The sequence below is a fragment of the Aulonocara sp. 'chitande type north' Nkhata Bay genome, linkage group LG20, assembly GCF_057382095.1.
Source record: "Aulonocara sp. 'chitande type north' Nkhata Bay isolate Kocher_YH1m ecotype deep benthic linkage group LG20, A_spYH_male_GT1.1, whole genome shotgun sequence".
In the NCBI taxonomy this organism is placed as follows: domain Eukaryota; kingdom Metazoa; phylum Chordata; class Actinopteri; order Cichliformes; family Cichlidae; genus Aulonocara; species Aulonocara sp. 'chitande type north' Nkhata Bay.
In genome coordinates this window covers 3,879,610-4,113,991 of record NC_141363.1, presented here as the reverse complement: position 1 = coordinate 4,113,991, position 234,382 = coordinate 3,879,610, and the positions used below count along the sequence as shown (strand labels likewise).

Below are 234,382 nucleotides of genomic sequence, written 5' to 3'. Positions count from 1 at the left end.
CAAACCCAAAATATGCCCATAGAGCCAGATATATGTTGGGTCTTCACAGTTCAGGTGTTTATTCTCAGCTACTACTTTGCACCATAGTCCACCCTATGATTAGAAACCTTAAAAGGAATAAATGTGGAGGACAGTCTAACCCTTCTGTACGTGCTAACCTCAGGATAATCTCTGCTTCCATCACAAGACTCACACAAAACACACACTTCCCTCTCCTCCCTCTCTCACTCACAAGTATACCGCATCTAACTGGCAACATGTATGCACAGTATGCTTCCTGTCTCCTTCAATTCACTCATGTGACTCACTTTCTAAGGGCTGGCTGCTGGGATCAGTTGCCATAGCAACAACTGATCATATGATGGTTACTCACCCTGTGAGCATTTTCATTTCTTTTCTCTTTTTTTTCCAGCCTCCTCCTCCTCCTCTCGAGTACCTACTGGCATTCTGCACCACGGCAGTGAATGACCTGCTAAAGTATAGTATAACATCCCTCCACTTTACAAAATAAAAACTTATTGCAGGACTGATTTTCCTGCTTGTGGTTCATTGCTTCTGATGTGTGACTCGACTCGTAAATATAGAGTTTATCACACCTTTAAATTATGCAACAGAAGACACAGTGTCCTCCCACATCCTGTCGTAGCCGCAATTCTAGTGCAGCATTAATCACCTAAAGCTTCATGAATAACCACAAGCTATAATTCTCAGTGATGGCTTTAAATAACTAGATGAAAATCACATTTCATATGTGACAAATAGTGGCAAAGGAGAAATTTATGTTATGGGCATGAACATGACTCGCCATCACTACAGCTCTGATCTCAAACATCTCAACCCTGTGCCGGGTTATTTTTATGTACAGCACAGACAGTAGGTGAGGGACAAGCTGCGGCGAGACCGATGGATACGGCCTTAATATTTCACATGTTGTTAAGTTAGAGCACAGAACAGAGGGGTAATGAGCCGCTTGATTGGACTGTGATTTACTGAGCCTTTTAAGATCATTTGTAAGGGTTTAGTTCTGTGGAGATGAACTGCTAAACACCCAGAAAATTGAGACACACTGAAGCGGAGACCGACTGCAATTTCATCTCAGTGCTCTTGTACTAAATTACAAAGAGCGCCCCATCAAATATAGATTTTATTCTGAATGTGAATATAGGATTGAGCAAGTGATGGATAACCCGCTTACCCACTTCACTGCTCAATTAGGTGTAATGGTTTTGTTCAGCTTGAATGATAATTGTGAATGAAGGTGATGTTTATATAATAGATAGTATTGTGAGTGGAGCACCAGCCCTTTCCTTTCCTCCACCCTCAGGAGAACCAAGTTGCCAGGTCACGAATTAAACATGCTGACGAGCACCAGCGGGTAAAATGTGATCCACATCTCCGGGGGTGTTTCTGTGTAGCTCAGCCTCGTCGGGACTTGCGATTCAATTTTGTCTCTTTGCTCCCCCCCCCCCTTTTTTTGGCTATTGATGGTGCAGTCTCAATTCTGCTAGTGTGCTGACACCTTTCCTACTCCCCTTTGGGTGTGAGAGTGCAGACACTGGAAAGAGGTGAGCAAATGAGGAGGGATGGATAATGCAGCCAGTCTGACTGAACTGCTGCCTTTCTGTCTGTGAATAAGGGGAAAGAAGTGTGCTGCAGGGCAACTGTACTCTGCAGTAAAGCCTTTTTCGTGCAACATCACCAAGAGGGCAGTACACTGTTGTTGAGGAGAAATAACTCATTTGTATTCCTCACCTGCCTCTGCCTACTTCCCTTTAATCACCTGTCCGTGTTATTCAGGTGACAAGAGGCTCATTAGCACTCTGCTAAAGCTTCACTGCTCTTCCTGAGATAAAGAAAAATACACCAAAGTCATGACCACAAGAGGACAGGCATGAGTATTGATACTTGTGATGAATGTGGGGAGGTAAAATCAATTGCAGTGATTTAGCTGTGAGACTGATTCATTCTGATGTTTCATGATGGTGCATGATCATTTGACAATTTATGTTTGCTTAAATAGAAGCTTGGATTTGAGGCTCTTTTTCTTTCGCGTATATGAAGAAGCCTTGCTGCTTCCCAGAAGAATACATAATATAAATAGACAATGAAAACAACCTCTTGTCAAGAGAAACCTTCAGCTGTAAGGAAAAATCACGCCTGTTCATTTTTCCACTGCTTCATGCTGTTGATGATTGCAGGTCCTTATGTGCTGCCCTTTGCTTGTTTAAAATGCGGCGATAGTTTCATATTGCTTGAGTTCTTTTGTGATTTTTTTCCCCTTCAATCATAAGAACTGCACTCGCTCACAACAGTTACTTCATAGATTATGGCTCTAGTGCATCTACCATGCATGCCTTATTCTCTGTGGTATCCTATAACATAGCATGTCTGTGGGTGTGTGGAAAGCAGGGGTTGCTGAAAATAGATCAAACAGCTTATCATGTCAGCAGGATTACTGCATCAACCCTTGTATTCTCTGTCGAATATGTTATGCAAGTTGTGTGTAGGGTGTTTGAGCCAATCAGCAGTATAGTATTATGGCCTAATTAGGAGCCAAGCAGTGAAGCTGTATGGGCATCTAATGTTTCTACCTTTTCATACATCACTTTAGTCTTCTATTGGTGCCAATGGCTATACCAAGAACAGTAATACAAAAAAAACGCAGAACATGGCACACCGACTGAGACAAGTCCCCTAAGTCTTTTCACAAGTTTCATGTAAGCTGCTTCAGCATTTAAGCTCCAGCAGTGGGCCAAACTTGTTCTTCATTGATGCACTAAACTTTTACAACATACATGTAATTTTGAAAAAGGATGTTCCAGTGGATTCCATAAATTAAGTGGAACTCAACCTTTTTAATATAGATTCCATATTTTTTACACCATACAAACTTCCACCAAAGGTAATCTTTAGACCTACTGAGATCACTGGCAAAGCTGTCAAACAGAAAACAACATCACAGCTCAACAATTGCTTCAAGCACGAAAAAAGGCCCAAGGATCTGAATGAGTTTTGCAAGGGCCTGACTGTGACAGCTAGATGACTCAGAGCATCTCCAAAGATGCAGCTTTCACCTATGTTCACCTGGGACAGCAACATCCAGGTGGATATTACTTTGCGATCGTGGCTCAAGAGTTGGGTGTTCGTCTTGTAATCGGAAGGTTGCCAGTTTGAGCCCCGGCTCAGACAGTCTCGGTCGTTGTGTCCTTGGGCAAGACACTTCACCTACCGCCTACTGGTGATGGCCAGAGGGGCCGATGGCGCGATATGGCAGCTTCGCCTCTGTCAGTCTGCCCCAGGGCAGCTGTGGCTACAACTGTAGCTGCCTCCATCAGTGTGTGAATGTGAGAGTGAATGAATAGTGGAATTGTAAAAGTGCTTTGAGGGGACCCGAAAAGCTCTATATAAATGCAATCCATTATTATTATTATTGCAATGTACCGCCAAGCTAAGCATTGTTGCAAACCATGTACACCCTTTAATGGAAACAGTATTCTCTGATAGCTGTGGCCTCTTTCAGCAGCATAACGCGCTCACAGCAACAATTTTATGTAAACACTTATCCTCCTTGTTTGGCTCTCCAATAGACAGTTAGCCTCACTGTTTCAGACTTTACACTAAAAGAAATATAAAAACAGGGAGAACATCCAACTTGTACACTGAGCCTTATCATCAGGAAACCTATCCGATTGTTCAGTCTGACGTCACTAGCCGTGTCTGGGTCTAAACTCCGCTGCAGGTCCATATATCAAACGATCACTATGGCATTACTGAGAGTTGAAAAACTGTCTAAAGTCTTTCATCTTTAATAAAATGATCAGCGTTCTGCTCTACCAGGTGTAACAATTGAGTTTAACATCCAGGCATCCACGAAAACGGAATTTATGACAGCTCCAGCTTCAACCAGCTTCAACAAAACAACGTTGGTGAAGTCTGGAGAGGCCTCAGAACCATCTCGGGCCACAAACAGCAGAACTCTCTGCCTGGGAGGGATGTGAGGTGGGCAAATGAACTGAATCATTTCTTCAACAGATTTGACTCAGCCATGAGGCAGTCTGCAACATCGGCTGCAGACTCACCCACCCCCACTGCTGCTGTTCCACCTCTGACACTTCACACCTCCTCTATTCACCCTGCTCACTCCCCCCCACCCCCAACAACAGCATCCAATACACACTCAACACAAGGCTCCAGCCTGTCTCTCTCAACCACCCAGGTTAGGAGGGAACTGAGGAGGATTAATGGCAAGAAGGCAGCGGGTCCAGATGGCATCAGCTCGAGGGTCGTCAGGTCCTGCGCGGACCAACTGTGTGGGGTGATGGAGCACCTCTTCAACCTGAGCCTGAGGTTGGGAAGAGTCCCACAGCTCTGGAAAACCTCCTGTGTTGTACCAGTGCCAAAGACTTCAAGCCCCAAGGACCTCAACAGCTACAGGCCGGTGGCTCTGACATCCCACCTGATGAAGACCCTGGAGCGGTTGGTCCTGGCTCAGCTTCGGCGCCTAATAAGCTCATCACTGGACCCACTTCAGTTTGCCTACCAGCCTGGCATTGGAGCGGATGATGCCGTCATTCACCTCCTACATCGTTCCCTCGCTCACCTGGAGACCGCTGGAAGCACTGTGAGAATCATGTTCTTTGATTTCTCCAGTGCCTTCAACACCATTCTTCCCTCGGTTCTAAAGGACAAGCTGGTGAACTCTGGAGTGGACCATCACCTCACTACCTGGATCCTGGACTACCTCACCGACCGACCACAGTATGTGAGGACTCAGGGCTGTGTGTCGGACAGGGTCGTCTGCAGTACGGGGGCCCCACAGGGAACGGTTCTGGCTCCGTTCCTCTTCACCATCTACACTGCAGACTTCTCCCACAATTCCACCCAGTGCTTCCTGCAGAAGTTCTCTGATGACTCTGCAATAGTCGGCCTCATCACTGATGGGGACGACAAGGAGTACAGAGGTCTGACCCAAGACTTTGTGGACTGGTGCCAGCTGAACTACCTCCAGATCAACGCCAGTAAAACCAAGGAACTGGTGGTAGACTTCCGCAGGCACAAGCATTCTCCACTGCAACCACTGAACATCCAGGGTATGGACATTGAGGCTGTGGACAGCTACAGGTACCTTGGTGTTCATCTGAACAATAGACTGGACTGGACTCATAACTCAGACGCCCTCTACAGGAAAGGGCAGAGCAGGTTGTACCTGCTGCGGAGACTCAGGTCGTTTGGAGTGGAGGGCCCACTCCTGAAGAAATTCTATGACTCTGTTGTGGCTTCTGCTATCTTTTATGGCGTGGTCTGCTGGGGCGGCAGCATCTCTGCTGGGGACAGGAAGAGACTGAACAGGGTGATCCGAAGGGCCAGCTCTGTTCTAGGATGCCCTCTGGACCCAGTGGAGGTGGTGAGTGACAGGAGAACGGCGGCTAAGCTGTCATCCCTGATGGACAACATCTCCCACCCCATGCAGCAGACTGTGACAGCACTGAGCAGCTCCTTCAGTGGGAGACTGCGGCACCCACGGTGTGGGACGGAGAGATTTCGCAGGTCTTTCCTCCCCACTGCTGTCAGACTCCACAACAAAGACTTTAACTGATCAAGCACACACATCCATACATATGCAATAATACTAAGTGCAATAATCCTTTCTGTCATCGTTGTATTTTTACTCAGTTGTATATAGTATTTGTATTTGTATTCTATTTTTATCTTATTGTATATTTATTTTATTTTATTCTACTGTATATAGTATTTTATTTTATTCTATTCTGTACAGTTGTGTACTGTATTTATTCTTATTGTATTCTAATTTTTGCGTCATAACTCTTGCACTGTCCACTTCCTGCTGTGACAAAACAAATTTCCCACGTGTGGGACTAATAAAGGTTATCTTATCTTATCTTATCTTATCTTAACGGAGTTAGAAGTTAGCAGGGAGTTAGCTCGCCAGCTTCTATCTAAATACAATATAGCATGTCCTGACTGCGGGGTTTTGGAAACAAATTAAAACGTACAGCTCTGTTATCACTTCCAACATAAATGAAGACAGAAAACTAAACAGCAGTGACGTTTGTAGGGTTACTGAAGTTTGGCTAGCTGGTATATAATGATGTGCTACGTGACCGCTAGCGACACAGCTATGTTAGCAATAATATAAACAAGCTAACTTTTTTCCACTCGATAAAAGTTAACGTGAGTGTTCTCGGTGGTCAGGAACAAATGTAATCGCATGGCAGGATGCTGTAAAAGGACCAAACTTCAGCCAGGAGAACAACTGAGATAATCCATCCACAATACGAGGTTAGTCATTCATATACTGCTGCATGGGCTGGGCTGTAGTTACATCGTAAGGTTTTAAAAACTGAGCTTAAATAAATGATTAGCGGTAATAAAAGCCGAGGGAGGTCAACAGTGATCACTGACTGTTTTAGGAGATTTTTGAGATCAAATAGAAGAAAATACATAACATCAAACATGTTAACAACACAAAAGCCATATTAAACGCAGACTACTTTAGACCCGGAAGTAGGATTCGTCGCGTCATCACTGAACAACCGGATTGGCCCTTGTTGATTTTAAGATGCCTGGATAGAAACAAGAAAACCTTTGGTCCAGGGTTGTTCCTCCTAAGTTTATAAAAAAAAGACTACAAACAGAACAGTCTTACTAAAAGGCAAAATTTTAACCCATGTTACTTTTGTGATGGTTGCTATTGCTTTATTATGCAACATCACATAATACAGAACCATTACTACAGCTGCAGCACTATTATATTAACCATTTTAACCAGAGGATCACTGTAAACAGGGATATGAAAACCATCTTGACCCAGTCAGTGGCCTGTGAAAAGTCCACCTCTGACTGTACTGACACTTCTATGCCACCTCACAATGATTAATCCATGGTGATGTGTGCCAGGAGGGCACTGCAGTACTTAAAGAAGCAGAAAATGCATCGTTTTTGTTTTTTGTAACAAAAAAGACTGGAGAAAATGTTGGCACCGTGTCCACTGCATTCATGTCAAAAAACTATACTCCCTGGGGAGATTGTGAGTGTATGTACGTGCACTGTGTTGTGAGTGTGCAGTGTGTCTGGATACTGTTGGAGATGCTTTGTACAGCTGTATTAACTAAACTCCCCGTGCTGCTAATGTCTGTCTTGGTTAACCAGCCTAAACCACAGTCAATGCTGTAGGACAATTAAGAATGTAAGCTGCAGGAAGCTCTTTTTTTGTCATTTTTTCAGTGATATACCCAAATGGATTCATGTCATACCAACTGTTTATTCTATCAAGGTTTCATAATCAACTTCCTGTGCTGTCAATATGTCACATCAGTAATATGAATTCAGCTTTTCATGGCATTAATTTACTCAATTCTAGCATCAAAACCTATGGCTTTTTTTGTTCATGAACGAACACCTAATGGACCTGTTGTAAAGGTCACTGCTTACAAACAGATCACCGGGTGATTCATGATTCGCTGCCTCTGGTCTGCATGGCCGACAGTGCTTTAAATGAGCTGTCAAGTAAAGATGTCACAAAAACAGGAAGTTGTTTTACTATTATTACAGATAATAGTGTGTTTCTTTTAAATCCATCAGACATTATTCTTCAAAGTCATAAAGGATTTTTGGATTCGGTCAATATAAGAAATCCTTATTTTCCTCCTCAGCTTCACAGTCCAGGCTCTTATTTGCGTCAACTGTGGTGGGTAATACTCTAAGCTTATGTAAAGCCAGTGCTGTTTCAGAGTAATGCTTAAAAATGCACATATGTCAGATGATATGTAAATCTCCATTCCATCACATCCCAAACACACTCTGTTGGACTGAGATCTGGTCCTGTGGAGGCAATTTGAATGGAGGTGATTGTGGGAGGGAAGGGAGGATATCGCACAGTGGCTGCAACACAACATCCGTGGATTCGGCAACCCCACTGACAGAGGAACTGAACTAGACACTGAGAGAATCACAGCAGCACCCAGTCTCGTTCCTTCAGCCACTTCCACACTCCAGAGCCCAGACTCTCTATACAATTACAACAGTAAATGAGCCAGGTCCTCAGGTTAGGGAACACAAAGAAGACTGGTCCTGACAGGATTACCGAGAAGGTGCTAAAAGTGTGTGCTGACCAACTATCACGTCTTCACCAACAAAAGACTGCAAAAATCATTTCTGTAAAATAAAAAAAATGACAATGTCAGTGACTATACCCCAATAGCACTTACATCTCTGGTGCTGAAGTGCTTTGAAAGGCTGGTTTCACATCATATCAAACCTCCTATGTTCAACATGCACATTCAACACATATTCCTGAGGATGCCATTGCCATAACTCTCCAATGCACTGAGTGACTTAGAATGCGAGATTGCTCACAGAGATCCTAAAATTGTCAGCTTGGTGTTCAGAGAACAACCTGACACTGAACATCAGGAAAGCAAAGTTAAGGAAGAACGCTGCAGACTGGGACCCAACCAACAAATTCTGGGCTATCTTCATCTCTGCTGGACTGCAAACACCTTAGCAGTAACTGAAAAAGCTCAGCAGTGACTTCACTTCCTGAGAGGTCAGGAAGAATAACCTGAGCGAAAAGCTGCTGGTCACCTTTCTCCACTCCTCCATAGAAAGCATGGCTCTCACCTGCTCAACTTGCTGCCCCCTTGTTGCACTACAGGCTCCTAAAATAAAGGACAGCAGACTAAGAAACAGGCTGTTCTCAAGTGCCATAACAACAATGAAACCCTCACTTCTTCCTCCCCATCACCACTACCTCCACTTCCTCTTCCTGCAATAATTTCTCTCCGGTGTAATGTTCCAGCCAAGTGCAATATTTACTCAATGGGCAATACCTTAAATTATTAAAATACATTGTGCAGTATTGTCTCTTATCAATTAAGTCATAGTTTTTGTGCCATCATTCTGCTCTCCTTGATTTTAGTTGTGTAATGATAATTTTGAGCTTTGTTACATGGTGCACTATCCTTTTGGAAGCAGTTGTCATCAGATGGGTACACTCTGGTCACAAAGGAATAGATATGGTTAGTAAAAATACTAAGCTAGGATGTGACATATAAATGATACTATGACTAGCTGATTCTCTGCCCTGAAAATATCCTCCACACATTACAGGATGGAGCTATACTTTCATGTTCTTTACATCAACATTTTACTTGTTACCTGAATGTTGCTGCAGAATTCAAGGGTCATCAGCCCATCTAATGTTTTTCCAGACTTCCGTCAAAAGATTGTTGAGCCTTGGTAAATTGGAGCCTCAGTTTTCTGTTCTTAGCTGACAAAAGTTGCACCAGGTGTAATCTTCCCCTGCTGTAGTCCATCTACTTCAAGATTTGACATGTTGTGTATTGAGATATGTTCTTGTGTTGACTTCCTATCAGCTCGAAGCAGTTTGATCATACTCCTCCTGACACCTGACATTAACAAGGATTTTCATTTTTGCCTGGATATTTTCTTCCTTTCATCCTCTATAAATTCTTGAGATTGCTGTGCGTGAACAATCCCAGTAGAGCAGATCAGCAGTTTCTGAAATACTCCGACCAGCACATCTGGCACCAACAAACAAGCCACCAAAATCACCTTTCTCCCCAACTGCTCGGTTTGAACTTTGGCTATCTGTCTTGACAATGTCTACATACCTAAATGCACTGAATTGCTGCCATGTGATTGGCTGATTAGATATTTGCCTTAACACACAGTTGAGACGTTTTACTTAATTAAGTGACCAGTGACCAGTGTGTTCTCCATGATTCTGGGAGAGCCACTGTGATATTGTTGTGCCCTCTGTTGGTTAAAATTGTGAAAGCACCATGCAATGTGAAAAGATAAACTAGGTAATTAAATAACTACAATACAGCTAGTGTCCTGTTATGTCTGCATTGTTGAATAAATGGGAGGGTGAATTGAGAAAATATTACACATATTAATGCAATATCATCAAGAGATGATTTTAACACTGTTTGATTTAAAGTGTTTTATTGAGTCTGCTGTTTAACAACATCAGAAATGTTCAAATATTGATTGGTGTTTTTCCACAGGTTTGCGCAATTCTCCTCTTGTCTCAGAACGATTACCATCGTAATCCTCGCTCCTCCCTCCATCTCCTCTCCGGCTGTCGAGGCAGGCTGGTGAGACCTCTGCTGTGGAGGGAGGGCTTCACTGCCATCTGGGCTGCAGCAGGGAGTGGCAACCGAGACAGCACCAGCAAATGTACCCCAGATATGGGTGAATAAAAGCCTGTTTTTCTGCAGAGCTTAGAACTGAGGATAATCGGAAAGGACAAAGAAAAAAAAACTAAAGCCATCAAAATAACCAAGATGGCATGTAGGTATGGCCATAGCATAAATCAAAGACATCATCTCTAAAACCATTTGCAGTTACAAAGCCTGGCTTTAGATGCCAGGCTTTGCAGAGTATCCAGCTTCAAGGCCTTTTTGCAAACTGTTCTGGGATTATAGCATGTTACAGCTCAAATCAGGGATGTGTTTACTGCACATAGTGACCAAAAACAGTGCATCTGAAAAAGCTTGGATTAGAGGGGAATTAATATGGTAATATAATCAGAAAACAAGAACCAAAACCAGTGATTCTCAAGTAGGAGAGAAGGCTACAGCAGAGCGTTGTTCCATGATCTGCTATGACACTAATGAGCAAATCTGTGTGCACATTGTGCCACACAAACGAGGCATATACACTTGCAATAGGAAATGAACAAATGTTTTTTGGGTTGTTTTTTTTTTGGGTGCTTCGTCTGAATATTTAGCCAAGAATATGTCTGATGTACCCGCCTCTTCGGCTTGATTCGCTGTCCTTGTTCAGATGCATGTCTTCATCAGTAACAAGGCCAACAGTCACTGTGACAAATACCGCAGTTGTTCAGATGCCCTCATACAAAGCTTGGCCAGCTGCCGGCTCTCTCAGCAGACAGGTTTGTCTATTAGCCCCTCCTTCTCTGTGTGTCGCTCTCTCTCCCTCTCACAAAGATAAACGACCTCATCGCTGTCATCCCACCGCGGCCGCCATCGATTATGACTGCTCCCGTCTCACTCTCCCTTCACCCCACCCTCTTCTTATACCTCATTTAATTTGTTTTCTTCACCCCTCGTTGCCTTATTGATTGGAATGCAGGGTGGCAAAATCTTGATGTCTCTACTGCAGTCTGGTGTTTCTTTTGTAGTTGGACCTTAAAGTCATTGCAAAGGTTAAAAGCAAAGATAATGGAGCAATGAGAAGTCAGTGAGCTCACAGACCACACACACTAGTCTGTGCCAGGTTAAGATGCTTCACATGAAGAGTTACAAGTTACAAATGAGGACATAATTATTAGGCAGACATGAAATTTTCATTTTTAAAAAGTATTTTCAAATTCCAAACATCTGAGTTTGTTTGTTTGTTTGTTTGTTTTTATGCTTACATTATTTTATTTTGCTCACAGAAACAAAAACGTTGCACAAAAGCCAAAAACTGCCAGGTTCAGAATATATTAGCCACCCTGACGCTAATCACCAATTGTGTACCCTTTTTCCTGGTAACAGGCTACACTTGTAGCAGTTGTACTTTCTTATGAAGTCTTTCACACATCCTGGGCAGTTCAGGTGCATTCTTCTTCAGTGAGCGAGCTGCTCCAGAACTGAGGGTCTTCTGGCATGAAATTTGGTCTGCAGTTCACACCACAGATTTTTAATGTGATTCAAGTCAGGGCTTTGTGCAGGCTGGTCAACAATGTTCACTTTGGTCCTCCGCAGGTAGTTCTTGACAAGAAGCAAAGTATGTTTTGGGTCAAAGGATAATCCAGACCCAGTTTTGCTGTTGCCTGCTTGAAGTTTTCTTTCAAAATCTTCACCTACCTTTTTTCTTCATCATTCCTTCCACACTGATGAGATTCCCAGTTTCAGCCCCATAGTATAATACTCCTACACCGTAAAAAAAAGAAAATCCTAAAAAAACAGCTGGGGCGCCAAAATAATACCATAAAATAACAGAAAATAACTTTCCCATGAAAATACGGTTATTTTCAGTAATGACAATACAGTTTGTTGCCCTAATTTACATGGGATTTTGCCTTTTTCAAGTGCTTTTAAACATTAAATTAGGAACATTTTAATGTGATTAAACAATGAAATTACCTATAAATAAGGTCAATGAATGCGGCAATATGAATAATAATACTTAAATATACAGTTAGTTTAAATAATAATGGATTGCATTCATATAGCGCTTTACAATTCCCCTCTGGCCATCACCAGTAGGTGAAGTGTCTTGCCCAAGGACACAACGACCGAGAGTGTCCGAGCCGGGGCTCGAACCGACAACCTTCTGATTACAAAGCGAACTCCCAACTCTTGAGCCGCGATCGCCCTAAATAACAATAATTATTATTATTATTTGATGTAAAAAAATTTATAAGAATCATTTTATATATTTTTCCATAGCATTACATTTGAATTTAACAGTTCAATTTCAAATAATGGACAAATATTTGTGAAATTATGATACATTTGTGAATGTATTTTAACAATCTCAATATGCATATGTACAGACAAATACATTTAACAAACAAGAAAATTATGTTTTGTTACATTTACAGTGATCTTACGTTAATTTACATTTGAAATGTAAAATCACAGTCTATTTATGTAAATTTAATAATATTCTAGAAGAATAGTACAAAACTGTAAAATACACAGTAAAATACTTTTATATTACATTACATTACAGTGTACCGCTGTTCTTCACTGTGGGGACGCTGTTGTATGCCTCTCCCATCCTTTTCTAAACACAAGCAATGTTTCTGTGGCAAAAGAGCTCGAGTTTTAGTTTAGTTTACTCACCAAAGGACATGCTTCCAGTATGCATAATCTTTCTCTTTACCTTTAGCATGCTTCAGCTTGGTTATAAGGTGTCTCTTCAGCAGAACTGTTTTTCTTCGTTTGTCATTCATGAGTGTCTTAGCAGTTGTTCCGGGGTCTTTAGATATATATCTCTCTCACCAGTTTTCTTTACAGAGTCTATAAACGTAATCTATGCTTTTTAAAGAAAGCTGGTGTGCTGAGAATTTCATAAGGTGGGGGTGAGTTCACTTTAACGTTCACTCCGTTTTCACAGGTCAGACCACTCTTACCTTGAAACTCAGTGTTTATTGTGATCTCAACTACAGACCTGAAAATCGTTGTGACTGTTGCTGCTGATGCTGCATGGTTGCTGCACCATGAAATTGACAAAGTCTCAGACACACATATTAACACCTGACAAATTAATTAAAACCATATTTGCAGTAATTTTCTGCCACAGTAGGTGTCTCTAGCAGCCCATTTTGACATGAAGACACACACACACACAAGCACACACATATGCACACTGTTATAAAATGAAGACAAATAGTGATCTCAATAGCAAATGTTAAATAACATAATGGATATGATCGTAAAGAAGAAATAGATTAGAATACCAGTACTCACTGATAAGTGTTCCTCCTATTTAGCATCTTGACCAGCAATAAACAAGAAGGTGGATGTGGCTCAGGCAGTAGAGCAGCTTGTCTACCAATCAGAGGGTCAGTGGATCATTCTCCAGTTCCTCCTTTCATCCTTGAGCAGGAACCTGAGCCCCATGTTGCCCCTGATGCATGTGTGAATGCTCGATAAAAGTGCTTAGATAAAGATAAAAGCACTGTATGAATGTGTGTGATTGGGTAAATGAGGTTAGAGTGCTCAAATTGAGTAGAAAGGCACCAAATAAGTACCAGTTCATTTACCAAGCTGAATGCTGGTTATAACTCTGTTATATCCACAAGCTGCTGCTTTGACAGAATGATTCAAGTGATTAAGCAAGAGTGTCATTCCTGCTGTAAAGATGCTTAACTTTGGGGTCAGCAGCACTTTGCCTTTGAGTTAAAATCACCCACTGCAGCCATGAAAGCTGGCAACAGTCTGCCATTAAAACCATAAACAACAGAGTAAAGGGAGAAATGACCTGGCCATAAAATCCTGCTGGTCTCTGAGTTTGATGTACAGTTCTGGGTTCTGTAAGAAAAAAAAATACTGCCTTTGCTTTGAGCTGCACGACCATTAGTGGGAATGATTATGGCCATATATTTCAACCTGTAGTCGCCTACTGAAGCTTTAGGTAATAGCAACTCCAAGGTCCTGCTTGTGACAGTAGGGAAAACAAATGATTATTATAAGAGAGTAAAGGTAATTGGCCATAATTCACAAAGCCCACGAAAGACTTTCTGGCCATAATCAAAGCTGGTTTCCATACAGTGAAGGTGCCTGTTTGACAGGCCATTTGTCTGGCTGCATGCTTGTTACACTCTCAGCTCTCGATATATGAGCCGACCTTAAGAGCAAAATAATTTGGAGTTGCAGAATTTTGATGATATAATTTCATCGTTACTTAAGAGTGTAAAGGCACATTCTGTGTTTAACATTTAACACAACTATGTTATACATATTTACTGGATACGAATGTGTTAAAGACACAAAATAAAGATACAGTAGAGTGATTTAAAAAAAAAAATCACTTCATTACTAGTAACAGGGCTGATCTGAAAACGTAATAAAACGGTATTACCAGTGAAACTAAACACATTTCAGAAAAGAGTCCTTGTGAAGCATTAAGCCATGTAACCTCTTAATATGTAATGTAATCTCTAAGTAAAGCTCCTGAATCAATGCAATAAACTCAAAAGTTCAATGTTTATATTTTAAACTAAGGTAAAGTGCAGTACCTTATGTTAGCCCTCAAGCACAGAATGAATGGTGAAATGAAAAGACATTAAATTATAGTTGACATAACTGTTGATCGCCACTAGATGGTATCAATAATGTCACTGTGGATGATGATCTGATGTAATGAAATTGAAGCTTGAGAGTCCACCCATTTTCAAGTGTCAGCATGTTGCTGCGGGCTCCCAACAGTTGGAGACACAAGCTGTATGCTGCTCCGTGAGATGGACTACCGTGATCCTGCAGTATTTCCATGCACATAAACCCTGTTTTACTTTACTGTGACGTGGCTCTTAACGCTCAGGCTGACTGCGAAGACTCATTTTGTGTTTCAGAGCATGATGATTAAAATCCACAGAGATATCTAATATCTACAATAGCGCTGAAGCTAGCCAAACAAAACAAACAACACTCCTAGGCTGTCTCTATAGATAGCATAAAGTTAATTTAACTAAAAAAAGTCAAATGGCTTTCATGTGCAAGAAATATTTTCTGACACCACAGTGAAAGAGCGAGGAACTCGACAGAACAAGTAGCAAACTTATACATGAAGTCCTAAAAGTAAAGCAATAAGAATTAATAGTGTCCTAAAAATGTAATGGTTTGTTAAAGCTCGTGGACACACACAGACTTCAGTAAGCACAGTGGCCTGTTTGACTCTCAAAAGCTGGTTCTCTGTAGTCTTTTCCTTAGGGTCAAAGGTAAAGCCCTGACCTGAGACCAACATGCCCTTATTAATAAAACAATAAGCAGCAGTCTTTTCTCAACAAACCTCACCAGCAGGGCTCAAACCAAGGCTTGAATCTCATTACTTTTACCTCAGTTGCAACTAACTATGCAAATGTATACAGTCAGACACAGTTTCACCAACTACAACAATTAAAGAATCGTACTCAAGATACACGCAAAATCCTGTTTGCACGAGTGCTAAAATTGATTTTAATAAGACTTTATTTACTCTTTGCCCACCATATGTGATGTTCCTGAGTGTTTGAAATCTAAGATCAGTCACAGAAGGGGGCCCTGTGGCTCCCAGGACACCTAATACTCTGCGTGCTCCAGGGCCGGTGAGAAGAAAAAGAGCACAATTGGATTAGATAGCAAAATAGGGTCAGTGTTTGTTTTAATCAGTCTGGTGACACAGGGAGCTCTTGAAAGGACTAAGTGAAGAGAGCCTGGAGAGAGAGAAAATGAGAGAAAGAGGGACTGCAAGAGTGAGAGTGAGGGAGACAGATAGCGAACAAGAAGGAAAAGGGGGAAAGAGAGACAGAGAGGGCAGCCGGGGTGATTGGTCCCCAGGCAATGACTGGATAGTGGAGACTGGAGGCCAGAGGGGAAGCAGTCTGGGGGGTGGTTGACCTTTCCGAGTTCATTGTCAGGTCTCCAAACCGAGAGCATAGTGGCCATTTCCACTAGCCTAGCATTCGTCAAATGACCTTTGACAAATATGTAGTGTAGCGGGTTTGTTTTCCACACTACACCAACAAACCATCAGACTAAAAGTACCACTGAAGACACTGAGGATTAACCAGTCCAAAACTGCAACAACTGTTGCTTTGAGGAGTGAAATGTTTTGAACATTTGAAATTTGAGACTAAATGATGACTGTACATGTCTTTTTGGGGATTATCTGATCAACAAACTTATAAACCTCAGCACATCGGATAATAAATTTAGCGCCGGTGATACATATTATTCTTGGAGAACAACACTGTCAAACGTAGAAAGGTCTATTGTAAGATTACACTCTCACAGAGGCAGTGACCGGTGGTTCTTGGGGAACAAATTATGGTCACAGCTGACTAGACTTTCCATGGCAGGGCTTAAAATCCTTACTGTGATACACCATTGAGTCAATATTTTATGGACTGGACTAAAAAGTACTCATACCTATAATCAGCACTGTCAAATTCCCCTGAATAATGAATGGAGGAAGGGAAAAAGGTCAGATTCTTCACCAAATAGCACTAAACAGTGATAGTTTTTAGTACGTTTCAGACTTCAAAGTCAGTCTTCAATTTATAGACATTAGGGTATCCCCAGAACACAGATCTAAGTGTTACTAAGTCTTTCTAGGTTACTTAGTTCTAAATTACTCAGTGAGACACGTTGCATATAAATATGTGCTATTTCCTTTTCAGTGCCACCCACTTACTGAGAATTTAGTTACACATAGTGGGGAAAGTAAGAGCAAGGATATTTAATGGGAAAAATTCAAATCAAGATCACACAATATGTTGAGGTGTCATAACCTTTAGACAAGCATGCACTTTTGTGAGCACATATCTGCTTGAGTGAACGTCTCTGTAAATATACAGTGTATTTGTGTGTCAGAAAAAGGCAAAATAACAAGACCAAGACTCCTACGCTCTGCATATCCATCAGCCTTCTCCGTGGTGTTTGGTAATAGTATCCCCTGGTCGGAAGTGCAAATCCAGCTGCTGCGAAGTGGCCATAAATTAGATTTTCTGAAACTTGGTGCAAGCGTAGCCTCCAGTGTGTCATTCACTGGACTGCTCGAGCACCACTCACCCACGGCAGCTTTCATTATCATTACCTAAACCCCTTAAACTTTGCTGCTCCATTGTCACGTAACTCAACTTATCTGAGTTTGCAACCAGCTAGTTTTATTTTCTTTTTGTCTGTAGCAGGGCTGTTTCCCTACATTTCAATGCCAAAAAAACCCTATTTGAGCATACCTCGGAACACCAGCAGCACAATTTATATGCTTTAAGAATGTGGAGAACATGTTGAAAACATTACGATTCATGCTTTTGCACTTTAAGCCTAGAGGCTAGTGTAATATGCCCGCTGAAAGCTTTTCCAAATCACTGAGAAATCAAGTGAGTAAGTTCAGATTTTTGCAGCTGCTTTCTATTCCTCAATGTGCAGAGTAATTCCAAACAGTTTATTTTCTATCCAGCCACTTCAGCCCCCAAGGTCATTTGCGTTTTCTCTTTATAAACAGGCAGAATTCTCAGATGTCCTTTTTGGTGGAACTCCACTCAGTCTAATTTGCCACGCTGGTCTGTTCTTCCCCAGCAGAGCTGTGACAGTCTGATTCAGATGTGTCACAGTTCTTTTCATTTACAGACTCATCCTTCTCTGGAAGCCATCTGTTGAGAAAAAAACAGGACCACTTTCACCGGCATGAAGCCTTTCGCTCAGGTCACACAGTGATGACTTTGTGCATTGATGGAAAAAGATCCCTTCTTAAGTAATCTTTTCCAGGTTGGAGAAGGGAAAATGTAAAAGTGTGAATCTCTGTGTCCACTGCATGTCATGTATGTTGATCGGCAGCATCTTCTGACACACAATAAAAGCAAATGTGAAGTGTTTGAGTCAGAGCTGACACAAAAAGCTAGAGCCACCATGTTGGCTTCAATGAACTCAGTGGTTGAATGGTGTGTCTGGGTGGCTGTCTTGGGGGTCGTGCACTGTGCCCAGGCCCTCGGGGCACCAGTAGCAGGATGGGCCAGAGCATCCGCTGGGAGGTTGACCTCCGCTATCCCTGTGGAGTTTGGCTTGTACAGCTGTATCTGATTGGACAGGAACAAAGGGATGTGCTGCAGCAGGGGGTTTGGAATTCAGCAGATATAGGAACTGATTGTTTTCTGATTTGAATCAGAACTATATTTTCATCAATATTTCATCAGTATAATATATATATTTCATCAGGCAGTGATCTCTGCTCTCTAATCTGATTATTATGAATTGATTTAAAAAAAGGTTACATGGAAAAATTGATAAAAAATGTAATTTTTTAAATTTTTCATTACTTTGAATTGTTCACTTGAATGTTTATTATCAGGCAACATTTCCTATCTATCTATCTATCTATCTATCTATCTATCTATCTATCTATCTATCTATCTATCTATCTATCTATCTATCTATCTATCTATCTATCTATCTATCTATCTATCTATCTATCTATCTAGCTTGGTAAAACCTCTTTAAGTATGCTATTATAGTCTATTACAGCAACAGAGAAATATTATCACGTTTAATTGGTTATCATTTTTGCAGCTGTCAACCCTTCCCTTCCCTGAACTCCCCAAACAGGCTGATTTATTGCGAGACACTCCGTGAAAAAAAGTACAAAACAAAAAAATTCGTGTTCTTCTTCTGGAGACTTTTACAAGTATTTGTCCAGAATATATAGCTGAAAGATTTTGGGCTACCGGAGACCTCCTGTGCGTCAGTTTTCTCATTTGATGCGTTGGAGACGGAAGCCGCTGCCAAACCCGCAGGTCCTGTCTGGAGCCTCAGGATTACAGACCTGTGTGCGTCTGTTTATCTGTGCCAGTGCCAGACAAATCATACAGACTGTCACACGGTAAAATGGAAGCTGCGATCTTGAAAAAGAAGAAGAAGATGAGACGAGGAACATTAACTCAACAACACAGCTATTTGACGTTCTCCGTCAAATAGAGCTGCAAATCTGTTATATTGATTTAAATTAAAAAATAATAATGATGTAATAAATAATAAGATATGTTTTCGATGTTTTAATCTGCACAGACTTGACCATCAAGTGGTTGCAGTATAACTTCTATTTTCTTTTCGTGTAGTTCATAATTAATGTCACTAAATTTCAGCGTCACTCCAGGGTAAATATCTCATTTCGTTCGTTGAAATGTATTTGGCATTTTTTACATATATATTATTCTACTTCTTTACAAAAATCGAACTCAATAAACAAATAGAAATAAATTGTATTTCTTTGATTATGTTACAATTCATTATCGCGCAACGAAAATGTGTTTTTTAAAAAGGAAAACAAAATAAACCTTTTTCTTCTTTCTTTTACCGATTTTCTTTTAAAAATACAACTTACCATAAATATTTTTTAAATATCTAAAGCAGACGTTCGTACACGTGAGAAAATACGTTTTAATGGCTTCTTCAAAGAAATGATTAATATAAAAAACGTCTCTAAAAATCTATTTTGGAGTTCTGTATTAAAGCAGCGATTTTATTTCAATGTCACAGAAGTGGCGATAAACCAATCGGCTTTATGCTTCCGTTTGTCATCGTCAGGTTTTGCATATGCATTTTAAAAACTATTTTATTTAGACCTACATATTTTTGAAACTCATGTCAGAGCCAACTTGACATTGCTTTCTGCGTGCTGTTTATCCATTTCCAGACTTAGCAGCACCGGTTATCTGGACCTTTTTATTAATCATCTCACCGGAAACCCGCAGTGTCTGCAGGACAGGAGAACCTGGGGAGGTTCCTGTTTTCTAGCACTGGATAATGAAAATCCCATGATCTCCGGTCCGTGCGGTTCATTGCTGGTCACCACATCTAATTCAATTCCGAGACTCTGGTCGTGGGTAGATTTAAACCAGCATCAATCAAATTTGGGCTACTCACCTCAAGAGCCAGCGCTTAGGAGCAATTTGTCCAATGTTGGGCCTATATTATATATTTCCCCCAGAAATAAACCATTACCTCAAAAAAAAATGCTAACTCAAAAAAACTTGTCCAGTGGTTAAAGCAAACAAATATCAGACGCAAATCTCCTACAGAAAAAAATCCATCGACATCAAGGAAACAGCCTTATTGACCATTTCTAATCCAATGCTTATTTAAACCTGCGACGTTGATTGTCTGCTAGTTTATGTTTGACTTCATTCGGGGGAAATGGACCAGCTGAGAGTAGCAAAGTATCCATTTAAATCATAAAAATAAGAATTGATATGCGGCTACATAAATTGACACTTGACAAACGACCCAGATTTGTTTTACGGGAAATTGCAGGCTATTTTTCAGTCTCCGTTACGCATGCGTCACCGCCTATCAGAGCCGCTTTGCCAACAGTCCCCAGCCTGCTTTTAAACGCATTTAGGGATTATTTATTTTTGGCTCTGGCGTGTGTCCGCTGTATCGAGGCCTTGCCGATACATCCAGATGGTTTTGCTGAAGTGTATGTTTACGGATTCCTGGAGATTGTGCGGAGTGAGGCTGCACCGGTCTGTCCTTCATTAAGCCACTCAGAGCATGGAGGCTTTTATCACGACAGACTGCGCTTTCATAACGACATGTTGCCGGACACACAGCGTTTCTGTGTCTGCGCTACTGTGCAGAGCGAGCCTCCTCATTCATGGCCGATAGAGAGGATGTTAAATGCTCCTTTTAAAGTGCTGAGACGTTAGAGTTGAAGATAACGCCTGCAAGGGGCCTTTAGCTTGTTGTATGACTGCACCCTTCAGCTGCAAATGTTTCAGATAACATCAATGATTTTTGGTTAAACTAGGCCTGTTAGAGACTGGTTCCTTTGTGCATTTGCGCCAAAAAGCTAAAAATGTATAACATAAAAGTTCTCATTGTGATTATTTTTATTTTAAACTGACAGAACTGACAATTTTCATAAACTTTAGTATTGCTGTGGCCTATATGCACCTTTATGGTAGTTCTGCCTTGAATTTTAATCAAAAAATCCCTCATTTCTAAAACACAGAGAGAACTACACTGAGCAGATATTGCAACAAGTCTTTTTATTTTGTTTATTTATGTATTGATTGATTGATATATTAGTCATATTAATGCCAATTTCCATTCTAATTAGTTCTGAAATATTGCACTATTTGTCAGTGCAGACTGTCACACGGTGTCTTCTGGTTTGAAAATCATCAGGGGGCTGACTGAGCAGTTTAGTATGAGGTGATCTTTGTAGCGGAGAAGTATGGAAAAATGTTTCTGTTCAGAGATTTATGCTCCTGCAAAGTTCTATGGAAAATAGTTTTGTTTCATGCAATCAAATTCATCAGAAAAACAAAAAACAAAACATTTATAGTTTATTTGTCTGCGTAAGTCTGTGTCCCTTCATCACTGATGTGGACAGGTCTTCTACTGTGTGTTGTGGCTGTGGGTCCTTTTTGCTGCTAACACTCACTGGGTTCCAGTGTGCACTATGACGCCTCGTATGAGGTCAGAGAGAGGACAGCAGTCCTACTTCCCATTTTCCTTCACCCCCCCACTCCCCAAACAAGCACCACTACAGCAGACCAACTTAAGCTTTAGCTTCCCATAATGCACCTCTCTAGCCAACTGACCCCAAGGTCGGCAGCTGTCAATCTTAGCCTCAGCTGGCTCTACAGCTTCTGGACATTGACTGGAGGATGTGAGGGAGGCCTCTGAGAGGAGCCCCGGCTCTGCATATGGGATCATCTCTGTGCATTCATGGTGCCTAATTAAATTAGCAATCCTTCTCCTATTCTAATGCAAACCTCAGGTTGAATTGCCACCCTGAACGTGAGAGGAAAGGCCCCAGGCACTGATACCCGGACAAAGACAGCCAAAGTTGTACTTCATTCTAGCTGGCAGTCTGTGATGGTATCCATGTGGCAGGTGGATCGTAGCAACCCCTCCATCTTCTTGCTTGCTTTTGGGGTGGGATGGGGTGTGTTTGTGTGTGTCTGGGTGTTGGGGGGCGGGCGGGGGGGGGTTACTGAGAAAGACTAGGTCACATGTGACAAACTGTATTCACCTTCATATTGCGCTGATAAATTATTGCATGTACATCTTAAAGGCATTAGAGCCTGAATATTTTACTCAGCAGATTATTAAAGTGTGTGTGTGTGTGTGTGTGTGTGTGTGTGTGTGTGTGTGTGTGTGTGTGTGTGTGTGTGTGTGTGTGTGTGTAAGTGAGAGGATGTAAGGTTTCACAGGTCGCCCTGTAGACGTGGAAGTGACTTTAGCTTGAGGGCTGCACAGTGTGCAGTGAGAGTGCAGGGTCACCTTTATCCTATCTGTCTGTGCCCAGAGCAGGGAAGGCAGTGGAAGGAGGTTGGGGTGGTGGTGGGGAGTTGTAGGACTCCCAACAGGCTGAACTGATTTCCTGTACAGGGTCATGCCCAGGACAGACTTGGAGGACAAGGGTTTAAGACCGCAGGGAGTAGCAAGCGGCACTGGTCATGACACATACCAGGAGAGTTGATGCTATTTTCTGCTATTTCAGTGTTTTTAACCAACACATACTTACATACATACATATCTGTCTGATTTACTCAGATTTGCACATAATGTGCTCGTTTAATAATGGAAAAGTACAGTACTTGGTTTAAGGCTGGAATTTCAACATCTATTTTAGTCTAAAAGTAGGAGCTTTAAGTTCTTGAATGAATGGATCCTCCACAACACCAAGATTGATTAGCCAAGCCACAGCACACATGAATTTCTATATAGACCTAAAGAAGACCTTGATTCCTCAACAAATCTAACATACCCACACAATCCACTGCATCTTGTGCTCTCTTGATGCAATATTCATATAAACACTGTAACCTGGGGCAGCTCAGAGATTATAGCATGGTCCTTCTTCCTCTTGCCCACATTTCTGGAATGCATTTACTCAGCTGGGTCTGTGAAAGAGAGCTCTGCTGCCTCGGGCCACTGAGGGCATGCTTGTCATGAGATTTGAGGAGCATATATACGTGGCTGCAATGTGTACATCTTAAAACTTGTACACCTCTAACGGTGTTAAGAGGTTTTTAATGGTGGTCAGCCAGACAAGTAGGCAACTACACCTAAGCTTAAATTTATGAGGAGGAACACACTTAGAGTGTGGGAGGATAAAAGGTGGCACTGTGGTTGTGATTAACATGACAACTCGACTGACCCACACATGTTAATCTAAGTCATGTTACTCATAAATGTCATTATGCCTTATATCTAAGGTCACTAATCATTTTAAACTTTAAGGGGCTCTTCTCTTTAATACAAGCAGCATTGTCTTTGAGATTCGAGTCCAGAAAAAGTTTTGTTTTATTCCAGAAACACACTTTTTGTGAGAGAATGGGTAAAAGAGGGAGGTTATTTTTTTATCATCTGCTCACTCCATAATGGACAGTGATTGTTATTAATATATTTCTCATTGATTCATTTGACGGATTTGTTTTTTGTTTTATTTCTTTTTACAGAAAGAATTGCAAGTTTTCTCAGATTTCTTTAATTTTTTTGTAGCTCACTTTGTGAGCAAATTTCTTTCTGCAGAGAATTCCCCACACTCAGCCGAAAGGTGGATACGCTGACACTGAAGAGCATAAACTGGAATTGTAGGAAGCTCATGTGGCCTCTCTGGCCAAATGGACCCTTGTTTACGCACTTGTCCATCACTGGAGCCGTGTGAGGCCTCAGGTATCCAGAGAGATGTCCCCAAACCCAACAGCACCATGGCAGAACCTGGTAAGTGCACAGTGTTTACATGAGGTTTGTCTAGATCAGAGATAAGGTGTTAATCAAAAAGCATTTTCAGTTAATGCTGAGTCTGTTTCTGAGGATGTTTTCATCTAAAGGGCAAAAATGAAACATTGATCTAGTGCACAAAATATAATTTTATGACCTTATTTTTGATATCGCTGTTTTATAGTAGAAGACTCTTATTAAAGCCGATGTCACGTAGTTAACAGGACAAAAAGAAGAAAAAAACGCACAATCTAAGAATAAAATGGCATAATTAAAACTGTGTATCAGCAGGGAAATGTTATGAGCCTCATAACTATTGTTTTGTTTTTATTATTTCTTTCACTATTATTTAGCACAGCCGCATGAACTCGGCTTCATAGTTTAGAGGAGAACGACACACTGAAGACTCATGCACACACACATGCAACAAAGTTGGTATTTTGCATTTAATCTGTCTGACTTCTACGGTAACAATTACCGATATTTCGGCCGATTACTGTTTCAGAGATGGCTGCTTATTGAGGTGTTTTTTTTTCTTACTCCCATTTTGTAAGTGGATTAGAAATGTTCTTGCGGTTAAAAAAAGCATTTCATACCGCCTCTAAAATCTCGTCCTTTACAAACGAGCTCCTGGAAAGGATATGTACTCTTTAATATATATTTATAACATTTTTTTTGTCACCGACAGCGTATTTTTAACGAACACAATTTTATAATTTTCATGATCTATTAAAAAAAAGCAAAAACAAAAGAAATCAAAAGAAAACAAACAAAACAAAACCAAACAAAAAAAGGTTATCACAGTGGAAAAAACCCCACTTTTAATGTTTTTATCAGTAATTACCTTATTTGATCATTTATAACAATTTTATCGTCCCTGCGACGTCGGAATTTATTTGAATGGACACCGCAGACACCAAAAGCAACACTAGGGCTTTTCCCCATTTGTTAAAAGTCATTTTAATATCACAAATAAAAGTCACAAAACAGCGAATACTATTGTTTTCTTTTATCTAAAAAGATATATATGTCACCTTTTCTGGTCACAGGACAAGTTTGTATATGTATCATCAATAGGATGTACAAAAAAAATAAAGAAAGAAAGAAAATAACGTTGCTACGTATTCAATACTTCATACCTGTTTTTCATATAGATCAGAATTATAATATATATAATTTTAATGCATATAACATATATATTAGAATGAAAAAAAAAGTTCAATGAAATAAAACACTAACGGGCAGAGTTTTGGTATCCGCCATTTTTATCGTTATTATTATTATTATTATTATTTTATCTTGTCACTTTTCTGTGCGTAAACTGCACCGTCTGATGCCTGCCTCTCCTGTCTCGCTTGATTTCGTGATTAGGATCGTAACAGCATATGAAACAGAAATTAAATGCTTAATTGGAAGGACAGAAACCACACGTGATTGAATTTTTGGCGGATTATGTCAGACTTGTGGAGAAACGTTCTCTCTCTCCCCCTACCTCGCTCCTTTTCTCTCTCTCTGTCTTGCTCTCTCTCTCTCTCTGTCTGTTTGTCTCTCGCACACACACACACACACACACACACACACACACACACACACACACACACACACACACACACACACACATATGTGCGCGAGCGCGCGATCAGTCCCGGTTTCACGGGTCTTTGTTTCTGATCTGTTAAATCCCACCCACTTGACATGAACATAGAGGAGAAAAAAAATCTCTCACTCGGGCGCCCACGTTAACGGCACCCAGTTGCTGTTGTCGACACAGCCTGCTGGACCTGTAAGATGGAGACGGAGAGCTGTTTGCCTTTCTCTTCGCAGACCAGCAGGAGGACGCCAACAAACTCTCCGGGACTCGAGCACGGCGGCTCCAGCTCCTTTCTCCCCTGCGATGAGCTCCAGAAATCGCACCTTCCTCCGCCTTCTCTTCCACACCGTCTCAGCCTGAGAGGGGATCTCTACGCGACCGCAATGGGGAGGTTTGGTGATGCTGCGGTGGACTTTACGCACGGCGCTTCTCCAGCGAACCCGACCGGTTCACCGTCCAAACACAGCAAGTTCTTGGACAGTATCAACCAGGACCAGAAAGGGGTGGCAATAAGCGGCAAACCGTCGTTTTATGAGAACAACACGGACGGTGAGTTAAAGAGTTTTTGAGTGAACATTTACTGGAATTAGCCGCGTCTTAACTATCTCAGTTTTAACTAAAACAAAGTGCAGTAGCTTGATAGCGGGCTTTGGATCAAATAAGAATCATTAAAAGTACTTTACGTTTGATTTGCCCCACCCCCTTTTTTAATTTTTTTGTAACTTAGGTTTTTCTAAAGAAAATGCTCGCCATCATTCACTTGGCAACTGGTTGAAAAAAATAAGTAAATGGGAAAATCAAATATGGAAATCATTTTACACTTTTTTTTTCTGGTTATTCAATTCAGTGGATCCTTTTTACAAATAATTTTTAGTATGCTGCATTTTGTGTACTTTTCATATAGTAATAAAAATAAAACAAAAGTGCATTTATGCAAAGAAAAGTGTGGTTGCAATAAAAATGTCACCAAGTTTTCTTTTTTCACTTAACAGTCCTTGATGTGAAGTTACAGAGGTTAAAGGTCAGCCTAACAGCAAGTTGGGTGTGTCATTAGACTACTACTCTTCTTTTCAGGCCAGCACTCAGCTTGGTATCTCTGTGTTTTTGCAGACGCTCACGCTTTCAGTTTCTCCTTCTTTTGCAGACGTTTTGGTCACACAAAACAGAACTGACTTTGTTTTGCAAGCACGGAGTTGCACAAATGTCAGACACGATCGCCCACAAATGTCCATCTTGGGAAGGAAAGCAACCGCTGTATATGTTGAACTGAAGCCTGAAGAAATTATGTGGTCTTTCACTTGTTTATTGGTGCTGATGATTCTGCAAATCAGCAGAGGATATCAGCCCCGATAAGCTTCTCGGTATATCAGTGTCCAGAATAATATACATTAGTTTCATTCAAGTTAATGCCAAAGACAGCGAACACATTCATTAAATTTTCTTTTGCACAATTACTTATGATAACACGATAATATCAGCCGGCTTCTTTCGAAATTAACTTTTATTTTAATTCTTGCTCAAGGAAAATGAGGTGTGCGTGCTTCCCCTTTTCCTTTTCTGTCTTTATCTCGTGCGCGCACACAGACATGCGCAAGATTTCCACTCATAACTACTTAAATAGTTTGATTTATTTTGCAGTTTAATGCTTATTGGTGCGAGTGTGTAAACCAGCGCATGTACGTGCAGAACACGTGCGCGCGTGTGTGTTCTTACGTTTTCTCTTTTAAACTTTCAAAAGCAGACACGTCTTCCTGTTTCGTCTGCAGTGAGAGGAAAGTTTAACGTAAAAAACCCCAAAACTTTTTTACATTGGTTTGTAATATTTTCTAGTTTTTCGCAATCAGCTATATTCTACTATAAAAGTTGAAAAAAATTAGAACGGTCAGATTTTAACTCAGTTATGGTGATTAGCCGATCTGTGGCTTTATCGTCGGGCACTAAAAGATTAAAATTTTAAAAATACTATATAGAAAAAACCCAACGATTCTGAAATGCAAAAGCAGTCCTTTATTTTTGCTTTTCTTTCTTTCATTTGTTATTTGGGAAGATGTAAATTCTTTTGGTGAAAAGAGAAAAATTCAGTTTTAATGATTGCACGTTGTTTTTGTATTTATTAGACTCATCTTCGTTGACACTCATTTTCTTTACGTCTGTTTGTTTGTGTTTGTGACTGTGGCGTAGCTGCCACAGTTGAGTTTTTTTAGATAAACTGCATGCACAGGCTTAATATTTCTTTTATTATTCCTATTTTACTCCTCAGAAATATGCCACACATACCTTCATTTTTTTCCAATCATGTTTAACCTTCTTATACTCCACAGATACCATGTGCTATAATAACTTAATATTTTAACTGTGCAACTTAATAACTTACTACACCAATCACGGCTAATAAATATTCTTTATTCAGAACTGAACAAATTCAGAATATTTTAAAACCTCGGAGTAACATTTTGTCCAAATTTAAGACAAATTTAAAACATTAAAATCCATAGCAAAATGCCTGGAAAAATGCCATTTAAATTTCCACAGTCGCAAAACAATAGCTCATCGTGCTCGCAGCATGATATTCCTGCCTTTTCATTTTGAACTTATCTCCTTTTTGCCTTTTCCTGCATTTCATATAGATCTCCAATTACACTTGAGTATAGTCATAGCGGATATGGTTGCTTGACAAGGTAAAAGCTCAATGCCCCCTTTTTTTTCCTGCAGTTGAGTATATTTTCAGCATGTGGTGTAAGGTTGGAACTAATGGACTTGAGGAAATTAATGTTGCAATAAAGAGTGTTCTCTGTTTGGCCCTATATTGAATTAAGAGCACAGCAAAGTAGTGTTTCAGCTGCCCAGAGTGAGTGAGTGCCTCCTGAAAGATGGAAAGTGGTTTTGTTTCGTAGCTCAGGGTTAAACATAATGAACTTGGACAACAACATCCAAACACTGCAGGAGGAGCCCTTTCCATGGTCTGTTAACAGGAAGGAAAGTAACGCTTTGAGATTTTCCCTCACTCCTGAATGTAAATGGCAGAATATATAGAATTAGTCCAAAACAATCATGTGCTTTAACAGATAAAAAAAATTGTGTTTCTCTTAGACTTTCTCTACATGCAATGTAAAGAGCCTGGGCGGGACTGTTGCTGTGTATTGCTGCTGTATAAATAACAGTTAATTCCTCTCTTCAGATATTTGTGACATATTTCAACAAGTTCCTATCAAGTGTAGGTGACCCTGAAAATGCCCTTTGTTCTGCATATTTTAATCAGCAGGTTAAAGTTTAGCCAGTTTTTTGAGTATTTTCTACCTAAATATGGCTCGTCTGGCTAATCGGAGTAAATCTGAATTTGTGTTGCTTGTGCATTTTCTCTGGCGGCTCACAGTTTTTAGTATAATTTGGGACTATTTTCTCAAACTGAGAAAATAGTCACATACATCACAGACAAAACTTTTGATGTGATACACAATTTGTGTTTATTTTAACTGCAGTGTGTTGGTTTTAAAATGTGTCCATGTGGGCCAAAGCTGTTTCCAGGTGAGCTGTGCTGGTTTAAAAAGGACTGCTCATCTCTATTTCTTTGCACAAGGGCCTGAAAAAGCTTTCAGCAACTTTGTATAAACTATGTGAAAAGAAAAAGGAAAGTACACAAAATCAACTCTTTCTGACCAACAGGTCATAAAGGCCAAAATGAGCAGCAGCAAGACAAACAAACCAGATCATTCATTATGTTTGCAGAGATTTGTACTTAAACAATTGTAAAATCTAAATAAAATTTGGCGTTCCATAAAAAGTCATTTAAGCTGTATCTTCAGGCAATGATAGCCTCAAATGATTAAATTTCAGTGTATATATTGATGCAGATGGACTTAGAAAAAACTGTTAGAATTTGTATATGATTTTATATTTTTTTAGTGGATGTGTAACTTTTCCTTTGCGTTTTCCTGCCTTGCTTCAGTTCGGGACAAAGACACTCCAAAAACCATGGGCTATCCTGGGATTGTCACGGACTGTTGTGGCAAGCTCAAAGAGCCAGGCAGTGGTTTACAAGGAGATTCTATCGCTGACTCCATTGACTTATCTGGCAAAAACAAGAAGCGACGTAATCGCACGACCTTCAGCACATTTCAACTGGAGGAGCTGGAGAAAGTGTTTCAAAAGACACACTACCCCGACGTGTACGCCCGGGAGCAGCTGGCGCTGCGGACGGAGCTCACTGAGGCTCGGGTTCAGGTATGCCAGGGCAACTCCATCACAGTTGACAGCTTTTTTATTTTCTAAATGTAATCAGAAGAAAGTATGATGCCCTAACAAAAAGTTGTCTTCTGGAAATTTACTGTTATACTATTTTGTGTTATAATATATTTTATTTTTAAAAGGTTTGGTTCCAAAATCGCAGAGCCAAATGGAGGAAACGAGAACGCTATGGGAAGATCCAGGAGGTTCGCAACCATTTTGCTGCTACATATGACATTTCTCTTCTTCCTCGCCATGACGCATACCAGGTAGGCCAATGTAGCTCTCACATGGCATGCATGTTGTAGTCGTAAACTTAACATCATAAAACCTGCTGAGAGATTGCTTTTTGTTTTCACTGTACAGGACTGAACAATATTAAAACTTTTGCTGATATCATTCTAAATCTCTTCCTATCCAGATGCAGAGCAATCTGTGGCCGGGGGCAGCTTCAGGAGGAGGCGGTGGTTCGGGTGCAGGCTGTGTCCTAGGGGCTGACTCTATCTCCTCATCCTGCATGAGTCCGTACCCTCACCCCCACAGTAATCTGCAGGGCTTCATGGGCATGCCCACATCCTCCAGCCACCCGCACCATCACCATCACCCGCCTCACCATCCAGGCATCAACAGTCTCTATTCTCTCCACGGCTTCCCAGGAGGCCTCGGGTCGCCTTCCATCGAGGGCCCCGAGACCGAATACAAGCCAACAGGCCTGGTGGCGCTGAGGATGAAAGCCAAAGAACCAGGCAGCATTCTCTCCTGGCCAACATGACCATAATAATGCCAGCTCCCCATTATGCACTGACTGAGCCGCAGCATATTACAGTCGTCACCCATACACGATCCCAGATGTACATTTGTGGATTTGACTCGAATATTTCCTCCAAACATTTATATAAATCAACTTAGAGACGTGTTGCTATTCAGAACTGTTGGAACAGGCATTTTGCAAACAATAAGGCCAACTTGAGAATCTTGCACAAAACCCAACTTATTAATACAAACATTCTTGTTTCCAGTTCTTATTTTGTATCACAGTGCTGAGACCAAAGAGGAGAATTATTTAAGCATGTAAAAAATGTATCATATTAATCCCTTTTAATGTCTGTTGTGTTGTGCGTGAGTAATAAAGGGCTCCATGTAAATTTAACTGTCTTATTCAGCAGCAAACTATTTTGGGGAAGATGGATTTTCTTTTTCTTTCTTTTTTCAAAATGAACAAAAACCATCTCAGTTATAATTATTTTAGCCATGACTCTTTTGCAAAATAATAGCCATGTTTGCGATGCAAATATAACTGGCAATGTGGTTATGAGGTAAAAATACTTTACAGACTGTGGAGAAAAAAAAGGTTTCTGCTGTGCGGAAAGTGTACAGAGTGAATGTGCAGCCCGCTAGGCTTCACTTCAAGTTGCACTCCATGCATCAGGGGAAAGTGGCAGGTTCATAATGGAAAAACTAACCTGGTGACCACACTTCACTACTGATAATAAAGTAGATAACCACAGATGGTTATGTATTTGTCATGCATGTCCTACCATGTGAGGTGTTTAATCGATTACTGTGGCTTGCAGCATATTTTGTATGCTGAGGCCAGGTCAAGGTCAAATGTCTTCTGCATCCATGTGTACAAGCAGAATAGAACAGAATATACTCACATTATCCTGAATGCTGTCCTAATAATCGTTTTCAGAAAAATCTCCCCAAACAATTTATGTTATTGTCAAGGAAACATTGAATTGCACGGTACATCCCATATGGTGTGAATTACTAAATGCCAGTGCATTCATGTCAAACTGGCAAACATTTCAATCTGTGAGACTGATGTGAATTGAGAAAAAGAGTTTCACTGCGGGACAAAGCCCCGCCAAGCTGAACTCACTCCCCGGGAGTGTGCATGGCTTTCAGGGGAATATATTGGCTCCCCTTTGTCTTTGCCTGCTTCGGTTTGACAGCGATGCAGGGGCGGATTAGCTGCCTTCCCCTAAGTCTGTGCCGGAGTTTCCTGAGAGCCACTAACATGTGGTTCCAATAGAAGAATGCAGAAAGCCATCAGAAACACTTTCCACACCCACAGCTTCAAATTCCAGCCAGTCCCTGGGAGACGGCAGCTCTCACTGCAGTCACATAGTCCCCCTGATTAATTCCCAGATTAAGAGGAGAAGATAAGAAGACCTGTCAGAAGGGATAAGGGATTGAGGAGATTGCTGTGTTTAGGAAAGCTAGAGAAATAGCAGATGGTGGATCAGAGCTTAATTTTGATATTTATTTTTACAGTGTGAGCAGGTTAATCAAATCCACCCGTAAACAAAAGAGGAAGCTTGGTGGTTTAATGATTTTGATATTTTTATTCCTTAAAACAGTCAGAACAGCTGTAATAGATTAACTCAGGGGCTCATGATCATAGTTTGGCTTATTCTACTTCAAAAATGTCTCAGAGTGAACACACGGTGATGTCATTTCACTATAGGGGGCCATAGGTTTTCATCAAGCTCTCATTAAAGTTATCATGCTGTTGCATTGGCTTTGATCTGTGTTAAATCAATGTATCAGGATCCAAAGAGCCTCTATGAGTTTTTCAGAAAGAAATGAAAAATGATGAGTCATCGCTGCACAATGCTAGAGCTAATCATCACTCAGTATGTCACGGTTGCTAGCTGTAGACTGTCACAAGAGCCTGGAAGCTAGTATACCCTCGGCCTCATTATTTGACTAAAAAAATATGATTTAAGGCTCATTAAAGTCTGTAAAGCTGACTGCTGGCCACTGCTCTGAGCTTTGATCTCAACAAGATTGATCTTGGCTTCAAGGTGCAGCTATTGAGACACAACAGATAAGCTACTTTTATTTAACATATCCCACTAAGGTAAACAAAGTAGTGCACTGTGTGATTGACTCGGTTTCAGCAGTTTGTCAAGGCTGCTTCCAAAATTTTATCGCTAGGAAAAATGTTTTGGCAGTTCATTCGAGAAAATCAAATATTCAGAATATAAAATGTTTGTGCCGAAGTGCAAACAGCAGTGCTTGATTTGAGCCAAAGCATGACTTGTAAAAAATGGGGAAATACTGTGAGACATTAAAGAGCAGACATTAGTAGGTTGTGATGCTTTCAACTTAAAAACTAAAGTGTTTTAATCGTCTCCATGAAAAGGCTGTAATATCTACTGCTACATGTGGCCTACACTGTAGCAGATATTAGTCAATATCAGCAGCTTGATTTGCTCATATAGTTGCCAGGAAAGGCCCTTTCCGCTCAACGCTAAGGGGAGTGGGCTGCTGCACTTTCTGTTCAATACTGCCATCTTGTGGTATTGGATCTAATTGAAGATAAAAGGATTATCTGCTGGCCCCGACACCATAATTAAGTCTCACCTCCCGGGAAAAACGAAATGAATAATATTCTTACAAAACCTGCCCACAGTATTATGCTACAGTTAACAGTGAATGGACAGCAGAAACTGGCGTTGTGATATAAGCAATAAGATTTATCTTAAGTCTTAAGGTGCAGCCATTTAGACCTAACAAATAGGCCACTTTTATTTAAATAAGTAGAATAGCATACAGCTCAACAAAATAAAAATATAATATGACAATGCAAGTGTCTTAATAAGGTAAAAGCTTTTCTGAAATTTCAAAGGAATACAAAATACAAATAAAGTAAAATGTACGTTTATATTTAAACAAACACAAACAATTTCGATAACTTATTTATTCGTTTTTTATTTTATACTCAATTTATTAAGAAAATATAAAAAATATAGTGCCTGCCGCTGGGTGATTGACGTGCGCTTTAAAGCTTCCCACCCACTTTCTAACCAATCAGAACGAAGGGGTGGGTCTTCGAGCTAATCTTTACAAAATGGCGACTGTTGTTGTTTTGCCGCAGGGTCAGTGAATAAACCTGTTTTTCACTTCAGTAAATTTCTGCATTAAATTGCAGAAAAAAATCGCACCAAGGAAGAGCAAGTGTCCCGACGGTCGACACCGAGTGGGCCGAAATGAAAGGTAAAGAGCGGTCGCCGATTAAAAAACGCTCCCGGGCCCTGGACGATATTCGAGACAGGGGAGGATGCCATCCGACCAGCAAGAAAATGGGGGCTCTGTCCGTTTCCAGTGGGAGTAATAATGGAAACAGTTCGTCCAAAGGCGACGGCGGCTCGACAAGACGGAGTCTCCTCGGGGAAAAAAGAGACCGAGATTTCGACGGTCACAGCCGGACTGGAAATAATCACAGTTGTCAGTCTGCAGCTGCCGCCGCCGCTGCAGCGAGCTCCGTGGGCAAAAACCACAACCTGAGCCTGACGCTGGATTTAGCCTCACCAAGGACCACCTCTCGGGGTGAGCCGCGGTTGCAGCCACCCAGCACAGAGAGTGAGTACAAAACGCTTAAAATCAGCGACCTCGGCACTCAGCTTAGCGACGAGGACATCGAGGACGGACTCTTTCACGAATTTAAAAAATTTGGCGATGTGAGCGTCAAGATAGGTCGTAGCAACGACGAGCGGATAGCCTTCGTAAATTTTAGGAAGCCGGAGGACGCCAGAGCGGCTAAGCACGCCAGGGGACGGCTGGTGCTGTACGACCGGCCGCTGAAAATCGAGGCGGTCTACATCAACCGGAGGAGAAGTCGGTCTCCGGTGGAGAGAGACGTGTACGGTGCGGCTCAAAGCCACAGACATTTGCAGAGACCCCTCTCGCCCACCGGGCTGGGATATAGAGACTACCGGCTGCAGCAGCTAGCCTTGGGACGGCTTCCTCCACCCCCACCCCCACCTTTGCCGAGAGAACTGGAGCGGGATAGGGAGTTCGCTCTGTTTGAAGCCAGAGCACGCCCAGCCTTCATTGCAGAACGGGCAGCTTTCCGAGAAGAGGATTTTATTTCTCCAGAAGATGACCAAAGAGCTAACAGGACGTTGTTTTTAGGCAATCTGGATATAACTGTCACAGAAGCAGACCTCAGGAGGGCCTTTGACAGGTTTGGAGTCATAACAGAAGTGGACATTAAGAGACCAACACGGGGGCAAACCAGCACGTATGGATTTCTGAAATTTGAGAATCTTGACATGGCTCATCGTGCTAAGCTTAGCATGTCTGGTAAAATAGTGGGCCGCAATCCCATAAAAATAGGCTATGGGAAAGCAACACCAACCACGCGCCTGTGGGTGGGTGGTCTTGGACCTTGGGTGCCCTTAGCTGCCTTGGCAAGAGAGTTTGATCGCTTTGGCACTATAAGGACCATTGACTACAGAAAAGGGGACACTTGGGCCTATATTCAGTATGAAAGTTTAGATGCTGCACAAGCAGCATGCACACACATGAGAGGCTTCCCACTGGGAGGTCCAGAGAGAAGACTTAGAGTGGACTTTGCAGACACTGAACATCGTTATCAGCAGCAGTTCCTGCAGCCTCTCCCAATACCACCATTTGACATGGTGGCTGAGTCATTTGTCCACCGTGCCACACCTGAACCACTGAGGGTCAGGGAACGAACTCCACCGCCGCTTCACTTCAGGGAGAGAGAGCTGTTTCCTGGAACTGACTGGCCCAATCCTGCTATTCGCGAGCGAGTACGTGCCTCACCTTTTGAGCCTCTGGAGCATTTGGACCGTGAGAGGCGAACTCGTGAGCCCTGGTCTTTGGAAAGAGAGCTGCAGGGGCGAGAGCCTGCTCGAAAGCGGCGTATATTGGAGGACGGACGCCACATAGACCACTCCCCTGACAGCACTGAGAGGACAGTAAGACGCAGACGTGCTTCTCCAGATGCCAGTCCTGGAGGCAGCAGCAGAGATGGGGGGCGCTTTAGTGACTCAGAACGCCCCCTGCGGGGCGAGAGAGCCTCTCCTGCGACAGAACGCCACAGCAGCCTTGAAAGAAGCGTGTCAGACCGAAGGCCCAAAAGCCAGAGTCTGTCTGATAAGGGACTTTCAAGCAACATTATTTCAGCAGTTGGAGAGCGCAAGCGCAAGGCAATCGATGGTGGCAAAGGACCAGCCAAGAGAGAACGTTCTGAGAGCAGCTCAAAGGGAGGCCAGCCATCCAAGCTGGATGGCACCAAACTCAGTTTGGCCTGGCATGGTATGCTATTGTTGAAGAACAGCAACTTTCCAGCCAACATGCACCTGTTAGAGGGAGACCACAACGTCGCCAGCGACCTGCTTGTCGACAGCGCTACAGGAAGGCGAGTGAGCGAGCTAAAGATCACGCAGCGACTCCGGCTGGACCAGCCCAAGCTCGACGAGGTGTCTCGGCGCATCAAGGTGGCAGGTCCGGGCGGCTACGCAATCCTGTTGGCGGTTCCCGGCACCACAGAGGATGCATCTTCATCTGACCCTGCAGCTTCAACTCAGCGGCCGCTTCGCAACCTGGTGTCCTACCTCAACCAAAAACAAGCGGCTGGAGTCATCAGCCTGCCTGTGGGAGGAAGCAGAGATAAAGACAACACAGGGGTTCTTCATGCTTTCCCTCCCTGTGATTTCTCCCAGCAGTTCCTGGATTCCTCTGCCAAAGCTCTGGCAAAAAGTGAAGAGGACTATCTAGTCATGATTGTGGTCCGCGGAGCATCTTAAAGAAACAAAACACACTAAATTCAAATGGAATTAAAAAAAAAAAAAAAAAAAAAAAAAAGGATCTGCTGTATGTCAGTAACTATTGCATGCTGTGTGTTCTGCATCATGGAGTACACTAGTATGGTTATTGAGTGTTATGTTACCATGTAAACCACTTAAAGGACAAACAGTGCCCCCCTGCAAAGCTAAAAGTATGTGTGTTTCTGAAGTTACTTTTCAGAGGTGTCAGTCACAATCATCAATCTGCAGTAATTTAGCCAAAATTCTGTAAAGCGGTTAAAGTTTAGTAAGCTTAATTTATGAACAGAGAAGTCATGCAGACTATATTTTTCTTTGTAGTTCATTTGCAGATTTAAAATGTTAGCCATCCAGGTCTGCAACAGAAAAAAGGAAAAAAGAAAAAGCAGGAGCGTTAGAAGTTTAAGAAGGGGACACAATAACAGCTCCATTTAAAATCGAACCACAAACTCTGTGTTGAAACCTCACCTTCCACAGGGCGCTAACAGTAACAGAAGAAGACATGTTTCTATTATAATGTCATGCATTAGACAAACAGGTGCTGTTATTGTGTCCTGATATTTGCACCAGGCTTTCAGAAAATACAAATTTTTTTTTCAAAGCTTTGAATTGCAGTGCAATAATATGTCTACTATTACCACTTTTTGATGAAGGGAGACAAACGCGATTTGAATTGTTTTTCTTTTCTTTTTTTGTGTTAGAGGGTCGGTGAACTATCTCTGGTTACATTTCAAGGTCAAAACATGTTGCACAATTTTTCTCTCACCCACCACATTACAGCGTTGTCCCATCTCTCATTTATTTTCATCCTTAACAAAAAGTCAGGCAAATGAAGTGTGGTTCACTGAGGAAGAGTTGTGCAATGCCTTTTAAGTGTTACGATGCTCATGCTTGTCTGTCGCTGTGGATTTTGAAAACTGGAAAACATTGTGAAGGTCAGCAGATTCAACTTTCCTAGATACAGCTCAGTTTAATTGCATTAGAAATTCAGTTTGGAACAAAAGTACAGATTATGTTCAGGCTTGTTGTTTGGGTTTAGGTGTATTTGTCTTGTACTCCTCTGAATTGGAACGCCAAAATTGCAAGATAGACAATGAACTCAGTGTGAGTCCACTGGTAAAGCTAAATGGTCATGTCAACTCTGTATGAAATGCTGAATACTAACAGAATTTATTTTCAAGGGAACAGCCCATTACACATAGCGTAGTTTAAAAAACAAAACAAAAAAACAGCTACTAACATTTTTTTTTTTTCACAAAATATTTTATTTTGTGCATCCCTGTCTTTAGAAATGGTTGTGAAAATGTGAACTATGAAAAAGTATAATAGTAATGGATAAAAAGCTTAGAGGATTTTGTGTTGATTTGACAGACTGCTTCATTTATTTACCCTAAAACCAGTAGGTCCTTCAATAATAATAATATTAAATATGCCAGTACAAACCTAATATTTGTACAGTAAGTAGGTCTGTGCAATTTTATAGTTTTAGAGGTATCTTAACAGTTAATGTTGATTTTATTTTAGCAGTCTAAATTTGACAGTATTTCACTCACGCTTGCCAACATTTATTTATTTTTCCCCAAGGCCTACCCTGTTTTGTTTTGCCAGTGTAGTTTTGCCATGTAGTAGTAACCTGCCATGCACTATAATTTGCTGAATTTGGTTTAATATGTATTGAAAACATTTATATGTGGGGGGGGAAAAAAAGAAAAGAAAATTGTTGTATATGTGAACATCACACCCACTGCGGCTTTGGACTCTTGAGGAGACGAGCACAGAGCTGAAAACCTCTGCAGAGAAGGCACCCTGGTGGTTGTGAGTCCTCACTGATGAGGCAGCTTTTAAGTTGTGTAGCCCATCTGCACCTGTGATGACTTCTGTTTAAAATGGAAAAATTGAGCAATGTACACTTTGATGTCATGGGGAAGGAAAATCCGTAGAGCCCATGCGAAGCTGTTCACATACCTGCAAGTGCATTTGGGCACTTAATGTGACCGATTATCAATAAATTGTTCATTTGAAGGGAAACATGTTTCTTCGATGGAAGTGAATTGAAGAAACGAGCTGCCCGTACCTTATTGTGTTTCGAAAAAGGAGTTGTCACTTGAAATTTTGTTTCTGCACACGAGAGGGGAGACGATTTGCAGTTTTAGCACCAGTGAAGAGAGACCCCCATTTCGAGTGAGGATTGCTGCTTACTTGCAGGCCAGTTCTGACCTCCTCAGTTGCCTAAATTACTTCCTCCCTCACGATTCCTGCTTATGTCCTCAACTGTTCCTGTTGGCATGCGAATGACTGATCAGGATCGAGGAGCCAGAGTCCAGTTTGCAGTGGCGGCACGTGCCAGTATCCTGTTGTCTCCTGTGGTCGTTACTCTAAAGGTTTCATGTGCAGTGTTCCTGGGTCTGAATACGAGGCGAGGGAAGCTCATCACCTCCGTCGCACACTCCACTCGGGAGATTGTGGGCGACGCCGCTCTGAAATTTCCATAGCATCTACAGTTCATGCTGTCACTCTCACTGCAGAGGCCAAGCTGAACCACTGGGCTGATTGTCTTTATTACACTTTGCCCAGTTATATGAGTTGATTTGACTAAATGTTTGTATCAGGGAAGAGGATTGGGCCAAACCTCAGCTAGGAATATTGTTTGTGTTCTCCTCTGATTGAACTCTCTCCGAGGAGACGAGTGAGGAAGCTCGTTTGCTTTTCTGAAGTCGTATGCCGTCATCACCCGAGGTCTGCTGCTGCTGCATGGAGCTGAAACACAAGCAGGCCTAATCCTTTACCCTTTTTTTGCATCGCTGGAAGGAATCTACGATGCACCTCACCACTTCCCCAAATTCATCTAGGAGACTTGTTTATTTTGACAATTCCCTTTTATAAGTTTAAGACCGCTGTAGACAAAAAAAGAGGAAAGAAAGCTTCCATTTCCCCCAACAACCTGTTATAGTCATGTTAGTGTGAAAGCAAATGCTGTGTTCTGTGCTGAGGATGAGCCCTTGCTTCACTAGAGAAACATTGCCATCTTGAGGACCACGGAGCACCTGCTTTCCTCTCTCACCATCTACCTGACACCATACAGAGCTGCTATCACTAAAACTGCTGTACAGAGACAGCACGATGGTGAGTAAGGTGACCGAGCGCTGCCTGCCAGGTCTGTATCGTTGGCTTTGGCAGCAGTGGTGAGTATTGAGTGTCAACACCTCACGTTTTCCAATAACAAATGGACAGCAGCACGGTGATTTTCATTACTGGGGTTATTTTTCTTTAATGACAATTGGCATGAATCCCAAAGGGCATGTAGGACAGAATGAGAATACAGTGCTGCGCTGACCGTCGCCAGTTTTAAGATTAAGCTAAATAAAAAGATAAACTGTCCCAAATGATCAACAATTGCAAATTAAAATTTAATAAATTATGTGGAAACATTTGCTTGTTAGGCTACTGCAACTGCCACACCTCTAGATCACGTACAAAATCCTGGGTATTGTTTCTGCAGCTTTCAGGTCAATATCATTCTTTCAGAGATCAATCATGTCACTGATTGTCAGGCACTAAAGGCAACACTAATATTGTGCTCTGTGAAGTTACTGGTATAAATTCAGTTATAAGGATCTCATTCTTTTATTGTGTGGCAAAAGATGGCTTTAAGCATTGGTGATAAATGAATGCATTATTGAACAAATCCTTTAGTATGAAATTTGAGGTGCTTTGAGTATGTATCAGTATGCTCATACGAGATTTAGAGACCTTTTTTTTTTCACTCGACTGCATTTGTAACCTGTAGTTGCGGATTCCTGTGCAGATCTTAATTACTCTGACTAAATTACAAGTGAAACAACACTTTATTGATGTATAGGAATATAAAATAACTAAATGTAAGCCCCACCTTTACCAGTGAGATGCAGACACTAGTGAATGAGTAATTATAATCTGTATTTTATAATACTTGTTGTTAAATACTTCTTCCAAAATTGTTTCAAATCACTGTAGTTCCTTTTAAGAGTACTTTCTGTCATAGATAATATTAATGATTATGCATGCAGAAACCTTTAATTTATTATAGTCTCCAGTTAATAAAAACAAGCAAAATTAATTGATTGATTGCAGAGATCTAGTCCCAGATCCTCTAAATCCAACATAGAGCAGCTGAAGCTAGTAAAAATAAAAAGTCCAATCTGTGGTCAGAACTTCAGTGCGTGTTTTTTTTGAGGCTGTGTAAATAGAAACAGAAACAGTGAGCTCAGATACTGTCAAATAGGACACTGTTTAATGGAAAGCAGAGTGCAGTAGTGTTATTAGGTATCACTCTACACTAATGTATCTTACAGGTCAGCAGCAAGATCATAGCTGGTAATGTTTTCTTCTGTTGTTGTTGTTTTTTAAATGTTCCCAATTATAGAAAAATCTACACAAATAGAAAGATTATTTAAATCACAGCTGTATAAAGTTTTTAACTTTTTGAGAGAAGGAATTCTGCAGATTCACACATTTCCAAGATTATTTGCTGAAACCGATGCAGCTTATTAGACCACCACCCAGTGTAAGGTTCATGCCACAACTAAATTAACAGTTTTGGTAATTAACATAATATTTTTTTAAATGTTTCTGTAATGGTTAATCCAGCAGTATGCACAAAATATTTTAATAGTTAAAATGTACCTGTTATTTTTATCCATGAATTCAAAAAATTAAGCACATGATGTTATTTTTTAACTTTTGATTAAGAATTAGTTTTAGTGGTTGAATGTTATACTTGATTAATTTCTGACTTCTCAAATTTGGACATAAAAACATGAATTCAGTTTGTTAACAAAAACAAACAAGACATAATTTTTAAAAAACGTTTTTTTAGACAGATTTCTAAAATATTTGTTTTCTCATTTTTTATCACGTGCAGTCAAAACTCTGTTAAGCACTGCATATCATCCAACTATACTGACTCTGGTTATAGTGTCACTACTTACATGATTTTGTGCAATCAATGTTTGCAAACACCTTTTTTGTACATAAGTATTTTTGCAAATAATCTGAAGCGAAGTATAACACTGTGAAATAAATCTCTAAGACCGAGGTACGATATGATATCCTTGTTAATACATTATTGTTAAAAGATGATCTGATTTGCTGTTATGGCCACAAAAACCACATATTCATACTTGCTTGTAGTATCCATGCTGACTGCAGTGTAGTTCGTTGTAGTGTTAAGCACCAATTTGTATATTAGCATTTTATGCTGGTGAGATTTCCTATTTCTTGATAAGTGTTTCTAATATTACTTTTTTCTTTTCTTTTTTTCACCTGACACACTTTAAAGTGTTAAAGTTTGCAATCATTTTGCACCTTTTATGAGTGAAACCATGTTTGTATTTTTTTTTTTTCCTCTCAGGGTTCAGCTGGACAGCTCTTTGTTCCCAGGATACTTGACACACCACCAGGTGTCATCTGCAGTAAGTACCCCGTATGTTGTGAGTAGCTGTAGCATGAAATCTGTGACAGCTGTAGATGAATATCTGGTATTTAGGAAAATGAGTGTAATTCTTATTTAGCACGTCCTGATAATGTGTCAATAAAACAAGTTTATTTGTTAAAACTTGTGTTTCTTGGCCTGGTGTTAGTTTGTCATCTGAATCACACAATAACAGACTGAGGTACACATCAGTTTATTACAGCTGACCTGCACACTGTTACAGCGCTTAAAAATGAACTCTACTGGCTTAGAACCAGAAATCTATGATTGGTTAACCATATCTCCTAAAGTCAATCAGTTAAAAAAAAAATCCAGGAGTGAGAGTCAGGAATTTAAAATAAGTACCTTACCGAATAATGTGTTTGCTGCAACAAAAGCATCCAATCAAATGTCATCAAACGGCACATGGATATTGTTTAAGCGTACAGCTTCTTAACATATCCAGATAACTAGCAAGTAAAATGATCCCTAACCCAAATCTACCTTTAAAGCATCAAATACTTTTCATAAAAGATGCATTATAGTACAAAATAGTCAGTGGAACTAAATCACAAAAGCATACTGATGGTGAATGCAACTCGTGAGCCAAAAGAGCCTTTGTGCATGACTGCTGTTATAGAAACAATACAAAGAACCTCGCTCAGTATTGTGAAAAAGAGTTGAGGGGGAATAATTTGGTACTAATTGAGACAGCATTCTTTGAGCAAAAGCCTCATTCAGCCACACGAGGGCAGCAAAACAAAGCGCACGATTCAATTAAGACATTAAAAATAACTGAATAGTGGGTGGTCATAGTGGTTTAAAATACGTACATTTTTAACCAGCAATAAGCTTCAAGTTGAAGGTTTTTTCTAATGTGATCTTTGGCTGATATCAGAGGAAGTTAGTAAAAGATACATTACCTTGTAAGGCAAACAGTGGTGAAAAACAAGGAATCCACTGAAAACAAAGAACAAAACAAAACCCTCTCTACAATAAAAAAAAAAAAAAAAGATTTAAGACTCCCATGTACAAATACAATATCATTAGAAGTTGCATTGCCATTCACTGGCTGCCTGCAGGCACTGTAAAGACTGGGCAACAGTTTTAAACAGTCCACTTGTGGCACTGTGCATTTACATGGTCAACATTACACTATCAACACAGTTGGTCAGAGACATACAAGGACGTACAAGGATGACAAAATAACAAACAAAACAAGAACAAAATGCTGCTGTTCAGGGGAGCTCGTCGGCTCCATCACTCCTCAGTCTAACTGCGACATAGAAAACACTGAAACCTTAACTGAACAACAGGCTTTCGGGAGCTGGTGATAGTTGCAGAGAAGGAAACATGTGTTTATGTGCGCATTTACCAAAGGAAAATCTCTCTCTCTGCATTTGCATAGAACAGCTCATGAGCGTGTGCTGACAAGTTAAAGATAACTGACATCTGAATGTTTTTGTCATCATCAGTGACCTAGAAAAGGAGAAAGTTGTTTCCTTATATAATTATAAACTACCTAAGGTTCTAATTTAATACATTTTTAAAAAATCTGAAGAAAGTACTTCAGAAGATTGCAGCTGTAATCACTGTGTAAAAGATTAAAATATCCTATGTGATCAAAAAAGATGAAGTAAGTCTGAACTGTATTTGAAGCACCGAAAGGAGGTTAGGCGAACTCAAAGTGTTGCAACTGAATTCTCAGTTTACTGACCAGTAAAACAAGTTACTTCACAGGAGAAAGCAACTGAATAATAATTTGCATTGTTACATAAGAAAGTTATAAGCAAATAGTGAGTGATTAAAGCGGTAAAAAATAAAATAAAGATAGCTGAAGAGTACGGTGTGAAAGTATTAGGTGAGTAATGTCAGCAGCTGAATGTCGGTTAAAATAGTTCAATAGACATTTGAGTAGAATCAGTTAAAGTGTCAGCCTGCAGTGCTGAAAGCAGCCTAAATGTCAGTTAAAAATAAGGGACAAACATTTCAGCAGATGCATTTACTGCTAAAAGGAGCCGATGTGTAAAAGCTTTAAAAGGGCTACTTTGCATGACAACAGTGAAAGAGCTGGGGTAAGTGAACGCCCCACAAGCAGCTTGCGTTTCATGCAAACGTCCTGCAGCCCTTAAATGCTCAAGCTGTCTGAAGACCCTCCCACGGCACAATGCACACCCATGAAAACTCCTGGGCTCTAAAAAGCATAAAACTTCTCATGTGACTCCAGGAAAGCCATGAAAGGTATGAAAAACTGAGCTAATGCCACCATTAGCATCTGTGCACAACTGAAAATAAGTATGAATGTGGTAAAAAAAAAAAAAAAATCCAGAGGTGACAGGCACAGCAGAACAATTTCTGTCGGGGGAAAAAACCTGAAAGCATGATGCTCAAACATCTGAGAAAAAGGTCAACAAGACTGAATTTTGTGTCATCATAAAAAGATGCTGAAATACTGAACGGACAAAAAAAGTGTTTGGAAAAATGAAGAATGCCACTGCGAGTCTCAAAGTGAGTACACCAGTAAACCACACGCCTACAATAATCAACTTAGCAAAGAGATACATTTTCTCGGTTAAACTGCAGAAGCAATGCAGGCTTTTTGGCTTCGTATTACAGATTATGTATTGTTTCACAGGCGCAGGCTGAAATAATACGGCAGCTCGGTATCTCGGCTATCTTGAGAGAATGTCATGCAGCATAATCACAAGCTGGCCCAAAGTGCATATCAGTGAGTAATGTTTACCAGATACAGGTAAAAGCTTCCCAAAGACATCAGGTGAAAAGTACTTTATCATGGATGCGTGCTTCCATGGATCATAACAAAAAAAAAAGAAAAGAAAGGAAACTCAACAGAAGACAGGATTTCGAGTTCAACTGCAGAGCTTCTTTCCGAGCAGTGTAATAAGCAACAAAACATTTCTGCACAGTCAGTGCAGTTTTATGTTTCTCTCCCAATAAGTTATGCTTGCATATGTGCGTATAATAAATTGTGGCAGGTGTTGTACGCAAGGATTTTCTCCAGTTTTGAATCGGTGTGCCTCTCATCAGAACACCGGGGGATAAAGTATTTTGAAGAGCACTAACATTTTGGCTTTGAAGGTTCAGAAAAGTCATTTTTTTTCCTCATCGACATCCCGACTACTGTAAGTTCTTAAACATCGTGTTGCTGTGCAGCCCGCGTTATGCTCCCGCTGAAATGAACGGACAAGGTCCCGACTTCAAGCTGGAGTCCAAGGTGAACAGTGGGCAGGTCTGTCATCGTGAGCGCGTTGGTTCCAGATTGAACCCTGGAGTTAATTCCTACACAGCGCCGTTCTGCAGGCGCTCAGGGGTGAAACAGCCATTGGTCTTACAGCTGCTTTCTGCTCTTTTGGCCTGGGACAGTTTCCTCTTGGCCTTCCAGCGCTGAGCCAGCGGCTCCATAAACAGAGAGAGGGAGGAGAGTAGATAGCAGAGCCCCGCCAGGTAGAAGGAACAGTCGTAGGTCTGAGTGTAATCATATAAGAACCCTAGAAAGCACAAAGATCACAAGGATGCGTTAAGAGCCTGTGTGTTCATCTGTGAATACAGTTATTATGTTTTCTTCTTCTGGCCACCCCCACTCCCTTTTTAAAAACAGGGTCATGACTTCACGATAAACTACAAAGCAACTCAACTGTTACTTTCTTCATTCCTGTATTTCTATTTATTTCCTTTACACAAGCCGTTTTGATACAAGCATGCGAATGCAGATGAGACGGAGCAGAAAGGCAGGTGTAAACACATTACACAGCCATCTGAAGTTTGAGCGTTTATCCTGACTGTAATATTTGAAAACATTTTTTTAATGCCCTACAGCCCGAGGCAGGGGCCATGGCTTGCCAAACGTTTAAACAGAAGGGATAGTAAACAGAGCCACACGTTATTTCCATACGGCCATAAAGGGGGCCATTACTCACGTTTAAAACTCCCGAAATCCATAAGCTCCTCTGTGGGGATTGCTCAACACAGTGTGAGTGGGTTCAAAGCCTCTCACTTTAATGTGGGCCAAATGTTACCAGATACATTTATTTTTCCTAGAAGTAGCTCACACATATGAAGACGAAAAAAATCTAGGGCACTATATCTGTATTATGATTCAGCATTTTGTATATTTAAGGAGACAGCCTGCCAGTTGAGCACACAGGCAGATGTTACTTCTGCAACAATCTTACGCTGCAAAATCAGTGTAACAATAATACCGTTTACAAAGCAGCTCTCTCAAACCTACCATGGATACATCGCTGTTATTCTAAGGGTTTGACATGAAGAATGCAATCTGACCCTGTAACCTTTGTATACATTTCCTTAAACTGAAATTCCAGTTAGTCTCGATGTCTCCAGGCGAGCTCTGACTGTAGGTTGTTTTTCTCCTGTGTTTCAGTTTTCACACTCCACAGTGACTGCATACACCCAGACAGGCTGACACACATTTGGGAAGCACCACAAGGAATTCAGGGCCCCAGGAAAATATGTACACACACACACACACACACACACACATATATACATATACATATATATACATATACATATATATATACACATATGTATATATATACGTATATATATATATATATATATATATATATATATATATATATATATATATATATATATATATATATATATATATATATATATATATGTATATATATATATGTATATATATATGTATATATATATATATGTATATATATATGTATATATGTATATATATATATATATATGTATATATATATATGTATGTATGTATGTATGTATGTATATATATATATATATATATATATATGTATATATATATATATATATATATATATATATATGTATATATGTACACATTCACTCACTCCATGTCAGAAATAGCACACAGACACACACAAAAGTAACATCTTTGCTATCATCACATCACATACAGATGTAGTACATATGGTTATGTGTTACAGTATGGGTTTCTCATTATGTACCTTTGGAAAAGTGAGACAGAACATGCTTGAATGTTTTCCAAGATGTGAATCACTCACCTGCCAAAGGAGGCCCTGTGAGGCAGCCCAGGCCGACAAAGAACATTGAGAAGCCCATGGAGTTATTGAGCTTCTCCGACCCCACGAGATCTACCTGCGGGGCAAAACAACATACCAAGCACTTGTCACTGCCATCTATTTGCATTTTAAACAGCCCATTCTGCAGCACTACAAACCATGAACATTACTACAGGTTTTCCAACAAACATTTGAGAGCACAACAATTTTAAATAAAGCGAGAAACTGGAAAAATTTAGCCCGATAACGATAGAAAAGCCAGTTCAAAATAATGGAATATGTGTTAAATGTGTTTAAAAAATGCTTCACTTTTATTTCTGCAGTCCCTAATTTCCATGTACAGCAAACATGACCTTCAGTGTTGTGCAAAAGTCTTGAGCCCCCATCTTTTCTTTATATGAAAAAACATAAAACATAAATGCAAATACAGTACATAAGGTTATGTATACGCTTGCATAAGCTTTCTTGTAATTTCTTTAGTATTCTTCAGGAATAGTTCTCCAGGCTTCCTAAAGGATATTCAAAGCTCCTCTTTGGATTTTGGATGCCTTTGGTTCTGTTATTTGACAAGATGATCCCACACTACTTTAATAATGTTGAGATCTGGGAGTCCAAACTCTGACTTTATCGTTTTCTATCAAGATAAAGTTTTGCTGACAGAGCCTCCACCATGTTTCACTGTTGTACCTCTCTCCTGACCTCAAACTGGTGATGTTCTGCACCAGAAATTTCAAATTTGGATTGATCACTCTATAAGACCTCATGACATTGATTTTCAGTACAGTTCTTGCGTATTTAGTCATATTTCAGCCTTTCCTCCCTCTTTCACTTCCTTAAGAATGGCTTCTTGATAGGCACCATGCCATAGAGATCATTCCTGATGAGGCCTCAGTGAACAGAAGAGCTAGATGCATCTCTCTGGCTGTGTGTCAGGTCTTTCCCGTTTTTCTTTCTTATTTCTTAAGGACATGACTATCAGTTACTGTTTATCTGCTGTAGATAATTTTGTTTTCTTTTTTGTTACTAAAAGAAATAAAAAAAAGATCAAAATGGACTGAAAATTAGTTAAAAACAGCCAATGTCCACGAAAAACTTTGAAAGACCTTCAGAAAGAATGGAAAACTTGCTCAAGACACAGAAATAAATGCTGTTTGAAGACTTTTGCACTCTACTGTAGATGTATAAAGATAAACCCGCATTGTGCCTTTATATCTGTAATAACCCAGCATGATTCTGCTCCTCAAACATTATTGATCTTAAAAAAAAAAAAAGCTTTAGCTGCATTTAGTTGTTGTATAGTCCCCGCCGCTGCGCTGATAAACCACTCAGTTTAATAGTGACAGCATTCTTCACATAAGCACTTTATGTTGGAGAGACTCTTAGTTCATAAATCAATAAATTACAGATTACTGCTATGATCTTCCTTTCTTAGAAAACCTTTGCCTGGAAAATAAGTAATTTCCATCAGCAGGCTGGTTTTATCTGTTTGTCACTGTCTGTTGGTTCTTCCAGTCAGATTTTCTAAAAAAAAAGACGAATCGGACGTCATCCCTTCAGCCCATAGATATATCCTGACCTTTGAGACCATACCATTGGCAAGTGAGGTCAAACGTGTGTCCTCATGCTTTTGTTTTGAGGGGTGATATATCTACAAGACACTGGATACCCACTGACTTAATGTGTTGGTCCACCCATAATAGCAGTTAGGAAACATCTCATACCACCTGCTTCAAAGTTTTTCTTTCCATGTGGGATATAATCTAATTACTAAGCCAGTTCACCTTTACATGGCCCTTAAACTGCCAGACAAATCTGATATTGCTGACTTTGCAAGGTGAATGAACTACAGACTAACAGTATAGTGAGGGTGATAGCGGCAAGTTTGGTAAAAAGTCAAACAACACTAAGAGAGCACCCTGCGTTTCATTCCAAAGATACCACTGAATATGTAGCATTTAACCACCATTAATAGTTTTCATGCATTTTCTTTTAAAAAGAAAAACACTGAGAAATCTTTTCCTGCATGGTGTAACAAAGCAACAATTTTAATCCTATTGCATGGATGAAACATTGTCTAAACCTCGTGACTTGTTCATCGAGGTTGACTAACATTTTAGTTTTCTGGTTCTGTCATTTCCAAGTGTTTTTGGAGTATTTTGGAGAATTTTGCTCTGTTCATACTCAAGACTTAAAAACATACACTTGTTAGCATTGCTGTTATCACCGTGGTCATATCAGCATGCTGACATTAGTGTTTAAATGGTATACCTGCACAGCCTTGCAGACTGACCTGTTGTTCACTGACTAAAGGACACTAGAATTGATTATTTGCACATGCACCAACTGAACCTTTTCATCTTAAACATATATTAAATGACACGTCTATTCCAGGGATGGTATTTTGAATTATGTATTTATATATTTCATTTTATTATATACACTGTATATATTTACAAAAAAAACTTATAAAGTGTTGAAACCATGGGGAACAGATAATTGAGGTTGTTTGTTTCCAAAGAGATGCATGCATCCCACTTACCAAAACAGGCAGCAGCAGAGCCATGTAGCCACCACAGAAGATGGCGAAAAAGACTGCGTAGACCATCAGCAGCATGTAAGAAGTTGCCAGTGGGGAAAGCAGGTTGACCAAGCCACACAGGATCAGGTAGGCTTTGTGGAAATGGTACTTGTGGAAAAGATTCCTGTCTGTCACCCAGCCCGAGGCCAACTGGGCGATGGTCTCTGTGATACCTGTAACAGGCAAAGGTGGACAGACAACTGGATGAGAAAGATATATATTTATATGACTTTAAATTTTGATATAAATGTGTGTAGGGCCATTTTTGATCTGTGCATTTATACTGATGAATTCATTACAGCAGAGAGTGTTACGATGAATAAAACGATTCACATTTTAGAATGTTGTGGTTGTAAAATAAAGGTAACACAGAAGTTCACCGCGCCTTGAGGCGACTGTTGTTGTGATTTGGCGCTATATAAATAAAATTGAATTGAATTGAAGTTTCTCTGGTTCACAAAGATCCAGCTGAAGATAGTTTTAAAAGCAACTCAGTCTCAAGGCACCCTTATTAAAATTCCAGCCAATTTACACATTTAACTAGTATGCAAATCTTGCATACATACGGGTGTGGCCACTTCTCAGGTAACTAATGTTTTTTTTTCCAATGTTCTAATAAAACCTTTAAGGTTTTTTTGTAAGTGCATTACTTCCTGTCTTGCTAATTAAATAAGCTTTCAATTCATTTTATATCAAGGTGAAGCACTAATCTAGCTAGTTTTGCAGGACTGTGAGCTGATGGAACTTCCTAGCTCTACATTCTTCTCTAAAATGATTATGTTCAGTTTAAAACAAAGATGCCAAAAAATCCCACAAAAAAACCAAAAAGATCATGACCAAAAACCAGGATTGTAACAGTCCACAAAGCAAATGATCACCAGTTTTATATACAGGCTAGTGCACAAAGACATGAAAAATATTCCACTAGCTGTTACTTACATGCATAACAGCTGCATAAAAATGATGCAACATTTCATTGCAATTTCAGTATTAACGCTATAAGAAGCAGCTTCATGTTGGACTGCATTCCTCAAGTGTGTTTGTTTCGACATCTATGAAACATTTTAGTGTTAAATCATCTACAAGCTCAGCTTTCGAAAGGAAGGGGCCCAGGCAGAACTAGATGATCCTCGAGTCTGTTACACTGACACTTTGAGCCATTTAATGATCGGTCATTATCAACACTTTTTCAGATAAATAAATGACGTTTTGAACAGCCCTGTATCTCCTGATCTTTCTTCTATTCCCACAATAAGGTTGTTGTGTTTTTAGTAAAATACCTTGACAACAACTAGATGGATTAACATGAAATTGAGATCTCACATTTCAAATTTAAATCCATCAACTACTACTTTAGAACTTGGTTCGAGGCTAACTCTGGTGTTGAGAATTAGGATTACAGGTTGATGCAGTTATTATGTGCTTAACGAAAACAACGCCAGGAGGAACTGTGAGTACATTTCTCAATGTGAAGGGTGTCTGTGCAGATAAATGATGTGTAAGGAAAGGGTAAAGAAAGCCTGTGAGGAGAAGGAAACTGAACTAAATAAAATAGGTCACTATTATCCAACCTAACTTCCCTGTTGCTCCTGTTCTCTTGACACAAGAATACTGTGTAACCGGCACAGTGGGTGGCAACACACCGACCTGTTAACATCTGCATTACACCAGCAACAATAAGCAAACTACCTATTAAGCATTTCTTCTCATCTGACTGATTGTTTGCTCTACTTGGGTATGATGACTGGGCAGATATGGACTGCGCTCTGCTGAGGTCAACTGGAATGCGATAGGTGATGTGGAAACTGCAGTGGTGTATTGAGCGTCGCAGGAATAGCTACAAGCAGGCAGTGCTGAGCAATTAATCAATGAAACAAACTGGTGCGGTACGGATTCAGAATTATCCATCCTTTGCACAGCCTCTGCAGCACAACTCCGCAGGCTGTAGGCAACTGTCAACTTCAATGCATGATATAAAAATCCTGCTGAATATGAGCTTACGTAGTCTAAATTCCCACTTTATGTTTTACAGTGTCGCTCTTCATAGCAAATTTGAATAAATCTTACATTAATCTACATTAACATGCAGATGTCAAGTAACAACAGTAAATTAGTAAAAGAATAGACTATAAAATGCTTCATCATCGAACATCTGTGCTTTCTTTATATGACAGCATTCTCCATGGAGGTTAGAAAATTGACATGAGGCAGCTGTTCACTGTTTATGTGTCCTCCTCTTGTGATCCAAGACATATCCTGCAGTGTCTCCTGCTTGCATACTGACAAGTTGTGAGTTTGTTTGTGTGTTTTAGCCTCAGCAGGTCGATTCAGCTTTGCAGCTGTCCTTGTTCAAACTCAGCACATTGCTATTTAAATTAGGCTTCACCAAGTAGCACCTTATGCCAAGTTCATGTGGTACACTGGTTTTGACCAGTTCTGTTAGTAGTACTACCAGGTACAGACATTTGTGAATGCCTCTGAGAATTAACAGATCATGAGGGGGGGAGGGGCATGTTGGTTTTCCCAGTTTCTATGAAACTGCTTCCTTCTCGTCTCGTCTCTTCTTCTGCACACACTTCTGCCTCAGAGCTCCTCTGCAAAGTATCAGCTACTTCAGGACTGGGCTCCAAAATTAAAAAACAAACAAACAACAACAACAACAACAAAAAACTGGGAGCCCCACTTGTCAACACGCCAACAACTTTACTCCATTAGCTGTTGCTTAGCGACTCCGGTTTGTTCCAGTGCTGGTGACTGAGGGTTGACGAAAAGACTGACCCGGACGATAGTGGCCTCTCTAACCGAGCCAAGTTAATGGGCCTCAATGACAAGCACTGGGTCAGAGAAAGAGGGACAGCGGGACATTGGGATGGTGGCTTTGTGGTGTGAGCAGCACCCCATCTCTTTAACTTTGTCTCGCTTTCTCCACCATTACAGCACATGAGCAGAGAAAGTGACAGAAAAAACGTGGCTGACAAAAAAGAACCTGTCTTGCTGCTTTCTGGAAGCTCTTCTGAGTAAACCCACAGACTATTATACTCTGGCTTTACAGCTTTAAGAAACAACAGACAGTTAATCTTCATATATTCTGTAATTGCATGAGTCTGACTCCAGTTCAAATGCTGCTGTTCCATACAAATACTGCCTCGGTCTGTGCCACATCATATCGTCCACAATGATCGCCATATAAATTGCGACAAGACTTAAAAGTTATATGAGGAGAACAATACTATAGTAACGCCACGTTACTATAGTAACTGGCCATCGGGCATACCGGGCATTTGTCCAGTGGGCTGATGGTGATTTTTCGTTTTTATGGGCCGATGACTTTTTTTTTTTTATAACAGTATAAACAATGAAAGGTGATGGATTGGCCAGAAGCTGGCAGATGTGTAAAAATAACTCAGTTGTTTGGTGGTGGCTATGGCGGAGCTGCCACAAGAGGCCAGGTGGATGAGGGAGAGGGGAGGCAGGAGGAGCAGAGATCCGAAGCGGCCGCTGGTCCGAGTGTCAGGTGAACTGAACTTCAGGTAAGAAGTTATGACCTGCAGTCTATCTGGGTCAGATATAAACCAAGTTTAGGTGGAGTTTATTTTTGTTGTGCTGAGTTTTTACCGTCAGTTACAATAACTTGTACTGCGTACTAGCTAGCATGACGGAGTTTCTACAGCTGGGTGGGTGCTATGATGTTACTGATAGTGAACTTTATTTTATTCACAAGGTTAGTTAGTAGAGTTGCCAACCGTCCCCTAAAAAACTGAATTGTCCCGCATTCAGAGAAAATATTACACGTTTCGTATTGAGGTGAAAAGGAACACAGTTTGTCCCGGACTTCAGCTAGGATGGAAAAAGACACAAAGCTGGAGTTTTTCTCTGTCTTTACGCTGCAACTGTCTCTTCTTCTCTCATTCAATCGTGAAACTGATCAATGATCAGCTGATCGGCTTTTCTCTCGTGTTTGTTTATCGCCCACTTTGGGCCAGAAAGAGGAAACCAGCGGATGTTGAGCTAAACAACAGCAGCACGTTTAAGCTTGATCAGCTGTTGTTAGAATTGATTTAATATTAATTTCTAGTATCAGCTGATGTTTGCTGGAGCCACAGCTGTAAAGCTGCTGGTCATGATGTCGGTTTGGTTATCTGGGGAGAGGGAAACATGAAGATGAAACCAGGAGATGTCCTTACTGAATCATCAGAGCTGAACAGGTGATGGAGAAACAGGTTTAACTTTTAGGTGACATGACTGAGTTGAAGGGAAGTTATGAACTGCTAGCCCATACATAAGCTGCCTTTATAGGTTAAAAGTATCAGAATCGGTGTCGATATTGGCAATACTGACCCTGTATTTACTTGATACTGGATCAATACCAAAATTTGCAGTATCACTCAGCACTAGTGAGTGTCACTGGACCACTTGCTAGCTGCACTCCATATGACACAAAGAGCAAACAGTAGATGGAAATTACAGATGTGGTTACCTGGTGGAAGAGCAGGGCTTTAAGCAGATGGTGAAAAAGTTTGAGCCAAGATAAAAAACTTTTAGATAGAAAATGTTCTGTGATAATATTATGCAGCTCCTTATGAGTCACAAAGCTACATCACTTTAGTTATTGTTAAACTATGTGCTCAGCAATTATTATTTATACTTTTACTTAAAATATCCAGGAAAAACACAACACTGATATTTCATTAAAGCTGAGTGACTGTTATTGGGCTACATGCTGCTGTTGCATTATTGTTATAGTATAGTCACACTTCGAATTAGGTTATCAGTGACAGCAGCTCACTGATTAAGGATGGAAAATTTACATTTAATGTGATTGCCTGCAAGCTGCAAGCATCACATTTTCTAGATGTCCTGTGATTTAATTCTGAGATCCTTTCTCCCACCCACTAATGCTGACACAGATTGGCTACAGGCAATTTTAAAACCAAAAAGATGGGCTTTTTTTCTGAACGCACAAAATGCATGATTTTGACACTAATAAAAAAATTGTACACAAAAGTTTTGCTTTAATTCAAACAAACAAATGCACTTTTGTTGTGCTATCACATAAGAGCTGTGATATAATAGAAGTTTGATTTATTGATACCCCCTTTTCCTCTCAAACCCCTTATCACTACTACACCAATCAATAATAGATGTACCTATGTGTCATTATTTATAGCTAAAGTATGCCTTTCATTAATATTAATACAGTCTCTATCGGGTAACAGTTATTGATTATCAGTGGACAGATTATAAAACAAAGTGGTTAAAAACAACCACACATGGAGCTTTTCAGTTATTCATAAATCTACAGAATTACATGCATGGTGTGCATAATGTTAATGCTGTTCTCTGTTCATATGGAGTGGCCTCATCAGTGGCACACTGCTGAACCCACCCACCCTGGCCAGTAGACCAAAGTTCAGCTTTTATGTAAGAACATCCATTACATAAGACTGCAGAGTCTGAGCAGCTCACAAATAATTAATGGCTAGAGGTTGACTGAACACTTTTTTGCATCCCTCCTCAGACTCAGTCTGAAAAAACTAAACTAAACTGGAACTTCATCTTTATACTTCAAGGTCACTACTAAAGGTTATTTTTTATAAGACATAGCTGTTTAATTCTAAGTTTGTCACATCTGTGAAACTACTTCGACTCTTACTGTCATAAACTTAAGGATGTCTGAGCACTCTAGTGCTGCAGAATCAAGCCAAAAATTCACTTCTACTTTAATCTACATACAGAGATTCTGCATATGAACATGCACAACCTGTAAGCAAATAGCAACATTTTTGGAAACCAAAGCTTTCTTAGTTCTTTTTGTAGTCAGAGTACTACAGAGCAGCTGAGCTGGCACTGGTCACATGTACGTTAAAATCCATGTGGATAACAACAGAAGGGAAACCTTTCCCGAAAAGCCACCTCAAAACTATCAGCAATTTTATTTGAAACATGGCCAGCGTAGCTTAGATATTGTAACTACACTCTGGAACGCCCTGAAATACTGCCAGTTGTTTCCAGAAGACAACCAGACAATAAGTTTCCACATTGATCCAGCTTAAACGAGTTAGAAGTCATGCAACAGTGCAACAGTGTTGCAAATTAACTGACGCTTGCAAATGTTTCTCTCATTGGCACAAGAGTTAAGTGGATTAGAAACAGTCATTTTTGGTAAAAAGTTACACATAAATATTTCTCATTAAGTTGGAAACAAGCTTGATATTGATGACTCTTCTTTAAAAAGGGGGGCCACTGGCTGTAGATTACAGATGTGATCTTGTAATCTGCAAGTATCTTTAATTCAACAGTGATGTTAAAAAGGCTTGGACCCCAGAAACCCTATAATATTTTTAGCTTTTGATAAACTTTATAGATGACTTTAGATGGCTTGTATTTATTTAAATTGTGTTTTCATAATAATTTAATTTAATTTTATATTAATTTTATATTATATACTATTGCTAAAATATTTTTAAAAATGTATTTTCAAATAAATGTTTTTGAAACTTATCAAATCTTTGTAATTGTTCATCACTACATCACAGAAACATGTAAGGAAGCAAAAACAAAGGAAGCAGAAAAGTGTATAAAAACAAAATTTGTCCCACTGCCCAAACTTCTCACCATGACTGCAGACCACATGAAGGCCATAAGCTGTATTGCTCTAGCTAATTATTTACAGCACAGATGAAAAAAAAACAAGAGAGTTCTATTTTCCAACATATCACACTGCTCATTAAACGCTTGGAGTAACACAGAGAATCTATTAGCCAACATAAACCTTACCTGCGACAGAGATGATAAAGGAAGCATCCATGGCATCAATGTTCAGGGTTCTGGCTCGGGCAGACAGGTGGAAATAGGGAATAAAGTAGGCAAGCTGACTGAAGACCAAAGACCAAGTGTATATGCAAAAGAAAGGGTCCTTCAGCAAAGAGAAATCCAGTACTTTGGCTTTTGTGACAGTCACCTCACTTGGCGAGCTTGCATGTGAGGAAAATCCAACAATCGTGGACCCATTCATACTGCCATTGAGCTCCGCTGAGCAATCTGGAGTTGTGGGTTTACACTGACCCAGGTCATGATGGGGCTCATGGCCATTTACTCCATTCAGGACCAGTCTGGTCAGTTCAGGGTTCACTGACTGGTCCTGGAGTCCCTGAGTACATTGCCCCCCCACGTTCACGGTGTCCCTATGAGAGGGAGGAGGGGATTGAAGACAGTCTGATTTGGAGACGCCATTGGAAACATGAGTGGACCCATTCAAACAGTTCTTGGAGTACTCCTTCTCTGAGGAGCTCTTGAGAGAAACAGCAGGACTCTTTTGGATGGCAGAGGAGGTAGGGTTTGAAACAGGTGGCTTTACATTGATGGGTCGCAGCAGCATGCCAGAGGCCACCAGATTCAGCATGAGACCACTGAGAATCAACATGGCTCCTAAACATGACAGTGAGAGTTTAGGATCTAAAACATCACTTTTAGATCACTCCATGGCCTGTATTTCTACACTTAGGCACAAAATTTCTCCTTCTTACCTTGCCAAGCATACCGGTCCAGAAGCAGCTGAGTGAAGGGAGCGAGAGCAAAGGTCAAACCCATACCAGAGCGTCCAATAGCATATGCCGTTGCTAACCTTTTTCTGAAGTACAGTGCTGTGACCACTGAGAAGGCCTGATACAGTAGTGCAAACCCCATTCCTGAGAGGAGCAAACAATGTTATTATCTGACATTGCGTCAGTCACGGGGACACACAGGTTGGTTTTACGAATTAATAACACGACACAGAAGTCGTCTTGTTACTAGAGTTCGTGTGGAAACAGCAACATTAAGGTACTTTACTGTTTAGCAATTAGTTAAACTCACCAACTATCACGCCCATGCTGATGTAGAGGAATACCACGCTGTTGGCGAATATACTCAACAGGAAGCCTCCGCTAACCAGCACTGCACCGGTGATCGAGGTCACTCTGGCTCCCACCTTGGCACATGCCACAGAGGCGAGGGGCGCTACAGAAGTGAGAGGAGACGAAACACAACGACAAAAAGCTAAATGCAGACATACAGACCACAAAAGGCTATTAAATACATTTTGTGAAGGAGAGACAGTAAGTCACAAGAAAATAAAACTGTGGAAAATGACGATAAAGATGTGATGCAATAGAAGGAAAAGATTTTTTTTTTAGTTTGAACCTCCAGACAGACGCAGACTTGACATGATGGAACCGATCCAGCTGATACTTTCTGCTGAGCCACCAAACTCATCTTGGAACGCCACAAAGAAGATCCCAAAGCTCTTTAGGGTGCCCATAACGAGGACATTTACCTGCACAGACACGAATGAGAATATACAGATAATGACAGATATATTTTCTCTGAGAGAAACTTTCCAGTTAATTATATATAAATAAATGGTTCAGTGGGGAAAAAAAGGAGATTATAGAGAACAGAGGTACGCATACCAGGAAGCAATGTAGCACGACCATCCAGCCCCAGCCCCCATCTGGAGGGTCCTCATACTGGATCTCTTTCTCTTTGTCCTTCTTCGAGGTCATGGCATCCTTCCTGAACAGGTTCATTATGGCCCTGGTTTCACTTGGAGAAGAAAGATAAAATCAATCACCTCAAAGCTGCAGAAAAAGGATATCATATCAGAAGTTATATTCAGCATAAGACCAAGAAGCCTTTCAGAGTTTTTTCAAGTAAAGACAAACAGACATGAAAAAATAAAACAATAGAACAACAATGTTCGAAATAAAACTGTGACTTTCTGCTTTTTGATTTAACTTTACAGAAACCCACAAGCCAAAACGTTAAATCATTTCGAATCAATAAAAGTAAAGTCTGATATTATATATGATACTGACATAAAACATCCATCCATTTCCTTCTGCTTATCCAATTCAGCATCATGGGAGGGATGGAGCCCATCCCAGGTACCATAGGGCGAGAGGCGTGGTACACCCAGGACAGGTCTCCAGTCTGTCACAGGGCTACCATAGAGAGACAGACAACCATTCACACTCACATTCACACTTATGGGCAATTTCACATTTAGAATTACCATTTAACATAACCCCACTAACTGCATGTCTTTGGACTGTGGGAGGAAACGGGAGTACACAGAGAGAACCCACACAGACAGATATATTCAAGAGTAATACTCTATTACTTTTTCATTTCATTGAGCTGTGAAGTGGGGTGACCTCAGTACTACTAGACCTGGTAACATCTCTTTTGCACCCTATTCAGCTATTGGACTGGATATAATGCTAACACTGCTGAGATATTGTCTCTACCAATGTGTAATGTGTAAGTGTTGATTATTGACTGCAGCATCTTCTAAGTCCCTGTTAGAACTAACACTGTGTCCTGTGTGTACCTGGTAGATGATTTCTTGTCTTTGTTATGTAATAAAAAATGGTTCGTTGGGTTGGGCAGCTAAAAGAGAAGTAGTTGTCTTAAACCAGCAGCAAAGTAAACCTACAGCTACAAAGCAACATTTCAACAATTTTAAACTACACATTCTAAAGCAGGGGTCTCAAACTTGGCCTGGGGGCCACTTGTGGACCACATCACCCCTACTTGCGGCCCGTATATTGACATGAAGAAAGATAATGCAATTTGGCTTTTTTGTTGGGGAGGATTTGTTTGTTGTTGCATGCACTGTTAAAATAAGTTCTTGAAAAAGCAAAAAATGATTTAATATAAAGGTAATATGAGCAGAGAGTACAAACATGTGGAGGGATTGGCTACGTTAGCTCAGTGAGAGAGTTATTTGTTAAAAAAAACATTTGTCAAACTATCGTTTTTGGCTTGTAGCTTAAACAGAACTGACTTTTCTTCCCTGTTTGAATTCAAAGGGATGCACATGATAACCTGGTAATTAAGTAGAAATGTAAAACAGAAATGCAGCATTAAAATAAAATGAACTTATACTAGTAGTGATGTCCTCACTGGCCGATACCAGAAGAGGTGAAAGAGGATAATAATGGATTAGTGAGTGGTTTAATAATGAAATGATTTTTAACGTATTGTGCTACGTGTAGCACAATACGTGTAGCACAATAGACACATAGACACACACACGTATTGTGTGTGTGTCTATGTGGTCTATGTGTAACTAAACAAGTTAAGACTTAAGCTGTAAGACTTTGGCTTATTTCAAATGAACCCATGCCTCTGTTGTTAACAGATTCAGAAATGACTTGCTCTTTTGTGAGCCAGCTTCACTGCAGTTTGACTCCCAACGGGCAACATGTGACCTTGAATTACTTCGGGCCCTTGTTGGAACATGTTTTCAAATACGCTGACTTGTATTAGCAAACATATATATATATATAATCACCCTTATTTGAAAATACAAGACAAAAAAATTCATCCATGGAGGCAAAAAAAGGCAAAAGTGATTTTAGGTGAAAAGGTAACAGCTAGATAGAGTTAAGTTTAAATAAACCAAATGAAAACTTTCTCACAATAAGGAATAATGACAAACTGAGTCAGCAGCTGAATGCAGGCTGTGCCAGGGTCAGCGATAAAACACAAGGGCAAACAGCAGCACAGATTAATGCATCTCAACAACAATGCAGACAGCAGTAAACAAACTCAGCTGTAAGTTTAGAAACTCGTTTAAAGTTAAGCATCTGTGTTGAGATCCAAGACACAGAAGGATGTGCATTTTAGCTTTCGTAGTGATGGTTTATCCTTAACATCCTCTTTTACCTGTAACTGTTGTTTTACTGGTGTGGAGAAACTGTGATAGCTTCCTCTCCAAACTGCGCTCTAGACACTCCTTGACTGATAAACTTCATATCTTTACAGTTGCCATCTCCACCCATAGATCCACCCATAGCTTTGACAGCCACACATGGTATTTAGCAACCAAACAATAAAAGCGCTTAGGTACCCCCAAAATGTTTCTTCTGTTTTTCTTCTGCCATGGAAGAATATGGCAGCAGCTGGAGCTGACTGGGGTCAGTCCCTTGATTGTTTTTACAAAGTTTCATGTCTGGGCCTTGGGCACTCTAGCACCACTAATGGGCTGAAGTTGGATTTGCGCCTAACTTCTGAACGATATGCCCAATTTTCAAACAAGAGTTGCGGTGACCTCTTGGATCAGCCTGGATTCAAAGCAATCCATGATTCTCAAGCAAATTGGATTTTTTGAAAAGTTTTACATGTTTGTTCAAAAGCTCCTTTATTTTTTGCAGTCCTTACCATAATCAGCAAAGCTATCCTTTACACGAAGACCTTTTAGACCTCACCAAATGTATCATATGGCGTGTTCATTTTTAAAAGCTTTGAATCATCACAGCCAATGGAAACGTGCAGCGAGGTGCCAAACAACTACCTCATAAGTTGGCAAAGACATGCATTTAGGATCTTACTGAAGGGTTAAATCACAATTTACCTCATCTTGGGGCGACAGTGGCTCAGGGGGTTGGGAAGCGGATCTGTAACCGGAAGGTCGCCAGTTCGATCCCCGGGCTCTCTGTCCTGGTTGTTGTGTTCTTGGGCAAGACACTTTACCCTCCCGCCTACTGGTGTTGGCCAGTAGGTGCAATATGGCAGCCTCACTTCTGTCAGTCTGCCCCAGGGCTACAACTGTAGCTGCCTTCACCAGTGTGTGAGAGTGAATGAATAGTGGCATTGTAAAGTGCTTTGGGTGCCTTGAAAAGCGCTATCTTCAGAAAGTTATAATAACTGTGTGTTACAATAAATCAATATTCATTCGTTAACATAACTGTTATTATATCTCAGCAACTGTTGCAAGTTTTACACTATAAAGCCCCCTGTCCATTGTGATTGCAGCAGAATACATGATGGTAAATTATCCCAATAAAATACTAACGCGTCCCTGCTCAGTGTTTGACAGTCAGTTACATAAGATTGCCTCGTATTTGTGACCAGAGATATATACGCTGTCGATGAAGGTTTAATAAATAAGTAAGCCATTCGGTTCTGCTGTATCTGCAGAATAAAGGATTGTGACTTTAAATATTAATCGTAAGTTCTGCAGAAAGAGATAATATGTGTATAAGAAGACGGTACTTCAAGAAACGAGCAAAGCTGTAAAACCACGGGGCAAACTCCAAGTTTACCAAAGTATTAGCTGTAACTGCCTGTCCTGTGCCAGGGGTACCGGACAGTCTAACACAGGGCAGAACTGTCTTTCACGTAGCTCTGAAAAAGAGGACGTGAAAGCAGGATTCCAGTGTGCAATGTAAAGACAATATTTGAACAGAGCTATCCTAAAGTCTAAACAATGCAACTCTAAAGTGATTCCATACTGACCACAGATGGGTTTTGGCTCAGGCTAACAAGGCAGCTGCACCGGCTGGACAGAAGCCAAAGTCATTGCTCCTCAACACTGCCACTGTTGCCTGATGCATCCCATACATTCTTAATGAGCATTTCTCACACTGCAGTAAAGAGCTGATGTTGAGTGGTGACTACAGACAGATAGGGCACCGCACATGCAGCTGACTCTCCAATAACCTTAGTTTTTTTTTTAAAGCTGTTCAGATGATTCGTTTGCTAGTGAGTAACCAAGTTACTGATGTTTCTATGATAACTACAATATGATGAATTCTAATATGAATTATATTGTATTGACACAGATGTTCCATCAAGTTTTGTCATGTAGCGGGTAACCCTAAATTACACTGGCTTAAGAAAACGGATGGATGGATGTAGCAGCTGAGTCAAAGGGGACCTAACACTCGTATTTCAAGTTTCCAAACTTTTTATTGTGGGAGTCAAGTATCCACCAATCCTCTTTGAGATCCTCTTCTTTAATCAGGCTCCATTTTCAGCATCCTGTGACTGATATATCCGCTACCTCTGCTCGACACATGTCCAAACCATTTCAGCCTTGCTTCTCTAACTTTGTCTCCAAACTGAGCTGTCCCTCTGACATACTCATGTTTACCCTGTCCATTCTAGTCACTTCTGTAAAAAGTCTTGATATTCGTCTCCAGCCACTCTACCCTGCCTGTGCTCCCTTCTGAACTGTCTATTGTTTTGAATGGTTGAACCCAGGTATTTAAAGGTATCTACCCTCACTACCCCCACTCCTTGCAGTTTTCCTGTTACACCCTTCTCTCTCAGTCACACACAGCTGTTTTGCTTCTACTGACCTTCATTCCTCTTCTCTCCATTGCATACCTCCACCTCTCAACACTCTCTTCCACCTGTTCCCTACTCTCACTACAAAACACGATGTTGTGTCTGAACATCTTAGCCCATGTAGACTTCTGTCTGACCTCATCTGTAAACCTGTCATTTAACACTGCATTGCTGGATAAAACCTACAGAGCACACAAGTTTATATGGTAAAGAAGCATATGAGATTAATAATGTTATGAACAACTAATGAACAAAATCCATGTTTGACTTTTTTTTTTTTAAAGTTAACAGTAGGTGAAGCTGTGTTTGGTGTTCACAGCTGTTCCCCGCTTGGTTTACTAAAAACCAACAGCTTCAAAGGACCACCCAAAACCAGTTGAACCGTATGAGCATCACAACAACTTTAAACCTTTGCTGCATTTAAACAAATGGCACAACAGCAGTCTATAACTATCGGTTACTACTGACATAAAGGCAGTTATTCGAAACTGTTTGCTGTCAGAGAGCAGTCCTAACCACCTGTTTACCCTAAGTCTTTTGTAGCCAGCATTGCTAACTCAGTCTGACTTAGAAATGTATAAAAAGCCAGGCCCAAACTAGAGAGAGAGAGCACACAGAGCGGATTAAATGGGAATGAATTGGGCCAGTGTAGTGCAAGAAAAGTATTTCCCCCTATGTGCGGTTAACAAGTTGTCCTTAGAGAGTGCTTGAGCGCATGTTTGTGAATGTGCCGAGTTTCAGGGTTTGAGCGACAGGGGACTGGAGTCCAGCACTTTGTAGTGTGGTGTTCACACTGTGTTACCGCAGATCTTTCATGCAAACCTTCTCTTTGCAAGACTTCATATGTGCATCTGGTCTAATACTGCATTTCATTGAGGTTACTGTGTGTGTAATGTTCTCCAAAACCTGTTCCGCACCTACATTTCCTTCATACTGCTATCAATGAAACTACTGCCCACCAAAACACAATGAGAACAAATATTTTGCAGCTCCACCCACTGAGTGCAAGACTTTACATGACATCCACACTGAGCTAACTTGTGCACTTTCCCATGAAACACTTGCAATTATATTGCAATTATATTTTTTAAGTATGGCAAATCCAGTATTTATGACATCCATCTAACAATTCAGCACATTCATATATACCGAATTACAGTCTCCCGCTTCCTGACTGGCAAATCACCATAAATATTTGCATGTAACCTCCACATTGCATAACATGACCTTGTTTGTGAAACCTTTCACAGAGTAACAGCTGAGTCGAGTCCTAGAGCACCTTTTAAGGTCAAATCAGGCAGACACACCTAGCCTGGCTTTGTACTATTCAAAATAAACCCACTTATTATCAGCCAGCTATTGTTGTTGTGAGGCAATAACAAAGTTTTCATGCTAACTCAGCATGCAAGCCTCTCTCTAACCTGAGAGCAAACTGGAGCTATAAAATCAAAATTCAAAGATCCAACATTAATGTTAAGTCACCGTGTCTTGAACACACTCAAGCACTCTGCTTTAAGTTTAGCTGGTTACAATTAGCCTAAACAGGGGTCTAAACCAGTGAGATAATTCAAACTCTGAAGTACAGAATATTAAAAATATCCAAAGGCCTTTATGCAAATTATCCAACCATGACAGTACACCTATTAGACCAGTTTAGTGCTCACTAGAGACACATTTTGTTCATTCTGAAGGGAGAGCTAATTGAATAAATAAAATGACGTGCTTTATTTCCTTTACTACCAGGATGAACTTCTGAGAAGAGGTATGGGGTCTTCAGGGATCTAATGGAAGAATGTGTCAACTTTAATTCACCTGATTCTAAAGACAAATGTTTTGGAGTACAGGGGAGACACTTAACCCCCTTTTGTGCTCAATTAACTCATTTCAACAGTTTCTTTTCTCCACTATGCAGTATCTATGGCAACCTGATCTGTGGGATAATATTTCTGGTTTATGAATTGGACTAAATTTTTTTATACTGTGAACAGGACAATGGCAATCACTGGTGACTGGTCTAACCTTATTTGAGATGAAAATGCAAAAAAGGCAATCGCATTCAAGAGTTTGCATTTCCAATTTGCAATCTAGACAGCACTTGATTTTGAGTATTGACATTTTTTTCTCTATTAATACCTTGCTTAGAAATGACGGCAAAAATAAAAGGTCTTTTAACTCTTCAGCATTCTAAGTTTCTATTTATTTCTCCTTTTCCTTTACAGAAGTGGACTAGTGCAGCCTGCAGGTCAGTTTGTCGAAACCTGCAGATAAACTCAGGCTAAGAAAAACAACCCAAACTAGAGAAAAAAGAAAATAACTTATGAAGTTAAATATGACAAATTGCCAACTAAATATAACAAAAGACAAAAACAACTTCATTTCAGGGCGGCCCCTGAAGTACAGCCACTGTTTGACACCATTGTCTGACCCTTACAAGAAGCTAAACTCGTCTCTATGTATCCTCAAGTTCACTCCAGGAAATATTTCATAACTGTGTTTCATCTGTTATCCAAAAGAAAACTGTAAATAGGTAAACAGTGTTTAACAAAAAGCATATTAATGAACATAATCTCAGACTGTTTAAAATCAACACATCACCCAACACTTTCCCAAATGTGCCCCTCCTTTGTACTGCAGTTGGCACATTACTTCGGGATCTTGATTATAAAAGCAGCCTGGTTTGGCCGCTACTGGATCCAAACCCGAGGAAAGCCAAATACAGTTTGAAGGAGAGGTGAGAAACAGATTAATTAAGTACACATCTTAAAATGTGATATGTTTCATTATTTTAGAATCATACATGCAGGTTTATTCTGCTCTGGTTGGAAGTTCTTGCCCACAGAGGCTTGAGTTTTCTGCTTCAGGTAGAGTTTCCCAAAAATGTTGTGTCAAATTTTAAAAAATAACAAAAAAAAGTGCTCCATTAACACACTTAAAAAAAATTATTAGTGTTAAAAATATCATTAGAATAACACCCACAAAATCTTTCACCTGGTTATTTGTGTCCCAATTGATGTAGCTCTGCACCCCACTTATGGGGCCCGGCTCATGGTTTTAGAACCACGTGCTAAGAGTAATATGAGACTTTAGCAGCTGGAGGGTTCGAATCAGGAGGTTCCTATAGCATAACAGTATAAATTTCTTCCAGCTTGAGCTGAAGTTCTGATGGCACCAAAAAAAACCAGGCACCGTGGTTTTCAAACTCCCAACTCATACAAGTTCTTGTCTTTTGGACTTGTGCACAGTAAACTCAAAGACTGTCTGTCTCTAGAAATTATGTCAGACTCTAACAGAAAGTTGTGTATCCTCTTAATAGCATTTTCTGTGACCCCAATACTGCCCCCCCCCCCCCCTTCCCCACACACACACACACACACACACACTCACACACACTAGTTCTAGAAACACATGGCACTAAAGAGATCAAGGAAACCTTTGCAGATATCAGATCTCTTCAGTGAGGTCTTATATTCAGAGGTTGCAGAAAAAGAATATTCAAAAAGCATCAACGTTATACAAAAAAAGAAAAAAAAATCAAAGCTCCACTAATTATATATGCATAATAACTGAAATGGAGACAGAATATAATTATTATTCCATTATTGTTCCACCATCCTGCAGAGTAACAGTTCTCTTTTCACCTGCTGTGAATGACTATTTAATTCGAATTACATTTTAACATGTTTAAATCGATTTCTTATTCAGATGAAAATCTTCCTTTAGTAGAGCTTACCTGTTATGTTTTGTAGGTAGAAGCCCTGAAGGCACTGTAGGTGAAGATAAATCTCAGAAGTCCTAGTTTCTGAGTACCACCCTCAGAATGATTGAAGGGCACTTGGAACTACAGCTGCACCAAGATCAGCTTCATAACCTACAAATATAAGTGAAATAAAAACAGAAGAAATCATTGTGTTGAAGCATATGTTTTAGCACCTGTCAATGAGGCACCATTTAGAAAGAAGAAAGATAAATAAAACCACAGAGCCTGTAGGGAAATCCATTACATTAGAATACAAGCAAACTAGTTGCATTATTGTTCATCAGTCGTAAAGAAGACCCATCAAGATGTAGTGATAGATCTAGAACAAGGTAAAATAAATAAATAAATGTGTCTATTTCACCCAGAGAAGTGTCTTACCTTTCTCATCCCGAGCTACAAAAAAGTCTAAATCAAGTTATCCATGTGTTCCTGTGCTGTTGAATTCTAAACTATGACTTTGAGAGAAGTGTAAACACCTACAGAGGAGTTTGTGCTTAAAAAAAAAAACAAAACAGGTAGCCTATCTTGTTTAACAGGTTTTTACTAGACTAGAGTTAACTCTGTGTAGTTTGTGGTGAATAGCTACAGGCTAAACAGCGAATAATAACTTTCTTACTTAAGTGGGCTCTGTCTAAAGGCTTAGGGCTAATACAGGAAAATCAGCTTCACGGTGCAGCAATTGTACAAAAAGTGGGTCAAACAAAGATCACACTTCCAAAATAGTAACACACTTTACTCACATATGGCAAAACATTTGATTGGGTAGGAGTCTGAAAAACAGGATAGTTTGAGAACATACTCTATCACTGTAATATTTATAGTACCATGATTTGAAATTGGTGAAATGATCTCCCTGTGCTGCATTCCTACTGTCAGATAGAGCCTGTAAAATGGGTTTCATTTGACCACAAGATCCAAAATCAACTGAATCCAAAAAGTACTCTAAAAAAATAAAGATTTTGATTAAAAAAAAAATCAAAGGATGTTTCTATTGAACTGGGTAGCACCGAGCTCCATATGTAGGCCATAATGAAAGAGGGATGGAGTATAAATGAAAAGCAGGTTAGCGCAGAATTCATGTTAAAAAGGGCAAATGTCTTAAAAGGAGGAGGTATGTTACTTATAACTACACATAAACTACCATTTATTAATCAGTTAAAGGCACATCAAGTGTGGGAAAAACAACAACTGGCTTCTTTAATAGTGCCTTCATTTAAAACCAGAATCAGAATCAGAATGGGTTTATTGCCAGATGTTGAGGTTTACAACATTAGGAAATTGCTGCGGTGCTTCAGTGCAAACAATAAGAATTAAAGTGCTATGTAGAAAGAAAGATATGTGCATGAGATATACATGAGATATATACATGAGAATAAGAATTATGAGTGCTACGTAGAAAGATATATACATGAGTGCAGGTGGTGATCAGTGCCAGACATGAAATGATGCAGTGACACAGCGTAGGGTCATGTGTTAATGGGGGGGACAGTCATGTGGTTATTGTTCATGTGTCCAACAGCAGAGGGGAAGAAACTGTTCTTATGGCGAGAGGTTCTGGTGCGAATGGACCGGAGCCTCCTGCCTGAGGGGAGCAGGTCAAACAGACTGTGTCCAGGGTGAGAAGGGTCAGCTGAGATCCGGGCTGCACGCCGCAGTGTCCTGGAGGTGTACAGGTCCTGCAGAGATGGGAGTCTGCAGCCAATCACCTTCTCAGCAGAGCGCACAACACGCTGCAGTCTCTGTTTGTCCCTGATAGTGGCTCCAGCGTACCACACGGTGATGGAGGAGGTGAGGATGGACTCGATGATTGCGGTGTAGAATTGCATCATCGTCCGTGTTGGCAGGTTGAATTTCTTCAGCTGCCTCAGGAAGTACATCCTCTGCTGGGCTTTCTTGATGACGGAGGTGATGGTGGGCTCCCACTTCAGGTCCTGGGTGATGGTGGTACCCAGGAAGCGGAATGAGTCCACAGAGGTGATGGGGGTGTCAGTCAGGATGATGGGGGGGAGTGGGGCTGTGTGCTTCCTGAAGTCCACAATAATCTCCACTGTCTTCTGGGCATTCAGCACCAGGTTGTTGTGGCTGCACCAGGACACCAGACGTTCAACCTCCCTCCTGTAGGCAGACTCATCCCCGTCAGAGATGAGCCCAATGACGGTGGTGTCATCTGCGAACTTGATTAGCTTGACAGACTGGTGGGTGGAGGTGCAGCAGTTGGTGTACAGGGAGAAGAGCAGAGGAGAAAGAACACAGCCCTGAGGGGAGCCGGTGCTGATGGTCCGGGAGTCCGAGACATTCTTCCCCAGCCTCACGTGCTGCTTCCTGTCTGTCAGGAAGTCAGTGATCCACCGGCAGATGGGATCAGGCACATTCATCTGGGAAAGCTTGCCTCGGAGATGGTCTGGAAGGATGGTATTGAAGGCAGAGCTGAAGTCCACAAACAGGATCCTGGCGTAGGTTCCTGGGGAGTCCAGATGCTGCAGGATGAAGTGTAGGGCCATGTTGATGGCGTCGTCTACAGACCTGTTGGCTCTATATGCAAACTGCAGGAGGTCCAGGAGGGGGGCCGTGAGGGTCTTGAGATGGGAGAGAACTAGGCGCTCAAATGACTTCATGACCACAGATGTCAGAGCCACGGGTCTGTAGTCATTTAGTCCAGTGATCCTAGGTTTCTTGGGGACAGGGATTATGGTAGAGGACTTGAAGCAGGCAGGCACATGACATGCCTGCAGTGAGGAGTTGAAGATGCCAGAAAACACTGGGGCCAGCTCGTTTGCACAGTGTCTGAGGGTGGCAGGAGACACACCGTCTGGGCCGGGAGCTTTCCGAGCATTCAGATTCTTAAACTGCTTCCTCACATCTGCTTCATGAATATGAAGAGTTGTGGTCGGAGGAGGTGGTGTGAAATCCTCTTTTGTGTGGGGTGAGGAGGGGGGTGTTGTAGGTGAACAGTTTGAAGGTGGTGATGGCTCTATGGAGGGGGGAGAGGTGGGGGAATGAGTGTCCAAAGTGCCTCTATTGTTGGAGGTGTGAAGGCTGCCTGATGGCTCGTCAAAACGGCAGTAGAAGTCGTTGAGGGTGTTGGCCAAGAGCAAGTCGTCAGTGGAGTGGGGGGTTTTAGGCTTGTAGTTTGTAATATTCCTAAAACCTTTCCACACAGAGGCCGAGTCATTCTCTGAGATCTGCTGCTGCATCTTCTCAGAGTGCTGATGTTTGGCAATGTCCACTTCCTTAGTGAACTTGTACTTGGCCTCTCTGTAGCAGTCCCTGTCTCCGCTTCTGAACGCCTTACTCTTTTCTGATTCTGATTCTGATTCTGATTTAAAACTTGCTGAACTGGAGCGCTTTCCTCTCTTCTGTCAGAGACGAGAGGAATTGTTTTGATAATACATCAAAAAACTAAAAACCTGTTTCTCAAAAAACTTAACCAAACTTTTCATTCTTGACCAAGGTTCTAAAGTTCCTTCACCAAACACACTTTTTAACCACATTTTTAACACTTTTATCATTTAAAGTTATGCACTTAAATAATTATTGAATGGTTCTACAGTTTCAATGTTAATGCCATGCTTTTAAAAATATTTTAAATTGAGAGCCTACCGATTCAAATTCCCAGCCACGGCTGGCCTCAGCTGCTGTGTCAGGTGTCTCTGTGCACAAAGAAATGCCCACGTGATCTCTGTGCCCCTCATTATAGTGGGTGCCTGCCTGACACCTACTCCTCGTCCCCTACCTGTGTGACTTTGCCTTCTTCCACCCTTAGCTGGGTAATTACCTTGCCCAAATGCCATTAATTGTGGCCCCTAATAAAAAGCGATACTTGATCAAAAAAGGTCAACCTGTATTTATTTTAGCATTGACTAATGAAATTGATCTTTTTTCATTATTTTTCCATTAGGTTTACCCAAAACTCATGAGGATGCAACCTATGTATGCATGACGTATGTTCAAACCTTCGGTTGTACAGTTCTCTAAGGACCTGTTTACAGAAAACAGGGGCACAATCGAGATATCCGTTATCAGTGCTGACTGACAGCAGGGCTATTCAACTTCTATAGCAACAGGTAGGAAAACTACTGAGGGTCCATACAATAATGTATACAGTATAACTTTAATAGCTATTTTACTAGGTGGCATCAAGTAGTCACGCGCATTCCTTTTCCTTTGTAGTATCGTTTTAAGTGATTCTAGACAGCAGCCAATCCATATAAAAAAGTAGGACAGTCTTCATTATGATGCACAAAAAGCTATATGTAAAAGGAAAAAAAACAGGACAAGAATAAGTTGCTGGCAGGCACAACAAATGTAGCTGGTTGGATACTGTATAACTGTATACATCAGACTAACGTTAAGCTTACATTAATTCGGGGCCTGTTCATAATAAGAAAAACGCATCTAATTATATACATTAAGTCTTTAAACCAGGTCTATAAGTGTAAAATGCTCACAGTAAGACAACACAGTTATCAAAGTAATTATAAACTGGCATGTCCATGGCAGAATCACAACCTATTCCAAGCAGTCACAAGTGGCTTGCAGCAGGTTCATATCCATATTTGTTTAAGGTGAAGTCACTAAAACAGTATCCAGACTAGCAGGTCTGTTTGCACTATCACAACAATAGAAAAATAGATGACAGTCTTTGTAGTGTCACTAATACAGCATTACATGCTTTAGTAACATTGTAGACTAACCATACATACAAAAAAATGGGTAATTTAAAGTTGTTTCAGCCAATGAGAAAAGCTGGGCTGCCATTTCTTTGCTTGCAGCATTATGCAACCACCCCTGCATCCAATTTCATGAAACTGGAGGGGTGGGGGGGGGGGGGGGGGGGGGGGGGGATAAAGGGGAGAGGGGACATGAGCAAATGAGAACCCAATGAATTTTGGGGCAGTTCTTTAGAGGTGGAGTGAATAGGGCATAGGTGGGTTCGATTTGACGGAAGACGTGTCCCTCTAACTCGGCAGGGAACAGCATGCTCTCGTTGGGGATTGAAAGCATTTTCATAATGGAAAGGGACGCTTTGTGCAGTGGGGTGCAGTGGACTTTTTAGCTTTACAGGCCAACACTGTAAAGCCAAAAGTCAAAAGTCCACTGCACCCTCACTGGAAATGCTGTTTGTAGCAAAGATAGAGTGCATTTGACCAATTCAATGTGAAAGATGCACTCATCAATACATTGCTTTTACACAGATGTTTGCCTTCTTCGCTTGCAACCTATTTGATGGAAAATAGGTAACAAGAACACAGCGCTAACCTCAGTAAGAACATCCTGTGAATGTGTCTGTTATGATGGGCGTCCTATCCGACCAAGATTCTGTGTGGCACACAGAGGTGTGGCACACAGAGGTGTGGCAAGAGCAGACGTTTTGCTTTTAGTTGATAAGTAACATACCTGATTTGACTTTCTGTGTCCTGCACTTTAAGTTTCACAGTTTCCCTTCTGTCATTAACAGGCTTATCCAACACGCACTGCATAGATTTGATTGTTCATTATTTGTGTTTCCTCAGGCTGGAAAAGATGCATTTTCCAGGCGGAGGTCACATAAAAAGTCAAGAATTATTTCAGTTTTTTTCAGGTATGGATGAGGTATTTACTAGATTAATGATGTTATAGACTCAAGATTAAATGAATGAATGATTAAATTAGTGATCTTTGCGCACAGCATAATGTCAAACCTGCGATTAGTGAGCCTCGGCATCTGATCTTTCACTCCAATGATCCTAGCTACAGTCACCATCAGTAACTAAGAGAACACTGTTCTGTGAATGCAGACTTAGTAAATAACAATATTTAGTTATAGAAGACCTAAAAGTACTAGGTTAGTGAAAAACAGTCATCCGGTCCAAAAGTGTTCTATAGCTGCATTAGTGAGAAAGACAACTCAGATTATTTAAAACCCTTAAACATGCTAGATCAACCTTTAACCTTGTTCCCTAATTATCTCGCATTAAGTTTCTTCTTATAGATTTATCACCTCGTGTGCAGCTTGGGACCTGAGACTTGCTTGTTTATAATTCCACTTAAAAGTAAAAGGCATGCCCTTGTATGCAAAACCTGTGAAAATAAAAAATAGTGATGGACATAGTTGTGGTCACCTGTGCTACTTTTCATATGCACACAGGGCTTTGGAACCACACCGGAATCGCCCCTGGACCGGAGATGCAAAGTCCTATTCATAGTCTCCAGGTGATCAGCAGAGGAACAAGTCAACACTTCATCATAACATGTTTTATTTGGAGTACTCCAGTCAACATAAAGTGTTAACAAAGCACAAGTATTAGTAATTAGGCCTGTTCACTGCCAGTGACATACTTTTGTGTGGATTATGCATCGATAGCTGAACTTTTTTTTCTCCTGGGAGATTAAATGGGAGTTTACATCTCCTAGGAGATTACATAAACTACGACTTTGCTAAAACTCACAAAAAAGTTAATTTAATTATACTTCGTTTATTATTGCTTGGTGACACTGTCTTTATGACTTTTGGTCCCATCAATCAAAATAACCCATATCATCCAGCAGTCTTGCTTCTACATCAGGAATAGTGAGATTATGGCGCAAGCCTTTGACTTGCAGTCGTATTATAGTGAGGAAAAAACAGGGTGGTCTTACCTTGTGTAGCTGCAAGCCAGTCCTTATCTTCACTTCGCAGGCCGGTTGCATTGCGCCGCTCACTTCAACTCAGCACCGCTGCGAAGTGAAGAGAAGGGTCGCTCAAACAGATGTGAAAATTCAGGCAGACATGGGATGGCACTGACACGAGATTATATCTCTTATCCACCAGACCAAAAAAAGAGGCCCGAACCTGGACTGACGCAATCTAGGTGAAACTCTCTTAACCCCGAAATAACTTTCATGGGTCAACGAGGATACCGGTCTGTTTTTGGACAGTTATATTTCTGTCCGTGTCTGAGCTTTGTGTGTGGGAGAACATAGATCTTTACCAATAAAAGAAAAATCCGGTTAAAATGTAATCCGAACATTTCGTTTACTCATCTGAGGAATAAGTAAGTTGAAACGTGTTTGCAGTTAAAGAAAAAGCTGCTCGTACCTTTGATTTCCCCCTGCCGTCGACTTGCTTCTGTCCCGCTTTGAACTAGTTTGTTTTGACGCGTAATTTGGGGTTTTCTCGCTCAGAGCTTCTGCGCCCATGAAAGACGTGCGCGTCACCATTGAGGGACTTCTCGGCACAGAGAGACTGCTGCGGGACGTTTTTCTCCGGGGATGATCGTGCCATAACTTTGCCTCTATGCGCGGGACCCTCTAAGTTGCATCTCACATCTCAGCCTCAGCATCGCTCTCTGTGCCGAGGAGCTGCAGAGGGCAAAGCCTTCGCGGAGGAGAACCACGTGACTGTAGCACCAATGAGCCCCAATCTGAAAGCTCGGAGACTAGGAAGGAAAAAAAAATCCCCTCTGCGGTCAGAACCTTAGAGCGAGGCAGACTTTACTCACATTACACGGTCTAGTATGTGAATAGGAGACCATGTGCTATAGAAAGCAGGATAGGCGGGAACTATATCTAAAAATAGGCCATCTGCAAGCAATATTACAAAATCAGTGCAAGTTCTTACAGAGAGGAGAGCACCCAGATGATACCTGTTCCCACCTGCACCTACTCTCAAAACGACTGGGGCTTTATAGCAGCTCCGTTTAATGATTGCAAACACTGAAACCAGTTTGTTCTCACCTCTGCAGCAAATATCATCCAGCTTCCAAGAAAATGGCTCAACCATGTAAGACTGAGCAAAGGAGAAAACAATGAATACTTAACACACATTAGGCAATCTCAAAGTCAAGTTAAAGTTTATTAGGGGTTGTTACTCTGTGTACGACAGCCTTGAAATCAAAAAGACACAGGAACAGAGAGCGTTGATATAACAAAGCACGGAGCTGGTTTTGGAAACGATATCAAAGTAACAGTATTACTTTCAGATCAGCATTTACCATTCAATTTAAAGAACAAGCATCTTCTTATTGAAATATGGAGTCTGAATATACAGAAGCAGCAAATCAGTTTTTGGATTGCGTGAATAAACTTAATGTGCATACACTTCTTTACAAAAAGAGAGAAAAAAAATCCTCAGCGAGTCGGTTGTCTTCAAGATGCAATCTTATGAACTGCTACTGTGATGGTCCCGTGACTCCTCACCAGAATGTTCCTAAAGAACAAATAAAGATAAAAAAAAATGTAGAAACTCTGAGCTGATAAACAAAAACTGTACTGACAAACAGGGATTAGTCAAAGGTGACAAAGTTCAGGAAATGCTCTGTTTTTCTCTATGACATGTTTTCACCTTTGACTGATAAATCTTTTTCAACCTGTCAGTCGTACACTGCTAATCTGATGATCAGTATGAGCAATCAATCAATGATTATTACTCAAAAAAAAATTTTTGTCATCATCATTACCACAAATTTCAGTAAACGAGGTAAACTAGCACAGAAAGAAAGCACCACTTCCTAGATTTCATCACAAAACCACAAATTTGTTCTTATCAAGTGGTTACAAATGATCAAACTCTAGAAATAATCAGAACAAAATAAATAACCACCTTTAAAAAGGAAACAGTTAAAAAACAATAACAACAAAAAACAGGCTCATCCATTGTCTCTATCCTATCACTTTAAAGTCTTAATTTTATTTTTAATAACTTCTCCTTTATGGTCACAAGTATTTTGAGAGCTGATGTTAATGGTACACCAGAAGGGGGCAGCAGAGCTGCAAAAATAAAGTCTTTTTGTCAAGCCTGTGATCAGTTAGAGAAATTAATCATTTGATTTTGGCCTGTTTTCAGATGTTTTTTGGAGGTACTGAAGATATGTTTAGCCTACTTTAGAGTTCAGAAATGTAGAATTATTGTAGAGACACTAACACTGCCCTCGATGTAATAAAGGCCTGAGTGTGTCATAAACTTAGGAGTAGATTTCTAGGAGACTTTCCCCCACTTGAGCTGTGAAAGTAAGACAAAGAGAAGTTAATGTTGAGTGGAAATTCCCCAGGTGAGACCTGGGTGGCGGTCTCAGTGTTTGTAATATGTTAACTCTGTGTTCTCTGTTGTGTAGAGGAATTTGGTGTAGCTTAGGTGAGGAGATTACTTTTATGACCGGCAGGAAGTCACGTACACAAATACACACACACACACACACAGTGCTTTGACTGTTATGACGCACCCACACCTACATGCACAGTCACTCACGTGCACTCACATAGACACACAGGTACGCGGGCACACAGGCACTCACATGCTCGTGCATACACACACAGACACAGAGTTTGCAGCACACCATGGTGGTTTTATGATGGAGTCGCTTCTACAAAACTGTGTTTCACAGACAAAGGAGTGAAGATCTGCAGAGGGACACCGGCCTTGCACGTCCTCCCTTCTAGAAGATGCATGCTTAACTGAAGATGAATAAAGGTTTTGTGAAAATGACTACTGAGTTCCGGTGCCGTCTCTGGATGCCCGAGGAATAAAAAGAACTGGGGTGAAACTGATTTCGTAACAGTACTCATCTCCCTGCATATTAATCAGTGCAATGCTTGAATTCACTGAGATGGAGAAAAAAAGGAGAGATGAAAGTCAGTCAAACAAAAACCAAAAAGACAAAAGTCGTGTCAGTGCTCACCCCGACTCGGACTCCAGGCATACGGTTGGAGTGTCTGTTGGGTCTTTTGTGAGAGCTGCAGCTTGTTTGGCCAAAACGGACACAACACCGCCATGTTCATCAGACAGGGACCCGCGGCCTGGAAATAAAAGACTTTTTTTTAGAAGAAAAAAAAACACTCAAACCAGTGTTGATTAATTTCTGTTTAAGGTCATCGTGCATCTAACAAACTCGTGTTGTCTAGCTTCTAGCTGAGGAGCCAAACCAACATTTTTTGATTTTAACACATTTCTTTGTTGATAAGGAAAACCAGGCTACACCTGAAGGAACAAATCCACGGTTTTGGACAAGCACACTAACTTCACTGCGTTTCCAGGCCTACTCTTAGCAACAATCCAGAAAGTTTCTGCACCTGGTCAAGAAAACCCTGGAAAACACAATTTGCTGTTTCTGCACTTCAGTTTTTGTAAGATGAACAAAAATGAAAATTTTACAGCATTATGTGGATAATTAGTTGGATTTGTCTGTAGATTTTGTTACGTTAGGACAGACAGTCTGTATGTAAGTTGAGTGGCTGCTACTTTACTACGCAGACATGAGAGTGCTGTGAATCTACTGAACTAAAATGTAGGAAGAAGTCAAATCAATACAGAAAGCTGTCAGAGAGTCAGACAGCAAAATTGTTTGGCCAGTAAGATTTTATTCATAATATTTTAATGAACTTCTTTTGAAGCATATACTTCAAATACACACAACTATCACACAGTGGACATTCCATCGCAGTGAAAAGTGAGCCTGTGAGTAGAGAGTCTACTTGTATTTCAATGATATGAAAGTCTGTTGGTCAAATGTAATAAAATCCGCAAATGCTGATAAAGCAGCACATAATCTGGTGTAAGTGATAACCCTTCCAGCTGAGTTATACCACTATCAATATGCTAATTATGTTTTTGAATGAAAGATACACGACACACAATTTGTTATTAAAGAGCAGCAATTTTTTGTATCAGAGAAAATCTAGTAAAACGTTTACATTTACAGTGGTCCCTCGCTATAACGCGGTTCACCTTTTGCAGCTTTGCTGTTTCGCAGATTTTTTTTGTGCAATTTTGCATGGTTTTTATTTTATTTATTTATTTTTACAGCGCGTTGTGTTCTGCGTCCTGATTGGCTGTAGACCATTGTCAATCAATCGTTCAGCTTGTCAAATTTACATAAATCTTCAATCGCTAGCAGTGTGACTCTGAAGTGCTGTACTGTATGTTTGTATGTTTTCTCCCCAACAAACACAACAATGTCAACGAAACGTTTTGCACCGTCAAGGGCGACCGCGGGTGCCTTTGGTTTCATTCTATAATACTGGAGATTATTTTTTATAATTATTATAGATGAAGTTGGCTACTTCGCGGATTTAACCTATCGCGTGTTATTTTTAGAACGTAACCCCCATGATAAACGAGGGACCACTGTACATTTGAAAAATACCATCTGTAACATTTATACCCATGTTTGGATGATTTTTACAGGAACTACATCAAAGTTAATCAAGGGATCACTAAAACATTTATTAATCCTTGATAGAGCAAGCATAGGAGCAGGCTGCTGACTCTCAGTCATGTAAAAAAAGAATGTTTTCACGGGACTCGGTGGAGCACACTGCAGCCATCTTGTTCATGATGTTTAACATTTAACACATTTACCATGAGACATCCACTCATGGGAAGATTGTGGCATTGTGTGTTAACACACACCTGAATCCTGCAGACCACCAAATTCCCAAAATTTCAGCTTTCATAATTAATTGTCTTTCATTCTCACTTGACTTATATGCAGAATGAAAATTAATTCTCCATCAACATAGTTAAAGTTTTTTAATTATTGTATTTTATTATTGTATTAGAATAATGTATTAGTAGTGGATGGTTTAAAAACAACTTAGAACTTATTATTCTAAAACTAATGATTACATTTGACTACAAATACAGTATGTACAATGCTAATACTCAGATCAGTATACAATATAGTTTTACTACAATTTTAAGTTGAGAAGCTTCTATTCTTTTTGAATATTTTTTCCCTTCATAATGATGTAAGTGCGTCTTTCTGTTTCATGCAGTGACAAACGTCACTAACCCATTATGATCAATGCTTTAGGTAGAAATTTTAGTATGGCCGTTGAGCTTCAACAATTAACAGATTGCAGGTAAAAAAAAAAATCCCCACATTTCCAAAGAAATGCCCACAACCTTTTTATTATGAAGGAGCTTAACGTGGATTTTTTTTAATTAATACTTGTGTTTTTACTTTGTTTATTTGAATTATTCTTTTGCTCTTGAATCTGTTTTATATTGTCTTATGTATTACTTTAAATGCTTATTTGTAGACCAGTATTGATCAATAAGAACTTAATGTTTTCGTGAAAACAACACCACTCGGTACTCTCTCTCCCATCCAAAGCGTAATGACTTATGGCTAAATAACCCATAACTTTGAGCATCTGAGCAGTGACACCAGTGCACTTTGACAAGTAAAAGGCCAGTTAACGTGAACTAGTTTGGGGTTTCCTCACTTACAGCCCAGGTTGTGTCCTTGTTGATCCGTGCAGAGCACACCAACCACTGCTGGATTCTTCATGCTGCCACAAACAAACACACAGAAGGAGCGAAAGTCGCTTTAAAGGTCACAAAACCGTAAAACATATACTCAGTGCTAGAGTGGTTTTAACTTACGTATCATCGAGATGCTGTTCGAGGGTCGACTCCATTCTTATCAATCGGGAATAACTTAAATCGAAGTTTGCTCAATGAAGCTGTATTTTTGTTGTTGTCTGCTACCTCAACGTTTCCGGGTAGAGTCAGCTGACTGTCACATGAACTAAGGGTCCATATGAGGACCAAAATATGCCAAGCGCGGAAATATACAATAGTATTGTAGGACCAAGTGAGTCATGCGCATTGAAATAAAGCGTTTCGTTTTCGATTTAATGATGAATGATGCATCAAAATACATTCCCTCATTCATTCATTTATTGGACATTCAGGCATTAATAAAGTCAATAATTATTTGATAATTCAATCGAAAATAAAAGGACTGATCATAAATAAATATTTCTAAATGAACTATAAATCCATTAATTTAATAAATATTTAAAATAAAATGGCATTAAACTAACAAATAAAAACTTAATAAAAAAAACATTTTTAATGCCAAATTTAAAAACTATTTTTTCAAAACCCTTTTGAAAAAATGCAATTTTTAAAAGAGACATCACTAAATGGATTTAAAAAATCAATTACAAATACAAATGTATTTCTGACATTTAAAATGATGATTCACACTCCCCAGTTTAAAATCTATTGCCTGCTTGCATTCGCCTTTTCTGTTTTCTATGGGGTTAACTTCCATATTATCTAATTCATAATATATTGGCCGTTCTTACGTTCATATAAAGCACAGAGTTTGTGACTAGATAGATCGATATTTGCTAATACACTTTTGTAACTTCCATATTTACACCCTAGAGAATTAATTGTGCAGGAAAATCCCCGTAGATCAGCAGTTTCTGAAAAACTCAGAACAGCTCACCTTTGTTCTCCATTCTGATACTCAGTTTGAATTTCAAAATGTCATCTCGACTATCTCAATGCCTAAATAAAGAGTCATCAAACTTGCATATTTAATGAAGTGGCCAGTGAGTGTATGTCACAGTTTTGTGTGCAATGAAGCCAGAATGCAGGACACAACACAGAGGAGTCAATAGAAAGCTGATAATAAGTCCAAAAGCACAAAGTACAAAGAATACAAGGAGACCTGAAGACAACAAAAGCACATGCACAGGGAACAAAACACCAACATGACAAAGATGAAAGTAATCAAGACAATTCAACAGACAGAAAATACGATTCAAAAACAGGAAATCAGAGAGAAATAAATCACACTAAAGCAGGAAACAATCCAAAAGCTACAAATAAACACAGAGACAGGAAAGCTCATATTAAAAATGAAGGGAACACTGGAGAAGGGAACACTGGAGGACACAGAAAGATAAGATGAAGGGAATAACAGAGGCAAGCACAGAAGGAAGTTAACGCATGAGAAATAACTCAAACTAGGAACTGAAGCTAAATAAAGATCATGGATCCAAAACAAGCAGTAGGTTTGTTACCCATCTGAAAAGGCATCCAAAACACCATGAAAACTAAACAGTAGCCAGAACTAAAAAAATTAAAAAAAACAAAACAACAACTTTGCATAACATGAATAAACAAACAAACAAAAACCCAAATAGACTCAAATATAAAAAGGAAAAATTCAAAACCCAAACACTGAACAAAAAACAAACAGTGGACAAAACACAGGACCGTAACATTTACATCATGATGAGATTTCATATTCCCCACTCTGCGAAAAGTGTTTGATTCATGAGTATAATATTCAGTACAGTTTTCCGTGTCCCGAGGTCCTCATTCACTGAAGTAACTGTCTACACTAGATAGGTTATGTAATGAAACCTTGCTCCTCTATATTTCATCATTGATCTGTTACTCTCTTCATACCCACCTCCACTAGAAATTGATTTTGGTACTCAGAGGTGTATAAATATAAAATCAGATTAGTTTAGTTTTTCTTCTGAATATATTTATTGATTATTCACTTCCCAATGTATTCCTATGGAGCAGTCACTCGACACCCACAAATAAGCTGAGGTTGCCTAAAACAACTCCAATGTCGAAGGTGCTCCTCGGTACTGAGAAGCAAAATCACCCCTTCAAACACAATCTTCACCATCCATGTAACATAACAGAATGACTCAGCATAATAAATACAAGGACGGTAACAATGGCTTTTATTGCATGTAAAATATAGCAATAATACTTTGGGTTTAAAACAGAAATCTTGTTTCTTGTACCCTCTTGATGGCAGATTTTGTTAATGCAATTTCTTTAGAAGTTAGTGTGAGGCCTCTGGGCACACCTCCACATGATTTCTGCTGCCTGTCCCAGGATGGCTTGGCTTCAGTGCTCCTGCTGACAGGGCAAAAATGGGTGAATGTAATTATATGGCCACTGCATTGGAGGAATCCATCACCTGTGCAGCAGCAGGGTAATGTCCTGCTGAGTAACCCAAGGGGTGCTCTCCCCCTCCCTCCTTCCCTCTAATTTTTTTCTGTCTTTGGCTCTCGTCTTCTCTCGCTCATATTTCTCTTTTCGCAACTTAAATCACAGTCTGCCCGTTTTCTCTGACAACCAGCTGCTCATCACTGTCCAAGCAGTCACGTACTCACAGACGCATGTAAAAGTATAAGTCTGTGCATAAGGAACAATTTTCAGCCTGCTTTTTATGCCATACATGCATGCTCATGTATCACGTACACATCACATACACACAGTAACTCCTGCTATCTTCATGAGGACAGCCAATAAAATACTAAATCCATAAGCCCATTGCTGTAACCTTAGCCGTCACAGCAAATCCAGTCACTCTAACCTTACTGAATTCTCAATGAAACCCTAAATCTAAGTCTTTTCCCTAATTTCAAATTAAAATTTGTCCTCCAAAGATAGTAGAACAGGCCTGCACACACACAAACACACACACACACACACACACACACACACACACACACACACACACACACACACACACACACACACACACACACACAGGAAATCTTTAATCTTGTACAACCAGAGGTTGGTATAAATCCAGTTATTCGTGACCTATACATTAGAGCTGCAGTAAATCTGCAAATGAGCTGGATCTGAAATAGAGACCTGACTCAGAGTCGATGTATCACTGCGATCCTCACTACCATAATTCAGAGACATTAAGACTCATTATTCCTATTCTCGTATCACTTTAGTGGCACTGTAGCTTCGACGTCTCAGTGAGGAGTGGTGCGAGGTTTTAATCATTCATTTAAACCTCTTTAAAACACATAGCATCATGACACACACCATACAGCAGGGGCCGGCAACCCTAGGCACGCGTGCCACAGTTGGCACGCGAAAGGGTTAACTGATGGCACGAGTATTCTCATTGTGCTGACTTTTTACAATCAGTTACAGTAACTCGTACTGCGTACTAGCTAGCATGACGGAGTTTCTATACAGCTGGGTGGGTGCTATGATGTTACTGATGTTGAACTTTATTTTATTCATAAGGTTAGTTAGTAGAGTTGCCAACTGTCCAGTAAAAAGATGAATCGTCCGTATTCAGAGAAATTATTACGTGTTTCGTATTGAGCTGAGAAGGGATGCAGTTTGTCCCGGACTTCAGCTACAATGAAAAAGACACAAAGCTGGAGTTATTCTGTGTCTTTACGCTGCACAGCTGCCTCTTCTTCTCTCATTCTCTCCCCTCCATCTCCTGTTGCTACTTCAATTATGAAACTGATCAATGATCAGCTGATCGGCTTTTCTCTCTTGTTTGTTTATCGCCCACTTTGTGCCAGAAAGAGGAAACCGCCGGATGTCGCGCTAAACAACAGCAGCGCGTTTAAGCTTGATCAGCTGTTGTTAGAATGTATTTAATATTACTTTCTAGTATCAGCTGATGTTTGCTGGAGCCACAGCTGTAAAGCTGCTGGTCATGATGTCGGTTTGGTTATCTGGTGAGAGGGAAACATGAAGAGGAAACCAGGAGATGTCCTTACTGAATCATCAGGGCTGTGATGGAGAAACAGGTTTACCTTTTAGGTGACATGAATGAGTTGAAGGGAAGTTATGAACTGTTTCTGAGAGACAAATAACACCAGGATCCTTTTTTTACTTAGCTGACAGCTGGTAACTGTGCAGGGGCGGGTTTAGCAAAGTTTTGCCAGGGGGGCAGGTAGGGCATTAACAGGGAGAGGGGGGCACAAAGAAATACTTTTCTTTCTTATTCTCATTTAAAATGTCTGTTATTAAATAATTATCTGAATCTTACAACCAAAGTTTTTATCTGACGTAAAATATATAGAAATCATATATATACCAACAAGACTGTACATCACTGTCACAACAGCGTTTGTTTTCATTTAAAGGCTTAATGGCTTTAATACCTGGTGGGCCGGTCTCTAGTCAAAATGCCCGGGACGATTTTTGTCCCAGTCCAGCCCTGGGCACGACACGCAGTGAATTAATATGAGAAGGTGCATTAAAAAATAAATGGCCGCGTCAGCGGTGCACATCGCAAATTAGCTCTCATAGACACATTAGTTGTGCTGCTTCTTCATGACGGTATCTTAGCTAACAACCCCAACTACCAGATTCAACTTGTAATTGGCTAAAAATAACTTAGCCTACTGGTGAGAGGGTCGTTGTTAGCTTTCCATATTCCGACATTTCAAAAGCTTCAGGAGCTCTCCGCTCAGCACAGCATCAGCACCACGGAAATACACGGATACATCCGTAGGCTTGAGACACAAGGCGTTTTTGGGACTTTCAGGTGTATGGACCAATTTTTTTTTTCTGATCAAACCAGAAATCTTTAATGAGCAGCTGGATTTGTCTCACATTAACTGGCTGAGTTAATGCCAGTTAATGCAACATCGAAGCAGCTGGAATCCACAGCTGTGCGTGTTCATGGAGCTGCATTTTCACCTGCTGGACATCACTACCTGACAAGTTTAACTGTCTTCAGAACATTGCAGAGGCCTTATTGACAGTATTTGACTCTACATATCTGTGTGAGCGGATTTTCTCTCACATGAGTCCTCAGGCAGCCGTCTGAATGCTGGACACTCGGAGACCTGTGTCTCTGAGTGGGAGACCAGAGATCACATTTTCCCTGTATTAACAGACATGCCATATTGGCCCAGTTTATTGTTCTTATCATTGTTGTGAGGAGACCATAAATAGCATTTGCATTTTCTGTTGTACAGTTCATTTGCTGTCATGGATAAAAAGTCTTTTTTTGTTTCAAAATAGCTGATAACTATTCACTGATAGCTGCCAACATCTGCGAACAAATATAATTCTATAAAGTGGTTCTATATAGTGCGTAACTGTTCATGTAGAGCGTTATTAAATTTATTGCTAATGCAATCATATGGCACACTGACTTCTGAGGAAATTTTAAATGGCACTCGTCATCAGAAAGGTTGCCTACCCCTGCCATACAGTAATGTGATAAATAAGAAATATTGCGTTCTTGTTTCTGTTTTACCAGAAGACCAACCCACAAGTCAGTAATGTGGTAATGTCAGTAAACTCATTAGATGGCTTTGATTTTTATTTGTTTTGTCTTGATCACTTCTGATTGACAAATAGCTCAGGACTTGTGCCCTTTCTTCCACAGACATGTCAGATTTATTTTAGTTTGTCAACTCCTGAATTGGTTCTTTTGTTTTTGCTAGCTTGGTGGAAACTCTTACAGCTCCGGTCCAGAGACGATGTAGTCGAACCCTAAAGTGAGTTTTCGTAAGCCATCATCTGGATAGGTGAGATGACAGAGCTTCTGAGTGGACAGGCAGAAGGGGTGTAAGGGGGATTTTTCTGGCATGAGGAGGGAGGAAAGAAGAGAGGGAGGGGAGAGTGTTGGGTGGGGGGGTCACAGGTGGATAAAGAGAAGGAGAAAGGGAGGCTGCCTTCTCTAAGGAGTTGAGTAATCGTTGAGGAGTGGCTGAAGAGTCGGGGAACCAGCTTGACGTGCCACAGAGACAGTTCACAGTTGTTGTGTGGTGCTGGGGGTGCTGAGAGAGTCTAGTTCTCTTGTTGCTGTCATGGGTTTCAGGGAGGTGCTGCTGTCCTTCCTCCTGTTGTCTGTTGGGAGCTGGTGCAGAGGAGCTGTTATCACAGGGGTAAGATGGAAATTTCTAATGGAGCAACTCAATGTTAAGGTTTTTGATTTATCAGACTAAAGCAATATTTTAATCAACTCATCAATCTGTGTGTTGTCATATTGAAAGTGCATTTTACATTGTGTCTATCATAACTGTAACTGTTGCTTCAGTTCTGGGGCACTAGTATATTCAAATAATTTTTTAAAAAATCAAGAAAAATATTTAAAATGTCTGTTTCTATCATTATATTTTCATCATCACAAAATCCTTTTATATATATATATATATATATATATATATATATATATATATATATATATATATATATATATATATATATATATATATATATATATATATATATATATATATATATATATATATATATATATATATATATATATATATATATATATAAATTTTTAGTTTTATTTTAAATTATTAAAATAAAACTAATAACTAATCCACACATTTTTGTGTGTGGATGAAAACTGAACACATCACTTCTCTGGATAATATTGTTAAATTTCATTACAAATGACTAATGACAGATCATATCCTCCCCCGCTTGAAGTTAACTAGAAAAATCAGAGGAAATTATCTCAGCCCCCTGAATGCTATTCATTTGTAAATGGGTTAGGGAGAGGACAGGGAATAAATCAAATGGATTTCACTCGCCAAACATGGGAGGGTATCTCTATTACAATAAGTAAAAGTTATATATATGAAAAGATAAACTCTATATCTATTACCATATATGAAGATGAAACTGATTTACTGGGAACAATAGAATTGCTTTTATTACTTTTTGTCTAGACCTCTGCCACCTTGTCCTTCTATCTTTCCTGCAGGCTTGTGAGAGAGATGTGCAGTGTGGTTTTGGCCTTTGCTGTGCTGTCAGTCTATGGCTGAGGGGTCTGAGGATGTGTGTCCCAAGAGGTGTGGAAGGGGATGAGTGCCACCCCTTTAGCCACAAGGTGGGGATAAATGTGATGTCAGTTATAATAATCTTCCAGTGTTACACACACATACGCGCACATAGGCACACACACACGTTTATCCTTCTTTCCTGTTTTAAGAAATTCTGATTGCTGTCAAGCTGGCTGAAGCCTTAGAAAAGCTGCTGATAAGTGCAGGGGGTATTGATTCTACTCAGCAGATCTGAGCCATATATCTCTTTGATTATCTGGAACAGGCGACGATTACTTCTACTAACACCACATCCATCTCTGAAACTCAGACCGATTAAGAGAAGCTTTAGGGCCTGCAGTTCCAGTTGTCAGCTCATAAAGGATTTAAGCTGTCAGATTACCCCAAAGCTACATTCCCTTTCCCCTTTTTCACGCTTCCAGGTACCCTATCCAGGGAAAAGGCAACATCACACCTGCCCCTGTCTCCCCCACTTGGTGTGCACCAGGTATGCTGAGAGCAAGTACAGGTGTACTGAGGACTTCAAAAACATGGACTTTTAACGGACGAGAGAACACCCAGAATGATGCAAGCACAACAGCAAACAGAGTGGAAATCTGAACGGCCTGCGGATCAAAATCTTCTTCAGTGACTTTATTCTTCATTTGTGTACTCTATGCACTAAAATGTATAGGTTCTACTGATGCACACAACAAGCACATAAAAAGAAACAGGGAAGTGTAACCAACAAGATCTACAATAAACATGAGACAGCTTTAATTTAACAAGCCAAATGTTACCCCGAGAGTTATTTGTGAACCTTTAGCACATCTGCTGTTTCTTTCATGCTCATTTTATATTAATTTATCATGAGACGTGTTCGAGTATTACTGTCAATAAACATATACATAAAGTTGTGTTTTATAGAGGGCTCAGTTAATATTGTTGCATAAAACATTATGTTCAGTATGGAATGGAAATGTAAACTGGTTTTAATCACGGTGTGATAACGGTCATAAACAGAATCTTAGTGCAAATACTTTCACACGCAAACTGACCTTGTATAATATATTTGATTAGTGCATACGTGAGTCAAGGTGAAATTCCCTCATGTTAAATCGTTAGTAGTTCTTTGTTTCTTCTGTCTTAAATTGAAATGTACCGTGTCCAGTGTGAAATCATGACCTGACACGTGGACTTCAAAAGCTTTAACTAATAAAAAATTAATAACAGGAAAACATTAAGGGAAAAAGTAGTATAGATCACCAGAGATGTTATGAACTGGGAGTATTACCCTGCAGCTGTGAGGTACTTGTGCTGTCCTTTACTTACTCTACTTGGTCTTTATATTTATACTCCACTGCATCTGTGTAAAATATTGTCCTTTGTACTTATATTTATTTGACATCTGCAGTAACTACTTACTTTTTAGGTCGAGTTACCACATAGAAAACATTTATAATGCTCATCAAATACAGCTCACCGTTACAGTATATAAAGACCACTTATACATAAATGCACAGCAAATAATAATAAACCAGAATAAATTCAAAGACTAGCCACTTACATCATTTGTTTAATGTAGGATTACATTTTGCTAACTGTAATTGAGTATGTTTTGATTGGAGTACTATAATTGCTACTTCTATTGGGTGTGAATACTTTATGCTACCAATTTGTTAAATGTTACTGCAGCGTAGTACAGAAAAACAGCTATTGTTTTTCAGTGAACTTATGAAAATTGAGAAAAAGTGTTTGTCTAAATCTTAAACCTAACCCTAATTTCAGTTTATTAAGTCAAAACTTTGAGATAATAATGAGAAATTTTGACTTATGGATGGCAAAATAAGCAAATAAATACAGTGGTGGAAACAAGTTTCTGTAATTTACGGCTCACACTTTCACATGATTACATCTTTGCTTGTCCTACCTTTGTTTTATTGTTATCAGATAAACCTTTCCAAGTAATTCAAGCTCACATCTTTGGAAACCTTGAGGAAAGTTTGCATACTGGTATTAAGTAGAAGGTCTGGACATCATATCTCCTGAACTGCACACCAACACATTGGTGTACCTGTTTAGCACTTACAGTGTATTTAAATGATGTGACGAATAATAAAGTCAATCCTTTGGAAGTTAGTTGTCATTTTCAGTAGATACCCTGTAAATACAAGTTTGACTTTTAGAGTTGCAACTTTTAAGTTCATACAAAACATTTTTTTTACAATCTTCCTGAACACTTTCAGTGTTCACAAGCTTAATGGGATATTTGTCCCCAGATAAGAGTCTGTTTTCTAAATCATATGCTTCTTATCACCATCTTTCATATCAGCTTATAGGAAAGGGCATTTCGGAAAAACAACCTTGATTAGTTGTATATAAGGGCTGGCCTCAGCAACTGGACGTTCACTCATCTGAGTCTACCTGTAGAGACAGCAACATGATGAAGTGGCTGGTCGTTTTGGCTGCCCTCGTGGCTTTCGCTGAATGTCTCCATAAGTAAGTCTGACTTGATTGGTTGTTTCTTTATTTGTTTTATGTATTTGACATTAAATACATAAAAAATTGTGAAACTCTCCGTGTTCCTATGAGGAGATCTAAAGGTCCTCCTGCTCACCTGAATATCGCACAGACATTTCTCCAGCTGTAAAGTTCAGGCCTGCCTTGCTCATTGCATGACTTTCTGCTCACATTGCTACATGTAGGATGCCCCTGATTAAGGGAAAATCTGCCAGGCAAACCCTCAAAGAGAAAGGGTTGTGGGAGGAGTACAGGAAGAGTCACCCATACAACCCAGCAGCCAAGTTCTACAGCAGTGGCACCGAGTCCATGACCAATGACGCTGACGTAAGCCCAGATTAGTAAAAAGCTTTAGATTTTGTTCATGTCGTTGAAAACATACCTTGCTTTACTTTTTCAAAATTGTCTTTTTAAATCTGAATCTGCATCTGTGTACTTGTTCCTTCTTTATCTGTCCCTCTAGTTGTCCTACTATGGTACGATCTCCATTGGAACCCCTCCTCAGTCCTTCTCTGTCATTTTTGACACTGGCTCCTCCAACTTGTGGGTCCCTTCAGTGTATTGCAACAGTTCAGCCTGTGGTGAGTGCCACTATGATGACTGCCGAAGCTCAGACAACATGGTACAACCTGGCCAGTATGGTTGGAACATACAGAAATGTGTACTTCTGTTATTAGATACTGTTCAAAAATATCCCTTTTTCATTTTAGGCTCTTTTTCATTCATGAATTTTATCCATAATGTAACTTTTTTCCAGCAGAAAATATGCTCTTAACTCGTGAGGCGAAATCAATATACAAGCCTAGATGAACTTGACCGCTAGCAACACTGGAATCCTTCGAGCATTAGTAGAAGTCATTTAGCAATAATAACAGAGCAGCACAGTTTGATTATCACAGTGACTTGAGATTTCTGCAGTATTTGCACTTGCAACTCTGATTCTCCACATAATGAATTGGTTTACTTTGGTAGCACATTCTTTCTAGCTTGTTCTAGTTGTAACTTTACCAGCAGAACAACACTCATTGCCATCACTGAAATGCTAGACATCCAAGTTGTATAAAATTGCAAAACTTAAAAATGCATTCCTCTGCAGAGAACCACAATCAATTCAACCCATCACAGTCATCCACCTTCCAGTGGGGTGACCAGTCTCTGTCCATCCAGTACGGGACTGGCAGCATGACTGGGTTACTGGGCAGCGACACTGTTGAGGTAACCAAAACCCGTGGAACAAAAAACTTAGTCTATTTAGACTTCAGATGGGCATCTCTTTGTGGTTTGCTGAACTGTGAGTGACAGCTGTTTTGCATGTCCAGGTGGGCGGCATCTCTGTGGCCAAGCAGGTGTTTGGATTGAGTGAGACAGAGGCTTCTTTCATGACTTACATGCAGGCTGATGGGATCTTAGGACTGGCCTTCCAGAGCATCGCCTCTGACAACGTTGTACCAGTTTTTAACAACATGATCACTCAGGGGCTGGTGTCAGAGCCCATTTTCTCAGTCTACCTGAGCGGGTACTGAAATGAAATGGAATTCAGTTGGCTGGAAAATCTTTATTGGGTTTTTCTTTTTGAGTATATTTTGTGAATTTATGATATGATTCTCTCTCTCTCTCTCTCTCTGTGTGTGTGTGTGTGTGTGTGTGTGTGTGTGTGTGTGTGTGTGTGTGTGTGTGTGTGTGTGTGTGTGTGTGTGTAATATCTTAGCAATAGTGAACAGGGCAGCGAGGTGGTCTTTGGTGGTACTGACAGCACCCACTACACTGGAACAATCACCTGGATCCCCCTGTCTTCTGCCACCTACTGGCAGATCAACATGGACAGGTGCCAATAAGTCATCCAAAAGCTGTTTTCTTCATAGCCAACATCTTTGCTTACAGCTTCATATCAGACACAAAAAATCACAAGGTTATAAAACTTCTTGGCTTGACTGTAATTCAACTTTCCACTTCACAGTGTTACCATCAACGGGCAGACTGTAGCCTGCTCTGGCGGGTGCCAGGCCATCATCGACACTGGCACCTCCCAGATTGTTGGTCCAACCACTGACATCAACAATCTGAATAGCTGGGTTGGAGCCTCAACCGACCAGTCAGGAGATGTGAGTCATACCATCGTGACACAAATTTTCCCCTTTTTCTGAACCCAGAGTAAACAGACATTTAAGACCCTGACGTCAGAACTTTGAAATAAAAATAATTAAGTGGGATTCGGATAGCTGCTTCAGTTGGAAAACTGTAAAATACCAATAAACAGATTTTCTTCTGCCTCATGGCCTCTGACTTTGTTCTGCTGACAGGCTATAGTGAACTGCCAGAACATCCCGAGCATGCCCGATGTCACCTTCACTCTCAATGGAAACGCCTTCACAGTCCCTGCATCTGCCTATGTTTCTCAGGTCAGTAAGACCATCCTGCCAACCACAGCACCAAATAATACAATACAATAATGAAGATTTGAAGAAATATATCTTTTCTTTCTCCCCTGTCCACAGAGCTCCTCTGGTTGTATGACTGGCTTTGGTCAGGGTGGCACCATGCAGCTCTGGATCTTGGGAGATGTTTTCATCCGGGAATACTATGCCGTCTTTAATGCCCAGTCCCAGAACATTGGTCTGGCCAAGTCAGCGTAATGACATCAGTAATCTCATAAATACTCCAAGCATGTATTTTAATGGAATGGGAGAGTTTATGCAAACAGGAGTTTGTGGAAAACGTGCATGTGAACATGTTGTAGCTGCCTTTACATTAAACAGATTATAGCAACGCATAGCATTTCTCTGTGTGTGTGTATCTGTGTCGACTGGACTTGCATGGCTATCTACTATTATCGCACATCAGTAGAATAAAGTGTTTCTGTGTTGTGCTGAAATGTCACAGGAACAAGAATCAGTCCAGTGTGTTCTTTTATACACTCGACCTTTTACAAAGGATCTGAAAGTTTTCACTTTTTTATGGTAAGGACAACAGGCTAAGAAAAAAATGACCCAACTGCTCTCAGAAGAAAAAAGGGCAGGTTGCCACTGACATCGAAGAAGCTGATAAGGACAAACATTGATAGAACAGATGATAACCTGATGACATGATTTCACAACTCTGCTGCTATCTCAACCTGTGAACATGAGAATGGGGAAGTCTCAAACACAGACAAAGCACACATTTACTGCAGAGACAGAGTTAACTGTTTTAATTTCATTTCTTATGCTGTCAACATTTCTCCATTAATAGCTCATTATTATAAACATCATCAGATTTCAGATTTTACAGTCCATTCAAGGTTTGGGATACAAAATAATCAAAACAAAGTAGAAGTGATCAGTCTCTGCTTGATCATTAAACATCTTTTAGTATTTAAGCAGTTAACTGACATATACATAAAAACTTTCCAACAAAACACTGACAAAAGAATTAAAGTGGATCAGACATTAAAATCTGTAACTCAAATTCACGGTTGGATTGCCAGTATGGAGTATTCCACCATCCCAGCATGCTCTTCGTCAGCAGCTCCTGTTGGTGCGTTGTGCATCCTCACATTTGCATACACTTCTTCGGGCTTCTGCAGAGCCCTGAAGTCCACCATTGTGTAAACTACGCTGCTCGTTTCCTAGTAGAGACACATTTTGCCAAGAGACAGTATTTTAGAGGAAGTTTAAAGTATAAACATGTCTCCAATTTAACATGATAGTGAGTCACAGCGACTGCTTGTTCCCTGTTTAGCACGTACCGAAGCTTCTTGGTTCAGTGAGTCACGGTGAGTTTGTCCATATTTGTCTACAAAGAAAAACAACAGAACTTCACATCATTTACCCATTCTATAAGAGGAAAAAAAAGAATATATTTTATCATAAACTTTGGCAGACAGTCTGAGCTCTGCGACAGCAGTTTTCAGGGAACTGCTTACCTAGCAGTTTGGATTTTCTCCTGACTCTGCAGCAAACAACACCAATCACTGAACTGATGAACATCATCACTGTAATTGCCACAATGACAGCCAGCGGCAAACTAAAACTCCAGGAGACTCTGAAGAGGAGCAGAGCACAAAAATGAAAAAACTATTCATGTTTCAGACACAGGAACAATTTGACCAGTGAGCAACAACAAAAACGAGCAATGTGCAGAGTGACCACCTGTTGCTGTCACCGTGGTCCTCTGCTAAAGCAGGTCTAGTGGACTCTGGGAGTGCTGTGGATGTGCCGGGGGCTTTGGTGGTCCCTGTGATTGGAGGCTGTGAATGGCTGAAGTGATCTGAAACTTCTGCAAATTTCAGATATAACAAAGTCAAATAAAAATCATGCTTAAATACAGCTAATAAACAATGACAGTAACAACTGTTGCATGAAATGCATTTAGAGCATCCTGTCAAAAGTTTTATAAGAATACTCACCAGACACTTCTACATAATAGTCCCTGTAGATGTGATTTGGGGCTCCCAGCACGACACACCTGTAAAAGCCTCCATCTACAAATTGCACATTTGCTATTCTAAATTCAATCCAGCCATCATTTTCTATTTTGGTCACTCTTCCTTTCAAAAGTTCACAGGTATATCCTGAACTGTCCATCAGCCTGTAGCAGCCTCCCGGATACAGTTTACAGCAAGCCTTGTTGTAACTGTTGTAAAATGAAGGAAAGGAGAGTCTCAGGAAAATGTGCTCGAACTCTTTAATCCTCTCCTGGCCTTTTAGATGACAGATATCTGGAAAACAAACAGCTGTCAATACAACTTCTCAAATACTGGAAAAAGTGGAATAGCCTTTTTTTTCATACCTATTAAAAGAATAAAAACAATGGAAAACTTCATCTTCATTGTGATGCTCGCTAATTCTCAGCACTTTGGGACAGTTTTAGTTTTGAATTCTTGCTGCAGGATTGAAGGCTCCTCCTAAAGAGGAAAGAAGAGGAAGTTGTCAAAGACGTGCTCCTCACGAGGCTTTGGGAACTGTTGCTGGACACGTCTGTGGCACAACAGTTCTGTGGCTGATTCTTTTTTTGACTGTGTTATGTGTCTGCATATTGGAAATGGACACAAATGGAAATGGACAATGGAGAGTCAATATCACTGGAAAAGAAATATGAAAATGCTTTCACCTCATATCCAACAGCGAACATTTGTCTCATAGTTTTGCATTTACACAAGAATGTGATCGCTTTAGCAGCTCATTAAGTTGCATGACTAAAATCTTGCAAAACACAAAATGTACTATTGCTTTTTTATATGGTTACAATAATAAAATAAAACCAACTACATGAAACATATGCTGGTAGCTTTATTTTATTTTACTGCACAGACAAAGACACAAGGAGATTAACCGAACTAGTTCACTTCTGATGCAACATTTGTGTTTATTACATCGTGTGTGTGTGTGTGTGTGTGTGTGTGTGTGTGTGTGTGTGTGTGTGTGTGTGTGTGTGTGTGTGTGTGTGTGAGTGATTCAGCCTCCAATACTATTAAAAGATTTTACCATATACTGTGATTTCCATTAACAAGTTATACTGTCATAAACTACAACTATGCCTGCCAGTGACTTTGTGAGGTCATTAGACTTACTTAGAGCTTTTTATTCTCATTGTGCATTTTCTTGGGTAGCTGGACCACAAAGGTAAAGTAAGAAGAAGAGAAACCAATATACAACGAAGGCGGAAAATAAATAAATAAATAAATAATTAAATAAATATAATAAAATAAAAAACAGTGTATATGTATACATATGTGAGTGGAACTATATACATGGTGTATGTGTAGGAAACATTGAAACAGACTGGGACCAAATTAATTGCACATGAGCCAAAAATATTGCACATTAAAACAAATATTTACCAAAGCTGGAAAACAGAGTATTGAGAAAACATATTTCTGCTGAGACATTTGGATGGTACAGTCAAAATTTAAGGATACTTGCTTAAGTTTAAACCAAGCATTTACTTTGAATGTGGCGTGGTTGTTGGTTTTGGTTTCAGTATTTCAGAAAGCACTGATCCACTGGCATTTCCCACACAGTCATCTGTAAGAGAAAATATCCAGTAAACGGAGGTTCTTCAGAAGAAAATGTGTTGCTGATATCAAAGGTCAGAGGAAGAAGGCCAGACTGCTTCAAGGTGAAAAGAAAGCAACAGTAACTCCAAGAAGGAAACCACATCGGAGGCAACTTCTATTAACTGAAGTATATATATACATATATTATTCCCCGCTCACCCCTGCGGGTGGTCAATCCTTCAAGCTCGGGTCCTTTACCAGAGGCCTGGGAGCTTGAGGGGATCTTAGCTGTTCCTAGGACTGCGCTCTTCTGGACAGAGATCTCCGATGTTGTTCCCAGGATCTGCTGGAGCCACTAGCCTAGCTTGGGAGTCACTGCAAATGACTCCCAAGCTATATATACATATACATATGTATGTATATACACATACATATACATATATATATATACACATATCAGTTGGTGGCATGCAGTCTGACTTCATCACATTTTAGTACCTGCTCAGATCTCTTCGAAGCCCGGCCAAGCAGGCACCATTTAGTACCAAGTACCAGGTACTGTGACATAATGGAAAACCCTGAAAACTGTGGCAAACTGTGGCGAGTCGATCTGATTAATTTGCTTTAGAAAAAAATTGTTTTAATGATTGAATGTTATGTCTGATTAATTTCTGAATTCTCAGACTGGTCCGGTGTGCAGGCCAAAATATGGGTATAAAAAGATGAATTCAGTTCCATGGCTTTGACTTTTAGTTTTTAACAAGTTTTTGCCAGATTTAAAAACAATATTTGTGCTTTCCTGTTATTAATGACTGCTGGTCTAATAAATGTTTTAAGCATTGTATCAGTATGATTTGTATTCATTCTAATACACAAAACTATTTATACAATTTTTTGCACAATTTGTTGGTTTGATAAATTAATCTTGGAACACTCCTGTGAGTAAAGCTGGCATACAAACATGAAATCACTTTAAATACAAGAAAAGGATCTTTTATAAAACCCACTGAGCCTGGACATAAACCCAAAGCTACATGAGAGTTTCTTAAAAACAGGTATATGAGATGAATAAACTCCTAGAGAGAAAAAATGAAACAAAGTTTGATTTACCAAATCTGTTATGAACTAAACAATAGTAGTAAAGCACTCCCGGATCTCTCGAGTGATCACTGAACAAGCTTTTCTTCTTTTCGTCGTGGAAACATTCACGTGATCTTTTGTTTTGTTTTGTTTTTGCATTTGTTTTGCTGTAGTCTGATGTGACTATGTGTTTCACATTCATTCACATTGCTTTTTCTGTAATCGGGTGTCATTACACTAACTACAGTACTAGTGATGCTGTGATAAAACCCTGTGAATATGTCGAATCTGTCCGGCCAATTGCTTCGCCAAAACACAGATCACACAAAGCCCCATTCAACAGCTCATTTGGAAATACTGACATCTGCTGGTCATTCACTCTACAACAGCCCTGCTGTGATATATCAGTGAGTATGTGAACGTTAATCATGTATCAATTGCAGAATACCCCTATGAGTATGAGGTCCAGTGTGTGTGTGTGTGTGTGTGTGTGTGTGTGTGTGTGTGTGTGTGTGTGTGTGTGTGTGTGTGTGTGTGTGTTTATGAAACAACCCATCCACTCTACGATTGTTTTGCGAAGATGTCACATGCTCACAAAATGCTGATAATTTTAACATTTTAGTGGCTCCATAATGTGCTTGCATTCTCCTCGGAATCACCTCAGACCCAGATCACATAAAACACTGCCTGGAATTCTGTAATGTGTTTTCAAAAGCTTGAATGACATAACGAGGGAGTAACGTTGTTTAAGAGAAAGGGGGCTTCGGTTGTACTTGGTTAAATGACATTCTGAAGAACGACAAAGGCCTCGACACAGACGTAACTTCCCTACTAACTAAACAATTTAGAACGAAAGAAGCCCCCTGCGTACTCACATTATGATGAGTGTAGAATGGATGTTTTCACAGCAGGTATGGACAAGCATATGATCACAGCTACCAACATTTTCCCAGTATTACTATTTGTGTCACTTAAAGCACATTATGTCAGTTTGTTTAAGAAGCAGGGTTGCAGCCATTTCATTATGATGTCACTCTCAAAGATCACAGAGCAGATCACATAGCATTTGTAGAATCAAGAGATCTGGTACAAAGACGTGCATGTGGTGTCTTATTGCACCCCAAAATGATATGTGGCGGGATCTTTTAGTGGTTTTTGTACAGCGGATCAGTTAATTTGTGCGTGCATACCACCCCAAATGTACCTTGCATTCAAGAAAGACCTCAACTGTTACTGGAACATATGGCTCAGCTAAAATGCAGGTCCAGGTTTACAGGCCAGCTGTATTTCTGCTACGTGCACATGGAATTGACACTTCATTGCATATACATTTGCCTCCCGTTCCTTTTGTTGTTTTAGGTTAATACTTTAAAAGGCGATTTAAAAAAATTAAATAACGTGAGAGTTATGTCAGGTGGAATTGTATGTGTGTGAAAGCTGTACATTTCTCCTCAAATCAATGTTTTGATTCAGTGTGTCAACCCATGTGGTACTTTAAATTACACAAATGAAGGTTTAGAGTGCTGCAGTCTAGTAGGTATTGACTCAAGCAAGATTTAAAAAGCATTACAAGTTGATCATGACCCTAATTCAGAAAGCATTAATTTTTTCCTGCAAAAGAACACAACCTCCAGGCTTTTTCAGCATTGTCAGTTTGTGCAAAGAATCATTTTCCACTACATGTACAACAGGTGAAAAACAAATTAAAATAAACACATTAAACCTCCCAAGTGTTTTTTGTTTAATTGCTATTATTTTTCATTTCCTAAAGATTAATTGAAAGGTCCATGGAGTTTGGAGGGTGAGGACCCAGGAAACCGCAACAAGGAGGAGAGGGACAGAAAATGGCAAGTCGCAAAGGAGGCCTTGGAGACCATGATGAAAATGTCCACCTCACTCAGGCTTTTTGCTTTAGACTTTCCATTCTGGACCAATCTATGTGCAGAAATGTGCCTAAAACCCTGAAAACTGTTAAACTTACCACAGATATTCACTTAGTGTCTATAATAACAACATTTAATAGTTTCATGAATTGTGTTCATCTCATACCCAAACCACCTTTATCAAATTCTACTCTAAATTCTGCTCTAATACAATACCAGTACTCATGACCAGAGTGCACAAATGCAACATTGTTTTTTCATACTTGACAACACAATAAAACACAAGAAAAATCAGAATATGTTTGAGATTAGGATTTTTATTTGATGGTAAATCAATTTTCTTAAAATTTCATTTTGTTTTACTTTGATGCTATAATGGATGATTTTAAAATTCAGTTAAATCTAAGATTATATAGCATCGCAGCAAAACAAGAGTCTCCTCAAGGTGCTTTATAATGTAAGGTGAAAACCCTACAGTATTAGCAGGAAAATACCCAACAATCAAAAGATCCCCTTTGAGCAAGCACTAGGCGACAGTGGGGAGAAAAAACTCCCTTTTAACAGGAAGAAACCTCCAGCAGAACCAGGCTCAAGAGGGGGCGGCCATCTGCTGCGACCGGTTGGGGGTGATGGAGAGACAATATAGGGAGACAAGATGAAATATACTTCTGTTGGCCAATTACATTGTTTTTGAATAAATTATTAAATGCTTCGAGATCTTTAAAGAAGCATTGTAGTGTGTGTGTGTGTGTGTGTGTGTGTGGGGGGGGGGGTGCAGCTGGTCTTTTAGTCATCGCTGCTGCCCCTACAGCAGCTCCTAAACGGCTTCATTAAAGCTTTTCCCACTGCTCGAAAGAACCTTGTAATTTTAGACTTCAGTGGGGGATTGAGTACAACCTCAATAATCATGTCCAGGAGATCCAGAAAAAGTTCATCAAAAGTGTAATCATCTGGTGTAAGAGCCGAATGTACAAACTGATCTGCAGAGTCAAGCTCCTTTATAAGGGCCTTACTCATTTTCTTTAGCATCCGCCGTTTGTTATTTTTAAGAGCACTCAGATATCCTGGGATTCTGACCTTATCTAGAAGCAGATCTGTAAGACGCCTGGTGATCGCTTCGTAATTTTCTATATTCAGATAGTTTGTGTCGAAAAGACATTTCTCCAGGAGCTCATCTAACAGACAGTTACTGAAGTCTCTGACAATTTTCTCAGACTCCTCCTGTAAGTTTTCAGAGGTTGATGGCTGACTTTGAGCTTCTGTAAGCCCAGCTTCAGTGATTGGTTCAGGCTCAGGGCTGTTTTCTGGGGGTGGGCCCTGCTCTAGTACACTCACGCAGGAGACTGTTTCATTTTTGGGAGGACAATCTGGACGTGACTCTGGTTCAGACAGTCTGTCATTTTCTTTTTGCTCTGTTGGAGTCAGTGCTCTTAAAATCACATCCTGGATGTCTCCCACGGCACCAGAAATCTTGTCACTTTGAACAGTTTGATCCAAAGCAACCTCAATAATCATGTCCAGGAGATCCAGAAAAAGTTCATCAAAAGTGTAATCATCTGGTGTAAGAGCCGAATGTACAAACTGATCTGCAGAGTCAAGCTCCTTTATAAGGGCCTTACTCATTTTCTTTAGCATCCGCTGTTTGTTATTTTTAAGAGCACTCAGATATCCTGGGATTCTGACCTTATCTAGAAGCAGATCTGTAAGACGCCTGGTGATCGCTTCGTAATTTTCTATATTCAGACAGTTTGTGTCGAAAAGACATTTCTCCAGGAGCTCATCTAACAGACAGTTACTGAAGTCTCTGACAATTTTCTCAGACTCCTCCTGTAAGTTTTCAGAGGTTGATGGCTGACTTTGAGCTTCTGTAAGCCCAGCTTCAGTGATTGGTTCAGGCTCAGGGCTGTTTTCTGGGGGTGGGCCCTGCTCTAGTACACTCACGCAGGAGACTGTTTCATTTTTGGGAGGACAATCTGGACGTGACTCTGGTTCAGACAGTCTGTCATTTTCTTTTTGCTCTGTTGGAGTCAGTGCTCTTAAAATCACATCCTGGATGTCTCCCACGGCACCAGAAATCTTGTCACTTTGAACAGTTTGATCCAAAGCATCATTCTCTAACCACAGAAGAGTGTTTTGCAAAAACTTTTGCACTGAGTCTTCTACAGTCACATAGAGGACCTCGGGCGAAAAGGGTAACTCATCTGTTGGCTCTGCAGACCTAGAGATGACAGAGTCTGAAAGACATTTTCCTGATAGCATCACAGGGAGTACATATCTTTCAGTTGACTGGAGATGGTCATACACTTTATCTGTCAACTCCCTGGAAAACATCTCAATTTCCTTTATCTTTTCCAGGGGGTTCCAGATACGGTTCAAATGTTCTGGCCCGTTTAATTTATTAAACATTTGTTCAAGAACAGGTTTGATGGTGTTATAATCAACTGGGGAAGAACTCTTAAACATGCTATCCATCACTGGTGTGTTTACATAGCTACAAAAAGAACTGTAGCTGTCCATACAATCTGCTCTCTGATCATCAAGAGACTTGACCGGTTCGTGGAGACAGATGAAGAACCTTTTGTTTTTCTTCACCAGGTGTTTTATCTCTCTGATCATTTTGTAAAACTGCTTTTTGGCAAAAGCGCAGAAGTGGTCTTTGTGCAGCTTTTGGTCATTGCTTTTTCTGGATGGGATGCATGACGTGAAAAAGTTTTTCACCTTTTGGATATTTAACTGCACATTAAAAGCAGATTCGCGTGAGTCACATTTCTCACTAGATGTGACATCTTCACCATCAAAAGACTGCAGATTATCAATTATTGTGATTACAATGTCAGCTGCAGCTATTTCTGCTGGCGTGCTGGGACGCTGGAGACTTTCAGCTGTCTCAGCATCTGTGCACTTCTCTATTTCTGTGTCATCTTCGGCATTCGAATACTTCAGAGTGTCAAGTATTGCACTGACAACATCAGCCACGATCACTTCACCTGTGGTGCTGGAACGACTTTCCGCCATCTCTCCAGTTTCACTTTCTTTTATCTCTACAGGCGTCATGTCATTTTCATCCTTATTGTCCTCTGTGATTCCTGTGTCTGTGCTCCATTTGGTGAGAGCGCTGCTCACCTCCTCAACAACCATTGCCTTCTCAGAGATCTTTGATTCAGTACTCTCTGAATTAGACGGGCTAGGGGAACTAGCTGCGCCGCCCTTTGACATGCACTGGCTGCTTAGCTTACCTGCACATTTTTCCAAACACGAGGCTGCGTGAGAGACCATGCGTCGAAGGTTTTTTGTGGTTGTCATTTTTCCACTGACATAAACGGCAGGATCTGACCGTAAATCCGGGTTGTTCAAGAGTAGAGTCACAGCTGAGTCGACCTTTTCTGAGATCTCCAATTCAATCAGTTTTGTCAGCTTCTTACTGGACTGACAGTTTTCATGGGGGATGTTAAGAGCGATGCCAATGCTGGTTGAAAGAGAGTCTCCCAGCGACGGAGCTATTTTTGCCACAGGTATGCTGATACCTGTTTGGGACAATTCGTCTGTCATTAACTCCTGAAGTGTGGGAAGTGCAGATTTCAGGATGCCGCTAGAAACTATCTGAATGATTTCGATTATCATATCAGCCAGTAATGCTTGGAGATCAGAGTCCCAGATTCCCTGTTCAATCATTCCCCATTGTACCTGGGAGAACTGATCGAAACACTTGGTTATAGCTGGTAAAATATGCTCGGGAATAATGGGGATAGAGCCTGTAGTCTGAAATTCAGCCATTGTGGACGTTTCTGTTTCAGTAAAATTATTTGAAGGACTTTGAAAATCTAAGATTCTAGAGTGCGAAGATCGCGGTCTGTACATCTCATTTACTTAACGCTAAGTAGATTGTGAGTCCTGGCGGGTTCTATATATAGGCTCAGTTGACTGTAACGTCACGGGCACGTCAAAGCGTTCGCTTACGTCACAGTCAGGCGATCAAAGCGTTCGCTACTTCACGTCACACGCATGCGCACTGTATGTGTTTTGAACTCCCACGCACAGGCTTCCCGACTTAAACCGCTAATAAATTCTTACAGATGTCACAGGGTGGAAAGGGACAAGTTATCTAAGTTTTTCTACTATGCATGTTTTGCTGTGTTTTACCTTTTTAATATTTTAATATTGTACACTGGCTTATTTTTATGAGTTTTACTGCATGTTTTAATGGTATTTATTTGATGACTTGTCCTGGAAAGACTCCGCCCCTACCTGATAATAAACTGATCACACCTGCGAGAGATCCCAGAGAGGCCAATAAGAGGGCCTGGCAGACCAAAGGAAGGGGTTCGACCGAGAGGCTTGAGAGACGGCCAGGAGTAAGTGATGCCAGGCGGCAGCGCCTGCAAGCCGAAGGGGCTGGTGGAGCTGGGCGTTAGGAAAGGACGGACAGCACCAGCGACTAGGGACGCGGAGCGAACAGGCGGACGGCAGTAGTAACGAGAGCCCAGCTTGTGCACTGCGGGAGAGCAGAGGCGGCGAGACAGCTGGTGCCGACTTGCAGTTTTAAAGAAGCGGCGGGCGGAGTTGAGAGCTCTGCCCACCCGGGGTAAGTCTTCGACTTAGCCCCTTTTATTGAATGAAAATTGCCGAAAAGAATAGTGACTGCCGCTCCCTCCCTTTCTTCAGCGTACCAGGACGCGGAATGCGGGGAGGAAGGCGAGGACTCCGCTGGGTTTCCCTTTTACATCACTTCGCTGGACTTTTTTAGTTCTTTGTGACTTTTATATCGTGGCGGATGCCACTGGACTTTTAATGTTGTGTTTTATTGCTTTTTATTGTGTTACCCCTTGGCCAAGGTTGTTTTAATTCATTTTGCATTTTTAACTATTTAAATATAATAAATTATATTTTAATTATACAGTTTTTTAATCGTGTGCTTTCCCTTGGCGGCTCCACTGCTCTGTCCGTTTGGAGGAAGGTTTCCTTCCTTTAAAAAACGACACTGTGGAAATAAAATCAGCCTTTCCGCTCCGTTACACATACACATCGTGTTGGTGTAAAATACAGTATCTGGAAGCGAAAGGACATTTAGCCTCGTTATTTACTCTCTTAAAATGCACAACACCCATATATAAAGTAACCGCGTGCGGCATTTTAAGAGAGTAAATATTGACTCAAGCAAGATTTAAAAAGCATTACAAGTTGATCATGACCCTAATTCAGAAAGCATTAATTTTTTCCTGCAAAAGAACACAACCTCCAGGCTTTTTCAGCATTGTCAGTTTGTGCAAAGAATCATTTTCCACTACATGTACAACAGGTGAAAAACAAATTAAAATAAACACATTAAACCTCCCAAGTGTTTTTTGTTTAATTGCTATTATTTTTCATTTCCTAAAGATTAATTGAAAGGTCCATGGAGTTTGGAGGGTGAGGACCCAGGAAACCGCAACAAGGAGGAGAGGGACAGAAAATGGCAAGTCGCAAAGGAGGCCTTGGAGACCATGATGAAAATGTCCACCTCACTCAGGCTTTTTGCTTTAGACTTTCCATTCTGGACCAATCTATGTGCAGAAATGTGCCTAAAACCCTGAAAACTGTTAAACTTACCACAGATATTCACTTAGTGTCTATAATAACAACATTTAATAGTTTCATGAATTGTGTTCATCTCATACCCAAACCACCTTTATCAAATTCTACTCTAAATTCTGCTCTAATACAATACCAGTACTCATGACCAGAGTGCACAAATGCAACATTGTTTTTTCATACTTGACAACACAATAAAACACAAGAAAAATCAGAATATGTTTGAGATTAGGATTTTTATTTGATGGTAAATCAATTTTCTTAAAATTTCATTTTGTTTTACTTTGATGCTATAATGGATGATTTTAAAATTCAGTTAAATCTAAGATTATATAGCATCGCAGCAAAACAAGAGTCTCCTCAAGGTGCTTTATAATGTAAGGTGAAAACCCTACAGTATTAGCAGGAAAATACCCAACAATCAAAAGATCCCCTTTGAGCAAGCACTAGGCGACAGTGGGGAGAAAAAACTCCCTTTTAACAGGAAGAAACCTCCAGCAGAACCAGGCTCAAGAGGGGGCGGCCATCTGCTGCGACCGGTTGGGGGTGATGGAGAGACAATATAGGGAGACAAGATGAAATATACTTCTGTTGGCCAATTACATTGTTTTTGAATAAATTATTAAATGCTTCGAGATCTTTAAAGAAGCATTGTAGTGTGTGTGTGTGTGTGTGTGTGTGTGGGGGGGGGGGGTGCAGCTGGTCTTTTAGTCATCGCTGCTGCCCCTACAGCAGCTCCTAAACGGCTTCATTAAAGCTTTTCCCACTGCTCGAAAGAACCTTGTAATTTTAGACTTCAGTGGGGGATTGAGTACAACCTCAATAATCATGTCCAGGAGATCCAGAAAAAGTTCATCAAAAGTGTAATCATCTGGTGTAAGAGCCGAATGTACAAACTGATCTGCAGAGTCAAGCTCCTTTATAAGGGCCTTACTCATTTTCTTTAGCATCCGCCGTTTGTTATTTTTAAGAGCACTCAGATATCCTGGGATTCTGACCTTATCTAGAAGCAGATCTGTAAGACGCCTGGTGATCGCTTCGTAATTTTCTATATTCAGATAGTTTGTGTCGAAAAGACATTTCTCCAGGAGCTCATCTAACAGACAGTTACTGAAGTCTCTGACAATTTTCTCAGACTCCTCCTGTAAGTTTTCAGAGGTTGATGGCTGACTTTGAGCTTCTGTAAGCCCAGCTTCAGTGATTGGTTCAGGCTCAGGGCTGTTTTCTGGGGGTGGGCCCTGCTCTAGTACACTCACGCAGGAGACTGTTTCATTTTTGGGAGGACAATCTGGACGTGACTCTGGTTCAGACAGTCTGTCATTTTCTTTTTGCTCTGTTGGAGTCAGTGCTCTTAAAATCACATCCTGGATGTCTCCCACGGCACCAGAAATCTTGTCACTTTGAACAGTTTGATCCAAAGCAACCTCAATAATCATGTCCAGGAGATCCAGAAAAAGTTCATCAAAAGTGTAATCATCTGGTGTAAGAGCCGAATGTACAAACTGATCTGCAGAGTCAAGCTCCTTTATAAGGGCCTTACTCATTTTCTTTAGCATCCGCTGTTTGTTATTTTTAAGAGCACTCAGATATCCTGGGATTCTGACCTTATCTAGAAGCAGATCTGTAAGACGCCTGGTGATCGCTTCGTAATTTTCTATATTCAGACAGTTTGTGTCGAAAAGACATTTCTCCAGGAGCTCATCTAACAGACAGTTACTGAAGTCTCTGACAATTTTCTCAGACTCCTCCTGTAAGTTTTCAGAGGTTGATGGCTGACTTTGAGCTTCTGTAAGCCCAGCTTCAGTGATTGGTTCAGGCTCAGGGCTGTTTTCTGGGGGTGGGCCCTGCTCTAGTACACTCACGCAGGAGACTGTTTCATTTTTGGGAGGACAATCTGGACGTGACTCTGGTTCAGACAGTCTGTCATTTTCTTTTTGCTCTGTTGGAGTCAGTGCTCTTAAAATCACATCCTGGATGTCTCCCACGGCACCAGAAATCTTGTCACTTTGAACAGTTTGATCCAAAGCATCATTCTCTAACCACAGAAGAGTGTTTTGCAAAAACTTTTGCACTGAGTCTTCTACAGTCACATAGAGGACCTCGGGCGAAAAGGGTAACTCATCTGTTGGCTCTGCAGACCTAGAGATGACAGAGTCTGAAAGACATTTTCCTGATAGCATCACAGGGAGTACATATCTTTCAGTTGACTGGAGATGGTCATACACTTTATCTGTCAACTCCCTGGAAAACATCTCAATTTCCTTTATCTTTTCCAGGGGGTTCCAGATACGGTTCAAATGTTCTGGCCCGTTTAATTTATTAAACATTTGTTCAAGAACAGGTTTGATGGTGTTATAATCAACTGGGGAAGAACTCTTAAACATGCTATCCATCACTGGTGTGTTTACATAGCTACAAAAAGAACTGTAGCTGTCCATACAATCTGCTCTCTGATCATCAAGAGACTTGACCGGTTCGTGGAGACAGATGAAGAACCTTTTGTTTTTCTTCACCAGGTGTTTTATCTCTCTGATCATTTTGTAAAACTGCTTTTTGGCAAAAGCGCAGAAGTGGTCTTTGTGCAGCTTTTGGTCATTGCTTTTTCTGGATGGGATGCATGACGTGAAAAAGTTTTTCACCTTTTGGATATTTAACTGCACATTAAAAGCAGATTCGCGTGAGTCACATTTCTCACTAGATGTGACATCTTCACCATCAAAAGACTGCAGATTATCAATTATTGTGATTACAATGTCAGCTGCAGCTATTTCTGCTGGCGTGCTGGGACGCTGGAGACTTTCAGCTGTCTCAGCATCTGTGCACTTCTCTATTTCTGTGTCATCTTCGGCATTCGAATACTTCAGAGTGTCAAGTATTGCACTGACAACATCAGCCACGATCACTTCACCTGTGGTGCTGGAACGACTTTCCGCCATCTCTCCAGTTTCACTTTCTTTTATCTCTACAGGCGTCATGTCATTTTCATCCTTATTGTCCTCTGTGATTCCTGTGTCTGTGCTCCATTTGGTGAGAGCGCTGCTCACCTCCTCAACAACCATTGCCTTCTCAGAGATCTTTGATTCAGTACTCTCTGAATTAGACGGGCTAGGGGAACTAGCTGCGCCGCCCTTTGACATGCACTGGCTGCTTAGCTTACCTGCACATTTTTCCAAACACGAGGCTGCGTGAGAGACCATGCGTCGAAGGTTTTTTGTGGTTGTCATTTTTCCACTGACATAAACGGCAGGATCTGACCGTAAATCCGGGTTGTTCAAGAGTAGAGTCACAGCTGAGTCGACCTTTTCTGAGATCTCCAATTCAATCAGTTTTGTCAGCTTCTTACTGGACTGACAGTTTTCATGGGGGATGTTAAGAGCGATGCCAATGCTGGTTGAAAGAGAGTCTCCCAGCGACGGAGCTATTTTTGCCACAGGTATGCTGATACCTGTTTGGGACAATTCGTCTGTCATTAACTCCTGAAGTGTGGGAAGTGCAGATTTCAGGATGCCGCTAGAAACTATCTGAATGATTTCGATTATCATATCAGCCAGTAATGCTTGGAGATCAGAGTCCCAGATTCCCTGTTCAATCATTCCCCATTGTACCTGGGAGAACTGATCGAAACACTTGGTTATAGCTGGTAAAATATGCTCGGGAATAATGGGGATAGAGCCTGTAGTCTGAAATTCAGCCATTGTGGACGTTTCTGTTTCAGTAAAATTATTTGAAGGACTTTGAAAATCTAAGATTCTAGAGTGCGAAGATCGCGGTCTGTACATCTCATTTACTTAACGCTAAGTAGATTGTGAGTCCTGGCGGGTTCTATATATAGGCTCAGTTGACTGTAACGTCACGGGCACGTCAAAGCGTTCGCTTACGTCACAGTCAGGCGATCAAAGCGTTCGCTACTTCACGTCACACGCATGCGCACTGTATGTGTTTTGAACTCCCACGCACAGGCTTCCCGACTTAAACCGCTAATAAATTCTTACAGATGTCACAGGGTGGAAAGGGACAAGTTATCTAAGTTTTTCTACTATGCATGTTTTGCTGTGTTTTACCTTTTTAATATTTTAATATTGTACACTGGCTTATTTTTATGAGTTTTACTGCATGTTTTAATGGTATTTATTTGATGACTTGTCCTGGAAAGACTCCGCCCCTACCTGATAATAAACTGATCACACCTGCGAGAGATCCCAGAGAGGCCAATAAGAGGGCCTGGCAGACCAAAGGAAGGGGTTCGACCGAGAGGCTTGAGAGACGGCCAGGAGTAAGTGATGCCAGGCGGCAGCGCCTGCAAGCCGAAGGGGCTGGTGGAGCTGGGCGTTAGGAAAGGACGGACAGCACCAGCGACTAGGGACGCGGAGCGAACAGGCGGACGGCAGTAGTAACGAGAGCCCAGCTTGTGCACTGCGGGAGAGCAGAGGCGGCGAGACAGCTGGTGCCGACTTGCAGTTTTAAAGAAGCGGCGGGCGGAGTTGAGAGCTCTGCCCACCCGGGGTAAGTCTTCGACTTAGCCCCTTTTATTGAATGAAAATTGCCGAAAAGAATAGTGACTGCCGCTCCCTCCCTTTCTTCAGCGTACCAGGACGCGGAATGCGGGGAGGAAGGCGAGGACTCCGCTGGGTTTCCCTTTTACATCACTTCGCTGGACTTTTTTAGTTCTTTGTGACTTTTATATCGTGGCGGATGCCACTGGACTTTTAATGTTGTGTTTTATTGCTTTTTATTGTGTTACCCCTTGGCCAAGGTTGTTTTAATTCATTTTGCATTTTTAACTATTTAAATATAATAAATTATATTTTAATTATACAGTTTTTTAATCGTGTGCTTTCCCTTGGCGGCTCCACTGCTCTGTCCGTTTGGAGGAAGGTTTCCTTCCTTTAAAAAACGACACTGTGGAAATAAAATCAGCCTTTCCGCTCCGTTACACATACACATCGTGTTGGTGTAAAATACAGTATCTGGAAGCGAAAGGACATTTAGCCTCGTTATTTACTCTCTTAAAATGCACAACACCCATATATAAAGTAACCGCGTGCGGCATTTTAAGAGAGTAAATATTGACTCAAGCAAGATTTAAAAAGCATTACAAGTTGATCATGACCCTAATTCAGAAAGCATTAATTTTTTCCTGCAAAAGAACACAACCTCCAGGCTTTTTCAGCATTGTCAGTTTGTGCAAAGAATCATTTTCCACTACATGTACAACAGGTGAAAAACAAATTAAAATAAACACATTAAACCTCCCAAGTGTTTTTTGTTTAATTGCTATTATTTTTCATTTCCTAAAGATTAATTGAAAGGTCCATGGAGTTTGGAGGGTGAGGACCCAGGAAACCGCAACAAGGAGGAGAGGGACAGAAAATGGCAAGTCGCAAAGGAGGCCTTGGAGACCATGATGAAAATGTCCACCTCACTCAGGCTTTTTGCTTTAGACTTTCCATTCTGGACCAATCTATGTGCAGAAATGTGCCTAAAACCCTGAAAACTGTTAAACTTACCACAGATATTCACTTAGTGTCTATAATAACAACATTTAATAGTTTCATGAATTGTGTTCATCTCATACCCAAACCACCTTTATCAAATTCTACTCTAAATTCTGCTCTAATACAATACCAGTACTCATGACCAGAGTGCACAAATGCAACATTGTTTTTTCATACTTGACAACACAATAAAACACAAGAAAAATCAGAATATGTTTGAGATTAGGATTTTTATTTGATGGTAAATCAATTTTCTTAAAATTTCATTTTGTTTTACTTTGATGCTATAATGGATGATTTTAAAATTCAGTTAAATCTAAGATTATATAGCATCGCAGCAAAACAAGAGTCTCCTCAAGGTGCTTTATAATGTAAGGTGAAAACCCTACAGTATTAGCAGGAAAATACCCAACAATCAAAAGATCCCCTTTGAGCAAGCACTAGGCGACAGTGGGGAGAAAAAACTCCCTTTTAACAGGAAGAAACCTCCAGCAGAACCAGGCTCAAGAGGGGGCGGCCATCTGCTGCGACCGGTTGGGGGTGATGGAGAGACAATATAGGGAGACAAGATGAAATATACTTCTGTTGGCCAATTACATTGTTTTTGAATAAATTATTAAATGCTTCGAGATCTTTAAAGAAGCATTGTAGTGTGTGTGTGTGTGTGTGTGTGTGTGTGGGGGGGGGTGCAGCTGGTCTTTTAGTCATCGCTGCTGCCCCTACAGCAGCTCCTAAACGGCTTCATTAAAGCTTTTCCCACTGCTCGAAAGAACCTTGTAATTTTAGACTTCAGTGGGGGATTGAGTACAACCTCAATAATCATGTCCAGGAGATCCAGAAAAAGTTCATCAAAAGTGTAATCATCTGGTGTAAGAGCCGAATGTACAAACTGATCTGCAGAGTCAAGCTCCTTTATAAGGGCCTTACTCATTTTCTTTAGCATCCGCCGTTTGTTATTTTTAAGAGCACTCAGATATCCTGGGATTCTGACCTTATCTAGAAGCAGATCTGTAAGACGCCTGGTGATCGCTTCGTAATTTTCTATATTCAGATAGTTTGTGTCGAAAAGACATTTCTCCAGGAGCTCATCTAACAGACAGTTACTGAAGTCTCTGACAATTTTCTCAGACTCCTCCTGTAAGTTTTCAGAGGTTGATGGCTGACTTTGAGCTTCTGTAAGCCCAGCTTCAGTGATTGGTTCAGGCTCAGGGCTGTTTTCTGGGGGTGGGCCCTGCTCTAGTACACTCACGCAGGAGACTGTTTCATTTTTGGGAGGACAATCTGGACGTGACTCTGGTTCAGACAGTCTGTCATTTTCTTTTTGCTCTGTTGGAGTCAGTGCTCTTAAAATCACATCCTGGATGTCTCCCACGGCACCAGAAATCTTGTCACTTTGAACAGTTTGATCCAAAGCAACCTCAATAATCATGTCCAGGAGATCCAGAAAAAGTTCATCAAAAGTGTAATCATCTGGTGTAAGAGCCGAATGTACAAACTGATCTGCAGAGTCAAGCTCCTTTATAAGGGCCTTACTCATTTTCTTTAGCATCCGCTGTTTGTTATTTTTAAGAGCACTCAGATATCCTGGGATTCTGACCTTATCTAGAAGCAGATCTGTAAGACGCCTGGTGATCGCTTCGTAATTTTCTATATTCAGACAGTTTGTGTCGAAAAGACATTTCTCCAGGAGCTCATCTAACAGACAGTTACTGAAGTCTCTGACAATTTTCTCAGACTCCTCCTGTAAGTTTTCAGAGGTTGATGGCTGACTTTGAGCTTCTGTAAGCCCAGCTTCAGTGATTGGTTCAGGCTCAGGGCTGTTTTCTGGGGGTGGGCCCTGCTCTAGTACACTCACGCAGGAGACTGTTTCATTTTTGGGAGGACAATCTGGACGTGACTCTGGTTCAGACAGTCTGTCATTTTCTTTTTGCTCTGTTGGAGTCAGTGCTCTTAAAATCACATCCTGGATGTCTCCCACGGCACCAGAAATCTTGTCACTTTGAACAGTTTGATCCAAAGCATCATTCTCTAACCACAGAAGAGTGTTTTGCAAAAACTTTTGCACTGAGTCTTCTACAGTCACATAGAGGACCTCGGGCGAAAAGGGTAACTCATCTGTTGGCTCTGCAGACCTAGAGATGACAGAGTCTGAAAGACATTTTCCTGATAGCATCACAGGGAGTACATATCTTTCAGTTGACTGGAGATGGTCATACACTTTATCTGTCAACTCCCTGGAAAACATCTCAATTTCCTTTATCTTTTCCAGGGGGTTCCAGATACGGTTCAAATGTTCTGGCCCGTTTAATTTATTAAACATTTGTTCAAGAACAGGTTTGATGGTGTTATAATCAACTGGGGAAGAACTCTTAAACATGCTATCCATCACTGGTGTGTTTACATAGCTACAAAAAGAACTGTAGCTGTCCATACAATCTGCTCTCTGATCATCAAGAGACTTGACCGGTTCGTGGAGACAGATGAAGAACCTTTTGTTTTTCTTCACCAGGTGTTTTATCTCTCTGATCATTTTGTAAAACTGCTTTTTGGCAAAAGCGCAGAAGTGGTCTTTGTGCAGCTTTTGGTCATTGCTTTTTCTGGATGGGATGCATGACGTGAAAAAGTTTTTCACCTTTTGGATATTTAACTGCACATTAAAAGCAGATTCGCGTGAGTCACATTTCTCACTAGATGTGACATCTTCACCATCAAAAGACTGCAGATTATCAATTATTGTGATTACAATGTCAGCTGCAGCTATTTCTGCTGGCGTGCTGGGACGCTGGAGACTTTCAGCTGTCTCAGCATCTGTGCACTTCTCTATTTCTGTGTCATCTTCGGCATTCGAATACTTCAGAGTGTCAAGTATTGCACTGACAACATCAGCCACGATCACTTCACCTGTGGTGCTGGAACGACTTTCCGCCATCTCTCCAGTTTCACTTTCTTTTATCTCTACAGGCGTCATGTCATTTTCATCCTTATTGTCCTCTGTGATTCCTGTGTCTGTGCTCCATTTGGTGAGAGCGCTGCTCACCTCCTCAACAACCATTGCCTTCTCAGAGATCTTTGATTCAGTACTCTCTGAATTAGACGGGCTAGGGGAACTAGCTGCGCCGCCCTTTGACATGCACTGGCTGCTTAGCTTACCTGCACATTTTTCCAAACACGAGGCTGCGTGAGAGACCATGCGTCGAAGGTTTTTTGTGGTTGTCATTTTTCCACTGACATAAACGGCAGGATCTGACCGTAAATCCGGGTTGTTCAAGAGTAGAGTCACAGCTGAGTCGACCTTTTCTGAGATCTCCAATTCAATCAGTTTTGTCAGCTTCTTACTGGACTGACAGTTTTCATGGGGGATGTTAAGAGCGATGCCAATGCTGGTTGAAAGAGAGTCTCCCAGCGACGGAGCTATTTTTGCCACAGGTATGCTGATACCTGTTTGGGACAATTCGTCTGTCATTAACTCCTGAAGTGTGGGAAGTGCAGATTTCAGGATGCCGCTAGAAACTATCTGAATGATTTCGATTATCATATCAGCCAGTAATGCTTGGAGATCAGAGTCCCAGATTCCCTGTTCAATCATTCCCCATTGTACCTGGGAGAACTGATCGAAACACTTGGTTATAGCTGGTAAAATATGCTCGGGAATAATGGGGATAGAGCCTGTAGTCTGAAATTCAGCCATTGTGGACGTTTCTGTTTCAGTAAAATTATTTGAAGGACTTTGAAAATCTAAGATTCTAGAGTGCGAAGATCGCGGTCTGTACATCTCATTTACTTAACGCTAAGTAGATTGTGAGTCCTGGCGGGTTCTATATATAGGCTCAGTTGACTGTAACGTCACGGGCACGTCAAAGCGTTCGCTTACGTCACAGTCAGGCGATCAAAGCGTTCGCTACTTCACGTCACACGCATGCGCACTGTATGTGTTTTGAACTCCCACGCACAGGCTTCCCGACTTAAACCGCTAATAAATTCTTACAGATGTCACAGGGTGGAAAGGGACAAGTTATCTAAGTTTTTCTACTATGCATGTTTTGCTGTGTTTTACCTTTTTAATATTTTAATATTGTACACTGGCTTATTTTTATGAGTTTTACTGCATGTTTTAATGGTATTTATTTGATGACTTGTCCTGGAAAGACTCCGCCCCTACCTGATAATAAACTGATCACACCTGCGAGAGATCCCAGAGAGGCCAATAAGAGGGCCTGGCAGACCAAAGGAAGGGGTTCGACCGAGAGGCTTGAGAGACGGCCAGGAGTAAGTGATGCCAGGCGGCAGCGCCTGCAAGCCGAAGGGGCTGGTGGAGCTGGGCGTTAGGAAAGGACGGACAGCACCAGCGACTAGGGACGCGGAGCGAACAGGCGGACGGCAGTAGTAACGAGAGCCCAGCTTGTGCACTGCGGGAGAGCAGAGGCGGCGAGACAGCTGGTGCCGACTTGCAGTTTTAAAGAAGCGGCGGGCGGAGTTGAGAGCTCTGCCCACCCGGGGTAAGTCTTCGACTTAGCCCCTTTTATTGAATGAAAATTGCCGAAAAGAATAGTGACTGCCGCTCCCTCCCTTTCTTCAGCGTACCAGGACGCGGAATGCGGGGAGGAAGGCGAGGACTCCGCTGGGTTTCCCTTTTACATCACTTCGCTGGACTTTTTTAGTTCTTTGTGACTTTTATATCGTGGCGGATGCCACTGGACTTTTAATGTTGTGTTTTATTGCTTTTTATTGTGTTACCCCTTGGCCAAGGTTGTTTTAATTCATTTTGCATTTTTAACTATTTAAATATAATAAATTATATTTTAATTATACAGTTTTTTAATCGTGTGCTTTCCCTTGGCGGCTCCACTGCTCTGTCCGTTTGGAGGAAGGTTTCCTTCCTTTAAAAAACGACACTGTGGAAATAAAATCAGCCTTTCCGCTCCGTTACACATACACATCGTGTTGGTGTAAAATACAGTATCTGGAAGCGAAAGGACATTTAGCCTCGTTATTTACTCTCTTAAAATGCACAACACCCATATATAAAGTAACCGCGTGCGGCATTTTAAGAGAGTAAATATTGACTCAAGCAAGATTTAAAAAGCATTACAAGTTGATCATGACCCTAATTCAGAAAGCATTAATTTTTTCCTGCAAAAGAACACAACCTCCAGGCTTTTTCAGCATTGTCAGTTTGTGCAAAGAATCATTTTCCACTACATGTACAACAGGTGAAAAACAAATTAAAATAAACACATTAAACCTCCCAAGTGTTTTTTGTTTAATTGCTATTATTTTTCATTTCCTAAAGATTAATTGAAAGGTCCATGGAGTTTGGAGGGTGAGGACCCAGGAAACCGCAACAAGGAGGAGAGGGACAGAAAATGGCAAGTCGCAAAGGAGGCCTTGGAGACCATGATGAAAATGTCCACCTCACTCAGGCTTTTTGCTTTAGACTTTCCATTCTGGACCAATCTATGTGCAGAAATGTGCCTAAAACCCTGAAAACTGTTAAACTTACCACAGATATTCACTTAGTGTCTATAATAACAACATTTAATAGTTTCATGAATTGTGTTCATCTCATACCCAAACCACCTTTATCAAATTCTACTCTAAATTCTGCTCTAATACAATACCAGTACTCATGACCAGAGTGCACAAATGCAACATTGTTTTTTCATACTTGACAACACAATAAAACACAAGAAAAATCAGAATATGTTTGAGATTAGGAGTTTTATTTGATGGTAAATCAATTTTCTTAAAATTTCATTTTGTTTTACTTTGATGCTATAATGGATGATTTTAAAATTCAGTTAAATCTAAGATTATATAGCATCGCAGCAAAACAAGAGTCTCCTCAAGGTGCTTTATAATGTAAGGTGAAAACCCTACAGTATTAGCAGGAAAATACCCAACAATCAAAAGATCCCCTTTGAGCAAGCACTAGGCGACAGTGGGGAGAAAAAACTCCCTTTTAACAGGAAGAAACCTCCAGCAGAACCAGGCTCAAGAGGGGGCGGCCATCTGCTGCGACCGGTTGGGGGTGATGGAGAGACAATATAGGGAGACAAGATGAAATATACTTCTGTTGGCCAATTACATTGTTTTTGAATAAATGATTAAATGCTTCGAGATCTTTAAAGAAGCATTGTAGTGTGTGTGTGTGTGTGTGTGTGTGTGTGGGGGGGGGGGGGGGGGTGCAGCTGGTCTTTTAGTCATCGCTGCTGCCCCTACAGCAGCTCCTAAACGGCTTCATTAAAGCTTTTCCCACTGCTCGAAAGAACCTTGTAATTTTAGACTTCAGTGGGGGATTGAGTACAACCTCAATAATCATGTCCAGGAGATCCAGAAAAAGTTCATCAAAAGTGTAATCATCTGGTGTAAGAGCCGAATGTACAAACTGATCTGCAGAGTCAAGCTCCTTTATAAGGGCCTTACTCATTTTCTTTAGCATCCGCCGTTTGTTATTTTTAAGAGCACTCAGATATCCTGGGATTCTGACCTTATCTAGAAGCAGATCTGTAAGACGCCTGGTGATCGCTTCGTAATTTTCTATATTCAGATAGTTTGTGTCGAAAAGACATTTCTCCAGGAGCTCATCTAACAGACAGTTACTGAAGTCTCTGACAATTTTCTCAGACTCCTCCTGTAAGTTTTCAGAGGTTGATGGCTGACTTTGAGCTTCTGTAAGCCCAGCTTCAGTGATTGGTTCAGGCTCAGGGCTGTTTTCTGGGGGTGGGCCCTGCTCTAGTACACTCACGCAGGAGACTGTTTCATTTTTGGGAGGACAATCTGGACGTGACTCTGGTTCAGACAGTCTGTCATTTTCTTTTTGCTCTGTTGGAGTCAGTGCTCTTAAAATCACATCCTGGATGTCTCCCACGGCACCAGAAATCTTGTCACTTTGAACAGTTTGATCCAAAGCAACCTCAATAATCATGTCCAGGAGATCCAGAAAAAGTTCATCAAAAGTGTAATCATCTGGTGTAAGAGCCGAATGTACAAACTGATCTGCAGAGTCAAGCTCCTTTATAAGGGCCTTACTCATTTTCTTTAGCATCCGCTGTTTGTTATTTTTAAGAGCACTCAGATATCCTGGGATTCTGACCTTATCTAGAAGCAGATCTGTAAGACGCCTGGTGATCGCTTCGTAATTTTCTATATTCAGACAGTTTGTGTCGAAAAGACATTTCTCCAGGAGCTCATCTAACAGACAGTTACTGAAGTCTCTGACAATTTTCTCAGACTCCTCCTGTAAGTTTTCAGAGGTTGATGGCTGACTTTGAGCTTCTGTAAGCCCAGCTTCAGTGATTGGTTCAGGCTCAGGGCTGTTTTCTGGGGGTGGGCCCTGCTCTAGTACACTCACGCAGGAGACTGTTTCATTTTTGGGAGGACAATCTGGACGTGACTCTGGTTCAGACAGTCTGTCATTTTCTTTTTGCTCTGTTGGAGTCAGTGCTCTTAAAATCACATCCTGGATGTCTCCCACGGCACCAGAAATCTTGTCACTTTGAACAGTTTGATCCAAAGCATCATTCTCTAACCACAGAAGAGTGTTTTGCAAAAACTTTTGCACTGAGTCTTCTACAGTCACATAGAGGACCTCGGGCGAAAAGGGTAACTCATCTGTTGGCTCTGCAGACCTAGAGATGACAGAGTCTGAAAGACATTTTCCTGATAGCATCACAGGGAGTACATATCTTTCAGTTGACTGGAGATGGTCATACACTTTATCTGTCAACTCCCTGGAAAACATCTCAATTTCCTTTATCTTTTCCAGGGGGTTCCAGATACGGTTCAAATGTTCTGGCCCGTTTAATTTATTAAACATTTGTTCAAGAACAGGTTTGATGGTGTTATAATCAACTGGGGAAGAACTCTTAAACATGCTATCCATCACTGGTGTGTTTACATAGCTACAAAAAGAACTGTAGCTGTCCATACAGTCTGCTCTCTGATCATCAAGAGACTTGACCGGTTCGTGGAGACAGATGAAGAACCTTTTGTTTTTCTTCACCAGGTGTTTTATCTCTCTGATCATTTTGTAAAACTGCTTTTTGGCAAAAGCGCAGAAGTGGTCTTTGTGCAGCTTTTGGTCATTGCTTTTTCTGGATGGGATGCATGACGTGAAAAAGTTTTTCACCTTTTGGATATTTAACTGCACATTAAAAGCAGATTCGCGTGAGTCACATTTCTCACTAGATGTGACATCTTCACCATCAAAAGACTGCAGATTATCAATTATTGTGATTACAATGTCAGCTGCAGCTATTTCTGCTGGCGTGCTGGGACGCTGGAGACTTTCAGCTGTCTCAGCATCTGTGCACTTCTCTATTTCTGTGTCATCTTCGGCATTCGAATACTTCAGAGTGTCAAGTATTGCACTGACAACATCAGCCACGATCACTTCACCTGTGGTGCTGGAACGACTTTCCGCCATCTCTCCAGTTTCACTTTCTTTTATCTCTACAGGCGTCATGTCATTTTCATCCTTATTGTCCTCTGTGATTCCTGTGTCTGTGCTCCATTTGGTGAGAGCGCTGCTCACCTCCTCAACAACCATTGCCTTCTCAGAGATCTTTGATTCAGTACTCTCTGAATTAGACGGGCTAGGGGAACTAGCTGCGCCGCCCTTTGACATGCACTGGCTGCTTAGCTTACCTGCACATTTTTCCAAACACGAGGCTGCGTGAGAGACCATGCGTCGAAGGTTTTTTGTGGTTGTCATTTTTCCACTGACATAAACGGCAGGATCTGACCGTAAATCCGGGTTGTTCAAGAGTAGAGTCACAGCTGAGTCGACCTTTTCTGAGATCTCCAATTCAATCAGTTTTGTCAGCTTCTTACTGGACTGACAGTTTTCATGGGGGATGTTAAGAGCGATGCCAATGCTGGTTGAAAGAGAGTCTCCCAGCGACGGAGCTATTTTTGCCACAGGTATGCTGATACCTGTTTGGGACAATTCGTCTGTCATTAACTCCTGAAGTGTGGGAAGTGCAGATTTCAGGATGCCGCTAGAAACTATCTGAATGATTTCGATTATCATATCAGCCAGTAATGCTTGGAGATCAGAGTCCCAGATTCCCTGTTCAATCATTCCCCATTGTACCTGGGAGAACTGATCGAAACACTTGGTTATAGCTGGTAAAATATGCTCGGGAATAATGGGGATAGAGCCTGTAGTCTGAAATTCAGCCATTGTGGACGTTTCTGTTTCAGTAAAATTATTTGAAGGACTTTGAAAATCTAAGATTCTAGAGTGCGAAGATCGCGGTCTGTACATCTCATTTACTTAACGCTAAGTAGATTGTGAGTCCTGGCGGGTTCTATATATAGGCTCAGTTGACTGTAACGTCACGGGCACGTCAAAGCGTTCGCTTACGTCACAGTCAGGCGATCAAAGCGTTCGCTACTTCACGTCACACGCATGCGCACTGTCTGTGTTTTGAACTCCCACGCACAGGCTTCCCGACTTAAACCGCTAATAAATTCTTACATACACATCGTGTTGGTGTAAAATACAGTATCTGGAAGCGAAAGGACATTTAGCCTCGTTATTTACTCTCTTAAAATGCACAACACCCATATATAAAGTAACCGCGTGCGGCATTTTAAGAGAGTAAATATTGACTCAAGCAAGATTTAAAAAGCATTACAAGTTGATCATGACCCTAATTCAGAAAGCATTAATTTTTTCCTGCAAAAGAACACAACCTCCAGGCTTTTTCAGCATTGTCAGTTTGTGCAAAGAATCATTTTCCACTACATGTACAACAGGTGAAAAACAAATTAAAATAAACACATTAAACCTCCCAAGTGTTTTTTGTTTAATTGCTATTATTTTTCATTTCCTAAAGATTAATTGAAAGGTCCATGGAGTTTGGAGGGTGAGGACCCAGGAAACCGCAACAAGGAGGAGAGGGACAGAAAATGGCAAGTCGCAAAGGAGGCCTTGGAGACCATGATGAAAATGTCCACCTCACTCAGGCTTTTTGCTTTAGACTTTCCATTCTGGACCAATCTATGTACACACATAGATTGCAGACCAATCTATGTGTGTATCTGGAACCCCCTGGAAAAGATAAAGGAAATTGAGATGTTTTCCAGGGAGTTGACAGATAAAGTGTATGACCATCTCCAGTCAACTGAAAGATATGTACTCCCTGTGATGCTATCAGGAAAATGTCTTTCAGACTCTGTCATCTCTAGGTCTGCAGAGCCAACAGATGAGTTACCCTTTTCGCCCGAGGTCCTCTATGTGACTGTAGAAGACTCAGTGCAAAAGTTTTTGCAAAACACTCTTCTGTGGTTAGAGAATGATGCTTTGGATCAAACTGTTCAAAGTGACAAGATTTCTGGTGCCGTGGGAGACATCCAGGATGTGATTTTAAGAGCACTGACTCCAACAGAGCAAAAAGAAAATGACAGACTGTCTGAACCAGAGTCACGTCCAGATTGTCCTCCCAAAAATGAAACAGTCTCCTGCGTGAGTGTACTAGAGCAGGGCCCACCCCCAGAAAACAGCCCTGAGCCTGAACCAATCACTGAAGCTGGGCTTACAGAAGCTCAAAGTCAGCCATCAACCTCTGAAAACTTACAGGAGGAGTCTGAGAAAATTGTCAGAGACTTCAGTAACTGTCTGTTAGATGAGCTCCTGGAGAAATGTCTTTTCGACACAAACTATCTGAATATAGAAAATTACGAAGCGATCACCAGGCGTCTTACAGATCTGCTTCTAGATAAGGTCAGAATCCCAGGATATCTGAGTGCTCTTAAAAATAACAAACGGCGGATGCTAAAGAAAATGAGTAAGGCCCTTATAAAGGAGCTTGACTCTGCAGATCAGTTTGTACATTCGGCTCTTACACCAGATGATTACACTTTTGATGAACTTTTTCTGGATCTCCTGGACATGATTATTGAGGTTGTACTCAATCCCCCACTGAAGTCTAAAATTACAAGGTTCTTTCGAGCAGTGGGAAAAGCTTTAATGAAGCCGTTTAGGAGCTGCTGTAGGGGCAGCAGCGATGACTAAAAGACCAGCTGCACCCCCCCCCCACACACACACACACACACACTACAATGCTTCTTTAAAGATCTCGAAGCATTTAATAATTTATTCAAAAACAATGTAATTGGCCAACAGAAGTATATTTCATCTTGTCTCCCTATATTGTCTCTCCATCACCCCCAACCGGTCGCAGCAGATGGCCGCCCCCTCTTGAGCCTGGTTCTGCTGGAGGTTTCTTCCTGTTAAAAGGGAGTTTTTTCTCCCCACTGTCGCCTAGTGCTTGCTCAAAGGGGATCTTTTGATTGTTGGGTATTTTCCTGCTAATACTGTAGGGTTTTCACCTTACATTATAAAGCACCTTGAGGAGACTCTTGTTTTGCTGCGATGCTATATAATCTTAGATTTAACTGAATTTTAAAATCATCCATTATAGCATCAAAGTAAAACAAAATGAAATTTTAAGAAAATTGATTTACCATCAAATAAAAATCCTAATCTCAAACATATTCTGATTTTTCTTGTGTTTTATTGTGTTGTCAAGTATGAAAAAACAATGTTGCATTTGTGCACTCTGGTCATGAGTACTGGTATTGTATTAGAGCAGAATTTAGAGTAGAATTTGATAAAGGTGGTTTGGGTATGAGATGAACACAATTCATGAAACTATTAAATGTTGTTATTATAGACACTAAGTGAATATCTGTGGTAAGTTTAACAGTTTTCAGGGTTTTAGGCACATTTCTGCACATAGATTGGTCCAGAATGGAAAGTCTAAAGCAAAAAGCCTGAGTGAGGTGGACATTTTCATCATGGTCTCCAAGGCCTCCTTTGCGACTTGCCATTTTCTGTCCCTCTCCTCCTTGTTGCGGTTTCCTGGGTCCTCACCCTCCAAACTCCATGGACCTTTCAATTAATCTTTAGGAAATGAAAAATAATAGCAATTAAACAAAAAACACTTGGGAGGTTTAATGTGTTTATTTTAATTTGTTTTTCACCTGTTGTACATGTAGTGGAAAATGATTCTTTGCACAAACTGACAATGCTGAAAAAGCCTGGAGGTTGTGTTCTTTTGCAGGAAAAAATTAATGCTTTCTGAATTAGGGTCATGATCAACTTGTAATGCTTTTTAAATCTTGCTTGAGTCAATATTTACTCTCTTAAAATGCCGCACGCGGTTACTTTATATATGGGTGTTGTGCATTTTAAGAGAGTAAATAACGAGGCTAAATGTCCTTTCGCTTCCAGATACTGTATTTTACACCAACACGATGTGTATGTAAGAATTTATTAGCGGTTTAAGTCGGGAAGCCTGTGCGTGGGAGTTCAAAACACAGACAGTGCGCATGCGTGTGACGTGAAGTAGCGAACGCTTTGATCGCCTGACTGTGACGTAAGCGAACGCTTTGACGTGCCCGTGACGTTACAGTCAACTGAGCCTATATATAGAACCCGCCAGGACTCACAATCTACTTAGCCTTAAGTAAATGAGATGTACAGACCGCGATCTTCGCACTCTAGAATCTTAGATTTTCAAAGTCCTTCAAATAATTTTACTGAAACAGAAACGTCCACAATGGCTGAATTTCAGACTACAGGCTCTATCCCCATTATTCCCGAGCATATTTTACCAGCTATAACCAAGTGTTTCGATCAGTTCTCCCAGGTACAATGGGGAATGATTGAACAGGGAATCTGGGACTCTGATCTCCAAGCATTACTGGCTGATATGATAATCGAAATCATTCAGATAGTTTCTAGCGGCATCCTGAAATCTGCACTTCCCACACTTCAGGAGTTAATGACAGACGAATTGTCCCAAACAGGTATCAGCATACCTGTGGCAAAAATAGCTCCGTCGCTGGGAGACTCTCTTTCAACCAGCATTGGCATCGCTCTTAACATCCCCCATGAAAACTGTCAGTCCAGTAAGAAGCTGACAAAACTGATTGAATTGGAGATCTCAGAAAAGGTCGACTCAGCTGTGACTCTACTCTTGAACAACCCGGATTTACGGTCAGATCCTGCCGTTTATGTCAGTGGAAAAATGACAACCACAAAAAACCTTCGACGCATGGTCTCTCACGCAGCCTCGTGTTTGGAAAAATGTGCAGCTAAGCTAAGCAGCCAGTGCATGTCAAAGGGCGGCGCAGCTAGTTCCCCTAGCCCGTCTAATTCAGAGAGTACTGAATCAAAGATCTCTGAGAAGGCAATGGTTGTTGAGGAGGTGAGCAGCGCTCTCACCAAATGGAGCACAGACACAGGAATCACAGAGGACAATAAGGATGAAAATGACATGACGCCTGTAGAGATAAAAGAAAGTGAAACTGGAGAGATGGCGGAAAGTCGTTCCAGCACCACAGGTGAAGTGATCGTGGCTGATGTTGTCAGTGCAATACTTGACACTCTGAAGTATTCGAATGCCGAAGATGACACAGAGATAGAGAAGTGCACAGATGCTGAGACAGCTGAAAGTCTCCAGCGTCCCAGCACGCCAGCAGAAATAGCTGCAGCTGACATTGTAATCACAATAATTGATAATCTGCAGTCTTTTGATGGTGAAGATGTCACATCTAGTGAGAAATGTGACTCACGCGAATCTGCTTTTAATGTGCAGTTAAATATCCAAAAGGTGAAAAACTTTTTCACGTCATGCATCCCATCCAGAAAAAGCAATGACCAAAAGCTGCACAAAGACCACTTCTGCGCTTTTGCCAAAAAGCAGTTTTACAAAATGATCAGAGAGATAAAACACCTGGTGAAGAAAAACAAAAGGTTCTTCATCTGTCTCCACGAACCGGTCAAGTCTCTTGATGATCAGAGAGCAGATTGTATGGACAGCTACAGTTCTTTTTGTAGCTATGTAAACACACCAGTGATGGATAGCATGTTTAAGAGTTCTTCCCCAGTTGATTATAACACCATCAAACCTGTTCTTGAACAAATGTTTAATAAATTAAACGGGCCAGAACATTTGAACCGTATCTGGAACCCCCTGGAAAAGATAAAGGAAATTGAGATGTTTTCCAGGGAGTTGACAGATAAAGTGTATGACCATCTCCAGTCAACTGAAAGATATGTACTCCCTGTGATGCTATCAGGAAAATGTCTTTCAGACTCTGTCATCTCTAGGTCTGCAGAGCCAACAGATGAGTTACCCTTTTCGCCCGAGGTCCTCTATGTGACTGTAGAAGACTCAGTGCAAAAGTTTTTGCAAAACACTCTTCTGTGGTTAGAGAATGATGCTTTGGATCAAACTGTTCAAAGTGACAAGATTTCTGGTGCCGTGCGAGACATCCAGGATGTGATTTTAAGAGCACTGACTCCAACAGAGCAAAAAGAAAATGACAGACTGTCTGAACCAGAGTCACGTCCAGATTGTCCTCCCAAAAATGAAACAGTCTCCTGCGTGAGTGTACTAGAGCAGGGCCCACCCCCAGAAAACAGCCCTGAGCCTGAACCAATCACTGAAGCTGGGCTTACAGAAGCTCAAAGTCAGCCATCAACCTCTGAAAACTTACAGGAGGAGTCTGAGAAAATTGTCAGAGACTTCAGTAACTGTCTGTTAGATGAGCTCCTGGAGAAATGTCTTTTCGACACAAACTGTCTGAATATAGAAAATTACGAAGCGATCACCAGCCGTCTTACAGATCTGCTTCTAGATAAGGTCAGAATCCCAGGATATCTGAGTGCTCTTAAAAATAACAAACAGCGGATGCTAAAGAAAATGAGTAAGGCCCTTATAAAGGAGCTTGACTCTGCAGATCAGTTTGTACATTCGGCTCTTACACCAGATGATTACACTTTTGATGAACTTTTTCTGGATCTCCTGGACATGATTATTGAGGTTGCTTTGGATCAAACTGTTCAAAGTGACAAGATTTCTGGTGCCGTGGGAGACATCCAGGATGTGATTTTAAGAGCACTGACTCCAACAGAGCAAAAAGAAAATGACAGACTGTCTGAACCAGAGTCACGTCCAGATTGTCCTCCCAAAAATGAAACAGTCTCCTGCGTGAGTGTACTAGAGCAGGGCCCACCCCCAGAAAACAGCCCTGAGCCTGAACCAATCACTGAAGCTGGGCTTACAGAAGCTCAAAGTCAGCCATCAACCTCTGAAAACTTACAGGAGGAGTCTGAGAAAATTGTCAGAGACTTCAGTAACTGTCTGTTAGATGAGCTCCTGGAGAAATGTCTTTTCGACACAAACTATCTGAATATAGAAAATTACGAAGCGATCACCAGGCGTCTTACAGATCTGCTTCTAGATAAGGTCAGAATCCCAGGATATCTGAGTGCTCTTAAAAATAACAAACGGCGGATGCTAAAGAAAATGAGTAAGGCCCTTATAAAGGAGCTTGACTCTGCAGATCAGTTTGTACATTCGGCTCTTACACCAGATGATTACACTTTTGATGAACTTTTTCTGGATCTCCTGGACATGATTATTGAGGTTGCTTTGGATCAAACTGTTCAAAGTGACAAGATTTCTGGTGCCGTGGGAGACATCCAGGATGTGATTTTAAGAGCACTGACTCCAACAGAGCAAAAAGAAAATGACAGACTGTCTGAACCAGAGTCACGTCCAGATTGTCCTCCCAAAAATGAAACAGTCTCCTGCGTGAGTGTACTAGAGCAGGGCCCACCCCCAGAAAACAGCCCTGAGCCTGAACCAATCACTGAAGCTGGGCTTACAGAAGCTCAAAGTCAGCCATCAACCTCTGAAAACTTACAGGAGGAGTCTGAGAAAATTGTCAGAGACTTCAGTAACTGTCTGTTAGATGAGCTCCTGGAGAAATGTCTTTTCGACACAAACTATCTGAATATAGAAAATTACGAAGCGATCACCAGGCGTCTTACAGATCTGCTTCTAGATAAGGTCAGAATCCCAGGATATCTGAGTGCTCTTAAAAATAACAAACGGCGGATGCTAAAGAAAATGAGTAAGGCCCTTATAAAGGAGCTTGACTCTGCAGATCAGTTTGTACATTCGGCTCTTACACCAGATGATTACACTTTTGATGAACTTTTTCTGGATCTCCTGGACATGATTATTGAGGTTGTACTCAATCCCCCACTGAAGTCTAAAATTACAAGGTTCTTTCGAGCAGTGGGAAAAGCTTTAATGAAGCCGTTTAGGAGCTGCTGTAGGGGCAGCAGCGATGACTAAAAGACCAGCTGCACCCCCCCACACACACACACACACACACACACTACAATGCTTCTTTAAAGATCTCGAAGCATTTAATAATTTATTCAAAAACAATGTAATTGGCCAACAGAAGTATATTTCATCTTGTCTCCCTATATTGTCTCTCCATCACCCCCAACCGGTCGCAGCAGATGGCCGCCCCCTCTTGAGCCTGGTTCTGCTGGAGGTTTCTTCCTGTTAAAAGGGAGTTTTTTCTCCCCACTGTCGCCTAGTGCTTGCTCAAAGGGGATCTTTTGATTGTTGGGTATTTTCCTGCTAATACTGTAGGGTTTTCACCTTACATTATAAAGCACCTTGAGGAGACTCTTGTTTTGCTGCGATGCTATATAATCTTAGATTTAACTGAATTTTAAAATCATCCATTATAGCATCAAAGTAAAACAAAATGAAATTTTAAGAAAATTGATTTACCATCAAATAAAAATCCTAATCTCAAACATATTCTGATTTTTCTTGTGTTTTATTGTGTTGTCAAGTATGAAAAAACAATGTTGCATTTGTGCACTCTGGTCATGAGTACTGGTATTGTATTAGAGCAGAATTTAGAGTAGAATTTGATAAAGGTGGTTTGGGTATGAGATGAACACAATTCATGAAACTATTAAATGTTGTTATTATAGACACTAAGTGAATATCTGTGGTAAGTTTAACAGTTTTCAGGGTTTTAGGCACATTTCTGCACATAGATTGGTCCAGAATGGAAAGTCTAAAGCAAAAAGCCTGAGTGAGGTGGACATTTTCATCATGGTCTCCAAGGCCTCCTTTGCGACTTGCCATTTTCTGTCCCTCTCCTCCTTGTTGCGGTTTCCTGGGTCCTCACCCTCCAAACTCCATGGACCTTTCAATTAATCTTTAGGAAATGAAAAATAATAGCAATTAAACAAAAAACACTTGGGAGGTTTAATGTGTTTATTTTAATTTGTTTTTCACCTGTTGTACATGTAGTGGAAAATGATTCTTTGCACAAACTGACAATGCTGAAAAAGCCTGGAGGTTGTGTTCTTTTGCAGGAAAAAATTAATGCTTTCTGAATTAGGGTCATGATCAACTTGTAATGCTTTTTAAATCTTGCTTGAGTCAATATTTACTCTCTTAAAATGCCGCACGCGGTTACTTTATATATGGGTGTTGTGCATTTTAAGAGAGTAAATAACGAGGCTAAATGTCCTTTCGCTTCCAGATACTGTATTTTACACCAACACGATGTGTATGTAAGAATTTATTAGCGGTTTAAGTCGGGAAGCCTGTGCGTGGGAGTTCAAAACACAGACAGTGCGCATGCGTGTGACGTGAAGTAGCGAACGCTTTGATCGCCTGACTGTGACGTAAGCGAACGCTTTGACGTGCCCGTGACGTTACAGTCAACTGAGCCTATATATAGAACCCGCCAGGACTCACAATCTACTTAGCCTTAAGTAAATGAGATGTACAGACCGCGATCTTCGCACTCTAGAATCTTAGATTTTCAAAGTCCTTCAAATAATTTTACTGAAACAGAAACGTCCACAATGGCTGAATTTCAGACTACAGGCTCTATCCCCATTATTCCCGAGCATATTTTACCAGCTATAACCAAGTGTTTCGATCAGTTCTCCCAGGTACAATGGGGAATGATTGAACAGGGAATCTGGGACTCTGATCTCCAAGCATTACTGGCTGATATGATAATCGAAATCATTCAGATAGTTTCTAGCGGCATCCTGAAATCTGCACTTCCCACACTTCAGGAGTTAATGACAGACGAATTGTCCCAAACAGGTATCAGCATACCTGTGGCAAAAATAGCTCCGTCGCTGGGAGACTCTCTTTCAACCAGCATTGGCATCGCTCTTAACATCCCCCATGAAAACTGTCAGTCCAGTAAGAAGCTGACAAAACTGATTGAATTGGAGATCTCAGAAAAGGTCGACTCAGCTGTGACTCTACTCTTGAACAACCCGGATTTACGGTCAGATCCTGCCGTTTATGTCAGTGGAAAAATGACAACCACAAAAAACCTTCGACGCATGGTCTCTCACGCAGCCTCGTGTTTGGAAAAATGTGCAGGTAAGCTAAGCAGCCAGTGCATGTCAAAGGGCGGCGCAGCTAGTTCCCCTAGCCCGTCTAATTCAGAGAGTACTGAATCAAAGATCTCTGAGAAGGCAATGGTTGTTGAGGAGGTGAGCAGCGCTCTCACCAAATGGAGCACAGACACAGGAATCACAGAGGACAATAAGGATGAAAATGACATGACGCCTGTAGAGATAAAAGAAAGTGAAACTGGAGAGATGGCGGAAAGTCGTTCCAGCACCACAGGTGAAGTGATCGTGGCTGATGTTGTCAGTGCAATACTTGACACTCTGAAGTATTCGAATGCCGAAGATGACACAGAGATAGAGAAGTGCACAGATGCTGAGACAGCTGAAAGTCTCCAGCGTCCCAGCACGCCAGCAGAAATAGCTGCAGCTGACATTGTAATGACAATAATTGATAATCTGCAGTCTTTTGATGGTGAAGATGTCACATCTAGTGAGAAATGTGACTCACGCGAATCTGCTTTTAATGTGCAGTTAAATATCCAAAAGGTGAAAAACTTTTTCACGTCATGCATCCCATCCAGAAAAAGCAATGACCAAAAGCTGCACAAAGACCACTTCTGCGCTTTTGCCAAAAAGCAGTTTTACAAAATGATCAGAGAGATAAAACACCTGGTGAAGAAAAACAAAAGGTTCTTCATCTGTCTCCACGAACCGGTCAAGTCTCTTGATGATCAGAGAGCAGATTGTATGGACAGCTACAGTTCTTTTTGTAGCTATGTAAACACACCAGTGATGGATAGCATGTTTAAGAGTTCTTCCCCAGTTGATTATAACACCATCAAACCTGTTCTTGAACAAATGTTTAATAAATTAAACGGGCCAGAACATTTGAACCGTATCTGGAACCCCCTGGAAAAGATAAAGGAAATTGAGATGTTTTCCAGGGAGTTGACAGATAAAGTGTATGACCATCTCCAGTCAACTGAAAGATATGTACTCCCTGTGATGCTATCAGGAAAATGTCTTTCAGACTCTGTCATCTCTAGGTCTGCAGAGCCAACAGATGAGTTACCCTTTTCGCCCGAGGTCCTCTATGTGACTGTAGAAGACTCAGTGCAAAAGTTTTTGCAAAACACTCTTCTGTGGTTAGAGAATGATGCTTTGGATCAAACTGTTCAAAGTGACAAGATTTCTGGTGCCGTGCGAGACATCCAGGATGTGATTTTAAGAGCACTGACTCCAACAGAGCAAAAAGAAAATGACAGACTGTCTGAACCAGAGTCACGTCCAGATTGTCCTCCCAAAAATGAAACAGTCTCCTGCGTGAGTGTACTAGAGCAGGGCCCACCCCCAGAAAACAGCCCTGAGCCTGAACCAATCACTGAAGCTGGGCTTACAGAAGCTCAAAGTCAGCCATCAACCTCTGAAAACTTACAGGAGGAGTCTGAGAAAATTGTCAGAGACTTCAGTAACTGTCTGTTAGATGAGCTCCTGGAGAAATGTCTTTTCGACACAAACTGTCTGAATATAGAAAATTACGAAGCGATCACCAGCCGTCTTACAGATCTGCTTCTAGATAAGGTCAGAATCCCAGGATATCTGAGTGCTCTTAAAAATAACAAACAGCGGATGCTAAAGAAAATGAGTAAGGCCCTTATAAAGGAGCTTGACTCTGCAGATCAGTTTGTACATTCGGCTCTTACACCAGATGATTACACTTTTGATGAACTTTTTCTGGATCTCCTGGACATGATTATTGAGGTTGCTTTGGATCAAACTGTTCAAAGTGACAAGATTTCTGGTGCCGTGGGAGACATCCAGGATGTGATTTTAAGAGCACTGACTCCAACAGAGCAAAAAGAAAATGACAGACTGTCTGAACCAGAGTCACGTCCAGATTGTCCTCCCAAAAATGAAACAGTCTCCTGCGTGAGTGTACTAGAGCAGGGCCCACCCCCAGAAAACAGCCCTGAGCCTGAACCAATCACTGAAGCTGGGCTTACAGAAGCTCAAAGTCAGCCATCAACCTCTGAAAACTTACAGGAGGAGTCTGAGAAAATTGTCAGAGACTTCAGTAACTGTCTGTTAGATGAGCTCCTGGAGAAATGTCTTTTCGACACAAACTATCTGAATATAGAAAATTACGAAGCGATCACCAGGCGTCTTACAGATCTGCTTCTAGATAAGGTCAGAATCCCAGGATATCTGAGTGCTCTTAAAAATAACAAACGGCGGATGCTAAAGAAAATGAGTAAGGCCCTTATAAAGGAGCTTGACTCTGCAGATCAGTTTGTACATTCGGCTCTTACACCAGATGATTACACTTTTGATGAACTTTTTCTGGATCTCCTGGACATGATTATTGAGGTTGTACTCAATCCCCCACTGAAGTCTAAAATTACAAGGTTCTTTCGAGCAGTGGGAAAAGCTTTAATGAAGCCGTTTAGGAGCTGCTGTAGGGGCAGCAGCGATGACTAAAAGACCAGCTGCACCCCCCCCCCACACACACACACACACTACAATGCTTCTTTAAAGATCTCGAAGCATTTAATAATTTATTCAAAAACAATGTAATTGGCCAACAGAAGTATATTTCATCTTGTCTCCCTATATTGTCTCTCCATCACCCCCAACCGGTCGCAGCAGATGGCCGCCCCCTCTTGAGCCTGGTTCTGCTGGAGGTTTCTTCCTGTTAAAAGGGAGTTTTTTCTCCCCACTGTCGCCTAGTGCTTGCTCAAAGGGGATCTTTTGATTGTTGGGTATTTTCCTGCTAATACTGTAGGGTTTTCACCTTACATTATAAAGCACCTTGAGGAGACTCTTGTTTTGCTGCGATGCTATATAATCTTAGATTTAACTGAATTTTAAAATCATCCATTATAGCATCAAAGTAAAACAAAATGAAATTTTAAGAAAATTGATTTACCATCAAATAAAAATCCTAATCTCAAACATATTCTGATTTTTCTTGTGTTTTATTGTGTTGTCAAGTATGAAAAAACAATGTTGCATTTGTGCACTCTGGTCATGAGTACTGGTATTGTATTAGAGCAGAATTTAGAGTAGAATTTGATAAAGGTGGTTTGGGTATGAGATGAACACAATTCATGAAACTATTAAATGTTGTTATTATAGACACTAAGTGAATATCTGTGGTAAGTTTAACAGTTTTCAGGGTTTTAGGCACATTTCTGCACATAGATTGGTCCAGAATGGAAAGTCTAAAGCAAAAAGCCTGAGTGAGGTGGACATTTTCATCATGGTCTCCAAGGCCTCCTTTGCGACTTGCCATTTTCTGTCCCTCTCCTCCTTGTTGCGGTTTCCTGGGTCCTCACCCTCCAAACTCCATGGACCTTTCAATTAATCTTTAGGAAATGAAAAATAATAGCAATTAAACAAAAAACACTTGGGAGGTTTAATGTGTTTATTTTAATTTGTTTTTCACCTGTTGTACATGTAGTGGAAAATGATTCTTTGCACAAACTGACAATGCTGAAAAAGCCTGGAGGTTGTGTTCTTTTGCAGGAAAAAATTAATGCTTTCTGAATTAGGGTCATGATCAACTTGTAATGCTTTTTAAATCTTGCTTGAGTCAATATTTACTCTCTTAAAATGCCGCACGCGGTTACTTTATATATGGGTGTTGTGCATTTTAAGAGAGTAAATAACGAGGCTAAATGTCCTTTCGCTTCCAGATACTGTATTTTACACCAACACGATGTGTATGTAAGAATTTATTAGCGGTTTAAGTCGGGAAGCCTGTGCGTGGGAGTTCAAAACACAGACAGTGCGCATGCGTGTGACGTGAAGTAGCGAACGCTTTGATCGCCTGACTGTGACGTAAGCGAACGCTTTGACGTGCCCGTGACGTTACAGTCAACTGAGCCTATATATAGAACCCGCCAGGACTCACAATCTACTTAGCCTTAAGTAAATGAGATGTACAGACCGCGATCTTCGCACTCTAGAATCTTAGATTTTCAAAGTCCTTCAAATAATTTTACTGAAACAGAAACGTCCACAATGGCTGAATTTCAGACTACAGGCTCTATCCCCATTATTCCCGAGCATATTTTACCAGCTATAACCAAGTGTTTCGATCAGTTCTCCCAGGTACAATGGGGAATGATTGAACAGGGAATCTGGGACTCTGATCTCCAAGCATTACTGGCTGATATGATAATCGAAATCATTCAGATAGTTTCTAGCGGCATCCTGAAATCTGCACTTCCCACACTTCAGGAGTTAATGACAGACGAATTGTCCCAAACAGGTATCAGCATACCTGTGGCAAAAATAGCTCCGTCGCTGGGAGACTCTCTTTCAACCAGCATTGGCATCGCTCTTAACATCCCCCATGAAAACTGTCAGTCCAGTAAGAAGCTGACAAAACTGATTGAATTGGAGATCTCAGAAAAGGTCGACTCAGCTGTGACTCTACTCTTGAACAACCCGGATTTACGGTCAGATCCTGCCGTTTATGTCAGTGGAAAAATGACAACCACAAAAAACCTTCGACGCATGGTCTCTCACGCAGCCTCGTGTTTGGAAAAATGTGCAGGTAAGCTAAGCAGCCAGTGCATGTCAAAGGGCGGCGCAGCTAGTTCCCCTAGCCCGTCTAATTCAGAGAGTACTGAATCAAAGATCTCTGAGAAGGCAATGGTTGTTGAGGAGGTGAGCAGCGCTCTCACCAAATGGAGCACAGACACAGGAATCACAGAGGACAATAAGGATGAAAATGACATGACGCCTGTAGAGATAAAAGAAAGTGAAACTGGAGAGATGGCGGAAAGTCGTTCCAGCACCACAGGTGAAGTGATCGTGGCTGATGTTGTCAGTGCAATACTTGACACTCTGAAGTATTCGAATGCCGAAGATGACACAGAGATAGAGAAGTGCACAGATGCTGAGACAGCTGAAAGTCTCCAGCGTCCCAGCACGCCAGCAGAAATAGCTGCAGCTGACATTGTAATGACAATAATTGATAATCTGCAGTCTTTTGATGGTGAAGATGTCACATCTAGTGAGAAATGTGACTCACGCGAATCTGCTTTTAATGTGCAGTTAAATATCCAAAAGGTGAAAAACTTTTTCACGTCATGCATCCCATCCAGAAAAAGCAATGACCAAAAGCTGCACAAAGACCACTTCTGCGCTTTTGCCAAAAAGCAGTTTTACAAAATGATCAGAGAGATAAAACACCTGGTGAAGAAAAACAAAAGGTTCTTCATCTGTCTCCACGAACCGGTCAAGTCTCTTGATGATCAGAGAGCAGATTGTATGGACAGCTACAGTTCTTTTTGTAGCTATGTAAACACACCAGTGATGGATAGCATGTTTAAGAGTTCTTCCCCAGTTGATTATAACACCATCAAACCTGTTCTTGAACAAATGTTTAATAAATTAAACGGGCCAGAACATTTGAACCGTATCTGGAACCCCCTGGAAAAGATAAAGGAAATTGAGATGTTTTCCAGGGAGTTGACAGATAAAGTGTATGACCATCTCCAGTCAACTGAAAGATATGTACTCCCTGTGATGCTATCAGGAAAATGTCTTTCAGACTCTGTCATCTCTAGGTCTGCAGAGCCAACAGATGAGTTACCCTTTTCGCCCGAGGTCCTCTATGTGACTGTAGAAGACTCAGTGCAAAAGTTTTTGCAAAACACTCTTCTGTGGTTAGAGAATGATGCTTTGGATCAAACTGTTCAAAGTGACAAGATTTCTGGTGCCGTGCGAGACATCCAGGATGTGATTTTAAGAGCACTGACTCCAACAGAGCAAAAAGAAAATGACAGACTGTCTGAACCAGAGTCACGTCCAGATTGTCCTCCCAAAAATGAAACAGTCTCCTGCGTGAGTGTACTAGAGCAGGGCCCACCCCCAGAAAACAGCCCTGAGCCTGAACCAATCACTGAAGCTGGGCTTACAGAAGCTCAAAGTCAGCCATCAACCTCTGAAAACTTACAGGAGGAGTCTGAGAAAATTGTCAGAGACTTCAGTAACTGTCTGTTAGATGAGCTCCTGGAGAAATGTCTTTTCGACACAAACTGTCTGAATATAGAAAATTACGAAGCGATCACCAGCCGTCTTACAGATCTGCTTCTAGATAAGGTCAGAATCCCAGGATATCTGAGTGCTCTTAAAAATAACAAACAGCGGATGCTAAAGAAAATGAGTAAGGCCCTTATAAAGGAGCTTGACTCTGCAGATCAGTTTGTACATTCGGCTCTTACACCAGATGATTACACTTTTGATGAACTTTTTCTGGATCTCCTGGACATGATTATTGAGGTTGCTTTGGATCAAACTGTTCAAAGTGACAAGATTTCTGGTGCCGTGGGAGACATCCAGGATGTGATTTTAAGAGCACTGACTCCAACAGAGCAAAAAGAAAATGACAGACTGTCTGAACCAGAGTCACGTCCAGATTGTCCTCCCAAAAATGAAACAGTCTCCTGCGTGAGTGTACTAGAGCAGGGCCCACCCCCAGAAAACAGCCCTGAGCCTGAACCAATCACTGAAGCTGGGCTTACAGAAGCTCAAAGTCAGCCATCAACCTCTGAAAACTTACAGGAGGAGTCTGAGAAAATTGTCAGAGACTTCAGTAACTGTCTGTTAGATGAGCTCCTGGAGAAATGTCTTTTCGACACAAACTATCTGAATATAGAAAATTACGAAGCGATCACCAGGCGTCTTACAGATCTGCTTCTAGATAAGGTCAGAATCCCAGGATATCTGAGTGCTCTTAAAAATAACAAACGGCGGATGCTAAAGAAAATGAGTAAGGCCCTTATAAAGGAGCTTGACTCTGCAGATCAGTTTGTACATTCGGCTCTTACACCAGATGATTACACTTTTGATGAACTTTTTCTGGATCTCCTGGACATGATTATTGAGGTTGTACTCAATCCCCCACTGAAGTCTAAAATTACAAGGTTCTTTCGAGCAGTGGGAAAAGCTTTAATGAAGCCGTTTAGGAGCTGCTGTAGGGGCAGCAGCGATGACTAAAAGACCAGCTGCACCCCCCCCCCCCCCACACACACACACACACACACACTACAATGCTTCTTTAAAGATCTCGAAGCATTTAATAATTTATTCAAAAACAATGTAATTGGCCAACAGAAGTATATTTCATCTTGTCTCCCTATATTGTCTCTCCATCACCCCCAACCGGTCGCAGCAGATGGCCGCCCCCTCTTGAGCCTGGTTCTGCTGGAGGTTTCTTCCTGTTAAAAGGGAGTTTTTTCTCCCCACTGTCGCCTAGTGCTTGCTCAAAGGGGATCTTTTGATTGTTGGGTATTTTCCTGCTAATACTGTAGGGTTTTCACCTTACATTATAAAGCACCTTGAGGAGACTCTTGTTTTGCTGCGATGCTATATAATCTTAGATTTAACTGAATTTTAAAATCATCCATTATAGCATCAAAGTAAAACAAAATGAAATTTTAAGAAAATTGATTTACCATCAAATAAAAATCCTAATCTCAAACATATTCTGATTTTTCTTGTGTTTTATTGTGTTGTCAAGTATGAAAAAACAATGTTGCATTTGTGCACTCTGGTCATGAGTACTGGTATTGTATTAGAGCAGAATTTAGAGTAGAATTTGATAAAGGTGGTTTGGGTATGAGATGAACACAATTCATGAAACTATTAAATGTTGTTATTATAGACACTAAGTGAATATCTGTGGTAAGTTTAACAGTTTTCAGGGTTTTAGGCACATTTCTGCACATAGATTGGTCCAGAATGGAAAGTCTAAAGCAAAAAGCCTGAGTGAGGTGGACATTTTCATCATGGTCTCCAAGGCCTCCTTTGCGACTTGCCATTTTCTGTCCCTCTCCTCCTTGTTGCGGTTTCCTGGGTCCTCACCCTCCAAACTCCATGGACCTTTCAATTAATCTTTAGGAAATGAAAAATAATAGCAATTAAACAAAAAACACTTGGGAGGTTTAATGTGTTTATTTTAATTTGTTTTTCACCTGTTGTACATGTAGTGGAAAATGATTCTTTGCACAAACTGACAATGCTGAAAAAGCCTGGAGGTTGTGTTCTTTTGCAGGAAAAAATTAATGCTTTCTGAATTAGGGTCATGATCAACTTGTAATGCTTTTTAAATCTTGCTTGAGTCAATATTTACTCTCTTAAAATGCCGCACGCGGTTACTTTATATATGGGTGTTGTGCATTTTAAGAGAGTAAATAACGAGGCTAAATGTCCTTTCGCTTCCAGATACTGTATTTTACACCAACACGATGTGTATGTAAGAATTTATTAGCGGTTTAAGTCGGGAAGCCTGTGCGTGGGAGTTCAAAACACAGACAGTGCGCATGCGTGTGACGTGAAGTAGCGAACGCTTTGATCGCCTGACTGTGACGTAAGCGAACGCTTTGACGTGCCCGTGACGTTACAGTCAACTGAGCCTATATATAGAACCCGCCAGGACTCACAATCTACTTAGCCTTAAGTAAATGAGATGTACAGACCGCGATCTTCGCACTCTAGAATCTTAGATTTTCAAAGTCCTTCAAATAATTTTACTGAAACAGAAACGTCCACAATGGCTGAATTTCAGACTACAGGCTCTATCCCCATTATTCCCGAGCATATTTTACCAGCTATAACCAAGTGTTTCGATCAGTTCTCCCAGGTACAATGGGGAATGATTGAACAGGGAATCTGGGACTCTGATCTCCAAGCATTACTGGCTGATATGATAATCGAAATCATTCAGATAGTTTCTAGCGGCATCCTGAAATCTGCACTTCCCACACTTCAGGAGTTAATGACAGACGAATTGTCCCAAACAGGTATCAGCATACCTGTGGCAAAAATAGCTCCGTCGCTGGGAGACTCTCTTTCAACCAGCATTGGCATCGCTCTTAACATCCCCCATGAAAACTGTCAGTCCAGTAAGAAGCTGACAAAACTGATTGAATTGGAGATCTCAGAAAAGGTCGACTCAGCTGTGACTCTACTCTTGAACAACCCGGATTTACGGTCAGATCCTGCCGTTTATGTCAGTGGAAAAATGACAACCACAAAAAACCTTCGACGCATGGTCTCTCACGCAGCCTCGTGTTTGGAAAAATGTGCAGGTAAGCTAAGCAGCCAGTGCATGTCAAAGGGCGGCGCAGCTAGTTCCCCTAGCCCGTCTAATTCAGAGAGTACTGAATCAAAGATCTCTGAGAAGGCAATGGTTGTTGAGGAGGTGAGCAGCGCTCTCACCAAATGGAGCACAGACACAGGAATCACAGAGGACAATAAGGATGAAAATGACATGACGCCTGTAGAGATAAAAGAAAGTGAAACTGGAGAGATGGCGGAAAGTCGTTCCAGCACCACAGGTGAAGTGATCGTGGCTGATGTTGTCAGTGCAATACTTGACACTCTGAAGTATTCGAATGCCGAAGATGACACAGAGATAGAGAAGTGCACAGATGCTGAGACAGCTGAAAGTCTCCAGCGTCCCAGCACGCCAGCAGAAATAGCTGCAGCTGACATTGTAATGACAATAATTGATAATCTGCAGTCTTTTGATGGTGAAGATGTCACATCTAGTGAGAAATGTGACTCACGCGAATCTGCTTTTAATGTGCAGTTAAATATCCAAAAGGTGAAAAACTTTTTCACGTCATGCATCCCATCCAGAAAAAGCAATGACCAAAAGCTGCACAAAGACCACTTCTGCGCTTTTGCCAAAAAGCAGTTTTACAAAATGATCAGAGAGATAAAACACCTGGTGAAGAAAAACAAAAGGTTCTTCATCTGTCTCCACGAACCGGTCAAGTCTCTTGATGATCAGAGAGCAGATTGTATGGACAGCTACAGTTCTTTTTGTAGCTATGTAAACACACCAGTGATGGATAGCATGTTTAAGAGTTCTTCCCCAGTTGATTATAACACCATCAAACCTGTTCTTGAACAAATGTTTAATAAATTAAACGGGCCAGAACATTTGAACCGTATCTGGAACCCCCTGGAAAAGATAAAGGAAATTGAGATGTTTTCCAGGGAGTTGACAGATAAAGTGTATGACCATCTCCAGTCAACTGAAAGATATGTACTCCCTGTGATGCTATCAGGAAAATGTCTTTCAGACTCTGTCATCTCTAGGTCTGCAGAGCCAACAGATGAGTTACCCTTTTCGCCCGAGGTCCTCTATGTGACTGTAGAAGACTCAGTGCAAAAGTTTTTGCAAAACACTCTTCTGTGGTTAGAGAATGATGCTTTGGATCAAACTGTTCAAAGTGACAAGATTTCTGGTGCCGTGCGAGACATCCAGGATGTGATTTTAAGAGCACTGACTCCAACAGAGCAAAAAGAAAATGACAGACTGTCTGAACCAGAGTCACGTCCAGATTGTCCTCCCAAAAATGAAACAGTCTCCTGCGTGAGTGTACTAGAGCAGGGCCCACCCCCAGAAAACAGCCCTGAGCCTGAACCAATCACTGAAGCTGGGCTTACAGAAGCTCAAAGTCAGCCATCAACCTCTGAAAACTTACAGGAGGAGTCTGAGAAAATTGTCAGAGACTTCAGTAACTGTCTGTTAGATGAGCTCCTGGAGAAATGTCTTTTCGACACAAACTGTCTGAATATAGAAAATTACGAAGCGATCACCAGCCGTCTTACAGATCTGCTTCTAGATAAGGTCAGAATCCCAGGATATCTGAGTGCTCTTAAAAATAACAAACAGCGGATGCTAAAGAAAATGAGTAAGGCCCTTATAAAGGAGCTTGACTCTGCAGATCAGTTTGTACATTCGGCTCTTACACCAGATGATTACACTTTTGATGAACTTTTTCTGGATCTCCTGGACATGATTATTGAGGTTGCTTTGGATCAAACTGTTCAAAGTGACAAGATTTCTGGTGCCGTGGGAGACATCCAGGATGTGATTTTAAGAGCACTGACTCCAACAGAGCAAAAAGAAAATGACAGACTGTCTGAACCAGAGTCACGTCCAGATTGTCCTCCCAAAAATGAAACAGTCTCCTGCGTGAGTGTACTAGAGCAGGGCCCACCCCCAGAAAACAGCCCTGAGCCTGAACCAATCACTGAAGCTGGGCTTACAGAAGCTCAAAGTCAGCCATCAACCTCTGAAAACTTACAGGAGGAGTCTGAGAAAATTGTCAGAGACTTCAGTAACTGTCTGTTAGATGAGCTCCTGGAGAAATGTCTTTTCGACACAAACTATCTGAATATAGAAAATTACGAAGCGATCACCAGGCGTCTTACAGATCTGCTTCTAGATAAGGTCAGAATCCCAGGATATCTGAGTGCTCTTAAAAATAACAAACGGCGGATGCTAAAGAAAATGAGTAAGGCCCTTATAAAGGAGCTTGACTCTGCAGATCAGTTTGTACATTCGGCTCTTACACCAGATGATTACACTTTTGATGAACTTTTTCTGGATCTCCTGGACATGATTATTGAGGTTGTACTCAATCCCCCACTGAAGTCTAAAATTACAAGGTTCTTTCGAGCAGTGGGAAAAGCTTTAATGAAGCCGTTTAGGAGCTGCTGTAGGGGCAGCAGCGATGACTAAAAGACCAGCTGCACCCCCCCCCCCCCCACACACACACACACTACAATGCTTCTTTAAAGATCTCGAAGCATTTAATAATTTATTCAAAAACAATGTAATTGGCCAACAGAAGTATATTTCATCTTGTCTCCCTATATTGTCTCTCCATCACCCCCAACCGGTCGCAGCAGATGGCCGCCCCCTCTTGAGCCTGGTTCTGCTGGAGGTTTCTTCCTGTTAAAAGGGAGTTTTTTCTCCCCACTGTCGCCTAGTGCTTGCTCAAAGGGGATCTTTTGATTGTTGGGTATTTTCCTGCTAATACTGTAGGGTTTTCACCTTACATTATAAAGCACCTTGAGGAGACTCTTGTTTTGCTGCGATGCTATATAATCTTAGATTTAACTGAATTTTAAAATCATCCATTATAGCATCAAAGTAAAACAAAATGAAATTTTAAGAAAATTGATTTACCATCAAATAAAAATCCTAATCTCAAACATATTCTGATTTTTCTTGTGTTTTATTGTGTTGTCAAGTATGAAAAAACAATGTTGCATTTGTGCACTCTGGTCATGAGTACTGGTATTGTATTAGAGCAGAATTTAGAGTAGAATTTGATAAAGGTGGTTTGGGTATGAGATGAACACAATTCATGAAACTATTAAATGTTGTTATTATAGACACTAAGTGAATATCTGTGGTAAGTTTAACAGTTTTCAGGGTTTTAGGCACATTTCTGCACATAGATTGGTCCAGAATGGAAAGTCTAAAGCAAAAAGCCTGAGTGAGGTGGACATTTTCATCATGGTCTCCAAGGCCTCCTTTGCGACTTGCCATTTTCTGTCCCTCTCCTCCTTGTTGCGGTTTCCTGGGTCCTCACCCTCCAAACTCCATGGACCTTTCAATTAATCTTTAGGAAATGAAAAATAATAGCAATTAAACAAAAAACACTTGGGAGGTTTAATGTGTTTATTTTAATTTGTTTTTCACCTGTTGTACATGTAGTGGAAAATGATTCTTTGCACAAACTGACAATGCTGAAAAAGCCTGGAGGTTGTGTTCTTTTGCAGGAAAAAATTAATGCTTTCTGAATTAGGGTCATGATCAACTTGTAATGCTTTTTAAATCTTGCTTGAGTCAATATTTACTCTCTTAAAATGCCGCACGCGGTTACTTTATATATGGGTGTTGTGCATTTTAAGAGAGTAAATAACGAGGCTAAATGTCCTTTCGCTTCCAGATACTGTATTTTACACCAACACGATGTGTATGTAAGAATTTATTAGCGGTTTAAGTCGGGAAGCCTGTGCGTGGGAGTTCAAAACACAGACAGTGCGCATGCGTGTGACGTGAAGTAGCGAACGCTTTGATCGCCTGACTGTGACGTAAGCGAACGCTTTGACGTGCCCGTGACGTTACAGTCAACTGAGCCTATATATAGAACCCGCCAGGACTCACAATCTACTTAGCCTTAAGTAAATGAGATGTACAGACCGCGATCTTCGCACTCTAGAATCTTAGATTTTCAAAGTCCTTCAAATAATTTTACTGAAACAGAAACGTCCACAATGGCTGAATTTCAGACTACAGGCTCTATCCCCATTATTCCCGAGCATATTTTACCAGCTATAACCAAGTGTTTCGATCAGTTCTCCCAGGTACAATGGGGAATGATTGAACAGGGAATCTGGGACTCTGATCTCCAAGCATTACTGGCTGATATGATAATCGAAATCATTCAGATAGTTTCTAGCGGCATCCTGAAATCTGCACTTCCCACACTTCAGGAGTTAATGACAGACGAATTGTCCCAAACAGGTATCAGCATACCTGTGGCAAAAATAGCTCCGTCGCTGGGAGACTCTCTTTCAACCAGCATTGGCATCGCTCTTAACATCCCCCATGAAAACTGTCAGTCCAGTAAGAAGCTGACAAAACTGATTGAATTGGAGATCTCAGAAAAGGTCGACTCAGCTGTGACTCTACTCTTGAACAACCCGGATTTACGGTCAGATCCTGCCGTTTATGTCAGTGGAAAAATGACAACCACAAAAAACCTTCGACGCATGGTCTCTCACGCAGCCTCGTGTTTGGAAAAATGTGCAGGTAAGCTAAGCAGCCAGTGCATGTCAAAGGGCGGCGCAGCTAGTTCCCCTAGCCCGTCTAATTCAGAGAGTACTGAATCAAAGATCTCTGAGAAGGCAATGGTTGTTGAGGAGGTGAGCAGCGCTCTCACCAAATGGAGCACAGACACAGGAATCACAGAGGACAATAAGGATGAAAATGACATGACGCCTGTAGAGATAAAAGAAAGTGAAACTGGAGAGATGGCGGAAAGTCGTTCCAGCACCACAGGTGAAGTGATCGTGGCTGATGTTGTCAGTGCAATACTTGACACTCTGAAGTATTCGAATGCCGAAGATGACACAGAAATAGAGAAGTGCACAGATGCTGAGACAGCTGAAAGTCTCCAGCGTCCCAGCACGCCAGCAGAAATAGCTGCAGCTGACATTGTAATGACAATAATTGATAATCTGCAGTCTTTTGATGGTGAAGATGTCACATCTAGTGAGAAATGTGACTCACGCGAATCTGCTTTTAATGTGCAGTTAAATATCCAAAAGGTGAAAAACTTTTTCACGTCATGCATCCCATCCAGAAAAAGCAATGACCAAAAGCTGCACAAAGACCACTTCTGCGCTTTTGCCAAAAAGCAGTTTTACAAAATGATCAGAGAGATAAAACACCTGGTGAAGAAAAACAAAAGGTTCTTCATCTGTCTCCACGAACCGGTCAAGTCTCTTGATGATCAGAGAGCAGATTGTATGGACAGCTACAGTTCTTTTTGTAGCTATGTAAACACACCAGTGATGGATAGCATGTTTAAGAGTTCTTCCCCAGTTGATTATAACACCATCAAACCTGTTCTTGAACAAATGTTTAATAAATTAAACGGGCCAGAACATTTGAACCGTATCTGGAACCCCCTGGAAAAGATAAAGGAAATTGAGATGTTTTCCAGGGAGTTGACAGATAAAGTGTATGACCATCTCCAGTCAACTGAAAGATATGTACTCCCTGTGATGCTATCAGGAAAATGTCTTTCAGACTCTGTCATCTCTAGGTCTGCAGAGCCAACAGATGAGTTACCCTTTTCGCCCGAGGTCCTCTATGTGACTGTAGAAGACTCAGTGCAAAAGTTTTTGCAAAACACTCTTCTGTGGTTAGAGAATGATGCTTTGGATCAAACTGTTCAAAGTGACAAGATTTCTGGTGCCGTGCGAGACATCCAGGATGTGATTTTAAGAGCACTGACTCCAACAGAGCAAAAAGAAAATGACAGACTGTCTGAACCAGAGTCACGTCCAGATTGTCCTCCCAAAAATGAAACAGTCTCCTGCGTGAGTGTACTAGAGCAGGGCCCACCCCCAGAAAACAGCCCTGAGCCTGAACCAATCACTGAAGCTGGGCTTACAGAAGCTCAAAGTCAGCCATCAACCTCTGAAAACTTACAGGAGGAGTCTGAGAAAATTGTCAGAGACTTCAGTAACTGTCTGTTAGATGAGCTCCTGGAGAAATGTCTTTTCGACACAAACTGTCTGAATATAGAAAATTACGAAGCGATCACCAGCCGTCTTACAGATCTGCTTCTAGATAAGGTCAGAATCCCAGGATATCTGAGTGCTCTTAAAAATAACAAACAGCGGATGCTAAAGAAAATGAGTAAGGCCCTTATAAAGGAGCTTGACTCTGCAGATCAGTTTGTACATTCGGCTCTTACACCAGATGATTACACTTTTGATGAACTTTTTCTGGATCTCCTGAACATGATTATTGAGGTTGCTTTGGATCAAACTGTTCAAAGTGACAAGATTTCTGGTGCCGTGGGAGACATCCAGGATGTGATTTTAAGAGCACTGACTCCAACAGAGCAAAAAGAAAATGACAGACTGTCTGAACCAGAGTCACGTCCAGATTGTCCTCCCAAAAATGAAACAGTCTCCTGCGTGAGTGTACTAGAGCAGGGCCCACCCCCAGAAAACAGCCCTGAGCCTGAACCAATCACTGAAGCTGGGCTTACAGAAGCTCAAAGTCAGCCATCAACCTCTGAAAACTTACAGGAGGAGTCTGAGAAAATTGTCAGAGACTTCAGTAACTGTCTGTTAGATGAGCTCCTGGAGAAATGTCTTTTCGACACAAACTATCTGAATATAGAAAATTACGAAGCGATCACCAGGCGTCTTACAGATCTGCTTCTAGATAAGGTCAGAATCCCAGGATATCTGAGTGCTCTTAAAAATAACAAACGGCGGATGCTAAAGAAAATGAGTAAGGCCCTTATAAAGGAGCTTGACTCTGCAGATCAGTTTGTACATTCGGCTCTTACACCAGATGATTACACTTTTGATGAACTTTTTCTGGATCTCCTGGACATGATTATTGAGGTTGTACTCAATCCCCCACTGAAGTCTAAAATTACAAGGTTCTTTCGAGCAGTGGGAAAAGCTTTAATGAAGCCGTTTAGGAGCTGCTGTAGGGGCAGCAGCGATGACTAAAAGACCAGCTGCACCCCCCCCCCCCCCACACACACACACACTACAATGCTTCTTTAAAGATCTCGAAGCATTTAATAATTTATTCAAAAACAATGTAATTGGCCAACAGAAGTATATTTCATCTTGTCTCCCTATATTGTCTCTCCATCACCCCCAACCGGTCGCAGCAGATGGCCGCCCCCTCTTGAGCCTGGTTCTGCTGGAGGTTTCTTCCTGTTAAAAGGGAGTTTTTTCTCCCCACTGTCGCCTAGTGCTTGCTCAAAGGGGATCTTTTGATTGTTGGGTATTTTCCTGCTAATACTGTAGGGTTTTCACCTTACATTATAAAGCACCTTGAGGAGACTCTTGTTTTGCTGCGATGCTATATAATCTTAGATTTAACTGAATTTTAAAATCATCCATTATAGCATCAAAGTAAAACAAAATGAAATTTTAAGAAAATTGATTTACCATCAAATAAAACTCCTAATCTCAAACATATTCTGATTTTTCTTGTGTTTTATTGTGTTGTCAAGTATGAAAAAACAATGTTGCATTTGTGCACTCTGGTCATGAGTACTGGTATTGTATTAGAGCAGAATTTAGAGTAGAATTTGATAAAGGTGGTTTGGGTATGAGATGAACACAATTCATGAAACTATTAAATGTTGTTATTATAGACACTAAGTGAATATCTGTGGTAAGTTTAACAGTTTTCAGGGTTTTAGGCACATTTCTGCACATAGATTGGTCCAGAATGGAAAGTCTAAAGCAAAAAGCCTGAGTGAGGTGGACATTTTCATCATGGTCTCCAAGGCCTCCTTTGCGACTTGCCATTTTCTGTCCCTCTCCTCCTTGTTGCGGTTTCCTGGGTCCTCACCCTCCAAACTCCATGGACCTTTCAATTAATCTTTAGGAAATGAAAAATAATAGCAATTAAACAAAAAACACTTGGGAGGTTTAATGTGTTTATTTTAATTTGTTTTTCACCTGTTGTACATGTAGTGGAAAATGATTCTTTGCACAAACTGACAATGCTGAAAAAGCCTGGAGGTTGTGTTCTTTTGCAGGAAAAAATTAATGCTTTCTGAATTAGGGTCATGATCAACTTGTAATGCTTTTTAAATCTTGCTTGAGTCAATATTTACTCTCTTAAAATGCCGCACGCGGTTACTTTATATATGGGTGTTGTGCATTTTAAGAGAGTAAATAACGAGGCTAAATGTCCTTTCGCTTCCAGATACTGTATTTTACACCAACACGATGTGTATGTAAGAATTTATTAGCGGTTTAAGTCGGGAAGCCTGTGCGTGGGAGTTCAAAACACAGACAGTGCGCATGCGTGTGACGTGAAGTAGCGAACGCTTTGATCGCCTGACTGTGACGTAAGCGAACGCTTTGACGTGCCCGTGACGTTACAGTCAACTGAGCCTATATATAGAACCCGCCAGGACTCACAATCTACTTAGCCTTAAGTAAATGAGATGTACAGACCGCGATCTTCGCACTCTAGAATCTTAGATTTTCAAAGTCCTTCAAATAATTTTACTGAAACAGAAACGTCCACAATGGCTGAATTTCAGACTACAGGCTCTATCCCCATTATTCCCGAGCATATTTTACCAGCTATAACCAAGTGTTTCGATCAGTTCTCCCAGGTACAATGGGGAATGATTGAACAGGGAATCTGGGACTCTGATCTCCAAGCATTACTGGCTGATATGATAATCGAAATCATTCAGATAGTTTCTAGCGGCATCCTGAAATCTGCACTTCCCACACTTCAGGAGTTAATGACAGACGAATTGTCCCAAACAGGTATCAGCATACCTGTGGCAAAAATAGCTCCGTCGCTGGGAGACTCTCTTTCAACCAGCATTGGCATCGCTCTTAACATCCCCCATGAAAACTGTCAGTCCAGTAAGAAGCTGACAAAACTGATTGAATTGGAGATCTCAGAAAAGGTCGACTCAGCTGTGACTCTACTCTTGAACAACCCGGATTTACGGTCAGATCCTGCCGTTTATGTCAGTGGAAAAATGACAACCACAAAAAACCTTCGACGCATGGTCTCTCACGCAGCCTCGTGTTTGGAAAAATGTGCAGGTAAGCTAAGCAGCCAGTGCATGTCAAAGGGCGGCGCAGCTAGTTCCCCTAGCCCGTCTAATTCAGAGAGTACTGAATCAAAGATCTCTGAGAAGGCAATGGTTGTTGAGGAGGTGAGCAGCGCTCTCACCAAATGGAGCACAGACACAGGAATCACAGAGGACAATAAGGATGAAAATGACATGACGCCTGTAGAGATAAAAGAAAGTGAAACTGGAGAGATGGCGGAAAGTCGTTCCAGCACCACAGGTGAAGTGATCGTGGCTGATGTTGTCAGTGCAATACTTGACACTCTGAAGTATTCGAATGCCGAAGATGACACAGAGATAGAGAAGTGCACAGATGCTGAGACAGCTGAAAGTCTCCAGCGTCCCAGCACGCCAGCAGAAATAGCTGCAGCTGACATTGTAATGACAATAATTGATAATCTGCAGTCTTTTGATGGTGAAGATGTCACATCTAGTGAGAAATGTGACTCACGCGAATCTGCTTTTAATGTGCAGTTAAATATCCAAAAGGTGAAAAACTTTTTCACGTCATGCATCCCATCCAGAAAAAGCAATGACCAAAAGCTGCACAAAGACCACTTCTGCGCTTTTGCCAAAAAGCAGTTTTACAAAATGATCAGAGAGATAAAACACCTGGTGAAGAAAAACAAAAGGTTCTTCATCTGTCTCCACGAACCGGTCAAGTCTCTTGATGATCAGAGAGCAGATTGTATGGACAGCTACAGTTCTTTTTGTAGCTATGTAAACACACCAGTGATGGATAGCATGTTTAAGAGTTCTTCCCCAGTTGATTATAACACCATCAAACCTGTTCTTGAACAAATGTTTAATAAATTAAACGGGCCAGAACATTTGAACCGTATCTGGAACCCCCTGGAAAAGATAAAGGAAATTGAGATGTTTTCCAGGGAGTTGACAGATAAAGTGTATGACCATCTCCAGTCAACTGAAAGATATGTACTCCCTGTGATGCTATCAGGAAAATGTCTTTCAGACTCTGTCATCTCTAGGTCTGCAGAGCCAACAGATGAGTTACCCTTTTCGCCCGAGGTCCTCTATGTGACTGTAGAAGACTCAGTGCAAAAGTTTTTGCAAAACACTCTTCTGTGGTTAGAGAATGATGCTTTGGATCAAACTGTTCAAAGTGACAAGATTTCTGGTGCCGTGCGAGACATCCAGGATGTGATTTTAAGAGCACTGACTCCAACAGAGCAAAAAGAAAATGACAGACTGTCTGAACCAGAGTCACGTCCAGATTGTCCTCCCAAAAATGAAACAGTCTCCTGCGTGAGTGTACTAGAGCAGGGCCCACCCCCAGAAAACAGCCCTGAGCCTGAACCAATCACTGAAGCTGGGCTTACAGAAGCTCAAAGTCAGCCATCAACCTCTGAAAACTTACAGGAGGAGTCTGAGAAAATTGTCAGAGACTTCAGTAACTGTCTGTTAGATGAGCTCCTGGAGAAATGTCTTTTCGACACAAACTGTCTGAATATAGAAAATTACGAAGCGATCACCAGCCGTCTTACAGATCTGCTTCTAGATAAGGTCAGAATCCCAGGATATCTGAGTGCTCTTAAAAATAACAAACAGCGGATGCTAAAGAAAATGAGTAAGGCCCTTATAAAGGAGCTTGACTCTGCAGATCAGTTTGTACATTCGGCTCTTACACCAGATGATTACACTTTTGATGAACTTTTTCTGGATCTCCTGGACATGATTATTGAGGTTGCTTTGGATCAAACTGTTCAAAGTGACAAGATTTCTGGTGCCGTGGGAGACATCCAGGATGTGATTTTAAGAGCACTGACTCCAACAGAGCAAAAAGAAAATGACAGACTGTCTGAACCAGAGTCACGTCCAGATTGTCCTCCCAAAAATGAAACAGTCTCCTGCGTGAGTGTACTAGAGCAGGGCCCACCCCCAGAAAACAGCCCTGAGCCTGAACCAATCACTGAAGCTGGGCTTACAGAAGCTCAAAGTCAGCCATCAACCTCTGAAAACTTACAGGAGGAGTCTGAGAAAATTGTCAGAGACTTCAGTAACTGTCTGTTAGATGAGCTCCTGGAGAAATGTCTTTTCGACACAAACTATCTGAATATAGAAAATTACGAAGCGATCACCAGGCGTCTTACAGATCTGCTTCTAGATAAGGTCAGAATCCCAGGATATCTGAGTGCTCTTAAAAATAACAAACGGCGGATGCTAAAGAAAATGAGTAAGGCCCTTATAAAGGAGCTTGACTCTGCAGATCAGTTTGTACATTCGGCTCTTACACCAGATGATTACACTTTTGATGAACTTTTTCTGGATCTCCTGGACATGATTATTGAGGTTGTACTCAATCCCCCACTGAAGTCTAAAATTACAAGGTTCTTTCGAGCAGTGGGAAAAGCTTTAATGAAGCCGTTTAGGAGCTGCTGTAGGGGCAGCAGCGATGACTAAAAGACCAGCTGCACCCCCCCCCCCACACACACACACACACTACAATGCTTCTTTAAAGATCTCGAAGCATTTAATAATTTATTCAAAAACAATGTAATTGGCCAACAGAAGTATATTTCATCTTGTCTCCCTATATTGTCTCTCCATCACCCCCAACCGGTCGCAGCAGATGGCCGCCCCCTCTTGAGCCTGGTTCTGCTGGAGGTTTCTTCCTGTTAAAAGGGAGTTTTTTCTCCCCACTGTCGCCTAGTGCTTGCTCAAAGGGGATCTTTTGATTGTTGGGTATTTTCCTGCTAATACTGTAGGGTTTTCACCTTACATTATAAAGCACCTTGAGGAGACTCTTGTTTTGCTGCGATGCTATATAATCTTAGATTTAACTGAATTTTAAAATCATCCATTATAGCATCAAAGTAAAACAAAATGAAATTTTAAGAAAATTGATTTACCATCAAATAAAAATCCTAATCTCAAACATATTCTGATTTTTCTTGTGTTTTATTGTGTTGTCAAGTATGAAAAAACAATGTTGCATTTGTGCACTCTGGTCATGAGTACTGGTATTGTATTAGAGCAGAATTTAGAGTAGAATTTGATAAAGGTGGTTTGGGTATGAGATGAACACAATTCATGAAACTATTAAATGTTGTTATTATAGACACTAAGTGAATATCTGTGGTAAGTTTAACAGTTTTCAGGGTTTTAGGCACATTTCTGCACATAGATTGGTCCAGAATGGAAAGTCTAAAGCAAAAAGCCTGAGTGAGGTGGACATTTTCATCATGGTCTCCAAGGCCTCCTTTGCGACTTGCCATTTTCTGTCCCTCTCCTCCTTGTTGCGGTTTCCTGGGTCCTCACCCTCCAAACTCCATGGACCTTTCAATTAATCTTTAGGAAATGAAAAATAATAGCAATTAAACAAAAAACACTTGGGAGGTTTAATGTGTTTATTTTAATTTGTTTTTCACCTGTTGTACATGTAGTGGAAAATGATTCTTTGCACAAACTGACAATGCTGAAAAAGCCTGGAGGTTGTGTTCTTTTGCAGGAAAAAATTAATGCTTTCTGAATTAGGGTCATGATCAACTTGTAATGCTTTTTAAATCTTGCTTGAGTCAATATTTACTCTCTTAAAATGCCGCACGCGGTTACTTTATATATGGGTGTTGTGCATTTTAAGAGAGTAAATAACGAGGCTAAATGTCCTTTCGCTTCCAGATACTGTATTTTACACCAACACGATGTGTATGTAAGAATTTATTAGCGGTTTAAGTCGGGAAGCCTGTGCGTGGGAGTTCAAAACACAGACAGTGCGCATGCGTGTGACGTGAAGTAGCGAACGCTTTGATCGCCTGACTGTGACGTAAGCGAACGCTTTGACGTGCCCGTGACGTTACAGTCAACTGAGCCTATATATAGAACCCGCCAGGACTCACAATCTACTTAGCCTTAAGTAAATGAGATGTACAGACCGCGATCTTCGCACTCTAGAATCTTAGATTTTCAAAGTCCTTCAAATAATTTTACTGAAACAGAAACGTCCACAATGGCTGAATTTCAGACTACAGGCTCTATCCCCATTATTCCCGAGCATATTTTACCAGCTATAACCAAGTGTTTCGATCAGTTCTCCCAGGTACAATGGGGAATGATTGAACAGGGAATCTGGGACTCTGATCTCCAAGCATTACTGGCTGATATGATAATCGAAATCATTCAGATAGTTTCTAGCGGCATCCTGAAATCTGCACTTCCCACACTTCAGGAGTTAATGACAGACGAATTGTCCCAAACAGGTATCAGCATACCTGTGGCAAAAATAGCTCCGTCGCTGGGAGACTCTCTTTCAACCAGCATTGGCATCGCTCTTAACATCCCCCATGAAAACTGTCAGTCCAGTAAGAAGCTGACAAAACTGATTGAATTGGAGATCTCAGAAAAGGTCGACTCAGCTGTGACTCTACTCTTGAACAACCCGGATTTACGGTCAGATCCTGCCGTTTATGTCAGTGGAAAAATGACAACCACAAAAAACCTTCGACGCATGGTCTCTCACGCAGCCTCGTGTTTGGAAAAATGTGCAGGTAAGCTAAGCAGCCAGTGCATGTCAAAGGGCGGCGCAGCTAGTTCCCCTAGCCCGTCTAATTCAGAGAGTACTGAATCAAAGATCTCTGAGAAGGCAATGGTTGTTGAGGAGGTGAGCAGCGCTCTCACCAAATGGAGCACAGACACAGGAATCACAGAGGACAATAAGGATGAAAATGACATGACGCCTGTAGAGATAAAAGAAAGTGAAACTGGAGAGATGGCGGAAAGTCGTTCCAGCACCACAGGTGAAGTGATCGTGGCTGATGTTGTCAGTGCAATACTTGACACTCTGAAGTATTCGAATGCCGAAGATGACACAGAGATAGAGAAGTGCACAGATGCTGAGACAGCTGAAAGTCTCCAGCGTCCCAGCACGCCAGCAGAAATAGCTGCAGCTGACATTGTAATGACAATAATTGATAATCTGCAGTCTTTTGATGGTGAAGATGTCACATCTAGTGAGAAATGTGACTCACGCGAATCTGCTTTTAATGTGCAGTTAAATATCCAAAAGGTGAAAAACTTTTTCACGTCATGCATCCCATCCAGAAAAAGCAATGACCAAAAGCTGCACAAAGACCACTTCTGCGCTTTTGCCAAAAAGCAGTTTTACAAAATGATCAGAGAGATAAAACACCTGGTGAAGAAAAACAAAAGGTTCTTCATCTGTCTCCACGAACCGGTCAAGTCTCTTGATGATCAGAGAGCAGATTGTATGGACAGCTACAGTTCTTTTTGTAGCTATGTAAACACACCAGTGATGGATAGCATGTTTAAGAGTTCTTCCCCAGTTGATTATAACACCATCAAACCTGTTCTTGAACAAATGTTTAATAAATTAAACGGGCCAGAACATTTGAACCGTATCTGGAACCCCCTGGAAAAGATAAAGGAAATTGAGATGTTTTCCAGGGAGTTGACAGATAAAGTGTATGACCATCTCCAGTCAACTGAAAGATATGTACTCCCTGTGATGCTATCAGGAAAATGTCTTTCAGACTCTGTCATCTCTAGGTCTGCAGAGCCAACAGATGAGTTACCCTTTTCGCCCGAGGTCCTCTATGTGACTGTAGAAGACTCAGTGCAAAAGTTTTTGCAAAACACTCTTCTGTGGTTAGAGAATGATGCTTTGGATCAAACTGTTCAAAGTGACAAGATTTCTGGTGCCGTGCGAGACATCCAGGATGTGATTTTAAGAGCACTGACTCCAACAGAGCAAAAAGAAAATGACAGACTGTCTGAACCAGAGTCACGTCCAGATTGTCCTCCCAAAAATGAAACAGTCTCCTGCGTGAGTGTACTAGAGCAGGGCCCACCCCCAGAAAACAGCCCTGAGCCTGAACCAATCACTGAAGCTGGGCTTACAGAAGCTCAAAGTCAGCCATCAACCTCTGAAAACTTACAGGAGGAGTCTGAGAAAATTGTCAGAGACTTCAGTAACTGTCTGTTAGATGAGCTCCTGGAGAAATGTCTTTTCGACACAAACTGTCTGAATATAGAAAATTACGAAGCGATCACCAGCCGTCTTACAGATCTGCTTCTAGATAAGGTCAGAATCCCAGGATATCTGAGTGCTCTTAAAAATAACAAACAGCGGATGCTAAAGAAAATGAGTAAGGCCCTTATAAAGGAGCTTGACTCTGCAGATCAGTTTGTACATTCGGCTCTTACACCAGATGATTACACTTTTGATGAACTTTTTCTGGATCTCCTGAACATGATTATTGAGGTTGCTTTGGATCAAACTGTTCAAAGTGACAAGATTTCTGGTGCCGTGGGAGACATCCAGGATGTGATTTTAAGAGCACTGACTCCAACAGAGCAAAAAGAAAATGACAGACTGTCTGAACCAGAGTCACGTCCAGATTGTCCTCCCAAAAATGAAACAGTCTCCTGCGTGAGTGTACTAGAGCAGGGCCCACCCCCAGAAAACAGCCCTGAGCCTGAACCAATCACTGAAGCTGGGCTTACAGAAGCTCAAAGTCAGCCATCAACCTCTGAAAACTTACAGGAGGAGTCTGAGAAAATTGTCAGAGACTTCAGTAACTGTCTGTTAGATGAGCTCCTGGAGAAATGTCTTTTCGACACAAACTATCTGAATATAGAAAATTACGAAGCGATCACCAGGCGTCTTACAGATCTGCTTCTAGATAAGGTCAGAATCCCAGGATATCTGAGTGCTCTTAAAAATAACAAACGGCGGATGCTAAAGAAAATGAGTAAGGCCCTTATAAAGGAGCTTGACTCTGCAGATCAGTTTGTACATTCGGCTCTTACACCAGATGATTACACTTTTGATGAACTTTTTCTGGATCTCCTGGACATGATTATTGAGGTTGTACTCAATCCCCCACTGAAGTCTAAAATTACAAGGTTCTTTCGAGCAGTGGGAAAAGCTTTAATGAAGCCGTTTAGGAGCTGCTGTAGGGGCAGCAGCGATGACTAAAAGACCAGCTGCACCCCCCCCCCCCCCCCACACACACACACACTACAATGCTTCTTTAAAGATCTCGAAGCATTTAATAATTTATTCAAAAACAATGTAATTGGCCAACAGAAGTATATTTCATCTTGTCTCCCTATATTGTCTCTCCATCACCCCCAACCGGTCGCAGCAGATGGCCGCCCCCTCTTGAGCCTGGTTCTGCTGGAGGTTTCTTCCTGTTAAAAGGGAGTTTTTTCTCCCCACTGTCGCCTAGTGCTTGCTCAAAGGGGATCTTTTGATTGTTGGGTATTTTCCTGCTAATACTGTAGGGTTTTCACCTTACATTATAAAGCACCTTGAGGAGACTCTTGTTTTGCTGCGATGCTATATAATCTTAGATTTAACTGAATTTTAAAATCATCCATTATAGCATCAAAGTAAAACAAAATGAAATTTTAAGAAAATTGATTTACCATCAAATAAAACTCCTAATCTCAAACATATTCTGATTTTTCTTGTGTTTTATTGTGTTGTCAAGTATGAAAAAACAATGTTGCATTTGTGCACTCTGGTCATGAGTACTGGTATTGTATTAGAGCAGAATTTAGAGTAGAATTTGATAAAGGTGGTTTGGGTATGAGATGAACACAATTCATGAAACTATTAAATGTTGTTATTATAGACACTAAGTGAATATCTGTGGTAAGTTTAACAGTTTTCAGGGTTTTAGGCACATTTCTGCACATAGATTGGTCCAGAATGGAAAGTCTAAAGCAAAAAGCCTGAGTGAGGTGGACATTTTCATCATGGTCTCCAAGGCCTCCTTTGCGACTTGCCATTTTCTGTCCCTCTCCTCCTTGTTGCGGTTTCCTGGGTCCTCACCCTCCAAACTCCATGGACCTTTCAATTAATCTTTAGGAAATGAAAAATAATAGCAATTAAACAAAAAACACTTGGGAGGTTTAATGTGTTTATTTTAATTTGTTTTTCACCTGTTGTACATGTAGTGGAAAATGATTCTTTGCACAAACTGACAATGCTGAAAAAGCCTGGAGGTTGTGTTCTTTTGCAGGAAAAAATTAATGCTTTCTGAATTAGGGTCATGATCAACTTGTAATGCTTTTTAAATCTTGCTTGAGTCAATATTTACTCTCTTAAAATGCCGCACGCGGTTACTTTATATATGGGTGTTGTGCATTTTAAGAGAGTAAATAACGAGGCTAAATGTCCTTTCGCTTCCAGATACTGTATTTTACACCAACACGATGTGTATGTAAGAATTTATTAGCGGTTTAAGTCGGGAAGCCTGTGCGTGGGAGTTCAAAACACAGACAGTGCGCATGCGTGTGACGTGAAGTAGCGAACGCTTTGATCGCCTGACTGTGACGTAAGCGAACGCTTTGACGTGCCCGTGACGTTACAGTCAACTGAGCCTATATATAGAACCCGCCAGGACTCACAATCTACTTAGCCTTAAGTAAATGAGATGTACAGACCGCGATCTTCGCACTCTAGAATCTTAGATTTTCAAAGTCCTTCAAATAATTTTACTGAAACAGAAACGTCCACAATGGCTGAATTTCAGACTACAGGCTCTATCCCCATTATTCCCGAGCATATTTTACCAGCTATAACCAAGTGTTTCGATCAGTTCTCCCAGGTACAATGGGGAATGATTGAACAGGGAATCTGGGACTCTGATCTCCAAGCATTACTGGCTGATATGATAATCGAAATCATTCAGATAGTTTCTAGCGGCATCCTGAAATCTGCACTTCCCACACTTCAGGAGTTAATGACAGACGAATTGTCCCAAACAGGTATCAGCATACCTGTGGCAAAAATAGCTCCGTCGCTGGGAGACTCTCTTTCAACCAGCATTGGCATCGCTCTTAACATCCCCCATGAAAACTGTCAGTCCAGTAAGAAGCTGACAAAACTGATTGAATTGGAGATCTCAGAAAAGGTCGACTCAGCTGTGACTCTACTCTTGAACAACCCGGATTTACGGTCAGATCCTGCCGTTTATGTCAGTGGAAAAATGACAACCACAAAAAACCTTCGACGCATGGTCTCTCACGCAGCCTCGTGTTTGGAAAAATGTGCAGGTAAGCTAAGCAGCCAGTGCATGTCAAAGGGCGGCGCAGCTAGTTCCCCTAGCCCGTCTAATTCAGAGAGTACTGAATCAAAGATCTCTGAGAAGGCAATGGTTGTTGAGGAGGTGAGCAGCGCTCTCACCAAATGGAGCACAGACACAGGAATCACAGAGGACAATAAGGATGAAAATGACATGACGCCTGTAGAGATAAAAGAAAGTGAAACTGGAGAGATGGCGGAAAGTCGTTCCAGCACCACAGGTGAAGTGATCGTGGCTGATGTTGTCAGTGCAATACTTGACACTCTGAAGTATTCGAATGCCGAAGATGACACAGAGATAGAGAAGTGCACAGATGCTGAGACAGCTGAAAGTCTCCAGCGTCCCAGCACGCCAGCAGAAATAGCTGCAGCTGACATTGTAATGACAATAATTGATAATCTGCAGTCTTTTGATGGTGAAGATGTCACATCTAGTGAGAAATGTGACTCACGCGAATCTGCTTTTAATGTGCAGTTAAATATCCAAAAGGTGAAAAACTTTTTCACGTCATGCATCCCATCCAGAAAAAGCAATGACCAAAAGCTGCACAAAGACCACTTCTGCGCTTTTGCCAAAAAGCAGTTTTACAAAATGATCAGAGAGATAAAACACCTGGTGAAGAAAAACAAAAGGTTCTTCATCTGTCTCCACGAACCGGTCAAGTCTCTTGATGATCAGAGAGCAGATTGTATGGACAGCTACAGTTCTTTTTGTAGCTATGTAAACACACCAGTGATGGATAGCATGTTTAAGAGTTCTTCCCCAGTTGATTATAACACCATCAAACCTGTTCTTGAACAAATGTTTAATAAATTAAACGGGCCAGAACATTTGAACCGTATCTGGAACCCCCTGGAAAAGATAAAGGAAATTGAGATGTTTTCCAGGGAGTTGACAGATAAAGTGTATGACCATCTCCAGTCAACTGAAAGATATGTACTCCCTGTGATGCTATCAGGAAAATGTCTTTCAGACTCTGTCATCTCTAGGTCTGCAGAGCCAACAGATGAGTTACCCTTTTCGCCCGAGGTCCTCTATGTGACTGTAGAAGACTCAGTGCAAAAGTTTTTGCAAAACACTCTTCTGTGGTTAGAGAATGATGCTTTGGATCAAACTGTTCAAAGTGACAAGATTTCTGGTGCCGTGCGAGACATCCAGGATGTGATTTTAAGAGCACTGACTCCAACAGAGCAAAAAGAAAATGACAGACTGTCTGAACCAGAGTCACGTCCAGATTGTCCTCCCAAAAATGAAACAGTCTCCTGCGTGAGTGTACTAGAGCAGGGCCCACCCCCAGAAAACAGCCCTGAGCCTGAACCAATCACTGAAGCTGGGCTTACAGAAGCTCAAAGTCAGCCATCAACCTCTGAAAACTTACAGGAGGAGTCTGAGAAAATTGTCAGAGACTTCAGTAACTGTCTGTTAGATGAGCTCCTGGAGAAATGTCTTTTCGACACAAACTGTCTGAATATAGAAAATTACGAAGCGATCACCAGCCGTCTTACAGATCTGCTTCTAGATAAGGTCAGAATCCCAGGATATCTGAGTGCTCTTAAAAATAACAAACAGCGGATGCTAAAGAAAATGAGTAAGGCCCTTATAAAGGAGCTTGACTCTGCAGATCAGTTTGTACATTCGGCTCTTACACCAGATGATTACACTTTTGATGAACTTTTTCTGGATCTCCTGGACATGATTATTGAGGTTGCTTTGGATCAAACTGTTCAAAGTGACAAGATTTCTGGTGCCGTGGGAGACATCCAGGATGTGATTTTAAGAGCACTGACTCCAACAGAGCAAAAAGAAAATGACAGACTGTCTGAACCAGAGTCACGTCCAGATTGTCCTCCCAAAAATGAAACAGTCTCCTGCGTGAGTGTACTAGAGCAGGGCCCACCCCCAGAAAACAGCCCTGAGCCTGAACCAATCACTGAAGCTGGGCTTACAGAAGCTCAAAGTCAGCCATCAACCTCTGAAAACTTACAGGAGGAGTCTGAGAAAATTGTCAGAGACTTCAGTAACTGTCTGTTAGATGAGCTCCTGGAGAAATGTCTTTTCGACACAAACTATCTGAATATAGAAAATTACGAAGCGATCACCAGGCGTCTTACAGATCTGCTTCTAGATAAGGTCAGAATCCCAGGATATCTGAGTGCTCTTAAAAATAACAAACGGCGGATGCTAAAGAAAATGAGTAAGGCCCTTATAAAGGAGCTTGACTCTGCAGATCAGTTTGTACATTCGGCTCTTACACCAGATGATTACACTTTTGATGAACTTTTTCTGGATCTCCTGGACATGATTATTGAGGTTGTACTCAATCCCCCACTGAAGTCTAAAATTACAAGGTTCTTTCGAGCAGTGGGAAAAGCTTTAATGAAGCCGTTTAGGAGCTGCTGTAGGGGCAGCAGCGATGACTAAAAGACCAGCTGCACCCCCCCCCCCCCCCCACACACACACACACACACACACACTACAATGCTTCTTTAAAGATCTCGAAGCATTTAATAATTTATTCAAAAACAATGTAATTGGCCAACAGAAGTATATTTCATCTTGTCTCCCTATATTGTCTCTCCATCACCCCCAACCGGTCGCAGCAGATGGCCGCCCCCTCTTGAGCCTGGTTCTGCTGGAGGTTTCTTCCTGTTAAAAGGGAGTTTTTTCTCCCCACTGTCGCCTAGTGCTTGCTCAAAGGGGATCTTTTGATTGTTGGGTATTTTCCTGCTAATACTGTAGGGTTTTCACCTTACATTATAAAGCACCTTGAGGAGACTCTTGTTTTGCTGCGATGCTATATAATCTTAGATTTAACTGAATTTTAAAATCATCCATTATAGCATCAAAGTAAAACAAAATGAAATTTTAAGAAAATTGATTTACCATCAAATAAAACTCCTAATCTCAAACATATTCTGATTTTTCTTGTGTTTTATTGTGTTGTCAAGTATGAAAAAACAATGTTGCATTTGTGCACTCTGGTCATGAGTACTGGTATTGTATTAGAGCAGAATTTAGAGTAGAATTTGATAAAGGTGGTTTGGGTATGAGATGAACACAATTCATGAAACTATTAAATGTTGTTATTATAGACACTAAGTGAATATCTGTGGTAAGTTTAACAGTTTTCAGGGTTTTAGGCACATTTCTGCACATAGATTGGTCCAGAATGGAAAGTCTAAAGCAAAAAGCCTGAGTGAGGTGGACATTTTCATCATGGTCTCCAAGGCCTCCTTTGCGACTTGCCATTTTCTGTCCCTCTCCTCCTTGTTGCGGTTTCCTGGGTCCTCACCCTCCAAACTCCATGGACCTTTCAATTAATCTTTAGGAAATGAAAAATAATAGCAATTAAACAAAAAACACTTGGGAGGTTTAATGTGTTTATTTTAATTTGTTTTTCACCTGTTGTACATGTAGTGGAAAATGATTCTTTGCACAAACTGACAATGCTGAAAAAGCCTGGAGGTTGTGTTCTTTTGCAGGAAAAAATTAATGCTTTCTGAATTAGGGTCATGATCAACTTGTAATGCTTTTTAAATCTTGCTTGAGTCAATATTTACTCTCTTAAAATGCCGCACGCGGTTACTTTATATATGGGTGTTGTGCATTTTAAGAGAGTAAATAACGAGGCTAAATGTCCTTTCGCTTCCAGATACTGTATTTTACACCAACACGATGTGTATGTAAGAATTTATTAGCGGTTTAAGTCGGGAAGCCTGTGCGTGGGAGTTCAAAACACAGACAGTGCGCATGCGTGTGACGTGAAGTAGCGAACGCTTTGATCGCCTGACTGTGACGTAAGCGAACGCTTTGACGTGCCCGTGACGTTACAGTCAACTGAGCCTATATATAGAACCCGCCAGGACTCACAATCTACTTAGCCTTAAGTAAATGAGATGTACAGACCGCGATCTTCGCACTCTAGAATCTTAGATTTTCAAAGTCCTTCAAATAATTTTACTGAAACAGAAACGTCCACAATGGCTGAATTTCAGACTACAGGCTCTATCCCCATTATTCCCGAGCATATTTTACCAGCTATAACCAAGTGTTTCGATCAGTTCTCCCAGGTACAATGGGGAATGATTGAACAGGGAATCTGGGACTCTGATCTCCAAGCATTACTGGCTGATATGATAATCGAAATCATTCAGATAGTTTCTAGCGGCATCCTGAAATCTGCACTTCCCACACTTCAGGAGTTAATGACAGACGAATTGTCCCAAACAGGTATCAGCATACCTGTGGCAAAAATAGCTCCGTCGCTGGGAGACTCTCTTTCAACCAGCATTGGCATCGCTCTTAACATCCCCCATGAAAACTGTCAGTCCAGTAAGAAGCTGACAAAACTGATTGAATTGGAGATCTCAGAAAAGGTCGACTCAGCTGTGACTCTACTCTTGAACAACCCGGATTTACGGTCAGATCCTGCCGTTTATGTCAGTGGAAAAATGACAACCACAAAAAACCTTCGACGCATGGTCTCTCACGCAGCCTCGTGTTTGGAAAAATGTGCAGGTAAGCTAAGCAGCCAGTGCATGTCAAAGGGCGGCGCAGCTAGTTCCCCTAGCCCGTCTAATTCAGAGAGTACTGAATCAAAGATCTCTGAGAAGGCAATGGTTGTTGAGGAGGTGAGCAGCGCTCTCACCAAATGGAGCACAGACACAGGAATCACAGAGGACAATAAGGATGAAAATGACATGACGCCTGTAGAGATAAAAGAAAGTGAAACTGGAGAGATGGCGGAAAGTCGTTCCAGCACCACAGGTGAAGTGATCGTGGCTGATGTTGTCAGTGCAATACTTGACACTCTGAAGTATTCGAATGCCGAAGATGACACAGAAATAGAGAAGTGCACAGATGCTGAGACAGCTGAAAGTCTCCAGCGTCCCAGCACGCCAGCAGAAATAGCTGCAGCTGACATTGTAATGACAATAATTGATAATCTGCAGTCTTTTGATGGTGAAGATGTCACATCTAGTGAGAAATGTGACTCACGCGAATCTGCTTTTAATGTGCAGTTAAATATCCAAAAGGTGAAAAACTTTTTCACGTCATGCATCCCATCCAGAAAAAGCAATGACCAAAAGCTGCACAAAGACCACTTCTGCGCTTTTGCCAAAAAGCAGTTTTACAAAATGATCAGAGAGATAAAACACCTGGTGAAGAAAAACAAAAGGTTCTTCATCTGTCTCCACGAACCGGTCAAGTCTCTTGATGATCAGAGAGCAGATTGTATGGACAGCTACAGTTCTTTTTGTAGCTATGTAAACACACCAGTGATGGATAGCATGTTTAAGAGTTCTTCCCCAGTTGATTATAACACCATCAAACCTGTTCTTGAACAAATGTTTAATAAATTAAACGGGCCAGAACATTTGAACCGTATCTGGAACCCCCTGGAAAAGATAAAGGAAATTGAGATGTTTTCCAGGGAGTTGACAGATAAAGTGTATGACCATCTCCAGTCAACTGAAAGATATGTACTCCCTGTGATGCTATCAGGAAAATGTCTTTCAGACTCTGTCATCTCTAGGTCTGCAGAGCCAACAGATGAGTTACCCTTTTCGCCCGAGGTCCTCTATGTGACTGTAGAAGACTCAGTGCAAAAGTTTTTGCAAAACACTCTTCTGTGGTTAGAGAATGATGCTTTGGATCAAACTGTTCAAAGTGACAAGATTTCTGGTGCCGTGGGAGACATCCAGGATGTGATTTTAAGAGCACTGACTCCAACAGAGCAAAAAGAAAATGACAGACTGTCTGAACCAGAGTCACGTCCAGATTGTCCTCCCAAAAATGAAACAGTCTCCTGCGTGAGTGTACTAGAGCAGGGCCCACCCCCAGAAAACAGCCCTGAGCCTGAACCAATCACTGAAGCTGGGCTTACAGAAGCTCAAAGTCAGCCATCAACCTCTGAAAACTTACAGGAGGAGTCTGAGAAAATTGTCAGAGACTTCAGTAACTGTCTGTTAGATGAGCTCCTGGAGAAATGTCTTTTCGACACAAACTATCTGAATATAGAAAATTACGAAGCGATCACCAGGCGTCTTACAGATCTGCTTCTAGATAAGGTCAGAATCCCAGGATATCTGAGTGCTCTTAAAAATAACAAACGGCGGATGCTAAAGAAAATGAGTAAGGCCCTTATAAAGGAGCTTGACTCTGCAGATCAGTTTGTACATTCGGCTCTTACACCAGATGATTACACTTTTGATGAACTTTTTCTGGATCTCCTGGACATGATTATTGAGGTTGTACTCAATCCCCCACTGAAGTCTAAAATTACAAGGTTCTTTCGAGCAGTGGGAAAAGCTTTAATGAAGCCGTTTAGGAGCTGCTGTAGGGGCAGCAGCGATGACTAAAAGACCAGCTGCACCCCCCCCCCCACACACACACACACACACACACACTACAATGCTTCTTTAAAGATCTCGAAGCATTTAATAATTTATTCAAAAACAATGTAATTGGCCAACAGAAGTATATTTCATCTTGTCTCCCTATATTGTCTCTCCATCACCCCCAACCGGTCGCAGCAGATGGCCGCCCCCTCTTGAGCCTGGTTCTGCTGGAGGTTTCTTCCTGTTTAAAGGGAGTTTTTTCTCCCCACTGTCGCCTAGTGCTTGCTCAAAGGGGATCTTTTGATTGTTGGGTATTTTCCTGCTAATACTGTAGGGTTTTCACCTTACATTATAAAGCACCTTGAGGAGACTCTTGTTTTGCTGCGATGCTATATAATCTTAGATTTAACTGAATTTTAAAATCATCCATTATAGCATCAAAGTAAAACAAAATGAAATTTTAAGAAAATTGATTTACCATCAAATAAAACTCCTAATCTCAAACATATTCTGATTTTTCTTGTGTTTTATTGTGTTGTCAAGTATGAAAAAACAATGTTGCATTTGTGCACTCTGGTCATGAGTACTGGTATTGTATTAGAGCAGAATTTAGAGTAGAATTTGATAAAGGTGGTTTGGGTATGAGATGAACACAATTCATGAAACTATTAAATGTTGTTATTATAGACACTAAGTGAATATCTGTGGTAAGTTTAACAGTTTTCAGGGTTTTAGGCACATTTCTGCACATAGATTGGTCCAGAATGGAAAGTCTAAAGCAAAAAGCCTGAGTGAGGTGGACATTTTCATCATGGTCTCCAAGGCCTCCTTTGCGACTTGCCATTTTCTGTCCCTCTCCTCCTTGTTGCGGTTTCCTGGGTCCTCACCCTCCAAACTCCATGGACCTTTCAATTAATCTTTAGGAAATGAAAAATAATAGCAATTAAACAAAAAACACTTGGGAGGTTTAATGTTTTTATTTTAATTTGTTTTTCACCTGTTGTACATGTAGTGGAAAATGATTCTTTGCACAAACTGACAATGCTGAAAAAGCCTGGAGGTTGTGTTCTTTTGCAGGAAAAAATTAATGCTTTCTGAATTAGGGTCATGATCAACTTGTAATGCTTTTTAAATCTTGCTTGAGTCAATACCTACTAGACTGCAGCACTCTAAACCTTCATTTGTGTAATTTAAAGTACCACATGGGTTGACACACTGAATCAAAACATTGATTTGAGGAGAAATGTACAGCTTTCACACACATACAATTCCACCTGACATAACTCTCACGTTATTTAATTTTTTTAAATCGCCTTTTAAAGTATTAACCTAAAACAACAAAAGGAACGGGAGGCAAATGTATATGCAATGAAGTGTCAATTCCATGTGCACGTAGCAGAAATACAGCTGGCCTGTAAACCTGGACCTGCATTTTAGCTGAGCCATATGTTCCAGTAACAGTTGAGGTCTTTCTTGAATGCAAGGTACATTTGGGGTGGTATGCACGCACAAATTAACTGATCCGCTGTACAAAAACCACTAAAAGATCCCGCCACATATCATTTTGGGGTGCAATAAGACACCACATGCACGTCTTTGTACCAGATCTCTTGATTCTACAAATGCTATGTGATCTGCTCTGTGATCTTTGAGAGTGACATCATAATGAAATGGCTGCAACCCTGCTTCTTAAACAAACTGACATAATGTGCTTTAAGTGACGCAAATTCTTGAAAAGCTCATGTTTAAAGCCTGTTTTAAAGTGTTTTATAGTGACACAGTTACATGGATGATTAATGCCTTTGACTTTTTTCTTTAACTTTATCAATAAAACAAGTGCAGCTTTCACTGACAGTACATCATGTGGTACTTTAACCTATGTACTATTTTCATCGGTTAATTTTGGAGTTGCTACAAACTTTGTAGCAACTCCAAAATTAACTGATAGGAAAAGTTTGTGTGTCTGTGTGCGTGGTTAAATTGTGGAGTGGATTAGCGGCTAAGGACGAACAATGTCCAAATATCCAGAAATTTAAATCAATGTGTAAACATATGATTTTCATGCAGTTCAAGGATGGGGCCAGTATTAAGCTACAGGACGCGTTTTCAATATAGATATGTTCAATGTGATAAGTTAGCATTGTTATACAACATATTACATACACTCAGGACGAAGCTACATAACTTGTCACAAAGCTCAAATCATGCCCAAGGTTCTTGAACATGACAACATGCTCACTGCACTCAGATGACCTCTACAGTCACCAGATCCCAGTCCAATAGAGCACCTTTGGAATGTGGTGGAACAGATTTACATCACAGATGTGCAACAACCACGCGATGCGATCCTGTCAACAAGGAGAAAATCTCAAATTTTTCCAGCACCTTGTTGAATCCATGCTATGAAGAATAAAAGCAGCAAAGGGATCCAACCCTGTACTAGCAAGGTGTACCTAATAGAGTGGCCAACGATTGCATTTATATAGATGGGATATGTTAAAACAGATACGGACAAGATGAAATAATTCTGAGCAGACACATTAAGGATTACATACATGTATAAAGTGATTTATTTGGTGTCAGCTTTGAACATATTAAACACTTTATACTCATCAAATCAAAACATGTCTTCCTTTGCACAACAGAAGACACATGCGAAATGTATGTACATAATATTATGTAAAAACAATATTGTGGCATTTTATTAATTAACTTATCTGATTACACATCAAAAATAAAGCGTGCCTTTTCATTTCATTCCATTCAAAAACTAAAATGTTCATTAGGACAGTTTCAATAACATGAAATAAGCCATTTTATCATTTTTAATAACATTGTCTTGCAAATGGGAGCTGTTGGGGCACATGTACACAATTCGGTTTGAATAATTAGAGAAGAGCCCAACGTTCCAGTACCTATGAATAAATTAGAAGCACTGCGTACAATAATTGAAATTTACAAGAAGCTGTTGATCTTGACTGATGCAGCCGCCCCGAGCAGGTGATGCTGGGCAGGAGATAAGGCCTTTTTTCACTTCACTGCCAGCTAGATGCATAAATAAGTTGAGGTCACTGTTCTGTTAGCTCATAGTGGTTTGTATTGGTCCTCCTCTTGGTGCACTTGTATCTCTATTCATTGGAGAAAGTAATGACATCATAGTGGATGCCCTGTTGCTGCAGCTCTTCCAGTTGCTCAGGTGTAGCCTCAGTGTAGACTGTCTGGGTCTGTGTCATGGCTGCGTCTGCTACGGCTGCAGGAACAAAGATCAGAGTTCATACTTTTCAGCTTTATTTATACTGAAGCTAATATTAGAAATAAATTATATTTTGGCAAGTTTTAAACCTACTGATGATGTTTGTTTATCACTTTCAAAAATGTCTGCATTTAAGGAATTACTTACTGGCTTTCCTGAAGAAACCTTATCATATATTTGGGACAAAATTATAAGAAATTCATAAAATCCAAAAACTTGGAACTGAACATCAACTGAGCACTCTCATAAGAGCCAACCTGTGACAGCAGAGTGGGCAGCAGCCTCCAGATCTTCAGCATTCACGATTTGTTGATCAGAGCTGACAGGTAGGTACTGGATCTGACCGTCGTGACTTACAGCAATCTACAAATAGAACAGAATAGAGTTTATTTCAAACGTGAAAATAACTGAGTTACAAGAACAAAAACTTTGTAAACACACACAAAAAAACCAAGATAAAGACATCAAGTTGTCATGAATATCTCTGAATCCCACACAATTATTATGCTTGAAAAGGAGTAGGATGAAGTTTACACTTATTTGTTCCCGCCCAATTTGCAAATCAATGTTCAGAGTTTGGCATGTAATCAGATAATATACATGTTTAACTATATACAAGTTTACACTCATATACAATACACACAAAACAGTTTGAGCTCACAAACCAAAATGACTAAATAATCTCTTTTATATTTGTTTTTAAATTTGAGTTATGTTTGGACATAATGACATTTCATTTGTCTATAAAGTTTGACTTAACTTTATAGACAATTCCATGTATATGATTCAGTTGCACTAGTTGTGAAGTTGCTCAATGTAACCAGTTAGATACTGGTTCCCATCACTTCAATTTAAAAATACAAAAGCTTCTAAATTTGGATGTACAGATGATTACACACTGAGAACAAGATTGGAGAAATCCAATAAAGTATTCACAAACAGCTCCCACTCCATCCTACACAGAGGTCCATTCAGCATGTTTTAGATCTTAGACCTGTCTCACCTGTTGCTCCTGGACAATGGTTCTGTCATGTTCGTACTGGATTATCTGTCCGTCTGGCATCTGAGGGCCAGTCACAGAACCAGTTACAAATGAGACAGATATCCTCACTATTAAATACTGCATATATATGCACCGTTTAGGCAGTCAAACACTTACCTGTATGTGGTTGCCATCAGCTACTACTACATACTCTTGAGGAAGTAAGTGTTGAACTCCATCCTGTGAGATGATATACTGGACCTGAAAGTGAACATGGGACAAATAAGGTGAGATTAAATCTAACATTGATACTGATTATACAATACCACAAAGAAGCCTTAGGCACTTTCATGATTATTGTGTTCTATCACACACAAGACTATAAACCACCTCTGAGGCCCCAAATTTATCTTGATGCATGGAGCCAGAATCAGACCTTCTTTTTGTACAAACATTTTTTTTTTGCCTTTATTTTATAGGACAACAAAGCTTTTCAGACAGGTAAGTGGGGAAATATAATGGAGGAAGACACAAGGCAAAGGGCACTGGGTCAAAATTAAACCCTGAACCTCAACCAAGTGAGATAAACTGACACCCATGAGTCAAAAGCAAGGGTGGCCATACAAACATGTTATACAATAAGTTTAAGCAAAAAATATACATTAAAATACTTTAAAATCACGTTTCTTAAAATTTTAATGCATACGCATTTTACATGCACAGCGGTAGAATGATTAAAATGGAACTCACCTCAGTCACCTGGTTGTCTCCCGTCATCAGATGCTGGACCGTCTGACCGTCTATGGTGGTTATCTGCTGGATGTATGCACCTTCCTCCTGATTAATGCACATTTAAGGGTTCTTATTTATCAAATGTTTAGCAGTTACACGTGCAAAATCAATCCATTTTGGAGAGTACACTACATACATATAGGCTGTACTGTGTGAGAGCTGTTACCTGGTCTGACAGTGCTTGTTCCTGAGCTACAATGATGTGCTCCTGTCCTAGAGCCTGCAGCCGCTCGGGAGTGATCACTGCCTGATGTCCCTGCAGGGCTGATGTACACACACATACACACATTAAAATATATTAACTTTGTGTTCATTTTTTATCTGTTTTACACTGAGGCCTCTGTTTATGGACTTCTGACCACTGACACCTTTGCGTTTACTGTTATTATTACTTTTAAGCACAAACTGTAAGTCTTGGCTTGTATGATCCTGTGTTTCTTACACTGTAGTGTGGCTAATGCCTCCTCATCGCTGTTAACTATTATAGTTTGCTGAGACGCAGTAGTTCGACTTTTGCGAGCAGGATTATCCTGATTGTGAAGACGCTCCATGTGAAACTTCAGATGGCCATTGCGGTTAAACCTGAGTTAAAAAAAACAAAAAACACTCACATTAATAGCTGTTCTGTACCTCTAATGCCTAATGAATACAGATGTGTTAGATGCTCCCACCTTTGTCCACAAAGTTTGCAAGAAAATGGTTTCTCATTGGTGTGCGTCATCATGTGTCTGCGTAGGTCTTTCTTGTTCTTGGAGGCAAAGCTGCAGTTTGGACACTTGTGAGGACGCAGGTAGGAGTGCTGTCCCATGTGGGTCTAACACAAAACAGAACATTAATCACAATTCAAAGGAGCAAAAGTTAGAGCGAGATGTTTTTCAAATGTCATTAAAATGGCTCAGAGTATAAATGTCAAACTAAATGAATATGGGGGTGTACACCTCTCAATTATTGTTTTTTTACCCCATTTATATTAACTCATTCACTGCCAGCCATTGGCAGTGAATGAGTTAAACCCATTCACTGCCAATGGCCAATTGACGTCTATAGACGTCAATGGCAGTGAATGAGTTAATATGAAGCTGTTTATCAATTTTAATTGTCATCACTGCCTCCAGTGGAAAAATCTAGCTAACGTTGGCCAACTTTCCACTGATAAATCTGGGGTTTGGAAGGACTCACCTTGACCTCAGGCCAGGAGGTGGAGGTGAAGTCACAGTCAGGACACTTAAAAGTATTGGCATCCACGTGCGCCCTCTTGTGGTTCTCCATGTCCGAGCGTCCATGGAAAGACTCCATGCAGATTCGACAGGAAAACCTCTTGGTAGTGAGACTGGGAGAGCCCACTGCAGAGGGAGAAGCTGGAGCTTCGCTGCTCAGCTAACGGAGAACAGACAACACAGTCAAGGAGTGGAAGACAGAGATAGTAAATCTGTTTATGGTATAAACTACAGTTGCTAGTTACCTCCACTTGTTGCAATACACCATCAGCCAGTGCTGATGTAAGATAATACTTGTCACTTTTCAAGCTCTCTGACCCAGAAACCTCTAAAGCTTGAGAAGGGCTAGACTCCACATTACTGAAAAGAAAGCAGTTTAATAAGATTAGAAACTGCTGAGACACCAAAATGTCCTTAATATGAAAGTAATCTCTTGCTTATGAAATATTTGAACATAAGCTACAAATTGGACTGTGTGTGCTATGTTACCTATATCCAGGACTACGGATTTCTTCAGCTGCCTGCTCCACCACACTGAAGTCCCCTCCCCCCTCATAGCCTTCAATGGCGATGTGGGTAAGCTCGCCTGTTTCAGAGGTGGCAGCCTCGTAGGCCTCTTGTAGCACTGTCTCGCCATTCTCAGAAACATGGAAGGTCAAGATCTTTTGGGCCTGACCGGACGCTGCTGTCACCGTGCTCCATGTTCCCTTCTCCAAAGCTTTTCCATCTGACTTCAGCACTGCTACCTGTGAAAAACAATCAAGATATATTTTACCGTTATTATTTTTTCGTTTATTTTATAGAATACAATGCTATCTTTCATGTAACCGTTCTGAAATTTTGATGAGCTGACCTGTAAGGAGTTCCCAACCAGCTCCCGTGCATTGCTCATATTCAGCAGTAGGTCCAGGGCATTCTGAGCAGATAGGTCGCTGGATTCAGCTGAGGAGAAGCACATGGAGAAAAGTTCAGAGCTTGTCATTCAGGTTATATATAACACCAAATCAAATCAAATCACTTTTATTGTCACATCACATGTGCAGGTACATTGGTACAGCACATGTGAGTGAAATTCTTGTGTGCGAGCTTCACAAGCAACAGAGTTGTGCAAAATACAAGAATGGCTACATCTGAAACTAATAAATATATGTACAATATATAATAGTATATGCATTTCTGGATATGTATACTAAATATTTTTCTACGTGTGTGTGTGTGTGTGTGTGTGTGTGTGTGTGTGTGTACACACATATTTTACAAATTAAATAGAGTAAACAATAAGTAGAATATTTAAAATAAATAAAATAAAATATACAGAGTGAGACATGTGCAAAACAGTGGCATTACTGTACAGTATGGAGTGCATAATGTTAAAGTTCCAGTAGTGAAGCTGAGGTGTCTATGACGTGTTCAGCAGTCTGATGGCCTGGTGGAAAAAGCTGTCTCTCAGTCTGCTGGTACGGGACCGGATGCTGCAGAACCTCCTTCCTGATGGAAGCAGTCTGAACAGTTGATGGCTGGGGTGACTGGAGTCCTTGATGATCCTCCCCGCTTTCCTCAGGCACCGCTTCCTGTAGATGTCTTGGAGGGAGGGAAGCTCACCTCCAATTATCCGTTCAGAGCACCGCACTACTCGCTGGAGAGCTTTGCAGTTGTAGGCGGTGCTGTTGCCATACCAGGTGGTGATGCATCCAGTGAGGATGCTCTCAATGGCACAGTGATAGAAGGTCCTGAGGATGCGAGGGCTCATGCCGAATCTTTTCAGTCTCCTGAGAAAGAAGAGGCGCTGCTGCGCCTTCTTCACTGTTTTGTTTGTGTGTACTGACCACGTAAGATCCTCAGCCAGATGTACACCAAGGAACCGGAAGCTGCTCACTCTCTCCACAGCAGCGCCGTTGATGGTGATGGGGGTGTGTACTTCTCTGCACCTCCGGAAGTCCACTATCAACTCCTTTGTCTTTGCGACGTTGAGGGTGAGATGGTTGTCTTGACACCAGTGGGTCAGGGCGCTGACCTCCTCCCTGTAAGCTGTCTCATCACTGTTGGTGATAAGACCCACCACTGTAGTGTCGTCCGCAAACTTCACAATGATGTTGGAGTTGTTAGTGGCCGTGCAGTCGTAGGTGTAGAGTGAGTACAGGAGAGGGCTCAGTACACACCCCTGTGGAGCACCAGTGTTCAGTGTGATGGGGGATGAGGTGATGCTGCCCTGTCTGACCACTTGGCGTCTGTCAGACAGGAAGCTAAGGATCCAGCTGCAGAGGGAGCTGCTCAGTCCTAGATCCTGCAGTTTCCTGTCCAGCTTCGAGGGAACGATGGTATTGAATGCTGAGCTGTAATCTACAAACAGCATTCTCACATACGTGTCTCTCTTCTCCAGGTGTGACAGGGCAGTGTGTAGTGTCAGGGCTATGGCATCATCAGTGGACCTGTTGTGGCGGTATGCGAACTGTAGGGGGTCCAGTGACTCGGGTAGTGCAGAGCGGATGAAGTCCCTGACCAGCTTCTCGAAGCATTTGCTCACGATGGGGGTCAGGGCTACAGGTCGCCAGTCGTTTAATGAGGAGATGGTGGAGGATTTGGGTACAGGGAGGATGGTGGCCATTTTGAAGCAGGCTGGGACTACAGACAGAGAGAGGGAAAGGTTGAAGATGTGTGTGAACACTCCGGCCAGCTGAGCCGCGCATGACTTGAGGACGCGGCCGGGAATCCCGTCCGGACCAGTAGCTTTGCGTGCGTTCACCTTCCTGAAGCACCTCCGCACATCCTCCTCAGACACAGTGTGCGCACTGACGTCATCCGCGGTGCGCACACTGTCCGGTCTCATGGTGTTCGCTGCGTCGAATCTAGCGTAGAATACGTTTAGATCCTCACACAGAGAGGCCGTGGTCTGCGGTGTGCTGGTTTTCCCTCTAAAGTCTGTGATCGTGTTTAGTCCCTGCCACATACTCCGAGGGTTGTCAAACTGTTGCTCCACCCTGTCCCTGTACTCACGTTTGGCTGCTTTGATCGTCTTCCGGAGTTGGTAATGTGCGTGTTTGTAGTCCGATGTGTTCGCGGAGGCAAAGGCGGTGCTCCATGCCGCCAGTGCCGCGCGAACATCTCCGTTAATCCAGGGTTTTTGATTTGGGAAGGATTTAACTGTTCTGGATGGGACGACATCTTCCACGCATTTCCTGATAAATCCACAGACTGAGTCTGTGTACTCATCAATGTCTCTAGCAGCCACGTGAAACATTTCCCAGTCCGCGTGATCAAAACAGTCCCGCAGCGCAGACTCCGATTGGTCCGTCCAACAGTGCACCGCCCTCTGGGTTGGAGCTTCCTGTTTCAGCTTCTGCCTGTAGGCGGGCAGGAGCAGGATGGAGCGGTGATCTGATTGGCCGAATGGGGTGCGGGGGAGGGCTTTGTATGCATCCCGGAAAGAGGTGTAGCAGTGGTCGAGTAGCCTGTCTCCATGAGTGTTAAAATGGATGTGTTGATGGAGTTTGGGTGAGACTTTCTTCAGGTTTCCCTTATTAAAGTCTCCGGCTGTGATAAACGCTGCCTCTGGGTGTGCGGTTTCCTCGCTGTTGATCGCGCTGTACAGTTCCCTGAGTGCTCGGTCAGTGTCGGCTTGTGGGGGAATGTAAACAGCCGTAATAATCACTGCTGTAAATTCCCTCGGTAGCCAGAATGGCCGGCACTTAATCATCAGGTACTCCAGGTCCGGTGAGCAGAAGGATTTGACCGGGTGCACGTTCGCATAATCACACCAGCTGTTGTTGATCATGAAACACACACCACCGCCTCTGCTTTTCCCAGTAAGATCCTGTGACCTGTCCGCGCGATGCACGGAGAACCCCGGTAGTTGTATTGCGGAGTCCAGTACTTTGTCCGATAGCCAGGTTTCTGTGAGGCAGATCACGCAGCAGTCCCGCATCTCTCGCTGGAATGAGATCCGTGCCCGAAGCTCGCACAGCTTGTTCTCCAGAGACTGCACATTAGCCAGTAATAAACTGGGTAACGGTGGTCTGTTAGTGCGCCGTCTCAGTCGAACCAGAACGCCAGATCTTCTCCCTCTGCGTCGGCGTTTGCGGCCTCCATGGACAAAGAACAAAGGCGTCTCAGGTGAGATGAATGGGGGGTCTGCAAACGGAGCGTCCGTGTTGCAAAACTTGAACTCCGGAAAGTTATAAGAAAGACCGTCTTTTATGTCCAGTAAGGTTTGTCGGTCGTACACAAGGAGACAAGTGCTACTCGCAAAAAAATGAAGGAAAAGTAAAATTAAACACAGAGAAAAGCTGTTGCTTGGGGGAGCTCGCGACAAGGCTGCCATACTCGGCGCCATCTTCATCTTCATCTTCACCATGAATATTTAATATGTTTTCAGAGAAATCCTTACTGACCTTGTTCATAGATGATCGTGGTGTTTCCCAATGCGTCCTGGGACACTGAGGCGTTTTCCATGCCCTGCATGGCTTGCAGTGTTGCAGAATCCACAGTGACCTAATAAGATCATGTTGAAAAAAAGAAATAAAGACAGAAAGAAAAAATAAAACAAAAACTATGGTTATTCTTTAAGAGTAAATAATATTTCTAAATTTTGCAAATTGCTGAATTTTCATGCATATGGACATTTACAAATTAAAAAACAAAAAACAAAACATACAATCTCATTATTTTGTTATTTTCATGTTTTTTTCCCTTCTCACCCCCCATTGGCATAAAAGTAACACAAGATAACAACAAATCAAACTCACAATAGTGTTCTGCAAGCTCTGTGTGTCTTCATGTTGCTGTTTCAGCTCTTCTATTTGCTGCAGGGTGAAGAAAGGTCTGCGCCGTGTCTTTACAGGCTCTTCAGGGTGAGCCAAAGACCACTCTTCAAATGCCTCAGCGTGGCGACACTGCACATGAAGGCGCAGGTTCTTCCTGTGCTTAGTCATGAAGTGACACATATCACAGGAGAAAGGCTTCTCGCCTGGAGAAATTTAAAAAACACACAACATCAATAAGTGAATTCAATAGGTGAATTTAAACTCAAGCTGTTTAAATTTAGCGTTATTGTCTTTCTGCTGCACTGACCTGTGTGTTTGATGGCCAGATGGGAGACGAGAAACTCCTCTTTGGAAGTAGAGTATTTACAGTAGTCGCACTTAAAAGGCCTGTCGTTGGTGTGGGACAGCTGATGGTTGAGCAGCAGCTTCTTGTTGTCACAAGTGTAGTCACAAAACTCACATTTGAACCTGTCACATTAACACCAGAGGGGCATTAGTTATGATATCACACTCACACCTAAATTACTTATTCGACCAAAAACTATTAACTATTGTGATAGCCTTGTTTTTAAAAGAAGACTGACTGGTAGATGACAGAGTAAAAGAGGAGGAATAGAAGTCTGAGTACTGACTTGTTGTCCTCAAGACTCTGGATGTGGGTTAGGAGGTGCATTTTGAAAGTGTAACGCTTCTTGAAGGATTTTCCACACTGCAAAGACAGAAAGGCATCTTAAACAAGAAAGTAAGCAAACTTCCTAGTGGAAGAAGAAAGCAGGAGAGAATATTCATTAGTACTGGTGACACACCTCTGTGAGATAGTGAGATTACCCTCTTTTTTGTTTGTTTGAGTTGCCATATTTAATTTAAAATGATAAGAATATGAAAAGAATAGTTCTTGAACTGCATAATCCTCTTTCTGACCTTATCGCACATGTGTGGTTTCTCTGAGCTGTGGGTTTTTAAGTGCTGAGTAAGTCTCTTTTGCATGGGATACACCCTGTGACACACAGGGCAGGGGAACTCCGACGCCTTCGGCACCTGCAATAATCAGACTAAAAATCACAATGCTGACCTCTTACAGTAAGTAGCAACCAGCAAACAACAGAAACTGAAATTCTGTCAGATTATTTTGTAGAATTATTCTTAAACCACATATATGCCAATAAGTATTGTAGATGGCATTCAAATATAAATTCTTACCGACTCTGTCTTCCTTTTCCTGCAAGAGGAAAGAGAAATAATCAGTTATATCATCAACAGAAAACTTTATGAACATGTTCTTTTTCAGGAATAACTGAGTTTGACCACAGTTGCGACGCTCATACCGCTCTTTGTTGTGGACTGCCGAATGCCGAATAACATCTTTCTTGTACACGCTTGTGTAATCACACTCCTCACATTTGAATGGCTTGGTGCCCTCGTGGTTGAACATGTGCTCCTGTAAAAAAAAAAATGTTTTAGGAAACTGTGGAAACATGCAAATAAACTGAGGTTAACTTGAGTGTGTTGTGATCTGTTTTATTGCAACTGACCTTGAGCGAGGACCAGCGCTTGCAGCGATAGTTGCACTGCAGGCACTTGAAGAGCTCCGGATCATTGCCTTCATGTGAGTCGATGTGGAAGCGCAGGTCTTCTAGAGTGAGGAAACGTGACCCACAGATGTAGCAGTTGTGAGGTCTCAGCAGTGGTTTGAGAGATTTGTAGTGCCGACTGGGAGATAACAAAGAGAAAGAAGAAATTAGTGCATTCTAAAATATTTTAATGGAATTTATAATAAAATGTTAAAAAGACTTACTTCCGATTCATATACTTCTTATATTTCTTGCGAAGGAAGCGCCGGGATGGTCTGCCACGTTTTCTTGGGAAGTACTCCACCTCCGTCCGTTGGTTGGATGAAGGATCTTTGTTCTCAGAGTCTGACTGGCTAATTACTGCCTCAGGTGCATCTCCATCAGTCACCGTGGGTGCACTATTGTCTAGGCCTGAAGAGCTTGCCTCTTCAGACTCATTAGCATCCGAACAAACCCTAGGCTTCTTAGCAATACTTTCTGCTTCTGCAACAAAAGCGGAAAAAGGAGAATATATTTGCCTAAGGTTTTGCATGTAGGCTCTCTAGGCTCGCAGTGATAGGCTGAAAACTCACCTTTGCTGCTGTAGCCTTCATCTACAACTGAGTACTTCCTTGGACGGCCAGCTTTACGTCGGGGACGCCCTTGAGGAGAAGAGGAGGAGGAAGTGGGAGTTGCTGACTTTTTCAGAATGGCAGGTGGTCTTCCTTTGGAATCTTCATCAGCTGGGTTGTAGTCGCTGTCCTCTGGAGACAGATTATTTTTAATCAGTGTGAGGGATAAGTGGAAATGACAGTGAGAGCTATGTGATTGAGTAAATGCTCATTAACAAGAAAAGTATTAATGTTATAATCTATTCAAAGACAGAAATTTGCATATTACATCTATGTCTTTTTCACTAACTTTCAGGATCATCAATAGCACCATCATCCACAACGTCATCCTCCTCTTCTTCTGCTGCTTGCTGGGACTCTGCAGCCTTCATCTTTGCTGCCTCCTCCCTCTCTGCCTTTTGACGGGCTAAGGTCTCACTTTTAGGAGGTCGTCCACGTTTACGCTTCTTTGGCATTTCCCCTAAAATTGTAAAAAGAAAAAAAAAGGAAAAAAAAAAGAAAAGACATTTTATCTATATACTACCAAGCTTGGTGAGATAACAATGTCATGGCTATTATTCTGCTAGCTTACCTGCAGGTTTGAAGTGTTTGTCTCTCATGTGGTTGATAAGAGTATCTTTGGAGGCACTCTTGTATGGACACATTTTACACTTGAACTGCTGCACGATCACTACCTCCATCATTTCCTCTAACTCAGCCAGGTTTGGTGGTCGTTCTCCAGAGCCTTCTGCTACAGTTGATGTCTCCATGTCCCTGCCGAGCCCAGCTTCATCCTGAGAGCCTTGGGGCTCCTCTTTGCTGGGTGAGCAGTGCTGGGCCAGCTCAGGTTCTGCATTAGAGGTATAGGTCCCACTGCTGCTGATGAATGGGCCCGGCTGGCTCTCGCTGCCTTCCAGTGCCTCTGGAAGCCCACCTGAACCTGCCGTGTCTGCCAGAGGATGGTCTGAAGAGGAACTGTCGTCAGTATAGAGAGAAGCCTCTGGGCCATTGCTGCTCTCCATATAACAGGAGTGCTGGGGCTGCTGTTGAGAGTGCTGTGGCTGATCTGGATCCTGGTTCTCATCATCATCTTCATCATCGTCGTCCTCCGCTTGGTAACGAGAACAACCTGGCTGCTCAGAGTCTGCAGCTACAACACATTCCCCACCATACTCAGCCGCATACTGACGACTTGTCTGAGTCCGGTGATCTGCACTACTGTCAATGTAACTGCGTGAATGATGTGGCCGCTCCCCGTCATCCACTGCACGCCCAGGATACCCAGCACTGCACTCCACCACATAGTGACTTCGGCTGGTAGGATTTGAGTCAGCTCCACTGCACCCCACATAACCAGGCAGATCCTGGTCACTGTTATTCCCACTATAGTCAGGGAAGCCTGAACGGGAGCGTGTCTGGTCAGGTTCCTCGCCTGAACACTCCACATAGGAAGATGAAGATTCCTCTGTCTGGTCTGGACCATCTGCACTGCAGTCCATGTACTGGGAGGGGTGGGAGTGCTGTGGCTGGTCAGGCTGGCTGCTGCTGTCTTCTAAGTAACCTGAATGTCCAGGCTGATCATCGGGCTGGTCAGGCTCAACATTGCCTTGCAGGTCTCTCTGGTCAAGACAGGTGGATGTGGGACCTTCGGCAAGAGCTTCTATTGCTATACGATTGGACAGGGCAGAAGATGACATCTGAGCTACCATAGGAGCACCTGCACCAATAAACAAGGAAATGATTAAAAAAATATTCCTGAACTTTGTTTAACTTTGTTGTCATCAGCCTAAACAGATTTTAAGTATAACAATATAAATGTATATTGCTTTAAAATATAAACACATTTCTAATGTAAAAATTATTTTGCTAGTGGATAAAGATCAAATTAAAGCATTCAATTCATACATACATGACATTTACAAGCACTGTAAACAAATATAAAACATATAAGAGTCATTTATCAGAATTATTATTTTAAATTATTCTGGCCAATTGAAAGATGATAAGTTAGCAGGAACACCCCACTTACCGTCATCTGGACCTTGTAGTATTAGATACTGGGTTGTTTCTGCACCCCCATCTTCTGCACTGGTCACAGCTATACAACCTAAAAGAAAAAGATATAAAATCTCATGCCATAAAGTTTTCAACATAAGACAAGTTCATCGTTCTCTTGTCAGGACATGATGGAAAACGAAGAGTCATTAAAAACATATACCATTCATGATATCGGGGCCGATGGTGGATTCTATGATCTTGTCAATGGCAGACCCCAGATCTGATGAGGTAGAAGCAGTTGAGTCAGAAACCATCATAGCCCCTTCAGAGACAGCACTCGAGTGGACCAGCACTTGAGCTGACTCAGACACAAGCACCGACTGAGTCACCGTGGAGACACTGGACACACTGGTGGACTGGGCCACTGAAGAGGAGTCTGGAAGATGGACCGATGAAACTCTGACATCTGTGCTAGAGCTTGTTTCTGGGATGAACACCTTAAGAGTGAGGGAAAGAAAGGATGACATCTGGAAACTTACAGATTAAAAAGCTACATTCATCGCTGTTGTTTTTTTTGTTTTATTTTGTTTTGTTTAACCACACTGTATTTTTAACTTACCACAAGTCCCTCCGAGCTCTGTCCAACATGGCAGTCAGACTCTGGGGCCTGTGCATGAGAAGCAGCAGCATCACTGCTGTCTGCAGACATCGCCTCTGATGACTCCATTCCCATGCCACTTTCAGATGGCTCCTCCATCCCTGAGGGACCTGCATCACTGCTGCTCTCCACCTCATTTTCCTCCAAATCCATAACTATCCACAAGAATGAAACAAAAAAAATTAACCAAACTACTCCACCTATTTCTATTTTCCAAAAAAAAAATAGATCTACACTACCATACTACTGTACTGTAAATCTAAGGTGTCATCTCTTAAACATACCTTGAATATCCATACAAGTACTGTATATATAGATATATGCAACTTGCACATAGTTTAAGTACGAAGGAAGATCACTATTTGTTTTTAAAATTTAGACACTCTAAGCTATGTTATATGGAGTTAAACAGCAACGTATTTCATAACTTTAAAACCAGTAAGACCTGCGGACATTAGGGGCTGAAAAAAAATTGTCTAACTTAATCAACTGTATTTAAGTAAGAGTGTATTTGCTGAATAAGGCTGTTGCAGTGGATCATAACTTGTATACTGCCTAACTCCTGTCAATCAGAGCCAACTCTAAATGACCTCTGAAGGTTTTGTGGTCACTTCTCTGTTTCCAAGGTCAGATTGAACTCTCTATAGTTTGCATTTAGTTGGAAAGACCAAACTGAGCAGTGCACACTAATAGTTTGCTTAGGTGTAGTTCCGATAGATTGTTAGTTTTCATAAACTTTATACTTCTTTACTGGTTAGAGTTAAATATGACTTCATTTGTTATAGCAGACTATGTTCAGATAATGTGTACTGTAGTAGCTTTCCATTGCAGCAACCACTGCAGTGCTTGATATTGTTACACAGTTTAACTAAAAGGCATTACGTGCAAGTGAGTTTGTTTCTGAGCATTTACCCCAAAGCCTTTTGCTTCTGTTAACATCGTATCTTTTGACTCTTTATTTTTAGTAAATATCATGGGTATCTTGATTCAGGGAAAGAAACTCTTGTGATTTTCACACTATCATAATTTGTTGAAGACCCAGGAACAAAGTTTTTTATAAACTTGCTCACGACCAAAACAGCTAACTGGCTAGCTTCCATATAGCTAACCAGCACTGCTGTTCGCTTAACGTCGGGCTTTTGTGGGGCTAACAACCGACACTTACAATCATAGAACTTGTGTTTGAGCAGCACAGTACAGTTATAACCTAAATGCTTCTGCTAAGTCGCCATATCGGGTGTTACGTGATGCAAAATAGCATGCGTTAGCCTTTTTTAAACGGGCCTAGCTGCCCTTCATCCTGCCTGCTCCGCGTCGCCATTTTATACCAACTAACCCACTTTTCCATTCAGGCATTCTGAAAGCTCTACTGGGGACCTCGAGGGCCTCCGCTGCGGCAGACCGCCCAAATTCTCTCCCTGAAGAAAATAAAAACAATTTCCATCTTCGGCAGGAGAATCGCAGCTCTTTTTTCTTACCGTATATTTTCGAGTAGTAGGGTGTCCTTTGGTGTGGAGGCGCTAATTCGAACAGAAGTTACTAACCGATAATTGTTGCTTCATTCTAGTCGGGCACCATGAGTATCTCCTCGCTTCCTGTCCGTGCAACCGGATCTTATTTATTGTTTTTATTCAAAACGGAGCTTTTTGTTTTAACCAGTCTTAATATTTTTTTATTAACTTCAACATTTTATTTCTAATAATCACTTGATCGTTTTTGGTTGTTGCAAATATTCGTGAGATATTACTATGTTTTTACTCATTGAGTGGACTATTGTTTTTAAGAGGAAGACGTATTACGTAATTGGGTGCGGAGTAATATGCGTGCACACTAAACCTTTAAGTTTCATAATGCAAACTAATTCATTTAAAGCGAAATGGTTAACCAACTTACTCAGTGTCAAAGATATGTTTTGGAACACATTTCTAAACCATGTTTTACCATGTTTGATGGGTGGGGTTACATTTTTGCTTAAATATTGATTATAAAACAGAGAAGCTACCTGTGAAATGTTCTAGTTTTCATAAACAAGCTCTTCTAGTGTGGAATCTTGTATGAAAGCATAATGTCTCTCCAACCAGTCAAATGGAATAAATTACCAATGCTGATTTGTGAAGGCAGTGTCACTAAAAAGCAATATTCCTATAAAGGACAAACACTGACCCTCGATATTAATTATTCTTGTTGTGTGTGTGTGTGTCAAAATGTTTTGGAATGATGTACAGCAATATATTGGACAAAAACTGAGGAAATGATAATTAAAAACCTAACATACTGCATTCAATTTTTGCTGCTTGTAGGAAAATTTCATATTCATAAATCAGATATGCTCCAAACCAAGTATTGACCACTTCTGTCAATACTTCTACTTCTGCAGCTTCTTCAGTGTTACTATTGGTCTCTTGAAATTCTCCCTGACCAGTTTTCATCTTTGAATTAATTTTTAGGGGGGTCATTCAGTTCTTTGCAATGTCAGTGTTGTCCCATATTTTCTCCGGCCTTATTTTTGTATTTTTATTTTTGTAGTAACTGATACTTTTCACCAGTGAGATCCCTTTGATGCTTTGTAAGCTCTTTACAAAACATGACTTTTCTTACAACTGAGTAAATGCCAAGAAAATCCTCCCAGGGCAGCTGAACTTTAATTGGGGTTAATCGGAGTCTTTTAAATTGATCGGGGGGGGGGGGGGGGGGGGGGGGGCTGTTTACTCAAGACGCTTCAACCAAGCATTACTTGAAGGGTGTCTACACTTATGCAATAAGCTCATTGTATTGTTTAGTTTTTAAAAAAATATTTTTTTCTGTAACATATTTGTTTGTTTTTTAATTTGAATTGTTTGGTTTATATGTCACATCAAAGGTAAGAGGGGTTTTGAAATGATTTATTGTGCTCTTATTTTTTCTGGCATTTTAACACAAGTGTGTACACTTTTCACTGTGTATGTTTTAGCTGTCTTGAATTGTCTTCAAAGCATTTCAGTGTGTTTTTAGTGAATGATTAATACTGCTCACAGGGTTAAATTGTTTTCACAGAAAGTTTATTGCATTGATAGGCAAGACTTTGATAGAAACATTTAGGGATACATCAACATATTAATATCGATTGATATCGGTCTCATTGACTTCCACTGGCCTATCACAAACAAGATGGCAATCACTGATACTAGTTCATGATATCTCTTGTATCGCATCAATTTTGATGGCTAAACAGATTAATATTCTTAATATTCAAAGATAAAGTAATGAACTGTTATTTTTAACAATGGCAGTTCTTTGTTTTCTTTGCACAAAGGGTGAATAAATAATAAACCAATACAATCAAAACAAAAACATCGGCTATTGGCAAACTTCAAATTTTGATCATATCAGTATCAGTAAAGAAAATATTTGGTGCATCCCTACAAAATGTATTAAACCTCTTAAATAATTTATGTGTAGGAGACATACCTTGTCTTCCAGTGCAAGTAATTGGCTCTGAAGCCATTTTCAGAAAAACACACAATAATCGTACAAAACAAATAAGTTTGAGACAAAAATAATATTAATGTTAGATATTGCTATAAATATCAAAATAATCTAATACTGTTAATAGTCTGAGCCTGTCAGACATGGTAATTATTTTGCAGCTCCGGGGTCTGAGCCAGAGCGCTGTTAAGAATAATTAAGTTTCTGTTATAGGCCACCATAACCATCAGTTCACAGACAATCAGACTGAGGGAAGGCAGTGCCAAACATTGCAATTTGCTCTAGTGTACTGGGACTTTGGCACATTTTTAGGCCGGCGCTACATGTTTTATAACCAGTATGACTGAAAGACAATTATTCACATCCCAGAAAGCACGTAAATCAGCACAGCAGGTGCTACACAAAAACACTGTCACATTCTGCCAGACAGCAGCTGGGAGAAATGGGTACCACCACATTACAACTCCCAGCTCAGTATGTGTGTATTCAGTAGCGGGTGTCTGATGAGCACTTGAGCAGGTCATATTTGACATAGCCAACACGGTCCACCTGCCTGCGGGAATTCATACGCCAGTAGAAGCGATCCCGGCAGAAGTAAGTGTGACCTATAAGGAAAATAATGAAGTTAATATAAATTAAAGCAAACACCCTAAAGTGCTCTACTGCTGTTTTTTTTTTATGTTTTGGGGGGCTTTTCCCCCTTAAACTTAAGAGAAAATTTACATTTTGTAGTTTATTTACCTTGGTACTGGAATACATCATGAGCATCACTGGGGATACCACCAAAGACAACATCAGTAAACTTTGGATAGCCCTTGTCGATTGTCTGGGCCTTCACATCCAGCCTGTTTAGATCAAACAAAACAAAGAGAGAAAATGTCATTAAAATGGCAAAAAAGTAGCAGTTTTCTCTTAAATTCAGGACTGTCAAGGCTGAGTTTTAACCTACCTCCAGAAGTTCTCCCCACTGAAGAGCAGCACTTTGCCTTTCCCCCTCTGCAGAGCTCCCTCCACTTTCTGAATGTTGTTGGGCAGGCCTAGTTTCTCAATGCTGCGGGGACCCAGAACATTCTGTCCTGTGTAAACCCAGAATCTGCTCCCTGTAAACAATAAAATGATCATTATTAGACCGTCAGCACTGTTGGCTAATACAGGCTGTTAAACATTGCATGAGGGTTCATTACCTGAGAAGAAGTACAATTTCTTGGTCAGACTATCCTCAAAGGCAGAGTCGATGACAGCTGGAAGAGCAGGCCACTTGTTAGAAATAGAAAAGGGCCCTGCATTGCTGCTCCCGGACATCTTCCAGTAATGTCTATAAAATTGACACACAAAATTTAACATTTCATGTGCTTGGAAATCTTGTTTTTACTTGTTTGGAAAAGAAGAATGCGATAAAGTAGGATGAGTAAGCTGCTCACCCATCCTTGAAGAAATGTAGTTCTCCTTGAATCACAGTGATGGTGTCAAATGTGTCCTGCTTGCAGGCATCTTTGGTTGGATCCACAGGTACTGCAGTAGTGGTGGTGGTGGTGGGATCAGTGGGCTCAGTGGGCTCAGCGGTAGGCGGTTTGGGGTTAGGTGGGGTGGGCACAGGGCCAGTTCTACTTCCTGAAAAAATATATAGTTTCATGAGAGATATTGCTGCGAAGTTAGGTACATTAACACTTTAATGCCGCATGCTAAGAAGAAACGCTTACCATAGAGATACTGAATGCCGCTAATGTCATCGCTATGCAAGGAGAAGTCTTCAGCATAGCTGTACATGGGGTACATGAGAGCTTCTCTAATGTTGGAGTGATCCAGGCCAAGAGCATGTCCAAATTCGTGGGCAGCCACCAGGAACAGACTATAACCTGTAACAAATATATTAAATATTATTAATGACTAATGATTCATTTTAACCTCCTCTTTTTTTCTGCCTTGTGTTTGTTGCTCACCCTGGTCAGGACAGAAGCCCCATTTCTGGTCATCATCATAGCTGTCAGTGGTGCTGCACCACAGCTTGCCATCTCCTCGTCCCTCACTTGTGCATGAGTGATACTCCTTACCCAGGAACACAAAGGGGAAGTGGCAGGGATCTCCCTCAGAATTTCCACCAATTACAGCTATATCTGGATAAACAGAGACATAACAGCAGCAGTTAAACAAAAATAACAAGGCACTGTGGCAGCACTGCACTGCATTTATGTGTTGTGGTTTATGTGTTCCCTCACCACGACTGGGACAGAATCCATATTTCTTATCCTGGTCAAAGTTGCCTGTGGTGGCACACCAGCGGTAACCATCACTGCGGCCCTCTGTGGTACAGCTGTCATACTCCTCCCCCAGAAAGGTGAAAGGGAAAACACATGGAGCTCCACCAGCATTTCCATCAAAAGTGTATAGAACTGTTAGGGTGAAAAGAGAATAGAAGTCAGCATGTCACAAAAGCAAATCCGCTTATCTGGGTGACCTGTGACATGTGATTTGCCTTGGAGAATACAGTGTCAAGCTTACGTTCACTTGGGCAGAAGCCATATTTCTTGTCCTTGTCGTAGTCAGCTGTGGTGGAACACCATGGCAGATTGTCTGTGCGGCCCTGTGTGGTGCAGGTGGAGTAAGATTTGCCCTCAAAACTGAAGGGAAAGTGGCACGTGGCGCCATTCGCATTTCCAAAGTGAGTCTTCACAACTATATAGACAGAAGAGACCGGACATTTAATTACATTTAAAGTGAACACTAGGGGGAGACAAATGCTTGTTGCCGGTGTTTCTAATTACCTGCTCCTTTCCCCAAGGTCCAGAACTCATCATCGTCGAAGTGGGCGTCTCCCTGAATACCCTCACCAGGGGGGTAGGCATGGGCTAGAAGGCCATCCTTACCATCAAATGGGTAGGGGTCTCCGTGGTCTGAATAGAAATGTGCACTTCACATTAGTGTTTGGTTTTCTATGCAACTATGTTGCGTCAGCGCGCATAAAACAAATCAAACGACCATCGTAAAGCACATTACCCTTTTTCCCAAACGATATCATGATGTCAGCCGTGCCGTCATAGAGACGGGTAAAAGTCAGAGGGGTCACATCACTCCACACCTTAAACGCTCTGGCAAAAGCATCGTCAATGATAGCGCTATCCATGTCTGGGGAATAGTTAAGGATCCTGTGGAGGAGATAAAATAACATACACAGTCAGAACTTCGTTGCACAGTCCGCCCCTTACATAGTGAACTCAGTGACTTTTTTTTTCTTGCTCACCTATAAGTAACATCTTTGTGGTCCCACTTGAGGTCTCCTGCAAAGGTTTGATAGTTGGCCACATCAGGAACTCCGCAGCGAGGTTTTTTCATAGCATCCAGGGTTTCTTTATCCAGCACCCCAGTCTCCTCCAGCCCCAGCTGATTCTGCATCCTCTTCAGAGCCTTGGAGGTGGACACCATAGACTGGAAGCCACTGCGTTCCACAGTATTCATGTAGCCGAAGTTCTTTAGGTAATTCTGGAAGGAGAACACGACAAACCAACATTACTGTGTTACTGTTACAATCCTTCTGCAGAAATTAACTTTATCTGTATTTACACTGTCTTTCTGCAAATATCCCACTTATGCAATTTTATTCTGTCTGAATAAAATAGCCCTCATACTTACTTCTGCCAGCTCCGAATCAGTCATGTTTTTGGGAATGTCTCCTGGAAAGGTGACAAAGACGGACTTCAGGGGAAGGCTCCATCCGTTTTGTGTGCTTATGCCCAAAAGTAAACACACAAGTAAAGTACAGCATCTCATGGTGAGATCTACTGTAGGCTGGCGCAAAATATAACAAAAATATTTACTAAGAGTTTTCAGTCAGCAAGGACTCAGACCAAAAGAAACAAACTAAAAAAAAAAAAAAGCCAAAATGATTCTCCTCTGATGTTGGATTTTGCTGCAGCTTTGGCTCCCTTCTTCGTTTTGACTGGAGGCTCTTGCTGTAGTCTTGCTGTGATGTGCTGCTGGTTAAGGGTTAGGGAACCTTGTATTTATACATCAAAAAACTCTTAGTCACCTGACCTTATTCCCCTCCCACACAAAAACCGCATCCCTCCTACATACATTTTGGCAAACTGCATTAGTTGAATGAACATAGGGACTTTCCAAATATCCACTTTTAGCTTTACATATAACAGCTAATGAGTGACTGACCTAATGTAGTTTTGGGTAGATTTGTCAGACTGGAAATGAGTGTTACTGAATGACTACCTGGCAATGGCTGATAAGACCAATTTTGGTAAACAGCAATGCTTGTTTTGTGTTTTGATTAAAATAAATAAATAATCTATGATGCCAGATACCCACAAAAATAATTAGGAAATGATGAAGTACTTTGAAAGTTTTATGTGTTTTCAGCCATTCAAAAAGCACCAAAAAAACCCCCAAAAACACCATAAAAACCATTCAGGAAATAACAAAAGAGATTAACATCATTAAACAAAAAAAATAAACAAAAGGTTAAATTTGAACAGTGAAGTTGTTTTTTTTAAAAAAAAATTTGTATTTTTAAAGCATAACACACTCATCGTGTCATCATGGGACTCAGCTAGACACTTCTGTTATTTCTGCTCAAATTATTGATATAAAAAGATTTCTGCTTCCACTTTTTTCATAAATACAACTTGTTTCCTCTTTTTGTTAAGTTTTGAAACCAAAGGAAACATGAAACTAGGTCAAGCCAGACGCAGGATCGCATTGAAAACTTGGAAAGAAAATGTTGCTTTGTTAAGGCAGTAACCTAATGATTTCTTGTATTTGCTGCATTAAGCATTAGTATGTATCATCATAAATGGTAACAATGAAATCAGCACGCACTCACATTTACTTCCTTTGCAGTTTACATTTTTGCAGTTCAGATTTTTGGGAACTAACTGCTTCATCATTGCCTGCCAACTACTGGTGCAACATCTTCAATTGCTTTATCCCCAGAATGACTCAATTCATTAGCAATTACTAACATGTCCTATTTGGCAAGAAGCACTGCGTCAAATGTTTTTGTATTCTTCCCATAAAGCTCTCATGCACGCATTGATTTCATAACAATTTGAGACATCACTGAAAAACACATAAACACAGATATGACTTAAGGAAAACTTGTTTTTTAATCTTTAATCTTTAGAGAATGCCAACTATGTGTACTGCTGTGTGAATGTTGAACCATGAAATGTTGATATTTTGGGAGATGTGAATATCAAGGTGGGAGAGGATGTGTCTCAGCCAGCATGCCATGACTCACTTGTTCTCACATGAATGGTCAAGACTACAGATATGGGGCTTTTTGTCAGTGAACACATCCTTTCTACTGTGCAAACATGTTTACTTAGTACCTTCACAGATGCAGGAAAATAAACAACTCGTTTTGCAGAGTCAAAATGTCTTGTGTAAAAAGCAGAGAGGGTATGTCTTGTCCAAGAACTTGAGAATAATGTTTTACTAAGTAAAGTGAATGACTATAAGATCAGTTGGCTGTAAATAGAACTAGACTGAGTTTTAAACTTGGAAATGCAAAGAACTGTATGCACATCCTCTGACCTAAAGCTGTTGGGTTACCTTTTTTGGTAAAGGAAATGGTGTGCATACAGTATTACTGAAGAGGAGGGTTGAAATTTTGGACCTGTGGTTTATTGAGGAAGATGTATTTCCGCATCTCTGAATTCATGGTTTCCTGGTGTGGGTGATGCTTCATACATTTTGACACATACATCCTTTGTTTGCCATTTGGTAATGTTTGTTGACGTACACTAGAAATGATGTTATCTTCTCACGAAGAACATATTTTTAATTCTATGTCTGCAATTCGCTTTGTTTTCCCTTGAACAGCAGCAGTAATGGTCCACATCTTTCACATATCTGTAAAACTTCCAGGCCATTTACCTGTCTCCATTAAAGTCACATGAAAAAGAAAGTGCACACTTTTTGACTTCTAAGGTTAAGTATCACGAGAATCATTAGAATTATTAAATACAACGTCATGAGAAAAATGTATTAAACAAAAAGTTTTGGCTAAAATGCAGAAACTGTGTGGAAACTAAGTACTGCTTTCATAGGAATTAAGAAATAGCAGCCAAAGAGGGAAGACATCAGCAAAAATCTTTGAGAAGTAACTGCTGCTGCTTATCAATGTGGGAAGAGTTTTAAGACAATTTCCCATTAATGTCCATCGTGTGAAAAGTGGAAAGCATTTAAGTCTTCCATACATCCCACCAAAATCAACCGAAGGTCAGACAGTGCAACACTCACATCTCACACCCTACAACCTTTAGTTAGCATGTTAAATGTTTAAGTTCATGACAAACAAAAAGTATTCTAGAGTCAAATATGAGACCATCTGTCGGCCCACACGGGGTCATGCTACAGGACAATGGTCCCAATCACACCAGCTAATCTAAAACAGTGTGGCTGACAAAGAAAAGAATCAAGGTGTTGAAATGACCCACTCAATGTCTAGATTTCAACCTGACTAGAATGGTGTGGCAAGACCTTAAGAGAGCCACGCGTTACCAGATGTCCACAAATCTCAGTGAACTGAAGCAATGCTGGACAGAAAAAAGAGCCCAAATTCCCCCACAATGATGTGACAGACTGATAAATCCTATTACATCACTGAAAACAATCACTTCAAGCTGAAAAGTTGCTTTTGCTGCAAAGCTGGTTCTACAAGCTATTGAGTCACATGGTGCAGTTTCTGCATTTGTTGTGGTTATTGTTAAATAACTAATGATATGGCACAAGACAGTATGCCATTCATTATTGTTCATCTCAGTATTTAAATAATTTTAGCACCTGCACAGAACCAATTTTTATATTATGTCCTGATATGTAAAACCTTAGAACTGAAAGAGGATGTACTCTGTTTTTAATGTGTATATTTTACATTGCTGTGTAAAGAGTTCATACTTTAACATATTTTAACAGAATAGCAATAAGTAAATAAATAAATATACTGCCACTTATATTTGGCGATATGGCTCTTTTTTTGGACACACATCCCTACCTTCCAAGTACATACATGAAAAAAAGGGAGGACTCCAGTACAGTATTAAAACAGATATATTAAGTTAGTCACAAAGGAGATGGAGGCTGGGTTTCAAAGTGGCTTGCAGGTGGCCAGCAACTGTAGGCACATTATATGGAACATTTGCAAGTTGAATGTGTAGAAATTTATCAGTTGAACCATTAGCCATTAGCTTATATGTGCTGGCAGTTGATCTACCGGGACTGTATCGGAGCTTGAATTCTTTGGCCTTCTTGACGTTATGCTCACTTTGATTTAAGAAGAATGAAAAATGTCAGTGTTCCAAATTTTATGACATTTGTTGCCTTTACTGACTCCTACTAACAAACCTAAACCATGTTATTGCAAATGAACTGAAAAATGTACCCGTCTAAAATGTCTCATCTTGCCAGCTACATTGTAGCACACTGCATGCCCTGATATTCTGCTATATCTTTGGGTTCACTGATTTTGTTCAGTGCAGAATAAAGCAGTTCTATTCAGCCTCAAAGCAACAGCTGACATAAATCTCTCTTTAATGTAATGCCCTTTCCTCCCTTTTTTCTTCATTTAACATGATCTAACTGTTATTTCTGCTTATTTGTAGCTCCGGAAAGGATTCCCAGATCTCGTTTCAAAACATCTGCCTCTGATTTCACATGGCGTCAAAGGTTTAATGAACATGGCTCCATGCATTTTAACAAATGCCACATTTCATTTGGTTTCACCACTGTGCTCCCAAAAAGACGTCTGGCCGAAAACCTTGAAAAATACACATTTTTGCATGGCATCATTCCAAAATTCGCCCTCATTCACAGCTCAGTCTGTTGGCACACACCACGTGACCATATGAGGTGGCCGACTGCGTCAGCAGTGAACTGGATAATATCAGAGTGGAGTTGCTAGACCCTCACAGCTAAAGTGGGTTGGATTTTTTGGATTAGGTTTACTGTGCAAATGACTAACTTATGTAATACCAAAAAAGTCATCATTTGTGGCCTCTGTGTATTTTCCCTGGGGTTGCTAAAAAACACACACACATGCAGATACTATAAAAACACCATTTTATAGCCAAGAAATGTTTTGAACGGTGGCAGCAGAACTGTGTGAGTGTTTCACCAAAGTGTAATTCATACCCTCATTTTTTTCAGCCAGCCTGGATTCAATGTTTGCAGTTTTGCAACTTTGCCCTTAATTGTTAACATGCCCTGTTTACTTTAAAACTGCCTTGTTAAAGCAAATTGTTTATGTCTTATGGTATGTTACTAGCAGGCAGTTCACTTCCTGTCTGCGACAGTTGATGTGGTTCCTTGGCTAGCTTCGTTTTTCAGCTGTGTTGTATTTTATGACGACTGGCTTGCTGACATTGTGGTGGGATTCAGAGATTGTGCAACAATCAGGAGCATTACTTGGTTTGATGTGGAGGAAATGTAACCCCGTCACCACGTCCAGGTACTTTACGCAGCCTGTGCTGAGTCTGCTGAGTCTTGCAGCTATTCTGGGAATGGTTTTGTTTTTACGCATGTTTATTTTGGTTTTCCAAGACAGGCTCTGTATTTCTTTCTTTTAATTTTGATCGCTCCATGTTCTTCAGTTCATTACTACAGTAGCAGTGAAACTAAAACAGTTTTTACCCGTATGTCTCATGTATTGTCTCTGAATATCTGTAGCACTTCATAATTTGTCCAGATACTATGCGTGCTTGTGGGTGAAACTGTCACACTAAGATCATTGTAGCACAGCACACATAACAAATGACACAACCAAAACAAAAACTGATGAAAACAAGTCAATGCCAGGGGCGGAAACCATGTTGTGCCCTCCGATCCCTCAAGGGTCACTCATATAACAGCTTGTCTATAATGAGTCATAAGTCAGCGTGAAACACTTGACAGAAATATTTCCATGAACAGACTTTACACAGTTGTCATAAAGTTGAATAGAGTCATATGAATACGAGTGTAGGAGCACAAGAGGCTGGAAGTTTGACTCATGTCTCCCTGGATCAGTAGACAGGAGTAATTATTCTACTTCGTCAATGATAATCAGAATGCAGGCCATTAGTTTGGGAATATTTCTTGTTTATTGGCACAATATTTTTCCATATCATGCTTTATTGTACAAATCTAATAAAATGTTGGGATGTTAGGAGATGGGAAAAATGGATACAAAAGTGGATACAATTAAAATATACTTATTACTATCGTCAACATCAGGGATTTTATATGCTAAAAAAACAATAATAGTGATGCTGACAATCCGAACAGTAGCAATTCATCCATTATCATGTTTACTCTAAAACACACAAGACAAAACACTGAAGCTCTTCTTCTTCAACTACTCCTTCTTTAACTTCTCCAAACTGTATCTATGGTTGAGTTAATCCTGAATCTTTCTTCAGAATTCTGATGATGACAGGAGATGATGACTACACTCAGCCAAGACATGTGGAAATAAGTTTTGAAACACGGTGCAGTGCAAACCTGATTAATGCAGTTCAAATTTGCCATGTTCATGGTCCAATTATTGTGTTATTTCCCTGGCACAGAGTCCATAATGACTGCTACAGTCATAGCCTTCCTCTGCGTCTCAGGTACTCTACAGGATTGGGACACACTGGCACTGATTAATGAAACAGGATGTGACAGAGAAATCTCAGACCAACATGAGTACATGTAAACTGGTGTTTTGTAAATACTTGCAGAATCAGCTCAAGTCTTTGAGAACATGTAGCTTTGTTCAACTATCATGAAAGAAGTCACGAAGAGAGATGTATACTTTTACTTCATGTTTTTTTTTTAGATTAAAACATGAAACGGGGAGTCATAAAAGGAGAAAAGGGCCACAGCAGGAAGGGAACTGGGTATGTTGTGGTAGACATTCACGCCTTAACCCCTAGGCCACCATACGACCCCGGGGAGATATCGTTTTAAATAATGCTGCAGGCAATTTGTGTGAAGTACTGTCATTATATAATATCACTAAAAAGCAACAGAGGGGTTTGGCTGAGAGCCACTTGTGGGGGCAGACAGTGTCTGCTGCCACCGCAGAACAAGTTAAGGCAGGCGGAGTAATGTTGACTTTAAGGACAGCCATCTTTCACCACCACCACCATTAAAAGCTAATTACTCCCAGTCATAAGCAGTGGCCTTTTATGAGCGGGTGCCAACCAAAGCACAGCCACAAGGAGTGACACCATGGGCTACGGTGGGAGCTCTGATTGCCCTAAATATTATTTTGGATTGTTTAACTGCATATGGAGCAACGCCTTCGTAACTCTTATAAAGAGTTGTTTTTTTCAAATCTGCCACAAGGAACAGGGAAGGAAAAACAGTTAACCGTTACACTCCCAGAATGCAAAGCTGAGCACGGCAAAGTCTTTTCAGCAGGTTTTTAAAAACCACAATCTCAGAAAAATGGGAAAAGAGTCGGGAATTTCCCTGTCCTCATTAAAAAAAAAGTCCTGAGAAAAAAGCAGCTGATAGCAGGTGGGAAGTGAGTCAGACAGCAGTTCAACTGCCTCTGCACATTTTACTTTAGACTTGTCGAGGCAGGCAATTATCCCTCCCTCTGATGTGTGTTTGCTGGTGTTTGCGCTTACTGTTACCATACGTGGGGCTGCAGGGGTTTGAACTCACACAGAGTAAGATAAATGCAGCATTTTCCTTCGGGGTAAAAACCTAGATTTGCACACAATATGTGTCATTTTCCGGCACTGCAGTAAACAAGTCGAACCCTGCCTGGTTGTGGTTATACATCTGCTCATGACTCTTCCTGTGTCACTGAAGTGGACAGCGCTGCATTCAGCGTAACATTTTACCATCACGAACTTGTTTAAAGTTGCCTGAGAAGTGGAGCAATAAAAAACACATTGTCTCTTTACAATGGGGACAGAATTTTAGGTCTAGTGACGGTGTGTGGGTGAGCTTCTGTGGATGTGGGAAGATTTTCTGGAACATACTGTAGGATCAAGGTCAGATAGTCAAGAACTTCAAACAGCTGGCTCGTGCTCAGAAACCAAAGGAAAACAAAAATCTTGTTTGTGATCAAAAAGAGAGATGATATCCTGCCTTAAAATTGTGCAAAATCTTGATTTAGTTTTTTTTTTTGCTGAATTGTACAAAGAACATTGCCAAGTTAAACAACGCATGTTCTTTCATAGCTAAGAAATCATATAAGCAGCACAGTTTAGCATGTCATTATGTGTAGCAGTGCTGTGTTTTCTTTTCCCTGTGCCCCCCCACCCCCACCCCCACCCTTTTTTTATAATTAGTTCCTGTAAGGGCGCCAAGCAGGTCTTTGGAGCTGTCATCAAAACTATTTTAGATTTTAAAAAAAAACACTGATCTGTCCTCCAGAACCTGCAGGAGATGCTTAATGAGGAAGTCGGAAGTCAGCCAAATCAGTAGCAGCTTCTCTTGGAACCACCACATTTTAATAAACTTAGTACTAAGTGCATCTTCACCAGTAGGTGGCACTCTGTCATAAGGGCAGTCAGTGAAGACAAAGGACAGCACTCTGGTATAGGGAATTAGTGTCAGAAAGAAAATGCACCACTAAGCTTTAACAGCCATACTGTCCATTGATCTCTTATTTACCCAAAGAAGGAACTGCGGAGCTAACAAAGCAGACAATCATCATTTCCTCAACCTGCTCCATAAAAATATCATTTTAAATCAATCCAGTGGATGATTTAGTGCATCTTCTCTTTAGTCTGGGTTCACACAGCAGGCAATGCCCTCCCCACATTTTACAGCCTGCTTCAAGGCTGCGTTGTCAACATCCTGGTGCAGAGATTAGCTTTTTCTTCTTTCGTTAAAAAAAAAACATAACAAAAGGAGATAAAATATTGATGCTGTTCTAATTTTGTAGGCCTTTTTTGGTGAATAATTGATTTTTACTGGAAAGTAGCTTGTTTAACTGCATCAATTTCCTTGCACCGATTTATAGAAGTAGTTTCATTAATGCTCTGAGATTGCCCTGGTTTTCTGTTAAAACACCTTTATGTTTATTTTGCAGCTAAACGGGATTTCACTTAATCACTGTGCTGTAATTGCTCTGTGACATACTGCCAGTAATATGCTGCATATCATTACATCTTAATAGGCAATGTTCGGCTGATACTGAATGCAAATTTTCCATCTGCTGCAAATTTTCATCCACACATTTTGTTTTTTTGGTGGGTTTTTTTTTCATCTGCTCATTTATGTTCATTGATGTGAATGTAGCCTCTCATTAGCTGCAGTGCCAACCAGGAATTGATGTTCCCAAACTGCTGCATCACAACGCAGAGGAGTCTGACACAGATGTTCTTGCAGCGGAGGCGGTATTGGTGGCCTTGTTTTTATGACTGATTGCTTCTCTGTGAAGTCGCACATGCATAACAAAGTCAACAATAGACACGAGCATCATTCTGTGCTTTACTGTATAACACATAGTAAAGTGCTGGCATGACTTTACAGAACTGTTTTGTTGGTGTTATCCTCATTTCATTTTCAGGGTCTGTTTCAGCTGCTCCCTGAGACAGATGTTGCTATCATGTATAAGTGTTTTGGTGAGGTGATGTGTTTCTTGTTGTGCAGCAGCACTGGGGGCAAAAGACACTTGCTTATTTATGATGCCTGATGAGATCCCAGGTAGATCAAACCTCTCCTCCATTTTTAATGAAAATGTTTCTTACAGGAGCGAATACGCAATCACTTCATCCTCTTTTGCTGGAGTTTAAGGGAGAAGCGGAATAGCCATGTTGGTTAGAGGTTTATTGACTGAAAGCACAGCTGGAACAGACCACCCAGAAGAAATATTGATCCACATACAGTATTGTGCAAAAGTCTTGAGCCACACCTTGTATTTTTCTAAGACAATGGGAAATAGGTTCAGCATTTTGCAAACGTGAACAAAAATACAGAATAAAAGACAAAACCAGAGTTTGTGCACTTCTAACCAGCTTGAAAGTCAATATTTGGAATCACCACCTTTATTCTTCTACACAGCCTGAACTCTCTTAGACAAGCTCTTTCTGTTCAATTCAATTTCATTTATATAGTGTCAAATCAAACAGTTGCTTCACTTTTTAAGGCAAAGACCTTACAATCGTATATAATGTAACGTATCTTTGAGGAATAGTTTTCCAGGCTTCCTTAAGGATATCCAAACTCACGTTTGGCTGTTAGCTTCCTTTAGGTCGGGTGGGGAGCTAATGGCCTCGAGGGCCGGTGTCCTGCAGGTTTTAGATCGCACCCTTGGTCAACACACCTGAATCAAATGATCAGTTAATTACCAGGCTTCTGTAGAACTTCAATACATGTTGAAGAGGTAATTTAGTCATTTAAATCAGCTGTGTTGGATCAAGGACACATCTAAAACCTGCAGGATACCGGCCCCCGAGGCCTGGAGTAGGACACCTGTGCTTTAGGTGATCCCACTCTGCTTCAATAATGTTGAAGTCTGGGGAGGCCAATCCACGACTGATAGTGAAACACTGTCTTTTCTGTCCAAGTATCCTTTTACTGTATGACAGTGTGGCTTTAGTACTTTTCTGCGTTCACAATTCAATCAGTTTTGACAAGATCAACAGCCACATTGGCAGAAATGCTGCTCCAAACTGTGACAGTGTCATGTGAAGTGATGTGGCAGGCAGGTTTCGAACAGAAGTTGAAAAGAAACAAACCTTTATTCTGGCTGAACTAAACTAGTCAACTGTGATCCAGACAAAATTAAAACCAGGGGATACACTTACTGGAGGAAACAGGAACAAGAAGCAGGGAAACACACAGCAAAGTAGAATGAGGGACAGCATGAAAGACTACCAAAATAAGACAGAACACAAAATAAAATAACAGAACACGGGAACAGAAATGCAGATTTGACACAAAGACAGAAAGGGAAACACACAGAGACAAGACAGACTTCATACAGTGATGCTAGGAAGGAAACACAGGGACAAGTCTAGGACAGACTGAACACAAAAAGGTGACACAAACCAAGGAACAGAACAAAACTCAGAAGTGCTCAAAGGATGAAGCAATATAGAACTAGACCCTAAATGACTTCATAAACCCAAAGATTAACCAAAAAAAACTCAAAACACTGGGTCATTGAACCAGGAACCATAAGAAACAAAAACTCCACCATGTTTCACAGATGGTTCAACCCAGACGATTACCAACAGGGAGAAATAATATATTTACAGCCAAGAAGTCGGTAGTGAGCAAAAAAACCCTATAAAATATATTCAAGGGTCCTTAATCATCAGAAACGTTTAAGCAAGGCAACTAATGTGTAATGATGGCTGTTTAAACACGTTCCCAAGATTATTTTAATTTTGTTTAAAATAAAATATTTTGCTGTTACTGCTGCTTACTGCAACTTCTGCATGTGCGCCCTTTTCATGCTTCGGTGTCTATTACACATTTTGCCGTGATATTGGGTTGGATAGTTCTAGACATTCACTGTTCTATCTCTCTCTGAACTCGTCCATGCATACTGATGGTCATTTGAACCAAAATCAAAGTTGGAGTAATCACTCCCTAAGACCAGTTTCCACTGATTTTATGGATATGACTTTCAGATAGTGTTCTTCTGCTGCAGATAGTTGTTTAGAGTTTTTCCACCACTTGTTCACTTACCTAATTTTTTTAGGACACATCACCATACAGCATCAGCATTTTTTTTATGCTTGAGCGATTCATAGTAGGTCAGTGTTAAGTGACTTAACAAATAAAAAAAGAATAAAGAAATTTCCCTGAAATTGTCAGACTGGGCTGGAAATGAGTGAATACACAGCCAATGTCCAAACAAATACTGGGAGAGACCTTGAGAAAGCCTGGAGAACTATTGCTCAAGAGCAAATAGTTCTCCAGGCTTTCTGTTTGCAAAAGAGTGTTTTTAAGAAAGTCTGCCTCCTAGGGCCAGTGGTGACTCAGAGCTGGCCATCTACCAATCTGAATGCTGGTAGATCACTTCCTGGCTCCTCCAGTCCACGTGTATTCTTGGGCAAGATGCTGAACAACCAGTTGCTCTTGATGCATTCATCAGTGTGTGTGTGTGTGTGTGTTTACATGTGAATGTTAGATTAAAAAAACTGCTTAGGCATAGATGTAAACACTGTATGATTGTGTGTGTGACTGAGTGAATGAGAATTGTAGAAAAAAGCCCCGAGTGGTGGCTCAAGATTTTTGCACAGTACTGTGCGTGTATATATGGTTTGCCAGAAAATTCAAAGCACACTTGTTATTATGGTACTCTGTACTCTATTAATTCATGTATTATTTAAATAGATCATTACTGAGCAGAACTGTCTTTGGAAATGTGAACCAATCAATACAACAACTGTGAAAATGTATTATAACACTTGTGGTTTCATAAAGTCAATGATAGCTATGCTCTAAGTATCACTTTTTCTTATGAATGATGAACCGTGTGAAGACAAGTCTCTCTCTTCTTTCTCAGGCCTTGTGGTTCACACTAACATCAGCCCAAGGACAGTATGTCACTGCAGGGAAAGGTCACTGCTCTAATAGAAATACACATTCTTATCTGAAGTCTCCTTTCACTTAATATTTAATCTTTTCATTGGAGCCAATATGATAAGAACAGGGCCACAGAGCAAACTATTATGAATCATTATATTGAACAGTTTATTGATTTATAAAAGCTTTCTGTTTAACATCATGTCATATAAAATTGCGCACACAACATCCACTGTAGGGATTATACACATGTCATATCAGAAAGAAGCGAGTGAAGTTACTCTGTTGACAGCTTTCAAGCATAAACCCTTGCAGACACAGCACAGTCCTTATTTGCGCTGCCTGGTCTTTTTCAGAACTTCACAAGTCTTTTAATATCAAAGAAACTCACAGACTGAGAAGAAAGAAGAGAGAAAAAATGCTGTGTGAATGGTGACAACTGTCAACTGTTATCATAAAGCCACTCACGGCATTATTCTGAAAAATTAATGAGAACTCTGACAGCGCTGATAAGCCGCAGCAAGGTACCCATAAGAAGCTGAGATATCCACCGATTCGAGTGCTGATTGTTGTGGAAAAAATTACATGTCAGAGGATGACAAATGATCCAGAGGACTGAACAGACAGAAAAGAACTTGTTTATGATCTTTTAATATTACAAGTGCATCCTTAGTTAACATGACTTTATATAAGGAAGAAACATAGGTGTAAGACCTATTAGTCCAGTTCTTTTAAAAATGCATTTACTGGTGCTTTCGGCCACTTGAGAGTAGCAGAAATAAAATGTAAACACAAAACTGAAAACAGACACTTATTAACACATCCAAAGATCAATTTCACCATATAATTGAATGTTCCTGAACACCTGATGCAATATTCCCTGTCCTTAGCTCTGGTATGGTCTTCAGTGACTCCTGAGGAATTATTTTTAGACTACCAGCCCTGAAATAATGGTGTGTTTTTGAAAGATGTGAGACTGAACCTAACCAGGAAGGTTGGCTTCCGGAAAACTGAAACAAAAAGCAAAAGACTCAAAAATGACCTGCCAGTGTACCATTTTCACATATCGCTCAGCAGATACAGTACTGTGTTTGACCCACTGCTGTACTCTGATATGTGTAACTGATTAAATGAGTGGCCTGGGATTCAGCATATTTCTCAATTACAATCACTCTGTGAAACAACCCTTTATTTGAGTAAAAGAACTACATTTACGTAAAAAAACCCAGAGTTGACCAAAGTTTACAACCAAAATGTTTTTGACATCCTACACATCCAGTCGAAACCAAAGCACACAGAGAAAGATCGAATCAAAGGTTTAAAGTCACTGCTGCTTGTTTCTGTATTACTTCACAACTAAAAAACTGAGCAAAAATACATAAGCAATGTATGGAAAACTAAGTACACCCAGCTTATTAAATCACCTAGAGCAGTAAGTTCAAGTGCTACATCTTCTGTTGAATTCATCAGTCTCTCACATCATTGTGAGGCGTGACTGCAGCATTTCAATCAGACTGAGGTCTGACGTCTCTTTTCTTTTTCAACCATTCTGATGGAGATCTTCTAGTTTACTTGCATGCTTATTCTGTATAATGGCCCAATTTTCAGACTAACTTTAGCTTTCAGCCTCACACGTTTGGCTCTAGAATACTTTGACTTACAGAGAAGTTCCTTGTTTTTTTTACTTCAAGGTGCCCGGGTCCTCTGGCTACAAAACATGCTGTTATGCACTGCTAATATGCTGTGGTCAGTTTTCACCAAACATGGTGCTGTGCATTATGGAGAAACATCTCCATACAGACCTCATCTGTGTCCTATACACTGTTACAGAGCTTTAACATCTTACATGCCTGCAGATTCTGAGGTGTAGCTCTTGGTTTTGGGGGGTTTCTCTTTCTTTTTTAATTTTATTTATTTATTTATTTGTGTGTGTGTGTGTGGGGGGGGGGGGGGGGGATCTTTTGAATCTTTTCCTCATGTGAATAATCTTTGTTGGTGCAAACGGATGACAAACCTTTCCCATATTGATCGGCAACAATTGCTTCTCTGAGATTATTGCCTTTCCTCCTTGGCATTGTGTCACACCTGAATGCCCCACATCTGCACACTGCCAAACCTTCTTCTTTCATAGAGGTACTCACACATGGTGATGATCACTTCCTCAAGTGCATTTTATCAGCAGCACTTACTGCCTCCAGTGGAATTTAGAGTCTAAGGAGCAGCTAAGGGTGTGCTTAATTATATTTCATTTTCAAGGCACTGCTTCTGCATTTTTGCTTTATTTTTCTTAAATAAATAAGAAGCGGGTGCAATATGTTTGGGTTGTTGCTCACCTCAGGTTGTATTTTCTTAGGATTAGATGATGATTTATTATGTCCTGTTATGTAAAACCCTATAAATGTACTTTCTTTTTTACCATGACTGAATTTTGATGTTTTTACTGATGTGCACTGCATGGATGTTCTATGACTGATGATGGCATTCTTTATGATTGTTTCCTCTTTTTTATAAAAAAAAAAACAAAACAAAAAAACATAACCACATTCAATTTAAGTTTTAAAAAAAATCATATTTACTGCTGAAAATGCTTTTTACTTTATAACCATATATCATAGAGCACATAGACACTGTGCTCAGTAATAACATTCGGACTAGGAATTATACATTTTATTAAAAAACATAAAATCATGACACAAACATGTATATTTCACTATTCAGTGCTAATCAGAGCTGTAAACCCAGGTTGTAAATTGCATTAACTAAAAAAAGACACATCTTTAAACATTTATTCATCCACTTTTCCCTTAAATGTATGTATTTACAACCCACCCAGCCTCTACTTTGTAGGCATTTCACATGGGTGGAGTGCTTTACTGTTTCTGTTGATCCTGTCTTTTCAGTCAATCAAACAGCTTCACTGTCTGCTCCTGCCTGTCAGATGTTTAAGACAGTGATAGAAATGCCTTAACCTTACAGAAGAGATTGTCACCAGTTTAGGAGAATGTCAGTGTCTTATCCCACCTCTTAGTCTTTTCCAGAGACAAAAGAAAGTTAGTTTACATTCTCACACAGTCTTTAAGTCAGTGGCATTTACCATACTTACATTACTAAGCTAATGCGAAAAAAGTTCATCTTACAGCGTAGTACATACTCACCATCTTCAGGTTGTCATTTCTGGGTCAGTTAAAAGTGGAGCCCACACCAGTTCAGATAATGAATAAGGCCATGGCTGCTACTCTGGTGTTGAGATGTGATAATGTTGTTATTAATGTAAAAAGGGAAACCCCACTCTTACTACCAGATAAAAGAGGCTGGCAGGAAGAGATCCACTCAAGGAGGAGCTTTAAGTGCATCTTGGGTTTTTCCCAGGTGACTTGCTGTCTTCCTTCTTCAAGTCTCTTGCATGCAACACCTAAAAGCTCTTGTTGGTCCATCTGCTACTTTTTTTATCCCTCTTCGTCGCTCCTTCTGCTATAGATTGATACTGCTGAATGACGGGGGGGAGGGGGGGGGGGGGTTGAGCTCCTGCATAAAGGAGTTAAGGGGTTATAAAAAACCTTTCCATGATAACACACTACACATTGTTGCCCAGTGAAGACCCTGAAGAAGATATGCTCATTCACAGCTGTGCTGCTTTTAGTCCCATATTTACATTATTACATTCATATATTTTTAGCCACTGTCACTTTAAACTTACACACAGTTATGGAGTAGTAAGAGTTGCCGCCTCCATTGAATATATAAACGTTTAAGAAAGTTGTAATATCTGATTATCTCATACTGACCAACCACAATAACTTATATTGCACATCTTGTAATGTTTCCACCAACTGTTCCACCAAATTGAATAAAACAGTTAAAGCTCAGTGTTCTCAGTTTGTTACTAAGATAAACCAACAGTCACTGTCAGAAAAAGACTTCCATTATTTCACGATTATATGCAACCTTTCTTTCCCTCTCTCTGATCAAACTTTCAGCATATACACTCCTCCTGAGTGAAGACAATTGCTCATCCAGTGATTTAACTGGCTCCCTTCCGCTAAGCATTGTAGCCCTGTGTAACAATGCATGTTACACATTAGACAAGGAGAGAGCATATGCTTTGCCCACTGATCATTACTTCTCCAGGCATCAGCTCTATCCTTTGCTTAGGCTGCATTCTGCCCCAGTAAGGATGATTGTCCTTTATGTTTTTGAGGTGATTCGGCCTTCTGGTTTTGCTCAGACAGAGGCTGGGGTTTAGGGATTTCTGTCTGTGGAGAAAGAGGCGGTGTTGCCTGCTGTAGGTCTAACGTTGGCATCTCTTTCCTGTCACTGGCCTGGGTCTCCAGAGCCGATGTGTCCTTGCAGCAGAAGTACTGCTGCCAGATTTTCCGGAAGGCTGAGCGAAACTTCTTAATGCGGAAAGCGTAGACAATTGGGTTGACCGCAGAGTTGCCGTGGGTGAGCAGGATGGCAATGTAGAGGACGACTTTGGGCTTGTTACGCTCAGGACAAAAGAGTGTGATGCAGTTGATGATGTGGAGGGGGAGCCAACTCACAGCAAAGAGAAAGAGGACAAGAGCAAGGGATTTAGCAAGATTCAGCTCTTTGTCATAGTACCTGTTGGGGTCTGCGTGACTGGTGTTCAGTTTCTTATTGTTAAGCTGCTTGTGGATCATGTAGAAGATTTCTGCGTAGATGAACAGCATGAGCAGCAGAGGTGGGAGCACCCAGCCGAAAAAGTTAAAATAGACCATGTAGTCCATGCTGATGACATTTTCAAACTTGCACGTGGTAATGAGGTCGGAGCTGATGGAGCCGTTCTCCTGGCAGCGCTTCAGGTTGTTCCAGCCTAACATGGGTGTGAGTCCCACAATAAACGCTACCGTCCAACATATCACGACTGCCAGTGCCGCTCGCCGAGGGGTCACCACCCGCTTATACCTACAGGAGTAAACAGCAGAGCGACACGTCAGCACTTTCCCACATAGCATTGTCAGGGCATGCATGTTTTCATTCTTTGTACTTCATTTTTCATATTGTCAGTGTCCTTGGGCTGACAGAAGATGTGATTCACATCTTCACAGCCACAACCCCCAAGACACTTTGTGAAAAGGTCCTTGCAGCACATATTACCTTTTAAAATATGTTTCTGAAATTATTATCTTTGATACTTGACCTTTGCAAGACTGTTACTTTTTAATGACTTTCTTAAAACCAGAAATCGTTTTTTTTTTTAAAGAAAAGAAAGAAAGAAAGCTGCTATTACATACTGGATATTAAAGGTGTTGCAGGCTAGGCTTTCTCATTATTTAAGAAGCTTTATGAAGAAGTAGCCAGAGTCAGAGGGAGGTTAAAAAAAAAGGCAGAGGCTTAAAGATCTTATCACTGCTGTCTTGACTTGTAAGTAAAGAATTTCAGGGACCACAACCTGATACTTGCCCCGAGGCAGGGATGAAAGTAGTTATCTGATACAGCTCATCATGGTAAGCCAGTGATTAGTCATTTTCAGATTACTAATGGTTAATGTTTAATGTAGGATGTTTTGGCTGTAAAGAAAACACCCATATTACCACAGGCTGACCTTTGCTAAAGGGTAGCGTGAGGCAAAACAAGATTCTTCAATTTAGCCCAAATGTAGCAGGTGCCATGTGTAGGATGAGTATTGATTAGGGACCCAGACCTTAAGTGAGGTCTGTGTCAGAAGTGCAGAAAAAAATAAATAAATAAAATAATCGAAAAACTGAGCCTGAAAGAGATCGGAAAAGATCAGGTTCTGATCTAAAAACAGGGAGCGTGGTAGAGCATGCAGCATATTATGTAATTTATGAAAATGTTACAATGCTGTATTTGCATATTGTTAAATATAGTCTCTGCAATGTGTGTTGGAAACAAGTGACAATTCCTGAGAAACTTTCTACATGCATAACCCGAGCAAGGACGCCCAGATGCTGCTGTGACAGACAAACTTTACATGGAAAAGTCAAGAGTTAAAACTGATGACAGAATATTACTAAGCCTGGAAGACTTCATGGGATTTAACAGGGGACAAGGGTCTGAGGCTTTCATAGGCAATATTCTCAAATAAGTAATTTCTCTTTCCTTCTCGGCTTGTCCTTTTAGCTTTTCAACACCACTGCTTGTGCTTTTACTTTACCCCAGCATGACATGATGTGTCCACCACATACAAAGCGGGAGAAGCAAAGCTGACCACTTCTGTGTCGCTGTGCACCTCTTCAGCACATTAGAGATCCTGATGACAGAAAGACTAATTAAAGTAGTTAGTAGATTGGCCTTGCTCTGTTAAGCTGTCATGGGGAGGCGGATATATATGCATATAAAGAAACTGGCAGACTGGCAGCTTCCTGTATAGTGAAACGAGACCCATACAGAAATCAATGAAACAGCACTGGAACTGTGCTGACTTCTGCTATCATTTCTGGTGAGTACCTCCAACAAATCTATGCTATTTTCATTCGTATCACTTCCCCACATTACACAAATAACGCATGACTCAATCCCGTCCTTAATTTTATCCTTTAGGTTGCAAAAAGGTCGTTACCTGGTCGGGATTTTGACCCTGAGATAGCGGTCAATTGCAATAGCCAAGAGGGCCAGGATCGAACTTTGCGTCAGGACCAGCACCGTGCACGCCACAAGCAGGCAGCTGTAAAAGTGAGTTTGGAGTCCGATGTTGATAGTAATGGCCAAAGGGATGACGAGTGCTCCCACTGCAATATCCGCCAGAGCCAGGGAGACAATAAAACAAAACGTGGTATCTCGCAACGATTTATTAATCTTCACCGCCCAGACCACCATCACATTCCCGATTACAGACGCCACAGCAATTACCACCTCCATTCCGATGTAGACTGAGTCCACTGAGAAGAGTGCCCCGGCCATCCTTGCAGATAATTTTGTCCTTAATAAGAGTGAGCTGCAAAATAAAAACAAAAAAAGCCAACAGAACAATCCTTGACTTTTTCTTCCTGTCAGTACAGAATTTTCCAAATGCGTCCCGCTGTGTCACGGCACTCTCATCCTCCTGGTTAGCAGACGAGATTTAAGTTGAGAGAAAATCTAGTTATTCTGACGATGATACGCAGGTTAAGAGCCACAGTGTCTTAGAATGGGGTGTTTTCCTTTGGAGCAGGTGATTACGGTCCAGAGGCGGCTGTGCGTCGCTGCTGTTCTGAGTCCTGCGCCTTCACTTGGCGGAATACACCTGCTTCTTCGGAGAGGAGCGTTCTTGCCATGCTTTGCGATTTATCCGGGAGGGCGCCTCGTGTTCATCACCCAGCTTTTGTCACTTTAATCTAGCAGTTTAAAAAAACATAACACACATCCAATGAGAAACTACCTGCTACAGAAAGCCTCGCACGGCTGCAGCTCCGACGCGGCGTAATTTCCGTTCACCTCTGCCTTTCTTTCTCTCTCGCTCGTGGCGCTTTCAGTGAAAACAGAAATGCTCTTACTGAAAATAGCCGTGCGGGGTTTCTCGCCTTTCGTGTGGCATTGAGAGTTGCTTTCTTGGTTTTATTAGTCGTTTTCCCCTCGGTTCGTGCAACTCCTTCGTTTTCCACGGAGAAATGAAATGGTGCTAGCCTTCTGCAGGACCGTCCGAAAGAAGTAGAGCGAAGGGTGATGTGAACTCTCTGTAACGCCATGTATGCATTTCTCCCACGCCCTTTGGAAAACTAATAGACCTTGGTCACTCGCCCATTGTTCTGATAAGGCGTGAAGGAGTGAAACTGCCATGTAACAAAGGCCATTGGAACTGTAGTATTACTGGAGGGAGGCACACAGTAGTAAGCCACTTATTTACTCCTCCAGCCACATACTAAGAACACATCAGATAGAAATGTATCTGTAATAAAAAGAAATATTCAGGTCATTCTAAATAGATCTTTATGCTGTAGACTTCAAAGGCCTGCACTCTCAGCTTGAAGCAAGCCCATCTGAAAAACTAATGGGATTTAAAATTGGAAACCTTGTGACTGATTTAGATCTATTGATCATCCTTTTTAAAAAAAACCCTTTACAGCTTTGTAAGTGGTTTCTGAAAACGGATATATCCTCCTTCAGAATCTGAAGCAGGAACAGGATCCCCATGGCACAATAACCTGCCCTGTTTCTTCCAGTGACATAAAGAACTTCGAGAAGCCAAGTACTGCATAAAATTACAAGCATCCTGTGCTACCTTTCCAAGGTTCAAAGGTCAGCACCAGGTAGCAATGTGAGTACTGACCACAACAGCCACACATGACTGTGTAGATTGGATATGCAGGTGTCACAGATGGAGAACTGCAAACACTTTGTTTCAGCTGACATTCACGGTGAAAACAAAAGGCAAAGTGAGGGGGGCGGGTGTGTGTGTGTGTGTGTGTGTGTGGGGGGGGGGGGGGGGGGGGGTGTTACTACTCTCCGGGATCCACACTGAGAGACAGAGATGACCAGGGGACCAACAGTCAGCAGGATTTCACTGGAGACAATTCCACTCTGTGAGAAGCAGCATGGTGAAAACTGTCAGCATGATGTACAGAGGTCAGCCAATAAGCAAGGAAGGAAGCAGCCATATGGCCCAGTTGCAGCGATTCGCCTGCGACTCACTAGGGACATCTTTTAATGAGCATATGTGTGGTGGCAGTGTTGAGCAAATCAATCATTATAGAGCAAATGGCATGAACTAATTCGCTTGGGTGGAAATGGCTGACATTCAAGATTCTGAATGTTTACACTTTGAAATAAGTCTCATTATCAAGGTCATATCCTCACAGTACTATTGTCTTCAGCTACTTATCAATAAATAGTGTTATGGCTTTGACGAACCCTGGTAAGCAGGAGCAAAGCAAGTTCAAGAGACACCCTCATTTCAGATTTTTTCTCCCACACTTAACATGACATACATAGACCCTTAAATGCTGTCTGATCATGTTCACTGACGCCATCTTCACCGAAATGACGTGCTGAAAGGCTTCAACTTTTTATGGCATCTCCCACTATCTAGCCCTTTATTGAATTACTTTTAGCAACCCGGAAATACTAACAGTTCATTATAAAATATTAACTCAGATTGAATTTGGTGAAAGAAACACATCACCAGAAACTTGGGAAAGGCTGGAAAAGTAAGTGGTACTAAAAAGAGACAGCTGGAGGAACATTTTGCATCTAATTGGGTTCATTGGCATCAGCTCAGATACATGACTGAGTATGAAAAGAGCATCTTAGAGAGGCAGAGTTTCTCAGAAGTAAAGGCGAGCAGAGGTTAACCAATCTACAAAAAAATTAATTAATTCTGCAAATTGTGACCGAAGACCGAAAATCAGTATTGGATGCATGTGATCTTCAGGCCCTCAGGCGGCACTGCATTAAAAAGGCTTGATTCTGTCATGGAAATCAATGGTTGGGAACACTTTCAGAAATCATTGTCTATGAAAACAGTCCACTGTGCCATCCACAAATGCAGATTACAGCTCTGTCATGCAAAGAAGAAGCCATGATCCAGAAATGCCACTATCGTCTCTGGGCCAAAACACATTTAAAAAGGACTGACGCAAAGTGGAAGACTTGAAATTAGTAATAAAAATGTTGTGTTACAGTGCAGACAACAAGATAGGGAGCCTGGGCTACTGCTGATCAGAAGACTTTCACTGAAAACAATATATGCGAGAACTGAACAGTCACATGTATCTCATTATTTTTCCCTGAAAAAATCTGCTCCATAGATGCTCTTAGTTTCCATGCAAACATATCAGCTTGATTGTTCTTTAAAATGAATATAAATATGATATAATTAAAGTTATTACCACAAACTATTGTGCACCAGAGAATGAAGTGTTCCACTGCATTTATTACTTCCTTAATAATAATAATAATAATAATAATAATAATAATAATAATAATAATAATAATAATGGATTGGATTTATATAGCGCTTTTCAAGGCACCCAAAGCGCTTTACAATGCCACTATTCAGTCACTCTCACATTCACACACTGGTGGAGGCAGCTACGGTTGTAGCCACAGCTGCCCTGAGGCAGACTGACAGAAGCGAGGCTGCCATATCGCGCCATGGCCCCTCTGGCCTAATAATATACTTTATAGCATTAAAACAATGATTTAGTGGGAATAAATACTGCACATCTGATTGTAGAGGAAATAGATTTTGCTGTTATTAAATTGTACATTATCATGTGATTTTTGGTTATGTGTTACAAAAATAGAGTTAAGCTGGCTTTAAGTCCTGACCACTGTCTACAGCAGCCTCACTGTGGCTCAGCCCCTGTAGATAATCATATACTGTGAATTGAAGTGCTTTAATATGTTTTGATTTCCTTTTTACACTCAAGAAAAACAACTTTATGGGCACTATAATTTGGTGTAAGAGCTCCTCTCAGAGCTGCCAGCTGGGTGCTCCACACCATTCAGCCTACTCCACGCAGCTCACCTGCTTCTGACCCAGAATGTGTCCAGGAAATTTACCACCACTCACACTCGAAGAATGAGCTGACAAGGTGAAAATGAAAAATCTCAGCAGCTCACATGGCAGTTTGCTGTGCAATATCAAACTGAAGCCCTCATTCGATGAAACATGGAATGTTTTGATGAAAAATAATAGCTACAAAAATGCATGTTAATTCTATATTTATTGTTTATTTAAATTGTAGTTTTTGGCAGAAAGACATACATTTTAAAAACATTAGATAACCCTCAAAAATACTGTAAAGGCAATGTATATAGCTGCACGTCACTCAAACAGCCAAACTAACTGAATCACTCCCAAGGACATGGCCTCAGTGTCATCACTCGTAGCGATCACTCAACAGCACACAATGTATTATAAATAAGCTGGCATTTTGCAATCCAAAGTAGTTTGGTGTGTAAACCAATAAAGGTCTACTTAAATGTTAGAGTGTGGGTGTAGAGTCATTGGTGTAGTTTCCCTAGTGACGGCCTGCAAAATGTAAGCTTCCTTCATTTATGTTTAATTTTCTACTTAAAACCCATATTAATGTTTCTTAACTACTGCAAATATCTATATTACATGACGGGAAACTGCTATGTGGAAGCTGCTGTCACATGCTGACCTTTTTTTCATTTTATTAATAGCACAGCAAGAACAAGGCAAGAACACATTTCATCAAATTTCATTGTCTTTCATTCACACCAGCAGAATAGAACAATACGTTTTACGGAGATTGTGCGCTGTAACTTTTTAATGGCAAAATATTGAAGAGTCTGCTTTATAATGACATCATTTGCAGCTGCCTCCGCTGTGTTAATTGGTCCATTGTGTACCATTCCTCCTGACAGAACTACTTGCCTCAGCTATAATGTTGGGGTGTCTGCTCTAAATGTGTCTCTTGAGGTCAGGCGGCAGGATTGGGCTGAACTCAGAGGTCCGACCGGGCCACTGCAAAAGTTTATTTTATTATTTTGATTTTTAGTGTTATTGTCCTGCTCTATCACTCAACTTCCACTAAGCTTCAGGCTGTTGCAAGAGCCACACCTGCATTATCGCGTGAGATGTCTTAATAAAAGTGGGAATTTCACCCTCCATTCCATCATGGCAAGTCCCCATCAAGGCCCCCGAAATATGATGGTGCTGTTTCTACTCTGGGATCATGTTTTCATAATTGTGTTGGTTTACAGTTGTTAATAAACAGTTGCTGCGTGTCAAGGCATGCAAATGTAAGTAAGATGATCATGTGTTTAGAGAGGAGCGGCTTGATAATGTATGCCCTGTGATGGATAGCATGTTCTGTGTAAGCGAGGGCAATGATTTGGGTATGATTTGGGTATTTATGCATATGTAGTCATAAACAAAGATGGTAAGAGCCACAGTGGTACTACATATTTTCCATAATCATCATTTGTAGCTCCAAATCCTACTATGTTTTCCAACAGCCTCCACTGTGTTTGTTTGAATTAGCTGGTCATTATGGATGAGAACAGCAATTTGTGTGATATTATTTTAAATGGAAAGAAAAAAGATGGAACCGTTTTTTTGTTTTTTTTTGTTGTTTTTTGGGGTTTTTTTTGTTTTTTTTGTTTTTTGGCCTGTCCCGTTTGGCTCTTTTGCCATCAGAATTGTTGTCTAAAGGCAAAGAAAGATGCCCAACGGATTTACTTTACCAAACTGACCATCCCAGCCTTGCCGTAATGGTCCATTTGATTCACCTTTTATTGTTTATTTTATTTTCACTTACTGAATACGGGACAGACTTGACTGGGGGAAAGAAGGGGAGAAAGAAAGAGGGAAAGAGAAACAGCTGAGAAGAGGGACGGGGGAGAAGGGCAAAAGACAAAAACCAACAGAACGGGCAGAGAAAAAAAAATGCATATATCAATCACCTGGATCATCTGCTGAGAAAGAAAAAAGAAAACAAGCAGAAGAGAACAAGAGTAATAGAATAAACAACATCACAATGATATATGGGAATATGACAGTAAATACTAAATGTTAAACATTATTGTGCAGCACATAAGATCAACAGAACACAGTGTGCTTTGAGGTAGGAGCCAAAAAGGGTGTAGTTTGTGGGTGTGATCACCCGTGTGTACACCTGGGTATGATTTGGGTATTTATGCATATGTAGTCATAAACAAAGATGGTAAGAGCCACAGTGGTACTACATATTTTCCATAATCATCATTTGTAGCTCCAAATCCTACTATGTTTTCCAACAGCCTCCACTGTGTTTGTTTGAATTAGCTGGTCATTATGGATGAGAACAGCAATTTGTGTGATATTATTTTAAATGGAAAGAAAAAAGATGGAACCGTTTTGTTTGACTAGTTTACACAAACCTGGTGTCACTTCCACAGTCTCACATGCAGATGTTTGCCCTGGGCCTTTCGGCATACTCTGGGTGCTCAGTGAGTCACAGTCACAGTGAGTGAAAACCAGTAAGTGCAAAATGAATCTTGAAAAGGGCACACAAACCATGGTCTCCTGCTTAATTATCTTGTAATTACAGCACTTTATCTTATATATTACAGGACCCGCAACCCACCGTACATCTGTTATTGGGCCACACGATCTGTAATTTAAGTACTTCCCTTTTAAGTGCTTCTCTGTGTAAGCAGTCAAGTTGGCCTCTCCTCTTTTGCATTAAGTTCTTTATGCAAATCAGAAGCGCTCAACATGACTCACCTCACCTAAAAACTCCCAAAAAAGCCTTTTAAACTAACCACTGACAACCGCACACAAGGGGAGCTTCAGCCACTGCAAGAGTTACCTCTCATCACAGTTTTTTGTTGTTTTTTTTTTCAAAACCAGATTTGGCTGAACTGTGGGAGCAGGAGGGCACCAGTCAGTCATCCACTGGTACACTCTACAAACATCCCTTCACATATCATTGACTTTATCATTAATTCAAACAGTTTGTTTTCTCTGGTAATCCAACATCTCCTCAACCATCCAGAGACTGATGTCAAAGGGCACCTTTTGTGTATCTTTGGAAGCCTGTGGCTTTGAAAAAAATGGCAGTATTTACTGTATCCACTGAACAAGAGAATGGCATTGTTTACATGTAAATACAGATATTTTGAGAGTTCACGCGTTTGCAGACGCTGTACGTCTGCAAACGCTGTAGCCAGTTGGCTTAGCTGAACAATTATATTAGTTACAATATGACAAAAGATGCCGAAACGCACCTCCAAAGCTCAACAACTGATACATAATATTTCATACTTTTAATAACCTAAGGATGACTTGACAGCATCATTGCTTTTTTGCTTAGTTAAAAAAGACAGGTGCATTTAATAGTAAGCATTATATCCAAGGTCTGAGAGGAAGGGTGATATTTTATTAATAAGATAAATCCTCGCACTCCATGTGTGTGTGTGTGTGTGTGTGTGTGTGTGTGTGTGTGTGTGTGTGTGTGTGTAAGTGTACTAAAACGTGAATAGGAGTTTTACTTAAGCAAAAAAAAAGAAAAATGCCAAACCCAAACTACAGGCTCGGTAATGCAGCTCTGTGGGGAGAGGATCTCACAGTCATCCAACACCAGCCCCAAATAAGATTACAGTGCAGAAAATACTGAGGTTATCAAATTCTCTGCTGTGTTTCCCACAGCTCTTCGCCCCACATGAAAGAGGCGGCAGCAGTGAGTGCCCCTCACTGAATCTCTCTCTCAAAATTTCAAGGTTAGAAATGTAACTCAAGTGGCATGTTGACATTTTTAATATTCACTTAACATCCCCGCCCAGCTCCATGATCAGTGCTTGACTTGGGTGAAAGCTTTTCAGCACCTCCCACAGATGGTTTTACAGTAATAAAAAAAGAATTTCCAGCCGCCTACGCAACATCACAGAATTATAAGCGGCTCCATTTGCAGACAAAAATAGAAAAGAAAAAGTAAAGAACCCACATCCTGTTGCCTTAAGTGTTAGTGAGTGGGGCGCAAATTGTTTTCACCACAGACTTTGGTAGCAATTAATGCTGATCTTTTTTTTTTTTTTCTTAAATGACATCAGAAACAGCAGTATGCGACATTACGTGATGGCAGAGCTTCAGTTCATCCTTTGTCTTTTTTTTTTTTTTTTTTTTTAATAAATAGGACAGGGGGAATGAATGAGAGAAAGAGGGGGAGAGAAAGAAAGAAAACCAAAGGGGAGAAGAGACGGTGAGAAGGGGGGGGAAGAGAGAGAAAAAAAAAAAGAACTCCTGGGTCACCTGTATGGAGAAAAAAAAAAACTAACAAAAAAAAAAACAAACAGAGGAGACAGCAAACAACAAAGAGCAACATAATAATAGAGAAAACAAAGCACCATCACAATAAACTAGCTAGTCATAGATATCAATATTTACTAAATAATAAACGATATTGTGCAGCACGCAAGATAGACAGCGCACAGTGTGCTTTGAGGCAGCAGCCAAGAAAGCTTTAGTCCGCGTCTGTGAATACCCATGTGTGCATACCTGTGTGGATCAGCATGCTTGCATTCCAAAGGTTTCTCCATGTAATGATCTGCTAGGGAGTGTGGGGGGGCCACAGCCCCGTCCTCCAGGGTGTGAAGCGGGTATGGAGGAGATCAAAACTCCAGACATCCAGAGGCCCCCAGAACACAAGAGACCATGGAAGACCAACAGAGGGGCAGCCGCGCCACTGTCCCAGTAAGAGCTGAGGAGAGTCCCAGATGAGGGCTCGCCCAGCAGCCGCGGAGCAGAAGTCAGGGGGAGTTGCAGTGACGCGCCCGTGAGCTCCGCCGGCCCCCAGCTGTGCCTGAGTGACCGAGCCCCAGGCCGAGAGGCCGGGGGCACCCCACCTCCAAAGGGGCCCGAGCGAGCCCCAGGCCCCAGGCCCCGACAAGCGGCCGCCAAGGAGTGAGCTGGTGTGTACCCGGACGCCCACCCCCAGACACAAAGAACCACCAACACACCGACACCTGAGGGAGTCCGCCACCGGCAGGGGAAGTGGTGGTGGGTGGAGATAGGCCTCCAAACCTTGGAGGGCCTGAGGTGTCCCCAGAGAGGTGGCGTCTGATACCCAACCTGACATATAGACACAGACATACAGGCACACACAGACACAAACATCCATTCCCACCCTCATGCTCTCATATGCACTCACTCCACACTCAACCAACGTGGAGACAGACATAAAGAGACGCTGTACACACAATCACACTCCCCAAGCGTACTCTACAAACCGGGTCTAGGTACCCTTGCCCCTGGAGGGGGGAATTGCACCCAGACCCAGGTGGTGTTACCCTTTTCCCTGCTGATCTTAAAAAAGAAAAAACATTTCTGATGAGTCTTATCTTTCTGCTTGTGGGTGTGGAGATACTGAAGGAGTTCTTGATAATGATGAAGACTCCCCCTGCTTCCTTTTCTCAATATGTGCTCCTTTTGTTGCTTGACAACAGTAACAGAGAAGTTCTTTGACAGCAGCGTGTACAGTAGCATCCCTGCTTGATCACAGCTTCCACATTAAATATTGATGCTTTACATTTTATTAGCTGTCAATACAAATTTCTAATTAGTCTACAAGGGTGATAATTAGCAGAATACAATGTGGAATGGCTGGGTATGCTTATTACTGCATAAACAAGGCTCCCACTATAGAATTTCCTCAGCTCGTATTCAGAGGAAGCAAGAAGAATAAAGTGAGACCTGAATAATTATAGCTTTCAAAACCCAAGTCAGCAGTTACCTTTGAAATCAGGCTCTTGTTCTCATTCACCTCAGCAGCACTGAACACTCCCTCAGTTTGGCATACAAAGGCATCACCGGGGAAACTGGTAGAGAATCACTGAAAGGGAAATGATATAATTAAATAGAGAAATGGGAGAGATGCGTCAGTTAGGGAGCAACTACACAGATGAGAGAAAAAAATAAAGGGAAATGGAAGGAGAGGTGGGAAAAAATGTGTGGGTTAATGACAAAACTCCGAATCTAATCTGTTTAAGAGGAGTGGTCAATCCTGTATCAAAGGACTTGGTGTGGCCTCTTGTGCATTTATCGCTTCTAGATGGGTCTTTTAAGTCACAGCCCATTTTGCTGCGATGTTCCTTTGAAAAGAGACTTTGGAAAAGCAGGTCCTGATGAGTTAAAGAAAACTGGGTCAAACATGTAGTTTCAGCTCTCTGTGGGAGAAGATGTTGTGCTACGGCTTCGGCTTCTTTGATGTCGGCTCAGTGATTTTGGAGGCTGCCAGGATCCAGTGTTGTAATAGAAAGAATTAATAATCAAGCCTAATTCTATAGCAGGGTACATCAAAACACTCCAGTATTCACTATGCACAATTTGAATACTAAAGGCTGTCTGTTTGACTTCCGACTGCTCGTCACTCATCACCGTTCCGCACACAGAAATTGTGTTGGGACCGACTGGTCCTCGCGTAACAGTTTGGATGCCACTAATCAGCCTCTGACACGCTCTGGGGAATAGTATGCAAAAATATTCTAGATGCTGTTGATTAGACAGCAGAAGCATTTCATCTTGTTTCATCAATTTATTCCTATTCGTGCCTGAGTGTTTGTCTTATTGTCTATAGCTTACATAATGTATAACTTACTGCTGACTCTGTTTTTGCAAAGAAACAAAGCTGTGCTTGTATTTCACTGCTGCACATCAGTTTAAAAGGGCAGGCACGGCTGCATATTAAATTGACAGCTGTGATGAAATCAGGTGGTTGTCTTGGTCAAGCTGGTTGTTTTTTTCTTTGTTTGTCTGTTTGGTCTATTTGTCAGGCAATACTATGACTTCCTGTGACAGCCCTGTCAACCTTTGTTTAGTGGCTTAATTATGCCAAACTTTCATGAAACTGTTTTAACTACTACTTTTTAGATACATAATGTCTGTGAGACTCTGCAGAAAAATCTGGAGAAACCTAATGATTTGGGTTGTGAATAGTTTAGGTTTCTGCTGACCTGGTAGCAATCAGCTACTGACAGCAGAATTGCAGGCGTTATTCTGCCACGGCTTTAACGCATCTTCTAGAAACCACTGAGTTTTTCACAACAGCAACTGAGATCTTGACTTACTGTTCAGTTTATTGGATGTCACAGATGTAAGCGTGCACATCTTGCACCTCTCAAGGCAGCATTATTACCTTTAAAAATGTAATAATGTTTCCATTTAGTTTTAGAGACGTTGATTCAATTTATGTGGTCAGTGTGGAAGCTGCAGCTTGTGTTGTAATACACTGAGACAAGTTTATAATGTTAGTCTACCCTTATTCATATAAACAAAGATCCAGTGCTATTCTGCATTATTTGTTTGTGTGCAGGGAATATGCACGCTGTGTAATGGCTCTTCACTGCATCTGCCTCGCAGCTGTGCGTACAGAAAATGTGTTGGCCAGTCTCCATAAAACAAACCCCACCACCAACAACCCATGGGGATTTGTTGGTATAAAGGACCAACCTTAAGGCTGACATCCGCTCCGCCTACTGGAGGAAAAATGACCTGGCAGGTTACTTTTGCATCACTTAACTGCGCTGCATTCACATTGCATGTACGCTTGCATGTCTCGCTGCAGCATTCTTCCTGTTCACCGCCTCTCAATCAGATCTTTGACTGATATGTGGAAAGGCTGATATGTAATGGAGAGTTATGCACGCAGGTCATCGGAAGCTTTTTGAAATAACCAGAACATGAAGTAAACACTGTGAGAAAGACATGGTTTTCTTAACTTAACTGCCTCAAGCTGTGAAAAATCTCCATGAATAACAATCATTCCTCAGCAGAATTTGTAGGCACTTCAAAAACCAATATTCTCTTCGCCTCTCAATTAGAATATGACAACCCTGGGAATGAAAATAACACTATCTGTAATAGTTGAGTCAGACAGAAGGATGAGTGAGATTTGTGCAAATTGTTTTACTCAAAGACACTGTCACTTCTTCACAGAACAGCAATGCTACTTGTAGTCCTTAAAAAAGAAAATGAAAATTAATTTCAAAGGGTCATCTGCCTCTTGTCACTTCAAGTTCCTTTCAAGCCATCCAAGGTCTGAGAGGAAGGGTGATATTTTATTAATAAGATGAATCCTCGCACTCCATGGCCGCTTGCTTTTTCAAGAGCTCTATTGCACGTGAAGAAAGTGTGTGTGTGTGTGTGTGTGTGTGTGTGTGTGTGTGTGTGTGTGTGTGTGTGTGTGTGTGTTTACACAAATAGAGGGCTATTGGTGCTGCAGGAAATAATTACAGCAATGTGGAATGCATTATTCTTCCTTGTATGCTAGAAACCACCAGGCAATAAAAAGAGATTCCCTACCGAGGAGAGGATGAAATTCCAGTGAAATGTGCGAATGCATTATTAACATGAGAAGAAAAATGATTAGGGACCATTTTAATCTGTCATTTGAATCATCATGATTAAATTATCAAGGTATTCATCAATGCAGTGCACTCTTACCTACACGTTCAAACTGTAAATTGCTCATTTGAAGTTTCATTAAGTTGCTGTACTTTTAAATTGCTGAGGGAACTAATATTGTGTCCTTTATTATTTACACTTACACTAATGCTGCAGTCAATGCTGATTGTATTGTATTTATCCATCAGTTTACCAGTCCACCCTCCATCTCTGCTTTCATCCGTCACAGATCCATCCATCTAGCCATCCTGTCCATCATCCCAACAGCCTATCACTCTGCATTCATATACCAACCTTCAGTCACACCTCCATGCATCCAAATACACATGTGACTCCAGGTTCAGGTTTTTTTCTTTCAGTGTTTTCACTTGATATTCGCTTGGATTGCTTTTTGACCCTCGCGGTGCACATGGCAGTCTTGATTAAGTGCTTCATTTTGGAGTAAAATGCATTTCTTATTCAACGTTATATGCACCCTCCATCATTCAGCACCCTCCATGTTGGTTCCTATGGCAACAAATTTCAGTGTGGGAACTAATGCCTTTTAGAGTTTTTCACTCAAGGGAACATTTGTTTGGATATAAAGTCACTCACGTAGACTTAGAGACACATGACGCACTTATTTACCGCAGTGAGGCCAAGCATGAAGTTTTAGCTGTCAGTAGAATGGAGAACTGGAGGTAAACAGATGAGACTGCTTTTGAAAAATCACCCAGTGAGCATTTTCTGCTCATTTTCCCTAAATCCTTTTAACCTGAGGCTTTGAAAAGCAAACAACTCAAATGTTTTACGCATGGCTCAGTCTACGTAATTCTGAAGACACTAATACTTGTGACAATAAGGTGAGGGTCCTCAGGGATCGAGACCTCCTTTTTAAGAGTGTTGGACTGGGGTAACCTGATAGCTGAGTGGTTAGAGTACACAACCCATGCGTGCATGCCCTTCGCAGGGAGTCCCCCAGTGCAGCTGGCTCTTATGCTTCTAAGACTGCTTCCTGCATCTATTTACTACGACTGTCAAATAAAGGCTTACCCACACTGTGGGTGAATGGAAAAGATACCGGGACAACAGGGTCATATAAGGACTGCTGGCTTTGGGATTTTAAAAACCTGCAGAATGAAGTGGCGTGAAAATGTTTTTTTTCCTCTAACATCTCAGGATTTACTTGGATACAACTTTGAGAAGAATTACCCTGGAAGTTTCTTAACTTGACAGATGCCTTTTCTGGTGGCTATTGCAGTTTCCTGCGTTTTATCACACAGAAATGGAGAGAGTAAATTTTAAGAGTCACAACAAAGATCTGCCGAAATGCATTAAGGACACTCGTGGCCTCAAACGAATAACTGTCAATGCTGGCAGGGCACAAACTGCTGACAGACTCAGTGCTAGTAAAGCTGAGGTGTTACAAGACTGTGAAACAGCCAGTGGCACCTTCTCCTCTATTAGCATATTCATGCACAAGAACTGATTCTGAATTAGGGCTGGGTATCGTCACTGATTTCTAGAATCGATTCAATTCCGATTCACAAGGTCCCGAATCGATTCGATCCACGATTCGATTTAATTCGATTTAATTCGATTCGATTCGATTTAAATCTGGGAAATTTTGACAATCAGAAATATTATAATTCAGATCAGTACATTTACATATTTTTGTATCAATAAAAAGGAAGCTGACACTCGCAAGACTTTATCAAAGGTGTAAGTGTCACAGCAGATGCTTTTGTGTCAAAGTAGCTGAAGATAAAACACAGAAAAACATGAAGGTGATTTTCCTGGCCTGGGATTTTATAAAAATATTCTGCAGTACATCAAAAACGAAAGAAAACCATTAATCAACATATGAACATTACCTCTGAAGTTACAGCGGTTTTATTAGAGACACAGCGTTTTGCATTTTGTATAATTTTAAAAAGTTTAAATTTATTCAGTATTGAACAGCAGAAATGAGGTTTTCTTTTCGGAAGAATGTAAAAGGGAAAAAAACAGCGGCTGACAGCGCTGTAAACAACAGTAGACTTGTGTAACAAGCAAGCGAATAATGAAGAAAGGGAAACTGTTCTTGAAGTACAGAGAGAGAGCTGTGCATTGCGGTGGAAGCAAAACAGTAAAAGTCAGAGTGAATTCATGACGATGTTTATGTGAAGCGTTTGGATCTTCTTCTGCTGCTGGTTCGGTCAATATTGTTTGGAGAGAGATCAAACTAACAGCTTTAGAATCGGCTCATAAAGGGCGTGAACACAAAGCGCGGACCCGCCGACAGATCAGAATCAGCGAGCTGTCCCGACCGTGAGAAAGGCGACATCTCACTGATTCTGATCCGCGGGTCGCGCTGTGTGTTTAAGTCTATGTGCAGAAGCCGTGTACCTGCTCTCATTTACTGTCTTAACTGTTTGGTGGTTCTTGAAATTTTGTGAGATGTCACCAGAGATTCTGGCATTTCGGGCAAAATAAATTTATATAAAAAAAATCGATTCAGGATTTTAATGAATCGATTTTACGTTATCCAAGCCAGAATCGATTTTAATCGATGAATCGATTATAAAAACCCACCCCTATTCTGAATGACACAACCCAACACACACGAACTGCAGCTGCAACCCCAGGCTTGGTGCTAACTTTAATGATATATGAAATCATTAAACATCCAGAAACGTTAGATCAGCTGGCCACAGTGCTGAGAGGCACCTTTTTTTAAAAGAAAAAAAAAAATCTCTGCTTGTTAAATAAAATGCTGAGATCACAACTGGGAAAAACTAAAAACCTTTGCAGCCAATTTAAGATATCATTTATTTATTAGTTCACATATGTATTACCACGTTGGGCAATCAAATACCAGCTGCAAGAGCCGTTGCATCACACTAAAGACTGATTTGAATCACTGAGTATTTAGGTTGCTGCACATTAATCACACCTGATGTTAGTGTGATGCATTGCCTTAAATAGGTGATTTTTCAATTCAGGTTAAACACAAAATCATTTGTTAATAAATGTTCAGCCCAAAACTCTGACACTGAATCCATTTAATCTTTAATCTAGAACAGTCACAAACAAACATTGATAAGTGATCTGAAATCATATACAATCTGGAGTACTGTAGATTTTGTTATGCAGTATTGTTATTGTTATAACTCTGAAGGTAAATTTCACTGTAATCCACTGTAAAAAGAGGAAAAAAACTGCAGGTACTGTAAAGTTGTGCAAAAAATTAGCAATATATAGAAATGAAACAGTCAAACATATGAAATTTTTTTCATGTATAGTAAGTTTTTTGGTAAGTTCCTGAGCTTTATGGCTGCTTTTAAAATCAGTCCATTCAGTCGCAGCAACATATAGAAAAGCAGTTACAGATGATATAATTTTTGCATCACAGCAGCTCAAAAGTCCATAAATAGTGGTCCAGGATTTGAACTACTAATAAACAGCTAAAGTTCGATTTTTACACTGTTCTGGTTCATCTTAACATGCTGCTTCTCTTAACAGCTTGTGAGAAATGTACAGTAGAATTGAACAAATGGAACATTTTTGGAATCTTTACTTCATATAAAAAACGTTCACATGCATGGTTTTCCACTGATTCAGAAACGGAAATTGGATTGGGCAGCATATATATGGTCAGAAGCCATTCATGGTCTCCTTTTCCTACAGCGGTAAACTGGTTAAAGATCCATTTAGGTGACATTAAACAGATGATAATAAAAGGCTGGCATTCACCAGGACCATTATGATGTCTCACCAGAGAATAAACAAAAGAGATTAACGATGAAAGAGCAGTCACCGCCCTGGCTCTGGGTTTCAGCTCTGAGACTCCACAAACCTCCTTATGGCAGGTGAGCTGTTTCTACCTTAAAAAGCACTTTTCGCCATACATTGTAACTACTAGCAATACTCACTACTTCATGGAGCTACTTCATCAGCTGGATGAAGCAGACTTGGCTATATATCTTATCTCCTGCTTTCAAATCCTATTCAGGACAAGCTTACCTTTAGTAACTGCAACACATAAGTGGCTTTTTATTTAACTGAACACAAAAGCTCTTAATTTAAGCACAACTGTTGAAACTTCTGAATCCCAGATGACACCATGTCACCAATTAGATGACTGACCTGAACTAACTGCTGCCATGCTTCTCCATCCCCTCACTTTGCTGACTCAGGTGTAGCTATTTCCTGACAACATGCAACGCCACACATTTCACCTAAATTCACCTGGGCAGCCACTCGCTTCCTTGTTAAACTGATCACTGCTGTCACCTGCTAATCCCACACTTCAGTACTAGTTCATCCACCTGCTGCAGGGTTTTAGTGCTACAGTCCAAGAGTCCCTCATTATCTTACACGTCTTGTGACTGTTGTGCCATCCTTTGCCACTAAGAGTTAATGAATGTCTTATATTTAAAGCTTGATTACTCTACTTTGCTCTCATTCACTGAACCTATCTGATGTTATCCTCCACCTGAGTTCGAGTTGATTGCCTTCAGTGTTGGCGTGTGAGATATAGAAACCTGTCTGATCGCCGTGAGAAATGATTTAATTGTTCAAACAGATTGTTACAATGGTTACAGTTGTTTCTGCTGCCCCGCTCATGCTGTGTATCCAAGTAACACGTTCATTTGATCAGCTCTGTGTGTGTGTGTGTGTGTGTGTGTGTGTGTGTGTGTGTGTGTGTTATAGTTAATGATCCCCCTCAGTTCATTAACTATGTACAAAACATTTGTACTGTAGAGTCTAATCGATATCACAGCCTTTTAAAGCTCCCTGCAGGGACTTATTTTTCTGGCCTTGTTCATATAATGTGTTTTTGCTCATTTCTGCTTTGAGATCATGTTACAGATGGTCACCCCTATTCCTTTGTGTTTCTCTTGGCACATAAGTATTCTGGAGTCATATTTCTGCCAAACCGAAATCATAAAGTTGATCTCTGTTTTTTAAATGCCCCATCCATCTCAAGGGAGCCACATGTACTAGCACACACCGTGGTTTACTCTGTATTGCCTTCATATATTTTGTTATTCATAAAATTCTCTGTGGCATAGTATACTGAACAGAGAGTCCTGTGAGGAGGAAGGAGATTTTCTCAGCCGGATTTATGTTGTATGGTTTACAGATAAATGAGGGCACAGATTAAAAAATACACTTACGGCTCACATACACAGATGCCGTGATGCTGGAATCCAGATAATCCCTGTGTTGTTAAGGTATCTGCTGAGATTCGTTGATCTGGTCAAGTCTACACAAGCTGCGTCAACGTTAACATCAGTCACTGATACCCAGTTAAAGAAATGCCACAGAGGAATCGTCAAAATCTCTGCTGCATTGAGTGATGTGTTTTCTGACCTAATTTGCTGTTGTTTTTTATTTTTTAAGACGGCATTAAGTTTTTGAAATGCCCTTTGATATCTCATACTAAATGCACATGAATAATACATCCCAAGGTCAAGGTCTTCCATCAGTTCTTTAAAGGATCTACTGAGGATCTGTGTCCTTACCCAAGGGCAGGGCATCTGGAGCTCGCTTTCTGTGTATGCTGATTACTTACAGTCCATAACCTTTCACAAAATGAGACTATGAACTCAGGTTTAAGCCTGTTTGGCAAGTCATATTCGATTGGTTACTGCTTACACATCATTGCTAAATGACCTCTAATATGGTTATTATCTTTTGGATGCAAAAATGTTCTTATGTGTCTAGCTATAGTAGATAGTCCGCCAACTACTCTCTTTGAGGGTGATTGTGTACAGAATACATATTTTATTGTATTTTTTAACCATGTCTTCTTTCTTCAGTTGTTACCCTGCTTTATTTTAAACAGGATCAAACAGCTGGAGACAGCAGGACTCGTGCTGTGTTGTGATTGGTGCTTAGGGTTAGGGTAGGTTGTCTCAGAAAGCATAACTGATCCAGTTAGAGAACCAACCACCAGGGCTGAACATGAAAAAGCAGTTCGCTGCAGTTCCTTCCCAACAGAGGCTCGTATTAAAATAACAAATTACACGGCATGTTTACAGCATGGTACAAATAAAGGTTTTGGTTTCTACAGCCAAGTTACTCCTTTGTGAAATTATTAAAAGAGGTGAATTTTTATAATTCACCTTTCTAAATTATGACGCTTAAAGTTATGTCTTACTGGAGACACGGACGCTTAGTGCGACACGTGGTTATTGTCTCGTCTTGTTCAGCATTCAGAGATACATGCAAAAGATGGAGAAAAGAATCTTCAATCAGATTCATGCCTGTTTATGTTTCCTGGTTGCCAAGACTCTTTGGCAACACTTCAACAACCTTTTTTCCACCTTTACTAAGTTGTGGCATTACAACATTATTTGTAAGTTGCAAAGATAGCCTCATGGCAACATGTGATGTTGTAGAAGCAACAGAAGAAGCCAACAGTGAACTGCACCTTAATAACCAAGATCGCTAACTGGTGCTAATGTTAGCTGACAACTGTGAAACAAAGTTTTTCTTTTTTCTTAAATTCATGTTCATTGTCAATAGAAAATAGGAGGGAACGTGGCAGAAAAGAAAATGTGGATATGATCAGTCATTCAGCTGAAACGAGCTCAAACAACCTCACAGCTTCTATATACACACACTGTGTTAATGCTTTCCAAAGCTGAGAGCATTTAACCTCTGAATGTTAGCTAAAAGTGACCATCAACATCATGTACAATGTGAATTTGATTTAATGTAGAACAAGAGCAATCTCATCCAGTTAAACATATACTTTATATCAATAAAGGAGTGATTTTGGTCAGTTGTGTATTTATTTTCTGTTTGAATCAAAAGATTAATTAAATCCTCCTCAATTTAAAACTTGACAAAGGTCAAATTGTTGTAATTAAACACACCACCACAGAGCAGTCAGGAGAACACTTGATCCAAAACCAAAGTAAGCAGCACTCGGCAGGTCCAGTCTTTGTTGTACCAGAGACGAGACCGGAGGGGGCACACAAATCTTTTAAAGTAGCTTAACCAACTCCACAGGGCAAAACTGCTAAATTATAGATACCTGGAGAACTAAAAGTGCCAGTTCTTGTAATGGAAAACTTTAAGCAACATGAGAGAGGGAGAGAGATGCTGTTTTTGAAAATGAAGCACAGTATCACAGTGGAGAGAGGTGGGCTTGGCATTAATATTTGATCTTTCTTATCCTGTCTTTCCTCTCACTGCTTTTCTCTCCCTGTTTCTGAAGAGACCAGTTCTGCTTCAGTGTTTGTCTTTGCTGAAGCGTTTCATGGCCTTGGCCACTGCTTCAATCTCAGCCCCTTGTTCCCATCGAGACCAATCCCAAGTCACGCCTGCCAGTGTTATGACAGTCCAACACTGACAGACACTTGTATAAAAAACAGATGTTCCAAGGCGGATATTTCTCTTGCCATTATCGTTTTAATCACACAATTACATTTTTTTTCAACCGTTGATATCTTTCCTGCTGTTCAAACAGTGCATACTTTTTTATTATGTCCAGTTTTTCTCAAGTGTCTCTTCTTAAGGCGTCCACCTCACTGGCCGCTACACTTCTCCATCTGCACTGATATTAAATTCAGCACTCCTACTACCGCCACCCACAGACACGTGTTCTTGCACTCCTGCAACCCCATGTTTCATATTACACCAGCTGCTGCACAGTATGAGCATTAAGCTCATGCTGACATGAGGGCATTGTCAATTACGGGAAAGCTGTAATGTAAAACTCTGGGGTGCTCTCAATGTGAGGCTAAGCACCATTTTAATCAGAAAACAATCAAAGATGACGTTAAATTCAAACAGGAATCTGACAGCTAATCCCCAGCATGTCATCATAGAAATGCCAATTTAATGGTGATGGGGGAATTTGCGCCCCATATCTTTGGAAGTTTTCCATTTCAATTGCCAGATTATTTTGAGTGCTATAGTACTGTGCATGTGTGTTTGTGTGTTTGTGTATGTGAGTTTGTGCCTTTTCACTCATTTTCTGTCCAACAATTGCCCATCAGGTGAAATCACTTGCTAACAGCTGTTAAGTGACAAACACTAACATTTTCACCCCTGACATGGTGGCAGGTTTAACAAGCTGTGCAACAGTCCTCAGGAAATGTGTCATGTCTCACCTTTCAGCACTAGCATTTCTAGAAATCCCTTCACTTCCTAAAAAGAAGCACTTCTCCCAAGAGAGCGAGACATGGCAGAGCTGGTGGCATGTCATCACCTCATTTCGCTGCTCTTCTCACCTGCACAGGTTATGTGGTGGATGATGTGCAGAGGTCATTTAAAGATTATGTGAATAGGATAAAAATAGATAGATCCATAATTCATTTTACAAAAGCGCAGCTTTGTCATTTTGTCTCTGTTTGATTTAATTGTTCGATTTTAAATCCATTTTTAGCTGTAAGCTGTTTCGAGGTTATGATGTGTGGTCTTTGTCTTTTTTTGGGCAGGACTACATGACTGTGAGAAAGAAAAAAACTCCCTACAGCTGAACAGACAAAGATTCTGTCCGTGCACAAGACAGAATTGGTTTTGGGTTTTTTCTTTTTTTTCTGTGTCAATAATGGTGCAAAGATTGTGCCTTACAAAGGTTTCTGCCAATAAATATTGGAAAATCAGTTTGGTTTCATTGCTCAGTTTATTTTTTCACAGCATTCCCCAATTTTCAGAGGCGCAAATGTAATTTGACAGTTGGCTGCGGTTGACAAGCAGTTTTACAAGCAGGTAAGGCCCATACGCTTGCTGTGACAAATGGAGCAGAAATGATATATGAAGCCGATTCAAAGTGTTCAATTTAGGTTTCCTTGTAAATTTAAATATAAGGTCCAGAAAGCTGTCACTGCAAGGCTGAAGAAAAAGACAGAAAAAGAAAAATCCTATCTGAGACATCAAAAGCACAAAAAAGCTTGAAAAATTACAGTACTAAAGTCCAATGGACTTATCTCCACGATTAAAAAACAAACGAACAAACATTCAAAACATATAACCGAGTCAAGTAGCCTTTTTGAGGAGGTTGGTGTATCATTGTCAAGGTCTGTAGTTAAGAGATGCTTTCATTAATGTTTACAACAAGGTGCAAATCACTGAACAGGAAGAGCAGATTAGACTGTGCCAGAAAACATCTAAAAGAGCCTGCACAGTGAAAAAAAATCTTTGAACAAATGAAACCAAAATGAACTTGTGCTAGAATGATTAGAAGAGAAAAGTATGGAGAAGGAGAGAGACAACTCATGATCCAAAGCATACCACATCAAACTTGGTGGAGGCAGAGAAGCAGGTCACTTGTGTTTAATGATGATGTGGCTGCTGAAAGAAGTAGCAGGATGATTTGTGAAGTGTACAGGACTCTACTCTCTGCTCTGATTCAGCCAAGTGTAAATGCTGATAGTCACTCAAGGCAAAGAAATGGGAAATTCTTCTTCAGTCAGTCAAACAGAATGTAGACAGCCAGAAAAATGCAGCAACTGACGGTGGCTATATTAAAGCCTAACAGAGCAAATCAAGGGAAGAAACACAGCATTTAGTGATGTCTATGTGTTCTAGACTTCAGGCAGTCATTGAGCATAAATGATTTGCATCCTAGTATTAAAAACAATTCTTATATTTACAGTTATGTGTTTGTTTGTCTGGTTAATTTTGAACCACTGAAAATGGACGCCCTTGTATAAAAACCTCTGTAATTCCTAATAAGTTAATACAATGTTTTTGTCAATCACATCTTGATTGTTTGATTTAAAATTCACTGTGTTGGTGTACAGAGGGAAAACTACAAAAAGTGTGTAGTTGTCCTACAAATTATGGACCTGACATGCATTGAGAGAATGTACACGATCTCATAAATAATGAAAGCCCACTCATGCTGCTCTCAAAATAGTCAACATGGCAGCCTGATATGACGGTAGGCGGATATCGAATATTGGATTGCATCTCTCATTCCTGCAATCAATAGCTGGCAGGTCAGCCTCTCTTCAGTCTGAGAATCTGACACATCAAAAACAAAAGGGATATTCAAGGTTAACGGGCCTGGAGTGTGCCTTCAAGCTCTGGCCCACGCCTTAGTGAATGTGTCAGGGTGAAATCACATTATAATAGACAAGAAGAAGAGACATTATAATAGACAAGAAGAAGAGACATTAGTAGTAAAGCTCTGACTCACAATGCAAATGCAGCTTATATGAAAAAAATCATGAAAATTACAGGAAATTAAGTATGACTACAGTCCTCCCAGACCCTTATGAAGAAAACATCGAGGGAACAGTTTACCCTGCCCGGGATAGGGTTACCGGGGCCCCGCCCTGGAGCCAGGCCCAGGGAGGGTGCCCGAGGGCGAGCGTCTGGGCCTTAGTCCATGGGGCCCGGCTGGGCACAGCCCGAAAAAAGGACATGGGCCCATCCTCCTGCAGGCCCACCACCCGCAGGAGGCGCCATAGGGGTTGGGTGCATTGTGTGCCGGGCGGCGGCCAGGAGCGGAGGCCCTGGCGGACTGACCCCCGGCTGCCAAGACTGGCAATCGGGACATGGAATGTCACCTCTCTGGTGGGGAAGGAGCCTGAGTTAGTGCGTGAGGTTGAGCGGTACCGGCTAGATGTAGTCGGGCTCGCCTCTACGCATGGCTTGGGCTCTGGAACCAGTCTCCTGGAGAGGGGCTGGACTCTGTCTCAGTCTGGAGTTGCCCCTGGTGAGAGGCGGGGGGCTGGGTATCGGTACGTTGGGGTTTTTTACCGGAGGCAGCCGACAGGTATCGACAGGCCAAGCGGAATGCGGCTCGGGCAGTGGCTGAAGCAAAAACTCGGATGTGGGAGGAGTTCGGAGAGGCCATGGAAAAAGACTTTCGGACTGCCTCGATGAGATTCTGGCAAACCATCAGGCGTCTCAGGAGGGGAAAGCGGTGCTCTACCTGCACTGTGTATAGTGCTGGCGGAGCGCTGCTGACTTCAACTGAGAAAATTGTCAGGCGGTGGAAGGAATACTTCAAGGACCTCCTTAATCCCACTGACACGTCTTCCGAGGAGGAAGCAGAGTTCGGGGATGAGGGGAATGACCCGCCAATTTCCGGAGGCGAGGTCACTGAGGCAGTTAAACAACTCCTTAGTGGTGTTGATGAGGTCCGCCCCGAGTTCCTGAAGGCTCTGGATGTTGTAGGGCTGTCCTGGTTGACACGCCTCTGCTTAGGCTGCTGCCCCCGCGACCCGGCCACGGATAAAGCGGATGAAGATGGATGGATGGATACAGTCCTCCCTCATGAGTGCTCTTTTTGTGACATTAATTGCACAAGTCCTCTATAATGAGTCAAATGTTGGGAGGGCTGATATGGCAGTTGGGGAGCTTCGTATCGTATCCTCTTGGATCTGCGTGCTGCTCTCCCGTTCCTAATGCCTTTCAGTTAACCATTAGAGAAACAATGAGGATCAATTTGACTGAAACAGGTTAAGAGGGTGAAGACCTGTGGGATTTCAGCTCTACATCTGCACACTTGACAAAAAGGTTATCAGGGCACATTTGAAAAGGTTTCCTTCAGTCTGAATGATCTCTTCCTGAAAAGCTTATGACTCGTGTTTTCACACAGCTGTCAGATTCTGTTTGTCCGCACGATAAGTGACTCAGAGAAATTTCAAACAATGCACCAACAGTCAATAACATGGAGATAAGGCTAACAGCTTTTTAAAAGTGCTGAGTTTTCACGCTGTAATTTTTTCCCCTTGGCTTTTCCCTCCCTGTTTAGTCTGCTTATCGTTTCCAGCAGATGACCGAGCACATCTCTCAGTGTACTAAAAGCTGCTGCTGATTTGTAAAGAATATCACTGGCATGAGTTGTTTCGGTGATGTAATTCATCCTGGTTACAACAGATAATAAAGACTCCCAGCTATACTGAACAGGATAATTAAAGGCTACAGCTTGGGAGGAAAATTGTTCAGGTAGTTTAGCTTTAATGGGGAAGAAATACTCTGCTGCTGCTGCCTTTAAAATTAGCTTCACAATCACACTGAATTTACATATCCAGACGAACTGAGTGTAAATTTAGGAGCTTTTGGTTCTTCTAAAATCAATCTAATGGGCAGGATAAGTGTGTTAAAATAAGAGGAAAGTAATCCAACTTCTTGATCCTGAGCTGTTATCAGGTCCCTGCACAGATTTTGTCTTTTCCTGTCAAAGCTCTGGACATCAGGTCCCCAGAGCCCAAGCCTGAGAAGATACTAAATATATCTTGTGCCAGTGTCTGAATCCCATTTTAAATTAATTCACTTCAACAGAGTTCTTAGTCGTGCAGCACTCTGCCAACTGGGCTTCATAAAATGGTAATGAGAACGGTGCTGTCTGCTGACAATGAAATAGATGCAGCAACACAGATGCACTGGCTGTGGCTCCAGATTGGCTGTTTATTCCACAGCATTGAAAATATATTTACGATAGCCCGACTTTGTCTCACTGCATCAGTGTCTACAATACAAAAAAACCCATTGACTCTGAAATGAGCATCTTCTTAGACTGACACCGGCACAATGGTCTGGCAAATAATAGAGCTTTATGTCTTACTTCTCCTGTGATTACTTCTGAAAATGGTTCATATTTGACAGGAGCGAAATCGCAGCTGCAAATCAATCTGTCATAACTTCTCTGGTGGGGGTAATAGTGCTTTAAAAACTCAAGAGCAAATGCTCTGTTAACTCTGAGCTCAGAGTGCACTGCCTGCTATTTCTGTAGTCTAGCTGCTCTTTGCTGAAGTCCCAAGCGAACAGCAAACATCTTTTGTTAACAGTTGGAGCCCTGTGCAAGACTTAAACTCAAAAGCAACTACTGAAGATATTAATATAGCACCATCTATACACAGGATAAAACTCAGGGGACCATAAAACTGATACAGTGTGTTTATCTAGAACATCAGCTGACAAGGCAAATGGAGAGGGCGAATGCAGATCCAAGCCTTTTCCACCTCTGTATGGAAACCTGACATTCTGTCTTTGGAGAAAGATGCTAAAAATTACATTCAGTGACAGCCAGGAGGTTTCTTGGCTTTAAATTAGTCACTTGTGATGACAAACCCACAAAGAATTATTGTTCTGCTATGAAGGCGTTGCTGTTCTCTCATGCCTCTTTTCCACCAATGGGAGTGTAGTGCAGAACCATTCTGACTTTGGTGCCTGCAGAGAACCAGACCCTGTTAGGTATGTGTCAAGATTGGTGGCTTCAGAGGCATCATCTGTGGCAGCCCCTCTGATGGTCACTGATGTCAGTGGTTGGTCCTTTGTGCTGCTCTGTTGATTCCAGCTTTTTGGCACCACTGCCAGTTTGTGTGTGTGTGTGTGTGTGTGTGTGTGTGTGTGTGTGTGTGTGTGTGTGTGTGTGTGTGTGTGTGTGTGTGTCAGAACAATAAACGCACCATTTCAGCTCTACAATGTTGATCAAAAATCTGCATGTGATGTGTTTATGAAAAAAACATTTAAAAGCTATTTATTAATTAATTTGACAATTTAATGACTGTTTAAAAATATGTTGAAAAGTATGTCGTCTTTTAATTCTTTGCTTTGATGATTTTGGTGACTTTATAACTTGCAGCTTTCTGTTTTCCAGTTCCTCCTTCTTTTCTACATTTTAAATTTTCTGCTTTTGTGATGTTATCTCTGTGTTTCTTTCATCTTTATAATCATCCTATTCTTACAGTTTGTGTCTTTTATGTAACTCTAGATTGAATAGGGTTGTAACCCTCACATATATGCCTTTCGTCAGTTCTAAACTCTGACGTAGTCTTGCAAAACACCGGTTTCTTATCTTGATGATTAAATGCTCTGAAGATGCAATGTGAGTGTGTGTGATTTAAGCTTCTTTTTAACCCATGCTCTCTGCTGTCATGCTATCAAACCGCTCATTGTTGCAATGCCTCTGTGGCTTTAACATTACTTTCAACCTTTGAAGTCTGTTAAAGCAGACAAGTGTTGAAGACAATGAAGACAAATGAAGACTTGCTGTTAAGCCTCATTATTGTAAACCACTCTGCTGCATAGATTTGCAGCCGTGGGCATTCAGACTTCAGAGGGAATGTCTGCAGTTGTCTTAATCATGTTGGGAACAGCAATTTATCTCATGTTTGACTCATATTGGTAGTTTTAGTTCATGTGAATGGCAAGCTGTCTCACCAGCTCATTTGATTCACAGCCTACTGCAATCCAATGCAACAGACCTGTAATACTTTTACAGCTCATAATCAAGTTTTGCTGTCTGAAAGTAGTAAATACAGCTCCTCAGTTATTTGGATCTGTGGTGTCGTGTTGAACTGCATTTAAAGACATTTTTATTGTTTCGTCCAGCCCTGTTTATGGATGAGGAGGACAGAACAGTAGACGGGCGTTGCACACCAGCTGAGAATTAAATGCGGTGGTATGTGGCATTGGTCAGTGCCAGTAAACGTTTATTAAAATTGGAAACACTTTTCAATGCAGTGCGGTCCAAGAGACAGCACCACTAAGAAGAGCTTTAAAATGCCCATAGAGTTGAACTACCACATCTCTCCAGAGTCATAGGAGACTGAACATAAAATTTCCACTCCATACAGAGCATGTTTTTTACCAGTATACAAAATAAATTATGTAATTCTGTAGGTTGAGGTTAACAGGATGAATTCTGTTACGATTAAGTGGGTACATGGGAATCTGCAGTCTACTCTAATTTATTTTCCCTGCCCTGAATATGCCGAGGTCACACGAAGACTTCCTTGTATGATCTTTGAAACTGTTGTATCAGCTCTCTCAGTGCTCTACCGCCGTAGCACTTAGAGTGATTCACCTTACTTTGCAGTGACTATAATTGATGCTGAGTAGGCCATCCTTAAGAATTACATATTAGCATCTGGTTGGTTCATGGGCAGAAGATAAGAGAGCGTTTGTAATTTTGTCGCCTCTCTAAGGTGGAAGCACTCTAGGATGTTTGCCTGGGCTTTTATTCCCCCATGTGCTCACATCTGCCTGTTTTAAAATCGCCGGCAAATAAATTCGATGTTAAAACATGTTCTCACTCCCCTTCAGTTTTTGTAGGATTATTATATATTTGGCTTGACTTTTTTTTTTATCCTGAAAATCCATACTAAGGATTTTATTATGAAAATTCACTATTAAGTGCTCGAAAAAAAATACAAACGTTTTCTGACCCTTAAAACACTTCATAGAAGTCCACAGCTGGATTGTCTAAGAGATCATGCTATGACTTTGAAAAGTGAATGCAAAGGGGCTGTTAACATCCTACTTTAGGTTTCTCATATGTTCTTTGGCGTTTAAATATGGGCACTGCCTGGGTTACTGAAGAACGTGTCCTGTAGCCCGTCCTGTTTTTGGCAGCTGGTTGACTGTTGGGCTGTAGTCTCATATTGCATGAAGTGTGAGCAGTTTTTCTTGACGAATCATCTATATTTACCCATCTCTCGGTTTTGATCTGTGTTTCTGTCTCTGGCAATGAAAAGAACTTTGATAACCTCATGCTGTTATTATTATCAGAAGGGTTGCCTGTTTTTTGGTAGGAGCATTGCCCCAAATAGCTTACATGTTGCTGGTCTATAAAAGGACTGATTGATGGTCATCCTTCTAGCAGGGTCCCCCATCTCTCAGGGAATCTTCTGGACTCAGTCTCCTCCCAGAGTCATAATTGGTCGGCTTTTCAGTTTGGCTGCATTGCTAAACTTAGAAAGAACTGCACAAATTGAAAACTAAAACCGCACAAGAAGTACACATAGATGAGTATTTTTTCATTGCATTTATGAAGCTGTGCATGATCAAGCAATCAAAGTGATTGACTGACTGATTCTATCCAGAAGCAATATCTGAATATAATCCAATGTCTTGCACACAAAAAAAAGGTGCGCGTCACATGATTATGCATCATAAAACTGTGTCAATCTGTTTTTGTATATATTTGACGCACAAAATGCACAGCTTTCATCTTATCAAGTAAAGTTACCACCATCGTGATGAAGTATAGTGTGCTACATATTGGGATGTCAGAATATCAAGTGAACTGCCATCTAAAAACATTGAGAAGAAAATTGAAGCCTGATAACAGAAACAAAGAGTTGCTGTTGAAAACACAACAAAGGCACAAACAGAAGCATCCTGGGATAAAACCACCGGGAGATATGCCACAAAAGTTTCTTTTATGTCAGCCCAACTGGAGCCGCATAAGTAATATCAACCATTTTCTGTTGCTCTGTGCAAATCCACAATTTTCTAAATGATAACAAGAGCATAACAGAAGTGGGTTAGCCAGAAAGCCAGCTAAGGTAAACTAAAGGAAAGATTCTGTCTTTTTTTCTTTTTGTGCTGAAAAATCTGCCATCGTTTTAGTTTTTCCTCATTCATTTCATATCGCTGAAAAAACATCCTTTTATCCACTAAGCCAAAATAAACTGTGGCATTAATGTGGTGACAACTGATAAAACATTTACAGCTTGAGTTTGCAATTTAATTTCGATTTTCAAATCTAACGCCTCGCTGAGACACAGCACACCAAACCCCATGTAATCCATAACTGCCTTGCTTGCTTGTTCTCTTTTTCTGTCTTCCTGTGCAAACTCCCTCAGCTGCCTAATCCACTGGGGGACAAAAGACTTAAACTGCTATCAAAATAAGTGGTTCTGATCTCATATTTGAAATTTACTGACTCTGCATTTAAGCGATTTCAGACAAAGGTCAAGCTCATCGTTTTTGTGGCAGGATGGATACGGGGCTATGAGTCTCTAGAGCCTGATAGGCCTTGTGAAAAATGAAGCTTCACATGACTTTACAGTTGATTCTTTCCGTAAAATGCATTTTTATGGATTTTATAAGCAATGAAAATGATGGTGTCCCTGCTTTTATACAGCAAATTGATATTGCAGACTCAGTGTATTGATTGTCTTCTGATTGTCCCATGAGAGTACTGCAACTATTTAATTTACTGCAAATCAATCTGTAGTTGCAAAGTGCATGGGGCTATCTACTAGACTGGTTGTTTCGTCAATTAGTGGATATAATGTGACAGGTAATGAGGAGTAGTTACTCACAGCCTTACAGACTGAAACACTGGCTCCTGGATTTTTACCAGCCTGGTGTTTTTCCTCTCTCAGTAAACTGTATACTAAGCTCCTGTCACAGGGATACTCACATCAACTTAACACACTTGACTGAGCTTCAGGCCCACTGTGATTGTGTGTGTGTGTGTGTGTGTGTGTGTGTGTGTGTGTGTGTGTGTGTGTGTGTGTGTGTGTGTGTGTGTGTGTGTGTGTGTGTGTGTGTGTGTGTGTGCGTGCCTCATTACCAGCAGGGTAAAGTATTGTTCTGACGTTTGCATGCTTTACCAGCCTGACTGTAGTAATAGGTATATACAACCCCATTTTCTGCAGCTGCTCAGTGCCAGTTCCTCTGAAGTTTCTCTAAGCAAATAACCAACAAAACACCCCAGTTCTGCAGGCACAAACACAACAATCACAACAGAGTACTTCTGTCTATTCCCATTGGACAGAATTACTGCAAACATTGCTCAGTGCTGGATGAGAAGTAAATTCAGCCCTTTCTGTGCTATACTGTGCCATACGTGCATTATGCACATGGGAAGCACTTTGCTAAATCAAACGCAAACGCACCATTTGTCTTGCACATTGATTCACTAAAGTATATGGCAGCCCTGTGATTGAAGTTTCTTTGGGGCCTGTTTGATCAATTATTTATCATGTCTTTTATTATGGTTTGGTGTGCAGGGCACCACTGGCAAAGCTGAGACATCTGTGAAGAGTAAAAGTAAAGTTACATTCATGTCCATTAAATTAATTCAGAATGATGGTCTCTGACCTCGCCTTTCTCTGAAGCTGCTCACTTTAATCCGGTTTCTTGTGCTTGTGTACGATTGTTTTTTTCCCTTGCGAGTAAATTATGCTTTTACTGCAAATTTGCTTCACACCCATCATTTGATGCATAAGCCATTTCAGTAAATTACCTACAATAATAGTTCTCCAACGCAGGAAGGAAAAGAGCTTCCAAAAAGAAAATCCTTTTTTTCTTGATATCCACAGGACAATTTAACCTAAACAGGAAATCTATGAAATCTTGTCCCAATTTACATGAGGAGCATAATAGTAGAGCGTCAACAGCGCTGACTTGGAAGCAATTGAAAATCTGTCATCTCAGCAGCAAGCCAGTCATGCGGAACATGTTGCATGCTATGTATATAAATCAGATTCCTGAATGATCACACTCGTCTTCATCCTATGGAGAAAAATTATGTGTTTGTTGGCAGTGTATTTTTGAGGAGCTGACAGTCAGTTGTCAGTGTTAGTCTTCCTGTGGGACAACAAGAGGATCTCTCTATCAAACAAACCTGTCTGCTTCTGCAGAAATTGTGCCAAATCTTTAAACTCTCATTTTATCATTAAATCTTTTGCTTATTGCTCGGTGCATGAACACTTGATGTGCTGATAGTAAGGAGAAATAGCCTATTACACGCAACATTACACAAATTCAGTACAGCACAAAGAAGGAACTGCAGCGTCAGTGTAGTAAACAATGCTTGACTCATCTCACCACCATCTTAAACCGCTCTCAAGTATTTAGTCGGGTGCATGTGGGGGCTGTGCACAATAAAATGTGTCTAAAAGCACGTTGGCGTTACAGCATGTTTCTTGTGCATTTTTCAAACGGCTCGTATTCTTATTCTTTCTTTAGCCCCCGTATCTGTTTGTTCCCTTTTCAGGGGAAAAAAATGCTGTTTTGATTAAATGCTAGTATGGCTGACATATTGACCATGTCCCAGCTTCTCCTGATAGACAATTAATGAGGGTTTTCAGCCCTGCAGCTTGCATGTTACCTATATTAATCCTCACTGCTGAGGATTTTTTCATATCCCTGCATCATATAAAAAGAAATTTTAAAACACTTGGAGCTCTCTGGGATGAAAATTAGAGTCATTTTTCTCTCTGTATGCAGCATTGCAATGACAGTAAGCTACGAATCATGGCTGTGCATTCTGCGGCCCTAAAACTGCACCCTTAGCTGGTCCGTGGGTGATTTCCACCATGCTGACTACATGCCACACCTCTCAGCTCACTCCTGAAAGTCCAATAAACTGAACTTATCAATTCACATGAGGGGAGAAACAATAGTGCTTTTGTGGTGCAGCTTCTCCACCTCTATAGGTGTTATACAGCAGTGTGGATAAGAAGGTAGTGCTCAACACACAGGGTAAAGAGGACTAGACAGCAATCATGCTACTGTACTGTGGTATCATGACACTGTTTTTATGTCACACAATGAGAGCATAAAAGGTGTGACCCTTGAAACCCCATTGAGGATGATGGAATGGCAGAGGCTGAAGCAGAGAAAATGAAACAAAGAGCGCAGAGACTGGAGGAGGGAGAAGGTGAGAGATAAACAGAGAAAGACAGATGGAATAAGTGAGAGAGGCTGCCAAAATGAGGATATGTGTCCTCACCAGCTTCTTCTAGCCTGCAACTTGTTCTTAGCCCCCGAGGGACATTTTTAGCTCATCACACATGTCTGTAAATATCTCTGCAGCAGGGAGAGTGTGTGTGCAGCACCACTGCATCATCCCAGAAGGGAAAGAGACATAAGCCGCCATCGCCACTGAGTCTGACTGTACAAATTTGTTGACTCAGATGAATGGGGGTAATAAAAATAGATCACACTGGTCTTTATTACCGTGGGGATGGTTATATATTTAGGAAAAAAAACTAGAGAATTAAGAGAAAAACTTTTATGGGACCACCGAATCTCATTTAATCATCGTTGTCATTGCCAAAAAACATCAAGTTGGTTTACATCTTTTTATCTGTATTAATTTAAGTAACATTTTGTAGTAGCATTTGATAGAGGGGAATAAAGGATATGGGGACATTTGCACACCGAAATTAGCGCAAGAGAATGTGTTAGATATAAAGCATTCCTTTTAAAAACAGCAGTGGCATATCACAGACTGTGCAGCCATCTGCTTTTGAAGCATCACTGGTACTGTCTCACAGCACTTTTGTTTTTTTTTGTTTGTTTGTTTTTTTCTTCTTCTTGCAGAACACCATGACAGGAAAGACAGCTCCTGCTGACCTCAGCAACCTTTGGCTTGATACATGTAAACAGCTGCTAATTTTAATCTTCTCCCTGCACTGACATTCCTATAATATTTGAAGAATCACAACAAGGCACGGTGGTTTTGTGCACGCGTTATTTAAGGAATTTAATTATGTTCGTTGCTGATTGAGAAAGAATATACTAAATAATAATGAAGTGCGTTACTGTTTATTTATGCACAGTTGCATAATTATACTTAGAATATCTATGAGAAATATTTGTCCTGTTATCAATATTTTACTTGTCTCTAGACACTGTTTTAACACTGCAGCTGGAGGTGTGAACGTAGAGCAGCATTACCCCCAAAATAAACACATCTATTGCACATCAGGGACAAAATCTTTATTAGTTACAGTTTCCCGCTGTGGAACCATCACAAAGATGTGAAGTGAATAGTAACAGGGGTTCCACTGAATCCTTGCAGAGTGGGCGCATGCGTGCATTTGGGGGTGATATAATTAACTGTAAAGCAGCGTGTGATTAATGCGCTCCTGTATGGAAAGAGAACTCATGCCGCGTGATAAGAGAGGAATGCGCAGCAGTCCCAGGTATTATCCTGAAAAGTGAACAGCGTGCAAAGGAAAAGGGTGGAGAGGTGCGGGGGGTGGGGCGCTACAGTGAATTCCTATCATCACCATAGCAATGACCCCATTTAGCAGTACCCCCTTCTCAATGTATATAACAAATAATGCATATTGGGATGATGATTTTTATGAGTGTTACATATATATAGTCATATATTAGATACAGTAAGTAAGCCTCGAAGGTTTCAGAGGGGAATCAATCCATCATCCAAACACCAAAGTCTTC

The 234,382-nt window shown here is 41.0% G+C and overlaps 23 protein-coding genes across 27 annotated transcripts; 13 read left to right on the top strand and 10 right to left on the bottom strand.

Moving 5' to 3' along the window:
- The first annotated feature begins 25,724 nt into the window (after positions 1-25,724).
- alx3 (ALX homeobox 3) lies at positions 25,725-30,952 on the top strand. The gene is made up of 4 exons (XM_086277855.1): positions 25,725-26,076; positions 29,474-29,748; positions 29,895-30,020; positions 30,173-30,952. Exons 1-4 carry the CDS (start codon positions 25,725-25,727, stop codon positions 30,521-30,523), a joined length of 1,104 nt encoding a protein of 367 aa, XP_086133981.1. The 3' UTR covers positions 30,524-30,952.
- Positions 30,953-33,522: 2,570 nt separating this feature from the next.
- Positions 33,523-38,363, top strand: rbm15 (RNA binding motif protein 15). The gene has a single exon (XM_086276515.1). It carries the CDS (start codon positions 33,750-33,752, stop codon positions 36,315-36,317), a length of 2,568 nt encoding a protein of 855 aa, XP_086132641.1. The 5' UTR covers positions 33,523-33,749; the 3' UTR covers positions 36,318-38,363.
- Positions 38,364-41,982: 3,619 nt separating this feature from the next.
- On the bottom strand, positions 41,983-73,861 carry slc16a4 (solute carrier family 16 member 4). 3 transcript variants are annotated; one of them, XM_086276517.1, is made up of 11 exons: positions 73,353-73,861; positions 72,914-72,991; positions 66,269-66,406; positions 57,873-58,005; positions 57,604-57,736; positions 57,277-57,420; positions 56,949-57,110; positions 56,200-56,850; positions 49,384-49,595; positions 46,827-46,920; positions 41,983-45,293 (listed from the first exon to the last, which is right to left on the bottom strand). In XM_086276517.1, exons 4-11 carry the CDS (start codon positions 57,987-57,989, stop codon positions 45,085-45,087), a joined length of 1,722 nt encoding a protein of 573 aa, XP_086132643.1. In that variant the 5' UTR covers positions 57,990-58,005; positions 66,269-66,406; positions 72,914-72,991; positions 73,353-73,861; the 3' UTR covers positions 41,983-45,084. The 3 variants fall into 3 exon arrangements, with proteins under 3 accessions (XP_086132643.1, XP_086132644.1, XP_086132645.1); XM_086276518.1 differs by lacking the exons at positions 72,914-72,991; positions 73,353-73,861 and adding an exon at positions 66,674-66,751; XM_086276519.1 differs by lacking the exons at positions 66,269-66,406; positions 72,914-72,991; positions 73,353-73,861 and adding an exon at positions 60,133-60,291.
- Positions 73,862-74,089: 228 nt separating this feature from the next.
- Positions 74,090-78,774, bottom strand: lamtor5 (late endosomal/lysosomal adaptor, MAPK and MTOR activator 5). The gene is made up of 4 exons (XM_086278543.1): positions 78,639-78,774; positions 78,483-78,544; positions 75,931-76,048; positions 74,090-74,462 (listed from the first exon to the last, which is right to left on the bottom strand). Exons 1-4 carry the CDS (start codon positions 78,671-78,673, stop codon positions 74,402-74,404), a joined length of 276 nt encoding a protein of 91 aa, XP_086134669.1. The 5' UTR covers positions 78,674-78,774; the 3' UTR covers positions 74,090-74,401.
- A 5,752-nt stretch (positions 78,775-84,526) lies between these two features.
- prok1 (prokineticin 1) lies at positions 84,527-86,471 on the top strand. Its single transcript, XM_086278129.1, has 3 exons — positions 84,527-84,691; positions 85,525-85,650; positions 86,026-86,471. The coding sequence occupies exons 1-3, from the start codon at positions 84,614-84,616 to the stop codon at positions 86,143-86,145; spliced, it is 324 nt and encodes a 107-aa protein (XP_086134255.1). The 5' UTR covers positions 84,527-84,613; the 3' UTR covers positions 86,146-86,471.
- Positions 86,472-87,964: 1,493 nt separating this feature from the next.
- Positions 87,965-90,938, top strand: LOC147304904 (pepsin A-like). The gene is made up of 9 exons (XM_086277646.1): positions 87,965-88,081; positions 88,288-88,429; positions 88,566-88,683; positions 89,199-89,317; positions 89,422-89,618; positions 89,811-89,927; positions 90,060-90,204; positions 90,403-90,501; positions 90,598-90,938. Exons 1-9 carry the CDS (start codon positions 88,023-88,025, stop codon positions 90,733-90,735), a joined length of 1,134 nt encoding a protein of 377 aa, XP_086133772.1. The 5' UTR covers positions 87,965-88,022; the 3' UTR covers positions 90,736-90,938.
- A 436-nt stretch (positions 90,939-91,374) lies between these two features.
- Positions 91,375-92,909, bottom strand: LOC147304903 (uncharacterized). Its single transcript, XM_086277901.1, has 6 exons — positions 92,870-92,909; positions 92,487-92,798; positions 92,230-92,356; positions 92,004-92,122; positions 91,827-91,873; positions 91,375-91,706 (listed from the first exon to the last, which is right to left on the bottom strand). Exons 1-6 carry the CDS (start codon positions 92,907-92,909, stop codon positions 91,548-91,550), a joined length of 804 nt encoding a protein of 267 aa, XP_086134027.1. The 3' UTR covers positions 91,375-91,547.
- A 4,427-nt stretch (positions 92,910-97,336) lies between these two features.
- LOC147304902 (uncharacterized) lies at positions 97,337-100,956 on the bottom strand. The gene has a single exon (XM_086277357.1). The coding sequence runs from the start codon at positions 100,895-100,897 to the stop codon at positions 97,826-97,828; it is 3,072 nt and encodes a 1,023-aa protein (XP_086133483.1). The 5' UTR covers positions 100,898-100,956; the 3' UTR covers positions 97,337-97,825.
- Positions 100,957-102,824: 1,868 nt separating this feature from the next.
- On the bottom strand, positions 102,825-106,445 carry LOC147304901 (uncharacterized). The gene has a single exon (XM_086277354.1). The coding sequence runs from the start codon at positions 106,384-106,386 to the stop codon at positions 103,315-103,317; it is 3,072 nt and encodes a 1,023-aa protein (XP_086133480.1). The 5' UTR covers positions 106,387-106,445; the 3' UTR covers positions 102,825-103,314.
- A 1,868-nt stretch (positions 106,446-108,313) lies between these two features.
- LOC147304900 (uncharacterized) lies at positions 108,314-111,933 on the bottom strand. The gene has a single exon (XM_086277356.1). The coding sequence runs from the start codon at positions 111,872-111,874 to the stop codon at positions 108,803-108,805; it is 3,072 nt and encodes a 1,023-aa protein (XP_086133482.1). The 5' UTR covers positions 111,875-111,933; the 3' UTR covers positions 108,314-108,802.
- Positions 111,934-113,801: 1,868 nt separating this feature from the next.
- On the bottom strand, positions 113,802-118,074 carry LOC147304899 (uncharacterized). The gene has a single exon (XM_086277899.1). It carries the CDS (start codon positions 117,368-117,370, stop codon positions 114,299-114,301), a length of 3,072 nt encoding a protein of 1,023 aa, XP_086134025.1. The 5' UTR covers positions 117,371-118,074; the 3' UTR covers positions 113,802-114,298.
- An 81-nt stretch (positions 118,075-118,155) lies between these two features.
- LOC147304898 (uncharacterized) lies at positions 118,156-124,748 on the top strand. Its single transcript, XM_086277348.1, has one exon. It carries the CDS (start codon positions 120,588-120,590, stop codon positions 124,263-124,265), a length of 3,678 nt encoding a protein of 1,225 aa, XP_086133474.1. The 5' UTR covers positions 118,156-120,587; the 3' UTR covers positions 124,266-124,748.
- Positions 124,749-125,592: 844 nt separating this feature from the next.
- Positions 125,593-129,281, top strand: LOC147304897 (uncharacterized). The gene has a single exon (XM_086277351.1). The coding sequence runs from the start codon at positions 125,732-125,734 to the stop codon at positions 128,801-128,803; it is 3,072 nt and encodes a 1,023-aa protein (XP_086133477.1). The 5' UTR covers positions 125,593-125,731; the 3' UTR covers positions 128,804-129,281.
- Positions 129,282-130,125: 844 nt separating this feature from the next.
- Positions 130,126-133,824, top strand: LOC147304896 (uncharacterized). The gene has a single exon (XM_086277349.1). It carries the CDS (start codon positions 130,265-130,267, stop codon positions 133,334-133,336), a length of 3,072 nt encoding a protein of 1,023 aa, XP_086133475.1. The 5' UTR covers positions 130,126-130,264; the 3' UTR covers positions 133,337-133,824.
- An 844-nt stretch (positions 133,825-134,668) lies between these two features.
- Positions 134,669-138,359, top strand: LOC147304895 (uncharacterized). The gene has a single exon (XM_086277350.1). It carries the CDS (start codon positions 134,808-134,810, stop codon positions 137,877-137,879), a length of 3,072 nt encoding a protein of 1,023 aa, XP_086133476.1. The 5' UTR covers positions 134,669-134,807; the 3' UTR covers positions 137,880-138,359.
- An 844-nt stretch (positions 138,360-139,203) lies between these two features.
- Positions 139,204-142,414, top strand: LOC147304894 (uncharacterized). Its single transcript, XM_086277897.1, has one exon. It carries the CDS (start codon positions 139,343-139,345, stop codon positions 142,412-142,414), a length of 3,072 nt encoding a protein of 1,023 aa, XP_086134023.1. The 5' UTR covers positions 139,204-139,342.
- A 539-nt stretch (positions 142,415-142,953) lies between these two features.
- LOC147304893 (uncharacterized) lies at positions 142,954-147,428 on the top strand. Its single transcript, XM_086277352.1, has one exon. The coding sequence runs from the start codon at positions 143,878-143,880 to the stop codon at positions 146,947-146,949; it is 3,072 nt and encodes a 1,023-aa protein (XP_086133478.1). The 5' UTR covers positions 142,954-143,877; the 3' UTR covers positions 146,950-147,428.
- Positions 147,429-148,272: 844 nt separating this feature from the next.
- Positions 148,273-151,483, top strand: LOC147304892 (uncharacterized). The gene has a single exon (XM_086277896.1). The coding sequence runs from the start codon at positions 148,412-148,414 to the stop codon at positions 151,481-151,483; it is 3,072 nt and encodes a 1,023-aa protein (XP_086134022.1). The 5' UTR covers positions 148,273-148,411.
- Positions 151,484-152,024: 541 nt separating this feature from the next.
- Positions 152,025-156,512, top strand: LOC147304891 (uncharacterized). The gene has a single exon (XM_086277353.1). It carries the CDS (start codon positions 152,949-152,951, stop codon positions 156,018-156,020), a length of 3,072 nt encoding a protein of 1,023 aa, XP_086133479.1. The 5' UTR covers positions 152,025-152,948; the 3' UTR covers positions 156,021-156,512.
- A 59-nt stretch (positions 156,513-156,571) lies between these two features.
- Positions 156,572-160,448, top strand: LOC147304890 (uncharacterized). The gene has a single exon (XM_086277358.1). It carries the CDS (start codon positions 157,496-157,498, stop codon positions 159,959-159,961), a length of 2,466 nt encoding a protein of 821 aa, XP_086133484.1. The 5' UTR covers positions 156,572-157,495; the 3' UTR covers positions 159,962-160,448.
- A 2,045-nt stretch (positions 160,449-162,493) lies between these two features.
- znf335 (zinc finger protein 335) lies at positions 162,494-177,443 on the bottom strand. 3 transcript variants are annotated; one of them, XM_086277346.1, is made up of 28 exons: positions 177,240-177,443; positions 175,723-175,916; positions 175,324-175,600; positions 175,135-175,212; positions 173,698-174,822; positions 173,416-173,586; positions 173,088-173,258; positions 172,740-172,998; positions 172,477-172,654; positions 172,270-172,382; positions 172,145-172,163; positions 171,866-171,982; positions 171,577-171,653; positions 171,252-171,412; positions 170,927-171,147; positions 170,573-170,672; positions 167,038-167,126; positions 166,674-166,930; positions 166,430-166,544; positions 166,147-166,344; positions 165,639-165,781; positions 165,410-165,549; positions 165,134-165,231; positions 164,926-165,012; positions 164,353-164,436; positions 164,197-164,256; positions 163,451-163,556; positions 162,494-163,190 (listed from the first exon to the last, which is right to left on the bottom strand). In XM_086277346.1, the coding sequence occupies exons 2-28, from the start codon at positions 175,912-175,914 to the stop codon at positions 163,069-163,071; spliced, it is 4,758 nt and encodes a 1,585-aa protein (XP_086133472.1). In that variant the 5' UTR covers positions 175,915-175,916; positions 177,240-177,443; the 3' UTR covers positions 162,494-163,068. The 3 variants fall into 3 exon arrangements, with proteins under 3 accessions (XP_086133472.1, XP_086133473.1, XP_086133471.1); XM_086277347.1 differs by lacking the exon at positions 177,240-177,443 and adding an exon at positions 176,674-177,079; XM_086277345.1 differs by lacking the exon at positions 177,240-177,443 and adding an exon at positions 176,046-176,622.
- Positions 177,444-178,777: 1,334 nt separating this feature from the next.
- On the bottom strand, positions 178,778-183,190 carry mmp9 (matrix metallopeptidase 9). The gene is made up of 13 exons (XM_086277359.1): positions 182,854-183,190; positions 182,465-182,703; positions 182,221-182,369; positions 181,989-182,117; positions 181,726-181,899; positions 181,443-181,616; positions 181,167-181,340; positions 180,927-181,082; positions 180,648-180,837; positions 180,411-180,541; positions 180,176-180,326; positions 179,968-180,071; positions 178,778-179,831 (listed from the first exon to the last, which is right to left on the bottom strand). The coding sequence occupies exons 1-13, from the start codon at positions 182,989-182,991 to the stop codon at positions 179,713-179,715; spliced, it is 2,028 nt and encodes a 675-aa protein (XP_086133485.1). The 5' UTR covers positions 182,992-183,190; the 3' UTR covers positions 178,778-179,712.
- Positions 183,191-194,880: 11,690 nt separating this feature from the next.
- adora1b (adenosine A1 receptor b) lies at positions 194,881-202,357 on the bottom strand. Its single transcript, XM_086277694.1, has 2 exons — positions 201,245-202,357; positions 194,881-199,626 (listed from the first exon to the last, which is right to left on the bottom strand). Exons 1-2 carry the CDS (start codon positions 201,583-201,585, stop codon positions 198,849-198,851), a joined length of 1,119 nt encoding a protein of 372 aa, XP_086133820.1. The 5' UTR covers positions 201,586-202,357; the 3' UTR covers positions 194,881-198,848.
- Between the last annotated feature and the right edge of the window lie 32,025 nt (positions 202,358-234,382).

Excerpts from the sequence above, each read along its gene's own strand:
- alx3 (XM_086277855.1), top strand. The coding sequence starts at position 25,725 with ATGGAGACGGAGAGCTGTTTGCCTTTCTCTTCGCAGACCAGCAGGAGG. Across the intron at positions 26,077-29,473 it reads TTATGAGAACAACACGGACG|TTCGGGACAAAGACACTCCA; the intron begins GTGAGTTAAAGA and ends GCCTTGCTTCAG. Across the intron at positions 30,021-30,172 it reads CTCGCCATGACGCATACCAG|ATGCAGAGCAATCTGTGGCC; the intron begins GTAGGCCAATGT and ends CTTCCTATCCAG.
- rbm15 (XM_086276515.1), top strand. The coding sequence starts at position 33,750 with ATGAAAGGTAAAGAGCGGTCGCCGATTAAAAAACGCTCCCGGGCCCTG.
- slc16a4 (XM_086276517.1), bottom strand. The coding sequence starts at position 57,989 with ATGAACCTGTTCAGGAAGGATGCCATGACCTCGAAGAAGGACAAAGAG. Across the intron at positions 57,421-57,603 it reads AAGTCTGCGTCTGTCTGGAG|CGCCCCTCGCCTCTGTGGCA; the intron begins GTTCAAACTAAA and ends TCACTTCTGTAG. Across the intron at positions 46,921-49,383 it reads CTCTGCTGCTGCCTGTTTTG|GTAGATCTCGTGGGGTCGGA; the intron begins GTAAGTGGGATG and ends TTTGCCCCGCAG.
- lamtor5 (XM_086278543.1), bottom strand. The coding sequence starts at position 78,673 with ATGGAGTCGACCCTCGAACAGCATCTCGATGATAC. Across the intron at positions 78,545-78,638 it reads GAACAGCATCTCGATGATAC|CATGAAGAATCCAGCAGTGG; the intron begins GTAAGTTAAAAC and ends TGTTTGTGGCAG. Across the intron at positions 76,049-78,482 it reads ACAAGGACACAACCTGGGCT|GCCGCGGGTCCCTGTCTGAT; the intron begins GTAAGTGAGGAA and ends TTTTATTTCCAG.
- prok1 (XM_086278129.1), top strand. The coding sequence starts at position 84,614 with ATGGGTTTCAGGGAGGTGCTGCTGTCCTTCCTCCTGTTGTCTGTTGGG. Across the intron at positions 84,692-85,524 it reads GAGGAGCTGTTATCACAGGG|GCTTGTGAGAGAGATGTGCA; the intron begins GTAAGATGGAAA and ends TCTTTCCTGCAG. Across the intron at positions 85,651-86,025 it reads GCCACCCCTTTAGCCACAAG|GTACCCTATCCAGGGAAAAG; the intron begins GTGGGGATAAAT and ends TCACGCTTCCAG.
- LOC147304904 (XM_086277646.1), top strand. The coding sequence starts at position 88,023 with ATGATGAAGTGGCTGGTCGTTTTGGCTGCCCTCGTGGCTTTCGCTGAA. Across the intron at positions 88,430-88,565 it reads CCATGACCAATGACGCTGAC|TTGTCCTACTATGGTACGAT; the intron begins GTAAGCCCAGAT and ends CTGTCCCTCTAG. Across the intron at positions 89,318-89,421 it reads TGGGCAGCGACACTGTTGAG|GTGGGCGGCATCTCTGTGGC; the intron begins GTAACCAAAACC and ends TTGCATGTCCAG.
- LOC147304903 (XM_086277901.1), bottom strand. The coding sequence starts at position 92,909 with ATGAAGATGAAGTTTTCCATTGTTTTTATTCTTTTAATAG. Across the intron at positions 92,123-92,229 it reads GACCACGGTGACAGCAACAG|AGTCTCCTGGAGTTTTAGTT; the intron begins GTGGTCACTCTG and ends GCTCCTCTTCAG. Across the intron at positions 91,874-92,003 it reads GAGAAAATCCAAACTGCTAG|ACAAATATGGACAAACTCAC; the intron begins GTAAGCAGTTCC and ends TTTTCTTTGTAG.
- LOC147304902 (XM_086277357.1), bottom strand. The coding sequence starts at position 100,897 with ATGTACAGACCGCGATCTTCGCACTCTAGAATCTTAGATTTTCAAAGT.
- LOC147304901 (XM_086277354.1), bottom strand. The coding sequence starts at position 106,386 with ATGTACAGACCGCGATCTTCGCACTCTAGAATCTTAGATTTTCAAAGT.
- LOC147304900 (XM_086277356.1), bottom strand. The coding sequence starts at position 111,874 with ATGTACAGACCGCGATCTTCGCACTCTAGAATCTTAGATTTTCAAAGT.
- LOC147304899 (XM_086277899.1), bottom strand. The coding sequence starts at position 117,370 with ATGTACAGACCGCGATCTTCGCACTCTAGAATCTTAGATTTTCAAAGT.
- LOC147304898 (XM_086277348.1), top strand. The coding sequence starts at position 120,588 with ATGTACAGACCGCGATCTTCGCACTCTAGAATCTTAGATTTTCAAAGT.
- LOC147304897 (XM_086277351.1), top strand. The coding sequence starts at position 125,732 with ATGTACAGACCGCGATCTTCGCACTCTAGAATCTTAGATTTTCAAAGT.
- LOC147304896 (XM_086277349.1), top strand. The coding sequence starts at position 130,265 with ATGTACAGACCGCGATCTTCGCACTCTAGAATCTTAGATTTTCAAAGT.
- LOC147304895 (XM_086277350.1), top strand. The coding sequence starts at position 134,808 with ATGTACAGACCGCGATCTTCGCACTCTAGAATCTTAGATTTTCAAAGT.
- LOC147304894 (XM_086277897.1), top strand. The coding sequence starts at position 139,343 with ATGTACAGACCGCGATCTTCGCACTCTAGAATCTTAGATTTTCAAAGT.
- LOC147304893 (XM_086277352.1), top strand. The coding sequence starts at position 143,878 with ATGTACAGACCGCGATCTTCGCACTCTAGAATCTTAGATTTTCAAAGT.
- LOC147304892 (XM_086277896.1), top strand. The coding sequence starts at position 148,412 with ATGTACAGACCGCGATCTTCGCACTCTAGAATCTTAGATTTTCAAAGT.
- LOC147304891 (XM_086277353.1), top strand. The coding sequence starts at position 152,949 with ATGTACAGACCGCGATCTTCGCACTCTAGAATCTTAGATTTTCAAAGT.
- LOC147304890 (XM_086277358.1), top strand. The coding sequence starts at position 157,496 with ATGTACAGACCGCGATCTTCGCACTCTAGAATCTTAGATTTTCAAAGT.
- znf335 (XM_086277345.1), bottom strand. Across the intron at positions 165,550-165,638 it reads TGCAAACTTTGTGGACAAAG|GTTTAACCGCAATGGCCATC; the intron begins GTGGGAGCATCT and ends TTTTTAACTCAG. Across the intron at positions 164,257-164,352 it reads CTGATGGCAACCACATACAG|ATGCCAGACGGACAGATAAT; the intron begins GTAAGTGTTTGA and ends ACTGGCCCTCAG.
- mmp9 (XM_086277359.1), bottom strand. The coding sequence starts at position 182,991 with ATGAGATGCTGTACTTTACTTGTGTGTTTACTTTTGGGCATAAGCACA. Across the intron at positions 181,617-181,725 it reads TGGCTTCTGCCCAAGTGAAC|TTCTATACACTTTTGATGGA; the intron begins GTAAGCTTGACA and ends TCACCCTAACAG. Across the intron at positions 181,083-181,166 it reads GGGCTTCTGTCCTGACCAGG|GTTATAGTCTGTTCCTGGTG; the intron begins GTGAGCAACAAA and ends TATTTGTTACAG.
- adora1b (XM_086277694.1), bottom strand. The coding sequence starts at position 201,585 with ATGGCCGGGGCACTCTTCTCAGTGGACTCAGTCTACATCGGAATGGAG. Across the intron at positions 199,627-201,244 it reads AGGGTCAAAATCCCGACCAG|GTATAAGCGGGTGGTGACCC; the intron begins GTAACGACCTTT and ends TTACTCCTGTAG.